The sequence below is a fragment of the Microcaecilia unicolor genome, chromosome 12 (assembly GCF_901765095.1).
Source record: "Microcaecilia unicolor chromosome 12, aMicUni1.1, whole genome shotgun sequence".
NCBI classification, from domain to species: Eukaryota; Metazoa; Chordata; class Amphibia; order Gymnophiona; family Siphonopidae; genus Microcaecilia; species Microcaecilia unicolor.
The window spans coordinates 106,720,175-107,008,532 of NC_044042.1; the positions used below are offsets into that span (position 1 = coordinate 106,720,175).

At 46.1% G+C, this 288,358-nt stretch overlaps 2 protein-coding genes across 3 annotated transcripts in view; one reads left to right on the forward strand and one right to left on the reverse strand.

The window, feature by feature from the left end:
• Window positions 1-13,875: 13,875 nt before the first annotated feature.
• MPP3 (membrane palmitoylated protein 3) lies at window positions 13,876-192,075 on the forward strand. Of its 2 annotated transcripts, XM_030221016.1 has the most exons (19): window positions 13,876-14,117; window positions 54,009-54,078; window positions 57,986-58,104; window positions 67,472-67,549; window positions 79,105-79,185; window positions 81,641-81,778; window positions 92,170-92,251; window positions 94,159-94,244; window positions 95,811-95,885; window positions 105,149-105,345; window positions 109,591-109,655; window positions 109,825-109,845; window positions 112,407-112,448; window positions 117,782-117,943; window positions 120,887-120,967; window positions 167,550-167,643; window positions 174,750-174,858; window positions 186,461-186,583; window positions 191,409-192,075. In XM_030221016.1, the coding sequence occupies exons 2-19, from the start codon at window positions 54,054-54,056 to the stop codon at window positions 191,580-191,582; spliced, it is 1,752 nt and encodes a 583-aa protein (XP_030076876.1). In that variant the 5' UTR covers window positions 13,876-14,117; window positions 54,009-54,053; the 3' UTR covers window positions 191,583-192,075. The 2 variants fall into 2 exon arrangements, with proteins under 2 accessions (XP_030076876.1, XP_030076875.1); XM_030221015.1 differs by lacking the exons at window positions 109,825-109,845; window positions 112,407-112,448.
• A 39,669-nt stretch (window positions 192,076-231,744) lies between these two features.
• LOC115481995 (ras-related protein Rab-18A-like) overlaps window positions 231,745-288,358 on the reverse strand; it is a gene marked incomplete in the record, with an annotated part of 104,465 nt that continues 47,851 nt past the window's right edge. Inside the window, 5 exon segments of the mRNA XM_030221515.1 lie at window positions 231,745-231,878; window positions 240,520-240,582; window positions 248,035-248,141; window positions 250,201-250,291; window positions 274,439-274,557. Coding sequence (XP_030077375.1) covers window positions 231,860-231,878; window positions 240,520-240,582; window positions 248,035-248,141; window positions 250,201-250,291; window positions 274,439-274,557 — 399 coding nt within the window.

Consider the following 288,358-nt stretch of genomic DNA (forward strand, 5'->3'; position numbering starts at 1 on the left):
CAACTTTTCCCTTGTTTTACTGAAGGGAAAGGGTGGACAATTTATCGAATAAAATGAAAACATGGTAAGGGGACGAGGAGCAGAGGTGATCACATGGCAGAACGCAGGGGTGCCTTGGATGTGAAATGATGGACAATGCATGCTCAACTGCAGAAATGTACAAGCCAATAATATTTCTGCACTCAACATCCATTTAGCATTTCAGAGGTACCCCTCTAAGACGAATAACCTGATATTTGCATATTGTGGGGTGCACCCAGTACTCTCTGTGCAAAATATTGCTTCTGCAGCTAATTCACACCTGGTGCATTAAAAACATGCATGATCCATATATTGCATTTGTTACAAATGCATTGGAAAGTATGTGCTGAACTTGAGGGCGCTAACACACTCCAGCTGAAATCCAGCCTGCAGTGGTCAGTGTTTTTTAAAATGCTGACCACTTTGAGATAAGAATTAGTACTGGATATCCAGGGCTGGGCCATGTCTGAGTGCCAACACTGAATTTCAAGAGGCTAACAGAGTCGGCAGTGGCAGCTGGAGCTTATGCAGGTCCCAGCTAAATATTGGCTGGGAAGCACATAACATTCAAAATGATCCTTTGTCCTTCTGATCCCCCTTGGAGAGATCCAAAATCCTCCTCTTACCTCCCTGAAAGCACACGAAGACCCCTTCTCCTTCCCACCCTTCCCGGAAGCATATGAGGCCCCACCTCCCTATCCTCCTGATGTGGCAAGAGACTCCCCTTCCAGCCCCCCCCCCCAACCTCCCTCCCCCCACTCAGAATAGGGAGTGAACCTCATTCTATTTTGCTCCTAGCAGCTGCCTGGAGAAAATGGCACACTTAAGGGTCCTTTTACAAAGCTTTTGGTAAAAAGTGGCCTGCGGTAGTGTAGGTGTGTCTTTTGGGCCGGGAAATGGGTGTGCTCAAAAATTAAAACTAGAGCACATCTATTTACTTATTTGTAGCATTTGTATCCCACATTTTCCAACCAGTTTGCAGGCTCAATGTGGCTTACATTTGCCGTAATGGCAGTTGCCATTTCCGGGTAAACAGAGTTACAAATGATCTTATATTAAGGTGAATACATACATGATAACATACAAAGGAACGTAATATTGTAACCAGGTACCTCTCTTGTGCAGCCAAGGATAGAACAATCTCCTCCAGCCACAGGCTCCCGGCACAATGAAGAAATAAATGTCCACCAGTAACTTCAATCTTAAGGACTTTTTATTCCATGCAGGTTTCTAGTACACAGTTCCAACAGCAGCATTCACCTTCAATCTTAAGCACATATAAGCCACCTGAAAGTGTGTGGCCAACAGTCCCCTGTAAGCAGCAGGCTATCAGCACATACCAGGATTCAATACAGGCTTACAGTCAGCTCCAGTCTGGGCTCTTTATCCAGTGCACAATAAACAGTAGTTCAATTCCCAAGACAAACAGTTCTTTCAGTTCATCATCACAGTTCAGTCACCAAGCAGCAGTCTCTACCTTCTATCCTCGTTACCTTCAGGAGAGTTCAATATTTTAGGGACTCCCTCTACCCAAGGGTTTTCCCCTGCATCAGCTTCACAGTGAATTCAATACTTTTGGGACTTCCTCTCACCCAAGGAATCTCAGCCTGCTTCAGTACTTTAGGGACCTCCCTGCCCAAGGATTTTCAGCCTGCAACTCCTTCTCTCTCCTGAACTGAACTGCTGAGACTCCTTCCCACCTGCCTAATCAATCCCTGGCTTCAGCTACCACCACCAATCATTCTCCTTCCATTAGCTTCCTCACACCCAAACCAGCTGAGTTAAGCATTAGACTAATGAGACCAATGATGAGCTCCTGCACACAGGGTTTCCTAACTCTCTTTCCGCCTAGGGGCAGCCACTCTACACAACCTGCCAGCCTACACCCATGTCTTCCCTGATTGCAGCTAGGAGTCCAGTCCGGGTTCTTCATCCCACCCTCTGGCTCCTTGCCTGCAATGCCTTCTGGGACTTGTATTTCAGACTGAAACTGCCTTAACCCAACTATCCTGGAGGTGACTTTATCACAATATGTAAGGACCAGATCATGGTTTGTGCATATATCATGTGTAAACATACATGGTGAAGAAGAATACGTTTTGGTAGTGCAAGAAATTTTCTGAGTCGTAAGTTGGGTTATAGTATATGTTAGGCGATCGAATATAGAGAGGTTCTATTCGATCATGATGCTTGCTCGTTTAAGCAAGGAGGTAAAGTAGTCATTCGATAAAAAGTTTGATTATGTGGTGATCGTGTATAATGTTGTTATTTAGTGTTTAAGATGAGTGATTATTGTATGCTTTTTTGAAAAGATCTGTACGTACTGCTGTACGTAAGGGGAGTCGGTTGATATTGTGTATCTGGATTTTCAAAAGGCGTTTGACAAGGTACCTCATGAAAGGCTACAGAGGAAATTGGAGGGTCATGGGATAGGAGGAAATGTCCTATTGTGGATTAAAAGCTGGTTGAAGAATAGGAAACAGAGAGTGGGGTTAAATGGGCAGTATTCACAATGGAGAAGGGTAGTTAGTGGGGTTCCTCAAGGGTTCGTGCTAGGACCGCTGCTTTTTAATATATTTATAAATGATTTAGAGATGGGAGTAACTAGCGAGGTAATTAAATTTGCTGATGACACAAAGTTATTCAAAGTCGTTAAATCACGACAGGATTGTGAAAAATTACAAGAGGACCTTACAAGACTGGGAGACTGGGCGGCTAAATGGCAGATGACGTTTAATGTGAGCAAGTGCAAGGTGATGCATGTGGGAAAAAAGAACCCGAATTATAGCTACGTCATGCAAGGTTCCACGTTAGGAGTTACGGACCAAGAAAGGGATCTGGGTGTCGTCGTCGATAACACACTGAAACCTTCTGCTCAGTGTGCTGCTGCGGCTAAGAAAGCGAATAGAATGTTGGGTATTATCAGGAAAGGTATGGAAAACAGGTGTGAGGATGTTATAATGCCGTTGTATCGCTCCATGGTGCGACCGCACCTTGAGTATTGTGTTCAATTCTGGTCGCCGCATCTCAAGAAAGATATAGTAGAATTGGAAAAGGTGCAGCGAAGGGCGATTAAAATGATAGCGGGGATGGGACGACTTCCCTATGAAGAAAGACTAAGGAGGCTAGGGCTATACAGCTTGGAGAAGAGACGGCTGAGGGGAGACATGATAGAGGTATATAAAATAATGAGTGGAGTGGAACAGGTGGATGTGAAGCTTCTGTTCACGCTTTCCAAAAATACTAGGACTAGGGGGCATGCGATGAAACTACAGTGTAGTAAATTTAAAACAAATCGGAGAAAATTTTTCTTCACCCAACGTGTAATTAAACTCTGGAATTCGTTGCCGGAGAAAGTGGTGAAGGCGGTTAGCTTAGCAGAGTTTAAAAAGGGGTTGGACGGTTTCCTAAAGGACAAGTCCATAAACTGCTACTAAACGGACTTGGAAAAATCCACAGTTCCAGGAATAACATGTATAGAATGTTTGTACGTTTGGGAAGCTTGCCAGATGCCCTTGGCCTGGATTGGCCGCTGTCGTGGACAGGATGCTGGGCTCGATGGACCCTTGGTCTTTTCCCAGTATGGCATTACTTATGTACTTATGTACCCATGCGGTAACTATGCAGCGCATGTCAACGTGGAATGCCCCCGAGGTAGAAAATAGAAAAATATTTTCTTCCATGGGATTCGGCGAATGCCAAACTCAGAATTATCGCCAGGCGCACTCACTGTCCCGCGGTAGTGCTGATTTGGCATGCACTACCTGCGTGTCAGCCCTCCTGCGGCTTTGTAAAAGGGCCCCTTAGGCTGGGACTCGGGCGGATGCCAACCGTTATTCAGTGCTAGCAGCTGCATAGCTAAGGGGGAAAAATCTAGGACTGCTTGAAAGCTATCCTAAATTCACTTGCTTAGCTGTACTGCTGGCTCCTCCCTGACTCTGCCCCCATAACACCCCTGGGTAGCTCGGCATGAAAATGGTCGTTTTGACAGAATGTTCAGCAGCATTACCCAGTTAATTGCTGCTGAATATCGGTGATTGGGCTGCAGAGCACAATTTAAGTGGGCAGGAATCCCTTCTGCCTGTTTAAATCACTTTGAATGTTGGGCAGACTGCTTGTTACATTGGCTCCTGAGTGGGGCAGGGAATGCTCTGCTCACCTACAGCTTGTGCTAACAATGCATTGTATTAGCTTTTACACCTTGTATCAGAGATGTGGGAAAGAGGAATCTGAACCATAGCTACGTAATTCAAGGTTCCACATTAAAAGTCACTGACCAGGAAAGGGATCTAGGTATCATCGTTGATGATACACTGAAACCCTCTGCTCAGCGTGCGGCAGCTAAGAAAGCAAATAGAATGTTAGATGTTATTAGGGAATGAATGGAAAACAAAAATGAGGATGTTATAATGCCTTTGTATCGCTCCATGGTGTGACCACACCTCGAATATTGTGTTCGATTCTGGTCACCACATCTCAAAAAAGATATAGTGGAATTAGAAAAGGTGCAGAGAAGGGCCATGAAAATGATAAAGGGGATGGGATGACTTCCCTATGAGGAAAGGTTAAAACGGCTAGGACTCTTCAGCTTGGAGAAAAGGCGGCTGAGGGGAAATATGATAGAGGTCTATAAAATAATGAGTGGAATGGAATGGGTGGACGTGAATCGCTTGTTTACACTTTCCAAAAATACTAGGACTAGGGGGCATGTCATGAAGCTACAAAGTAGTAAATTTAATAAGAATCGGAGAAAATATTTCTTCACTCAACGTGTAATTAAACTCTGGAATTTGTTGCTATAGAATGTAGTAAAAGGGGAAATGGGACTTGCAACTACATTCAAATCGGTTTACATGGTATATACAGGTACTTATTCGTAATTGGGGCAATAGGGTTAAGTGACTTGCCCAGAGTCACAAGCAGTTAAAGTGGGAATTGAACCAAGTTCTCCAGCATCAAAGTCTGCTACACTAACCACTAGGCTACTTCTCCACTCCAAGCAGTTAGCTTAGCAGGGTTTTAAAAAAGGTTTGGATAGCTTCCTAAAAGAAAAGTCCATAATCCACTATTAGGATGGACATGGGGAAAATACTACTACTACTACTACTTAACATTTCTAGAGCGCTACTAGGGTTATGCAGTGCTGTATAGTTTAACAGAGAAGGACAGTCCCTGCTCAAGGAGCTTACAATCTAATGGGCGAAATGTCAAGTTGGGGCAGTCTAGATTTCCTGAATAGAGGCATAAAGGTTAGGTGCGGAAGGCGACATTGAAGAGGTGGGCTTTGAGCAAAGATTTGAAGATGGGCAGGGAGGGGGCTTGGCGAATGGGCTCAGGAAGTTTATTCCAAGCATAGGGTGAGGCGAGGCAGAAAGGGCGGAGCCTGGAGTTGGCGGTGGTGGAGAAGGGTACTGAGAGGAGGGATTTGTCTTGAAAGCGGAGGTTATGGGTAGGAACGTAAGGGGAGATGAGGGTAGAGAGGTAAGGAGGGGCTGCAGATCGAGTGCATTTGTAGGTTAGTAGGAGAAGCTTGAACTGTATGCGTTACCTGATCGGGAGCCAGTGAAGTGACTTGAGGAGAGGGGTGATATGAGCATATTGGCCCAGGTGCAATATAAGACGTGCAGCAGAGTTCTGAACGGATTGAAGGGGGGATAGATGGTTAAGTGGGAGGCCAGTGAGGAGTAGGTTGAAGTAGTCAAGGCGAGAGGTAATGAGAGAGTGGGCGAGAGTTCAGGTGGTGTGCTCAGACAGCTGCTTATTTCTAGGATAAGCAGCATAAAATGTATTGTATTGTACTGTTTTGGGATCTTGCCAGGTACTACTTGTAAGCTGGATTGGCCACTGTTTCCAGGATGCTGGGCTTGATGAACCTTCGGTCTGTCCCAGTATGGCAATAGTTATGATTTCTTCTTTGAGTGGGGAGGAGAAGATTTCTCAGACAGAAATGCAAACTTATATGGTTACGAGGGTTGGCCCAGTGGTTCAATGACAGTGCTATGCGCTAATGGACCTATTGCTGGCTAACATAGAGGGGCATAATTGAACGAAAACGTCTATCTCCCGTGAAGGGGCGGACCGAACCGTATTTTGGGAAAAAATAGACGTCCATGTTTTATTCGACAATTTGTGAGCTGGGCGTTTTTGTTTTTCAGCGATAATGGAAAATGAAAGCGCCCAGCTCAAAAACGAATAAATCCAAGGCATTTGTTCGTGGGAGGGGCCAGGAGTCGTAGTGCACTGTCCCCCCCTCACATGCCAGGACACCAACCGGGCACCCTAGGGGGCACTTTTACAAAAACAAAAAAAAAGGTAAAAGAGCTCCCAGGTGCATAGCACCCTTCCCTTGTGTGTTGAGCCCCCCAAATCCCCCTCAAAACCCACCACCCACAAGTCTACACCATTACTATAGCCCTAAGGGGTGAAGGGGGGCACCTACATGTGGGTACAGTGGGTTTCGGGGGTGGTGTGGAGGGCTCCCATTTACCAGCACAAGTGTAACAGGTGGGGCGGGGATGGGCCTGGGTCTACCTGCCTGACGTCCACTGCACCCCCTAATAACTGCTCCAGTGACCTGCATACTGCTGCCAGGGAGGTGGGTATGACATTTGAGGGTGAACATAAAAAGTTGTGAAATGGCATATTTTTGTGTTGGGAGGGGGTTTGTGACCACTGGGGGAGTCAGGGGAGGTCATCCCCGACTCCCTCCAGTGGTCATCTGGTCATTTAGGGCACTTTTTGGGGCCCTATTCGTGGAAAAACAGGGTCCAGGAAAAGTGCCCTAAATTCTCGCTAAAAACGCATATTTTTTTCCATTATCGGCGAAAGGCGCCTATCTCTGATTGGCCGATAACCACACCCCAGTTCCGCCTTCACCACGCCTTTGACACGCCCCCATCAACTTTGTCCGCATCCGCGACGGAGTGCAGTTGAAAACGTCCAAATTCGGCTTTCGATTATACCGCTTTATTCATTTTTGTGAGATAAACGTCTATCTCCCGATTTGGATCGCAATATAGGCGTTTTTCTTTTTCAATTATAAGCTGGATAGTAACATAGTAGATGACAGCAGAAAAAGACCTATATGGTCCATCTAGTCTGCCCTACAAGACAAACTCATGTGTGCTACTTTTTGTGTATACCCTACCTTGATTTGTACCTGTCCTTTTCAGGGCACAGACCGTATAAGTCTGCCCAGCATTATCCCCGCCTCCCAACCACCAGCCCCGCCTCCCACCACCGGCTCTGGCACAGACGTATAAGTCTGCCCAGCACTATCCCCCGCCTCCAAACCACCAGTCCCGCCTCTCACCACCGGCTCTGGCACAGACCGTATAAGTCTGGCCAGCACTATTCCCGCCTCCAAACCACCAGCCCCGCCTCCCACCACCGGCTCTGGCACAGACCGTATAAATCTGCCCAGCACTATCCCCGCCTCCAAACCACCAGTCCCGCCTCCCACCACCGGCTCTGCCACCCAATCTCGGCAAAGCTCCTGAGGATCCATTCCTTCTGAACAGGATTCCTTTATGTTTATCCCACTAACACTAAAGGATGCTGCAGTCCTGGGGTGTGGGAGTCCTAATGATTGCTGAATGGTGTCATCTACTGGCCAGATTTAAAGTTCATGATTGCAGGATTTCAGAAGGAGCCCCTGTGCCCCCCCCCCCCCCCCCCAGTCCTGGACAAAAATAAGTTGGCAGAGAATAAACTCAGGTAATTGTTGAGTAAAGACACCAACCCCAGTTTTAACTGAGCTGGCAGCTCAAAAGAACAGAGGGAAAGCGCAGGCTTAAATCAGTCAAGAATTTCTATGGATACTAATGGGAAAATTCTGATGTTAAAGTGGGCAAATGCACTGAAGTGAGCTAAGGAAGATGAAAACTATGGTTCTTGTGAGACAGAGGACCACTGAAAGATCTATTAGTTCTGTATCTTGGCCAATATCGGATGGCTTTGCTGATCAGAAGATAAAATGTGCATTGCATTAATTCTCAGAACTGCATGTGGTACTTGAAAGCAGTGAATGAAGCTACCTGCAAAGTGGATTTCAATCTTCGAGTCAGAAATTGGTTTCAAACCAGAGTGTTATATTCTGTGATTACTGTTTACAGTTTCCAAATTGGATCTCAGATGACCTGAGGTTGAGAGGGTGCGTTTAGTGAAATCTGTTCATCATTTGTCCATAAATTCCCACGGCAAAAGGGCGACAGCATCATCGGATCCACTTATGTAGTAAGATGTACACTTTCATCATACCGAGATAATAATTTAGACAGTGTTGGGGAGATGCCGGCCATCTTGATACATGGGGTACCAACAACCAAGGAAAGTGTAGGAAGGAGATTACATTTAGACTATTAAGTAAGACGCTGAAATCCAGAACCTCCAGTGTAGCATTCTCAGAAATGCTCCCCATTCCACACACAGGACCCAAAAGACAAGCAGAGCTCCAGAAGCTCAAAAACATACATATACATAACATAGTAGATGACGGCAAAAAAAGACCTGCACGGTCCATCCAGTCTGCCCAACAAGATAACTCATATTTGCTGCTTTTTGTGTATACCCTACTTTGATTTGTACCTGTGCTCTTCAGGGCACAGACCGTATAAGTCTGCCCAGCACTATCCCCGCCTCCCAACCACCTGCCCCTCCTCCCAACCACCGGCTCTGGCACAGACCGTACAAGTCTGCCCAGCACTATCCCCACCTCCCAACCACCAGTCCCGCTTCCCACCACCGTACAGAAGCTCAATGCATGGATGAGACACTGATGAGACACTGGAGCAAGCATTTCTGATGTTCCTGTTCAGTTAGTTTTGTTTCTTGGAGACAAGTTACATCTGCTCCATGTCTCCTCAACTGTGTTAAGATTTTGCTCCTTTTCATGGGAGAAGTAATACCTGATACATTCCACGAGAGGAGCCTCAATCTAGGGTTCTGCACCTGGGGTCATGCACAGTTGAAATGCATATTGATCCAGATTAATTCGCAAGTCCCCAGGTGCCCAGCTCTCACCCAGGATAGTGGTCCTCCAATCGCAGCAAACAGCCCAAGTATTCAAGCCAAGTAATGACTTGGTAGACCTGCCACCTAGAAACGCCAAAAAATCATCCAGAACTTTCCTCAACCTCCACTTCCCTAAGTGCAAAGGCATAAAGTATAAAGCACTACATGCATCAACCTTCTCCTACAAGAGCACGCAACTCTGGAACGCACTACCACGCGGCCTGAGAGCGGTCTATGAGTTGACAGACTTCCGCAAACGATTGAAGACCTATCTCTTTGACAAAACATACCACAAGGATCAAAACATATAAATCACATATACACCATAACAATGCCTCAAGATATTACCCCATGTACTCCACTTCCCCGTACTCTCTCCCATTCAATAATCTACCCACAGATAAAAACTGTCTACCCCATCGCTCTCTTGCTATTATTCGATCAGCGTAGTAATTCCCCAACGTCATATCCTTTAGTTTCTACTCCCCAAAGGTGATTGATCTGACTCCGTCTTCCTTAACTATTCACAATGTAACCCATAATCGTAATGTAACAAACTGTATTTCCATCATTTACAATGTATTGTAAGCCACACTGAGCCCGCAAATAGGTGGGAAAATGTGGGATACAAATGCAACTAAATAAATAAATAAATAAAAACAAGATATAAGCCCCACAGAAACAAACCAGGGACAGCCAGAGACCCCAAACTTCCCTCCCAACCCACCCCTTCCCCCCTCAAAACAACAACCCACCCTCGTTTGCTATACAGCAGCTCCCCCCCCCAAGGTACCTTAAGGGAAAATGCTGGTCACATGTCTCATGTCCATCAGTGCCCCCCCCGAACCCCCCAGATATAAAGTATAGTAACATTAGAATGATTCTGATGCACTTATAGCGGCATCAATGTTCGCAAGTCATAGCTAAAGGATATGAACGAAAAGATAAGTAGTAAAGCACTTTTTTGTTTACAAAGAAACAATCAGGCTCACGTGTCCAGAACCAAATGCTCCACTCTTTGTCATAAGCTGTATGAAAGTAGTAATGAGGGTGAATGGCTTGTACGGAGCCCGACCTTAATGGGGGGACAAGCCAACCCACCGGGCCTTCCGGTGGCAGGAAGGGAGGTGAGCCTTCCCCACGGCAGTGCCCGAGGGAGATTATGTGCTTAGCCCTTATGGGGGCTGATATGTTAAAAATCTGCTGGCCGGAATCACTTACCAATGGGAGCATCTCCCAGAAGTGAGGGGGTGGGTTTAGCAGCGACATTATAAGGATGGTCCCCTTCCTGCTCCTCAGAGGCGGCTTGCTCTCATGCCCTTCCCACCCGTACTTATGTTACTAGGTGACGTACGGCGGGCCTACTTTTATTGTCGTAGCTTTGGGGGGTGGGGGGTACCTGAGCTTTACCTGGTGCAGAAGGAAGTCCTTCTGTACAGGGCCCAAATGTTTACCCGGCGGTGTAAGTTGGGCCACAGCCCAATACAGACGCGGAGGTTCACGTCTTGAGGGTTTTTAGCCTACAAGGTCTCAATGTTCACCCAACGGTGTACATTGGGCCCCAGATCATGGCTTGGGGGGTTTGGTCTTGCTGGTGTGCGGGTCAAGGCGTGGCTGTTAATTCAGGGCATTAGTATCCACATGGCGGTGCACACTAGGCCCCAGATCAATACAGATGTATTTGGATAAATAAGGTTATTTGCCTTATACCTCGGGTTCCATATTTCACCAATAAACAAAGCTGTGGCCTGTTTTATTCCCAAGCAGATGTCTGGTCTTAATTATTGATGTACTAGTTAAAAAAAACCCGTTTCTGATGCAAATGAAACGGGGGCTAGCAAGGTTTTCTTCAGAGTGTGCATGTGGGAGTGTGTGTGTCCCTGCCCTCTGCCCTCTCTCCCTCCCCCTCCCCTCCCTCCGAGTCCAGTCCTTCAGTGTTGTTTCCTGCTGTTCTGTGTTTTTGTTACAGAGAGAGTGACGGCATCTCTCTCCCCTCCCCCCTCTGAGTCTTTCACAGTTTCCTGGGATTTCCTGCTGTGCTGTTTTCCTTAACTCATGGGGAAACCGGATATCTCTGGCGCTTCACACTTCCGGCTGGAGGCTTCAGTGGTGCCTTTTATATATATAGATTTTATATATATAGATTGTTGTATTTAAATGCATGGTATAATTGTATATGATGGAGATGGGGGGTGTGAGGTCTTATATCCCCTCATTAGAGAAAAATTATAATGACACTACTGACTGTTACTCATAAGGCGAACAGTGCGTACCCTGCCCCAAGAATCAAACTATAAACATTGTTAAAAATGACCATTCAAGTGTTGGGTGTCAGCTGATTAATCCAGTTTGCTGCTTTTTTGGCCTCATTGAAAATGAACCATCTGCCTTCAAAAGAGATTTGGGCGCCTCTAGCATTTAGCACGCGCTTATTTTTAGTGCACGCTAAAAACGCCAGCGCGCCTTAGTAAAAGACCCCCTTAGAGTCCAGCACCTGCACCACGGCTTCACTGATTTCAGCAGTTAGCGCTTCTCCCAATGGCCAAGGGAAGTTAGTAACTGGCTCCACCATTTTTTCCTCTCCTGCCTTCCCTCTGTCGGTACCTTTTCTTTGTGGTTTTCCAGCCACGCGGTTGCTGGATTTCGCCAAACCTTGGTCCACATAATGTCCACACGATAAGGCACAACTTGGTATGTAGAACTTGGGGTCCGAAACGAGGGGGCTAACACAACCTGTCCTGCTCACAGCATCACGTGACCATTAGCAGTCTGATACTTTAAAAAAACTAGTATTATTTACTAGTAGAAAAGGCCCGTTTTGGTATGAAAGGAAACGGGCGCTAGCAAGGTTCCCCCCCTCTCTCCCTCCCTCCCTCTCTCCCTCTGTCCCCCCCAAGTCCCACGGCCCCCTTTCCTCCCCTCCGTTTTCCATGGCTTCCTCCCTCCGTCACTCTCCTTCACTCTGTTCTCCCTCCGAGTTGCAGGCCCCCCTTCCTCCCTCTGTCATTCTCCTTCGCTCTGTCCTCCCTCCGAGTGCCAGTCTCCTCCCCTCTAAAATCGTCAACCCCCCTCTCCCCCTCTCTTACCGGGGTCCCGTCGGCAGCATTGAAGAGCAAACAGACTCAGCGAGTGTACTGCCTGTCCTTCTCTTCGCTCTGAGTTTGGTCCCGCCCTCATTTCCTGTTTGCGCAAGGGCGGGACCAGAGTCAGAGCGAAGAGAAGGGAAAGCAGCATACTCGAAGGGATGTATGACGTCAGTGTTATCTACCGCAGGTAGCAGACCACATCCGAGGGAGCCACGGTCCCAGGCAGCATCAGAACGTTGGAGGTGAGAATTATTATATAGGATTATCATTCGTCAATGCAAAATGACTTCTATTGAACATATGCTTTCTGTTTACTGAGGGTGCTGGAATAAATTCTTTCAGTCAATTTCACTGACCATCTGGCTTCTTAGCCGGATTGCTGCATGCTTCATTTGTTAGTCTTGTTCCCAAGGGGGTTTCCACTTCTATTAGCATTTCAATACCACTTCCTACATTCACCATAGCCTTGTTTAACATTTAGGGGTCCTTTTACTAAGCCATGGCAAAAAGTGGCCTGCGGTGGTGTGGAGCCAGTTTTTACCGCATCGGGGGAAAAAGGCCTGCGGTAAAATTGAAACCAGCGCGTGCCTATTTATAGCCTGAGCCCTTAATGCCACCCGTTGATCTAGAGGTAAGAGCTCATGTGTAAGCTCTTTGAGCAGGGACTGTCTTTCTTCTTTGTTTGTGCAGCACTGCATACGCCTTGTAGCGCTATAAAAATGATAAGTAGTAGTAGTAGTAGTAGTATACGCACGGTGACTGGTCAGCACACCCCAACTGCTGATTAATGTCAGAAACACCGTGCGTGGTAAGAAATAAAAGAGTAATTTGTCCAGGTGGTATGGGTGGGCACCAAATCCAAAATTACTGCCGGGGGGGGGTCACTAGCCTTGTGGTAGCCTACCGCACCTTTGTAAAAAGGGCCCCTTAATTTCCCTCCACCTTCCCTAAGTAAAAGGATGCTGGAGGAGGAGGGGGGGGGGGGGGGCAAAAGGCACCTGTCGTACATACTGGCATTTGACCTAAAGTGGCCAACTCCCCAGGGCCGTGCCTAGGGTCTCTGGTGGCGCGCCCCCCCACCCCGAACCTGACTGGCCTGAGCCTCCTCCGCTCCATCCCCGATTCCCCAGCACTTTAAATTTACCTCGCTCCGCCTCCGACGTCTGCGCAGTGTCAGTGAAAGCGCTGCCTGTCTGACGTCTCTCCACCAGCCTTCCCTTTGCTCGTTTGTTCCCTCTGTGTCCCGCCTTCTTCTGACATCATTTCCTTGAGGGACACAGAGGGAACAAACGAGCAAAGGGAAGGCTGGTGGAGAGACGTCAGACAGGCAGCGCTTTCACTGATGCTGCGCAGACGTCGGAGGCAGAGCGAGGTAAATTTAAAGCGCCGGGGAATCGGGGATGGAGCAGAGGAGGCCCTGACCAACACGGTAAGGTTTTTTTTTGAAATACAACTCGACGGCAAGGTGCCCCCCTGCGGTGCTTACCCCGCTTACCGTGTTGGCCCGGCCCTGCAACTCCCTCCCAAGTCAACTGAACAAATTGCTCAATTGCTTGCAAGGGTCTACAGTTTGGCTTTTAAGGAAATCAGAACTACATTTCCCTGCATGCACTGGTGCAAATGCAAAGCCAGGACCGGCTAGCCCTTTTCACTTGAGACGATCCCCGTAGGAAAGCTGGAAGGGACGCTAGCGCCCCAGTTCCTCTCCGCGCGGGCACGAGAAGGCAAGCAGGCGCGCGCCGCTCCTACAGGCTGGCCTAGGCCCGCGCGCCCCGCTTCCCGGCGCGAGGCAGAGGAGGGGAGCGCGTGCCGGCCGTCGGGCACCACCTCAGCCCTGGGAGCGCGAGCTTTCTCTTTCTCGGCTGGGCTGTGGCATTTGCAGCCCAGAGAGGGGAGCGAAAAACAATGTTATTTCGTGTGTGGGGGGAAAAGGCCTGTGAGGACATTCCAGTCTGCCAATAATAAATCCTGAGTGCATCCTTCTCATTTCTTTTGCAGGTAATTTGCAATGTGATGTGTGTTTTGCATTGATTGCAGGTTTATTTTGATGCACAGAGGTTACATTTTGTTTTGCACGGGGAGATCTTTTGTTTTTTTTTGGCCCACAGCGATGCACGTATCTGTCAGTAAATGAACCGTGAATACAAAGTTACCTGATATTATTCTTTGCTTCATGTGGTTGTCGGGCCTCCATTGATGGCTAAATTGTCCAATGCATCTGCAGCTTACCTGTGGTTGACAGAGGGCGGTTGTTGCCTTTCAGCTGTTTTCATTTTTCAGTGCTGCATGTGCTCTGCTGCTATTCACTTCCCTCTTTAGAAGCCAGAATAAACTCAAGGGCTTCTTTCCAAAACCAGACCTGGTAAGTCCATTTTAGCTGTATCATTTTTTTGTTCCTCAGAAGAGATGGAGTAAAATATACATTAAACAACCTAAAACGTGATCATTATAAGTATTGTTTGAATTCTTGTGTGGGTTATGTGTTATATATGTAAAAAAACAAAACAAAAAGTTGAATTTTAGAGAACTCTATGCATTTCATTCTATGTCGGTCTTATATTTATTTATTGCACTTGTATCCCACATTTTCCCACCTGTTTGCAGGCTCAATGTGGCTTACAAATACCCGTAATAGCATCACCATTTCAGGGTACAGAAATACAATTGGTGTTACAAAGATGTCAAAAATAACAAGGTTAACAGGTTGATCTCTGGAGGAAAGGAGGAACAGGGGTGATATGATACAGACGTTCAAATATTTGAAAGGTATTAATCCGCAAATGAACCTTTTCCGGAGAGGGGAAGGCGGTAGAACTAGAGGACGTGAAATGAGATTGAAGGGGGGCAGACTCAAAAAAGATGTCAGGAAGTATTTTTTCACGGAGAGAGTGGTGGATGCTTGGAATGCCCTCCCGCGGGAGGTGGTGGAGATGAAAACGGTAACGGAATTCAAACATGCGTGGGATAAACATAAAGGAATCCTGTTCGGAAGGAATGGATCCTCAGGAGCTTAGCCGAGATTGGGTGGCAAGAGCCGGTAGTAGGAGGTGGGACTGGTGGTTGGGAGGCGGGGATAGTGCTGGGCAGACTTATACGGTCTGTGCCAGAGCCGGTGGTGGGAGGCGGGACTGGTGGTTGGGAGGCGGGGATAGTGCTGGGCAGACTTATACGGTCTGTGCCAGAGCTGGTGGTGGGAGGCGGGACTGGTGTTTGGGAGGCGGGGATAGTGCTGGGCAGACTTGTATGGTCTGTGCCAGAGCCGGTGGTGGGAGGCGGGACTGGTGGTTGGGAGGCGGGGATAGTGCTGGGCAGACTTATACGGTCTGTGCCAGAGCCGGTGGTGGGAGGCGGGACTGGTGGTTGGGAGGCGGGGATAGTGCTGGGCAGACTTATACGGTCTGTGCCAGAGCCGGTGGTGGGAGGCGGGACTGGTGTTTGGGAGGTGGGGATAGTGCTGGGCAGACTTATACGGTCTGTGCCCTGAAGAGCACAGGTACAAATCAAAGTAGGGTATACACAAAAAGCAGCAAATATGAGTTATCTTGTTGGGCAGACTGGATGGACCGTGCAGGTCTTTTTCTGCCATCATCTACTATGTTACTATCTAATCAAGCAATTATAGGAAGAAGATAGTCATATTAAGAGAGGAGTGGTGGTGTGTTGAAGTTGGTTATGGGTTCTTGTTGTAGGCTTTGGTGAAGAGAGAGGTTTTCAATGCTTTGCGAAAGTTAGTTATTTCATGAATTGTTTGTTTTTAGGTGATTTGGTAGTGCAAAGCTTGAAATTGAATCATATATGTTAGATGCAACGTATTCAAATATTTAACTGTAGTTTAAGCTGCAAAACATTCTTCTGTTGCCTCCTGATCCAAAATATGTCAGTACAGGTGACAAAACTGGCATGCCATACTATGCCATGCTACCTGGTATAAGACGTAATTGGTTTTGGAATTAATATCTCTCTGGACTTTTCTGATTTTAACTTGGCTGCAGGTGAATGAGAAACACACTTTTAATCTCAGATAACAATATCCTTTGAATTTGCCAAAGGTGGACTTGGCGGGTTTTGGAAATAAGCCTTCTGGTGGTAGCTAACATTATAGAAGAAAATGACCACTGTACGGGCTGTACAATTAAGGTAATTCCTTTTCTAGTTTAAAGAAAGGTTTGCTAGAAAGAGAAAATCCTGTGAAATTTTTAATCACCTGTCAAACTCTGGAGGGGGAGAAAGAATTCAAAACCATTTTGACCTCTTTGGACTGACTAGATAATAACTGGTCACTCTGCTGCCCTGGATGGCTGACTGGGTTCGTAACAGCATGCAAATGAGCTGACGTCAGCTCGCCTCCAGCGTTCCCTTTCTTCTCAGTATCCCGCCCTCGCGGAAAGACGAAATGACGTCAGAGAAGGGCGGGACACTGAGAGGGAAGGCAAGGGAAGGCTGGAGGTGACGCGAGCCGAACCTGCCTCCGCTGCGACCTGAGGTAACATGAACGGCTTAAAGGCAGGGCGGCAGGAACGAGAGGAGGGGAGAATCGCTGGACATGGAGGGGAGGGGAGAGTCACTGGCCGTGGAAGGGGAGGGGAGAATCGCTGGACATGGATGGGAGGGCAGGGCAGAGGAGAATCGCTGGACATGGATGGGAGGGGAGAATCGCGAAACATGGGTGGGTGGGCAGGACAGAGGAGAATCACTGGACATGGATTGGATGGGAGGGCAGGGGAGAGAGGAGAAATCGCTTAGACGAGGGCCCGTTTCATTTTTCACAAAATGGCTTTGTTGCTTGTGTTTAATATAAGGAAAGTACCCTTCACATGGGCTGTTTGGTGAAATGTTATTTAGGGGCCCTTTTAAAAAGACATATAAGGTCCTATGTGCGTCCAGCACACACCAAATCAGCATTACTGCTCGGCTACCGTGTGCCCCGGGTGGTAATTCCAAATCTGGCATGCGCTAAAAACACGCAGCATTTTTTAGCCCATTAAAATAATCCCTTTTTTCCAGATGGAGTACAGAAAACACCCACCCACAGTGCCGCAGGCCAGTTTTTGGTGCACCTTTATAAAAGGGTCCCATGGTGACTGCAAAACAAAGATTCATAAAATATGTTTATAAGTTGGTGTTCTGTTGGAAGGTGGATGTGTTCAATTAGTTTACTGATTTAAATTGTATTTTGAACTTGTTACAATGCTGAGGTATGATTACAGGTGCTATTTCAGCAAATTCCAGTTTGTGGGCTTGATATTTATTTATTTATTATACTAGCCGTTAAGCCTGTTAAAACGGGCGCGTATTGGAATGTTTTTTTTCCCAAGGCCCCCCTCCCGTTGCAGCTGCAAGGCCCCCTGCCATCCTCCTTCCCTGCCAGCTCCAAGGCCCCCTCTGTCCCTCCCTCCCAGCTCCAAGGCTCCAGTCCTCCCCCCTTCCCAGCTGCAAGGCCCCCTGCCCTCCCTCCCTCCCTCCCAGTTCCAAGGCCCTCCCCCCAGCTCCCAAGGCCCCCTTCCCTCCCTCCCGCCCAGTTCCAAGGCCCCCTGCTCTCCCTCACAACTGTAAGGGGCCCCATTCCCTCACAACTGTAAGGGCCCCCCTGCCCTCCCTCCCAGCTCCAAGGCTCCAGTCCTCCCCCCTTCCCAGCTGCAGGGCCCCCCGCCCTCCCAGTTCCAAGGCCCCAGGCCCTCCCCCCCAGCTCCCAAGGCCCCCTTCCCTCCCTCCCTCCCTCCCAGTTCCAAGGCCCCAGGCCCTCCCCCCAGCTCCCAAGGCCCCCTTCCCTCCCTCCCGCCCAGTTCCAAGGCCCCCTGCTCTCCCTCACAACTGTAAGGGGCCCCATTCCCTCACAACTGTAAGGGCCCCCCTGCCCTCCCTCCCAGCTCCAAGGCTCCAGTCCTCCCCCCTTCCCAGCTGCAAGGCCCCCCGCCCTCCCAGTTCCAAGGCCCCAGGCCCTCCCCCCCAGCTCCCAAGGCCCCCTTCCCTCCCTCCCAGTTCCAAGGCCCCAGGCCCTCCCCCCAGCTCCCAAGGCCCCCTTCCCTCCCTCCCTCCCAGTTCCAAGGCCCCCGGCCCCCCCCCCCAGCTCCCAAGGCCCCCTTCCCTCCCTCCCTCCCAGTTCCAAGGCCCCCTGCTCTCCCTCACAACTGTAAGGGCCCCCCTGCCCTCCCTCCCAGCTCCAAGGCTCCAGTCCTCCCCCCTTCCCAGCTCCCAAGGCCCCCTTCCCTCCCAGTTCCAAGGCCCCCCGCTCTCCCTCACAACTGTAAGGGCCCCCCTGCCCTCCCTCCCTCCCAGCTCCAAGGCTCCAGTCCTCCCCCCTTCCCAGCTGCAAGGCCCCCTGCCCGCCCTCCCTCCCTCCCAGTTCCAAGGCCCCAGGCCCTCCCCCCAGCTCCCAAGGCCCCCTTCCCTCCCTCCCTCCCTCCCAGTTCCAAGGCCCCAGGCCCTCCCCCCCAGCTCCCAAGGCCCCCGGCCCTCCCTCCCTCCCAGTTCCAAGGCCCCCTGCTCTCCCTCACAACTGTAAGGGCCCCCCTGCCCTCCCTCCCAGCTCCAAGGCTCCAGTCCTCCCCCCTTCCCAGCTGCAAGGCCCCCCACCCTCGCTCCCAAGGCCCCCTTCCCTCCCTCCCAGTTCCAAGGCCCCCCCTGTGCCTTCTTCCCAGCCAGCTGGAAGGCCCCCTTCAGTCCAGCCCTCCCAGCTCCAAGGCCCCCCCCTCCTTCTGAGACCTCCCATGTCCCCTCCCCCCCCAAGGTAGCCGCTACCGCCCCCCCCACCCCGGAGTCGCCACCACCCCCCCCCCCTTCACCCGGCCCGGGCCCTCTCTTCATTATTCAACTCACAGCAGCGCCAAAACAGCAGCAAGCAGCAGCTCCCGTTGGCCTTCCTTCACTGCCTATGCCTCGCCCTCGTGTGACGTCACGTCGGCGAGGGCGGGGCACAGGCAGGGAAGGAAGGCCGACGGGAGCTGAAGCTGAGCTGCTTGCTGCTGTTTCGGCGCTGCTGTAAGTTGAATAACGAAGAGAGGGCCCGGGCCGGGTGAAGGGGGGGGGGGGGGGCGGTAGCGGCTACCTTGGGGGGGGAGCGGTAGCGACATCAGCGGTTCCCTCCCTCCCCTTCCGCGCAGTTTCCCTCTCTGTCCCGCTCCCCTCCCCCCGTCATCACGTCTCGCCGCGGGGGCAGGACAGAGAGGGAAGTCTCTACTGCGCATTTGCAGGTGAGTCGGTCACTTGCCATTTATAGGTTTGATTTGTACCCCGCACTTTCCCACACATGGCAGGCTCAATGCGGCTTACATAGTAACAATATAAAGAATTACAAGTCATAAGAAAAATATACATTAGTAGTAAACGTAGTTAAGAGAATTAGGGAATGTTATTCTGTACTTGGATGACTTTGTTCCTTCCCTCACCCCCATAACACCATGCAGGTGTGACATTGGTACGGTAAGCTCTGTTTTAAAGCAGCAGGTGCCACAGTGCCCTCTACGTAAGAACATAAGAGTAGCCATACTGGGTCAGACCAATGGTCCATCTAGTCCAGCATCCTGTTTTCCAAACAGCGGCTAAGCCAGGTCACAAGTTCCTGGAAGAAACACAATTTTTCAGTAACATTCCATGCTACCAATCTCGGGGCAAGCAGTGCCTCAGTAGCAGACTATGGACTTTTCCTCCAGTAATTTGTCCAAATATTTTTTAAACCCAGATACGTTAACCGCTGTTATTACATCCTCTGGCAAAGAGTTCCAGAGCGTAACTATTCGTTGAGTAAAATAACATATTTTCTCCTGTTTGTTTTAAAAGTATTTCTATGTAACTTCCTCAAGTGTCCCCTAGTCTCTGTACTTTTGGAACGAGAAAAAAATTGATTTACTTCTACTCATTCTACATCACTCAGGATTTTGTAGACCTTAATCATATCTTCCCTCATCCATCTTTTTTTCCACGCTGAAGAGCCCTAACCTCTTTAGCCTTTCCTCATACGAGAGGAGTTCCATCCCCTTTATCATTTTGGTTGCTCTTCTCTGCACCTTTTCTAATTCCGCTATATCTTTTTTGAGATAGACCTACCAGAAATCAACACAATACACAAAGTGAAGTCGCACCATGGAGCGATACAGAGGCGTTATAATATTTTTGGTGTTGTTCATCATCCCTTTCCTAATAATTCCTAGCATCCTGTTTGCTTTTATCGCCGCTCCCGCCACACACTGAGCAGAAGATTTCAGCGCATTATCTCCAACAATACATAGATCGTTTTCTTGACTGCTGACCCTCAGGGTGGACCCTAGCCTCAGGTAGCTATGATTCACATTCTTTCCAATGTGCATCACCTTGCATTTGTCCACTTAAATTTCATCTGCCATTTGGATGCCCAGTCTTCCAATTTCCTAAGGGCTTCCTGCAATATTTCATATCCCGCTCGTGTTTTAACAATGCTTTGTATCATCTGCAAATTTAATCACCTCACTCGTCATTCCGATTTCCATATCATTTACAAATATGTTAAAAAAACACCGGTCCCGATTCAGATCCCTGCGGCACTCCACTGTTCACCCTCCTCCATTGAGCAGCAGATGAAGTTCAGAATCTGGTTGAGAAGCCAGGACTGCTGAGGCCTCCCATGATGTGAGGATTAAGACCATCTAGCTTGGCTCGATGCCTCCCTTTTTAGAACCAAAGACAGAGCAGGTGCCCCCTGTAAAAGATCTGTTTAGGCACTTGGCTTGATGCCTCCCTTTCTAGAACCAAAGACAGAGCAGGTGCCCCCTGTAAAAGATCTGTTTAGGCATCCCCACCATGGGAGCAGTGCTGCTCTTTTTTCTAAATGCTCTAATTAACACTCTGTCACCTTTCATGCATGAATAAGTGGCCTATTCCACTTCAGGCTTGTTGAATTTGCTTCAGTTGCTGTAGAGCAGAGGAAGGAGCAGGGCAGGGCTGCAGCACAGATGCCCAAGTCCTTAAAATCACCAGGTTGTGGGGAGCCACAATTCAAAGGGAGCCACGTATTGATGTGTATCTTGAGCACCAGTTAAGTGGCCATAGGTGCTGTTGCTTTGTTTTCTCTTGTGCCAGGCCATCTCTGCTGTAGCCTTTTGGTATTTGAAGTGTAGCTCTCTGGTTCTTGGGAGAGAAGGAAAGTGAAAAAGGAAATATCATCTTTGGACGTCACTCTGAATTATTCATCTTTTTCAAATTTGAGCTCAAAGTGTGTTTTTATAAACAGATTTGAAAATACGCCCTTTAGATGACTTATCCATTCTGGTTATCCATACTATCCCTTCCTCTCCTGTCCAGATACAGGGACCCACATCGTTGGAATGAACTTCCAGGTAGCATTTGAACCTTAGATTCACATGAATTGTTTAGAAGGCATCTTACGACCTTGACTGTTTCAGCAACATTATGGGTAGTGAGGGCATAACCGGGGTATTGCCATTTCTAGTCATAATTGTATGGAACTTTTCTTGTGTAATTCACTTTGAACCAAATTTTTGGGATTAATTGGAATGGAAAATAAAGTAAATTATATTTCACCGTCTCCCTTCGCTCCCTATGCATTCTAACAAGGCGTCTCCTGTTCCCCGTCTCCCTTCGCTTCCTATGCATTCTAGCAAGGCGTCTCCTCTTCCCCGTCTCCCTTCGCTCCCTATGCATTCTAGCAAGGCGTCTCCTCTTCCCCGTCTCCCTTTGCTCCCTATGCATTCTAGCAAGGCGTCTCCTCTTCCCCGTCTCCCTTCGCTCCCTATGCATTCTAGCAAGGCGTCTCCTCTTCCCCGTCTCCCTTCGCTTCCTATGCATTCTAGCAAGGCGTCTCCTCTTCCCCGTCTCCCTTCGCTTCCTATGCATTCTAGCAAGACGTCTCCTCTTCCCCGTCTCCCTTCGCTCCCTATGCATTCTAGCAAGGCGTCTCCTCTTCCCCGTCTCCCTTCGCTCCCTATGCATTCTAGCAAGGCGTCTCCTCTTCCCCGTCTCCCTTCGCTCCCTATGCATTCTAGCAAGGCGTCTCCTCTTCCCCGTCTCCCTTCGCTCCCTATGCATTCTAGCAAGGCGTCTCCTCTTCCCCGTCTCCCTTCGCTCCCTATGCATTCTAGCAAGGCGTCTCCTCTTCCCCGTCTCCCTTCGCTCCCTATGCATTCTAGCAAGGCGTCTCCTCTTCCCCGTCTCCCTTCGCTCCCTATGCATTCTAGCAAGGCGTCTCCTCTTCCCCGTCTCCCTTCGCTTCCTATGCATTCTAGCTATGAGATAGGTGGAGTGATAGCAAAAATGGAAATGTGGACAAGCCATTTGACTGGCCCCCTTGATAACCTCTACCCTGAAACCACCCTTGATGTAGGTGTATCTGCTGCCCAACCCTTACCAGAGAGGGGGTGGGGGGAGGCACAGCAATACCTGGTTAACTGGGCCTTCTAGATACTTTGGCCCGCAGGCTTTCTCAAGGGGCATGTTTACTAATTGCTAGTGTAAGGTTTCTGCCACTGCAGCTGATATTCCTATGGATGCAGAGGTAGGTAGCGTGCATTATTGTTCAGTAAATACGCCCCTAAATTCCCTTTCTGATGTCTCTTCCAGGATGGTGTATATAATCTTTGCTGGTTTTCAATAGGTTATTTTTAGTCTTCCTTTTAACTGGCTTAGCGGTGTGCTTATTGCTATCTGGCCTGTCAGTTGTCTTCTAATTTTCATGTTTGTTTGTTTTTTATTTCATGTGATTTTTTTTAGTTGTATTGATTGGCTAGGCTTCAATTTTCATTGTATGGTGTGTGTACCTAGTATGATGCCCCGAGTCCTTGGAGTTCTAAAACACTACTTCTGGCTATTGAGTAAGGGGACTTGCGTATGAAATACTGTGGTATGGTGGGTTCCTCTGCTCCATACTCTTGATGACCATTAGATACCTGGATAACCTTTTCCCATTTCGTTTTGGATATTTTACTGATTTTAACCCCTGCGCCTATGCTCTTGGGCTTGCGCAGTGGATTTCCACTACCTTTATCTGATTTTGTGATTTCTTGCTAACGTTGGCATCTTTGCTTTCACGCACCTCTGCCAGTGATAGTGAAAGGTACTTGTAAGATGCAGGGCTCTCTGAAGGGCCAAGCAAGAGGGGTGACTGCCTAGGGTGCCAAGCCAAGGGATGGAGATTGCTGCCATTGTAGTGTGCAAACTCTCAGATGCGGCAAGATCTGGACAACTGCAGCAATCGAGAACTCTCCAGGTCAATGGTGCAGATGCTAGCTTTCAACCATTTGAAGGAGCCCAACCCCCCTGTGGGCATCCCTGGCACTGGCCTTTCCCATGCCTTTGGGCTGCTAGATGTCCTAAGAAGCCTGGTGATCGGCCTCCCAAGATTTATTTATTTTATTTATTGCATTTGTATCCCACATTTTCCCACCTCTTTGCAGGCTCAATGTGGCTTAAAATGTGTTGTATTAGTAGATGATAGATTGGGAGATATCAGTTAGTATTACATGGAAGGTAGTATGATCGAAAATTGAACAGGTAGATACAGGTAGAAAGTGTTACTGATAATAGGTACGGTGGAGATGTGATAGAAAATAGCGTAATCGAATTTCAGATAAGTAGATATAACAAGAACATTGTTGATAATAGGTAAGGTTGCGATGTACTACATTTCTAGTTGCTGCTCTTATTGGTATGCCTTGTTGAATAGGTGGGTCTTCAGGGATTTGCGAAAGTTAATTAGCTCATAAGTAGTTTTTAACCTGCGCGGCAATGCGTTCCACAACTGTGTACTGAGGTAAGAGAAGTTAGATGCATACGTTCGTTTGTATTCTAGGCCTTTACAACTGGGGAAGTGCAGATTAAGGAATGTTCGAGATGACCTTTTAGCGTTCCTGGGCGGCAGGTCTATCAGATTTAACATGTAGGCTGGGGCATTTCCGTGGATGATTTTATGAACTAGAGAACATATCTTGAACGTGATGCGTTCTTTAAGTGGAAGCCAGTGTAGTTTCTCCCTCAGGGGTTTGGCACTTTCATATTTTGTTTTTCCGTATATGAGTCTAGCTGCGGTATTCTGGGCGGTTTGCAGTCTTTTGATGATTTGTTCTTTACAGCCTGCGTAAAGTGCATTGCAGTTGTCTAAGTGACTTAAGCACTAGTGATTGCGAAAGATGGTTCTTGGGAAGAATGGTCTTATCCTTTTTAGTTTCCACATCGAGTGGAACATCTTTTTAGTTGTATTTTTCACATGATTGTCAAGTGTAAGATGTCGGTCGAGGGTAACTCCAAGAATTTTCAATGTATCCGATACGGGAAGGGATAAATTTGGTGTGTTTAAGGTGGTGAATTTGTTCGTGTTATGTTGTGAGGTGAGTATAAGGCATTGCGTTTTTTCTGCGTTGAGTTTCAGCTGAAATGCATCCGCCCATGAATGCATGATTTGGAATCTTTGGTTGATGTCATTGGTAATTTCCATTAAATCTTGTTTAAATGGTATGTAGATCGTTACGTCATCTGCGTAGATGTATGGATTGAGGTTTTGATTGGATAGTAATTTGGCCAAGGGTGTCATCATTAGGTTGAAGAGAGTCGGTGAGAGGGGGGATTTTATTTTTATTTATTGCATTTGTATCCCACATTATCCCACCTCTTTGCAGGCTCAATGTGGCTTACAATACATCATGGATAGTGGAAATGAGAAGATAGTAGACATTAAGTATAGCAGTAGGATTTGGGGTTACATGGTGAGGGAATACATGATAATGAAATAACAACTCCACATTCAGGTGTCCATGTGTCTGAGGTGGTAGAGTTAGATATCACTTGGTAAGATCGTGTGGTTAGGAAGCCTTTGAACCAATTGAGGACGTTGCCTCCAATTCCAAAGTATTCAAGGATGTGTAGTAATATTCCGTGATCAACCATATCGAAAGCGCTGGACATATCGAATTGTAGGAGGAGTATGTTGTAGCCAGTTGCGATCAGTTGTTTAAACTTAGTCATGAGAGTAACTAACACTGTTTCGGTGCTGTGGTTAGACCGGAATCCTGATTGTTAGTTGTGTAGTATGGAGAATTTAATTAGGAAGTTGGTTGGTCACCAATCCTTCCGTTAATTTGGTTATCAGTGGAATGGATGCTACTGGGCGGTATTGTGTTACATGTCTCCTAGCTCAGTCTACTTTGAAAGGTAGTAGATTCTAACAATTGTAACTGTTCACGCTGCCATGCAAAGTACTGGGGTTCAGTTTACTAGCCAGGTCTCTTGCGCCCCAAGCAACCAGAGCTGGGAGGTTTTCTTTTATATACAAACTAACCTTTTTCAGAGACAGGGAAGCAGTGGAACTGGAGAACATGAGTTGAGGTTACAGGGTGGTAGACTTAGGCGTAACATAACATCAGGAAGTACTTTTCTCCGTAGAGAGTGTTGGATGGCTGGAATCCCTCCCAGTGGAGCTGGTGGGGCAAAACACTGATGGAATTCAAAAATGTGTGGGATAACACAGGGAATCCCTGTATATAAAGAGGATGAAATCAAAGCAAAACTAAAATGACCTATAAATTTTAATCAGGGTCTACAGTCAACCAGGTGAACGAAAGAGGATGGAATCGGAGCATACCTAAATGACCTTCATGCTTTCATCAGGACTTAGGGGGGCACCTGGCTAATAAGGCAAATACAACTTTGACCACCTAAATAGATGGACAAAATAACCGTCACACTTCATTCGGGGCTTAGAGGGGTGTAACCTAGCTGGTAACGGGGATGCAACTTTGGCCAACCAGTGGAGATGGAGAAAAGTGGATGGAACCCAAGCAAACCTTTAAGGATCTTCACTCTTCTATCAAGGCTTAGAAGGGTGTAATCTGGCTGTTGTGGTGGGTGCAGTTCTGACCACCTTGTTGGCATCATTTACTATTAGAGATGGCTGGTGGTGATTAAGATTCAACATTTGAACACTGAGGGAGGTTCCTCTTTCTCCACAGGCTATTGCATTTCCTCCATAACCATAGTCATTCCCATCATGTCCTTTGCATGCATCACTTCGCCTCAGCTTTTTGCCAATCATAGGCAGCCACAGGGTCCTGTAGCCTTCCTCCTGCTTCCAGCACTGATGGATAGTTGAGCACCAGTAGTTTTTGAGGTCCTACCATGGAGTCCGCCAAGACCTGACTGGGAACTTTCTGTGGGTAGAAGAAGTCAGGGCTGGAAGTCTGGTGAAGGGTCAGAGCTGCCCCTGTCATAAGCTAGTGCAGAAGTGTGCTCCAGCTGAAGGGGAGAATGACATCCCGAGGATCTTCAGAACAGAAAAATATGAATTTGTTCAGGGAATATAATAGACTGGAAAATTCTGCACCCCAGCAACGGATAAAAGGAAAGGCACATCTGTCTCGGCTGTGGCCAAAAAGTGATTTTAACTGAACAGATTATGAACCAGGAGGAGAGCAGATTTCATACTTCGTAATTTGAGCTTAATGACTGCATAGCTAACAGAATATTTTTAATTGCTATGTACAGAAAGACATCAAAGTCTTACTTGTAAATATGTCAAATACAAGTAAAAAAAAATGGCCGAGTGATTATAGAAATTAGGATATCAGGTAGAACTGTTATTTACTGTTTAACTGCAGTGAGTATACCTGTCTACTACTACTACTACTTAACATTTCTAAAGCACTACTAGAGTTACGCAGCGCTGTACAATTTAACATAGAGGGACGGTCCCTGCTCAAAGAGCTTACAATCTAAGAGACAAATGAACGGTCAGTCCGATAGGGGCAGTCAAAATGGAGCAGTCTGGATTTACTGAACGTTAAGGGTTAGGTGCCGAACGCAGCATTGAAGAGGTGGGCTTTAAGCAAAGACTTGAAGATGGGCAGGGAGGGGGCTTGGCGTAAGGGCTCAGGAAGTTTTTTCCAAGCATAGGGTGAGGCGAGGCAGAATGAGCGGAGCCTGGAGTTGGCGGTGGTGGAGAAGGGTACAGAGAGGAGGGATTTGTCCTGTGAACGTAGATTTCGGGTGGGAACGTAAGGGGAGATGAGGGTAGAAAGGTAGTGAGGGGCAGCAGACTGAGTGCATTTGTAGGTAAGAAGGAGAAGCTTGAATTGAATGCGGTATCTGATCGGAAGCCAGTGAAGTGACCTGAGGAGAGGGGTGATATATCGGTTCTGGCGGAATATGAGACGTGCAGCAGAGTTCTGAACAGATTGAAGGGGGGATAGATGGCTAAGTGGGAGGCCGGTGAGGGGGGTTTAGGAATGGAGGAGGAGCAGGCCAAGAATCAGAGAAGCCCAGTTCACAGTTATATAGTAGATGATGGCAGATAAAGATCTGAATGGTCCATCCAGTCTGCGCAACAGTCACACTCACTTACTTAAAATGCAAGTCTAGTCAGATTAACAGTAAAATTATAGAATAGAAGCAGGAAGGAACTCCATTGCTAGACAGGAAAGCAGCCCATTTTCTCCAGACACAGACAAATAAGTAAGTACACCTTTTCACGCAGTTGTATGCTCTCCATAATCCTTTTTGCATCCACCTACCATTTACAGCAAACAACAGATTGATATGTGCTTTAAGACCTATTCTAAATTGCGTCGATGAAGATTGAGACTGAAGACAAAGGAGCAGGCTATGCCATAGTGTGAGAGCAAGGAAAAAGAAAGACGAGTTCCTGGTCTCTTTCCATCTTGTGTACCTTGGGCCTGAGAGGGGACCATTAATTTAAATAATGCAGAAGACGTGAAGGCATATATGGGACGGCTCCATGGTGTGACCGCACCTTGAGTATTGTGTTCAATTCTGGTCGCCGCATCTCAAGAAAGATATAGTAGAATTGGAAAAGGTGCAGCGAAGGGCGACTAAAATGATAGCGGGGATGGGACGACTTCCCTATGAAGAAAGACTAAGGAGGCTAGGGCTATTCAGCTTGGAGAAGAGACGGCTGAGGGGAGACATGATAGAGGTATATAAAATAATGAGTGGAGTGGAACAGGTGGATGTGAAGCGTCTGTTCACGCTTTCCAAAAATACTAGGACTAGGGGGCATGCGATTAAACTACAGTGTAGTAAATTTAAAACAAATCGGAGAAAATATTTCTTCACCCAACACGTAATTAAACTCTGGAATTCGTTGCCGGAGAACGGGGTGAAGGCGGTTAGCTTGGCAGAGTTTAAAAGGGGGTTGGATGGTTTCCTAAAGGACAAGTCCATAAACCGCTACTAAATGGACTTGGGAAAAATCCACAGTTCCGGGAATAACATGTATAGAATGTTTGTACGTTTGGGAAGCTTGCCAAGTGCCCTTGGCCTGGATTGGCCGCTGTTGTGGACAGGATGCTGGGCTCGATGGACCTCTTGGTCTTTTCCCAGTATGGCATTACTTATGTACTTATGGGATTGTTAATGATGCTAAGTAACTAGGATTGCCGTTATGAAGAACCTAATGGGCTAAAACCAAGACTTCAAACTTTACCCTATGTTCGACTGGCAACCAATGTCACTGACTCAATAAAGGTATTACCTGGTCCCTACGTTTAACCTTGTTTGTCAAACGGGCTGCGGTATTTTGCAGGGTCTGCAAGTGCTTAAGATTGACCGTAGTAGTACTTGCATAGATGACATTACAATAATTGTAGTAACAGTAGACAAAGGTATAACAAAACGGAATAAAGCATTATGATCCAAATAGTTTCTAACCTAGCGTATTTGACGGAAGAGCGTGAAAACCTGATTTCACCACATTTTCAAATTTGTTGCAAATCCAATATTACCCCTAAGTATTTAAAGAAAGGTACCATTTTGACTGAATGACCAAAGAGAACCGGAGAAGGATTGGAAGGAGATGTGCGACCTGCAACTCAACAGGCCACTCTTTTTTTTGTCTGGAGAGCCAACTGATTGTTTCTTAGCCAATCTGCCACCGTCTCAAAGCAGAATTGTAGAGGTTGACGGTCCAATACATAGTAATGTGCCCAAATTCTGTATCGGTAGAGCAAGGGGATTCATGAAAATATTAAAAAGCAATGTGGAACACCGCGAGCGAGAGGATAAGATGCAAAATTTTTGTCTTAAACGAACGATTGAACTCAAAATGATTAAATATTTTGACACCCACCAGACAGAACTTAACAAAGATCTGGGTTTTCTAGCCCATTATAAACCATGAAATTTCTCTGCTTTGTCACCCTCTGATCACCATGCATATCTCCCTGTCCCCATCCACTCAGCCCTCTCTGTTTCTCACCTAGCCCACCCCTCCCTCATCCTTTCAGACTGTCACGGAAATACTTTGATGTTTCACTTATATATGCTGTTACTTATCAAAATTTGCTTATTTCTGATCTGATGAAGAAGGGCTACCTTCGAAAGCTAATCAAAAAATGTATTAAGTTAGGCCAATAAAAAAAGTATCATCTTATTTTCTTTTCTCTGTTTTATTTTATTCTATTTCTATTGACTGTAACATAGTAACATAGTAGATGACGGCAGAAAAAGACCTGCACGGTCCATCCAGTCTGCCCACAAGATAAACTCATATGTGCTAGTTTTTTTGTGTATACCTTACCTTGATTTGTACCTGTCTTTTTCAGGGCACAGACCGTATAAGTCCGCCCAGTACTATCCCCGCCTCCCAACCACCAGCCCCGCCTCCCACCACCGGCTCTGGCACAGACCATATAAGTCTGCCCAGCACTATCCCCACCTTCCAACTACCAGTCCCGCCTCCCGCCACCGGCTCTGGCACAGACCGTATAAGTCTGCCCAGCACTAGCCCCGCCTCCCAATCACTATCCCCGCCTCCCACTACCGGCTCTTGCCACCCAATCTCGGCTAAGCTCCTGAGGATCCATTCCTTCTGAACAGGATTCCTTTATGTTTATCCCACGCATGTTTGAATTCCGTTACCGTTTTCATCTCCACCACCTCCCACGGGAGGGCATTCCAAGCATCCACCACCCTCTCCGTGAAAAAAGAGTTTAATTACATGTTGAGTGAAGAAATATTTTCTCCGCTTTATTTTAAATGTACTACTTAATAGCTTCATTGACTGCCCCAGTCCTAGTATTTTTGGAAGGAGTAAATAAGCGATTCACATCTACTGTAGCCATTGATTTTAAGCAAGTCCTGATGTTCTGTAGAGCAGAAACACCTTTTAAAGAGTCTCCATGATTTATATTTTAACATCATGAATTAGTCTGAGAGGCTGCATGTTACTGTGTCACGTCTGTGGCCGTGACCCCTCTCAGACTCACCTTATTTCCTGTGGTCAGCTTCTGAGCTGGCTTCTGTCTGTTCTTTGTGGGTTAGTTCTGTCTCTGTCTCTGTGTGTTGGCTGTATTAGATTGTTGGTGTGCTGTCACCCGTTCCAGATTTCAGCTCAGTCCAGTCCGGATCTTCCAGGCTGCCTGACCCTTAGTTGCCTGGTGATTGTTGCACCTGAGTCTCAGCTGCCTGCTGGGCTTATTAGCCATTTGGAACCTTTCTGCGTTTGCCTTTGCATTGCGTCTAAGGCCCTGGTATGTTAGTGCTTGTTGCTCTGCTGCCTAGTTTTGAATCCTTGCCTTGATTCTTGTCTGTTCTAGCCAGTCAGTGTGTAGTTAGATTGGGTTGTTGTTAGTTTGCTAGTCTTGTCTGTGGGTTTTAGTTTTATGTTTAGTCCTTGTCTGTTTGTATCCTGCTGGCTGCTCTGCAGCTTTTAGTTCTGTGTCTTGTTAGTCAGTGTTTTGTTCCCTGTTTCAGTGGCTGCTTGCAGCTTCCAGTTTCTGTCCCCTAGCTTGTCCTGTCCCTGCCTTGTGTTGTATTGTCTAGCCCAGTTTCCTGCCTTGCTGCCCATGTTCCTTCCTTTCCCCTCTGACACTCAGTCCCTGTGCTGCCTTGCTGTTATCCAGCTCCTGCCCTGTCCTGCAAAGTCCTGTCGGCCACCTGAAGCTGGGAGCTCAACTCCTGGTGGAAAGTGGCCAGGTACAGCTGAAGCCTAACTGTTGTCAGAGTTCTGCCTTGCACCTGGTGTGGGGTGGTTTTGCCTGCCACTGCCGCTTCTCAGCAGTGGCCCAAGGGCTCACAAACCAGTTTCCAGATTTGAAAATGTGACATACTGGCAGCTGGTTACTACTAGGTCCCACTTTTTAAGAACCACATCATCATATTTTAAGTATATATTTTCAAGTGTACTTTCTCCGGCTTCCAAGGGGGTTTAATGATGTGCAGTTGTGATTAATCGGGTGTATTTATATATTTTTAAAAAATACCTGTCTTTTGTGGATACTGAAGCTATTACAGCTGCAGTACAACTAAACCTTTGCATTAAAAAGCCCCACAACTGTAATTGTTTCAAATCATACTGTGCCCACTTCTAGAAACACAATCAGGGGCATTTTCGAAAGAGAAGGGCGCCCATCTTTCGACATAAATTGGGAGATGGGCGTCCTCTCAGGGTCGCCCAAATCGGCATAATCGAAAGCCGATTTTGGGCGTCCTCAACTGCAGTCCGTCGCGGGGACAACCAATGTTCACGGGGGCGTGTCGGACGCGTAGCGAAGGCGGGACTGGGGCGTGCTTAAGAGATGGGCGTCCTTGACCGATAATGGAAAAAAGAAGGCTGGCCCTGACGAGCATTTGGTCGACTTGGTCCATATTTTTTCATGACCAAGCCTCACAAAGGTCCCCAAACTGTCCAGATGACCACCAGAGGGAATCGGGTATGGCCTACCCTTACTCCCCCAGTGGTCACCAACCCCTTCCCACCCTAAAAAAAAAAAAAATTTAAATTTTTTTTTGCCAGCCTCTATGCCATCCTCAAATGTCATACCCAGCTCCATGACAGTAGTATGCAGGTCCCTGGAGCAGTTTTAGTGGGTGCAGTGCACTTCAGGTAGGCAGACCCAGGCCCATCCCCCCCACCTGTTACACTTGTGCTGGTAAATGTGAGCCCTTCAAAACCCACTGTACCCACATGTAGGTGCCCCCCCTTCACCCCTTAGGGCTATGGTAGTGGTGTACAGTTGTGGGGAGTGGGTTTTGGGGGCTCAGCACACAAGGTAAGGGAGCTATGCACCTGGGAGCAATTTATGTAGTCCACTGCAGTGCCCACTAGGGTGCCCGGTTGGTGTCCTGACATGTGAGGGGGACCAGTGCACTATGAATGCTGACTCCTCCCATGACCAAATGCCTTGGATTTGGTCATTTTTGAGATGGTCGTCCTTGGTTTCCATTATCGCCGAAAACTGGGGACGACCATCTCTAAGGTCGACCATCTCTAAGGTTGACCTAAATGTTGAGAGTTGGGTGTCCCCGACCGTATTATCGAAATGAAAGATGGACGCCCATCTTATTTTGATAATAGCGGTTTCCCTGCCCCTTCGCAGGGATGTCCTTAGAGATGGTCGTCCCCGTTCGATTATGCCCCCGAAATCCTTACTTTAGAAGCCCCGGCCGGCCCCCCTCCATTCCTCTCTACTCTTCTGTCAACCCCACAGCTCCGCCTCCTGACACCCTCCGCCCTGTGCCCTGCCTTCTCCGCGGGTCGTCGCCGCCATTCCCCCCTCCCTCTTACCGGGCCCGTGCAGCGCCTCTCACCTCTATGTGAAGGCGCTGCACGGGCAAGAAGATCAGCTGACGCCTCTGTCTTCGCCCATTCTTCCTTCGCGTCTCTCTCCTTTTGGGTCCGCTCCCGTCTGACGTAAGTAACCAATGTAGGTTACTTACGTCAGACAAGGGCGGGCCCAAGAGGAAAGGACGTCCTCCTTTGCTCCTGGGCCCGCCCCCGTCTGACGTAAGTAACCAACATAGGTTACTTACAGCTGTGAAATTAAATACCAGAACACAAACCAGCCATATTCAACGCAAGTAATGGGCCAGGAACGGCTACCGCCTGGTTAACGAATATCTCGGCAGATAACTAGTTATTTTTAGTGGTATTTAACCGGTTATCGCTGCTGAAAATAAAGCCGGCAATGTTGAGGGTGCTCCGGGGGCGTAACCGGTTAAGTCCCAATATTCGGAGCTTAACTGACCAGGTTTAGCTGTCAAATGAGGCCACATAAAAAACAGGCCTGTCTTTTGTCTGCTAAGCCACGGTTGGTTTTGTGTGCTACAGGGTCAGTAGAATGAGTCTATGCAATTTTTTTTCACAATTTTGATGTATTTTCATGTTCTTCAGTCTAAAATCTGCAGGTGCCTAAAGTGGAGTAACTACTTTCTGGGGTTAATTTTTTACTGATAAACGTTTCTAATTTTTTAAAAAGATGTAATTAGTCCATACCTGAGGCTGAAATTTGGCAGGATTATGCAGTCGATACCCCTCTATCTTCTGATATAAATAAGTCATATACAGACCTGCCAAGTCTCCCGCATTGGCTGGTCATCTCCCGCACTCCCACCAAAGCGGGGAAAGTCTCCTGCTGAAACACGCAGCGCTAGCTCCCTCTTCCATTTCCGGCCGCTGCTGCTTCTCCTGTTGAGCAGCAGCGGCCGCAACAACAACAAAAAAAAGAGCTACCAAACAAAAAAACATTTTTAAAAGCAAGCGTGGCACCGCAGACAGCCTTCAGGCATGGGCTGTCGGCTTTACTGGCAGAGATCAGAAAGAGGGAAGATGCTGGAAGGAAGGGTAGTGAGAGAAACAGAAGAGACATTGAAGGATGGGGAGAAAGAGGGAGGAAATGATGTATGTAAAAGGATAGAGAGACAGTGGGTGGAAAGACGGGGATAGAGAGATAGAGAGACTGTCCTTCTATGTTAAATTGTACAGCGCTGCTTAACCCTAGTAGCGCTTTAGAAATGTCAAGTAGTAGTAGTAGAAGAGAGACACTGGATAGAAGGAGGGGGGAGAGAGAGACATTAGATGGAAGGATCAGGAGAGAGGGTAAATGGGTGGAAGGATGGGGAGAGAAAGACGCTGGATGGAAGGGTAGGGAGAAAGAGGAGACGCTGGATGGAAGGATGCAGAAAGAAAGAGGGGAGACACTGGAAGGACGGGGAGAGAAAGAAGAGAGCTTCTGGATGGAAAAGGGGAGTAGTGAAAGACTGGAGAATAAGAGGAAGGGGCACAGGGAGAACAAGGGTGAGGAAAAGATGAAAAGCCATAAGTAGATGAAGGAAATTAAAGAATGGATAGTAAGAATGAATTAAATCTGGACAGAGAGAGAGAGGCAGAAAAATATTGAAGAAAATAAAGAAAAAGGAGAGAAAAATGACAAATGACCAGGAAACCCTGACAGAAGAGTTAACAGAAGACGAAGCAAATCAGAATCAAGAGACTGGGAGTACACAATTAGAAAAAGTAAATGACCATACAACAAAGGGTAAAGAAAATAATTTTATTTTCAATTTAGGATAAAGTAATATGATAGCTGTGTTAATACAGTTTTATAAATGCAAATCAAACCAAATAAAACATGGAAAAGAAAATAAGATGATACCTTTTTTATTGGACATAACTTAATACATTTATTAAGTTATGTTCAATTATTAATTATTAAGTTATGTCCAATAAAAAAGGTATCATCTTATTTTCTTTTCCATGTTTTATTTTGATTGATTTCTATTGATAACCTTTAAGAGTGGACTAACACGGCTACCACACCTCTCTACTATAAATGCAAATAAAACACAAAATAGAAAATAAGGTGATACCTTCACTGATTTTAAAATATTTTTGATTAGCTTTCAGAGACCAATACTTCCTTCCTCAGGTCAGGAGAAGATACCATAACAGCATTATACTGACCTGAGGCAGGAGGCTTTGGCCTCTGAAAGCTAATTGAAAGGTGTGCCAGGGGGTGGAGCCAGTGCAAAGTGGGGGTGGGGCTGTGGGCGTGTACTAAAATCTCCCTTTCAAAAATTGGGACCCTTTGGCAGCTCTGCATAAACCCTACGTTTGGTACCTTATTGACTCAGCTGGTCGCAAATAAATTAACATTAAAGTACTTGCTGACTGCTTACAATTACCTATGGATGTTAGAACTATGGCAAAAGTGAAATAGTGGGCAGAGGATCAGTTAGTGTCCACTCAGCTTTGACAAGTACCCTGGGAAATTGTCCTGCATACCCATCTTCCCCAAACACTTGGTTCAGCCTGTCTCTGCAGATAGAAAGTCATTGGAAATCCTGTTAGCTTTGGAAATAATTTAAGGCATTGGCAAAAGTGAAATAGTGGGCTGAGATTTTTCTAATCTTGCACCTGTAGCTAAATCGCAGTGCATTAAATTACACGGCTGGGTTTGAAGATCCAGCTTGCTTCATTTATCATGTAATGGGTTTACGAATAACCGGGGAATAGCGGCAGCTCCTCGCTGGGCTATGAAGGAGCTTCATTAATGTTCAACGAAAAGGAGGGGTTGGTGGGAAGTGCTTTGCAGTAATTCACTCTCTGAGCCAGATGGCAGACCTGTGGTTTTCGGAATCAAATTTGCCTCGCATAGCACTTGGGGGAATCCTGGCTTGGCCCTGACGGTCCTGTGCTTAGGCCGTTAGTTCAGCCTCTTGTCTTCTGGAGCTGTGTGCTGGGTTTTGTCAGTTTCACGTTACAGATGTGTTAGTGTTCTGCTGCACTAAAGGATTTTTCCCAGTTTATAAAGCATTTCCACATTTAAAGCATGTTTTACACATGGAAAAGGAATAAGGGAACCTTAGAAAACTTTGTAGATGGTGGGGAGGGGGGTGGGAGCGCTGGCCTAGTTGGACATCAGAGCCTGAGGCCCTGATGCTCAGAACTCTCCTGGTAGGCCAACAGCACAGAAAATGAGCTCTCCAGTGCTGGTATGCAAATTATATTTATTTTAGTTACATTTGTACCCTGCGCTTTCCCACTCATGGCAGGCTCAATGCGGCTTACATGGGGCAATGGAGGGTTAAGTGACTTGCCCAGAGTCACAAGGAGCTGCCTGTGCCTGAAGTGGGAATCGAACTCAGTTCCCCAGGACCAAAGTCCACCACCCTAACCACTAGGCCACTCCTCCACTGTTGCTACTATTTGAGATTCTACATGGAATGTTGCTATTCCACTAGCAACATTCCATTTAGAAGTCGGTCCTTGCAGATCACCAATGTGGCCGCGCAGGCTTCTGCTTCTGTGAGTCTGATGTCCTGCACGTATGTGCAGGACGTCAGACTCACAGAAACAGAAGCCTGCGCAGCCTTCTACATGGAATGTTGCTAGTGGAATAGCAACATTCCATGTAGAATCTCCAATAGTAGCAAGATTCCATGCAGAATCTCCAATAGTAGCAAGATTCCATGTAGAATCTCAAAGAGTAGCAACATTCCATGTAGAATCTCCAATAGTATCTATTTTATTTTTGTTACATTTGTACCCTGCGCTTTCCCACTCATGGCAGGCTCAATGCGGCTTACATGGGGCAATGGAAGGTTAAGTGACTGAAGTGGGAATCAAACTCAGTTCCTCAGTTCCCCAGGACAAAAGTCCACCACCCTAACCACTAGGCCACTCCTCCACTGTTGCTACTATTTGAGATTCTACATGGAATGTTGCTATTCCACTAGCAACATTCTATGTAGAAGTCGGCCCTTGCAGATCACCAATGTGGCCGCGCAGGACGTCAGACTCACAGAAACAGAAGCCTGCGCAGCCTTCTACATGTGGAATAGCAACATTCCATGTAGAATCTCCAATAGTAGCAACGTTCCATGTAGAATCTCCAATAGTAGCAACGTTCCATGTAGAATCTCCAATAGTAGCAACGTTCCATGTAGAATCTCAAAGAGTAGCAATGTTCCATGTAGAATCTCCAATAGTATCTATTTTATTTTTGTTACATTTGTACCCCGCGCTTTCCCACTCATGGTAGGCTCAGTGCGGCTTACATGGGGCAATGGAGGGTTAAGTGACTGAAGTGGGAATCGAACTCAGTTCCTCAGTTCCCCAGGACCAAAGTCCACCACCCTAACCACTAGGCCACTCCTCCACTCCTGTTAAAGCAAAAGCAAGGAGGAGAGATGCTTGGCATGTGCATAAAAGAGTTTTGCAATAAACCCAACTCCTGTGCCAGGTAAACCGAAACATGAAGCACTCACTGGTGTGTATTTTCTGTGCCTTTCCATATAAGCTTTTCAAATTTTTTTTTTTATTTGAAAGGCTTATATTTAAACGCAGGAAGCAGGCACCAATGTGTGCTTTCACTTTTGGGTTTGCTCAGGTTGACGCACTTTTGTTTCTCACTGCTGGTGCTTAGGGGCTTGCACAGGCTTCCTTCTGCCTCAAAATTAAAAACAAACAAACAAACAAAAAAACCCCAAGAAATGGCAGCTTTTAAAGCGAGACATGAGAAATCCTCTCTTCAAACACCATAACCTCTGCCCTGACCTGGTGTTATTTTTTGTTCAGTGGAAAGGCAGCTTTGTTTTGTGTGCACTTCTCCGAGCATTGGGAGAGAATAGGAAAGAACCTCATTAATATCTGTTTGACTATATTAGCATGCTATTTGCAGGGCAGGTGGTTGGGAGGTAGGGATAGTGCTGGGCAGACTTATATGGTCTGTGCCAGAGCCGGTGGTTGGAGGCGGGGATAGTGCTGGGCAGACTTATACGGTCTGTACCAGAGCCGGTGATGGGAGGCGGGACTGGTGGTTGGGAGGTGGGAAATACTTTTGGGCAGACTTATACGGTCTGTGCCCTGAAAAAGACAGGTACAAATCAAGGTAAGGTATACACAAAAAATGACACGTGAGTTTATCTTGTTGGGCAGACTGGGTGGACCGTGCAGGTCTTTTTCTGCCATCATCTACTATGTTACTATGGCTAGCGCATGCACCTGGTGGTAATTTCGAGTATGGCACATGCTGAAAATATGCAGTAGAAAATAATTTTCTACTGTGGGGGCGTTGAGCGCTGAATGGTTACCGTACGGGTAAGCGCTGCGTAACCCTAGTAGCGCTCTAGAAATGTTAAGTAGTAGTAGTAACGCATGAGCCCTTATCGCTAAGTCAATAGTAAATAGACGTACGCTGGTTTTAATTTTTCCGCATGTCCATTTCCCCCCCCCCCCCCCCCCCCCATTTTTTCTAGATGCAGTGGAGAAATGGTTCAGCGTGTGTCCAATACACGTGCCCACACTACCACTGGCCACTTTTTGATGCTCAAAAAAACAGCACTGAAAAAAATCTGCACGGCACTCCAAGTTTAAAGAATAGTTCTTAGAGGCAATTTCTGCGCCAAACTTTGGGCACAAGGATTTGGTGTAAATCCTGGTGCAATGGATAAGCACAGAGCCCCAGTATTCAGTAATATTGCATGCATCTTTAATGAACACCCATGACCCCGCCCATGCTTCTCTCATGGTCACGCCCCTTTAAAATTGTGTGCTGTAACATTTGCATGCAGATCTTTATAGGCTATGAAACCTGGTCCTGGAGGCATCCCAGCCAGTCAGGTTTTCAGTATACCCACAATGAATATTCATGTGATAGATCTGCATGCAGTGGAGGCATGAATATTACTACTACTACTACTATTTAACATTTCTAAAGCGCTACCAGGGTTACACAGTGCTGTACAAGCTGACAAAGAAGGACAGTCCCTGCTCAAAGGAGCTTACAATCTAAAGGACAAAAAGTGTAGTCAATCAAGATTGAGGCAGTCTAGATTTCCTGGATAGAGGTACAATGGTTAGGTGCCGAAAGTGACTTTGAAGAGGTGGGCTTTGAGCAAGGATTTGAAGATGGGTAGGGAGGGAGCTTGGCTTATGGGCTCAGGGAGTTTATTCCAAGCATAGGGTGAGGCGAGGCAGAAAGGGCGGAGCCTGGAGTTGGCGGTGGTGGAGAAGGGTACTGAGAGGAGGGATTTGTTGTTATCCTGAAAACCTGTTTGGCTAGGGTTCCTCTAGGACCAGATTTGGGAATCGCTAGAATATTGTTTAGCAAGATGTGGGTATAAATCCAAAGTGCTGTCAAGTAACACCAATAATTTGTTAGCTCACAACTGTTGGCTCTAATTACATAGAAATATAGAGATATGACAACTGATAAGGGCCAAAAGGCCCATCCAGTCTGCCCTTCCTCCGTAACCCCTAAGTCTTCCTTTTCTTAAGGGATCCCATGTGTCTGTCCCACACTTTCTTAAATTCCCACAGTCCTACCTCCACCAGGAGGCCATTCCATACTTCCACCACTCTTTCCATGAACGAATACTTTCCTAGATTCCTCCTAAGCCTATTCCCTCTTAACTTCTTCCTATGCCTTCTCATTCCAAAGTTTTCCTTCATTTGAAGAAGGCTTACCTCCTGTATATTAACACAACCAAGGTATTTAAATGTCTCTATCATCATATCCCCTCTCTCCCTCCTCTCTTGGCATCATATACGTGTCGAGGTTCATAAGCCTGTCCCTATACGTTTTATGTTCAAGACCACTTGCCAGTTTTGTAGCCGCTCTCTGGCTCATGCATCTTGAGATAGAAGGCAATTTTGCACGTGCAAGTTTGGGCACCATTTAAGGGTTGGCATGTATTCCAATGCCCAACTTTGTTCCCTAGGACTTAGACCAACTGAAACCTGATGGAAAATCCTGGAGCGCAGCTCCCAAATCTATAACACTGTGCATAATTCTTTGGACTACCCATACGAGACTGGGAGACTGGGCGGCTAAATGGCAGATGACGTTTAATGTGAGCAAGTGCAAGGTGATGCATGTGGGAAAAAAGAACCCGAATTATAGCTACGTCGTGCAAGGTTCCACGTTAAGAGTTATGGACCAAGAAAGGGATCTGGGTGTCGTCGTCGATAATACACTGAAACCTTCTGCTCAGTGTGCTGTTGCGGCTCGGAAAGCGAATAGAATGTTGGGTATTATTAGGAAAGGTATGGAAAACAGGTGTGAGGATGTTATAATGCCGTTGTATCGCTCCATGTTGCGACTGCACCTTAAGTATTGTGTTCAATTCTGGTCGCCGCATCTCAAGAAAGATATAGTGGAATTGGAAAAGGTGCAGCGAACGGCAACTAAAATGATAGCGGGGATGGGACAACTTCCCTATGAAGAAAGACTAAGGAGGCTAGGGCTTTTCAGCTTGGAGAAGAGACGGCTGAGGGGAGACATGATAGAGGTATATAAAATAATGAGTGGAGTGGAACAGGTGGATGTGAAGCGTCTGTGCATGCTTTCCAAAAATACTAGGTCTAGGGAGCATGCAATGAAACTACAGTTTAATAAATTTGAAAAAAATCGGAGAAAATTTTTCTTCACCCAACGCATAATTAAACTCTGGAATTCGTTGCCGGAGAATGTGGTGAAGGCGGTTAGCGTGGCAGATTTTAAAAGGGGGTTAGACGGTTTCCTAAAGGACAAGTCCATAAACCGTTACTAAATGGACTTGGGAAAAATCCACAATTCCGGGAATAACATGTATAGAATGTTTGTACGTTTGGGAAGCTTGCCAGGTGCCCTTGGCCTGGATTGGCCTCTGTCGTGGACAGGATGCTGGGCTCGATGGACCCTTGGTCTTTTCCCAGTGTGGCATTACTTATGTACTTATGTCCTCTACTTGGCTCACTTTTATTACATAGAGCAGTGATTTAACCTATTGTGATGTCATAGTGGCTCATTCCACCAATAAGAGCCAACCTCATTAGTGATGTCACAATGGCTTGATTGTATAGAATGTTTGTACGTTTGGGAAGCTTGCCAGGTGCCCTTGGCCTGGATTGGCCGCTGTCGTGGGCAGGATGCTGGGCTCGATGGACCCTTGGTCTTTCCCAGTATGGCATTACTTATGTACTTATGTACCCCTTACCTGCCCATGCCCCTCCCATAGCCACGCCCCTTTGCCTAAATCTAAATTAGAGCCAATTAATGTCAATACTTGATTGTTAAGAGCTCATAAACTAATTAATTTGTGCACGGATCTCAGGATCGCACGTAATTTTGGATGCCATTTATAGAATCCAGGGTTAATGTTTTTGACCTCGGAACATTTCATTCTTGTTCTCAGTGTCATCACACAAAATGCCCCACCCAGCTGGAAAACCAGTGCCCTGGATTAGAACATAAGAATTGCTTTGGGTCAGTCCAAAGGTCCATCTGACTCAGCATCCTGCTTCTAAGAGTGGCCAGTCCAGGTCATAAGTACCTGGCAAGATCCCCTTGGCAAGGTTCTATGCTACCAATCGCCAGGGATAAGCAGTGGATTTCCCCAGGTCTGCCTTAATAACAGTTAATGGTCTTTACCTGTGAGAATTTATCCAAAGCTTAATGGGTTTGTGCAAAATCCATGCTACAAGAACAGGGTTGGCTCAGGGCAGCAGTGATAAAGGGTGCCAAAATCCCAGTTCGGTCTACCTTCAGACTCGTAGGGCCTAATGCTCAAAACTCCGGCACACCCCATAGTGCAATAGCACAGAAAACTACCCCCCCTCCCATGCCCAAAGCAAACGGGATGCAAATTTTGTGTGCAGTAGCAAAGTAAAAGCAAGGGGGAGGAGTGCGACGGTGCATGTGCACAAGAGCAGCGCTTACTGTGAAACTCCTGTGCGCATGTGCCAGGCAAAATAGGAAGTTCAAGAGCACATCGGCACCTTTCCCTACAACATGGAGTGGCCTAGTGGTTAGGGTGGTGGACTTTGGTCCTGAGGAACTGAGTTCGATTCCCACTTCAGGCACAGGCAGCTCCTTGTGACTCTGGGCAAGTCACTTAACCCTCCATTGCCCCATGTAAGCCGCATTGAGCCTGCCATGAGTGGGAAAGCGCAGGGTACAAATGTAACAAAAATAAAATAGATACTATTGGAGATTCTACATGGAATGTTGCTACTATTGGAGATTCTACATGGAATGTTGCTATTCCACTAGCAACATTCCATGTAGAAGGCTGCGCGGCCACATTGGTGATCTGCAAGGGCCGACTTCTACATGGAATGTTGCTAGTGGAATAGCAACATTCCATGTAGAATCTCAAATAGTAGCAACAGTGGAGGAGTGGCCTAGTGGTTAGGGTGGTGGACTTTGGTCCTGGGGAACTGAGGAACTGAGTTCGATTCCCACTTCAGGCACAGGCAGCTCCTTGTGACTCTGGGCAAGTCACTTCACCCTCCATTGCCCCATGTAAGCCGCATTGAGCCTGCCACGAGTGGGATAGCGTGGGGTACAAATGTAACAACAACAACATGAAACATAAGCCCTCCCAAATTTTTCCAGTTTAAATCTCCTAAGAGGCTGACACTAAAGCGCAGGAAAACAGGCGCCAGTGACCACCTTGCCCCCGGCTTTGCTCGCAGACATGTTTTTTACTCACTCTCAGCACTGCAGGTTGCACTGATTTCTTTTTCCTTTCAAAAGAAGCCAGCAATTTAATGTGAAAAATGCAAAAGAAATCCTGTCCTGAAAACCCGAATGCATCCCCCGACCTAGCAGTGTGTTTTCTGTGCTAAGAGCCAGTGTTGATTTCTGCTCTGTCTTCTCAGCATCGGCGTGACTATGTAATTATCTGATCTGAATCCATTTTGATATATTTAAATAAAATTTGTGCTCATCAGCCCACAGATTAGCATGCATGCTGGAGGATTTTGTGCATGATATGCAGTTCCAGCACTAATCACTCCTAGCACCAGCTTTAGTTCAAGTGGTGGAGAGCCCTTGGACCATAGCTGGGTCTATGGCAGGTGAGTCACTTGGACTAAGCACAGCACTAGGCAAGACAAGGCAGAAGACAAGGCAGACAAGACTAGACAGGACAAGGCAAACAAGACTAGAACTGGATCAAGACAAGGCAAGTCAAAGGAGGAGGCAGGAGCTAGAAACAGACAAGAGAAGCAAGACAGTGACTGGAACAAGGAACAAGAGAGACAAAGCTAGAGACCAGGCAAGGCAGGAACTCAGAGACAAGAGAGGACCGGAGCTTGGCAGGAACTTAGAGACAAAGAAAGACTGGAGCTTGACAGGAACTAAAGGCAGGACTGGAGCTTGACAGGAACTCAGAGATGAGGCCGGACTGGAGCTTGGCAGGAACTCGGAGAAGAGGAAGGACTGGATCTTGGCAGGAGATCGGACACACCCGAGGACAAGGCAGGAACTCAGAGAAGAGGAAGGACTGGATCTTGGCAGGAGATCGGAGACACCCGAGGACAAGGCAGGAACAGGAGATCTTGTTGCAAAGGCAAGGAAGCTGAGACCTAGACAACATTATGTAGGACTCAGCTTCTGACATCACTGGAAGGCGCTTCTCAGATTTCCCACCGTTGACCCCTTAAGAGGAGCACTTCCAGCAGGTGCGAGCAAACCTAGGAGGACCAATGCATGGAAGCATCACACCACAGGATGCTGGAGGTGGACCCCAAATACTACAGGACCTGCTTGGAGAGTGAAAAAGCTGCGTCAGGGCGAGAGGCACAGCAGAGCTGTGACATACCCTCTCCTCAAAGGCCTCCTCCCCTCGATCAGAGCAGAGCATCTCAGAAGACTGCACCATCGCAGGAACACAGGAACAAAAAGTAGCAGACTTCCACGAGTTGTCCTTGAAATCGTAGGTCCATCCAAAAGCAGAGGTGTCTTAGACCGTGCACATACCCATTGTCCGGTTCTTCAGGCTCGGTACAGGACAGTGAAACTTGAAAAAAATTCTTAGGACAGTTCCCAGCCAAGGCCAAAATCTTGAATAAAGAAGGAAAACAAATCATATTTTGGGGAAGCCTCCCTCCCAATAGGAAAACCACGGCATCCTTGCTTCTCCCAGGATGGAGAACCTATCGTGCTCATGACTTTCACAATCTGTCACAGTTCAATGGGTGGAGAGCCCTTGGACCATATCCAGATCTAACTAGAGCAGGCAAGTCACTCAGGCAAGGCAGAGCACTAGCAAAGTTCTAGGCAAGGCTCAGCAGAAGACAAGGCAAGTAGGACTTGGACTGGACAAGGCAAACAAGACTAGAACTGGATCCAGACAAGGCTTTTTCAGGAACTCAGAGACACATGAGGTGGACAAGGCAGGAACAGGAGACCTTGTTGCAATGGCAAGGAAACTGAGTCCCAGACACCTTTATGTAGGGCACAGCATTCGACAATACTGGAAGGTGCCACTTGGGTTTCCCACCGCTAGGCCCTTAACATAGTAACATAGTAAGTGACGGCAGAAAAAGACCTGTACTGTCCATTCAGTCTGCCCAACAAGGTAAACTCATATGTGCTACTTTACATGTATACCTGACCTTGATTTGTATCTGCCATTTCAGGGCACAGACTGTAGAAGTCTGCCCAGCACTAGCTCCGCCTCCCAACCACTAGCCCCACCTCCCAGCCACCGGCTCTACCACCCAATCTCTGCTAAGCTTCTGAGGATCCATTCCTTCTGAACAGGATTCCTTTATGTTTATCCCACGCATTTTTGAACTCCGTTACCGTTTTCATCTCCACCACCTCCCGCGGGAGGGCATTCCAAGCATCCACCACTGTCTCCGAGAAAAAATACTTCCCAACATTTTTCTTGAGTCTGCCCCCCCTTCAATCTGATTTCATGTCTTCTAGTTCTACCGCCTTCCCGTCTCCAGAAAAGGTTCGTTTGCGGATTAATACCTTTCAAATATTTGAACGTCTGTATCATATCACCCCATGTTTCTCCTTTCCTTAAGCGGAGCACTTTGGCATGCACGTGTGCCTAGGAGGACATACGCTTGGAAGCACCATGCTGCAGGATGCTGGAGATGGCTGCACCACCAGACATGGATCCTAAACACCGTGGGAGCTGCCCATAGATTGAAAAAGGTGTGTTGGGGCTGGAGGCACGACAGAGCCGTGAGAGTTAGGTTTTGAGCATCTGAGCAATAGAGGGTAGATGCTGGACTGTGGTTTTGGTGCCTTGAGCCAGTGCCTCACCTGGTCCAGCAGGAGAGGAGATGAGAGAGACTGGATCACCGATGAGGGGGAGGAGGCAGAGTGGAGGCACAGAAATGAGATTGGAGGTTGTGGGGGGGAGCGCCAATGAAAAAACTGGCTCAGGGCACCACAGTCCATAGAGCCAGCCATGCACAGAAATGTTCTACGTCCCTCAGTGAAAGGTTTGCAGCATTGTAATCTAAACTACATTTCATTTCAATATTATTTTCGTGATCAAGTGGCAGTAATAAACAGAACATTGTCTGAAGCTGAGCCCTGGTTATTATTATTATTTTTTTCTTGTTAGAATTGAAAAAGTGACTTTTAATGGATAAGCTACTTGTCTTTGAATTTTGGAAACCAATTTATAAACATCAAAAGAACTGCTGAAAGCTGACAGTTATTACTGAGAAGTCTGCAAAGGTACCATTTATTTCTGTAGAAGGGCTGGGTTGGCCAGACTTGGATCTGAACAACATCTGAGCGTTTCTTAATGCCATCAAACAGTTGTGGGTTGAGCCTTTTGCTTTAGCTTAGGGTGAGAGACAGATAGACAAAGCTGGAATTAGATCATTTTTTAGGTTCATTTCAAGTTGTTTTTTAGGAACTGAGGAGAGAAACAGGCAGGGGTGTGCTGGTAAATTTTTAACAACAGGCTCTTTCTCCGGACGTAGCCAGCTCTGCAGTTGGAAGGGCCAGGGGGGGAGGGGGGAGCAACACTTGCCTCTCTCTCCGCCCTCCCTTCGTGCGGGCACGCTAGGCATACCTTTGCTGGCAGCCAATAAATGGACTGCCACCACTCCCAACGTCTTGCTCTGAGCAGCATGCTGGAACTTCTCTCACATGCTCGAGAAGTCCCAGCCTGCTGCTCAGAGCTGGAAACAAGGAGCGGGGAGCAGCAGTAGTCTATTTACTTGGCTTGCAGGGCTCAGCATCTCCACCAGCAAAGTAAAAGAGAATTCAGCAGGGGGCCCAAGCCCACATTTTGGGAGCCAGTTGTTAAAGTAGCCATGGAGGGCCCTACTTTAACAACCGGCTCCCAAAATTCTTAAAAACTTAACAACCGGCTCTTGTGAACCTGTGAGAGCCTGATCCAGCACACCACTGGAAACAGGCATCTTTAGGCAGAGGTTAATGCAAACTGAGATATTTAAGCTACCGATCCCAAGCATGTTCCCCAGTATTAGAGATTCTGACTGGAGATACATCTCTCTATATAAAACGCACCTCCAACGTTCTAATGAAGCCTTCCAACTTCCGTAGTGGTGTAGATCGCTTCCTTTTTCCCCATGAGTGTATGCCCCGCCTTCACATCACAACGTGATGACGCCGAAGGCGGAGCACTCACACTCACCCAATCGCATCGCTGACCCGCCCCGCACTCGCATCAAACCGTCAAAAAAGAAAAAAAAAGAGGAGTTACCTTGCAACGCCACAATGCCGCCGCGCGCCCCCATCCACACATTTGAAGTGCAAGGTTCGGAGCACACGTCACCGTTTTCTTTTCTGTCTGAGGATGTCGCCCGCATGCTCCGTTTTCGCGGGGCACTGTACTGGCAGTGGCACACACCTGGCGATGGCGCTGCACGAACCGGAACTAACACACTGCAGGCTGCTGGGGGTTGGGTGGGTGGCTGGGAAAACCCTGGAACTGGGAAACAAAACACTGGAACTGGGAGGGAGAGGGAGGGAAGGAGGACCCTGGAACTGGGAGGGAGGGGGGTGAGGACCCTGGAACTGGGAGGGAGGGACGGGGGGTGAGGACCCTGGAACTGGGAGGGGGTGGGAAAAACCCTCAAACTGGGAGGGGAGGGGAGGCCCTGGCACACACTCTCATTCTCACACACACACACTCGTACCCAGTCTCATTCTGTCTGTCACACACACTCACACATTCACTCTCTCTCTGTCACACACTCACTCTCACACACACTCTGTAAAACACACACACTCCGAGGAAAACCTTGCTAGCGCCCGTTTCATTGCTTTCTGAAACGGGCCTTTTATCCTAGTGTAATAATGTTTTACATTATGCTTAGAACTGCTTAGCAGAGCGTTTCACAGGTATGGCATTGGAGACTTGTCCAGAAGATGAAAAATAATTGCAGCTTCTACAGAGAATGCCCCTGTAGAGGCTGCAATAATTTTTCATCTTCTGGGTAAGTAAGTATGCAGCTTGTTCCTGTGTTTTGGTGTGTTGGATACTTTTCCCCATCAATTACTCTATTGGCTAGGATCTCGGCTGAGGCTCAATTAACAGATCCAAATGTTTGTTTTTCATCTGGAAAGCTTGTCTGTCACAGGAAAATCCACTAAGATTTTGTATCAGAAAATCAGGTCTGAGCCAGAGATAAGATGCTCAAACCTTGGGCAGACCCCGGATGACTGTGTTTTTTGGAAGGATGTAGCTACAAGGGGGCCATGGATGTGGCAGAGAGGGAATGAGCGAGGCATGGGCATTCCAAGCACTCACATGTGTAATTGACAGCATTTAGCATTTAGCATTTGGCTCAGGCCCCCAAGTCAGGTATACAGGCACCTCCACCTCTTCCCTTCTCTCCACCTCTTTGCAGTCTGGAAAGAATTTGATACTACACAGTGGTCTGTCTTTACCGCACTATTCTCAAAGTATGTTCTGTCTCATTGCGTTCTAGATATTTGCCCTTCCTACTTAATGAATATGGCCCCATCAACAATCCATGCGAATATTCTCTCATGCGTCGAACAGCAACTCTCGTATGGAATCTTTCCTTAAAGCTTTGCCGAAATCATCGTTACACCAATACCGAAAGATCCCAACCAACTAAGACAAATAGTATCTAACTATAGACCGGTGGCTTTTTAGCACAGAAACAGTTTTTGCTCCATGTTGGACCATGTACGACGACTATTAAGTGAAGGTATGAGCGTGTTACTACTCCAATTTGATTTGTCCTCTGCATTCGACCTACTGGATCATAGTGTCCTACTATAGAACCTTGAGGAAATGGGAATCACAGGAAATGGTTCAGAGGCTTCTTGGAAAGTAGGTCATTCAGGGTCAAATTGAACATAGACTTATCTCCAAATTGGAATAAAAGTTGTGGGGTCCCACAGGGCTCCCCTCTGTTTAATGTTTTTCTCCGATCCCTAAGTTCACTGTTAGACAGAAATGGCTTTCTCCATTACATCTACGCTAATGACATCTCAGTGTTGATCTCCATCCAATCAGTTTTCAGAATAGATGTATCTAGGGTCCAACCTGTTGGAAAAATGAATGTATAGCCATGTTAAAACTTAATATGGAAAAATTCAAATGTTTATGTTTCAATTCAAAGCCAGAACAAATTTCTAAGAAGATTACCATTAATCAAGTGGACTTTACTCTTTCTCCAACCATTAAATTCGTAGGCATTCAAATTCATGGTGCTCTTTCCCTGGAGGCACAAGTTAACGCCTTGGCCAAAAAATGTTTCTTTCTAATGAGAAAGCTCCGTACCATTCAGAAGTATTTTGAAATCAGTCATCTCTTGATTATTGAAGCTTAATATACTTGGGCCGCACAAAGACCTGACTTAAAAGTCTTCAAACCATTCAATAGCAATCAGACTAATCTTCGGGCTATCAAAATTTGACCCTCTTTTTGTCTCTCCCCCTTTTTACATGAACCTACTCTGGCTGCCATTGAGGTGAGAGTGTTTATCAAATTGGCATGCTTCCTTTTTAGCCCTTCAAGGACTGATCTCTCTATATAAAAGGCACCACCAACGTTCTAAATGAAGCCTCCAGCCGGAAGTGTGAAGGGGGAGAGCTATCCGGTTTCCCCATGAGTGTCTGCCCCGCCCTCGCTCTCTCTGTAACACAAACAGTGAAGCAAACACAGCAAAAAGCACGAAATCAAATCGCTCTCTCTGTAACAGTGAAGGACTCAGAGGGGGGAGGGGAGAGAGGGCAGAAGCCCTCACTATCTCTGTAACACAAACACAGCACAGCAGGAAACTTAACACTGAAGGACTCGACTCCGAGGGGGGAGGGGACAGAGGGTAGAGGGGACAGACAGCACAGGGGAAGGGAGAGAGGGCAGAGGGCAGGGACACACACACTCCCACATGCACACAGAAGAAAACCTTGCTAGCCCCCGTTTCATTTGCATCAGAAATGGGGCTTTTTTTTCTAGTAAATAAATAATAAATACATAAATATTTGCTAGTCATTTCTGCCTCACAACCTCTACCATAACTAGGAGACAGGAAGCTGCAAATTTTTTCTCTTTCCCCTTATTTAAGGGTAAGAAGAGACTAGCGCTCTTTGACAAATCTCTTGCCGTTCAGACAGCCAGACTTCGGAAAGATATTACTGGAACGTTTTCTCCTTCAAACTTTCTTATTTAAGAAATATGTATTATAATTAGATTTTTGCTGGTCTCCAAAGCAACCAATGTAATTCTCAGAGGGATGTTCTGATCTTTATACCTCTTTAAGATGTTTGTAAACCGCTTAAAACTGAAAAGGTGTTAGTGGGATATAAGCCCAAATGTAATGTAACAGAGAGGGGCATAATCAAACGGGGCACCCAAGTTTTCCTCAGGACGTCCCGGCGAAGGGGCGGGGAAACCCGTATTATTGAAACAAGGTGGGCGGCCATCTTTCGTTTCGATAATACGGTCGGGGATGCCCAAATCTCAACCTTTAGATCGACCTTAGAGATGGTCGTCCCCGATTTTTCGCGATAATGGAAACCGAGGACGCCCATCTTAGAAACGACCAAATCCAAGCCATTTGGCCATGGGAGGAGCCAGCATTCATAGTGCATTGGTTCCCCTCACATGTCAGGACACCAACTGGGCACCCTAGGGGGCACTGCAGTGGACTACATAGATTGCTCCCAGGTGCATAGCTCCCTTACCTTGTGTGCTGAGCCCCCCAAAACCCATTCCCCACAACGGTACACCACTACCATAGCCCTTATGGGTGAAGGGGGCACCTAGATGTGGGTACAGTGGGTTTGTGGTGAGTTTTGGAAGGCTCACATTTACCAGCACAAGTGTAACAGGTAGAGGGGGATGGGCCTGGGTCCGCCTGCCTGAAGTGCACTGCAGTACCCACTAAAACTACTCCAGGGACCTGTATACTGCTGTCATGGAACTGGGTATGATATTTGAGGCTGGAAAAAATATTAAAAATGTTTTTTTAGGGTGGGAGAGGGTTAGTGACCACTGGGGGAGTAAGGGGAGGTCATCCCCGATTCCCTCCGGTGGTCATCTGGTCATTTAGGGCACATTTTTGTGGCTTGGTCATAAAAAAAAAGGACCAAGTAAAGTCGCCCAAGTGTTCGTCAGGGACGCCCTTCTTTTTTCCATTATCGGCCGAGGACGCCCATGTGTTAAGCACGCCCCAGTCCTGCCTTTGCTATGCTTCCGACACGCCCCCTCCGGGAACTTTGGTCGTCCCCACGATGGAAAGCAGTTGAGGACGCCCAAAATCGGCTTTCAATTATGCCGATTTGGGCGACCCTTTGAGAAGGACGCCCATCTTTCGATTTGTGTCAAAAGATGGGCGCCCTTCTCTTTCGAAAATAAGCCTGAGAGTAACATAACATAGTATATGACGACAGAGAAAGACCTGTACGGTCCATCCAGTCTGCCCAACAAGATAAACTCATTGTATGTGCTACTTTATATGTATACCCAGTGTGTTTCTTCTAGCAAAAAAGGTGCTGGTACTCAAATGCCAGGCCACCCTTCAGGGGCGGGGTGATCACTGAGGGGCTCACCCCAATAGCCAGGACCCCTGCAACCAGTCACAGAATCTATGGCAAGGCAGAATTGGTGTGTAGAGCCGGAGCTCTTTCATTAAAACTCAGGGACCATGGGTCAATTTTAGCACACAATGGAAAAGGTGCCGGTACTCAGTACCCCCTCCAAAAAAGCCCTGTGTATACCTGACCTTGATTTGTCCTTGCCATTTTCAGGGCACAGACCATAGAAGTCTGCCTAGCACTAGCCCCGCCACCCAATCTCTGCTAAGCCTCTGAGGATCCATTCCTTCTGAACAGTAATATCAGACCGCCAAGTCTCCCCGCACTCCCACTGAGACACTGCCACTCTGCCGCCACTTTACCACCGCTGCTGCTTCTCCTGTTGAGCATCAGCGGAGGCAAAACAACAAAAGCAAGTGCAGAGCTGCAGCGTTCAGGGATGAGCTGTTGGCTCTGCATGTCCTCTGTCCCCGGTGTCATCAACTTCCTGTTCCAGAGCAGAGGACCGGCAGTAGTGGCCGCATGAAACAGAAGATACCGGCGAAAGGAGTCTTGGAGAGAAAGGCAGGAGATGCTGAATGGATAGAGCACGAAGTCTTGGAATACATTACCGCGCAACCTAAGAACGATCAACGAACAAGCCTCCTTCCGTAAACTACTGAAGACTCACCTGTTTGAACAAACTTACGGAAAGAGCCAAAACACATAGAGACCACACTCACTGTTCACCAATGCAATACACATCCACTTCTGATCCATCATCCCTTTATCCAGTCAATCATACATTTATTCACGGAACTATGTACACTATATGTCTAGGTGTCTAATAATGCCCTTTTTCCCATTGTCTCCTTCTAATGTTTCTATGTTGATGCCCCATTGTTATACTCCCAATGATATTCGAATGTCTTGCACAACTCTGTTCAATGTAATCCATAACCTATTCGTAACAAATGTATTTCTATTATTCAAGTCTTATTGTAAGCCACACTGAGCCCGCAAATAGGTGGGAAAATGTGGGATACAAATGCAATAAATAAATAAAATAGAGGGGAGGAAAAATAGAGAAGAGTAGGGATGCTGGATGGAAGGGTGGGGGGAGAGAGAGAATGGGGGGGAGAAAGAGGGGACACGCTGGATCCAGTAGATGGAAAAGGGCTGGAGAGAGAAGATGGTGAGAAAAGGGGGAGACCCTGGCTGGAAGGATGGAGAGAGAAAGAGGAGAGATACTGGATAGAAGGAGGGAGACAGAGAGAAGACACTGGAAGGATGGGGAGAGAAAGAGGAAAGACAGTGGTTGAAGGGTAGGGAGAGAAAGAGAGGTGGTGCACTGAAGGATGCAGAGAGAATGAGGGGGAGACACTGGAAGGATGGGGAGAACATAAGTCACTTCACTGGCTTCCGATCAGGTACCGCATACAGTTCAAGCTTCTCTTAGTAACCTACAAATGCACTCGATCTGCAGCCCCTCCTTACCTCTCTACCCTCATCTCCCCTTATGTTCCTACCCGTAACCTCTGCTCTCAAGACAAATCCCTCCTTTCAGTACCCTTCTCCACCACCGCCAACTCCAGGCTCCGCCCTTTCTGCCTTGTCTCACCCCATGCTTGGAATAAACTCCCTGAGCCCATACGCCAGGCCCCCTCCCTGCCCATCTTCAAATCCTTGCTCAAAGCCCACCTCTTCAATGTCGCCTTCGGCACCTAACCATTATACCTCTATCCAGGAAATCTAGACTGCCCCAACTTGACATTTCGTCCTTTAGATTGTAAGCTCCTTTGAGCAGGGACGATCCTTCTTTGTTAAACTGTACAGCGCTGCGTAACCCTAGTAGCGCTCTAGACATGTTAAGTAGTAGTAGTAGTAAGTTTTGCTGTGGAAAAAATTCTACCTTAGAAATATATTTTAGTAATAGGTTAGAATTTAGTAAGTATGACCACTTTCTGCATGTGTATTACCTCACTGTTTAAGAACAGAGTGATCAGTGTGTTAAGTGACCAAGAGGCATATTTTCAAAGCACTTAGCCTTCCAAAGTTCCATAGAACCCTTGGTGAAAATCCGCTGCTTATTTCTGGGATAAGCAGCATAAAATGTTTTGTACTTTTTTGGGATCTTGCCAGGTACTTGTGACCTGGATTGGCCACTGTTGGAAACAGGATGCTGGGCTTGATGGACTTCGGTCTGTCCCAGTATGGCATTACTTATGTCCTGAGTGATTTTTGTAGGCATTGTATTACAGGTACTTCACCAAAATCAACTTCTTTTTATAAGGTGAGTTATTATTATTATTAGCATTTGTATAGCGCTACCAGACGCACGCAGCGCTGAACACCTGCTACAAAGAGACAGTCCCTGCTCAAGAGAGCTTACAATCTAAATAATACAGACAGACAAAACAGTTACGGGTGAGGGAAGTAATGGGTTGGAAGGGAGGAAGGGACAAGTGGACGGCAATTGTGGCTAGGAGCTAAAAGCAGCAGTGAAAAGGTGGGTTCCTGGGGAAATGCCCCTTTTCTGCTTTGCATCAGAGGAGGAGCAAAATATATGTTTAAATTAATAGCTTGATAGTCTAGTGTGCAGTGTTAGGGGGTCGGCATTTTTTATATGAGATTTCTTAGGCTACATATTTAAACTGCTATATCGAAGATATTTACCTTATTAATACAGCTTAATAAGATGCTTATATTTGTTATAACCAAAATACTTGCCCAGCGCCATCAATTTTCAAGCGTTCAAATTGTACTATCTTCCCTTGCATCCATTGTATTTCTTATAATTTTCTTCTTTCTCAATGCCTTGACATGCGGCATGTTTCGCAGTAGCTGCGTCAGGGTCAAATCAGTCTTACGTATGCCATCCTCAGGTTTCTAGTGCACGCTGAGGCATTATTTAGGAGTATACCAAACACTACTACTACTATTTAACATTTCTAAAGCGCTACTAGGGTTACGCAGCGCTGTACAATTTAACATAGAAGGACAGTCCCTGCTCAAAGAGCTTACAATCTAAAGGACATATGTACAGTCAGTCAAGTAGTGGCAATCAAATTGGGGCGGTCTAGATTACCTGCCTAATAACATAGTAAATGATGGCAGATAAAGACCTGAATGGTCCATCCAGTCTGCCCAACAAGATATGGTATGTGATACTTTATATGTATACCCCAGTTTGATTTGTCCTCGCCATTCTGCCTCCTCATGTTAAGTCTGGGTCCCCTCAAAATGTCAGGTCTAGCTACGCCACTGCTTTGTTGTTGGAGGGGGAGAGCGGCAAGTGTTTGATCTGTAAGTATCCAAAAACAAAAAAGTCTGAATTTGAAAGACTGAACTGTTTTATCTCTCTCTTACAAATGTCATATGTACTGGGAATTTCAGAATACTCTTTTGATTTCAGGATTGTCTTTGGAGTTAAACAGCATAGAAAAAGGGGGAAGCTGCCATGCCGGTGTTGTCCGAGGAGGCAGGTTGGGAATTTGCATGTGTAATATTTCTCTCTTCCTGGATTTCTTTTTTGTTTGTTTCATAGTCCGTGCAGAGTCTGCTGAAGCTATGACCACGCCATGGTTAGTCCTTATAGAAAATGTCTGTAGCGTTTTATCAAGAACGCAAGGAATCAAGTTGAGAGAAACATGCCAAACGTAGCACCAAGGGTGGCCTGTGAATTTCAGATCAGGTGGCCTTCGCAGGTCAAGGTGTTCATAATTTGGTTCTGGTTGCTTCTCTGCCGTTCATATAACCCCCTCCCCTTCTCAAATTGCTCCACTGGCTTCCTATCTGTCTCTGTAGACAGTTCAGACTTCTGTTAGGGGTTCTTTTACAAAGACGCGCTGAAAAATGGCTTGCGGTAGTGTAGGCGCGGATTTTCGATTCATTTTTTTAGCGCGCCTATACAAAAGGCCTTTTTTTTTTTTTCAAAATTTTTGCTGAAAATGGGACGTCTGGCAAAATGAAAATTACCGTGCGTCCATTTTGGATCTGACACCTTACTGCCAGCTATTGACCTAGCGGTAAAGACTCATGCGGTAACCGGGCAGTAATGACCAAATGCCACTTGGCGCACACAAAAAAAATATTTTTTTCAGACGCGTGTACCTGACGCTCGTCAAAAATGAAATTACCGCATGAGCCACGTGGTAGTCAGATGATAACTCCATTTTGACATTTCTATAGCGCTACTAGGGTTACGCAGCGCTGTACAGTTTAACAAAAAAGGGCAGTCCCTGCTCAAAGGAGCTTACAATCTAAAGGACAAAATGTCAAGTTGGCAGTCTAGAATTCTTGAATAGAGGTGTAGTGGTTAGGTGCCAAAGGCGACATTGAAGAGATGGGCTTTGAGCAAGGATTTGAAGATGGGCAGGGAGGGGGCTGGCGTAAGGGCTCAGGGAGTTTATTCCAGGCATGGGGTGAGGCGAGGCAGAAAGGGCGGAGCCTGAAGTTGGAGGTGGTGGAGAAGGGTACTGAGAGGAGGGATTTGTCCTGTGAGCGGAGGTTACGGGTAGGAGCGTAAGGGGAGATGAGGGTAGAGAGGTAAGGAGGGGCTGCAGATCGAGTGCATTTGTAGGTTAGTAGGAGAAGCTTGAACTGTATGTGGTACTTGATCGGAAGCCAGTGAAGTGATTTGAGGAGAGGGGTGATATGAGTGTATCGGTCCAGGCGGAAGATAAGACGTGCAGCAGAGTTCTGAACGGACTGAAGGGGGGATAGATGGCAAAGTGGGAGGCCAGTGAGGAGTAGGTTGCAGTAGTCAAGGCGAGAGGTAATGAGAGAGTGAATGAGAGTTCGGGTGGTGTGCTCAGAGAGGAAAGGGCGAATTTTGCTAATGTTGTAGAGGAAGAAGCGACAGGTCTTGGCTATCTGCTGGATATGTGCAGAGAAGGAGAGGGAGGAGTCGAAGATGACACCGAGGTTGCGGGCAGATGAGTCGGGGACGATGAGGGTGTTGTCAACTGAGATAGAGAGTGGAGGGATTACCGCATGAGCCACGTGGTAGTCAGGTGATAACTCCATTTTGACGTGCGTTGGATGCACGTCTTAGTAAAAGGACCCCCTTACTGACTTACAAATGCATTCATTCTGCTCCTCAGTATCTGTCCTCTCCTCTCTTTTCTCCCTACACCATTGTTGCCAGGGTTGCTGTCTTCCCGCAACACTGGGCGGAGTTTCTGCGAGCAGCTGCGGAAAATTTTCGGCGGCTGCGGGGTGCGGGTTTGGGCTTTTTTACTGTGGCCGCTGTGCGCTTTTTCCCGGGGCTTCTATTGGTCCGATGTGGTCCAATAGAAGCTTTTCAGGGGCGTGGTTGACGTCAGGGGCGGGGTTAACGACATCAGTGGTGGTGTCAGGGGGCGGGGTTAATGACGTGGAAGGCGGGGCTGGTGGCGTGAGGGGCGGGGGTTGGTGACGTGGGAGGCGGGGTTTGACTTTGGGCGTTTTTTGGCCGGGTTTAGGGCTGATTTTGGGCTGGGAAAATTTTTCCCATCTGGCAACCTTGCCCTACACCCCTCCCTGGAAACTCCATTCATTAGGTAAGTCAATTTCTCCTCTGCCGTCAGCTCCGTGCTCTACTCTGTTCCTTCTGTTTTGCCACACCGTATGCCTGCAATGCTTTTTTTTTTCTGCCCTATTTAAACCCTAGCTGAAAGTCTGTCTTTCTGAGGCTGCTTTTAACTGTTAACTGTTTTTTTTCACCTGTATAATATCCACATTAGGGCTGCCTTTTGCTTAAAAATTTTAATCGCAATTAATCTTGCAGTTAAAACAACCAAAAATCAGAAGCAAGCAGGAATGTGGTAGGGGATAAGAAAATGAGAAAGAGGATGTAGGATGAGTGAAGAAGTCTTGCGTATTTCCAGGTGAAAGTGTTAAGAGGTGGAATAGGGGAGAAAATGAAGGGATTGGAGGGGATGTGGCAGGGTTGAGCGACAGTGTCTGAGGGGGGCTGGAAGTAAGTGAAGGGAAAAGAGGGGGATGCAGGGTGTAAGTGAGATGTAGGGAGGGGTGTGGGAACATGGGGAAAGAGTGAGTGAACAGAGATCAGAAAAGGGGACAGTGAGGCGATCAGGGGGGCTGTGGGTGGTTAGTGAGAGGACTGGAGTGGGGGTGTGGGGAAAAAGCGAGGGGATCAGAGAGGTGTGTAGGATGTGAAAGGATCACCCCTTCTTTCACAATGCTTGATTCCCTTCTTTTCCGTGTCCCCTCCTCCTCTCCTTTTTTTTATTCTGCTTCCCCTAGTCTCCACTTCCATTGTGCCTCCATCTCTCCTGCCCCCTCCCTCATGGTTCAGCATCTCTCCCTCTTTCTTCCTGTTCACCCTCGGCTTCAGCATCTCTCCCTTTCTCTTCCTGCCTACCCCCAGGTCCAACATCTCTCTCTCCATTCCCCCTACCAAGGGATCCAAAATCACTCCCCCTCCATCCTTCTCTCCCTCCCCCATCTTCCCTCCCACCTTCAGCATCTCTCCTTTTCTCTTCCTGCCTATCCCTAGGTCCAGCATCTCTCTCTCCATTCCCTCTACCATGGAATCCAAAATCAATCTCCCTCCAACCTTCTCTCCCTTCCCCATCCTCCCCCCCCCCACCTTGGGTGCAATCTCCCTCCAACCTTCTCTCCCTTCCCCATCCTCCCCCCCCCCCCCCACCTTGGGTGCAATCTAGCTTGTCTCCTGACACTCAGAAAACAGCAAAGCAAATGATCTGCAAAATCCAACGTGGAGAATAAGCCAGCAGATCAGTATAATATCCAAAATATTTTATCTTCAATAAAATATTTTGGATATTATACTTGTCTCCGGACACTTCCCTCTTTCCATCCAGGGTTTGGGCATCTCCCCTTGTCTCTCAATCCCTTTTCCCACCCCGTTTACCTTAAAACTGATCTTCTACAGGTCCCTGGCAGCATCAACAATAGACATACGCTGGCTGCAGCCTATTCTGGAGCTGTCCTGCCTCTCCGATTCAACTTGCTGTTTCCTCATGGGCAGGACAGGTCAGAGGGCAAGGTCTGGAGCAGGCTGCAAGCAGTGTATGAGGAGGGAAGGAGCTGAAACTTAAATTTGGGTTACATGAATATGAGATAGGGATAGGATACTTCTTTTGATAAGAGAGTCTTGAATGCAGTAGCTACGGACATTGCTCTGGGTTCAGTCTGGCCCTTTCTGGGACTCTGACAGAGGATGGAAGGCAGTACACGTGATCTGATTTTTCCACACTTTCTCTTAGCCTCTGCTTCTGTCTCCGAGTGTGATGGACCCTTGCGGTCTGACACAGCACGGGGAACTGCTCTTACTGGTTTAGGCTGTCAGAAAACTCCAGAAATAACTCAGCGGGCGTTTCTAGCCCTTCGGTGGCCCTGCAGCCTCTTATTCTTTTTTTTCAGGTCTGCATGAGACTTTGGCTCTCTTAACGTCACAGCTGAGGCCTGACTCCAATCACAGAGAAGAAATAGGGGTCCTTCAAGATGTCTTTGATGAAAAAAGTCTGAATTATTTAATGAAGGTAAGTCTCTACTTTGTGAGGTATTTAGTTCATTCATTTCTTTTTGATGTCATTAGTTTGATTGATGTTCAGTGATTATATCCTCAAAGATTTAGCAATTGGGGGGGGAGTTCAGTGTGCAGGTCAGCATTCTAAATGTTATCAATATTCAAGGTTTCCTAAGATACTTGGTCATATGACATTTGTTAGATTAGCAACTTTTTCTGGGTGGGACTTGGTATCGGGGGTAGGCATGCTGCAATAATTTCTTCTATATACTGTGGTCGCAAGGCACCACAAAAAGGGCAAAGCAGCACAAGTAAGACCTAAAGCACCAAGAAAGTTGTAAGAAGGCAGAAGATGAAAACTAAACAGAGAACATTTATAGAGGTCAATAAAATAATGAGTGGAGTTGAACGGGTAAATGTGAAGCCTCTGTATACGCTTTCCAAAAATACTAGGACTAGGGGGCATGCGATGAAGCTACAATGTAGTAAATTTAAAACGAATCGGAGAAAATCTTTCTTCACTCAACCTGTAATTAGAGTCTGGAATTCATTGCCAGAGAGTGTGGTAAAGGTGGTTAGCTTAGCAGAGTTTAAAAAAGGTTTGGAAGGCTTCCTAAAGAAAGTCCGTAGACCATTATTAAATGGACTTGGGGAGAATCCACTATTTCTGGGATAAGCAGTATAAAATGTTTTGTACTTTTTTGGGATCTTGCCAGGTATTTGTGACCTGGATTGGCCACTGTTGGAAACAGGATGCTGGGCTTGATGGACCTTTGGTCTCTCCCAGTATGGCAATACTTCTGTACTTGGGACTTGGGATTCTGAATGGAATGTTACTACTCTTTGGGGTTCTACATGGAATCTTGTTACTCTTTAGGATTCCAGAATCTTGCTATTGTTTGCAGTTCTACATGGAATGTTGCTACTCTTTGGGATCTTGCCAGGTATTTGTGACCTGGATTGGCCACTGTTGGAAACAGGATGCTGGGCTTGATGGACCTTTGGTCTCTCCCAGTATGGCAATACTTCTGTACTTGGGACTTGGGATTCTGAATGGAATGTTACTACTCTTTGGGGTTCTACATGGAATCTTGTTACTCTTTAGGATTCCAGAATCTTGCTATTGTTTGCAGTTCTACATGGAATGTTGCTACTCTTTGGGATCTTGCCAGGTATTTGTGACCTCGATTGGCCACTGTTGGAAACAGGATGCTGGGCTTGATGGACCTTTGGTCTTTCCCAGTATGGCAATACTTCTGTACTTATGCTAAAAGTGCGGTAGGCAGCAAATGACCCCATAGACATATGTTTAACTTTCTTGCAGCGGGCAGCAGGTTTTTCTCAGGGGGCTTCCCTCATTCACTGCCACTTCTAACCTGCCGATGAGAAACATCTGTAATACATGCAGTTAATAAATTTCAATAAATAACTAAGGACCCCTTTTACCAAGCTGTGGCAAAAGGGGGCCTTCGCACCGAGGCCCCCTTTTAGTGCAGCGGGTAAAAGGGCAGCCTCTCTTTCCTGCAGGAAATGGCTGTGTGGCCATTGAGGGGGGGGGAGAGCCCTTACCTCCACCCTTTGAGGTAGCCTGGCGGTACTTCCTGGTTAGCGAACGGTAAAGCCATGTTGGGCTTACTGCCACTTAGTAAAAGGGGCCCTAAATGAACAACGATGATGCTGCTGTTACCATGGTTCACAATGGGGATGGGTTTCTCTGCTGTTCTGCATTGAGTTTGTTCCAATCAGTGGCGTACCAAGGGGGAGGGGCGGTGGGGGTGGTCCGCCCCGGGTGCACGCCGCTGGGGGGGTGCCGTGCGCCAATCAGCGTCGTTGGTTTCCATGCTCCCTCTGCCCCGGAACAGGAAGAAACCTGTTCCGGGGCAGAGGGAGCATGGAAACCAACGACGCTGACACCCGGGGGGGGGGGGGGAGTTTCTTTCGCCGGGGGTGGGGGGTGTCCCTTCGCCGGGGGGGGGGGGGGCGCTGCACCCAGGGGGGGCGTGGCGCATCGGCGATCCGCCCCGGGTGTCAGCGCCCCTCGGAACGCCACTGGTTCCAATTGTGACATTTTTCATTAAGGCCAAAACATTATACCACATTTTAGTGTCACCACATGACTACGGTATCTCCTAAATATGTTTTGCCATATGGATCAGTACCTATTGGGGGCAGTATCTTCAAATGGTTAATACCTTTGTACATACTGTGACAGTAACGACCTCACTTCTAAGCCACAGCGCGTGGAGCATCATGTCAGACTCTCAGTGCTCAGCGCTCACCATAGCATTTGCACCGTGCTGAAGACAGCTTGCTTCTGGAGTTCATAGGATATAACATACACAGGCAACTTTGCAAATGGCTTTTAATCGAGCCTGTGGTCAAACAATGCACAGACTAATCGCTTGGCACTGACGCTTCTGTGATCAGCGCCCTTCTCATGGATTTCTTCTTTACCACTGTCTGGTTTTCTAGCATCATATGAAATGGTATAATTTAACACAGGTGGAGCTAAAGGTTTGGCAATTAAAATTCAATGCGAAAAAATGCAAAGTGATGCACTTAGGGAAGAGAAATCCACGGGAGACGCATGTGTTAAGCGGTGAGAGTCTGATAGGTACGGATGGGGAGAGGGATCTTGGGGTGATAGTATCTGAGGATCGGAAGGCGACGAAACAGTGTGACAAGGCGGTGGCCGTAGCTAGAAGGTTGTTAGGCTGTATAGAGAGAGGTGTGACCAGCAGAAGAAAGGTGGTGTTGATGCCCCTGTACAAGTCATTGGTGAGGCCCCACCTAGAGTATTGTGTTCAGTTTTGGAAGCCGTATCTTGCAAAGGATGTAAAAAGAATTGAAGCGGTGCAAAGGAAAGCTACGAGAATGGTATGGGATTTGCTTTACAAGACGTATGAGGAGAGACTTGCGGACCTGAACATGTATACTCTGGAGGAAAGGTGAAACAGGAGTGATATGATACAGACGTTCAAATATTTGAAAGGTATTAATCCGCAAATGAATTTTTTCCGGAGATGCGAAGGCGGTAGAACGAGAGGACATGAAATGAGATTGAAGGGGGGCAGACTCAAGAAAAATGTCAGGAAGTACTTTTTCACGGAGAGAGTAGTGGATGCTTGGAATGCCCTCCCGCGGGAGGTGGTGGAAATGAAAACGGTAACGGAATTCAAACATGCGTGGGATAAACATAAAGGAATCCTGTTCAGAAGGAATGTGTCCTTGGGAGCTTAGCCAAGTTTAGGTAGCAGAGCCGGTGGTGGGAGGCGGAGCTAGTGGTTGGGAGGTGGGGATAGTGCTGGGCAGACTTATACGGTCTGTGCCCTGAAGAGGACAGGTACAAAGAAAAAGTAGCACACATGAATTTATCTTGTTGGGCAGACTGGATGGACCGTACAGGTCTTTTTCTGCCGTCGTCTACTATGTTACTATGTTACTCAGGACCAATCTTAGCAATTGCGGGGCTCTGTGCAGACCAGTTCGGTGGTGCCCCACCCTGCCCCTTCTTGACAAAATGTGTTTAAAATTTTTTTATTTATGAAATTTCATATAAAGACAAATCAAGCAAAACTTGTACAGAAAAACTAATTCAAATAAGCACAATCTAAAGGAATGGGTGGTCTTTATTATTATTGCTAGTAAAGAAGACCCGTTTCTGAGAGCAATGAAACGGGCGCTAGCTTGTTTTGGGGGGGGGGGGGGGCGGGGTGACTCGCATACGGAGAGAGCAGGAGCATGGCCATCCAAATGGATTTCTTCTGTCAGCGCTGTTCGTGTTGTCGGTGCTGCAGTGTAAGTGAGCAGTTATGTCTTCACTGGTGCTGGCGCTCCGTTTCGTCCAGTGTCAGTGCTCTGCCCGTGAGGGCGGGGCATACACTGATGAGGAAAGTGTCTATCTCGACGCCTCAACTTCCGGTGGGGAAAGCTGATCTAGATGCTTCAACTTCCGGTGGTGGCTTCATTTAGAGCGCTGGGTTGTGAATTATATAGATAGATTATTTTGTTACTATGACTATCTAGGAGATGCCAAGAGCTTTTTCAATTCCTCCTCCAGAAAAGGCTACAGTCTGCCTGTAACTTTAGAACCTTTGAGCACCAAATCAGGGGCTTCCCACTTTGTAAGAACCAAAACTGGATCTCCATTGGAGACCCCTGGTGGAACCACCCCTAGAATATGGAGTGCCTCCACCACTTGGTCATTAAAGAATGCAGCTCCTCTCTCCTAAGAACCCTCACTATCATGGACACTCCTCTTCGAAGGACAGTTCCCCATACTCGGGAAATCCCCTCCTCCCAAAGGGCAAGAACCCTAATAAGAACATAAGTGTTGCCATACTGGGGCAGACCGAAGATCTATCAAGCCCAGCATCCGATTTCCAACAGTGGCAAATCCAGGTCACAAGTACCTGGGAAGATCCATAAACAGTACAATGCATTTTATGCTGCTTATCCTAGAAATAAGCAGTGGATTTTCCCCAACTCCATCTTATGGACTTTTCTTTTAGGAAGTTATCCAAACCTTTTTTAAACCCTGCTAAGCTAACTGCTTTTGCCATATTCTCTGGCAACAAATCCAGAGTTTAATTACACATTGAGTGAAGACATGTTTTCTCTGATTTGTTTTTTGACATGCGATGACCAGAATTGCTCACAGTAATTGAGGTGCGGTTGCACCACAGAGGGATACAATTTTCATTTTTGTTTTCTATTGCATTCCTAGCATTCTGTTTGACAGAGCTGAATAAAAATGATTTAAATATATGAATAAGTGTGGGACCTGCCCATGTCTGGGCCCTCCTTGTAGTTGTACACTATTCCTCTGATTCTATATATCATACCAAATTTCTGTACACAGGTTTTTCCGCACAAATAAATTGGATAATAACTCTGAAACATTGATAATTGGGTTCTAATGTTGATGTTAATTGGCATGCACTTCTTGCTGAATGTTATTGTATAAGCACAGCACCTTACTTAAATCGTGTGTGTCTGAAAAGGGGGCGTGGCCAGGGCTATGACAGGGCCGTTCCAGCAAGTTGCCCTATGGCTGCTTTTCAGAAGTAGGCTGTGAAAACTGTAATGCTATTTACAGCTATTCTGCGTGCTGTTGTAGATTTTTTTTGTTTGTAATTTTTCTTTGTATTTTGTATTTCTTATCTTTTCATTACTTTTTATTCTTTAATGGGTTTTTTTTATATTTTTTTACTAAAGATAAGCTTGAGTTATCTTCAGCAGGGCCCATAGGAATAAAATGGGACCTGCTGCAGATAACTTGAGCTAACATTTAGTATAAGACCCCCTGAATAAGGAAGAGACTACATTTTTATTAGTAGAGGAAAAACAGAACCTAGAATTAAGATTAAATTTGCTGATTGATGGGAATGTTTTTGTGCTTGATAAACTCATACAAGTTTGGGGTGTTACATTTGATTTATCTATGGGACACCAAGTAAGTTCCGAGTGCGTTTTACATGATAAGAAATTAAGAGCAATTTGTAAATATCTAACAGAAGATTTGTTTCAATTAGTGGTGCAGGCCCTGATTTGTAGTAAACTTGGCTATTGTAATATAATTTACGTGGGTTTATTTTTTGTCTATTAGATTGTAAGCTCTTTGAGCAGGGACTGTCTTCCTTCTATGTTTGTGCAGCTCTGCGTACGCCTTGTAGCGCTATAGAAATGCTAAATAGTAGTAGTAGTAGTTTACCAAAATATCAAATAAAAATTGAAGCAGGTCAAAATGTAGCTTTATGCCTAATATTCTCCTTACATTAAACAGATAGAATTACTCCTTATTTTATTAAGATTCATTGGTTGCCTGTTGAGGCAAGCATATATTTTGAGCTGGGCTGTTTGCTATGGAAGATCACATTTGGACAAATTCCACTATACGTGATCAGTCTTGTACATTATACATTAACGAACCGTCTAAATAATTTTCGGAATTCGTCATTATTTGATCTTCCAAGTCCCAAAGGCATTATCTGAAAGAAGCTTTTTAATTGTTTGCTTTTCAACCTGCAACATTTTGGAAATTTTTACCAGATAATCTTAGAAATATTACCAATCAAACATATAAATGGCGAGTGTCGTACTCACTCGCAAATGCGCAGTAGAGACCCTCTCTGCCCCGCCCCCACGTCAATACGTGATGATGGGGGCGGAACAGAGAGGGTCTGTACTGCGCATTTGCGAGAGACGAAACCGCCGTCGCTAACGCTCCCCCACCCTCCACCTGGCCGGGCCCTCGCTCCGCTATTGAAACAGCGAGGGAACGCAGCACACAGCTCTGCTGAGCTGCCGTCCTTCCTTCTTCTTCTCTGCCTGTGTCCCGCCCTCGACGACATTACATCACACGAGGGCGGGACACAGGCAGAGAAGATGAAGGAAGGACGGCAGCAGAGCAGAGCTGTGTGCTGCGTTCCCTCGCTGTTTCAATAGCGGAGCGAGGACCCGGGCTGGATGGAGGGCTGGCGGTGACTCGGGGGGGCGAGCTCGGCGGCGGGAAGGGGCTTTCAACCCCCCTTTTCCTATACTAGCCCCTTTTTACGGGCTCAATGGCTAGTTATTCCATATTTTAAGAAAGGTCTGAAGTCATTCCTGTTTCAGATCTGTATGATAAAGAAATAATCTGATTCATGGTTGCTTTCTGTTTCTCTTTCTTATTATTAGTATGTTATATTGTTTTAAGTTTAGGTATCTTTTGTATTTCAGTTACGTAACTTCCTAGACCACTGTGTTCTACAATCTTATTGTAATCCGCTGTGAACTATGTTTATGGGAAACAGCAGGCTATAAATGAACTAATTGTAACTGTAATTTATTTAGGGCTGGGTTTTGATAAAAATTTTAATTGCAATTAATCTCGTGTTGTTTATTTATTTATTTATTTTCGCATCGCAGCTCCTTGGGACTCTGGGCAATGGAGGGTTAAAGGGGGTCTTTTACTAAGTGGCGGTAAACCCAATGCGGACTAACCACTTGCTAAACTGGAAGTACCACCAGGCTACTGCAGCAGCCTGGCGGTAGTTCCCACCCCCAGTACATGTCATTTTCGCCATTACAAAAATATTTTGATTTTTTGTAGCACCGGTGTTTACCCAGAAGTAATTGGGCAGTGCCACATGCTGCCCAGTTATTGCTGGGTTAGCGTGGGAGCCCTTACCGCCACCTTTATGGGCGATGGTAACTGCTCGCCCCGAAATGGCCACACAGCAAGTGGTTCAGTTGCTGCACGGCCATTTCTTGAAAGAAAAAAACCTAGCTTTTTACCCGTTGTGGTCAAAAACCCTTTTGCTGCAGCTTAGTAACAGGACCGCTTAGTGATTTGGCCAGAGTTACAAGGAGCTGCAGTGGGGAGAGAAAAAGCAACAACATACCTTTAATCACGATTACAATTTTAATCAGAATGCAGCCCTAATTGATAGAATTTGATCAAAGCGCGTCTAAGTTCGGTGGTTCGACGCCGACATTTACACCTGCTTTACATGTGCCAGAGCCTGTGGTGGGAGGTGGGGCTGCTGGTTGGGAGGTGGGGATAATGCTGGGCAGACGTATACGGTCTGTGCCAGAGCCAGTGGTGGGAGGCGGGGATAGTGCTGGGCAGACTTATATGGTCTGTGCCAGGGAGGCGGGGCTGGTGGTTGGGAGGCGGGGATAGTGCTGGGCAGACTTATACGGTCTGTGCCAGAGCCGGTGGTGGGTGGCGGGGCTGGTGGTTGGGAGGTGGGGATAGTGCTGGGCAGACTTATACGGTCTGTGCCAGAGCCGGTGGAGGGAGGCGGGGCTAGTGCTGGGCAGACTGATACGGTCTGTGCCAGAGCCGGTGGAGGGAGGCGGGGCTAGTGCTGGACAGACTTATATGGTCTGTGCCAGAGCCGGTGGTTGGGAGGCGGGGATAGTGCTGGGCAGACTTATACAGTCTGTGCCAGAGCCGGTGGTGGGTGGCGGGGCTGGTGGTTGGGAGGCGGGGATAGTGCTGGGCAGACTTATACGGTCTGTGCCAGAGCCGGTGGAGGGAGGCGGGGCTAGTGCTGGGCAGACTGATACGGTCTGTGCCAGAGCCGGTGGTTGGGAGGCGGGGCTAGTGCTGGACAGACTTATATGGTCTGTGCCCTGAAGAGCACAGGTACAAATCAAAGTAGGGTATATACAAAAAGTAGCACACATGAGTTGTCTTGTTGGGCAGACTGGATGGACCGTGCAGGTCTTTTTTCTGCTGTCATCTACTATGTTACTATATGTATGTTTTAGCAGGTGTAAGTATGGCACTCAAAGGTTTGGCATGGGATCCATGCCAAATTCTTAGCGCTTGAGGTTTTTGGCGCAGAATTTTTGCCACTATTTATTGAAATCCCTCCTCTGTGGGCTGCGCGTTAATCTTGTAGAATAACCCTTACCATTGGGGGTGCCAGGATACTTAGCGCCAGTTCTATCATAGAACCTTGGTGCCAAGATTCCATTATAGAATGTTAACATAAGTCGGCACCGAGTTTGTCTATGATTAGGTGCGTCCACTGTGCAAAGTCTGTGGCTGTTGTAAGTTGGTGCCTTCAAGTGCGTCATGCCGTTCGTGCAAAGTACAGCGTGCTGTAACGTACATGCATAAGTAGGGGGCACGCCTGTGTCCCACCTGTGCTCCACCCATTTATTCACCCCCTTGCAGTGCAGTAGCACCCGGAATACCACTTAGGCTGCTACTTTCGCACACAAGGTGCGTCTAACTGCAGACGCCCAATTATACTCGTGCCCTACTTATGTTTTCTTTGGTAGGAGCTATATGCGACCATTTCTGTTACTGAAAACGATTTGTAATGCAACAGTCCAAACCTCATCCTATAATGGGAACAAATTTTAAAAAGTTGCAGAAGTTAATCTTTTTCAGACTCCCTATATACTCTGTGACGTGAAAAATCAGCTCGTGACTTTAGTCACATTTTCCCAGAGAGGGTCACATATTTATGGTGCTTCCTCTACATCATTCTACTTTGGGTATCATTTAATTGAAGCTTTAATTTGGATGCCATGATTTCAACTGGGTAAAGTGAAGGGGGTGGGCGGGAAAAGTTGTGAATCACATTATCTGAATTTCCCAGGCTGAATGTTACATGACAGCGTAGACATGCCCTCATTCCCGGCAACATCTGTGTTTTCTCTGTTGCACCATTAACCAAAGGGTCTTAGAGGGATGCACCAGCAACACAGTAGTGCAGTGACAGTGGTGAATATGGTGACTGCTGGCTATTAATGTATTTTTAAAAAACTGGTCTGGATATAAGGCAGTTTCAAGTCTTTTTCCAATGTATACTTCTTGAATTAAATTGTAACAGCGGGAAACGTTTGTTCAGTCACTTTGATGCTATTCTGTTTTGCAGATTCATGAAAAGCTCTTTCAGTATGAAAGGCACAGCCCAGTCCCTGTACTGCAAAGCGCCACTGCCTTGGCTGAAGATGTAAGCACTTAACTTTTAATCGCTAGTAATGTTCTGGGTCTCTTCCCAGTTTTATGCCTCAGCTACTGCAGCTTGGCCAGAGGTTTATCCAAACTTGTAATTGCCACCATCTTAAAATTCTTTAAGGAAAGTATGGGGCCCTTTTACACAGGCGCGCTGAACAATGTCCTGCGGTAGTGTAGTCGTGTGTTGTGAGCGTGCACAGAATCATTTTTCAGCGCACCTGTAAAAATTGCCTAATTTTTATCTTTCCCGAAAATGGATGTGCGGCAAAATGAAAATTGCCATGCGTCCATTTTGGGTCTGAGACCTTACCGCCAGCCATTGACCTAGCGGTAAGGTCTCGCGCAGTAACTGGGCGGTAATGGTATATGTGCGTAAAATGCCAATTACCGCCCGCACACCAGAAAATAAAAATATTTTCCAGCGCGTGTATCAAAAGCACGTCAAAAATGAAATTACCACAAGGTCCATGTGGTAACTCAAAATTGGCGCATTTTGGGCCCGCGTAGGTGCCTACGTTGCTTACTTAAAGAGCCCCTAAGTCAGCCAGCAGGCGTAAGGGGGCAGTCTAGGGGGCTCCACATGATCCTTATCTGCAGACATCTTTCAGCATGACAAGCCCATGCATGCAGTGGGAGAAACCAAGTTGCCTCATCCTGTCCCGAAAATAGAAGACCAGTTTGATCACCTTATTTCGGGGCCCTTTTACTGAACAGAGGTAAAAAGTAGCCTTAGCACACCCTTACGTGGGCTAATTCCCACTCACTAAGGCCCTCATGATCAAAAGCAAACTCTGGCGCTAGAGGCTGTTAACGCCATACTAGCGCCAGAGTTTGCAGCCGACCCATGATCAGAGCCCTCGAGCGCCTGAACCAGCGCACTCGAGGGCTCTCAGCGCAAGTAGCATGCAAATGCATGCTAAACAGGGCTTCTAGCGCAATTAGCTTGCAAATGCATGCTAATTGGCGCTTAATGCATTCATCCCCAATGATCAGCGACCAGCGCGCCAAAGATTGGGTTGCTGGTCACAGCAAAATCAACGCCAGCTCCGAGCTGGCGTTAGATTTTGCGGATCATTGGGGAGGAATGGTGAGCCCTGTACGGTCCCCCCGACGATCCCCCCCATGTTCATGGAGGGCTGGAGATCCGGTGGGTCTCCAGCCCCCGAAACCCCCAGAAATCGTTGATTGGCCACCTCCGGCCAAAGGATCTCCCACTGTGATCCATCGACGGGGGTGGGGTGGGGGCTGGAGGTCCGGTGGACCTCCAGGCCACCCCAAATCCTCCCCCCAGCGTTGTCCTTAGATTCCCTGGTGGTCCGTGGTGTGCTGTGGTGTCGTGCCGGCCCCCGTACCTTTTGTTGGAGGAGGGACGCAGCCTGCCTGCCTCCCTCCTCTTCCAGTCAGTCAACGGCCAAAATGGCGGCGCCCAGCACCGCCCACTGCATCCTGGGATGCACTGGGCGGGGCTACAGACCATGTAAGGGAGATCCTTTGGCCGGAGGCGGCCAGTCAACGATTTCTGGGGGTTTCGGGGGCTGGAGACCCACCGATCTTCCAGCCCCCCCCCCCCCCCCCCCCCCGTCGGTGGGTGGGAGGGTGGGAGAGGGTTTGGCCGGCGGCGGCCACGACATTTTTTTTGGGGGGGGGGGGGGGCCTCGTTGTTTCGGCCTCGGGGCAGGCTGTTTGACAGGTTTGGCCTTTTTACAGCCCAGACCTGTCAAACAAGTGCGGGAGGATTGTGCTGAGCTCAGCACAATTCTCCCGCACTTTAAACATGATAATCAAAGATAATAGCGCTGCTTAGATTTGCATGCATTATTGATGCAGAAAAGCCCTGCGCTGTCCCGGCGCTATTTTTAGGGCGCTGTTTGGAACAGCGCAGGGCTTTTGATCATCTGGGCTTGTTACCACTGGGGTAAAATGACCAAAATTCCTCTCTTTTGTATTAATGGCCACCTGCTAATTTTGCAGAGAAGGAGAAAACCACAAAGTAAAACTATTAAAAAATGCAGATAAATATTAATAGGCAGATAACAAAACATGTACAGTGATGTTCAATATAAATATATGAACATGTAACTGGATGACATTAAAAATACTCGTGGTTTTCTCTGCTTTGTTTTTGGTTGATTGTCCTGCTTCTGTTTTTGCTCCGCACCTGCTAATTTTGTCATTAAAGGAGATTAGCGCATGAGCTCTTACCGCCACACACGTTAATCAGCATTCGGCACTGTAGCTGCGCTGATTAGCGCAGAACACACCCATTCTCTGCCCCAAGACACACTCCCTGTACCAAAAAAGAAAGTTCATTTTTTAGCACATACATTGCAAAATTACCACAGAGCACCTTAACGCACCCCACAGTACGCCATAGTGGCATAGCTACAGGGGGCCTTGGAGGCCTGGGCCCCCCAAATTGGCTCTGGGGCCCTTAGTTTGGCTAGCGGGGTTCCCTAACCCCTACCTGCTAAAGCGTTTGTCCAACGCTGGTCTGCGTCTCTGCTCTTCCCCTCACGTTATGTGCGTGCTTGTTTTAGTGAAACTGAGCATGCGCTGCATTTCGTGCATGCTCAATTTCATTAAAACGAGCATGTACGGGACGTGCGGGGAAGAGCAGGGCAGGCAATGCAGCGGACACGAGCACTGGACAAATGCTTCAGCTGTCTGGGGTTGGGAACCCCCGCCATCCAAGGTATGTGAGGCAGCAGCGGCTGGGAAGCAGGCCAAAATGTGCCCCCCCCCCACACACACACACTTTGGGCTCATGCCCCCCCACGCTGGGGTCTGGCTACGTCACTAGTGGTAAACATTTGTTAATGCTTACTGCACCTTTGTAAAAGGGCCCCTTAGCAAGTTATTCCTCCAAGCAGGATTCTGGAACATTGGAGAAGCGGGGTGTGAATGTGGAGGAAGTTTGTACATTTTGTGAAATAGGAGTTTGGGCTGCATTTTGAATAGGTAGAAGACTTCAGTCCTAACTTGATGCAACTCCACCCACTTGCTTATCTGGTACTGGTACATTTCCTTGACACATGGTCTTGGGAATGGAGGTGGGGAGGGGGGGGAGGGGAGAGAATAGAATCATGTTTAGCTGTAAAATCAGGGCTTGGAGGGTGGAAAGGAGAGGCATCTTCTTAGGGTTACCATACGTCCGGACGGATTTGGCCAGCCTGCCAGTTTGTCCGGATTTCTGGACAAATGGGCTTGGCTGGCGGGGGCGGGAGCGGGACTCCCTTCCCCTCCCCTTACGCTACTATCCCTAGTGGTCTAGAGGTACCTCTTCGCTCTTCGGGGCAGGAAAGAAAGAGCCCCCTCTTTCCTGCCCGGAGCGGTGCTGCTAGCTGCCCTGCTGCATCCTGTGTGAGTCCGGCTCTCGGCGTTTCAAAATGGCCACCGAGAGTTGAAGCAGCCTCGCGAGACCTTAACTCTCGGTGGCCATTTTGAAACGGCGAGAGCCGGACTCACACAGGATGCAGCAGGGCAGCTAGCAGCAGCGCTCCGGGCAGGAAAGAGGGGGCTCTTTCTTTCCTACCCCGAGCGAAGAGGTACCTCTAGACCACCAGAGATAGTAGCGTGAGGGGAGGTGACAGGGGGGAGGGAAGGTGATGGGGGAAGAGGGGGCGACCGGGGGCGGGGCGATAGCGTGAAAGGGGTGGGACGATGACGTGAAAGGGGCGGGGTGAGGGCGTGAAATGGGACGGGGCAAGTGTCCTCTTTTTATGAGGACAAAAAATGGTAACCCTACATTTTCTGCTCCTTGGCCTGGAAGGGAGAGGAGGAGGGTGTGAGGTCTGTGGGAGTGGAGAAGAAAGAAAGAAGTGTATAGGAGGAGAGAGAGAGAGGCATGATCTGTCCTTGGACCCCTTCTCTTCTCAATCTACACCTCTTCCCTAGGCTCACTGATCTCATCTCATGGTTTTCAGTATCATCTTTATGCTGATGACACCCAGCTATATCTCTCCACACCAGACATCACCGCCGAGACCCAGGCCAAGGTATCGGCCTGCTTATCTGACATTGCTGCCTGGATGTCCAACCGCCACCTGAAACTGAACATATCCAAAACCGAGCTCCTCGTCTTTCCACCTACACCCACTTCTCCTCTTCCTCCACTCTCTATTTCAGTTGATAACACCCTCATCCTCCTCGTCCCATTTGCCCACAACCTCGGAGTCATCTTCGACTCCTCCCTCTCCTTCTCTGCGCATATCCAACAGACTGCCAAGACCTGTCGCTTCTTCCTCTTCAACATCAGCAAAATTCGCCCTTTCCTCTCTGAGCACACCACACGAATTCTCGTCCACGCTCTCATTACCTCTCGCCTTGACTACTGCAACTTACTCCTTACTGGCCTCCCACTTAGCCATCTATCCCCCCCTTCAATCTGTTCAGAATGCTGCCGCACGTCTTATATTCCGCCAGAACCGATATACTCATATCACCCCTCTCCTCAAGTCACTTCACAGGCTTCCGATCAGATACCGCATACAATTCAAGATTCTCCTCCTTACCTACAAATGCACCCGGTCTGCGGCTCCTCACTACCTCTCTAGCCTCATTTCCCCCTATGTTCCCGCCCGTAACCTCCGCTCACAGGACAAATCCCTCCTTTCAGTTCCCTTCTCCACCACTGCCAACTCTAGGCTCCGCTCATTCTGCTTTGCCTCACCCTATGCCTGGAACAATCTTCCTCAACCCCTACGCCAAGCCCCCTCCCTGCCCATCTTCAAAACTCTGCTTAAAACTCACCTCTTCAATGCTGCTTTCGGCACCTAACCTTTCGTGAAATATAGTATGCCCTATCAGACGGACTCTACACTTGTCTTTGGATTGTACACCTGTCTTTTAGATTGTAAGCTCTTTGAGCAGGGACTGTCCTTCTATGTTAATTGTACAGCACTGCGTAACCCTAGTAGCGCTTTAGAAATGTTAAGTAGTAGTAGTATGAAAGGATACTAGAAGAAAGACTGCTGAGTGAGGTGAGGAGGAGAGTGAGGGAACCAGGTTGGGATGTGCATGTCAAATACAAATTCCTTCTCCTCCACATCCTTCCCTCCCCCCAACCCCCAAAAAACAAAATTATTAGGAGGGCATAGAGGTTGAATGTTGGAGTGCCTGGTGAGTGTATTTCATCTCTGGAGGAATTTTCGAATTTCTTCCAATGGGGTACCCTCCACCAGCGCTGTATTAACTCAAACGTCAATTTAAAAAAAAAATCAATCCGCAGGATTGAAATTCCTACGTTTCCTGATTTATACACCAGCTGTGACCCAGTGCTAATGCTCACTGGATCAGATCAGGTGGTCAAATTTCCTGCACTGAGATCAGAATTGCACACACCTGTTCTCCTGGAGGCCAGATTCAATCTGGATCCAAACCAAAGTAGCTTAGTATGCTTGCCACGGCCCTAAGCAGTTTCTAGTTGAAAGGAGAAGACCTTTATCTTTCTGAATGCAAAGAGGGGAAAAAACAGCTTGACAGAGGAGGTATTATAGGTTGCTGGGTACATTGGGACTGAAAAGGCTATTCTCTGGATTGCTGTTGCATTTGTACCAGAAGGATAGCTGGCCAAAAGCAAGCCTCATAACATAAGTGAACATGAAAACACTTCTAAACCTAACAATGCAAGCTTATAATATTTGTACTATTTTTAATAATGCAAAATTTTGATATTTATACTATTTTCAACAAAAACAAAAATAACGGGTGGAAAAGACCTCATCAGAGTGAAACTGCAGCTTTACACTGCTGTGGTTTTTACAGCTCTCGGCTAAAAAAAAGTAATCACTGGGTCTAAAAAACCTCCCAAAAGTTTATATTTATTTTTATATTTGCATCTCTATACATCAGAGTATTCTTGTTCAGCTCTATCAAACATATAAACGGCAAGTGACCGTACTCGCAAATGCGCAGTACAGACTTCCCTCTCTGTCCCGCTTTCGCGTCAAGATGTCATGACATCAGAGGGCGGAACAGAGAGGGAAACGGAGTCGAATTGTTGGACGCCGCCGCTGCCGCCTGGAAAGGAACATCGCACGAAACAACCTCCACCCTCTCCCCCATCCCCGCCGCCGCTCCCGCCCCCCTCCGTATCGGGCCCCCTGCACTGACCTGACAGCGCCTCTCACCTCCGTGTGGAAGCGCTGCAGGCAGCAGCAGAGCGATGTGCTGCTGCCTGCAGCGCTTTCACACGGAGGTGAGAGGCGCTGTCAGGTCAGTGCAGGGGGCCCGGCACGGAGGGGGGAGGGAGCGGCGGCGAGGAGGGTAGCTGGACATGGGGGAGGGCAGGGGGGAGAGGCCATGGTTGTGGACGGGGTAAGAGCAGGGCAGAGAGGAGGGTTGCTGGACATGGGGGGAGGGGGGAGGCCAAGGGAAAGAGTAGGGTTGCTGGATATGGGGGGGAGGATCGGTGAACGGAGTGAGGCCAGGGGAGAGAGAAGGACTGCAATACTCGCCCGTTTTTACGGGCTTAACGGCTAGTCAATTATATTGTCCTGCACTTGTACAAAAAAAAGTTACTTATCTTGAAACAATTTCCTCATGTGCTTAAAAACACCAAAAACTAATCCACTCTTCTTTTACATGGCATCCTATAATCATGAACCCAGGAGCAAATCAGTCCCGATGGGGACCTGTTTCGCCAAGTGCTCTCATAGCTTTCATTAGTCAGACCAGCCTACAGGAGTCATCTTGCCGGCTGGTCTGACTAATGAAAGCTATGAGAGCATCAGTGTGAACATAGGAGTAGCCATACTAGATCAGACCAATGGTCCATCTAGCCCAGTATCCTGTTTTCCAAACAGTGGCCAAGTCAGGTCACAAGTACCTGGCAGAAACCCAAATCGTGGCAACATTCCATACTACAAATCCCAGGGCAAGCAGTTGCTTCCCATGTCTGTCTCAACCTTTTCTTATATGAGCACGCAATTCTGGAATACACTACCACGCAACCTGAAAACGATCTACGAACTAACCGACTTCCGCAAATTATTGAAGACTCATCTCTTTGATAAAATTTATTGTACATAAGTACATAAGTAGTGCCATACTGGGAAAGACCAAAGGTCCATCTAGCCCAGCATCCTGTCACCGACAGTGGCCAATCCAGGTCAAGGGCACCTGGCACGCTCCCTAAACGTAAAAACATTCCAGACAAGTTATACCTAAAAATGCGGAATTTTTCCAAGTCCATTTAATAGCGGTATATGGACTTGTCCTTTAGGAATCTATCTAACCCCTTTTTAAACTCCATCAAGCTAACCGCCCGTACCACGTTCTCCGGCAACGAATTCCAGAGTCTAATTACACGTTGGGTGAAGAAAAATTTTCTCCGATTCGTTTTAAATTTACCACACTGTAGCTTCAACTCATGCCCTCTAGTCCTAGTATTTTTGGATAGCGTGAACAGTCGCTTCACATCCACCCGATCCATTCCACTCATTATTTTATACACTTCTATCATATCTCCCCTCAGCCGTCTCTTCTCCAAGCTGAAAAGCCCTAGCCTTCTCAGCCTCTCTTCATAGGAAAGTCGTCCCATCCCCACTATCATTTTCGTCGCCCTTCGCTGTACCTTTTCCAATTCTACTATATCTTTTTTGAGATACGGAGACCAGTACTGAACACAATACTCCAGGTGCGGTCGCACCATGGAGCGATACATGGATCAAAACACATGAAGTCCACACACACTGTTGGTAATGCATCAATACATTCTTTTCTGAATTCCCATCCCCGTAATTTTACCACATTTATACCTTTACTCACAGAAAAATGTTATACCGAATGTTCTCCTACTATTGTTTGTAGCCCTATCAGTTTCCCGTTGTTTCTTTCCATTGTTCCATTGTTCTTCTCCATTGTTCTATTCCCTTAACGATACTTTGACTTTGTTTCCGCATAACTCCTCACAATGTAATCCATAACCGAATTGTAACAAACTGTATTTCCATCATTCATAATGTATTGTAAGCCACACTGAACCCGCAAATAGGTGGGAAAATGTGGGATGCAAATGCAATAAATAAATAAATAGTAGACTAGAGACTTTTCCTCCATGAATTTGTCCAAACCTTTTTTTAAACCCAGATAAGCTAACTGCTGTTACCACAGAGTTCCAGAGCTTAACTATTCATTGAGTGAAAAAATATTTCCTCCTATTTGTTTAAAAAGTATTTCCATGTAACTTCCTTGAGTGTCCCCTAGTCTTTGTACTTTTGGAACAAGTAAAAAATTGATTTACTTCTACTCGTTCTACACCACTCAGGATTTTGTAGACCTCAATCATATCTCCTCTCATCTGTCTGTTTTCCAAGCTGAACAGCCCTAACCTCTTTAACCTTTCCTTTTACGAGAGGTTCCATCCCCTTTATCATTTTAGTCGATCTTCTTTGAACCTTTTCTAATTCCACTATATCTTTTTTGAGATACAGCGACCAGAACTGAATGCAATACTCAAGGGTTGGACGCACCATGGAGCGATGCAAAGGCATTATAGTATTTTCGTCCTTATTCACCATCCCTTTCCTAAAAATTCCTAGCATCCTGTTTGCTTTTTTGGTCGCCGTCGCACTTTGAGCAGAAGATTTCAGCGTATGATCTACGACGACGTCCAGATCTTTTTCTTGAGGGCTGACCCCCGAGGTGGACCCTAGCATCAGGTAACTGTGATTCGGATTATTTTTTCCAACGTTCATCACCTTGCATTTGTCCACATTAAATTTAATCGGCCGTTTGGACGCCCAGTCTTCCAATTTCTGTGGTGAAGTCTCTTGAGAAAATACGTGGCGAAACGGGTCCCCGTTGGGACTGACACCGATTTGCTCCTGGGTTCGTGATTATAGGATGCCATGTAAAAGAACAGTGGAATTATTTTTTGGTGTTTTTTACCACATGAAGAAATTGTTTCAAGATAAGTAACTTTTTTTTGTACAAGTGCAGGACAATATAATTGACTAGCCGTTAAGCCCATAAAAATGGGCGAGTATTGCAGTCCTTCTCTCTCCCCTGGCCTCACCCCGTCCACCGATCCTCCCCCCCATATCCAGCGACCCTCCTGTTTTCCCTTGACCTCCCCCCTCCCCCCATGTCCAGCAACCCTCCTCTGTGCCCTTCTCTCACCCCAAGTCCAGCAACCGTGGCCTCTCCCCCCTGCCCTCCCCCTACGTCCAGCTACCCTCATCGCCGCCGCTCCCGCCCCCCTCCGTATTGGGCCCCCTGCACTGACCTGACAGCGCCTCTCACCTCCGTGTGAAAGCGCTACAGGCAGCAGCAGATCGCTCTGCTGCTGCCTGCAGCGCTTCCACACGGAGGTGAGAGGCGCTGTCAGGTCAGTGCAGGGGGCCCAATACGGAGGGGGGCGGGAGCGGCGGCAGGGATGGGGGGGAGGGTGGAGGTTGTTTCGCGCGATGTTCATTTCCAGGCGGCAGAGGCAGCGTCCGACAATTCGACTCCGTTTCCCTCTCTGTTCCGCCCTCTGACGTCATGATGTCTTGACGCGAGGGTGGGACAGAGAGGGAAGTCTGTACTGCGCATTTGCAAGTGAGTACGGACACTTGCCGTTTATATGTTTGATAGAACTGAACAAGAATGCTCTGATGTATAGAGATGCAAAGTGCTGTTTATACATAAAAATAAATACAAACTTTTGGGAGGTTTTTTAGATCCAGTGATTACTTTTTTAGCTGAGAACTGTAATAACCACAGCAATGTAAAGCTGCAGTCTCTGTCTGATGAAGTCTTTTCCTTCCGTTATTTTTGTTATCGTTGAAAATAGTATAACTATCAAAAATTTGCATTATTAAAAATAGTACAAATGTTATAAACTTGCATTGTTAGGTCTATATATATCCAAAACCTTTTCAAGCATTTCCATGTTCACTTGTGTTACGAGGTTGTGTACCTATTGAAGTTAAGTGAACCAGATCCATCATTTTGATTTGTTGTTTACAAAAGCAGGCCTCTCTCGGATCAGACAGAATACAGTCAGGGTCATAGCTGTGTCCTAAGCCTCTTTTCCTGGATGACCTTCCCATTAAACTAATACAATTGGACAGTATCATCAATTCAAACCCAACAGGTATCTCTCCTTCACTCCTCAGCACTTTACCAGTCGATGCTTTTAATATTTGCCTGACTTATCGGTAGCAGAATGCAATAAGCTGGTTTACCCTTTTTTAAAATGTGGTGTATTGATTAAAATTGCTGTATGGAGGCAGGATGACATTGGAAAATGTTTCTGTGCTTGCAGTTCTGTTTCCGAGTTAACTCATTGGAAAACGTTTCTGTGCATGCAGTTCTGTTTCCGAGTTAACTCATTGGAAAACGTTTCTGTGCTTGCAGTTCTGTTTCCGAGTTAACTCATTGGAAAACGTTTCTGTGCTTGCAGTTCTGTTTCTGAGTTAACTCATTGGAAAACGTTTCTGTGCATGCAGTTCTGTTTCCGAGTTAACTCATTGGAAAACGTTTCTGTGCATGCAGTTCTGTTTCCGAGTTAACTCATTGGAAAACGTTTCTGTGCATGCAGTTCTGTTTCCGAGTTAACTCATTGGAAAACGTTTCTGTGCTTGCAGTTCTGTTTCTGAGTTAACTCATTGGAAAACGTTTCTGTGCATGCAGTTCTGTTTCCGAGTTAACTCATTGGAAAACGTTTCTGTGCATGCAGTTCTGTTTCCGAGTTAACTCATTGGAAAACGTTTCTGTGCATGCAGTTCTGTTTCCGAGTTAACTCATTGGAAAACGTTTCTGTGCATGTAGTTCTGTTTCCGAGTTAACTCATTGGAAAACGTTTCTGTGCTTGCAGTTCTGTTTCCGAGTTAACTCATTGGAAAACGTTTCTGTGCTTGCAGTTCTGTTTCTGAGTTAACTCATTGGAAAACGTTTCTGTGCATGCAGTTCTGTTTCCGAGTTAACTCATTGGAAAACGTTTCTGTGCATGCAGTTCTGTTTCCGAGTTAACTCATTGGAAAACGTTTCTGTGCATGCAGTTCTGTTTCCGAGTTAACTCGGGCATAAAGCAGATTAAAAAAAAATTGTGTTATGTCTTCCCCTTCATGAACTCTTTACAAATTAGTCGCTACACCCACTGGCTTTTGTAGTTTTAAGTAAGGTTTTAAAGAGGTCTATAGTAGTTCTTGGGGTGGAAGGGAAGGGGGGAAGTTGGGGATGATGGGAGTAGCGAAGGATTTGTGTGTTAATCATTCACTTAATTTTGAGTGCAGGCTTCAGTGGCCGTCCACTGGGAGGCACGGTCCTTTCCATAAAAATGTACCAGATAGGTTTAGTTGGTTTTGATGGAGCACTGGCCTGATGCATACTCTCTTGAAAGGACCTCAAGTCAGTGTGGATGAGGTCAGTTTTAATAGGGTCAGGGTTGAAAAGTGCTTGAAAATTCACCCATCTTGGCTTTCAGGGTCTCTCTTCTTTTGGGTTGATGAGAATAAAAAGCCAGACTCTGTGTAGGGTTCCCCTTCCTTTTGCTTTTGAGATCTCTTCAACAATCTGTAATCAGCCGTACATTGCGTCCCATTGTTTGCTTTGGGCATCTTTCAGGTGATGGAGGAACTGCAGGGCACCCCTCTGTGCAGCGAGGAGAAGGAATTGCTACAGCTTCTGTCCACACCACATCTTAAGGTATTAAACAACAAAAAAGTTCAAACACTAATGCTACTTTGAAACGAGAGCAAACAATGAAGTCTTCTGTACGAACTTTATGCTCCTCTTTCCTCTCATAAAAGTGATGACAACTTTAGCTGTATTTTAAAATTGCAATACAATATATTTAATTATTTTATTTTTGTTACATTTGTACCCCGCGCTTTCCCACTCATGGCAGGCTCAATGCGGCTTACATGGGGCAATGGAGGGTTAAGTGACTTGCCCAGAGTCACAAGGAGCTGCCTGTGCCTGAGGTGGGAATTGAACTCAGTTCCTCAGGACCAAAGTCCACCACCCTAACCACTAGGCCACTCCTCCACTGTTGCTACTATTGGACATTCTACATGCAATGTTGCTACTATTGGAGATTCTACATGGAATGTTGCTATTCCACTAGCAACATTCCATGTAGAAGGCTGCGCAGGCTTCTGTTTCTGTGAGTCTGACGTCCTGCACATACGTGCAGGACATCAGACTCACAGAAGCAGAAGCCTGCACGGCCACATTGGTGATCTGCAAGGGTCGACTTCTACATGGAATGTTGCTAGTGGAATAGCAACATTCCATGTAGAATCCCAATAGTAGCAACATTCCATGTAGAATCTCCAACAGTATCTATTTTATTTTTGTTACATTTGTACCCTGCGCTTTCCCACTCATGGCAGGCTCAATGCGGCTTACATGGGGCAATGGAGGGTTAAGTGACTTGCCCAGAGTCACAAGGAGCTGCCTGTGCCTGAAGTGGGAATTGAACTCAGTTCCTCAGTTCCCCAGGACCGAAGTCCACCACCCTAACCACTAGGCCACTAGAACAATTAAGGTTATTTCAAGCCAACTATCTTGCTTGCCCCTCCTCCAACCATCCACCCTGTGTCTCCCTCATCGGCTTCATTCCATTACCACCGGGCGTAATGTGTCACTTACTCAACAAACAGGGATGCAGATACCTACAAGGAAGACATGGAGACTTCAGAAGTAGGAACTGCGGTGCCAAACACGTTCAGCAGCTAATGAGTTTTTGTGACCTGTGGGGGTTTCTGCTATGCTGCCGGCCCCTAGCAATTCAGCTTATGACAATCATAATGAAGCTGCTTCTATGTCTTCCAGCTTCCAATTTGAAAAAACTCCCTCACCCCCTTATATTTTTGCATCCAACTTTGCATGAAGCAAGAGAACATAAAAGCCCACCTCTTTGACATTGCTTTTGACTCGTAACCACTTGTAACCACTCGCCTCCACCTACCCTCCTCTCCTCCTTCCTGCACACATTAATTGATTTGATTACTTTATTTTTTGTCTACTAGATTGTAAGCTCTTTGAGCAGCGACTGTCTTTCTTCTATGTTTGTGCAGCTCTGCGTACGCCTTGTAGTGCTATAGAAATCCTAAATAGTAGTAGTAGTAGTAAAAGCAGCAGCTGACGTCACCAGACATTTAGCCGATGATATGTGGTGCCCAATGAAATCAATGGCAACTCGTCAGCTTCTCCATGCAGTAACTGTGCGTGCAAAGCTGAATTTTCCAGGATAAGAGAGTGGCTCCATGAGTTATGCTGGTGGGGGTCCTTATACGAAGCTTCGGAGGCCATTTTCCCACGCGCTGGGGCCCTTTTTTTTACCGCAGCTGGTAAAATGCCGCCCCCCCCCCCCCAAATGGCCACATAGTAAGATAACTCTTACTGTGTGTGGAGCACTTACTGCCACCCATTGAGGTAATGGTAAGGGCTCCCACGGTAATGCCGTGCTAGAAAAAAAGTAAACATTTCAGGAGCGCCGGAAATGGCGCGTGCTCGACCCGGAACTACTGCCATTGGCCACGTTGGATTTAGGGTGCACGTTGGGCTTACTGCCACTTTGTAAAAGATCCCCTTAGTTTGGCTACACCCTGGGCATCACATTTGTGTGCATACCTTACAAGTGCATTCACTCTGCAGCTCCTCAGTACCTTTCCACTCTCATCTCTCCCTACACGTCTCCTCGTTCACTGGGTAAATCTCTCTTATCTACACCCTTCTTCTCCAGACTCCGTTCCTTTTATCTTGCTCCACCATATGTCTGGAATAGACTTCCTGAGCCAGTACGTCAAGCTCCATCTCTGGTCGTCTTCAAATCTAGGCTAAAAGCCCACCTTTTTGATGCTGCTTTTAACTCCTAATCCTTACTCACTTGTTCAGTACCCATATTTTATCATTCCCACCTTAGTAATTCCCTTCTCTAATTTGTTCTGTTTGTCCTAATTAGATTGTAAGCTCTGTCAAGCAGGGTCTGTCTCTTCATGTCCAGTGTATGGCGCTGTGTACGTCTAGTAGCGCTATAGAAATGATAAATACTAGTAGTAGTAGTTAACACAAGAGGACTTTTTATTAAGAGCTTACGGCAGAATCTTGGTATTGTCTTCCTGGTTTTTTTTGTTTCTTTCTGTTTTGTTTTTAGGCCATACTTCTTGTTCATGACACAGTCGCCCAGAAGAATTTTGACCCGGTTCTCCCACCTCTGCCAGATAATTACGATGACAGCTTCGATGAGGAGTCGGTGAAAATTGTTCGCCTGGTGAAGAACAAGGAACCCCTTGTACGTAAATGCTTCACTTCATATACGTATTCTGATTTCAAGCGATTTCCTATATGATCTTACTAACAAATGTAGAAAACTATGTTGAAAGCAGTTTGACGGACACATCTGTCTACAAAATATTATCTTCATATTCCTATATAATAATTCTCACCTCCAACGTTCTGACTTGCCTGGGACCGTGGCTCATTCCGAGTTGGTCTGCTAGGCTCTGTGTCAACTTCAGAACCCGGGGGGGGGGGGGGGAACATGCCTCACAGCTGATCCATGTCCAGAGGAGGGTCGCTGGACATGGGTGGCTGGAGGGGGGGCAGGGGAGAGAGGAGGGTCGCTGGACATGGGTGGCTGGACATGGGTGGTTGGAGGGGGGGCAGGGGAGAGAGGAGGGTCGCTGGACATGGATGGCTGGAGGGGGGGCAGGGGAGAGAGGAGGGTTGCTGGACATGGGTGGCTGCAGGGGGGGCATGGGGTCGCTGGACATTTGTGGCTGGAGGGGGGCAGGGGAGAGAGGAGGGTCGCTGGACATGGGTGGCTGGAGGGGGGCAGGGGAGAGAGGAGGGTTGCTGGACATGGGTGGCTGCAGGGGGGGCATGGGGTCGCTGGACATGGGTGGCAGGAGGGGGGGCAGGTGAAAGAGGAGGTTCGCTGGACATGGGTGGCTGCAGCGGGCGCAGGGGGAGAGGAGGGTCGCTGGACATGGGTGGCTGCAGGGGGAGAGGAGGGTTGCTGGACATGGGTGGCTGCAGGGGGAGAGGAGGGTCGCTGGACATGGGTGGCTGGAGGGGGGGCAGGGGAGAGAGGAGGGTCGCTGGACATTTGTGGCTGGAGGGGGGGCAGGGGAGAGAGGAGGGTCGCTGGACATGAGTGGCTGGAGGGGGACAGGGGCGAGAGGAGGGTTGCTGGACATGGGTGGCTGCAGGGGGGGGCATGGGGTCGCTGGACATGGGTGGCTGGAGGGGGGCAGGGGAGAGAGGAGGGTCGGTGGACATGGGTGGCTGGAGGGGGGCAGGGGAGAGAGGAGGGTCGCTGGACATGGGTAGCTGCAGGGGGAGAGGAGGTTTGCTGGACATGGGTGGCTGCAGGGGAGCCGAGGAAAACCTTGCTAGCGCCAGTTTCATTTGTGTCAGAAACGGGCCTTTTTTTTACTAGTTTCTTAATAAAATAATTTAAACTATTAAAAAAGAACAAAAAAGGGCCCTGCCAAGAGGACCACCAAGCACATTCAGAGAGCAGATTGAAGGGTTTAGGAGAACTTGCAGATGGTTTTTTGGCATCAGCTGTCTCTAGAATTTACAGCTGTTCAGTTACATTGCAGAAAATGTCCCTGTGTGTGAGGCTGTATTGCAAGTGAGAAGCATTAGAACTGAAACCTTTTAGGCTTGTGGAAAGCCTTTATTAGTCCAGAGAAAGGAACCTCTTTGAAGGTCAGGTAGTTGTTGAATCAACCTAGAGGTGAAAACTGGCGAGCCACATCCGTCTCTACAGATAAACCTTAATCAGACTAGGGGACACTTTATGAAGATACTCAGTAGTAACATTTAAAACAAATGGGAGAAAATACTTTTTCACCGGGGGCCTGAGTTGTAAACAGGGACCGTTGCACAAAGGGGGTGGCATTCAAATGAGATGCACAGATCCCCCTTTATGAATTGGTCGCTGTTTGCGATTTCAAGCTGTCAAATTCATTTGACAACTTGCACAAAAATCTCCCCTTGCCTCCCAACCCCCTCAAAACAATTCCCTTGTGGTCCAGTGGACCTGGGCTGGCATCTCCTGCCCCACCCAGCAGAGATTTACGCTGGTGGTCTAGTGATCCCCTCCACTGTCTGTACCTTAAGGAAATTGGAGGAAGGAGGGCGGAAACAACACCTTCTCCCTCATGCCTCGGGTTGTTCCTCTTCCAAAATGTCAGGGGCTGAGTGCCGCCATTTTGGAAGAGACTGGACCCAAGGGAGGAGGTGTTGCTCCTGGCCTCCTTTCTCCAACTTCTTTAAGGTACGGGCAGGGAAGGGGGTCACTAGACCACCAGGGTAAATCTCTGCTGGAAGTGGTCCAGGTCCACTGGAATACCAGGAAATTGTTTGGGGAAGGGGATGGGCAGGTGTGGTCCACTGGACCACCAAGGAATTGTTTCAGAGTGGTCAGGAGGAACGGCAGGTGAAGGGTCCACCGGACCACCAGAGAATTGTATCGGGGTGTTGTGTGGGGGGGGGGGGGGGGTGGGTGGGTGGGGGGGTTCACTGAGAGGAGAGAGGAAGGGAGCTGCCTGCTTGTGCTTCTCTCCTTTCCAACAGCTCTGAGGGAGCTGTAAAATTTGCATCACCCAAAATGCTCATTAGAATACTAATGAGCTCATTGTAATACATTTGCATGGGATTCTTGGTGGCTGCTAATGGCCATGGAAAACCCCTTTGTGCATTACTCGCTAAATAGTGTTTGCTCTAAACTGGCTACAATCAGTCTAAAGGAAACGTTCCTAGCACAGTAAGCTTTGTGCATCGGGTCCTCAATGCTTAATTTGGAATTCATTGCCAGAAGATGTGGTAAAAGCGGTTAGCATAGCTGAGTTTAAAAAAGGTTTGGACAAGTTCCTGGAGGAAAGAGTTGGGGAAAGCCTCTGCATATACCTGGGGGTAAATAGCATGGAATCTTGCTACTGTTTTGGATCCTGCCAAGTATTTGTGACTTGGGTTAACCATTGCTGAAAACAGGATACTTTTCTTGATGGACCTTTGGTCTGACCCACCTTTAATGTCCTTACAGTTGTCACTAGCTTTCACTTGCATTTTCTTTAGAGTGATGATCTTCACAATTTGGGGATGGGGATATAGTGACCAGCACCCTGGTAGTGATGGGGGGTGTGGGTCCTTCTCCACTGAGGAGATTGGTCCAGAACAACATGTGTAAATAAAACTTCAATGGTCTTCCCAGTCTACTTGCCCTTTCCAACTGTTAGATCCTCTTAAGACCAGGTTACACTGCGCTTAGTCTTCTGGCTTTAGTGTCGTGACGCCAACATTATGGAACGCACTGCTTCACGACTTCCGAACAGAATTGTCCCTCTAGAAATTTGTCTGTCCTTAAATCCTGTTGGGCTCTCCCTGGCGCTTGATTAGTACACGATTGCCCGTAGAGCTCCTCACTGGGGGCTGGTCGTGGCAAAATCCATCTGGTTATGCTCTCATTCTTTTTGTATCCCTCTAATTTAACTATTTGGGATTGTATTGTTGAATGTGTATTTGCCCTTCTCTCCTTCTAGTATCTCCGTTTTTGTCTATTCTGCTCCCGCTCTTCCAATTTATTAAAATATGTAAACCGCTTAGATTTCCTTTTATGATTTTGTGGTATATAAAATAACATTGACACTTGGAACACTCTTGGGCTCATTTTCGAAAGAGAAGGACGCCCATCTTTCGACACAAATCGGAAGATGGGCATCCTTCTCCCAGGGTTGTCCAAATCGGTATAACCAAAAGCCGATTTTGGACATCCCCAGCTGTTTTCCGTCGCAGGGACGGCCAAAGCTCAAGGGGGCGTATCGGAGGCGGCACTTAGGCGTGCCTAACATATGGACGTCCTCGACCCATGTGACGAGCACTTGGACGACTTTATCTGGACGTGTTTTTCTTACGACCAAGGCACAAAAAGTTGGCCGAAATGACCAGATGATTACCGGAGAGAATCGGGGATGACCTCCCCTTACTCTTCCAGTGGTCACTAAACCCCTCCCACCCTCAAAAAACATCTTTAAAAATATTTTTTGCCAGCCTCAGGTCCATCACAGCAGTATGCAGGTCCCTGGAGCAGTTTTAGTGAGTGCAGTGCACTTCAGGCAGGCCAGGCCCATCCCCCTCCCTACCTGTTACGTTTGTGGAGGAAACAGCGAGCCCTCCAAAACCCACCACAAACCCACTGTACCCACATCTAGGTGCCCCCCTTCACCCATAAGGGTTATGGTAGTGGTGTACAGTTGTGGGTAGTGGATTTTAGAGGGGGGGGGGGGTTGGGGGACTCAGCAGACAAGGTAAGGGAGCTATGTTCCTGGGAGCATTTTATGAAGTCCACTGCTATGCCCCCTAGGGTGCCCAGTTGGTGTTCTGGCATATCAGGGAGACCAGTCACTACAAATGCTGGCTCCTCCCACAATCAAAGGGCTTGCATTTGGTTGTTTCTGAGATGGGTGTCCTTGGTTTCCATTATTGCTGAAAATCAGAAACGACCAAGTTTAGGGATGACCAAAATGTCAAGATTTGGGCGTCCCCAACCGTATTATCGGTGTCCATCTTGTTTCGATAATACAGGTTTCCCCTCCCCTCCATCAGGACGTTTTGCGAGGACGTCCTTAAGAAAACTTTGGCATCCCTTTTGATTATGCCCCTCTCTGTTTCGCTTAGTACTCATTCTCTCTTCTCAGCTCCTTTCACCCACACACGCTCTTCCCCCAAGGGCAAAGAGAAGGGTCCTGAGGGAAGCGGGCTCAAGCATTGAGCGAATGGAGTATATTTGTGTCAGGATGAAAAAGCTTTTACTAACAACCTTGGAGATCTGCTTATGGATAGAAAGCATGTTATCAAATATTGATGATAGAATTTTAACAGATTCTTTGAGAGAGATTCCAATGCAACGAATGCTAGGCTAGAGAGATGGGGGGTGAGAGGAGAAAATTGCATCTGATTTAGAGGGATTAAGCTTGATCCTATCCAGTTTTGCAGAAATCGTGGGCATGGGGTGAGGAGAGTTGGGGGAGGGGTTCCAGAGGTGCAAGAATCTGTGTGTTGTCAGCATAGATGGAAAAAAAAAAGTGATTTCAAGGGGTTGGATTAATAGAGCAAACAGGGAGAAGAATCACTCCAAGGATGGCTCCCTGGTGTACCTCTGAGATGCATGGGTTAGGGTTTGCGGAAACAGAAGAGCAGCGAGCTAAGAAGGAGCTGTTGGTGAGGTGTGACTGAAACTAAGAAAGGTATGTGTAAATGCAGACAGACACTGAAGAGAGTGATTCGCCGGGTCAGAAGCGACTGAAAATTCAGACGAGACAAGAAGAGCATCCAGTACTTCAGAATTTGTATCTATCTCCTTAACCGGTCTTCGGAAAAATAACCTCATGGGATAAATCTTTGCTTTTGGGTGCTTTCTCTCATTTTTACAGCTGTATTCTGTATTAGAATCTTAATAGTGAGAGATGATATTGTAAAGTGGAAATAAGGAACATAATACAATTGAGCAGAGAAGATTAATGTGGTTGTTCACATTGTAGAACGCTTGAGGGTACCTGTGTTTGGAGAAATAGTGAGTTTAGTACTTCTGCATGTCTGGACTGGTTTGGAAGGAAGAAGAGGAGAGTGAAATTAGACCTTACCTGGTAATTTTCTTTCCTTGAGTTCCTCCAGACCAGTCCAGCAAGCCTCCATCCTGTCACTTTATAGATTTGATTAGTGTCCTAGCAGGGAAGGGTCAACCCCTGGTGAGATCTCTATATTAGTGTTGGAGTTCTTTTTCAGTCCCCAGGGATAAGGATGGGCTCATGTAATCATTATGTCCAGAGCCCTTTTGGTGGGGGAGCGACTTTGTCAGAGGACTGTACTGGAGCTTATATAGGGTGATGTCATCAAACCAGTTGGTCTCTGTCTCCATCTGCTGGTAAGTCGGTAAAGAAATATGGGCTCAAACCAGTGCTCAGGACACACCAAGCCAATGAGGATTTTAGACAATGCACAATGAATATGCAAGAGACAGATTTGCATACACTGCCACCATTGTATGGAAACCTTCCTTATGCATACTGATTGTGGGTATCCTGAAAACCTGACTAGCTTGATGTGTTCCAAGGACTGGATTGACAACCCCTGGCCTAGAGGGACTCTAGGAAAGAAAATTAACAGATACTCTAATTCAGGGGTCCTCAAATCCAGTCCTTGAGGTCCACAACCCAGCCTGGTTTTCAGGATTTCCACAATGAATATGTATTTGATCTGTTTGCATGCAGTGAAAGCAATGAATATTCACTGTGGAAATCCTGAAAACCAGACTGGGTTGTAGACTTGAAGGACTGGATATGGGGACTCCTGGTCTAATCTCTCCAGTCCTCCAAATTGGCTCCCTCCTACCCGGTCTGTTTGTTGCCCTCCCCAGGTGTCTGCTTCTGGAGCAGCTGTTCTGTGTTCTTCTGGTACAGTATAACTGGATGAGTCTGAGCCCCATAGTGCCCTAAATCCTCCGCCTTTCTTACAGTCTTGTGAGAATAGTCTAGGGTTTAGTTATCACATGGCTCAGAGTCAGACTGAGCCATACAGTGCCAGAAAAAAAAACCCCAATCAGCTGTCCCTGGAAGCGGAAGCAGCTGAAAAGCTGCAGAGAAGGTTAGGGAAGAGAGCCAGGGAGTTGCAGTTAGGGTCAGATGGGGCCGCCACTAACACCTAGGCCTTAAAATAAAAAAAACACTTTTTGAGAGCCTTGGTGGTCATGTGGCAGCCTATTGCATAGAACCTGTGTCCAGATAAGAATAAGTTAGGGATCCTTTTACAAAGGAGCGCTGAAAAATGGCTTGTAGTGTAGGTGAAGGTTTTGGGTACGCACAGAATCATTTTTCAGTGCACCTGTAAAAAAGCCCCTCCCCCCCCCCCCCCCCCCGAAAATGGACATGTGGGAAAATCAAAATTGCCATGCGTCCATTTTGGGTCTGAGACCTTACTGCCAGCCATAGACCTAGCGGTAATGACCTACGTGCATCAGATACCACTTGGCGTGCGTCTGCTACGCGCTCCAAAAAATAAAAATATATTTTTCAGATATGTGTATCGGCCGCGTGCCAAAAATGAAATTATCACAAGAGCCACACAGTAGTCAGGCGGTAAGTCCATTTTGGCGCACATTGGGCACGCGTAGGCACCTAAGCGGCTTAGTAAAAGGGGCCCTTAGTCATTGATAGTTTTATCAATCTGTAATCCATACATGGAATGTAACTGGGCAGTAGCTACTAACTAAAAACCTGGAGATAAAATTTGCCTTCATTACATACATTACATTACATTACATACATTATCTCCCACTCAACACTTTCCGGAACCTGATACAGTCTACTGTTATAACCCATGCCGACTACTGTAACAGTGTCTTTTTAGGATGCAAAACCCAAATACTGAAGAGACTCCAAACTGCCCAAAACACGGCTGCCAGACTTATTTTTGGCAAATCGAAATTCGAAAGTGCATCACCTCTTCGAGCAAAGCTTCACTGGCTCCCCATCAAAGAAAGAATACATTTTAAGATCAACAAAATGACCCACCAGATCATCCATGGCGAATCCCCTGGCTACATGAATGAATTGATCGACCTCCCTGCTAGAAACAGATCTAATTCTTCACGAACTTATCTTAACCTACACCTTCCCAATTGTAGAGGAATTAAGTACAAGACCTACTACGCATCCAGTTTCTCCTTTTTGGGCAGCCAGCTTTGGAATGCTCTACCCAGACCAATCCGATTAATAAACGATTTCTTGCCCTTTGGAAAAATGCTGAAAGCTCATCTCTTAAGCAAACTTACCCAAATGCCCCAACCTAATCTCGCCAACTTCCACCCCCAGTTCTGTTCTGACTTAAATACCAACCTCCCATCCTTCTCTTTCCATCTCTCCATAATTTTATCCCTCCTTACATGCGTGGGATAAGCATAAAGGAATCCTGTTCAGAAGGAATGTATCCTTGGGAGCTTAGCCAAGATTAGGTGGCAGAGCCGGTGGTGGGAGGAGGGGCTAGTGGTTGGGAGGCGGGGCTAGTGCTGGGCAGACTTATACGGTCTGTGCCAGAGCTGGTGGTGGGAGGCGGGACTGGTAGTTGGGAGGCGGGGATAATGCTGGGCAGACTTATACGGTCTGTGCCAGAGCTGGTGGTGGGAGGCGGGACTAGTGGTTGGGAGGCGGTATGGTGCTGGGCAGACTTATACGGTCTGTGCCAGAGCCGGTGGTGGGAGGCGGAGCTAGTGGTTGGGAGGCGAGGATAGTGCTGGGCAGACTTATACGGTCTGTGCCCTGAAGAGGACAGGTACAAATAAAAAGTAGCACATATGAATTTATCTTGTTGGGCAGACTGGATGGACCGTGCAGGTCTTTTTTCTGCCGTCATCTACTATGTTACTATCCTGTCTACCCTCTTTTATCCTAGTCATCTATTATCTAGCTCAACTTATCATACACTACTAAACTCAACTTTACATTGTTTTACTACTGTTTTATTAAAATTCTATTAACTTTGTATTTCAAATTACTATGTAAGCCGCGTTGAGCCTGCATTGTGTGGGAAAGCGCGGGGTACAAATGTAAGAATAATAATATATCGGTGAGCTATTTTTGCTTGATTACATTGAAAATACAGCTTTAACTGCATGAGGGAAGTGAGAAGAACGTTTGAAACGAGAAAAAACAAAAGGAAAATCTTACACAAAACTGACACATTTTGTCAGCGGACATCTCCCTCTCCTGTGTTCCTACAAAAACATCAAACAGAAAGGTGCACATGTCCACTGGTGATAGGAACTGTGAGGAAATACTTTTCCACCCGTAGGGCTGTAGTTGTCTGAAATCGTTGCTAGAAGAGGTGATGACAACCAAAGCGGTGACAGAATTCATGCGCTCTTGGAACATAGAGTAGGATCCGGTAAGAGCACTGGAACGACAGAAGAGGGTAAAGTCAATTAGTGGAGAAGGTCACAAAAATTACATTTCATGCAATCAACAAAACTGAAACGTGTGTCTTTTCAGTGCCTCCATAGCTCAAACACTTGCAGATGGATGCTTACTTTGCAATGTTTTCACAGAGAGAGTAGTGGATGCTTGGAATGCCCTCCCGCGGGAGGTGGTGGAAATGAAAACGGTAACAGAATTCAAACACGCGTGGGATAAACATAAATGAATCCTATTCAGAAGGAATGGATCCTAAGGAGCTTAGCCGAGATTGGGTGGCAGAGCCGGAGGCGGGATAGTGCTGGGCAGACTTATACGGTCTGTGCCCTGAAGAGGACAGGTACAAAGTAGGGTATACACAAAAAGTAGCACCTATGAGTTTGTCTTGTTGGGCAGACTGGATGGACCATGCAGGTCTTTTTCTGCCATCATTTACTATGTTACTATGTTATAGTAGAGGTGTATTTTCAGTGCGCTTAGACTTAGAGTTATGCGGTGGGGCATTTTCAATAGGACATCTAAGTCGGGCTTTGGATTTTTGTGATAAACATTCCATATCCGAATAGCCAATGTAACCATTTTCAAAAAAAGAAAAATGTATCTTTTTTTCTTTTTTTTTTTTTTCAAAAATACCATTTCGAACAAGGTGCGTTATCTTTTTAGGCTGTTAAAAAAAAAAAATCAAACCCACAGAAGTTAAAAACGCACAAAATAAGCCATTGGAATGTAGATGGGACCATCATTTTTAGCAGATTGGTTTCTCCCTTATCTTGTCTACTGAACCTTCCAAAACTCACTTCCCCCAACTGTACCCCACTACAATAGCGCTTATGATGAAGGGGGGACCTATATGCAGGTACAGTGGGTTTTTAGTGAAGTTTGGAGGGCTCACAGTTTCCACCACAAGTGTAACTGCACTCACCACTAGTCTATTCCAGGGACCTGGCTATAACATCTGAGGCTGTCATTTTTTTTTGGGGGGGGGGGGGGGGGGGGGGTCAGTGACCTCTGGGGGGGGGGAGTAAGATGGGTCATCACTGAATTCCTCCAGTGGTTATCTGGTCATTTAGGGCATCTTTTTGTATCTTATTCATTGGAAAAACAGGTCTAGACCAGTCCGTTGAAGTTCTCGCCCTTGATGTTTGGTTTTGTTCCAGTACGGCTGTAAAATGTCCCAAGTGTTAGGTATGCTCTAATCCAGCCCTCAAAATGCCCCAGACACATCCCCTTGTCAGACGAAATGCATAGATAAACATCTACTAAATAGTTCTTGAAAATACCGATTTGGATGTTTTGAGAAGAAATTCGTTCAAATGCTGCTTTGACGCCTTTGAACGTTCTTCTCTTTTGAAAATGAGCCCCATAGTCAATGGGGAAGAAAAAGACCTTAGAAAGATGCGAACAATAAGAAAGCCAATAGGATTACTTCACTTTTTCTCAATCTTCGGTCAAAACTCTATAACTCAATCCATGTGCACGTAACTTCAAGAACCACAAATCCAAAGGTTGCCAAAATGTGATACTTAGCTTTGAGCTTAGCTATTTGAGGCAGTAGGAAGTATGAAAGGAAGGTCACTATTCGTAAACAGCGTAGGATTTCCAACCTTGAGTCCATAACACGTAACTGGCTTCCACAATTTATAGTCATAACTTCCTTTTCTGGCACCCTCTAGAGAGTCCTAACAGTTACTGTCTGTGTGCATTTTTGTAGGGCGCCACAATAAGACGGGATGAGCACTCAGGCGCTGTGATTGTGGCCAGAATCATGTGTGGCGGTGCTGCAGACCGTAGTGGTAAGTGTCGTCGAATGCTCCCCCCAAGCACAATGCAGCACTTATAACAGTTATGCTTCTAGCGCGTGCAGATGCGGGTGGTGTGGGCTTCTGAGCTCCGTCAGGCTGAAGAAGGGGGGAGGTGTTATGATCTTTAGACATAATGGAGTGGAGAAGTAGCCTAGCACTGGGCTGTCACCAAACAAAATCCCGTTGTTAATCCTTGTGATCCTGGGCAAGTCTCTTAACTCTCTGTTGCCTCAGGGACAGGAAAGTACCTGGTGTACCTAAATGTAACTCGCCTTGAGTAGCTACTGATAAGAGGTATGAGCTACATCTAAAAATACAGTTTGATCCTCCAGCATACTGGCACTGGAGAAACCAATTGCACCAGCTGGCATCTTGGGAGGCTGGAGAATCCCGGCTCTCAAAGAACAAGAGAGTCACGTTTTTGGCTGTCTGGGGTCCTTATCTGCGAAGTCTAAGCCATAGAGGTCGAAGTTTGCTCTTAAATGCATGGTGAATCCATGGATTATTACTGAATAGATCTCCAGGTCTGGGGGGGGGGGGGAGGGAGGGAGCGGGGTAGAGGAGGGGGTTGGGGGAGGGTGGGGATAGGATAAGTACATCCTGATGGGAGTAAATAAATAACAATGCTGTATTAAAAAACTCAAAAATGATACATGTTCATTGACCAATGGTTGTATAATTAGATTGAGGTTTGATGAATGTTATATGCAGAGCCTTGTATGTCAACGTTTATGTTACTGCAATTTCAATAAAAAAACGTTTAAACATAAAAATACAGTTTGGTGGGCGGAAAAGACCTCACTGAGCTGTACAGGTTCACATCTCTTGTACTTACGAGGGCTCAGGGAAGGCAGGGAATCCTGCAGTGACCCTTCATTCGCTTATGAGTCACGTCAAGGTAGGGCCCACCAGTCTTTGAGTTTCCCATAATTGTCACAATGTTTATTCCAAAATCCGTCAACGGGGAGAGTAAAATTTTGGGTAACTTCAATTTCCAGGGGCTAAAAAGAGAAATAGAAAACTTTAAAGCTTTTTTTTCATGTATAAAATGGACCGTCCCTGCCCCCTCTCAGCATTCAGTATGGAAAGAGGAGGCAGTTTGAGGCAAGGGCTGCGAGTATCTGAGAATAGAGGAACAGGAGGTGGGTGTGTGGAGAATGGGGACATGGGGAGGTGGAGTAAGAAGTGGGAGAGCATTGAGGTAAAGGACAAGGGCTTGGGGGAGGGGAAGTTGGGCCATAGAGGATAACCTTTAGATCAGCACAGTAGGGCTCCGATTATCCGGACTATCCTCTGCAGGGGGTGGTCCGGATAATAATAAATCTGGATAATGAGACATTCTTTCTTCAAAAGAGAATATACTGTGAGAGTTACACGTTGAGCATTATTTTTTGTTTTCAATTATAAACAGGAAAAAATATCAAGCTATTTGTGATTTTATAACATTTCTTTTACTGTTTATCAGGCATAATGTGATAACTATGATACAGAGATTATGATAAAAAATGGAAAACATAAGGAGCAGAAACAGTCTAGATAATCGGAGTTTGGATAATTGGCGTTCTACTGTATTTCCCAAACTTTTATCCAGCATGACCCCCATTTTAGCACTTGAAAATTCACCCAGACCTGCACTTTTCCCCTCCGCTTATCCAAAGCAGGAAGGCAGAGGCAGCAGAAGCAACCGTCAGTACAGGGTCCTCGATATCATTTTATGCTTCCAGATTCCAGTACTCTGTAGAGATTTTCAGTCTAAGCCCACACAGGGGGAGGGGGCGAAGCCTGTGACTGCCACTACCGGGCACTGGTAATGATGGAGGTCCTGTTTTTGTGACTCTGAACCACTGGTTATGTCATGTCAGCCTGTAACGTGTTTTCTCTGCCTTGTTTTCCTTCAGGTCTCGTGCATGTTGGAGATGAGTTACGAGAAGTGAATGGTGTGGCAGTGCTTCATAAACGACCGGACGAGATTAGCCAGATTTTGGTCTGCACCTTGATTTTTCAGAGAATGTGGTGTTTTAAACCAAGGCAGCATGTGCTGCATTTTGGCTTTAGAGGGATGCATTTTAGACTAGCACAAAAAGACCGAGTTTCTCGACTAGGAAGAAGCTTGACGTGTTTGAAGCCAAGGCATAAAAGAACCATTAAAAGAGAAGGGTGAAAGTTGAAGGGTCACACCGGAGGTCATATTGGAGAAAATGATGATACTGGGTTTTGAATGTGGTCTGTCAGGTTTTTACATTAGAAAACTTGATCATTAAACTTTACTGTTAGAAACATACAATATATACATAGATAATATAGATCATGGGTTCTCTCAACCCAGTCCTTGGAAGATATAGTGGAATTAGAAAAGGTGCACAGAAGGGTGACGAAAATGATAAAGGGGATGGGACGACTTCCCTATGAGGAAAGGCTAAAGCGACTAGGGCTCTTCAGCTTGGAGAAAAGGCAGCTGAGGGGAGATATGATAGAGGTATATAAAATAATGAGTGGAGTGGAACGGGTAGACGTGAAGCGTCTATTTACGCTTTCCAAAAATACTAGGACTAGGGGGCATGCGATGAAGCTACAAAGTAGTCAATTTAATATGAATCGGAGAAAATGTTTCTTCACTCAACATGTAATTAAACTCTGGAATTCGTTGCCAGAGAATGTGATAAAGGCGGTTAGCTTAGTGGGGTTTAAAAAGGTCTGGATGGCTTCCTAAAAGAAAAGTCCGTAGACCATTATTAAATTGACGGGGAAAATCCTGCTTATTGCTGGGATAAGCAGCATAAAATGATTTGTACTTTTTTGGGATCTTGCCAGGTATTTGTGACCTGGATTGGCCACTGTTGGAAACAGGATGCTGGGCTTGATGGACCTTTGGCCTGTCCCAGTGTGGCAATACTTATGTACCTAGCCAGTCAGGTTTTCAGAATACCCACAATGAATATACACGAGAGAGATTTGCATAAAATGGAGAACTGGGTTGAGAACCTTTGATATAGACATTTGTCTGTGTGATTTTTATCCCTGTGGGACTTGGGGATTACTCCCTACTTCTGTTATGAGGTAAGGTGGTGATTTAAAGCAAACAAATCTGCTTTTTTATTCTCGCCTCACGTCCACAAGTTGCAAACGCACAGCGTGATGTAATACACGATAGTGCTACAGTTTCTGCACAGGAGGCCTGAATAATTTTACCCAGTATCAGGTTTAGAATTCTGTCTGAGATGAAGGCACATTAACATTTTTGAAAGGCTGGAAAAACAAAATGATTTCAAACTTGTAGCAGGTTCCTGGAAAATCGGCCTCTATTTATTAGAACTCAGTGCCATGTTAATTACCAGTAATAAGAAATATGAATTTTGCCTGAATCTGTTCATGCAAAATACTTGCCTGCTTTACATAATTAGCTATGTTGGAGACACGTTGAAGAGAGAAACTAGTTTACGTAATTAAAGAGAATCAATTTACATATATGGATTGTTTGTTCATCAGCTACAGGGGACGTGATGGGCTGGTGTGGTTTTTTTTTTGTCTGTCTTGCTTGCTTGTGTTTCAGGCGCAGTCGCAGGGTTCCATTACGTTAAAAATAATCCCAGCGGTGAAAGAGGAAGATCATTTACAGGAGAGTAAGGTAAGAGGCAAGCCAAAAAAAAGAAACCCCCAATCTTTATGATGGTGATTCTCATCTTGTTTAAGGAGGTTTCATGACCTCCGTGGGTTTCAAATGTATGCTAAATCCTGATGGTAACCCACAGCCAGACTCAGAAAACTGACTTTCCCAAGTAATGCCTTTATATTTGTAAAAAAACATAGTAGATGACAGCAGAAAAAGACCTGCATGGTCCATCCAGTCTGCCCAACAAGACAACTCATGTGTGCTACTTTTTGTGTATACCCTACTTTGATTTGTACCTGTGCTCTTCAGGGCACAGACCGTCTGTCCAGCACTATCCCCGCCTCCCAACCACCAGCCCCGCCTCTGCCATCCAATCTCCGCTAAGCTCCTGAGGGATCCCTTCCTTCCAAACAGGATTCCATTATGTTTATCCCACGCATGTTTGAATTCCGTTACTGTTTTCATCTCCACCACCTCCCATGGGAGGGCGTTTCAAATATCCACCACTCTCTCCGTGAAAAAACACTTCCTGACATTTTTCTTGAGTCTGCCCCCCTTCAATCTCATTTTACGTCCTCTAGTTCTACCGTTTTCCCATCTCCGGAAAAGGTTCGTTTGCGGATTAATACCTTTCAAATATTTGAACATCTGTATCATGTCACCCCTGTTTCTCCTTTCCTCCAAGGTGTACATGTTCAGGTCAGCAAGTCTCTCGTACAGTTTGCAACGCAAATCCCATACCATTTTTGTAGCTTTTCTTTGCACCGCTTCCAGTCTTTTTACATCTTTAGCAAGATACGGCCTCCAAAACTGAACACAATACTCCAAGTGGGGCCTCACCAACAACTTGTAGAGGGGCATCAACACTTCCTTTCTTCTGCTGGTTATGCCCCCTCTCTACGCAGCTTAGCATCCTTCTAGCCACGGCCGTCGCCTTGTCACATTGTTTCTTCACCTTCAGATCCTCTGACACCAACACCCCAAGGTCTCTCTCCTTAGTTGAGCTTACTAATCTCTCCCCTCCTATCTGGTATCTCTCTTTTGAGTTTCTGCACCCCAAGTGCATCACTCAACACTTCTCGGCATTAAATTTTAACTTTCTAATGTTCCAGAAACCAAAATACAAATGTGTTTAAGAAAAACCAGTGATATGCAAAACTAATCACACTTTAATAAAATATATAAATGTAAATTAGATATTAAAATTATATATAGTGAATTGTGCTCAGTTTTTTTGGTGCTTTGCATCGACCCGAAGGCTGCAGATATATAAAAACACCATTCCAGCAACATTTTAACTGCCAGACCCTCGACCATTCTTATAACGTTCGGAGATCCCTTCTCATCGTTTCTACTCCCTCCAGGGTGTCCACTTTATTGGCTATTTTCGTGTCATCCGCAAAAATGCACTTCAGCAATATCTCCCACAAATATATTAAACAGAATAGGCCCCAGCACCTACCCCTCAGAAACTCCACTGCTCACCTTCCTTTCCTCCGAGCGGATTCCATTTACCACCACCCTCTGTCACCTGTCGGTCAACCAGTTTCTTCTCCAGTTCACCACTTTCGGTCCTAAGTTTAACCCTTTCAGCTTATTTACGAGTCTTCTGTGGGGGACCGTATCAAAGGCTTTGCTGAAGTCCAAGTAGATTACATCTAGCGCACGGCCTTCATCCAGTTTTTTGGTCACCCAGTCAAAGAAGTCAATAAGATTCGTTTGGCAGGATTTTCCTTTGGTAAAGCCATGTTGCCTCGGGTCCTGTATTTATTTATTTATTTATTTATTGCATTTGTATCCCACATTTTCCCACCTCTTTGCAGGCTCAATGTGGCTTACAATACATCCTGGATAGTGGAAATAAGAAGAGAATAGACATTTGTTATTACAGAAGGATTTTGGGTTACATGGTAATGGAATACATGATAGTAATATAACAGAAGGCATTATTAAACATTTCTGGGTATATGTGGGGAGTTTCAGATGTGTTGATCTTTGTGGTATATCTTGTCAAAGAGATGGGTCTTCAGTGGTTTGCGGAAGTTGGTCAGTTCATAGCTCGCTTTTAGGTTGCGTGGCAACGCGTAACCCGTCAGCTTCTAGAAAGTTAACTATCCAAATCTTTAAGAGGTCCTGCCAGGACCTCTCTGAGCTCCTTCAGTATCCTGGGATGTATTCCATCCGGCCCCATAGCTTTGTCCACCTTCAGATTCTCCAGCTGTTTATAAACTCTTTCTTCCGTAAACGGCGCAGTATCCACTCCATTCCCAGACGTTCCCTCGGCAGCCAACCGCAGTCCTTCTCCAGGATTTTCCTCTGTGAACACCGAAGAGAAATAATTGTTTAGCACGTTCGCTTTATCTTCATCACTCTCCACATAGCCATTCATTATCTTTCAGTCTCGAAATTCCATTCCTTTCTCCAATATATCTGAAAAAGGTCTTGTCACCTCTCTTTACATCTTTAGCCATTTTTTTCTTCCACTCGTGCTTTCGCTAGCCGCATTTCCCTCTTCACTTCTTTGAGTTTAATCCGATAATCTTTTCCGTGATCCTCTCATTGCGTTCTTTTGTATTTCTTGAACAAAGCCTCTTTTGCTCTTATTTTTTCAGCTACTTGTTTGGAGAACCGTATAGGCTTCCTGTTTATCTTGGTTTTGTTTACTTTCCTCACAAAAAGATCAGTCGCCATATTTATAGCAGCCTTTAGCTTAGACCAGTGTTTTTCCACTTCTCCTATGCCTTCCCAAGCCAATAGCTCCTTCTTCAGGTATTCCCCCATTTTATCAAAATCAGTACATCTGAAATCCAGTACTTTGAGTTTTGTATGTCCGCACTCTGCCTTCTTCCTTATATCAAACTATACAGTGTGATGATCACTATTACATAGGTGGGCACCCACCCGGATATTGGAAACACTACCTCCATTCATGAGCACTAGATCCAGCATTGACCCTTCCCTCGTGGGTTCCGTCACCATTTGTCTGAGCAAGGCATTTTGACAGGCATCCACAATCTCCCTACTTCTTTCCGATTCCGCAGACAGGACATTCCAAACCACATCAGACAAGTTGAAATCTCCTAACAGTAGCACCTCCCCTTTCATACCAATCTTTTGAATATCTTCTATTAGATCCTTGTCTAACTTCTCCGTTTGCGCAGGAGGTCTGTAGATAACCCCCGTGTAGATACAGATTCCATCTTCTCTTTCCAGGACGATCCATAAAACTTCTTCCTTTCCCCAGGTTCCCCGCATTTCAGCTGCTCTGATATTGTGTCTCACATACAGAGCCGCTCCTCCACCTCTTCGGCCCTCTCTTATCTTTCCTAAAAATATTATAGCCCGGTACGGTCGCATCCCATTCATGAGAATCGTTGAACCACATCTCTGTAATAGGAGGAAATATTTTTTCACTCAAAGAATAGGTAAGCTGTGAAACTCACTGCCAGAGGATGTCATAACAGCTGTCAGCGTATCTAGACTTAAAGGTTTGGACAAGTTCCTGGAGGAAGAGTCCATAGTCTGTTATTGAGATGGACATGGGGGAAGCCTGGGATTGGTAGCATGGAATGTTACTACTATTTGGTTTTCTGTCAAGTACTTGTGACATGGATTGGCCACTGTTGGAAGCAGGATACTGGGCTAGATGGATCATAAATATGGCTATTCTTATGTACAGGAGCAAGAGATAAATGGGAGGGTGGAAGGGCATGAAAGTATTAGTATCAAAATGATCAAAGGAGGTGCCGCACTTGGTCCTGGGCAAGGATGGGAAAACACTGCTGCTACCAGGATGGCACCTACCAGCCAGCGGCACCAAGGTACACGGACCAGAATGTGACATGACCATCCATACCTTGCATTTTGACCAGGTTGGCACAGCTGCCTCTGAATTTTATAGTGTAAAAATAATTTGGACAAATTCTTTGCGAAAAAAATCAATAAACAATTATCAGCTAGGTGCTCATCTCTGGCAGTGGGGAATCCAAAATATAAAACCTTCAAAAACCCCACTATAAATATGCTGCAGATGTAATCTAGTACTATCGCAAAGCTCAAATATGTTGTAGTAAATCGTATACACAAATTATCACAAAATGATTTATGGAAAATAAGTCAGTATCAATTAAATTCAGAAATCGAGAGGAGGCTAAGAACTTCAGACTTCTTATTCTGTTAGGGTGACAAAGGTCCTACATACATTTCAGAACATCACTGGTCAGAGCAAGCTTTCTCCTTTTTAAACAAGAAACATCCAGAATTCAAGACGAAATTAGCGCGCAAAGGCAAGGGTCTGTGTGGTAATGAACTGAACCACACCAGAGAACAGGAGGAGTGGCCTAGTGGTTAGGGTGGTGGACTTTGATCCTGAGGAACTGAGTTCAATTCCCACTTCAGGCACAGGCAGCTCCTTGTGACTCTGGGCAAGTCACTTAACCCTCCATTGCCCCATGAAAGCCGCATTGAGCCTGCCATGAGTGGGAAAGCGCGGGGTACAAATGTAACAAAAATAAAATAGATACTATTGGAGATTCTACATGGAATGTTGCTGCTATTGGAGATTCTATATGGAATGTTCCTACTATTGGAGATTCTACATGGAATGTTGCTACTATTGGAGGTTCTACATGGAATGTTGCTATTCCACTAGCAACATTCCATGTAGAAGGCTGCGCAGGCTTCTGTTTCTGTGAGTCTGACGTCCTGCACGTACATGCAGGACGTCAGACTCACAGAAGCAGAAGCCTGCGCGGCCACATTGGTGATCTGCAAGGGCCGACTTCTACATGGAATGTTGCTAGTGGAATAGCAACATTCCATGTAGAATCTCAAATAGTAGCAACAGTGGAGGAGTGGCCTAGTGGTTAGGTGGCGGACTTTGGTCTTGGGGAACTGAGGAACTGAGTTTGATTCCCACTTCAGGCACAGGCAGCTCCTTGTGACTCTGGGCAAGTCACTTTAACCCTCCATTGCCCCATGTAAGCCACATTGAGCCTGCCATGAGTGGGAAAGCACAGGGCACAAATGTAACAAAAATAAAATAGATACTATTGGAGATTCTACATGGAATATTGCTACTATTGGAGATTCTACATGCAGGACGTCAGACTCGCAGAAGCAGAAGCCTGCGCGGCCACATTGGTGATCTGCAAGGGCCGACTTCTACATGGAATGTTGCTAGTGGAATAGCAACATTCCATGTAGAATCTCCAATAGTAGCAACAGTGGAGGAGTGGCCTAGTGGTTAGGGTGGTGGACTTCGGTCCTGGGGAACTGAGGAACTGAGTTGGATTCCCACTTCAGGCACAGGCAGCTCCTTGTGACTCTGGGCAAGTCACTTTAACCCTCCATTGCCCCGTGTAAGCCGCATTGAGCCTGCCATGAGTGGGAAAGCGCAGGGTACAAATGTAACAAAAATAAAATAGATACTATTGGAGATTCTACATGGAATGTTGCTGCTATTGGAGATTCTATATGGAATGTTCCTACTATTGGAGATTCTACATGGAATGTTGCTACTATTGGAGGTTCTACATGGAATGTTGCTATTCCACTAGCAACATTCCATGTAGAAGGCTGCGCAGGCTTCTGTTTCTGTGAGTCTGACGTCCTGCACGTACATGCAGGACGTCAGACTCACAGAAGCAGAAGCCTGCGCGGCCACATTGGTGATCTGCAAGGGCCGACTTCTACATGGAATGTTGCTAGTGGAATAGCAACATTCCATGTAGAATCTCAAATAGTAGCAACAGTGGAGGAGTGGCCTAGTGGTTAGGTGGCGGACTTTGGTCCTGGGGAACTGAGGAACTGAGTTTGATTCCCACTTCAGGCACAGGCAGCTCCTTGTGACTCTGGGCAAGTCACTTAACCCTCCATTGCCCCATGTAAGCTGCATTGGGCCTGCCATGAGTGGGAAAGTGCAGGGTACAAATGTAACAAAAATAAAATAGATACTATTGGAGATTCTACATGGAATGTTGCTACTATTGGAGATTCTGTTGCTACTCTTTGAGATTCTACATGGAATGTTGCTACTATTGGAGATTCTACATGGAATGTTGCTATTCCACTAGCAACATTCCATGTAGAAGGCTGCGCAGGCTTCTGTTTCTGTGAGTCTGACGTCCTGCACGTATGTGCAGGACGTCAGACTCACAGAAGCAGAAGCCTGCGCGGCCACATTGGTGATCTGCAAGGGCCGACTTCTACATGGAATGTTGCTAGTGGAATAGCAACATTCCATGTAGAATCTCAAATAGTAGCAACAGTGGAGGAGTGGCCTAGTGGTTAGGTGGCGGACTTTGGTCTTGGGGAACTGAGGAACTGAGTTTGATTCCCACTTCAGGCACAGGCAGCTCCTTGTGACTCTGGGCAAGTCACTTTAACCCTCCATTGCCCCATGTAAGCCACATTGAGCCTGCCATGAGTGGGAAAGCACAGGGCACAAATGTAACAAAAATAAAATAGATACTATTGGAGATTCTACATGGAATATTGCTACTATTGGAGATTCTACATGCAGGACGTCAGACTCACAGAAGCAGAAGCCTGCGCGGCCATATTGGTGATCTGCAAGGGCCGACTTTTACATGGAATGTTGCTAGTGGAATAGCAACATTCCATGTAGAATCTCCAATAGTAGCAACAGTGGAGGAGTGGCCTAGTGGTTAGGGTGGTGGACTTTGGTCCTGAGGAACTGAGTTTGATTCCCACTTCAGGCACAGGCAGCTCCTTGTGACTCTGGGCAAGTCACTTAACCCTCCATTGCCCCATGTAAGCCGCATTGAGCCTGCCATGAGTGGGAAAGCGCGGGGTACAAATGTAACAAAAATAAAATAGATACTATTGGAGATTCTACATGGAATGTTGCTACTATTGGAGATTCTATGTGGAATGTTGCTATTCCACTAGCAACATTCCATGTAGAAGGCTGCGCAGGCTTCCGTTTCTGTGGAATACTATTGGAGATTCTAGATGGAATGTTGCTACTATTGGAGATTCTACGTGGAATGTTGCTACTATTGGAGATTCTACATGGAATGTTGCTAGTGGAATAGCAACATTCCATGTAGAATCTCAAATAGTAGCAACAGTGGAGGAGTGGCCTATTGGTTAGGGTGGTGGACTTTGGTCCTGGGGAACTGAGTTCGATTCCCGGCACAGGCAGCTCCTTGTGACTCTGGGCAAGTCACTTAACCCTCCATTGCCCCATGTAAGCCGCATTGAGCCTGCCATGAGTGGGAAAGCGCAGGGTACAAATGTAACAAAAATAAATAAAATAACTATATTTAGGTTTTGCAAGAGTGCTAGATTGTTTGCTGCATATGTATAGGAGGTATTTTGAGTTGCTTGAGGAAGCCCTCATAATACGACCCCTGATGCAGGCGTTTATCCGAAACGCGGGCTGTATCGGGTCCAGTAATAAAATCTGTTCCCTCCGATCTGAGGCTCCGTCTCTTGTTCTCATCTGGGATGCTACACTGCATTTCTGCTGACCCAGCATAGCACATCTTAAGCTCCTGTAATTGAAAACTGCAGAAATGTCCTTTAAATAAAATGATTAGTCTTTCAAGGAGTAATTGAAAGCATCAAAGCCAAGCCCCTGCATACCAGCTGCAGAAAGATGCCAGATCTCTCTAGTTGTTTTATTACCATCAGTAGAAGACTTTTTATTTTCCTTTTCCTGATTGCACTCAATTTTGAAATTAAAAAAAAAAAAGATATACACACATATATCAGTGTTGTCATCGGTAGTCCACTTTTCAGAAATTAATTTGGCTTGGGAGACGTAAACACTGGGCTCCACAGTTTCCTGCTTATGGAGCGTCTTTCCCTGCAGGTGTCAAATAAGAAAACCCGCTTTCTCAAAGCCCCCCCTTTTCTGCTCAGCTGAATTTGCAGCACACAATCGTGCCTGCTTTCCCAGCTCACGTATTCCCCAGGAGTCACACGAATCCTTTTCTTTTTTCTTCTCCTGTGGGTTTTGTACAACTGTGAAGAGAGTTGAGGTGCAAAAGGGAGGAATAATATCATTAGGCAAGGTTTCCCGTTACGGTAAACAGCAGTTGTTTCTTAAGAGCAGTCTGAAAAGAAACAGGAGTTCTGCATGAGTGAAATTGTGGTTTTCAATGTGTTTTCCCCCTTTAATTAGAAAGTGTATCTCAGCTGTAAAGTTACATGTGGTGGAAATAAATTGAATTCATTTCCATCCTTTTTGTCACCCTAGTTTTAGGAGCTGACCAGACCGTGGTGCTGAAATGTTAAGCCGTGCTGATTTTAGAGCTGCTTGGGAACGGGGTTAGTGGGAATCCTGCAGTTCCTGTGGGAATTCTATGGGGATCTCCTCCAGGTCCATGGGACTCCTTCAGGGATGCCCTCCATGTCCGTGGGGATGGATGCAGCTCCTGCAGGGTCCCCATGGAAATGTAGTGCCAGGCCAGCCTACCTATCCTTTCCTTGTGTTTCTAAGGGGTCCTTTTACTACGGTGCGCTGAAATGGCCTGCGGTAGCGTAGGCATGTGTTGTGCTCATGTGCAGATCCATTTTTCAGCGCACCTGCAAAAGATGCCTTTTAAAAAATTTTGCCGAAAATGGATGTGTGGCAAAATAAAAATTGGCGCGTGTCCATTTTGGATCTGAGCCCTTACCGCCAACCATTGACTTAGTGGAAAGGTGTCCTGCATTAGCCGGGTGCTAATGAGCTACATGCATCAAATGCCACTTGGCGCGCATAGTGGACGCGTGCCAGAAAGTAAAAATTATTTTTCAGACATGCGTATTGGACGTGCACCAAAAATGAAATTACCGCATGAGCCACACAGTAGCCAGGTGGTAACTCCAAGTTGGCGCGTGTTGGGCCCCTAAGCTAGCTCAGTAATTATCACTAAATAAAAAGATTGGATACGGTCAATAAAATTGAAATCCCCGTAAGCACTGAGAGGGAAAATTATTATCGCCACTTCAAAGGGTGGCATTAGGGGCTCCACCATGGCCACGCGGTAAGAGATATCACTTCATGGCCATTTTTATTCGGCTTATACTGGCTGTGGAAAGAAAACGGCTCTGACGTGCGGGAAAACGCCCCTTGCCACTAGCGCAGGGCCCTTTTTCCCGCAGCTTGGTAAAAGGACCACTTAGTAAGATACAGATTATAATACATACAGTTGATTATAATCATGTTCCATCAAGCTATAACTTGTAATTTCTTGCAGTTTTCAATAACCTGCTCCCCCAGAAAGGGATACAAACCCACCAATGACGATGGTCTTTTCCTTAAGGTACACATGAGGGCGCTGTTTGACTTTGACCCCACGGAGGACAGAGCTATCCCTTGCCAGGAGGCAGGGCTTCCCTTCCGGAGAGGACACGTGCTGGAGGTCGTGAGCCAAGATGACGCCACCTGGTGGCAGGCGAAGCGCATAGGAGACACCAACCTCAGAGCAGGGCTCATTCCGTCAAAAGAGTTTCAAGAGAGGTATGTGAGAACCATTATTTTAGTAGTAGATGAGTCTTGGACTGAAATAGGAGTCCTCCAGAGAACTTCTCTTGCAAATCCTCAGGATACACCGAGCTCAATATTCTGACTCTGTATTTATGAACATTCCTTATCCCATATCCCTCAAGCATGCAGTTCGTTCCAAGAGCTGTAGAAACTGAGGCTTTTTAAACAAATGTTTCTGAAGGAGAAAAAATTTGAGGAGTGGGTGGGAAGAATTATCGTCTTCAACTGAGACGTGTTACATTACAGGATGGGTCTCATCCAGAGATAGGGTGATCCAGGGATTTGGGGGAGGGATGTTATACCGTTTAAGTCAAGGAGGTTACCCTGGTTTTGGAACTCAAACATTAGAGTGATTCGTACGGATTAATGGATATCATTCTGTAATTACCAGCCTTCAGATAACTTCCTCTACCCTCCCACAAGAAAAGTCACAGGGGAAACATGCAGGTAAAATGTTTTGGCCAAACCACCATCTTGTTGTTTGGTTTGGCACATTTAGACAGCAAATATTAAAAGGGGTCTTTTACAAGGCGACGTTAAACCCAATGTGGGCTTACCACGCACTATTCCGGAGCTACCACTGGCCCAATGTGGCCGTCGGCGGTAGTTCAGGCTGGAGCGAGCTCCGTTTCTGGAAATTGTTTTCCCCTAGCGTGGCACTAACCTGGTGGTAGTCGGGCATTGCCTGGTTACCGCGGGAGCCCTTACTGGCACTGCCACCTCAATGGGTGGGCGTAAGTGCTCCCCGCCACATGGCAATGTGGTAACAGTTATCTTACAGTGTGTGGACATTTTTTTGGGGGGGGAGGGGGGGGCATTTTACTGGCTGTGGTAAAAAGGGCCCTGGCATACGGGAAAAATGTCCCCCATTGCTACCACAGGGCCCTTTTCCTGCAGGACCCCAAAATGAGGACAGTGGTTCGAACTATAAACTAATCTTATAATACCATCGTAATACTATCTACTATAATAAAAACGCACCCTCAACGTTCTGAGGACACATGTCACTGCAGGCACTCGCACACCGGTTCGTAAGTTCATGGTGGTGAAGCCAGAACACTCACCTTGTCTGCATGCCCCGCCCTCGCGTCACAAGTGATGACGTCGAGGGCGGAACACGAAAACAAGGCAAATCAACGCACGGGGAGCCTACTCCTCCCCTTCCAACAAATCCCAGCTGCAAACGACGACGTGCCCATCACCCCGGCCCCTTTCACCACATCGCCCCGCCCCTTTCAAGGTACCGGCCCACCCCCGGTACCACACTCTTCCCCTCATCACCTTCCCTCCACCCTGTCACTTCCCATCCCCTTACGCCACTATCCCTGGTGGTCTAGCGGTACCTGTTCGCTCGGGCAGGAACGAAGGAACCCCCGCTTTCCTGCCCGGAGCGCTGCTGCTACCTGCCCGGCTGCATCGTGTCTGAGTCCGGCTCTCGGCGAATCAAAATGGCCGCCGAGAGTTGAAGCTGCCTCGCGAGACTTCAACTCTTGGCGGCCATTTTGAAACGCCGAGAGCCGTACTCCCGCACGATGCAGCACCGCTACAGGCAGGAAAGAGGGGGCTCTTTCTTTCCTGCCCCGACCGAACAGGTACCTCTAGACCACCAGGGAGACAAGCGTAAGGGGAGGGGAAGGGAGTCCGGTGCCGGCTAGGGCCCGTTTCATCAGCGGCAGAAACGGGCCTTTTTTACTAGTAATACATATTTACATTTCCTTGGCAGTTCATAAACCTAACACCACTCAAAATATTTTTCTTCCTTAAGAGCCTCAGAAAATTCAGGTAGCTTTACAAAAACTGTCTTGTTTTCTCCCTACTTTTCAATCATTGGCTTAAAAAAACCTCTCTTTTAGACAGCAGTCACACAAAGGTCTCTGCTTGAATCAGCTTTTTCTGTGGCATCTCGTTTCTCCTGTTAAGAAATTGAATCTTTTGGGTAAAAAGGTATACCCTGTGCATGCCAGCTGTCTTTCTGTATAGTGGTTGTGATGGTGATGAGGGATATTTTAGCTAAATGTTTTATGTACAGAAACCAAACCTTAAGGTCAAAACGCGCGGGGCGGGCTGCATCGCAAACGGAAGTCCACGATTGGGCTGGGGAGTCTTAGCCTCCCCAAGCCTCTTATACGGGGCGCCTATGTGGAATGCCCTCCCACGGGAGGTGGTGGAGATGAAAACAGTAACGGAATTCAAACATGCGTGGGATAAACATAAAGGAATCCTGTTCAGAAGGAATGGATCCTCAGAAGCTTAGCGGAGATTGGGTGGCAGAGCCGATGGTGGGAGGCGGGTCTGGTGGTTGGGAGGGGCTGGTGCTGGGTAGACTTCTATGGTCTGTGCCCTGGAAATGGCAGATAGAAATCAAGGTAAGGTATACACAAAAAGTAGCACATATGAGTTTATCTTGTTGGGCAGACTGGATGGACCGTGCAGGTCTTTTTCTGCCGTCATCTACTATGTTACTATGCTTGTTTCATCTTATGAATAAAAAATGGATGCTATGGACTTGATTTGATAACAGAACACCTATGTGAAATATCCAAAAAAGGCTCATATATGAAGCATATTTTGTCAAGGCAATATCGGCACATATATCCCGCCTCCCCGTCATCGGCCCCGCCTCTCACGTCATCGGCCCCGCCTCCCCGTCATCGGCCCCGCCCCCCCGTCATCGGCCCCGCCTCCCACGTCATCGGCCCCGCCTCCCACGTCACTAACCCCGCCCAAAACGTCATTAACCCCACCCAAAAACGTCACTAACCCCGCCCCCCCGCGGCCGAAAAAACCGCCCGAAGCACAAAAACCAGCCCAAAAAACCGCAACCCGCCGCGGGCAAAAATTTCCCGCGGCGGGTCGCGGAAAACCGCCCAATTGGGCGGTAAAACCGCCCACCTGGCAACACTGCTTAGCCTGGCCTCAGAATGACATCCTATAGTATATCTCCTATCAAACTGAGCTCTCTTTTTCATCAAGCACTGCCATTTCCTCCCCTCACCCTCCCCACTGACAGTTTGAACTTCGTGGGTGTGGCTTGGATCTCTTTCAGGGAGAGAAAACTAACAACTTATAGCAGCAGCTTCAGAGAGCATTTTCCATCTCACAGATAGGCTGCAGAGAATACCTTCTCCTGCTTCCACCCACCCTACCCCTCTACCCACCCACCCCTAGAGTGACATGTCTTATATAACCTCCCTATCAACCCACTCATTACTTTACCTCACCCATTTCTATTCTTCTATCACCTTCTCCCACTACTCCAACCAGAGTTACACCTAATCACACTGACCACCCTTCAACATCTTCTGTCCTTCTGTGACTGTTCTCTTGTGCTTGACTGCTTAAATATTTTAAATTTAAATGCTTTACTTTTTGTCTATTAGATTGTAAGCTCTTTGAGCAGGGACTGTCTTTCTTCTGTGTTTGTACAGCGCTGCGTACACTTTGTAGCGCTCTAGAAATGTTAAATAGTAGTATATAAAAAGTTACCCAGATCCAGTCCTAGTAGCACACAAATTCTGACCCGCATTCCCTGCTCCAAAGCAGGGATTAAATATATGCATGTACTCTCTTCATATACACATTCATTGTAACTCTGCCCTTTCTTCACCCAGTCTGTGCCCCATTTTCTGGGTCCAGGATAGGGTATCTGGGTTTAAAAAAGGGTTGGACAAGTTCCTGGAGGAAAAGTCCATAGTCTGCTATTGAGATAGACATGGGGGGGGGGGGGGGGGAGCCGCTGCTTGCCCTGGGATTGGTGGCATGGAATGTTGCTACAATTTGGGTTTCTGGAATCTTGTTATTTTTTGGGATTCTGGAATGTCACTGTTATTTGAGATTCTACATGGAATGTTGCTATTATTTGGGATTCTGGAATCTTGTTATTGTTTGGGATTCTGGAATGTCGCTGTTATTTGAGATTCTACATGGAATATTGCTATTATTTGGGATTCTGGAATCTTGTTTGGGATTCTGGAATGTTGTTGTTGAGATTCTAGATGGAATGTTGCTACTATTTGGGTTTCTGCCAGGTACTTGTGACCTGGATTGGAAATAGGATACTGGGCTAGATGGAGCATTGGTCTGACCCAGTATGGCTACTCTTCTGTTGTTACATGTAAAACAGGCTTCATGCAGAGAAACATATAAAATTACCCCCAAGTTTCTCACAGATTTCTTGGATTTTAACCATGCATTATATTTGTTTCTACTTTTTTTTAGGAGACTAGCATACAGAAGGACATTGGGAACACTACAGAATCCAAGACCTACACAGACTACTTTGTGTAAGTCACTTATGATATCTCAGACGAGCCTATAGACTTTTGTAGGTAAGGGCACAGCAAAGGCTTTAATCTTCTTGGCCATTGATCGTTTTGAAATTCACGCAGTTGCCTTTGTAAAAATGTTCATTATGTTAAACCCTGTGTCCTGTTTGTTTCATGCTGACCCCAGGTGACCAGTCTTGTGAGGCAGGTAAGTGGCTGTATTACAGCAGTTCCGGTCAATGTTGCAGTGGCCCTTTTGCACGGCCATGTTTATTCCAGGTATCTCATGTCTGAAGCGACCCTCGAGTGAAAAACAGCAGAGTTTTGGGGAATGGTTCTTTCAGAGGCTGTGACTCCACATGGTTGGATGGCGTTGATTAATGATAATTCGTGCTTGGGAGAGTCAGTCTAAGTATTAATAATAGTATTTTATTGGTATGTAAAAATACATTTTTTAACCAATCAGTGAGCAGCCATCACTTATGTTATCAGCCCCAAGTGACATTTGGCTCTTGAAGCCCACTTAAAACAGATTAAGAAAATGTTTTTCTATACATTTCACTTAAAAGGTTACTGTTGTAGCTGGTTATCTTTGGTGCTCGTTTGAGCCAATGCTCCTTCCTCCATACTCAGACAGCAAATTCGAAACCACGCTTGTGATACTGCCGCTCCCACAGACATAACCCCAGAACTATGACACATTACTGGATGAAGGGGAAAGGGAAGTGGGTTTATTTTATTTAGATTTTGCTCACACCTTTTTCAGTAGTAGCTCAAGGTGAGTTTCATTCAGGTACACTGGATATTTCTCTGTCCCAGGAGGGCTCACGATCTAAGTTTGCTCCTGAGGCAATGGAGGGTTAAGTGACTTGCTCAAGATCACAAGGAGAAGCAGCGGGATTTGAACTGGCCACCTCTGGATTGCAAGACTGATGCTCTAACCACTAGGCCACTCCTCCACTAAATGATAGAATGTGATTGTTGTAACCCACAAATCACTGTGGGGCAATTATATAACTGGGCACCTCCTTTTAGGCACCCTGAGGTACCTGTTCCATAAAGGAACCTAGGACCACCCGACGGGTATTTGAAACCCTAGCTGAACCTTAAGATGTCACATCTAGTATCTCCCCTGCCCTTCCTCTCTCCCCCATGGTGTCCAGCATCTACCTCTCCTTCCTTACCTCCCTCTTCCCTGTGGTGTCCAGCGTCTCTCTCCTTCCTTACCTCCCCCTTCCCTGTGCAGTCAAGCATCTCTCCTTCCTTACTTTCCCCCTCCCCGTGGTGTCCTGCATCTCTCTCCTTCCTTACCTCCCCTTCCCTGTGGTGTCCAGCATCTCTCTCCTTCCTTATCCCCCCTCCTTGTGGTGTCCAGCATCTCTCTCCTTCCTTATCCCCCCTTCCTGTGGTGTCCAGTATCTCTCTCCTTCCTTACCTCCCTCTTCCCTGTGGTGTCTAGCGTCTCTCTTCTTCCTTACCTCCCCCTTCCCTGTGGTGTCCAGCGTCTCTCTCCTTCCTTACCTCCCCCTTCCCTGTGGTGTCCAGCATCTCTCTTACCTCCTCCTTCCTGTGGTGTCCTGCATCTCTCTCCTTCCTTACCTCCCCTTCCCTGTGGTGTCCAGCATCTCTCTCCTTCCTTATCCCCCCTCCTTGTGGTGTCCAGCATCTCTCTCCTTCCTTAACCCCCCTCCTTGTGGTGTCCAGCATCTCTCTCCTTCCTTATCCCCCCCTTCCTGTGGTGTCCAGTATCTCTCTCCTTCCTTACTTCCCTGTGGTGTCTAGCGTCTCTCTTCTTCCTTACCTCCCCCTTCCCTGTGGTGTCCAGCGTCTCTCTCCTTCCTTACCTCCCCCTTCCCTGTGGTGTCCAGCATCTCTCTTACCTCCTCCTTCCTGTGGTTTCCAGCATCTTTCTCCTTCCTTACCTCCCCCTTTCCTGTGCAGTCAAGCATCTCTCTCCTTCCTTACTTTCCCCCTCCCCGTGGTGTCCTGCATCTCTCTCCTTCCTTATCCCCCCTCCTTGTGGTGTCCAGCATCTCTCTCCTTCCTTATCCCCCCCTTCCTGTGGTGTCCAGTATCTCTCTCCTTCCTTATCCCCCTCCCATTACTTTATAACCGTTGTCCATCAAAGTGCTGGTTATAGACACCTTAAGCAAATAATTAAAGCTCCGCCCCCAATGCTGATATTTGTATGTGGTGCCAAGATCCTGCTCCCGTTTCAAAATATAATGTGTGATAAGTATATCGTAGAATTATGTAGCCTGGGGGTTAAAAACAGCTGCTTTATCATTCAGGGGTGGTGGGTTCAAGTCCCACCATTGCAGCTGTTCACGTCATCCTCCATTGCTAAATTTAGAGGTATGTTTACTAAGGCGCATTAGCGTTTTTAATGCGCCCTTAAAGTTAAGGCACGTTAAATGCTAACGCGCCAATACGTTCCTGCGGGCACATTAGTATTTAACGTGCATCAAAAACGCTAGAGTGGTGGCATACAAAAGATTGCCGCCTTGTACAGGGGTTAACACCTGGCTGATGCTTTTATGAGAGGAGCCCAGTATGTACAGAAGATGCCTCTCCTCCCCCACCCCCCAGCTCTAGCATGGTATCCTCTGCTTTTTCTATAAGAGAAGACTTTTTCTTTCAGTTTTGCAGAAGTAATCTGAAGGGGGAGCAGGATTATTTTGTAAGTGACACAGGTGACGTAAATTGCTTGTCTCAATTTTTCATCGCGTTTTGACACACTCTTTTCTCTTTTCTCTTGTGTGTCGGCAGAGGACTTGGACTGTGAAGGGAACGTTGGCAACGTGTACATAGGTGAGAGGAATGTGCGTCTTTCCAAAAAGTCCTTTTATTATTATTGTGAAAGGAGCAATGGCGTTCCTGCCACCCGGGGTAGATCGCCGCTGCGCACCCCCCCCCCCCCCCCAGGGTTGCAGTATCATCCGTCCCCCCTGGCACATCACCTCCAACCCTCCCCTCTCCGGTGCATTCTTCTTGCCTTCTGTCGGCTCCGCTGGTTCCCTGCTCTCTCTGCCCCGAAACAGGGAACCAGCGGAGCCGACAGCCACGCAGCTGCTCCCTCCACCCCTCCTGCAGCGTGCACCGGGGGCGAACCGCCCACCCTCGGTACACCTCTGAAAAAGAGTGCAGTGTTGTCTTCAGGATTGATGAAGTGCTGATGCCCATGGCAGTGGTCATTATGAAATAACTGGCCCCAAAAACGTCTGCAGACCAGGCGTGGGCATCCAGTCATATGGCAAAGCAATTATCTCCCAATGCCTCAAGAACGCCGATGCTCTTATTAAATAAATAAAGAAATATGTATAAAGCTTGAGTTTGTTTAAAAATGATGCCTTTTTGTGCTACTGTAATCACTGGCATGAAACAGGCTGGCTAAGACTAGTCAGAAGCCATTGTAATCACTACCATTCCTTAATCCATTTGAGTGTTTAACACTAAAGAGTAATGAAGGGGAATTTCATAGAGGCTTTCTTCCCATCCTCATGTAAAGATAGCTCCTTCCAGCCACTCTGACTGGTTATTCAGTCTCTTTGCATGCTACCGCATCCTCACATAGGTCTTTCTCTGTACATCTCCTCTCTGCACCATTTTAAAAAGTGCTTTTCTGCTCATATTACATAGTAACATAGTAGATGACGGCAGAAAAAGACTTGCACGGTCCATCCAGTCTGCCCAACAAGATAAACTCATATGTGCTACGTTTTGTGTATACCTTACCTTGATTTGTACTTGTCTTTTTCTGGGCACAGACCGTATAAGTCTGCCCAGCACTATCCCCACCTCCCAACCACCAGTCCCGCCTCCCACCACCGGCTCTGTTAGTGGGAGGCGGGGCTGGTGGTTGGGAGGCGAGGATAGTGCCGGGCAGATTTGTACGGTCTTTAGGGGCCACTTTTCTTTGTTTGGAGGTACGATAGCGTGCGTTTGTGTGTTTGGGGAGAGGGGTGTGAAAAAGGAGCGATGGCCTTATTACTCGCCCTGTTGAAAATTACCTGAGGGACCCTTTTACAAAGTGTTGGTAAGTCCAACACGGGCTTTTGCACGCTAACTTCAAAGGTGGTTGCCAGAACTAGTTCTGCCTCAAGTGTGTGCCATCATATGTAAAAACAGAATACAACCCCCACACGCTGCCCGGTTACTGCTAAGTTGCAGTGGGAGCTCTTACGTCCACCCCTCCCCCCACATGGTCACACAGTAAGTGTAATCTTACCGCATGGCCTTTTTTAAAGGGACTTTTTACCTGCTGCGGTGAAAAGGGCAACGGTGTGTGAGGAAAAACGGCCTTCCGCTACAGCATAGCCCTTTTTTCCCGCAGCTTAGTAAAAGGACCCCTCAATTTGATAAGCATTTTCTTTTAACAGCACACAGTTCGAAGCTTTTTTACTACTACTACTACTACTACTACTACTACTATTTAGCATTTCTATAGTGCTACAAGGCATACGCAGCGCTGCACAAACATAGAAGAAAGACAGTCCCTGCTCAAAGAGCTTACAATCTAATAGACAAAAAATAAAGTAATCAAATCAATTAATGTGAACGGGAGGGAAGAGAGGAGGGTAGGTGGAGGCGAGTGGTTACGAGTCAAAAGCAATGTTAAAGAGGTGGGCTTTCAGTCTAGATTTAAAGGTGGCCAAGGATGGGGCAAGACGTAGGGGCTCAGGAAGTTTATTCCAGGCGTAGGGTGCAGCGAGACAGAAGGCGCGAAGTCTGGAGTTGGCAGTAGTGGAGAAGGGAACAGATAAGAAGGATTTATCCATGGAGCGGAGTGCACGGGAAGGGGTGAAGGGAAGGACGAGTGTGGAGAGATACTGGGGAGCAGCAGAGTGAGTACATTTATAGGTTAGTAGAAGAAGTTTGAACAGGATGCGAAAATGGATAGGGAGCCAGTGAAGGGTCTTGAGGAGAGGGGTAGTATGAGTAAAGCGACCCTGGCGGAAGACGAGACGGGCAGCAGAGTTTTGAACCGACTGGAGAGGGGAGAGGTGACTAAGTGGGAAGCCAAAAATCATGAGTGTAGAACACATTCTAACACAATACAACCAAACTGTCACAACACAAAACATGCCCAGATCATATACTCTAAATATACAGCTATGGGCGAACAGAATTTTTTCTCCTCATTCTGTCTGCAAAAATAGTTAATTTTTATCACCCAGATCAAGGATCACCTTGAGAAGACATTCAGGGGGTAAGGTGCACCGAAATGTGGCCTGCACTGGTGTAGACACATGTATTGGACATGCGCAGGTTCATTTTTCAGCGCACCTGCAAAAAATGTCTCTTTTTTTTTTTTTTGGCCGAAAGTGGACGTGCGGCAAAATAAAAATTGGCGTGCGTCCATTTTGAGCCTCAGATCTCACCCCCACCCATTGACTTAGCGGAAAGGTATCAAGCATTAACCGGGTGGTAATTGTCAGCGTGCGTGCAATGCTAATTACTGCCCGGGCCACGCAGTAGCCGGGGTAGTTCCAAATTGGCGCATGTTGGCCAATTAGACTCTATAGTACACAAGGCTGTGTTAATCAAAACATCACTTAATCGTTACTCCTAATGTAAGGACAGCAAAAGATGGACTAGGCGAGATAGGTCGGAACTCGCATATATGTTGCCAAATGTCAGATCATTAGCGCTTTCATTATTTCATTGGACCCCTTCAAGCTGTTGTTTTTTTTTTTTAACTAGCAATTGTGCATCTTTCAGGGTCTCTTTTTTTTTTGTTCTAATGTTTATATTAATTTATGTAAATAGTATATATGGTTCTATTTCTTCAACAATATGGATGTCAATTTTCTTATTTTTGTATACTTTATTCACCTTTCAAACGTTTACAATTTTTTAATATGGTTATATGTCACTGATATTCAAGGTTCATTTATCTGACTTCTCTTTATTTATATATTTACTAGCCGTTAAGCCCGTTAAAACGGGCGAGATTTGTAATTCTCACCTCCATGTCCAGCAAACCTCCTCTCTCCCCTGCCCTCCCCCCCATGTCCAGCAGCCCTCCTGTATCCCCTGGCCTCCCCCCGTCCACCAACCATCCTCTCTCTCCTGCCCTCCCCCCATGTCCAGCTACCCTCCTCGCCGCCGCTCCCTCCCCCCTGTACTGACATGAGAGCAGCGGCGACGACGATGGGGATGGGGGGAGGGTGGAGGTTGGTGCGCCGGCGATGTTCCTTTCATTCGTCTCCAGGCTCAGCAGCGGCCGTTTCCCTCTCTGTTCCGCCCTCTGACATCATCACGTCTTGACGCGAGGGCGGGACAGAGAGGGAAGTCTCTACTGCGCATTTGCAGGTGAGTCGGTCACTTGTCTTTTATATGTTTGATTGTATGTGTTCAGTTATGAATTTTCATTTTTACATTTATTTTTACTTGTTCTTGAGTGCATAGACCCCTGACGCAGACGATGTGCTGAAACACGGCCGTGTCGGGTCCCTTTGGTTTCTCAAATGGCTCTTAAACTCCTCTATTGCTTTATTCCTACAGACCAGGAGTTTTCAACCCAGTCTTTGGGGCACACTCAGCCAGTCCAGGTTTTCAGGATATCCCCATTGAATTCAGTGAGGATATCTTGAAATCCCCGACTGGCAGCAGGTTTTCAACCCAGTCCCCTGAGGTTTGGAAGAGCAGGCAGCCGTTTGCTTGTTCTTGATTTGCATATTTTCTTTTAAAAATGCGACTTTTTTACTTTTCTTTTTAAAATTAAGGTCATGCCCTCTGCCATTCAGACGCGCCTTCCTGAAAGGCAATGGGGCTAGGGCAGAGTGAGTCAGTCTCTGGGGTCCTTTTCCTAAGCTGTGATAAACAGTAACGCATACTTAGTGCAGCTTAAAATGCCTCACTGCAGATTACGCTCAGGCATCCTGTGGTAATTTTGGCGTCAGTGCGAAAAAATAGATTTCATTTTTTAGTGCTGGGGGTGAATCTAGGGGCAGAACATAGGTGTGTTCTGCACTAATCAGTTAGGGCAGATACATCGCCACACGCGATCCAGTTAGCGTGTGGTTAGCGCGTGAGCCTCACTGCTTACAAAACAGATGTCAGTAGGGGTCATGCGCTAACAGGAAAATTAGCATATGACCACTAATTTTAAAAAAATCGGAAATTTTGGCCATTTAACCCATGCAGTAAAAAGGGTCTTGCGCACGAGAATGACCTGAGTAAGTCACTTTGTAGCTCAGACTGGTAAAAGGGCCCCTCTGTCAGGAAAATGGGGATAATATCCTAATCCATACCCCCCAGAAAGAAATAGCAAGTGATAAGAAGCCTGTGGATTGAGGAGTAGCCTAGTGGTTAGTGCAGCGGACTTTGATCCTGGGGAACTGGGTTCAGTTCCCACTGCAGCTCCTTGTGACTCTGGGCAAATCACTTATGAGCCCTTTTACAGAGTAGTAGTGAACCCAAAGCGAGCTTACTGCATGCTAACTTGGAACGTGGCCGCCGGCAGTAGTCTTACTCTGAGTGCATGCCATTTTGAGCACGGCGGTAACTCAGTAAGTGGCGGTAAGGGCTCCCCGCTGCATGGCCACATGGTAAGAGTTCTCTTACCCTGCATGGCCGTATATATCTGGAGGCTTTTTACCTGCTGCAGTAAAAAGCGCCCTGGTGCGCGGGAAAGACGCACTCGCCGCTAGCATGGGCCCTTTTTCCCACAGCTTGGTAAAAGGGATCCCTTAGCCCTCCATTGCCCCAGGTGCAAAATAAGTACCTGTATATAATATGTAAACCACTTTGATTGTAACCACAGAAAGGCAATGTATCAAGTTCCATCCCCCTCCCCCTCCCCTAGATATTAAAGTGAGAATTTTGTAATTATGCCTGTGTGTGCTTTTACAAAACTTATCCCGGAAAGCACATTTACATTTGCTGATTTGTACAGATATCTTTTCTGATTAAAAATGCTTGCATGCTAAATAAATATCCAGATGTGTGTGTCCGACCTCCACCTCCAGCAATATCTCCCCTTACAGTGGGAAAAATTATTACACACATTTTTACGCACTTGTAAATTGGGAAATGCTATAAAAACACATTTCTATAACTAAACCGCTGTATTGCTGTGGAAACGGCTTTGAAAATTGCCCTTTAAACCTTTACAGTGGATATGTCTTCTTTTCTTGAAGCTGGTTTACGCAGGAGCTTCAGGCTGAGCCGGAAGGAGAGACAGAGCAATCAGAACGAGCCTAAGACGGAGCACACGGACGCCCCGGAGTTTCTCACCTATGAGGAAGTGATGCGGTACCAACATCAACCGGGTGCCCAGCATAGGGTGGTCGTCCTAACTGGTGAGAGTCAAAGTCTGGTCCACCCCAGCATAGGATAGCGATTGATTCTGATTTTGTCATTAAGAATTGCCCATTGCCCCAGGCCCTCTGGGCTACATCTTTTGTAAGCATGTTCCCATTGTTAGAAACAGGTGGTGATAACCTAATGTGAATTCTGGCAGCTCATTATAATTCTTGATTAATGGCATCGTAGACGGCAGCATGCAGATTAATGAAATTGCCGTGCACTGAATTCCTATGTGGTAGGAACATTTTAGGGGCTCTTTTCACTTTCCGCTTTCTGCATCTGCCTTTTACGATTATGGGGAAAAGTCTCCCTTTGTACCCCTCCCCTGTTGGTAAAGCTTCCAGTGTCAAGTTTGAGTCACTGTGCTGGGTCCTGGATGCAGGACAGTGGGGGGAGGGGTGGGACATGTGTGCTCTCGAGACAATAAAGCTCACTTTCATCCAGGTCTGTGGATAACTCTTATTTCCAGTTCAATAAAAGCTAAGGCAACCTGTATGGAAAAATAGATTAAAGAGCTTGGGAACCTTTTGCTACAACTGCTGTATTCAAACAGCAGAGTAAGAGATGTGCTTAGCGTTATCCAGTTGTATGATATTGACCATGGTAAACGCAGCTTGGGCTTTGGGGTCCTGTTTCACTCTTCAGGAATTGCATGTGTGCAAAAGATACAGATTTTGACTAGTGAGCTGTAAGTTGGGAGTCAAAAGGGCAGGTGAGTGCAGAAAACAAGAAAGATTCACGTGCGTATGGTAACGCTATCAAAGGGATCCCTGTGAATTCTTCAGTTTTCCACCTAGAGAACCAAATTCTATAAATAGCACTGAAAAATTACATGCTAAGCACTATTCTATAAATGTCATTGAAAGGTGCTATGTATAGAATATGCTTAGCACCTAACTTTAGATGCCAGGATTTACACCATATAAACTCTGGTATAAATCCTGGCATCTTATTGAGGCGCAGAACCCCTTCTTCTGTAACAGCGCGCATAAATTCTAGGAACACCCATCACCCTCCCTTGGCTGTGTGACTAAAAGTACGTAAGTTTTAAAGCTAATTAATGTTGATGATTATTAGTACCCAATTGTCGATGCTAATTGGCTCATTATTTAAACTGTGAATGCAGATTGGGTGCGCACTTAAATTTGCACGTGCAGTTTTAAGCAACATTTATAGAATTTCAGAAATCAAGTCCCATTATCTTCCACCTTCATATTTTAAAGTGAATTAAGGGGCAGTTTGCTGCAAAATCTGTGGGTATTTTTTAAAATTATTATTGGTATTTGTGGTCCTTGCTCCACTTCTGAAAATGAAAGTATGTAACTGACTTTCAGTTTGAAAATTGCTTAATGAAAAGTTACCTGAACCTCCTTTGTCCTGTGGATACTTCTGCAGATCAGAACTATAAGAGTAGACGGTACGTTTTGAAAAGCGTTTCTGCAGGTGGAGCGGTGTTTTGTGTTTATAATGTGCCTGCTCGATATGCACTTAAGACAGGTCTAGAAATAGTGCATTTGGGGGTGAGGGGGCTCCTATGTTGGCAGTTATGTGCTGCCTTAAGGAATAACGCAGAGTGCATTAGCTTTGGTAAGTGCCTTAGCGTCAACCAACAAAGGGGGGGGAGGGTATGTGTGGACAAGGCATGCACAGGCCATGGACTTGTCCACCGTCTCTGCACACATGGAATAGGATATTATCAGATGCGCATGTTCAGTGGCGCATTTAATCATGCCCTCTGATGCCTGCCATTGATTTGGTAAAGAGTAGTTCCAGAACACTAGAGTACGTAGTAATTATAGCACACTAGGGTATGTTATGTAGTAGTTCTAGAACACTTGGGTATGTGGTAGATCTAGAACACTAGAGTAAGTAGTCTAGAGCTATTTAACCTAGTGTTCTAGAACTACTAATTACCCTAATGTTCTAGAATTACTATGAGGCTCATTTTCAAAGCACTTAGCCTCCCAAAGTTCCATAGAAACCTATGGAACTTAGCCTCCCAAAGTGCTTTGAAAATATGCCTCTATGTACCCCAGTGTTGTAGAAATACTACGTACCTTAGTGTTCTAGAACTATGCACCAGGATAACACAGGCTAATTGCAGATTCTATATTGGCAATTGCATGCACAATTTCTGTTCTATAACACAAGGGTAAGTAGTAGTTCTAGCACACTAAGTAGTAATTCTAAAACACTAGGGTGAGTAGTAGTTTTAGAACAGTATTCCTCTTCAGGATTTGGCGAACATTGAAAATTACCCCACGGAATTTATGCTCCTTCTCTTCCCACACACAAATATTCCAGGTTATTTTATTCACATAGGACCGTGTTTTAAAAAGAACTTCAGTGTTCTAGAACTACTACCTATCCTAGTGTTCTGGAGCTATGTCCCTAACGTTCTACCTAGTGTTCTAGAACAGCAATTGTGCATAAAATAACCTGGAATATTTGTGCATGGGAAAAGAAGGAGCATAAATTCCGTGAGGTAGTTTTCAAAGTTCACCAAATCCTGCAGAGGAAAATGTGTATGCTCAATCATAAAATTCACTACTTACTTTTAACCAAATGTATGAGCACAGTTTCTCCCCAACTTAACCCCCATCCCAAGAACATTTCCACTACAGTGTGGATAAAATTGTATATTTTTACTTGCATATTGGGGGGGGGGGGGGGGGAGTTCAAAAATGTCCTTAAAAATTGCCCCCTATTATATAGTGCATACATTTTCCATCATGAAGTCTCATTCTGCACCTTGACAACTTACTTGCTTTGCTTGCCGAATTGATAGATGCGTTGATAGGTTCTGATCTGCTGATGTTGGCCCATCTCCAAGGACTTGGATTACTGTTGGGCCTGCCTTAGGGAGATGGAGTAGAGTGGGTGAATGCCACCTTTTCCTAAGAGGTCCAGCCTGTTTTTCTTCTCTTCTATTCCAGGTTCTCTGGGGGCAAGAATTAGTGAGCTGAAACGGAAAGTGGTGATGGAGAATCCTCAGCAGTATGGCGTTGCCATACCCCGTGAGTCTGCAATTTTTAAATATCATGATGCGTTAATGCCACTCTTGTCCCTCGGTGTTTGGTCCTTAATCACCCCATGCTTCTTGGTCTCTGGATCCCATAGAATGAACCTTAATGAAAGCACAGAAGATTCTAAACACAATGGAACCGCTAGCCCTCCACACCCGCACTGGCACCCCTTCTTCCGATGGCTGATCTCATAGTTGGAGGAGGAAGGAACTAACACTCCCTCCCTCCTCTGCGGGCGCCTCCTCAAAATGGCGACAGCCTGTCAGGTGCATTCTGGGATGTGCTGGAGGTATAGAATGAACGAGGGAACGAGAAAGAGTGAAAAAGGAGGTATAGAAAGAACGAGGGAACGAAAAAGAAAAAAGGAGGTATAGAATGAACGAGGGAACGAAAAAGAAAAAAAAGGAGGTATAGAATGAACGAGAGAACGAGAAAGAGAAAAAAGGAGGTATAGAAAGAACGAGGGAATGAGAGAGAAAAAAGGAGGTATAGAATGAACGAGAAAGAGTGAAAAAGCGTTTTGCTGGCTGCTCTGCGCATGCCAAAGATGTCCAAAAAGGATGTCAGAGCCGCGGGCCGAAGCGGAAGCTGCAGCCGCCAGTACAGCCGATGATCCCTGCCGCCCCACTCTCGGAGGAAGGGGGTGGATTGCGAGGGAACGAGAGAGTGAAAAAGGAGGTATAGAATGAACAAGAGAACGAGAGAGTGAAAAAGGAGGTATAGAATGAATGAGAGAACGAGAGAGTGAAAAAGGAGGTATAGAATGAACGAGGGAACGAGAGAGAAAAAAGGAGGTATAGAATGAACGAGAGAATGAGAAAGAGTGAAAAAGGAGGTATAGAAAGAACGAGGGAACGAAAAAGAAAAAAGGAGGTATAGAATGAACGAGGGAACGAGAAAGAGAAAAAGGGGAGGTATAGAATGAACGAGGGAACGAAAAAGAAAAAAGGAGGTATAGAATGAACGAGAGAACGAGAGAGTGAAAAAGGAGGTATAGAATGAACGAGGGAACGAGAAAGAGAAAAAAGGGAGGTATAGAATGAACGAGGGAACGAAAAGAAAAAAAAGGAGGTATAGAATGAACGAGAGAACGAGAAAGAGTGAAAAAGGAGGTATAGAATGAACGAGAGAACGAGAGAGTGAAAAAGGAGGTATAGAAAGAACGAGGGAACGAAAAAGAAAAAAGGAGGTATAGAATGAATGAGGGAACGAAAAAAGGAGGTATAGAATGAACGAGGGAACGAGAAAGAGAAAAAAGGGAGGTATAGAATGAAACGAGGGAACGAAAAAGAAAAAAAAGGAGGTATAGAATGAACGAGAGAACGAGGAAAGATGTGAAAAAGGAGGTATAGAATGAACGATGAGGGAGAACGACGGCGAGTGAAAAAGGAGTATAGAAAGAACGAGGGAACGAAAAGAAAAAGGAGGTATAGAATGAACGAGGGAACGAAAAAGAAAAAAGGAGGTATAGAATGAACGAGGGAACGAGAAAGAGAAAAAAGGGAGGTATAGAATGAACAGGAGAACGAGAGTGAAAAAGGAGGTATAGAATGAACGAGGGAATGAAAAAGAAAAAAAGGAGGTATAGAATGAACGAGGGAACGAGAAAGAGAAAAAAGGGAGGTATAGAATGAACGAGAAAACGAGAGAGTGAAAAAGGAGGTATAGAAAGAACGAGGGAACGAGAAAGAAAAAAGGAGGTATAGAATGAACGAGGGAATGAGAGAGAAAAAAGGGAGGTATAGAATGAACGAGAAAACGAGAGAGTGAAAAAGGAGGTATAGAAAGAACGAGGGAACGAGAAAGAAAAAAGGAGGTATAGAATGAACGAGGGAATGAGAGAGAAAAAAGGGAGGTATAGAATGAACGAGAAAGAAAAAAAAGAAGGTATAGAATGAACGAGAGAACGAGAGAGAAAAAAGGGAGGTATAGAATGAACGCGAAAACGAGAAAGAGTGAAAAAGGAGGTATAGAAAGAACGAGGGGAACGAGAGAAAAAGGAGGTATACAATGAACGAGGGAATGAGAGAGAAAAAAGGGAGGTATAGAATGAACGAGAAAACGAGAAAGAGTGAAAAAGGAGGTATAGAAAGAACGATGGAACGAGAAAGAAAAAAGGAGGTATAGAATGAACGAGGGAACGAGAAAGAGAAAAAAGGGAGGTATAGAATGAATGAGGGAACGAAAAAGAAAAAAAAGGAGGTATAGAATGAACGAGGGAACGAGAAAGAGAAAAAAGGGAGGTATAGAATGAACGAGAGAACGAGAAAGAGTGAAACAGGAGGTATAGAAAGAACAAGGGAACGAAAAAGAAAAAAGGAGGAATAGAATGAACGAGTGAACGTGAGAGTGAAAAGGAGGTATAGAAAGAACGAGGGAACGAGAAAAAAAAAGGAGGTATAGAATGAACGAGGGAACGAAAAAGAATAAAAAAGGAGGTATAGAATGAACGAGAGAACGAGAAAGAGTGAAAAAGGAGGTATAGAAAGAACGAGGGAACGAGAAAGAAAAAAAAGGAGGTATAGAATGAACGAGGGAACGAGAGAGTGAAAAAGGAGGTATAGAATGAACGAGGGAACGAGAGAGAAAAAAGGGAGGTATAGAATGAACGAGGGAACGAGAAAGAGTGAAAAAGGGAGGTATAGAATGAACGAGGGAACGAAAAAGAAAAAAGGAGGTATAGAATGAACGAGGGAACGAAAAAAAAAAAAAAAAAGGAGGTATAGAATGAACGAGGGAACGAGAGAGTGAAAAAGGAGGTATAGAATGAACGAGGGAACGAGAGAGAAAAAAGGGAGGTATAGAATGAACGAGGGAACGAGAAAGAGTGAAAAAGGGAGGTATAGAATGAACGAGGGAACGAAAAAGAAAAAAAGGAGGTATAGAATGAACGAGGGAACGAAAAAGAAAAAAAAAGGAGGTATAGAATGAACGAGGGAACGAGAGAGTGAAAAGGAGGTATAGAATGAACGAGGGAACGAGAGAGAAAAAAGGGAGGTATAGAATGAACGAGGGAACGAGAAAGAGTGAAAAAGGGAGGTATAGAATGAACGAGGGAACGAAAAAGAAAAAAGGAGGTATAGAATGAACGAGGGAACGAAAAAGAAAAAAAAGGAGGTATAGAATGAACGAGAGAACAAGAAAGAGTGAAAAAGGGAGGTATAGAATGAACGAGGGAACGAGAAAGAGAAAAAAGGGAGGTATAGAATGAACGAGAAAACGAGAGAGTGAAAAAGGAGGTATAGAAAGAATGAGGGAACGAGAAAGAAAAAAGGAGGTACAGAATGAACGAGGGAACGAGAGAGAAAAAAGGGAGGTATAGAATGAACGAGAAAGAAAAAAAAGAAGGTATAGAATGAACGAGAGAACAAGAAAGAGTGAAAAAGGAAGGTATAGAATGAACGAGGGAACGAGAAAGAGAAAAAAGGGAGGTATAGAATGAACGAGAGAACGAGAAAGAGTGAAAAAGGAGGTATAGAAAGAACGAGGGAACAAAAAAGAAAAAAGGAGGTATAGAATGAACGAGGGAACGAAAAAGAAAAAAAAGGAGGTATAGAATGAACGAGAGATCGAGAAAGAGTGAAAAAGGAGGTATAGAAAGAACGAGGGAACGAGAAAGAAAAAAGGAGGTATAGAATGAACGTGAGAACGAGAAAGAGAAAAAAGGAGGTATAGAAAGAACGAGGGAACGAGAAAGAGTGAAAAAGCGTTTTGCTGGCTGCTCTGCGCATGCCAAAGACGTCCAAAAAGGATGTCCTTGACAAGCACTTGTCAGAGCCGCGGGCCGAAGCGGAAGCTGCAGTCGCCAGTACAGCCGATGATCCCTGCCGCCCCACTCTCGGAAGAAGGGGGTGGATTGCGAGGGAACGAGAAAGAGAAAAAAGGAGGTATAGAATGAACGAGAGAACGCTTTCAGCTGGAACCGAAACTCTCCAGCCCCTCCCCAAATCACTCTCTGCCACAGTCACCCTCCCTCCCCTCCTGGAAGAGGGTGGGTCCCCCCTGGCCATCTAACCCCAACCCCTCCGCTCTCCCACCACTCAAAGGCTCTCCATGGGCCTACCTTTAAATGGCCTGGTGGTCTAGTGGCTTCTTCTGGGCAAGAGTGATCCCCAGTTGCTGTGGCCTTCACAGATTCCTCAGCAGTCTCACAGGGCTGGACCCAGCGGCCATCGTGGCATTGGAAATAGCATAACCAGGAGTAATTTCATTTTGGCTGAGGATCCTGTAGAAACCACTAGAAACCAGGCTGCTTAAAGCAAAGGTAGGCCCATGGGAGGGCCTTTGGGTGGTGGGAGGGCAGAGGGGTTGGAGTTGGAGATGGGAAGGCATTAGAACGAGAGGACATGAAATGAGATTGAAGGGGGGCAGACTAAAAAAAGATGTCAGGAAGTATTTTTTTCACGGAGAGGGTGGTGGATGCTTGAAATGCCCTCCCGCGGGAGGTGGTGGAGATGAAAACGATAACGGAATTCAAAAATGCTTGGGATATGCATAAAGGAATCCTGTGCAGCAGGAATGGATCCTCAGAAGCTTAGCTGAAATTGGGTGGCGGAGCAGGTGGGGGGAAGAGGGGTTGGTAGTTGGGAGGCTAGGATAGGGGAGGGCAGACTTATACGGTCTGTACCAGAGCCGCTGATGGGAGAGGGGGGTGGTGGTTGGGAGGCGAGGATAGGGGAGGGCAGACTTATACGGTCTGTACCAGAGTCGCTGATGGGAGGCGGGACTGGTGGTTGGGAGGCGAGAAATACTGCTGGGCAGACTTATATGGTCTGTGCCCTGAAGGAAACAGGTACAAATTCAAGATATGAGTTTATCTTGGGCAGACTGGATGGACCGTGCAGGTCTTTTTCTGCCGTCATCTACTATGTTACTATGTTGAGTGGTTGCCTGGCTGACCCTTTTTTGGGGGGGGGGCAGTGGCAGTTTTTCCAGGAAGTCCCACGAGGTGCCATTTTTGGTTTTGGCTCTACTTCCGGCTGAAACTGAGTGGCAAATTTCGGCCAAGGATTCAGTTGCAGCCAGAACCAAAACCACTGGTTTCAGTCAGCCTCTATCCAACTGTATCTTAGCATCCCTCTGACTCTGGCCACTGCGTCCTTACATGGTTTCACTAACTTAAGTCCATCAGCTATTTTCAATCCAAGGGTCCACTCTCCTGATGTACCCAGTTGCCTTGCTGGTCCTCTGTAAATCACTTTTACAAAGAAAAAATATCTGATGTTGAAAAGACATATTTTTTGTATCCGGGAGGTTCCCTACGCGCAGATTTCATTGTACTATCAGGAAGAGACTGGCTCTTTTCCAGCTTAATTAGGTATTCTAATTTTTTTTCTTTTTTTTTCTCTGATCGGTTCAGAACATTGCGCTGTATCTGGCAGAGACTAAACCTGGCAGCTTGACAGATCAATCACGATTTCTTTTTTAACACTGCTGCTCCCAAACTAAAAGGGGAAAAAATTATAGAAGGCTGCAGCATAAACAGATTGCGTTCCCTCGCTCTCCTCGCCAACAAGAGATGCTCAGTGCGTGTCAGGAATGTAGAGACTGTAAAATTTAAAATAGCACATCACCCAAGCAGAAAATAAATAAATATGACATTTCAGCTTGGGTTGATGTACCTAAACTGCATTTCTTTCGCTCTTACATGTGTTCAGTTTATATTTTTTAAAATGCAATTGGGAAAAGGTTTAGATGTAGAGGGGAGAGTCAAAGACGAGAAAGAATATCTCTATTTTATTTTTATCTTCAATAAGTTATGGAGTTGAGTCTTCAGTCTTCATTGAGCATTGGCTAGCTGCCAACAAGCTTCAGGTCATCAAGGACAGACTTCAGCCAGTCCTGGAATCTCTACGAGGGATATCCGTGAAGGTGGAGGTCTTGCCATTTATTATACAAAGATCAAAATGGACATGGAAACATCAAATATCCAAATCTATAAAAATAAAGTCCCACTTCCAAAATAAAATCTCTCTCTAGGATAATCTAGAGAGAGATTTTCTTTTAGAAGTGGGACATTTTTTTTAATGATTTTTAAATTATATTAGGCTCCAGCAGGGGCTTATCTGGACTTCGCTGGTAGGGGGGGTCCAGAGCCAAGGTGAGGGGGCACATTTTAGCCCCCCCCCCCCCGGCGACCCCCACTGCCATTGCCGCCCCCCCCCCCCCCCCCCGCCAGAACCACCTCCAACTGTCGCCCGCCCGACGACCCTCTCGATCCCCCTGCCCGCTGTCGCTTACCTGTGCTACCTGCGTTCGGCACCTAACTCTTACCTCTCAGGAATTCCAGACTGCCCCAATTTGACTGCCCGTATCGATCTGACTGTTCACGTGTCCTTTAGATTGTAAGCTCTTTGATCAGGGATTGTCCTTCTATGTTAAATTGTACAGCGCTGCGTAACCCTAGTAGCGCTTTAGAAATGTTAAGTATTAGTAGTAGTAGGTCACCTAAAGTTGGGCACCAGTTGTATGCGGAAGTTATTAGATTAATAGCATTGAAACATGTGCAGGACTAGATTTAGTGGAGTGGAACGGGTAGACGTGAATCACTTGGTTACTCTTTCCAAAAATACTAGGACTAGGGGGCCCGCAATGAAGCTACAAACGAATTGGAGAAAATATTTCTTCACTCAACAAGTAATTAAACTCTGGAATTCGTTGACAGAGAATGTAGTAAACACAGTTAGCTTAGCATGGGTTTAAAAAAAAGGTTTGGATAACTTCCTAAAAGAAGGTTCAAAGTTTGCTAAAACCATTTACGGTACTATGTAAGCCACATTGAGCCTGCAAATAGGTGGGAAATGTGGGATACAAATGTACCAAATAATAATAATTAAAAATAGGAGAATCCCCAATAGTGCTTCTTCCAAAACCATCCCATATAGGATTAAAAAAAAAATTAGTGGCTGATCTGTAATTAACTGGGAGGTAGTACTACTACTACTACTTAACATTTCTAGAGTGCTACTAGGGTTACGTAGCGCTGTACAGTTTAACAAAGAAGGACAGTCCCTGCTCAAGGAGCTTACAATCTAAAGGACGAAATGTCAAGTTGGGGCAGTCAAATTTCCTGAATAGAGGTATGGTGGTTAGGTGCCGAAGGCGACATTGAAGAGGTGGGCCTTGAGCAAGGATTTGAAGATGGGCAGGGAGGGGGCCTGGCGTATGGGCTCAAGGAGTTTATTCCAAGCATGGGGTGAGGCGAGGCAGAAACGGCGGAGCCTGGAGTTGGTGGTGCTGGAGAAGGATACCGAAAGGAGGGATTTGTCCTGTGAGCGGAGGTTTCGGGTAGGAGCGGCCTTCGACCTAATCAATCACAACTTACTCATTGATAGATTGAGTGAGATTGGTATTTCAGGGACAACTATGAAATGGTTTATATCCTTCCTAACGAATCGTTCATTTAAAGTAGTTCAGCAGCAATCCTGTTCTAGATCCTACAACCTATCGTGTGGAGTTCCTCAGGGCTCGGTCTTATCTCCACTACTGTTCAACCTATTCATCAGTCCCCTGGCGCTCCTCATTCAAACAATGGGTATCAGTTTTTACTCATATGCAGATGATTTTCTGCTTATCCATTATGTTAGACCATCGAACATAGATCTTACACCCATTCAAATATGCTTGGATAAAGTAGCAGACTGGTTGACAACACATCAGCTGGTACTGAACACGGATAAGACTATAACATCTTGGATAGTAGGGCAAGGCACATATCCCCATGTGGTACCTATGCTATTTGGTTAGAATATCCCAACAGTTAAGTCCTTTAGATATCTCGGTGTCATTATTGATTCCGCATTGACCTTTGAGGAACAAGTATCTGATGTAGTGAAAAAATCTTTTTTTCATCTGAGGCGGCTTCGGTCAGTTAGAAATTCAGTAAGTAAGGACTCTCTCAAAACACTGACATCTGCATATATTACTTCACGTTTAGACTACTGTAACATTGTATATGCTGGGATCACTCAAGCCAACTTAAAGCGATTACAAAGAATTCAAAATACAGCAGCACGTATGATCTGTAGGGCCCGGAGGGATGATCGAGCAACACCTTTATTGCATCATCTGCACTGGCTCCCGGTCGAAGCAAGAATAAAGTTTAAGGCTCTTGTCCTGACACACAAAGCCTTTCACACATTAAACCCTAGCTACTTGTTGAATTTAACAATTCCCTACACCGCTATGCGAACTCTTAGATCCCTAACAGATAACAGGTTAGTTATTCCCCCTCTTGCTAAGGCTAGATGGGAATCTACACGGAGATCGGCTTTTTTCTATTTGTCACCCTCCCTTTGGAATAGCCTTCCAAAGGAGATCAGATTAGAGAAATCTTATCTCCATTACCGAAAACTTTTGAAAACCTTTCTCTTTATAAGCTACTTAGAACAGAACTTAGCATAATGAGATAAGGTCAAAAAGAAAAGGAAAAAGGGGTAGCTTAACTGTATATTAGATTTTTAATTTGTACTGATTTTATTATGTAGTTTATTCTGGTTGCTGTGCTTTCCTGTCATGAATGGAATTCCTATGTTTGTTTATTTGTATATACCAATTTTTTTATATATATGTAAACCGTTCTGTTTTGCAGATGCAATAAGATACGGTATATAAATTAACATAAATAAATAAATAAAATAAAATAAAATAAATAAGGGGAGGTAAGGGTAGAGAGGTAGTGAGGGGCTGCAGATCGAGTGCATTTGTAGGTTAGTAGGAGAAGCTTGAACTGTATGCGGTACCTGATCGGATGCCAGTGAAGAGACTTGAGGAGAGGGGTGATATGAGTATAACGGTCCAGACGGAAGATAAGATGTGCAGCAGAGTTCTGAATGGACTGAAGGGGGGATAGATGGCAAAGTGGGAGACCAGTGAGAGGAGTAGGTTGCAGTAGTCAAGGCGAGAGGTAATGAGAGAGTGGATGAGAGTTCGGATGGTGTGCTCAGAGAGGAAAGGGCGAATTTTGCTAATGTTATAGCAACAGGTCTTGGTTATCTGCTGGATATGTGCAGAGAAGGAGAGGGAGGAGTCGAAGATGACTCCGAGGTTGCGGGCAGATGAGACAGGGACGATGGGGGTGTTATCAAGGTAGGCGAATGTTTGGCAATTTCAGAGGCTTCCAATCCAGGGCACACCCATCCAATAAGTGTTTTCAGAAAATCCCCATTGAATTGAATGGAGATATCCTGAAACCCCCGACTGGCTGGGTGTGCCCCAGGACTGGGTTGAAAACCCCTGGACAAGATCCTTGGCTGCTAATGTTACTTCCCTGGTGGTGCAGGACCATGGTGAGCAAAGGAGGAGGGAGGCTGACTTCCTACCAGCTATCTTATTGGTTCCTAGTTTATTATCTTTTCGGCTGTGCCTGTGAACCTGAATTTCAACTCTTGTAATGAGGTTCCCGCCTGCAGCATGGTGACATTTCTCTGCTGCCAGTGGGAGGCGCTCCTGTGTATCATCATCAATGGACTGGAACCAGTATATGCAATGAGATTGTGAGCTGATTTCCTGGTGAGAAATAAGATCATTCCTGACATTTCTTATAACACAAAGGCACACGTAAATTGTTTTTTCATGGTTCCAGTACATGCTCCTTCCAGATGGAAGGAGCATGTATAAGTCTCCTATCATTGTCTAGAGACAGACATGAGCTGATTGGCACCCAAAAGGACACATCTGAGTTTGTTAACAAGCTTCCTTTTTGAGTAATTCAGCATGTAAAAAAATTTTTGAAGTAGGAAAAAGAGCAGATATGGGGTGGAAATCGCAGAGAAGGTATCGCACTTCTCCCAAACTGACCTTTATCACCGGACGGACAAGCGGATGCTTTCAACACAACTTTCGCGAGGCTCTAATCCAGGAACTCAGACGTGCATATGCTCCTGTTCCTTGCACAGCACACAACACACTTAGTATTACAGAAGGCACGGGTGGGGGGAGGGGAGAAGAGACTTATTAGCAAATGCCGTCTGCAGAAACGAGGACAGATGGAGGAAGAGGAGAAATGTGACTGTGTGAAAGGAAAAAAAAAACCTTGTCTCTTAGAGAAATTGATCATTGACTTAAGAAGAAAGAGTCGTATTACTGTAAAGGCAAAGCACGTTGCAGGGCCGACTCCACCAGGGAGTCTGTAAGGGATGTCTTTAGAGCAGGGGTTCTTAACCTTTTTTTGATTCCTGCACTCCTTTAACTGATCAATGAAATCTTTGCACCCCCTTCCTAAGCCATAAGTACATACGTATTGCCATACTGGGACAGACCAAAGGTCCATCAAGCCCAGTATCCTGTTTCCAACAGTGGCCAATCCAGGTCACAAGTACCTGGCAAGATTCCAAAAAAGTACATTACATTTTATGCTGCTTATACTAGAAATAAGCAGTGAATTTTCCCCGTCCATTTTAATAATGGTCTATGGATTTTTCCTTTAGGAAGCCATCCAAACTTTTTTTTAAACCCTGCTAAGCTAACTGCTTTTACTGCATTATCTGGCAATAAATTCCAGAGTTTAATTACACATTGAGGGAAGAAAAATGTCCTCCGATTCATTTTAAATTTATACTACTTTGTAGCTTCATCACGTGCCCCCTAGTGCTATTATTTTTGGAGTCAGTGAGTGACTACTGACACTAAGGGCTGGGTTAAGGCCAATTGATGCTTTAAACACAGCCAAACAATGGCCTTTCTATTGCTTAACTAGAAAGACATTTAGAGGCCAATAGTGAGACTCGGGAGTTAGCCGGGCTGCCTCCCATTCTCAGCGGCACACCTGGAAATTCAATGCCGGGCTGTATCCGGCGACTGGCATTGACTTTCCGGGGGTTTTTTTGGCCACTTAGGGGGAGATTCTGTATATGGCGCCTAAAACTTTGGCGCTGAAATCAGTGTCGACTAAGCGTATTCTAGAATCGTCACTTATATTTAGGCGCCAATTAGAGAATTCGCTCAGTTGATATTTCAACGCCTATATCCTCTTGGAAATGGTGCATTCTCGGGGCAGGACTACTTCATATACTATAAGTCCACTCTTGTAAGAGAGAAGAATGATAAATAATCATGAAAAATGACTAGGAATGCCCACATAAAATCAGTGCAATAAAAACATATGGCTACATATATCTCTGTTAGTCACCAACGTGTCGCTAAAATTACATTAGTACACACAGGGCCAGCCCAAGGCAAGATGCCGCCCGAGGTGGAGCTTGCATGCCGCCCTCCCCCCCCCCAGGTGTTTTATCTCGTCACAGTGACGTTACAAACCTGGTAACGGCAGCCATTCCCATACACTGCCCTGCCGCCACCGACACCCACCTCTTCCCTTTACTGCAGTTGCCTGAGCGAAACAGGAAGTTACTTCAGGTGGCCCCAGCATCGATCCTTGAGGCACACCACTACTCACCTTTCCCTCCGAGTGAATTCCATTAGCTACCACACTCTGGTGTCTGTCCGTCAACCAGTTCTTAATCCACTTCACCACGTTGGGTCCTATCTTCAGTTTATCAAGTTTATTCAAGAGCCTCCTATGAGGAACTGTTTCAAAGGCTTTGCTGAAATCTAAGTAGACAAGCCGTTAAGCCCATTAAAACGGGCAAGAGGGGTAACCTGTCCGGCTCCAGGCGCCCCTCCCCCACCCCCATAAACCTCCCTCCCCCTTCCCCCTTTCCCCTCTCCCTCACCCCCTTCCCCGCATCCCCTCCCCCTGTCCGAGTTCCAGCACCCCCTTCCCCCCTTCTGCCTTCCCTCTCCCCCTCTCCGAGTTGCAGGACCCCCTCCCCTTCTTCCCATCCCCCCTCCCCGAGTTTCAGGACCCCCGTCCCCCCTTCTTCCCACCCCCCTCCTTCCCACCCCCTCCCCCCGATCCCATCCCCCCGCTGTTTGAGTTCCAGGACCCCCCTCCCACCCCTCCTATTTGAGTTCCAGGACCCGCCCCTCCCCTTCCAGTGGAGTTCCAGGACCCCCCTCCCCCCTCTCTGAATGTCACCTTCGTAAGAGCCAGCTGTTGTTTTACAGTTTGTACCTCCTGCAAGCACGGACGCCGCTTCAGACAGCCTTTGCTTTCGCTTGGGTGATCGGTTGAAAGGGGCGGGCGGAGGATGTGAGTGCGGGAGATCCGTCAGTCTTCTACCTGGAGGCCAGCCCCACTGCCACCACTCTCTATCCTCCTAAACGTCTCTTCCTGCTGCTGCCCAGTGCCCGCTGCAAGTTCCACCTACGCCACCCCATCTTCTTTCCAATTGTAGAAAGCTTGCGCGAATCTAACCTGTAAGATCGGGAGGGAATAGCAATTGGCCCTGACTGGCGCGAAGCTGGTCACGTGGACGGAGAATTTTGCACCAGACTCTTCCTTACTGCCTCTAACAACGTCGGGAGAGATCTGTGACGTTCTGCGCATGCACGGCACGTCGGTCACTCTTCATTTATATAGTAAGACTAGACTTTGAGCCCGTAAAAATGGGCTATTATAGGAAGGGGGGGGTTGAAAGGCCCGCCCCCACCGCCGAGTTCGCCGCTGCCCCTCCCCCTCCGAGTTCGCGCCCCCCCCCCCCCACGAGCCATCACCACCCACCTTCCACCCGGCCAGGCCCTCGCTCCGCTATTGAAACAGCGAGGGTCCGGGAACGCAGCACTGAGCTCTGCTGAGCTGCCGACGTCAGCCTTCGTTCTTCTTCTCTGCCTGCAGCTGCCTGTCCCGCCCTCGTGTGACGTAACGTCGTCGAGGGCGGGACAGAGGCAGAGAAGAAGAAGGAAGGGCGATGTTTCAATAGTGGAGCGAGGGCCCGACCGGGTAGAAGGTGGGTGGTGGCGGCGGCGACTCGGGTGGGGGGAGCGTTAGACGGCGGTGTCCCTCCCTCAGCAATGCGCAGTACAGACCCTCTGTGTTCCGCCCCCCGTCATCACGTATTGACGTGGGGGCGGGGCAGAGAAGGTCTCTACTGCGCATTTGCGAGTGAGTACGGTCACTCGCCGTTTATATGTTTGATTACAACTAGCGCACGTCTTCGATCCAGTTCTCTGGTCACCTAGTCAAAGAATTCAATCAGATTTGTTTGGCATGATTTACCTTTGTATTTCTAAAAGTGAGTAGATCTCATCTCTTAATCTGAACGCCAAATTTTCTTTCAATAACATACAAATTCACATCTGTAGGTTGTCGCTGTACCTCTTTTAATACGCTCATCCCTGTTCATTGTTACAACTGCTCCCTCTTTGTCGGCTGGTTTTATTACATAGTAACATAGTAGATGACGGCAGAAAAAGACCTGCACGGTCCATCCAGTCTGCCCAACAAGATAACTCATATGTGCTACTTTTTGTGTATACCCTACTTTGATTTGTATCTGTGCTCTTCAGGGCACAGACCGTATAAGTCTGCCCAGCACTATCCCCGCCTCCCAACCACCAGCCCCTCCTCCCAACCACCGGCTCTGGCACAGACCGTATAAGTCTGCCCAGCACTATCCCCGCCTCCCACCACCGGCTCTGGCACAGACCGTATAAGTCTGCCCAGCACTATCCCCGCCTCCCAACCACCAGCCCTGCCTCCCAACCACTATCCCCGCCTCCCACCACCGGCTCTGGCACAGACCGTATAAGTCTGCCCAGCACTATCCCCGCCTCCCAACCACCAGCCCTGCTTCCCACCACCGGCTCTGGCACAGACCCTATAAGTCTGCCCAGCACTATCCCCGCCTCCCAACCACCAGCCCTGCTTCCCACCACCGGCTCTGGCACAGACCGTATAAGTCTGCCCAGCACTATCCCCGCCTCCCAACCACCAGCCCTGCCTCCCAACCACTATCCCCGCCTCCCACCACCGGCTCTGGCACAGACCGTATAAGTCTGCCCAGCACTATCCCCGCCTCCCAACCACCAGCCCTGCCTCCCAACCACTATCCCCGCCTCCCACCACCGGCTCTGGCACAGACCGTATAAGTCTGCCCAGCACTATCCCCGCCTCCCAACCACCAGCCCTGCCTCCCAACCACTATCCCCGCCTCCCACCACCGGCTCTGGCACAGACCGTATAAGTCTGCCCAGCACTATCCCCGCCTCCCAACCACCAGCCCTGCCTCCCAACCACTATCCCCGCCTCCCACCACCGGCTCTGGCACAGACCGTATAAGTCTGCCCAGCACTATCCCCGCCTCCCAACCACCAGCCCTGCCTCCCAACCACTATCCCCGCCTCCCACCACCGGCTCTGGCACAGACCGTATAAGTCTGCCCAGCACTATCCCCGCCTCCCAACCACCAGCCCTGCCTCCCAACCACTATCCCCGCCTCCCACCACCGGCTCTGGCACAGACCGTATAAGTCTGCCCAGCACTATCCCCGCCTCCCAACCACCAGCCCTGCCTCCCAACCACTATCCCCGCCTCCCACCACCGGCTCTGGCACAGACCGTATAAGTCTGCCCAGCACTATCCCCGCCTCCCAACTATGCTTTTTTGTCATTCCTATGGTTCTGTAATGCCTCATTTTCTCTTTTACTTAACAACAAATTCTATCCATTATCTTCTCCTACGTCTCAAATATCTTGTAACAGAACTTGTTTATAAATATGTGTTATTGGATTTACTGGTCCCAGAGGGATCTATTTAGAATATGTTTTAACAAAAGAAAAATCTCCAGACCTCACTGCTTCAAAAAGAAATATATCATTCTCAATCTTTATATAAACAAATCTCTTTTAGTATTAAATGCGTTGTACTTCTGAGCGGCTACAAAATACGGTCTTTTTTCCAAAAGCGTCGTTTCATCATTGTTCAGACATTTATTTGATAAGTTAATCACTGAGGGGATCAATTGAATAGATGTCTCTCTTGGCCCCTTCTTTCCTCCTCCCTTCTCCCTCTTTTTGAAAGGGGGGGGAAACCTTTTTCTTCCCTATAGAGATTAAACAATTTTATTGAAATTTTCCAACACATGCAAACATGGGTATATAGAGCTAAAAGACGGAATAATTGAATTGTAGATTCAAGACGACCTCCAACTCCCCCATCCCCTCAACTTCTAAAACCTCTCCCCCACCCCTTCCCTCATAAATTAACCAAAGCAAAGTATGCATAATCCCCCCACCCCCGGTAAGGCCTTGGTTGTTATAGCCCCCCGAGTCAATAACCCCTCTCCCCTCACTCCTACCCTTCCCTATTACACAGGACAGCTGTATGTAACAACAAAACTCAGATGGGTATTACTCACATAGTATTCAAAATGTGTCAGTGACTGTATATAGGGATTCCAGATCTGCATAATTTTTTTTTTTTTTAACGTTTGGGGAAACCACAAGCTTCTCTCGCTTCCCAACTAAACAATAAATGTATTTGATTTCTCCAGTGCCAGTACCTTGGGAGGAGACTTGAGTCTGTGATTGCAAAACAAACTTTCACTGCAGCAGGCATATTTTGTGATATGCTGCTCTTTCCTTTCCCCAGAAAGACCCTGGTTTATCTAGTAACAGTTGTTTAGCTGATCCTGAATCCTGCTAAGTCGATGGCTGGCGGTAAGGTCTCAGACCCAAAATGGACGCGAGCCAATTTTTATTTTGCCGCACATCCTTTTTCGTCAAAAATTTGAAAAAGGTATTTTTTTTGCAGGCACACCGAAAAATGGATCTGTTCGCGCCCAAAACACGCGCCTACACTACCGCAGGCGGCCATTTTTCAGCGCACCTTCGTAAAAGGACCCCCTAAACCTTGATGTTGATCTTTTTGGACGTGGACATGCAGTCCCCTTCTGAAATGTAGATACATTTTTGGCCCATGCTAAATCCCACCAAAAACACACCAAGGAAGTACTATTTCACAGAAAGGGTGGTGGAGGCGTGGAATGGCCTCCCGGTGGAGGTGGTGGAGTCGAGGACTGTTTCAGAATTTAAAAAGGCATGGGATAAGCATGTGGGATCGCTTAGGAACAGGAAGAATTAGGGGTTACAGAGGATGGGCAGACTGGATGGGTCATATGGCCTTTATCTGCCGTCATGTTTCTATCATGTGTCCTTGGCATATGTACATTTTTGAGTTTTAGACATGTATATCCCAGCTTTAAAGGCATACTTACTAACATATGCAACTGTTAAGATGTGTTATTTTGCCACTAACTCAAGCTATTTTAGCACATACCCCATTTTGTGCAATGGGACCTGGGGGTCCTTTTACAAAGACACGCTGAAAAATGGCTTTCGGTAGTGTAGGCGCAGGTTTTGGGTGTGTGCTGATCCATTTTTTAGTGCGCCTGTAAAAAAGGCCTTTTTAAAAATGGACGTGCAGCAAAATGAAAATTGCCGTGCGTCCATTTTGGGTCTGAGACCTTACCAGCAGCCATTGACCTGGCGGTAATGACCTACACGTTCCAAATTCCACTTGGTGCGCGTCCGTTACGGGTGCCTAAAAATAAAAAATATTTTTCAGACGCCTATATCGGATGCGTGCCAAAAATGAAATTACTGCAGGAGCCTCGCGGTAGTTGGGCGGTAACTCCATTTTGGCACGCGTTGGGTGCACATAGACGCTTACATGGCTTAGTAAAAGGGCCCCCTAGTTACTAAGATGTGGGGTTAACAGTAAAGTGATGGCGGACAGTGGGAAGTTGACCCAGGAGACAAGGACAACAATCTGAAGCTTCTTGATTGGGTTTTATTGATAAGAGACTCGACACAGTACTGTGTTTCGGTCACAGGCCTGCTTCAGGAGTCTAAAATTACAAATATAATTAAGGCATATATAAAATATATGATAAAAAAAGCTTCTAATACACAGTTTATAAAAACAAATGTAATTTAAAGCGAATGTAATTAAAAATGAATATAAACTACTACTACTACTACTACTTAGCATTTCTATAGCGCTGCCAGGGTTACGCAGTGCTGTACAAGTTTAACATGGGGAAGGACGGTCCCTGCTCAAGAGAGCTTACAATCTAAAGGTTACAAACTATGTAGTCAGTGTAGGTATCATGAATGGGGAAGGTGGTTAGGCGCCAAAAGCAAGGGAGAAGAGATGGGCTTTGAGTAAGGACTTGAAAATGGGCAGGGAGGGCGCATGGCGTATGGGCTCGGGAAGTCTGTTCCAGGCATATGGTGATGCGAGGCAGAAGGGGTGGAGTCTGGAGTTAGCGGTGGTGGAGAAAGGTACAGATAGGAGTGATTTGTTCTGAGAGCGGAGGTTACGGGTGGGAACATACGGGGAGAGGAGGGTGGAGAGGTAATGGGGGGGCTGCAGATTGAGTGCACTTGAAGGTCAATAGGAGAAGCTTGAACTGTATACAGTAGCGGATCGGGAGCCAGTGAAGCGACTTGAGGAGAGGGGTGATATGAGAGTATCGGTTCACGCGGTAGATAAGACGTGCGGCGGAGTTTTGGACAGATTGAAGGGGGGATAGGTGGCTAAGCGGGAGGCCAGCGAGGAGAAGGTTGCAATAGTCAAGACGAGAGGTAACGAGCGAGTGGACAAGGGTTCGGGTGGTCTGTTCAGAAAGGAATGGGCGAATTGTTTCAAATGTGATTTGAAACAAATGTAGTTTAAAACCTATACTTCCAAAGATATACACATGTTTAAAAAAATAAAAATATGTCATACGCAATGTAATTGTGTGGCTGGATATCTGATTACCAGAACATTGGAAGTGCAACATCCTATTTGAATTGCACGAGAGTAGTGAATGCACGATTGATTGAAAATCTTGTTAATGAAACCAATGTTTCAAGGTTCTGTTCCAGTGTTTATATTCCTTAACAACACTTTGATTGTCTCGCATAACTCTTCACAATGTAATCCATAACCAAGTTGTAACAAATTGTATTTCCATCACTCATATCGTATTGTAAGCCACACTGAGCCCGCAAAAAGGTGGGAAAATGTGCGATACAAATGCAATAAATAAATAAAATAAAATAAACAGTGCAATGTCATGCTTTTTAAGGTCAAACATAGTTTATTTAATTCAGAAGACATTTTTTATTTTTTTTTAAACTTAGTTATATATCTTTGAAAGTATATGTTTTAAATTCAATTTTTACATTTCTTTTAAATTATATTCATTTTTATAAATTGCGTAGTAGAAGCTTTTATATCATATATTTTATGTATGTCTTAATTATATTTGTAGTTTTAGACTCCCAAAGCAGGCCTGTGGCTGAAATGCAGTACTGTGTCGAGTCTCCGATCAATAAAACCCACCTCAAGAAGCTTCAGACCATTGTCCTTGCCTCCTGGGTTCATAGTCAACTTCCCACTGTCCACCATCGCTTGTGTGTTTTTCGTGGGAATTTAGCATTCTTCCACCTTTGTGGATTTTCTTTTGATTAATAACACATCTTAACAATAGCCAGGCTAGTAACTGTGTCCCGTAGACAGTTATGCAATATAGATATCTAAATGCTAGTTTAAGCATGTTTACTGTCACACCGCTCACCTGTTTTCTGTGGTCTCCAGCAACATTCCATGCCAGAATAGTCTGATTTACTTCCTGGAAATATTGCACTTCCTTTATAGCCATGTAAGAGGGCACTGACTGATGTCATCACTTCCTGTCTAGTGGTATATAAGGAAGTTCCTGACTGTCAGCCAGTGCCTTTGCAACAGGTCGCCTAACCTGGGCTAGTGTGTGTTCCAGCCTTGTTCCAGCCTGTGTCTTTTGTCCTATTCCAGTCTGTGCTCTCAGCTTTTTTTCTAGTCCTGTTCCAGTCCGTGCCTTGTTCCAACTACTCCCTGGCCTCAACCCCAGGCCAGCCCCCAAGGGCTCTTATAAGAGCCAGTCTCCACCCTGCCTTTTTGGGGTACCCCCAATGGTTCTTTTAGGAGCCACTCTTTGGTCTGGTCTTTGCCGGGGTGTGACTCACCTGCTGCCAGCTGGGGCCCACCTAGCCTTCAGGTTGGGTAGGCAGCGTAGACCTGACTGCGACCCAAAGGCTTACCGACCCGAGCATTGACTGATTGCAAAGGCCGTAAGCTTGGGCGAGTCAACTGCTCTGCAGCTGCTCCAGCAGCTTGCCCTCCAACTCCAGGAACTTTCTGTTCAGGGCCTGACCACCCACATGAACCACCTCCAGCTTCTCCAGGACCTTGCCCAGAAGGTCCAGCAACAATGGACTCAACTTCAACAGAATATGGAAAGCTTTCAGGGGGTCTGTGTTCAACTTGTGGCAATGCAAACTGGTCCTCTGGTTCTGAATCTGCTTCCGGGACCCATTCCAGCGGTACCGCCTCCAACATACCCAGTGTCTCAGCCTCGAGTCCCGTCCCCACAATGCTTTGATGGGAACCCCAAGGCATGCTGAGCATTTATTAACCAGTGTTTGATGAACTTTGAACTACAGCTCTCCAGCTTGCCATCAGGTCAAGATCACCTTTATCATCTCTCTCCTTTCCGGGCAAGCGTTGGCTTGGGCATCTCCCCTGTGGGAGCAGAATGACTCGCTTATGTCCAATCTGGAGGCCTTCCTCATGCGCTTCTGGCTGGTATGTGACGAACCGGGGCATCTCTCCTCAGTAGTTTCCAAGCTCCTGCGCCTTCGACAAGGGACATTGACTGTTCCAGACCCTGGTTTCAGAACTGCAATGGAATCAGGAATCTCAGGTGGCCATCTTTTAGCAGGGCCTGGCGGGACAGAATCTCCTCACCAGTATACATGACCTGATTTCCCTATGCATCAAGGTAGACATCCGCTTTCAAGAGATGGCTGAAGAACATGGGGGCAGATGCCACTCTGCATGGTTGATACCCCAGTTTCAGGACCCCACAGACCCACAGATACCAGTTCCTCCTGCCACCCTGGAGGAGGAGGTTCCCATACAGAAAGGACATTCTCAATTTTCAGAGGAGGAGAATGCAAGGCCTCTGTCTATACTATGTGGGCTTAGGACATTATGCTAAGCAATGTCCCAGGAAACCAGGAAAACTTTGAGGCCTAGGATTGGTGGGGGAAACTTCTCTAGGTCCTTTTTGAGTTGTTCCAGCTTCCCTCATTAGTCTACCTGTCACCCTTCAATGGGAGATAAACAAATTGTTGTCCAAACCCTCCTTGATTTTGAAGCTGCCAGGAACTTTGTGGATGAATGTCTAGGTGTCATTGTGGATAATACACTGAAATCTTCTGCTTTGTTTGTTTTTTTGGTTGCCATCACACACTAACAGGATGCTAGAAATTATTAGGAAAGGGATGGTAAAAAAGACCAAAAATACTATAATGCCTCTGTATTGCTCCATGGTATGAACTCACCTTGAGTATTGCGTTCAGTTGCTCTTCTCTCCGTCATTCTTTTTTGACCCTATTGTAATAACGTAGCACATTTTGTGGTCTACAAATCACATTTCAGTGTCTCTAAAACATAGATGATTAGTGATATGATACAGACGTTCAAATATTTGAAAAGTATTAATCCGCAAACGAACCTTTTCCGGAGATGCAAAGGAGGTAGAACGAGAGGACATGAAATGAGATTGAAGGGGGGCAGACTCAAGAAAAATGTCAGGAAGTATTTTTTCACGGAGAGGGTGCTTGGAATGCCGTCCCGCGAGAGGTGATGGAGAGGAAAACGGTAACAGAATTCAAACATGCGTGGGATAAACATAAAGGAATCCTGTTCAGAAGAAATGGATCCTCAGGAGCTTAGCCGAGATTAAGTGGCAGAGCTGGTGGTGGGAGGCGGAGCTGGTGGGTGGGAGGCGGGGATAGTGCTGGGCAGACTTATAAGTCTGTGCCCTGAAAAAGACAGGTACAAATCAAGGTAAGGTATACACAAAAAGTAGCTCATATGAGTTTATCTTGTTGGGCAGACTGGATGGACCGTGCAAGTCTTTTTCTGCCGTCATCTACTATGTTACTTTGTTACTAGTGGTGTAGAAGAGGGAATTAGTTCTGGAGTGGGAGCAGCGGAATTAGGTGTCCATTTCCTTCAGGAAACCTTCTTTTTTGGGGGGAAGAGATTCCACTGGTCTTGCTTAATTCAGCCTGTCTCTCAATCTCCCCTCCCCCTGCTTTTCATGGATAGGTGGGCTCATGAATAAAGATTTTTTTTTTGGGGGGGGGGGGGCAATGTACCAATTAGGTAGATAAATTTCTTATAGCTTATCTCAACAAAGGCTGCCTCTTCCTCCGTCCCATTTGTTTTAGTTCTGTCCTATGGGTTTTACATTTGGAGCAGTAACAAAATCCCTTCTGTAACCCAGATGTGGCCTAGGTGTCGGTTTCATGTTATACTACTACTACTACTTATCATTTCTATAGCGCTACTAGACGTACACAGCGCCGTACACTTGAACATGAAGAGACAGTCCCTGCTCGACAGAGCTTACAATCTACTTAGGACAGACAAACAGGACAAATAAGGGATAAGGACAAAGAGAAGCAAGATTCCAGAATCCCAAAGAGTAGCAAGATTCTATGTGGAATCCCAAAGAGTACCAAGATTCCAGAATCCCAAAGACTGCTACTACTTATCATTTCTATAGCGCTACTAGACGTACGCAGCGCCGTACACTTGAACATGAAGAGACAGTCCCTGCTCGACAGAGCTTAAAATCTACTTAGGACAAACAGGACAAATAAGAAATAAGGGAATTGCTAAGGTGGGGATGATAAAATAAGGGTACTGAACAAGTGAGTAAGGGTTAGGAGTTAAAAGCACAAATGTTTATAAACTACCTGTTTTGATAAACTGACCGAGGTACGTGTTCTGTGCCTAACAACATCTGTAGCCAGGACTTGTCTTAAATAATTATAGTCCCAACAAGGCATCCGTTGATAATCAGAATCCGCCAATGCATCACACTATCTGTTAATTGCTTTTCCATTGCTTAGCCCATCTCTTTCTGTCTTCACTAGATTGGAGGCTCCAAGGGATAGGAGCTTTCCATTATGTGTTGCTACGGAGCACTGCACACGCATGGCATGTGCTATACAAATGAATAATCGATAATGAGAGGCTGAGAGAAGCACAGAGGATACCTACTTACAAAGAAATGAGGGGAAGAGCAGAGATCAACAGGGTCTTTGGCCTGTTAGCAGAAAATAAAGTGGCCAGACTAGATTGGTCTTGCAGCCCCTTAATTCTCCAAAAATATTGACCCTGGGGTAATTCTGCACAAAAAATTTAAGAAGCGTTTGGTGCACATTATTTTAAAATTCTACATACTTCCCCCCCCCCCCCCCCCCCCGCCCCCAAAGTAACACAGTAATCACGTGTGGAGGAATAGCTTCGAGAAATAGCTTTAAAAAATTTTTTTCTGTATTGTGTTTAAAATAATTTGTTACTCAAAAATGCAGAATTTGCTCAAATACTGTAAAAGGACATGTTAAAGTCAGTGGCGTTCCTGGGGTGGCTGGCCCGCCCCCCGGGTGCAGCGCTCCCCCCGCCCCCCCCCCCCCCCCCCCCCCCGATGCAGCGCGGACCCCCCCCCCCCCCCCCGGCAAAAGGATACCCCCGCGAAGGAACCCCCTCCCGTCGGGTGCACGCCGCTGGGGGGGGGGGGCCCGCGCGCCTGCCTGCCCTCTGTTGGTCCATGCTTCTTCTCTGCCCCGGAACAGGAAGTAACCTGTTCCGGGGCAGAGAAGAAGCATGGAATAACGGAGGACAGGCGCCTGCGGCACCCCCCCAGAGGCGTGCACCCGGGGCGGACCGCCCCCCCCTAGGAACGCCACTGGTTAAAGTCTGGCTCCTCCCCACCAGGCTTGAAAACCTCACCACCTCTTCAATCCCCCCCCCCCCCCTTTAAGGCTTGACCCCCCCCCCTCCATTTTCTACAGCTTGCTTTTGTTCTCCTCCAAACCCTCCCCCACGCCTTAAAAATCAGCGCTGTAAAACCACGCAGTTAGCATCATTCTATAAACTATGCCTAAAGTTAGGCGTAGTTTACAGAATATGCTCACACACCATTCTTACTACTAAAATTTAGTTGCACCCATTTAGGCCATCTAAAACCAGGCCTAAATACCTGCGCCTACGTTAGGCACTGATTGGGTGTATTCTATAACAGTGCGCATAGTTTTACGAAATGCCCACAACCCGCCCATTCCACGCCCATGGCCAATGCCCCCTTTTCAACTGTGTGCCACATGGACATTTACGATCTGTGTCCCGCAAATTACAAAAGATAGGTGAAGATCAAGTGTGCATAATGTAGGTTACTTTATTATCGTAGAGGGTGCTGTGCATCTCAAGGGAAAGGGGAAACAACTTATGGGGAAATTAGCAAGTTAAATAACGTTAGCAATTCTTTTTGGTTATAAAATATTGTCCCAAGAGTGCATCATGTTTCACTGTCTATGTTGGCATGATGGCAAATTGCCAACCAGCGTTTAGGCATGAATGACCACAGAGTGGTGGGTGCAGCTTCACCTTTGTTGGTCACACTGGATGGACCATGCAGGTCTTTAACTGCCATCATTTACTGTGTTACTGTGTGTAATAAGAAGAAGAAGCAAAAGAGAAAAATGAAGAAAAAATATAAGAGAGTAGATTAAAATATCATTGGTGTAAAACAAGGAGATGGGGGTTGTACAAGGGTAATAGGAGAGGGAAGTCAAGTAAGGAAGTTCTGAGAGAAGAGGACATTCCTCAGGTAAGTGAACAATGTTTTGCTTTGTGCTTTGGGAACTTAAAGATTGGGGTTTAAAGGAGGAATAGGCAAACTAAAAATATAAAAAAGCAAATTTTATCAACTAATCTCCATAGAGGGGCATAATCGAAAGGGGCGCCCAAGTTTTCCTGAGGACGTCCTCGTAGGACGTCCCGGAGAAGGGGCGGGGAAACCCATATTATCGAAACAAGATGGGTGTCCATCTTTTGTTTCAATAATATGGTCGGGGCGCTCAAATCTTAACATTTAGGTCGTCCCTACTACTACTACTACTACTTAACATTTCTAAAGCGCTACTAGGGTTACGCAGCGCTGTACAGTTTAACAGAGAAGGACAGTCCCTGCTCAAGGAGCTTACAATCTAAAGGACAAAAAGTGCAGTCAATCAAATTGGGGGCAGTCTAGATTTCCTGAGTAGAGGCATAAGGGTTAGGTGCCGAAGGTGACATTGAAGAGGTGGGCTTTGAGCAAAGATTTGAAGATGGGCAGGGAGGGGGCTTGGTGAATGGGCTCAGGAAGTTTATTCCAAGCATAGGGTGAGCGAAGGCAGAAAGGGCGGAGCCTGGAGTTGGCGGTACTGGAGAAGGGTACTGAAAGGAGGGATTTGTCCTGAGAGCGGAGGTTACGGGTAGGAACGTAGGGGGAGATGAGGGTAGAGAGGTAAGTTGGGGCTGCAGATCTAGTGCATTTGTAGGTTAGAAGGAGAAGCTTGAACTGTATGCGGTACCTGATTGGAAGCCAGTGAAGTGACTTGAGGAGAGGGGTGATATGATAATACTGGTCCAGGTGGAATATAAGACGTGCAGCAGAGTTCTGCACGGATTGAAGGGGGGATAGATGGCTAAGTGGGAGGCCAGTGAGGAGTAGGTTGCAGTAGTCAAGGCGAGAGGTAATGAGTGAGTGGACGAGAGTTCGGGTGGTGTGCTCAGAGAGGAAGGGGCGAATCTTGGTGATGTTAAAGAGAAAGAAGCGACAGGTCTTGGCTATCTGCTGGATATGCGCAGAGAAGGAGAGGGAGGAGTCGAAGATGACTCCGAGGTTGCGAGCAGACGAGACTGGGAGGATGAGGGTGTTATCAACTGAGATAGAGAGTGCAGGAAGAGGAGAAGTGACGTTTAATGTGAGCAAGTGCAAAGTGATGCATGCGGGAAAGAGGACCGCGAATTATAGCTACATCATGCAAGGTTCCACGTTAGGAGTCACAGACCAAGAAAGGGATCTAGTTGTCGTCGTTGATGATTCGTTGAAACTTTCTGCTCAGTGTGCTGCTGCGCCTAAAAAAGCAAATAGAATGTTAGGTATTATTAGGAAAGTAATGGAAGATAAAAATGAGGATGTTATAATGCCTTTGTATCGCTCCATGGTGTGACCGCACCTCGAATATTGTGTTCAATTCTGGTCTCCGCATCTCAAAAAAGATATAGTGGAATTAGAAAAGGTGCAGAGAAGGGCGATGAAAATGATCAAGGGGATGGGATGAGTTCCCTATGAGGAAAGGCTAAAGCGGCTAGGGCTCCTCAGCTTGGAGAAAAGGCGGCTGAGGGGATAGAGGTCTATAAAATAATGAGTGGAGTTGAACAGATAGATGTGAAGCGTGTGTTTACGCTTTCCAAAAATACTAGTACTAGGGGGCATGCGATGAAGCTATAATGTAGTAAATTTAAAACGAATCGGAGAAAATCTTTCTTCACTCAACGTGTAATTAAACTCTGGAATTCGTTGCCAGCTTAGCGAAGTTTAAAAAAGGTTTGCACGGCTTCCTAAAGGAAAAGTCCATAGACCATTCTTAAATGGACTTGGGGAGAATCCACTATTTCTGGGATAAGCAGTATAAAATGTTTTGTACTTTTTTGGGATGTTGCCAGGTATTTGTGACCTGGATTGGCCACTGTTAGAAACAGGATGCTGGGCTTGATGGACCTTTGGTCTTTCCCAGTATGGAAATACTTATGTACTTATGTAAGGAAACTGGAAAAAGTATAGAATCTGTCCATGCCACCTGCTTCCCCCTTCTGTTCAAAAAAGTAGGTCTTGAGTCCAGATTAATCGTGGCTTAGGTAGACTCAGCCCTTGGATAGCTGAGCAGAGAGTTCATAAGAGAGGTCCCAGAAAATAGAGAGAAGATCGTGAAGTAGATGCTAGACTTGAATGATAAATCAAAGGAAGAAGTATGCTGGGATCTAGCTGGGCATGGACGATGATATGGGAATTAAGTGAGGTGCCGCCATGTAAGGAGGGATCCCACTTTAAAAAGCCCTGTGGACTAGAAGTAAGATCTTAAATTGGGCAGCCAGTGGTGAGAAGAGGTGTGACATTGTCAGTTTTCCAACTGGAAAAGAGTCAGTAGTGGAGTGCCCAAAGGCTCTTTCACGTATTCGTGAATGATGAGGAGTGATGAGTGGCGTGATCAAACTTGCGAATGACACAAAATTATTCAGAGTCCTTTAAAGAGTAGAGTATTGTGAGAAATTGCAGAAGGATCTCCTGAGTTTCTCAGGCTGGGCATTTAGTTGGTGTGGTTGGGAGGCAGGGATAGTGCTGGACAGACTTGTACGGTCTGTGCCACAGCCGGTGGTTGGGAGGCAGGGCTGATGGTTGGGAGGTGAGGATAGAGTTGGGCAGACTTGTACGGTCTGTGCCCTGAAGAGCACAGGTACAAATCAAAGTAGGGTATACACAAAAAGTAGCACATATGACTTTATCTTGTAGTGCAGACTGGATGGACCATGCAGGTCTTTTTCTGCCGTCATCTACTATGTTACTATATGTTACTATATGTTCAGACTGGATAGGCCCATATGGTCTTTACCTGGCGTCATCGTCTGTGTTTCTAAATAGAGATGAAATCTTTCATAGACAAGAGTAAAATGATGCACATACAGAAAAATAAATCTTGACTACAGGTGCAAAATGTTAGGTACGTAGTTAAGAAAAACAGCAGAACTGAGCCTTCAAGACTGAGACAACAGGAGTCCTTTATTTCTACAAGGCTGTCTGTTAAAAAGCTGCCAAACCAACAGCGTTCAGGTACAAATTTGGCAATCACTTTAATTTCGGGAGTCTTATATGCATTTAAGAACCTGCTTTACATTGTTCTTCCCTTATGTCCATGACATACGATTTGGACCCCTGAGGCAGGCGTTTTTCACGCTGAAACACGGCCCATGTCGGGTCTTGTAGAAATAAAGGACTTCCGTTGTCTCAGTCTTGAAGGCCCAGTTGTTCTATTTTTCTTGACTATCTGTACCGTTCTACCCTCTCTTTTGCCACCTTAGGTACGTAGTTAAGTCACTCCCAAGAAAAAGATCACGATGCTATTAATGATGATCACAGCCCGAGTGATTTTCAAAGTTACGAAATTTGAGAGGGCTGCGCTTTTGTTGTTGCAACTACATTGGTTGCCGGTACAATCTCAAATTGTATTTAAGCTGTGCTCATTAGTTTTCCCGATTCTCTCCATGATCAAGCCCCTAGTTGTATGTTTTCATTATCCATTTATCGGCTAGAAATTCTAACCCAGGATCTAGGGAATTTTTAACATTACATTATTCCAGTCCCAGGAAGTTTGTTTATAAGATGTTCTTTTCAGCTACATTTGCATACCAGGCTGCTAGGTATTGGAATGAGCTTCCACGTGAAATTAAAACTCAACCTAATTATGGTATATTTTGTAAATTATTGAAGACATTTATTGAAGACATTTGTTGAAAACTCTGCTGCCCGTCTCGTCTTCCGCCAGGGTCGCTTTACTCATACTACCCCTCTCCTCAAGACCCTTCACTGGCTCCCTATCCGTTTTCGCATCCTGTTCAAACTTCTTCTACTAACCTATAAATGTACTCACTCTGCTGCTCCCCAGTATCTCTCCACACTCGTCCTTCCCTACACCCCTTCCCGTGCACTCCGCTCCATGGATAAATCCTTCTTATCTGTTCCCTTCTCCACTACTGCCAACTCCAGACTTCGCGCCTTCTGTCTCGCTGCACCCTACGCCTGGAATAAACTTCCTGAGCCCCTACGTCTTCCCCATCCTTGGCCACCTTTAAATCTAGACTGAAAGCCCACCTCTTTAACATTGCTTTTGACTTGTAACCACTCGCCTCCACCTACCCTCCTCTCTTCCTTCCCGTTCACATTAATTGATTTGATTTGCTTACTTTATTTATTTTTTGTCTATTAGATTGTAAGCTCTTTGAGCAGGGACTGTCTTTCTTCTATGTTTGTGCAGCGCTGCGTATGCCTTGTAGCACTATAGAAATGCTAAATAGTAGTAGTAGTAGTTTAGGAGGTGTGTGGATGAGTCCTGATGATAACGTTTCTTGGTTCAGCGTGATTATTGTTATTTTCTTGGATATGCCCAGCCATCTTGTAAGCCACACTGAACTCTTGAGGTATGTGTGGGGTAGAAATGTCAATGTAATGTAATATTATGATGATATTTTAAGCTCGGTTTGCCTCTGCTGCCAAAAAAAGCAAATAGGGATGGAGGGAAAAAACTGAGAATATCATTACGCCTCTGTATATGTCCCTGGTGTGATGGAATTTTGAATATTGTGTGCCGTTCCCGTGTCCCAAGTGAAAAAAGATATAGTGGAATTAGAAAACGTTCCGAGAAGGGTGACAGCGATGATGAAAAGTTTGGAACACCTGCCATATGAAGAAAGACTAAAGGATTAGGGCTCTTCAGCTTTGAAGACTGAGAAGGGATATGAGAAGTTTATAAAATTGAGGGGGGGGGGGGGGAATAGCTGTTTAGCCTTTCAGACACTGAAGCAAGAGGACACTCCAAGAAACGAGTGATGAGCAGACAGAAAACAAACTATAGAAAATATTTTTCATGCAGTACATAATTGGCTGTATATAATCTGTTGCCGGAGGATGTGGTCTGGGTTCAAAAGAAAAAGAAATCACCCCTATCTATTAAAATGTGCTGTGAGAAATTGGGTCTACTTTTTGGGACCTGCCAGGTACTTGTAACCCAGACTGGCCGCAGTTGAAGACAGAATGTTGGGTTTGATGGGCCCTATAGTATTTATTTTTTGTTACATTTGTCCCCTGCGCTTTCCCACTCATGGCAGGCTCAATGCGGCTTACATGGGGCAATGGAGGGTTAAGTGACTTGCCCAGAGTCACAAGGAGCTGCCTGTGCCTGAAGTGGGAATTGAACTCAGTTCCTCAGTTCCCCAGGACCAAAGTCCACCACCCTAACCACTAGGCCACTCCTGGCCACTCCTCCACTGTTGCTACTATTTGAGATTCTACATGGAATGTTGCTGTTCCACTAGCAACATTCCATGTAGAAGTCGGCCCTTGCAGATCACCAATGTGGCCGCGCAGGCTTCTGCTTCTGTGAGTCTGATGTGCAGGACATCAGACTCACAGAAACAGAAGCCTGCGCAGCCTTCTACATGGAATGTTGCTAGTGGAATAGCAACATTCCATGTAGAATCTCCAATAGTAGCAACATTCCATGTAGAATCTCCAACAGTAGCAACATTCCATGTAGACTCTCCAACAGTAGCAACATTCCATGTAGAAACTCCAATAGTAGCAACATTCCATGTAGAATCTCCAATAGTATCTATTTTATTTTTGTTACATTTGTACCCTGCGCTTTCCCACTCATGGCAGGCTCAATGTGGCTTACATGGGGCAATGGAGGGTTAAGTGACTTGCCCAGAGTCACAAGGAGCTGCCTGTGCCTGAAGTGGGAATCAAACTCAGTTCCCCAGGACCAAAGCCCACCACCCTAACCACTTGGCCACTCCTCCGCTCATTACTTTACTTTTCTTTGAGTCATATGTAATATTCCGTGTTTCTGTGCAGTTATCCTGCACAGTAAGGTATAAATGTAAAAACCTGAGTGAATGTGCATGCTTTTTGCAAAATAATGGGATTTCTATTTTAAATGTTGTTGTTATTTAAAGCAGTGTGTTCACTTGTCTTCTGGAAACTGGACAGAGACAATTCATTTCACATAGGCCATGAAATCATGGCTTTTGGGCATGAAGACTAATCTGTACTGGATTTGAACTAGAGAGGTGAAAGGCTGTGTCACCTCCCCCCCCCCCCCCCCCAATCCATTCATTTCCCCTGCAGTTACTGGTTTTAACAGTCCCACCCTGTTTCCTGATTACTGTCCAATTCATAAATGCGAAGGGTTTGGACCCTTCCTTTGTTGTCATGCGAAAGCTCCTTTTCCGAGATATCAAGCGATATGCATTTCTCTTGTAAACATTGCAAGCTCTGTTATCCTGGTCTTCGTGCTTATAATTGCAGCCCCCAATGTATAATTATGGTGTCTCCAATCTCAACAGTTTCTGTCTATAATAGATTTTCCATGCTTTTATGTATTTTTCTGCAAGGCCTGCAACAGAGCCCTGTAATTAAGGATTTCTCACCGTAATGGTTCTATTTTCATTTCAGCTCTGATTGTTACCCCTACTTAGTTTCTGATTACCCGTCACAAATCAAGTTCCTTCTATAATTTTGCTTCCCATCCCATGATCCAACCTTGCACTAAGAGTCGAAAAGAACCCGAAGTCTTAGGAGGAAAGGATTTGATCTTGCACAGATATTTTTTTTTTTAATGGTTTTTGGGAACCGAAGTTTGGTAGCTGACAGATACAGGATGTAAAATGCAAAGCTGAAGTTTTAATTTTGTGATTGTATACAAGAATGATTGAGCGAGGCCTGGAGGAATTAAGACATTAAGAAGCAGCTGAAAGATTCTCTGTTCTCATTGATGTACTGTTGTTTTTTCGTTGGTTTTTTTTCTGGTTTGACTTGCTTACTCTTTGCATGAGCCTCAGTCTCGCTTGCCGCCACTTATGACCAGGGGGGAGTCCTGACATGGAGGCGTTGTGGGCCCATTGTGCTTTTCACCGTGTCCCCTCCCTCCCACCATCACAACACAGCTCTTTGTAGCCCAGCCTAGTCCTCAGCCGGGTGGTCAGCATGCATGCATCCCGAATCCTATCTGTAATGGTGCTTTCTCATCCATCCAGGTCATCTCGAAGATGCTAATCCAGTCATGGTTTGCTCCATTACATGCATAGAATTGTACTTCTCATTTCTATAAGAAAAGTATGAGCTATTCTGCATGCAATGTGGCAGACCAGAGCCACATCAGGATCTATTCTTGTTGACCTGAAAGTGGTGGTTGGTATTCCCTTCTGGCCCAATGAGCAGGCTTCCCTTGAACCCTGCCATAGTAAATGACGGCAGAAAAAGACCTGCATGGTCCATCCAGTCTGCCCAACAAGACAAACTCATATGTGCTACTTTTTGTGTATACCCTACTTTGATTTGTACCTGTCCTCTTCAGGGCACAGACCGTATAAGTCTGTCCAGCACTATCCCCGCCTCCCAACCACCAGCCCCGCCTCCCACCGCTGGCTCTGGCACAGACCGTATAAGTCTGCCCAGCACTATCCTCGCCTCCCACCACCGGCTGGCTCTGCCACCCAATCTCGGCTAAGCTCCTTAGGATCCATTCCTTCTGAACAGGATTCCTTGATGTTTATCCCACGCGTGTTTGAATTCTGTTACCGTTTTCATTTCCACCACCTCCCGCGGGAGGGCATTCAAGCATCCACTACTCTCTCCGTGAAAAAATACTTCCTGACATTTTTTTGAGTCTGCCCCCCCTTCAATCTCATTTCATGTCCTCTCGTTTTTACTGCCTTCGCACCTCCAGAAAAGGTTCGTTTGCGGATTAATACTTTTCAAATATTTGAACCTCTGTATCATATCACCCCTGTTTCTCCTTTCTTCCAGAGTATACATGTTCAGGTCATCAAGTCTCTCCTCATACGTGTTGTAACGCAAATCCCTTACCATTCTCGTAGCTTTTCTTTGCACCGCTTCAATTCTTTTTACATCCTTCGCAAGGTACGGCCTCCAAAACTGAACACAATACTCTAGGTGGGGCCTCACCAACGACTTATACAGGGGCATCAACACCTCCTTTCTTCTGCTGGTCACACCTCTCTCTATACAGCCTAACAACCTTCTAGCTACGGCCACCGCCTTGTCACACTGTTTCGTCGCCTTCAGATCCTCAGATACTATCACCCCAAGATCCCTCTCCCCGTCCGTACCTAACAGATTCCCCACACACACAACTGCTCCACAATACAGCAACAACTCGGGCAGAGGCTGCGTTGTCATCCCCACACACTACCCTGGAAAGTGCCTTCACTTCACTCTGGAGGAAGCATCTTGAGAGCTGGGACAGCAATTCAGGGGTAGATGCATCAAGCAAACGTAAAAAAATCAAAATCGTTAAAGGCCCTAACGATTTTTAAAAAACGAAGAATGCACCAAAAAAAAAAGTCACACATGCTCAGATCGGTATAGAAACGTACAATGTATCAAAGAATCACAATACACATCGTTAATCGGCCCCCAAATCATGCGCAGAGCAGCCAAGCGTTATGTTAGCTGCTCTGCGCATGCCACAAACAGTCAAAACACAGTCAAATCACAAGCACATGGCTCCCAAATCAAAACAAAAATAAAAAAAAAGGGTCGGGAGGGGGCAAGGGCGCTCATCAGGAGCGTCCTGTACGGACGGCCTTGCCCCCCCCCCCCCCCCCCCCGCTGCTCCCCACTTTCCGCCGCTCCCCCCACCCCGAAAAAGCAAAATTCGAGCAGCCCCTGCCCCCTCCCTTCCTCACTACTCTCTCACCTCAGCTCCGCCTCCCGACATCCTCCGTCCTGTGCCCCGCCCCCTTTTGGGGTCGTCGCCGCCATTCCCCTCCTCCATCGGGCCCCCCTCCCTCTTACCGGGCCCGTGCAGCGCCTCTCTCCTCTGTCCGAAGGCGCTGCACGGGCAAGAAGAAAGCCTGATGCCTGCCTTTGCCCAGCTTCGATGGCGCGTCTTTCTCCTGCTGGGCCCGCCCCTGTCTGACGTCAGTAACCTACAGCAGCGGGGGGGGGGGGGCAAGGCTGTCCGTACAGGACGCTCCTGATGAGCGCCCTTGCCCCCTCCCGACCCTTTTTTTATTTTTATTTATTTATGTTTTTCTGACGTCCTTTGGACCAATCACAGCGCTTTTAGCTCTGCTAATGCGCTGGGATTGGCTCAAAGTTTGTTTATTTATTCACTTAATGATTTTTCCTGGCACAGAGCTGTCCTAACGAGAGGTCCAGACCTCTCGTTAGATTTCCTGCCTTTTTCCTGCGTAAAGGCAATCGGAAAAGGTTAGTGCATGTCGTTTCAATGGGGTTTTCACACTAATTGCTCATCTCCATTCTGTTTTCGTTAGCTGCTGGCTTCCTCGGTAAAAGCCCTTTGATGCATGCAACGGATCAAATTTTCCTCGTTGGAGGGTCATTAAAGGCTCATTTAGCTTTAGTGCATCTGCCCCTCAGTCCTTCCTGGCCTGTACAGTTTTTGGCGTCTCTGCTCAGGTTGCCATCAGTGGTGCCGGTTATTGTGAAAATTGCAATGGTGATTTTGGCAACGTGAGCACTCCTTACCAGTTTTCTTGGAGCTCCTTATTCCTGTGTGTTGCCCCTCCCTCCCTTCCCCCCCCCCCCCCCCCCCCCCCCCCCCACTAATGCAAGCATGAGATGGACTGGTGGGGAGAAGACTTGAATCTGCAGTCATTGTGCTGTCTGTTCTCTGTAACCCCTGTTAAATGAGTGAAGTGTAACTTGGCTAAGTGAATGATCAGCCTCTTATAACATCATCTTCCTTGTGCTTATTTCTGACCAAGTCTCATTATCTCTTCGTTAGTTCAGACATTTCTGGGCAAGAGGTAGGAAAATGCTTTCTTTGCAGTCGTGCAGCAAGCTGCCATCTTGCAATGATCCTATTATCCCTCGCCCCCACCCATATGAAGCACACAGTTTGTCACTTCCTGGGTTCATAGCTGTCTATGAAAAACTCAAAATAAGTGAACCACACAAGCATAAAACATGCGCTTTAAAAAAAATCTTCAGTTGTCCTTAAGATTATTGCTTAGACAGAAGGAAAAGCCTTAGAGCCAGCCCAGAACATACCTGTTCTCACAGACTGTAAAGGGCCACCTCACAGGCATGAAAACTTCCCACAGTAACAGATAGTAGCTCTAGTGAAATTTCAGTTTTATTACATTAAAAAAAAATAAAGTGCTGAAATTCTTCTTTAACATTTGTGAGTCCCAAACTAACAGGCTGCTCGCTATCTGAATATTCCATCGTTGTTTCATTATTGCTACCAAGTATTTTGTGAAAATTGCTGGGGGGTGAGGATGGAATTGTGAAAATTGCTCTTGGGGGGGGGGGAGTAAGGAAGGCATTTGTGCAGCTTGTATCCCCACATTGGCATGAAGCTAGGGGGCGGGGCAGGGGGGTATGACTGGTGGGAGGTGGGGGCATGGTGGAGAGGGGGGGGGGAGGTGCAAAAACAAAGGACTGAACTGCTGTCCCAGCTCTCAAGATGCTTCCTCCAGAGTGAAGTGAAGTAGTGTGTGGGGATGACAACGCAGCCTCTGCCCGAGTTGTTGCTGTATTGTGGAGGAGTTGTGTGTGTGAATGAAATGGACTGCTGCACCTGCTCTAAGGCAGGGCTCAAGGGAAGCCTGCTCATTGGGCAGCAGGGAATACCAACCCCTCCCACCCCCCAAAAATGTGAATAAATAAATAGATAAACATGACCAAGACACATTGCTTTCAAAATCTGCACTCTGGTTCACAAAATTATCTACGGTGAAGCTCCGGGATACATGACAGACTTGATTGACCTACCAACTAGAAACACATCCGAATCAACACGAACTTACCTAAATCTGCACTGCCCAAGCTGCAAAGGACTCAGATACAAATCAACTTATAGTAACATAGTAGATGACGGCAGAAAAAGACCTGCACGGTCCATCCAGTCTGCCCAACAAGACAAACTCATATGTGTATATCTTACCTTGATTTGTACCTGCCTTTTTCAGGGCACAGACCGTACAAGTCTGCCCTCCACTATCCTTGCCTCCCAACCACCAACCCCTCTTCCCCCCACCTGCTCCGCCACCCAATTTCAGCTAAGCTTCTGAGGATCCATTCCTTCTGCACAGGATTCCTTTATGCATATCCCACGCATGTTTGAATTCCGTTACCGTTTTCATCTCCACCACCTCCCGCGGGAGGGCGTTCCAAGCATCCACCACCCTCTCTGTGAAAAAATTCTTCCTGACATCTTTCCTGAGTCTGCCCCCCTTCAATCTCATTTCATGTCCTCTCGTTCTACCGCCTTCCCATCTCCGGAAAAGGTTCGTTTGCAGATTCATACCTTTCAAATATTTGAACGTCTGTATCATATCACCCCTTTTCCTCCTTTCCTCCAGGGTATACATGTTCAGGTCAGCAAGTCTCTTCATACGTCTTGGAACGCAAATCCCGTACCATTCTCGTAGCTTTTCTTTGCACCGCTTCCATTTTTTTAACATCCTTTGCAAGGTACGGCCTCCAAAACTGAACACAATACTCCAGGTGGGGCCTCACCAATGACTTGTACAGGGGCATCAACACTTCCTTTCTTCTACTGATCACACCTCTCTCTATACAGCCTAGCAACCTTCTCGCTACGGCCACCGCCTTGTCACACTGTTTCGTCGCCTTCAGATCCTCGGATACTATCACACCAAGATCTCTCTCCCCCTCAGTACCTATCAGACTCTCACCGCCTAACACATAAGTCTCTCTTGGGTTTCTACTCCCTAAGTGCATCACTTCGCATTTCTTCGCATTGAATTTTAATTGCCAAACCTTAGACCATTCTTCTAGCTTCCTCAGATCCTTTTTCATGCTTTCCTCTCCCTCCCGGGTGTCCACTCTGTTGCAAATCTTAGTATCATCCGCAAATAGGCAAACTTTACCTTCTAGGCAAACTAATGTGTCCAGTTTTTCCTACATAAGCACACAACTGTGGAACGCATTACCAAAAGCCTTGAAAACTACGAACGACCACCTAAACTTCCGGAAAACACTAAAAACTAACCTGTTTAAAAAGGCATACCCTACCAATCCAACATAAATGCCTGATCTCTGCAACACAACAAAACTAAAGTACGTAATGGACATAACACAACTCTTCCGTTGTACGATTCCCTAATGTGGCTGTGCCACGTGAACTTTATCTTACCACAATATCACTTTGTATTTGTTTACACCGGAGTCTTCAGACGCCTCTCCGGTACTATGTAAGCCACATTGAGCCTACAAATAGATGGGGAACTGTAGGATATAAATGTAACAAATAAAACAAATTATGTGCACAGATTTGGGCATTGATTCACATCTCATTTAAATTCCTTGGTAATGAAGGTATCAGCTATTAAACGCAGATACAGAGAGGTGCATTTAATGCAAGGTCTGAAGGAGGAGTACATTGATATTTTATTTATTTATTCATTGGGATTTATTAACCACTTTTAGGAAGAGATTCACACAAGGCAGTGTTCAGCAGGTACAGTTTAACATAAAACTTACAATTTTGTTAACAGCATAACAATAGTAAAATAATCAAGAATAAACATAAATACAATATATGAGGTAAACTTGAAAACAGTAAACTGAAACCTAATAATAGAAGTACCGTGAAACAGTATCAAAAATATACACATTTAACAGCACTGGAATTCAAATACCAGACATATAATACAATGTTGGATTAACACTAATGATGTACTTAATAAGCATTAGACCATTCAACAAACATAGATATGATACTAAATATTTTCTACAATACGGCTTAAATACATAAGTAATGCCACACTGGGAAAAGACCAAGGGTCCATCGAGCCCAGCATCCTGTCCACGACCGGCCAATCCAGGCCAAGGGCACCTGGCAAGCTTCCCAAACGTACAAACATTCTATACATGTTATTCCTGGAATTGTGGATTTTTCCCAAGTCCATTTAGTAGCGGTTTATGGACTTGTCCTTTAGGAAACCGTCTAACCCCTTTTTAAACTCTGCCAAGCTAACCGCCTTCACCACGTTCTCCGGCAACGAATTCCAGAGTTTAATTACGAATTGGGTGAAGAAAAATTTCCTCCGATTTGTTTTAAATTGACTACACTGTAGTTTAATCGCATGCCCCCTAGTCCTAGTATTTTTGTAAAGCGTGAACAGACACTTCACATCCACCTGTTCCACTCCACTCATTATTTTATTTACCTCTATCATGTCTCCCCTCAGCCGTCTCTTCTCCAAGCTGAAAAGCCCTAGCCTCCTTAATCTTTCTTCATAGGGAAGTCGTGCCATCCCCGCTATCATTTTAGTCACCCTTCGCTGCACATTTTCCAATTCCGCTATATCTTTCCTGAGATGCGGCGACCAGAATTGAACACGATACAACGGCATTATAACATCCTCACACCTGTTTTCCATACCTTTCCTAATAATACTCAACATTCTATTCGCTTTCCTAGCCGCAGCAGCACACTGAGCAGAAGGTTTCAGTGTATTATTGACAACGACACCCAGATCCCTTTCTTGGTCTGTAACTCCTAACGTGGAACCTTGCATGACGTAGCTATAATTCGGGTTCTTTTTTCCCACATGCATCACCTTGCACTTGCTCACATTAAACGTCATCTGCCATCTAGCCGCCCAGTCTCCCAGCCTCGTAAGGTCCTTCTGTAATTTTTCACAATCCTGTCGCGAGTTCCCATATAGCTGAGGGTCCAAGAGCAGATGTATGATGGGAACAAGATGCGTGGGACAGAGTCAGTTGGGGTGGTTTGATGGTTAGCTAAAATCAAAGGAAGTTCATTGTACAGTTAAGCAAGAGATAGGGAACAGATCTAAGTTACAGTGTGTATAACAAGCTAGTCCAGGTACACAATGAGTGTAGCTTGTTCTACAGCGCTAATGAAGATTTCTTGCCTGCCTGTTGTGTTTACCGAGAGCATACAGGACCTGTAACTTTTCTGGCTTTGTTGAAGGGGATAGATAAAAAGAAAAAAGAAAACAGGTATGAGAAGCTGGCATATGTACAGGAACACAAAATATAAGTGTCGGATTATTGACATGTAACGCAATAAACCGTTGCTATTGCAGAACCTGTATCGGTGCTCGGAGATGCATGCACAAGTTCTGAAATGCTCTGCTGCATGTAAATACTGGTATTGCAAGAAGTGCATGCACAGAATGTCATATGGATGTCTGCGTATGCTGTCTGGGACCAGTGCAGTTTGTCTGTGCACAAGATATAGTTGCTAGTTCAGAGCTGTGTGCACACGCATCTGATGTGAAGACCCACGTTAGCAGACGTTTTCTGTGCACAGCTTATTTGCATGCTCTTTACTGCATTAGGTGCAAAATATTTTTAAGCTTACATTAGGAAATGTTGCTTTGAGCTGTAGCACAGAGTGACTTGTGGCATCGGAAATATGAAAGTGCGACACACCTATGAGAGAAACTACACTGGCTCCCACTCAAAGAACGAATCATGTTGAAAGTATGCACCCTAGTTCATAAAATTATCCATGGAGATGCCCCAGCCTACATGTCAGACCTAATAGACCTGCCACCCAGGAATGCAAAAAAAATCTTCTCGAACATTCCTTAATCTTCATTTTCCCAACTGCAAAGGTCTGAAATACAAACTAATGCACGCCTCTACCTTCTCTTATTTGAGCACGCAACTCTGGAACGCGTTACCACGCAATTTGAAAGCGACCAACGAACTGGGCAACTTCTGTAAATGACTAAAGACTCATCTCTTTGAAAAGATATACCACAAGATCCAAACATGCAAAAATTTCTAAACATACCCAGAAACTCCTTAACGCGTCTAATGTCTTATAATGTTTTCTGCTATACCACTATCTATATTTCTAATGTTTGTTAATGTGTTCTGCAATACCACTATCTAACATTTCATGACCATGTAACCCAAAATCCTTCTGTAAAACCAAATGTGCATCCTCTTCTCATTTCCAGTATCCATGATATATTGTAAGCCACATTGAGCCTGCAAAGAGGTGGGAAAACGTGGGATACAAATGCAATAAATAAATAAAACATAACCCTCTTCACCTACCAACACAGCATGACATTGATCGAACAGGACATCACGCAATCTTCATCCATTCCGACCCTCCACTTATACTTCATACGATCACTATACAACTTTGTATTTGTTATCCACCAACTGGGCAAACACCTTTGACGGTACTATTTAAGCCACATTGAGCCTGCAAATAGGAGGGAAAACGTGGGATACAAATGCAAAAAATAAATAAATAAAAACGGCCAGTTCCATGTTCTCCCCTCTCAGCCCCTGAGGTATGCTTGGACTAGGCCTACTCTCTTCACCACGTACTGGTAATTCGGCGCCGGTGGCTTCACGTCTCTTGGCTAACCGTGTCAAACAATAAGCACAAAGCCAGCTCCAGAAAGATTGAGTTATAAATCCAGTGTGCTAGCCCTAGGCAGAACTATCGCACAGCATCCATTAAGCCACTTTCAGTAGCAAGAAGCCTTTTATCAGTCTGAAGAGTCCCATTTGCTGTAAATTACAGACGGCTGATATATGAGGCGGGGGTTCCATTTATTGTGGGTGTGGGCTCCCCTCAGCAGACAGCCCAGCACTCCTTTCTATTGTGTCAGCTGAGATACAGCCTGCCTAGCTTTGCTAGGGATTCCTTTTCTCCTCCGCGTACCCAGCCACAACACGAGGGAAGGGCTGCATCTCAGATTATTTTATGCTTATGAGAACATGGATTAACAAATCACAGGCTAATGTGTGCTTTACTGCAGGTTCATTTTGTGCAGTGGGGCCTATTGATTAACACTGGAATGTATTTCAGTAACTCAAGCCTCAGGTTTGGTATGTTTGCTGCATCTCTGGAAAGTACTTTTGAAAGAAGTATTATTATTAGCATTTGTATAGCGCTACCAGACGCACGCAACGCAGAACACCTGACACAGAGAGACAGTCCCTGCTCAATAGAGCTTACAATCTAAAAATACAGACAGACATAGTAACATAGTAGATGACGGCAGAAAAAGACCTGCATGGTCCATCCAGTCTGCCCAACAAGATAACTCATATTTGCTACTTTTTGTGTATACCCTACTTTGATTTGTACCTGTGCTCCTCAGGGCACAGACCATATAAGTCTACCCCGCCTCCCAACCACCAGCCCCACCTCCCAACCACCGGCTCTGGCACAGACCGTATAAGTCTGCCCAGCACTATCCTCGCCTCCCAACCACCAGCCACGCCTCCCAACCACCGGCTCTGGCACAGACCGTATAAGTCTGCCCAGCACTATCCTCGCCTCCCAACCACCAGCCCCACCTCCCAACCACCAGCTCTCGCACAGACCGTATAAGTCTGCCCAGCACTATCCTCGCCTCCCAACCACCAGCCACGCCTCCCAACCACCGGCTCTGGCACAGACCGTATAAGTCTGCCCAGCACTATCCTCACCTCCCAACCACCAGCCCCACCTCCCAACCACCAGCTCTCGCACAGACCGTATAAGTCTGCCCAGCACTATCCTCGCCTCCCAACCACCAGCCCCGCCTCCCAACCACCGGCTCTGGCACAGACCATACAAGTCTGCCCAGCACTATCCTCGCCTCCCAACCACCAGCCACGCCTCCCAACCACCGGCTCTGGCACAGACCGTATAAGTCTGCCCAGCACTATCCTCGCCTCCCAACCACCAGCCCCGCCTCCCAACCACCGGCTCTGGCACAGACCATACAAGTCTGCCCAGCACTATCCTCACCTCCCAACCACCAGCCCCGCCTCCCAACCACCGGCTCTGGCACAGACCGTATAAGTCTGCCCAGCTCTATCCCCGCCTCCCGATCTTGACTAAGCTCCTGAGGATCCATTCCTTCGGCACAGGATTCCTTTATGCTTATCCCACGCCTGTTTGAATTCCGTTACCGTTTTCATTTCCACCACCTCCCGCGAGGGAAGTACTGGGTGAGAAGGAACAAGGGGAGGGCAATTGAGTAGTGGCTAGGAGCCAAAAGCAGTGGTGAAAAGGTGGGTTTTCAGCATAGATTTGAAAACAGGTAGAGATGGAGCTAGACGTACAGGCTCAGGAAGTCAATTCCAGCAGTAACACATTAAGGGCCCTGTTTACTAAGACACGGTAGCGTTTTTAGTTGCATCTAAAATTAGCTCATGCTAAATGATAGAGACACCCCTATATATTCCTATGGTTGTCTTTAACGTTTAGCGCACACCCTCACCGTTGCTTAGTAAACAGCGCCCTTAATTCTTTCAGATCAGAAGATGGTAATAACACAAATTCTTACACTCCTCCTTTTCACTCACAGTGGAGTGAAGTGGAGGAGTAGCTCAATGGTTAGTGCAGCAGCCTGAGAACCTGGGAAATTGGGTTCAATTCCCACTGCAGCTCCTTGTGACTTTGAACAAGTCGCTTAACCCTCCATTGCCCCAGGTATAAATAAGTACCTGTATGTAAACCGCTTTGAATGTAGTCGCAAAAACCACAGAAAGGCGGTATATCAAGTCCCAGTTGGGTCATTCCATGCCAAGTGGTCTAAACCTTCCCACCATCATGTCTCCAATTTTGTTCAAATTTTATCTGTTGCACGAGTCAGGTGTTAAACGACGTTTCCCAAAATTTGAGGTCTCTAACTGCAATAGTTGCAGATCTAGACCCCCTTTTCTGAAAGGTTGTCAGTCCATGAGCGTGCGACATTTACCAAAATGCCATTTTTGGGGTCTAGTAAAATCCAAACACATTTATAAGAATGGCTAAAGAATTCAAATCCTGTACAGTTTTTGATGCTAATTCCGATGAAATACATTTTAACATTATGGATGCAAAATCCAGTCAAACAAGTTGACTCAAAATGTGCATCAAAATTGGTCGCGACTCATCGGAACATATTTGGACCAATATTCAGACCGCAACAACTTCCATGCAAACAAAGATACGGACTTGAAATTTTGAACAAGCATTATGCTTGTGCTGAACATAATACTGCCAGATTTGCAACTAACCAGCATCTATAACCACCCTGCAGGATCTCTTCAAAGTTGGCACTGTCAGCGCAAATGGTAAAGTGTACCAAAGTTCAAAGCCAATTATTAAAAAAGAGTCTGCCTGAATCAGCTTGTGAACAGTATCACCTGAGAGAGAAAATTGTGCTCTACAACACTGATATGTTTTTGTTTTGCAATGCCACCATTGAAATATTTTGAAACCTGATACAAACAATGGTACTAACATAGTAACATAGTAGATGACGGCAGAAAAAGACCTACACGGTCCATCCAGTCTGCCCAAGATAAACTCATATGTGTATACCTTACCTTGATTTGTACCTGTCTTTTTCAGGGCACAGACCGTATAAGTCTGCCCTCCACTATCCACACCTCCCAACCACCAACCCCTCTTCCCCCCCCCTGCTCTGCCACCCAATTTTAGCTAAGGTTCTGAGGATCCATTCCTTCTGCACAGGATTCCTTTATGCATATCCCACGCGTGTTTGAATTCCGTTACCGTTTTCATCTCCACCACCTCCCGCGGGAGGGCATTCCAAGCATCCACCACCCTCTCCATGAAAAAGTACTTCCTGACATCTTTCCTGAGTCTGCCCCCCTTCAATCTTATTTCATATCCTCTCGTTTTACCGCCTTCCCATCTCCGGAAAAGATTCGTTTGCGGATTAATACCTTTCAAATATTTGAACGTCTGTATCATATCACCCCTGTTCCTCCTTTCCTCCAGGGTATACATGTTCAGGTCAGCAAGTCTCTCTTCATACGTCTTGGAACGCAAATCCCATACCATCCTCGTAGCTTTTCTTTGCACCGCTTCCATTTTTTTAACATCCTTCGCAAGGTACGGCCTCCAAAACTGAACACAATACTCCAGGTGGGGCCTCACCAACGTCTTATACAGGGGCATTAAAACCTCCTTTCTTCTGCTGGTCACACCTCTCTCTATACAGCCTAGCAACCTTCTCGCTACGGCCACCGCCTTGTCGCACTGTTTCGTCGCCTTCAGGTCCTCAGATACTATCACCCCAAGATCCCTCTCCCCGTCCGTGCCTATCAGACTCTCCCCGCCTAACACATACGTCTCCCTTGGATTTCTACTCCCTAAGTGCATCACTTTGCATTTCTTCGCATTGAATTTTAATTGCCAAACGTTAGACCATTCTTCCAGCTTCTTCAGATCTTTTTTCATGTTTTCCACTCCCTCCGGGGTGTCCACTCTGTTGCAAATCTTGGTGTCATCCGCAAAAAGGCAAACTTTACCTTGTAACCCTTCGGTAATGTCACTCACAAATATATTGAACAGAATCGGCCCCAGCACCGATCCCTGAGGCACTCCACTACTCACCTTCCCCTCCTCCGAGCGAACTCCATTCACCACCACCCTCTGGCGTCTGCCCGTCAACCAGTTCCTAATCCAGTTTACCACTTCGGGTCCTATCTTCAGCCCATCCAGTTTATTCAAGAGCCTCCTGTGGGGAACCGTGTCAAAAGCCTTGCGAGTTGCCAAGCGACAGCCCAGAACTCTTAATGATTTAAAGATGATCTGCAAAGAGGAGTGGACCAAAATTCCTCCTGACATGTGTGCAAACCTCATCATCAACTACAGAAGACGTCTGACCGCTGTGCTTGTAATCTAAGTAGATTACGTCCATAGCTCGTCCCTGATTCAATTCTCCTGTCACCCAATCAAAGAACTCAATGAGATTCGTTTGGCACGATTTCCCTTTGGTAAAACCATGTTGTCTCAGATCTTGCAACTTATTGGCTTCCAGGAAATTCACTATCCTTTCCTTCAGCATCGTTTCCATTACTTTTCCAATAACCGAAGTGAGGCTTACCGGCCTGTAGTTTCCAGCTTCTTCCCTATCACCACTTTTGTGAAGAGGGACCACCTCCGCCGTTCTCCAATCCCTCGAAACCTCTCCCGTCTCCAAGGATTTATTAAACAAATCTTTAAGAGGACCCGCCAGAATCTCTCTGAGCTCCCTCAGTATTCTGGGGTGGATCCCGTCCGGTCCCATGGCTTTGTCCACCTTTAGCTTTCCAAGTTGTTGATACACACTCTCTTCCATGAACGGTGCTCTATCCATTCCATTCTCAGGTGTACTTTTGCCTCGCGGTCCTTCTCCAGGATTTTCTTCAGTGAAAACAGAACAAAAGTATCTACAGTGGGGGAAATAAGTATTTGATCCCTTGCTGATTTTGTAAGTTTGCCCACTGACAAAGACATGAGCAGCCCATAATTGAAGGGTAGGTTATTGGTAACAGTGAGAGATAGCACATCACAAATTAAATCCGGAAAATCACATTGTGGAAAGTATATGAATTTATTTGCATTCTGCAGAGGGAAATAAGTATTTAATCCCTCTGGCAAACAAGACCTAATACTTGGTGGCAAAACCCTTGTTGGCAAGCACAGCGGTCAGACGTCTTCTGTAGTTGATGATGAGGTTTGCACACATGTCAGGAGGAATTTTGGTCCACTCCTCTTTGCAGATCATCTTTAAATCATTAAGAGTTCTGGGCTGTCGCTTGGCAACTCGCAGCTTCAGCTCCCTCCATAAGTTTTCAATGGGATTAAGGTCTGGTGACTGGCTAGGCCACTCCATGACCCTAATGTGCTTCTTCCTGAGCCACTCCTTTGTTGCCTTGGCTATATGTTTTGGGTCATTGTCGTGCTGGAAGACCCAGCCACGACCCATTTTTAAGGCCCTGGCGGAGGGAAGGAGGTTGTCACTCAGAATTGTACGGTACATGGCCCCATCCATTCTCCCATTGATGCGGTGAAGTAGTCCTGTGCCCTTAGCAGAGAAACACCCCCAAAACATAACATTTCCACCTCCATGCTTGACAGTGGGGACGGTGTTCTTGGGTCATAGGCAGCATTTCTCTTCCTCCAAACACGGCGAGTTGAGTTCATGCCAAAGAGCTCAATTTTTGTCTCATCTGACCACAGCACCTTCTCCCAATCACTCTCGGCATCATCCAGGTGTTCACTGGCAAACTTCAGACGGGCCGTCACATGTGCCTTCCGGAGCAGGGGGACCTTGCGGGCACTGCAGGATTGCAATCCGTTATGTCGTAATGTGTTACCAATGGTTTTCGTGGTGACAGTGGTCCCAGCTGCCTTGAGATCATTGACAAGTTCCCCCCTTGTAGTTGTAGGCTGATTTCTAACCTTCCTCATGATCAAGGATACCCCACGAGGTGAGATTTTGCGTGGAGCCCCAGATCTTTGTCGATTGACAGTCATTTTGTACTTCTTCCATTTTCTTACTATGGCACCAACAGTTGTCTCCTTCTCGCCCAGCGTCTTACTGATGGTTTTGTAGCCCATTCCAGCCTTGTGCAGGTGTATGATCTTGTCCCTGACATCCTTAGACAGCTCCTTGCTCTTGGCCATTTTGTAGAGGTTAGAGTCTGACTGATTCACTGAGTCTGTGGACAGGTGTCTTTCATACAGGTGACCATTGCCGACAGCTGTCTGTCATGCAGGTAACGAGTTGATTTGGAGCATCTACCTGGTCTGTAGGGGCCAGATCTCTTACTGGTTGGTGGGGGATCAAATACTTATTTCCCTCTGCAGAATGCAAATAAATTCATATACTTTCCACAATGTGATTTTCCGGATTTAATTTGTGATGTGCTATCTCTCACTGTTACCAATAACCTACCCTTCAATTATGGGCTGCTCATGTCTTTGTCAGTGGGCAAACTTACAAAATCAGCAAGGGATCAAATACTTATTTCCCCCACTGTATTTAGCAAATTGGCTTTTTCTTCATCATTATCTACATAGCGTTTCGCTGTATCTTTTAGTCTTACAATTCCCTTTTTTGTCTTTCTCCTTTCACTAATATACCTGATGAAGTTTTTGTCTCCCCTTCTTACATTTCTAGCCATTTGTTCTTCCATGCAGACTACTGTAGTGGAATCTATGCGGGATGCAAAGATTAAATCATAAAAAAAAACTTCAAACCGCCCAAAACACAGCAGCCAGGCTTATATTTGGAAAAACGCGTTTTGACAGCACCAAACCACTCCGAGAAAAACTGCTTTGGCTACCAATCAAAGAACGAATCACGTTCAAAATCTACACGACTGTTCATAAAATCATTTACGGCGAGGCACCTGGATAAATGACAGACCTTATTGACCTGCCAGCCAGAAATACCACTAAATCTACACGATCATACCTAAACCTCCACTACCCAAGCGACAAAGGACTCGAATATAAATCCACCTATGCATCCAGCTTTTCCTACTTAAGCGCACAACTATGGAACGCACTGCCAAAAATAGTAAAAACTATTATGCCAGACCACCTTAATTTCCGGAAATCACTAAAAACGGTCCTGTTCAAAAGAGCATACCCCACCGACCCAACATGAAAACGCATGGACACCTGCAACACAATGCAACCAAAGAACGCAATACGTACCTTGATTGGGAGCCAGTGCAATTTTTCTTGGAGGGGTTTGGCGCTTTCAAATTGCGTTTTGCCAAATATGAGTCTGGCTGCTGTGTTTTGAGTGGTCTGAAGTTTCATTATGAGTTGCTCTTTGCATCCCGCATAGATTCCATTGCAGTAGTCAGCGTGGCTTAGTACCATTGATTGTACCAGATTGCGGAATATTTTCCTCGGGAAGAATGGTTTCACGCGTTTGAGTTTCCACATTGAGTAGAACATTTTCTTGGTTGTAGAGTTCACTTGGCTCTCGAGTGTAAGGTTACTGTCGATTGTAACCCCGAGGATTTTCAGGCTATCTGATATAGAGAGGGTGTGATCTGGTGTATTTAAATTTGTGGGTTTGTTCGTGTTATGTAGGGATGAGAGAATGGAACGGGAGTCGGAGGACTCAAGCCAGCAAGGGAGGAGCTGAGTGAATTGCTATTTTGACTAGCCTTGATATCATTGCTGTTTAATTGTATTGGGAGATCTTGTCCCATAACACAGAGACAAGCGAGTCTGACTAAATTTTCCTGAGCTTTCCCATTTGTCTCACCTTCAGATACCACACGGCCGAGGAAGAGTCATGAGAGGGACGGGGTGGAATATCATTTTGTCTCCAAGCAATCTTTTGAGGCAGACGGGCGCAGCAACAAGTAAGTGGGCCTTTGTATGGCCGACGAGATTGTGTACAACGTGCTTCCTTCCAGATGTGTATCAAAACCCCTGTATAACTTGTCCCTTGACCTTTAGGGAAGGGGATTGTGGCTAGTTTTCATTTCCATAAACTTATGCAAATACAATGCAATTCAATAATAAACAATATATTACCCCCTTCCTCAACTTAGACCACTCCTAACCCTTCAGGAAGACACAATGGGGCCGATATTCAGACTGTGGGAGTTAGTCCGGCTAGCTCCCGCGGTCGGCGCAATGCTCAGCGTGAGACAGCCAGCTATCTCCCACTGAAATCCATGGATAGCCAGCTAAGTACCATTTAACCGGCTAGGTACCATTCCTGGCTAGTGAAATGTTTTTGAATATCACCTTCAGCCCGGTTTCTTATGGCTTCTGATGATTACTAGCCGTTGAGCCCGTTAAAACGGGCTGGTATTGGGGTTTTCGGAGGTCGCCGCTGCCCCCCCGTGAGGTCGCCGCTGCCGTCTCCCCCCCCCCCCCCCCGGAGTCGCCGCCGCCAGCCCTCCACCCAGCCCAGGCCCTCTCTCCGCTCCTGAACTTACATCCATTCGCTGGAACGTAGCACGCACATCAGCTGAGCTGCCGCCTTCCTTCTCTGCCTGTGTCCCGCCCTCGTGTGACATAACGTCAGCGAGGGCAGGACACAGGCAGGGAAGGAAGGCGGACGGCAGCTCAGCTGATGTGCGTGCTGTGTTCCGGCGAATGGATGTAAGTTCAGTAGCGGAGAGAGGGCCTGGGCCGGGTGGGGGGAGCGGTAGTGGCGACCTCGGCCGGGGGGGGGGGTGGGGAGCGGTAGCGCCCTTGGCAGCTTTGCGCAGTTTCCCTCTCTGTCCCGCCCCCGCGTCAATACGTCATGACGGGGTCGGGACAGGTTACTTCCTGTTCCGGGACAGAGAGAGCAGTGAACCAGCGCGGAGCCGACACACCCCAGCAACGTGCAGTCGGGGCGGATCGGCCCTCCCGCCCGTCCCTCGCCGCAGGTATGCGCTCCGGGGGGGGGGGGTGCACTCCAGCGGGAGGAGGGTGCACCGTGCTGCACCCGGGGGGAGGGTGTGCAGCGGTGACCCGCCCCGGGTGTCAGCTCCCCTCGCTACGGCTCTGCACCTACCAACACCCATTCTGTTAGAATATCAATGAAATGCTTTGATGTCCCCATGCATACCCCCACCCTCCCACTCTGTCAGACTGTCAAAGTAATGCTTTGATGTTTCTCTTATATATACTATCTGCTACCACATTTGCTTATTTCCGATCTGACGAAGAAGGGCAACCTTCGAAAGCTAATCAAGAAATGTATTAAGTTATGTCCAATAAAAAAGGTATCATCTTATTTTCTTTTCCATGTTTTATTTTGTTTGATTTCTATTGATATTCAAGGCCAAATCCCAGACTAAAAAGTGAATACAACAATATACAGTGGGGGAAATAAGTATTTGATCCCTTGCTGATTTTGTAAGTTTGCCCACTGACAAAGACATGAGCAGCCCATAATTGAAGGGTAGGTTATTGGTAACAGTGAGAGATAGCACATCACAAATTAAATCCGGAAAATCACATTGTGGAAAGTATATGAATTTATTTGCATTCTGCAGAGGGAAATAAGTATTTGATCCCCCACCAACCAGTAAGAGATCTGGCCCCTACAGACCAGGTAGATGCTCCAAATCAACTCGTTACCTGCATGACAGACAGCTGTCGGCAATGGTCATCTGTATGAAAGACACCTGTCCACAGACTCAGTGAATCAGTCAGACTCTAACCTCTACAAAATGGCCAAGAGCAAGGAGCTGTCTAAGGATGTCAGGGACAAGATCATACACCTGCACAAGGCTGGAATGGGCTACAAAACCATCAGTAAGACGCTGGGCGAGAAGGAGACAACTGTTGGTGCCATAGTAAGAAAATGGAAGAAGTACAAAATGACTGTCAATCGACAAAGATCTGGGGCTCCACGCAAAATCTCACCTCGTGGGGTATCCTTGATCATGAGGAAGGTTAGAAATCAGCCTACAACTACAAGGGGGGAACTTGTCAATGATCTCAAGGCAGCTGGGACCACTGTCACCACGAAAACCATTGGTAACACATTACGACATAACGGATTGCAATCCTGCAGTGCCCGCAAGGTCCCCCTGCTCCGGAAGGCACATGTGACGGCCCGTCTGAAGTTTGCCAGTGAACACCTGGATGATGCCGAGAGTGATTGGGAGAAGGTGCTGTGGTCAGATGAGACAAAAATTGAGCTCTTTGGCATGAACTCAACTCGCCGTGTTTGGAGGAAGAGAAATGCTGCCTATGACCCAAAGAACACCGTCCCCACTGTCAAGCATGGAGGTGGAAATGTTATGTTTTGGGGGTGTTTCTCTGCTAAGGGCACAGGACTACTTCACCGCATCAATGGGAGAATGGATGGGGCCATGTACCGTACAATTCTGAGTGACAACCTCCTTCCCTCCGCCAGGGCCTTAAAAATGGGTCGTGGCTGGGTCTTCCAGCACGACAATGACCCAAAACATACAGCCAAGGCAACAAAGGAGTGGCTCAGGAAGAAGCACATTAGGGTCATGGAGTGGCCTAGCCAGTCACCAGACCTTAATCCCATTGAAAACTTATGGAGGGAGCTGAAGCTGCGAGTTGCCTAGCGACAGCCCAGAACTCTTAATGATTTAGAGATGATCTGCAAAGAGGAGTGGACCAAAATTCCTCCTGACATGTGTGCAAACCTCATCATCAACTACAGAAGACGTCTGACCGCTGTGCTTGCCAACAAGGGTTTTGCCACCAAGTATTAGGTCTTGTTTGCCAGAGGGATTAAATACTTATTTCCCTCTGCAGAATGCAAATAAATTCATATACTTTCCACAATGTGATTTTCCGGATTTAATTTGTGATGTGCTATCTCTCACTGTTACCAATAACCTACCCTTCAATTATGGGCTGCTCATGTCTTTGTCAGTGGGCAAACTTACAAAATCAGCAAGGGATCAAATACTTATTTCCCCCACTGTATAGTGACAACGTGATCTGAAATTGATTTTCATTGCTACTACTGCTACTTATCATTTCTGTAGTGCTGTTAGACGTGCACAGCGCTGTACACTGGACATAAAGAGACAGTCCCTGTTCGACAGAGCTTACCTCTAATTACCATCTAAACAGGACAAATAAGGGATAAGGGAATTACTAAGGTGGGAATGATAAAACAGACATGAGTACTGAACAAGTGAGTAAGGGTTAGGAGTTAAAAGCAGCATCAAAAAGGTGGGCTTTTAGCCTAGATTTGAAGACGGAAAAGAAATCAACTTTCATTGGAGTGCTCACTTATTAAACACATTGAAATGCATTCCTCATGAATAAAACTCCCAGCTTTATTTATTAATTTGTTACATTTGTATCCCACATTTTCCCACCTATTTGCAGGCTCAATGTGGCTTACATAGTACTGTAAAGGCATTTGCCAAGTCCGGCAGGGGACAAGTACAAAAGATGTTATGGTAGAGATAATTTAAGACAATTTGAATGTAGAGGAGTGTGGTAGCCGTTTCATGCGGCTGTATGCGGTATCTTCCATCTTAAGTAGAGGAGTGTGGTAGCCGTTTCATGCGGCTGTATGCGGTATCTTCCATCTTAAGTAGAGGAGTGTGGTATTAATCCGCAAACGAACCTTTTCCGGAGATGGGAAGGTGGTAGAACGAGAGGACATGAAATGAGATTGAAGGGGGGCAGACTCAATTTGAAGAAAGAATTTGAATCCCGTGCATCGAATGAGGTGTAGCTTCTGTGTCTAAATCGAATTCTGATTTTCAGTTAAGAATTATATCTATCTGTTGGCGAAAGAATTTCAATCCTGCCTTTGTAACTGTGGGCATGGGGATACAGGGAGGAGAGGGGGCAGGGTAGTGGGGTGGATGATAAAGGGATTTTGGAGTTGACCGTAATGCTTAGATGTCCTCTGCTGTCGTGGGGGTGACATGCTTCTGATAACAGGCTGCACATAATGCAGCAGGACGTGTTTATCCACTCCTACCCTAGCTGAGATAACGTTTAGCCATCTCTCTGACCTCATGTGCAACTTTCTTTTAAATTAGTCACCTCATTTTCTAACTCCTCTTACTCTCTTAACTATCTGTATGTTCCATCTTTGCTTATACCCTATGCTGTCTATTAAAATATTCTATTACATATTGGGATTTGCGTTACAAGACGTATGAGGAGAGACTTGTTGACCAGAACATGTATACCCTGGAGGAAAGGAGAAACGGGTGATATGATACAGACGTTCAAATATTTGAAAGGTATTAATCCGCAAACGAACCTTTTCTGGAGATGGGAAGGTGGTAGAACGAGAGGACATGAAATGAGATTGAAGGGGGGCAGACTCAAGAAAAATGTCAGGAAGTATTTCTTCACGGAGAGAGTGGTGGATGCTTGGAATGCCCTCCCGAGGGAGGTGTTGGAGATGAAAACGGTAACAGAATTCAAGCATGCGTGGGATAAACATAAAGGAATCCTGTGCAGAAGGAATGGATCCTCGGAAGCTTAGCCGAGATTGGGAGGCGGGGCTGATGTTTGGGTGGTGGGGCTAGTTCTGGGCAAGACTTCTACGGTCTGTGTCCTAAAAATGGGGCTAGTTCTGGGCAAGACTTCTACGGTCTGTGTCCTGAAAATGGCAGATACAAATCAAGGTAAGGTATACACAAGAAGTAGCACTTATGAGTTTATCTTGTTGGGCAGACTAGATGGACCGTGCAGGTCTTTTTCTGCCGTCATCTACTATGTTACTATGTTGTGTTGACATTGTAAGTACTATACTATGCTATACCTTGTATTATTTGAATATTTTTACTACTGTAATTGTCTATTGCTTATGTCTGATTTATTCTTACTGTACACCGCCTTGAGTGAATTCCTTCAAAAAGGCGGTGTACATCTCCTTGAGGGGTCCTTTTGCAAAGGCGCGCTGAAGAATGCGGTAGTGTAAGCGCTGGTTTTTGGCGCACACAGAATCATTTTTCAGCGCACCTGTAAAAAAGGCCCCTTTTTTTGCCGAAAATGGACGTGCGGCAAAATCAAAATTGCTGCGCGTCCATTTTGGGTCTGAGACCTTACCACCAGCCATAGACCTAGTGGTAAAGAATTTGGGCCATAATGACCTACGCGCGTCAGTTGCCACTTGGCGTGCATCCGCTACGCGCACCAGAAAGTAAAAGGTATTTTTCAGATGTGCACCAAAATTGAAATTACTACAAGGGCCACTCGGTAACTGGGCGGTAACTCTAGTTGGGCACATGTAAGCGCCTAATTCGACTTAATAAAAGGGGCTCTGAGTGAATTCTTTCAAAAAGGTGGTAAATAAATCCTAATAAATAAATAAATAAACATATCTGAGAAGGTTGAAAGAAAGTTTGTCGTTAAAAAAAAGATGTAATTTCTCAACAATAAGAATTACCCTTTCCGATTGGGAGGGGATCCAAGATGGCGACGGTTTGACTCGCGCCAACGGATGCGCTCCGAGGTTGTGAACTAGCAGACCTGGAAAGAGCTACATTATCCGTCGCTGAGATGGGGAAGTGACGAGGGAAAGTCAGGGATACTCCCTCTGACCCTGGCGGTAAACCTCTGCTCTCACAGTGGACGCTCGAACACTTTGGAATAGCGTCCGGAGCCGCGTTGACTTCTACTCCTGCAGCTGGTGTCAGCGTCTCGGCGCTGACCGACAGTGGCGACGGGGCTTCCCTTAGCCCTGTTTTTCTTGCAGCGCCCCCTCAACCAGGAAGAGAGAGCCTCCAGGCAAGTCATGCAGCTTCAACCCAAGGTGGTGAGGGGAGCGAGCAGGGAGGGAACTTGCTGGCAGCAGAAGGAACAACCGCTGAACAAAGGATTGTCCCAGAGAAGAAAACTGCTTCTGTTGTGGATTCTACAATCGTGAGTAGCCTGGAACAAGTAGTTCAAGCGTCTCCTCTGGTTTTTGATGAAGGGAAGTTTAAAAAACCTGCTGTAGTGACCTTAGAGTCACTTTGGGACCTGAATTCCACAACTCTCTTAACCTTGCAATCTACTATTTCAAAGAATACTGAAACTATCAAAGTTTTGGCTGAGTCTGCACTTAAGCAATTGCAAATTAACGAGGTTCATGCAGATGAAGTAAAAAACCTCTCTGAAAAAGTTGAAAAAATGAATCTTTTGGAACAAACATTGGTTAAAGAAAGGAACTTTGCTTCTAGACGCATGGAGTATCTGGAAAATCAATCTAAGAGACTTAACCTGCGTATTATAAACTTTCCAAAATCACCTGTGCAAATGGTTAAGAAATATCTAGTTGATATTTTGGGAATGCCTGAGAATTCATTGCCACCAATTACGAGGGCATATTAGATTCAGATAGCTGGGCAAGCTCCAGAAAAATTAAATTCTCAAAGTGCAATGAATTTGACGGCTTTCCTGGAATCTTCTTTGAAGGTGGTCACGCAAAGGACTACTTTGCTGGTGACTTTCGCTTTAGAACTAGATAGAGATGCAGTACTCAGACTTTCCTTAAGACACTTAAATTCTTTATTTCTGGGTTCAAAAGTAAGGGTTTTCCCAGACGTCTAGGGAAACCCAAAAGCGACGCAAGTCATTTCTTGTTATGCGGCCCTGGGAGCAAACTTTCTTTTGAAATTTCCTTGTGTGTGCAGGATTTTACTCCACACTAAGCAATATCAATTTTTTGAACCCAAACAGTTGGATATTTTCTTAAAAGGCAAAGAGAGGAGTATTGTGAAAATTTAGACCCAAATGTAACACTGTATTGCAGCTTGGAATAAGTCAACAAGGCACAGCACGGTCTTTGATTTGATTTAATAGAATGTTTATAAGCTTGATACTTATAGTTTGATTATTTTTCCTAATTCTTGGATCATTTTCCTTTAATTTGTGGACGATAGAAGTTTGTTATTTCCTTACTTTTTCACACATTGTGTATTATTATTCTTCATTGAATACTATGTTTATTAAAATGTCTATAAATAAAAAAAAAAGAATTACCCTTTCCACCTGTTCTTTTGTCTTTTTATTTTTATAGCTTTCTCGAGCAAGGAGAGTATAAGGAAAATCTCTACGGGACAAGCTTGCAGTCGATCCGATCCGTTATGGCTAAAAATAAGACATGCTTGGTGGAATTGCAGCCTGATGTAAGTTCTTGCTTAGTTTTTTCAGACCCAGCTGTGGGGGATTCCATTTGGGTTTAGGGAGGATGAGGAGAGAGTCTGGAGGAGTTGAAGGGATTGTGTTTGTTTAACCCTACAGATGAGAGAAATGAGGGGGTAAATCCTACATGCTTGGGGGTACATGTCACTCTCCCTCTCCCTTGTAGACAGGCCCCTTGGGCTTAAATTTAAGCAGGAGAGATTCTCCTTAAGTCTAAGTTTACCAATTTTTGACATACCACCTTCTATTGAAGCGTAAATCAAGGCGATTTACATATATAACTATTCAGGGACTTGCACTGTCCCTGGTGGGTTCACAATCTTAAATATATTGTACCTGGGGCAATGGAGGGCTAAGTGACTCGCCCAGGGTCACACGGAGCTGCAGAAACAATTGAACCTGGTTCCCCAGGATCTTAACCCACTGCCGACCGTTAGGCAGCAGTGCAAATTGAACCTGGCTGCACTAACCATTAGGCCACTCCTCCACTTGGGAGGAACATTCGGTCATGCAGTGGAACAGGTCAGTTAACCAGATTTTTAACAGCAGATTGGACACACATTTTTCTTTGATGGTGTATGGTACAGGGCATTAGCTGTTAGCGGTGGGTTGGACTCAGTCTCTCCCAGCATCATCTTTACATGGTGCTACTTTATATGTATATCTACAGAGCTTTCCTGAGTTAGTTATAAAGAAGACAGTGGTACCAGAAGTCCATTGTGCAGGGTTACCAACCGTCAGGGAAAAACGTGGAGTGGAGGAGTGGTCTAGTGGTTAGGGTGGTGGACTTTGGTCCTGGGGAACTGAGGAACTGAGTTCGATTCCCACTTCAGGCACAGGCAGCTCCTTGTGACTCTGGGCAAGTCACTTAACCCTCCATTGCCCCATGTAAGCCGCATTGAGCCTGCCATGAGTGGGAAAGCGCAGAGTACAAATGTAACAAAAATAAAATAGATACTACTGGAGATTCTACATGGAATGTTGCTACTATTGGAGATTCAAAATATAGAACAGGAAAAGTTCTCTACGATGACGAATCACAGAAGGCAAAAGTAGAGACTAATAGACGATTCACCACTGGAGACGTGAGTCCAACAGTCTTTATTATATCAGAGATAACGACCCTACTATTGGAGATTCTACATGGAATGTTCCTACTATTGGAGATTCTACATGGAATGTTGCTATTCCACTAGCAACATTCCATGTAGAATCTCAAATAGTAGCAACAGTGGAGGAGTGGCCTAGTGGTTAGGGTGGCGGACCTTGGTCCTGGGGAACTGAGTTTGATTCCCACTTCAGGCACAGGCAGCTCCTTGTGACTCTGGGCAAGTCACTTAACCCTCTATTGCCTGCCGCGTTGAGCCTGCCATGAGTGGGAAAGCGCAGGGTACAAATGTAACAAAAAAATAAAAGGAGCAAAATAATTTCACGTCGGTGAAAAATTCTTGAGCAACAGGGCCTGTGTCTCCAGTGAGTTGGCCTCAGGTTCTGCCAGGCTGTAGGACCTGAGAGTCAGGAACTACGTTTCAGTGCTTGCAAGGGTGAATTTAGCCAGAGTAAGTCAAGCTGTGCATAAAGAGGGCAAGTAGATGCCTACTCTTCTTATAGAATGCTGGCATAACAGGCATCTACATGCGTTCATACATTCCTCCCCTAGCTGAGATAATATTTAACCATCTCTCTGACCTCTTGTGCACCTTTCTTTAAATTAGCCACCTTAAGACATAAGTATCGCTACACTGGGACAGACCAAAGGTCCATCTAGCCCAGCACCCTGTCTCCGACAGTGGCCCATCCAGGTCACAATCACCCGACAAGATCCACGGAGCAAAGCTTTTTGTACTGCTTGTCCCAGAAATAGTGGATTTTTCCCTACGTCCATTTATAACATTCTATGGCCTTTTCCTTCAGGAAGCCGTCCAAACCTTTCTTAAACTCTGCTAAGCTAACCGCTTTAACCACATTCTCCGGCAATGAATTCCAGAGTCGAATTGCGCGCTGTGTAAAGAAAATTTTCCTCTTATTTGTTTTAAACTTTCTTCAGTCCAGCTTCATCGCATGCCTCCTTGTCCTAGTATTTTTGGAAAGCGTAAACAGACGCTCCATATCTATCTTTTCCACTCCACTCATTTTACATACCTCTATCATATCACACCTCACCACCTTTTCTCCAAGCTGACGAGCCCCAGTCGTTTTAGCCTTTCCTCATAGGAATGTCGTCCCATCCCCTTAATCATCTTCGTCGCCCTTCTCTGTGCCTTTTCTAATTCCACTGTATCTTTTTTGAGGTGCTGCGACCAGAATTGAACACAATACTCTAGGTGTGGTCGCACCATGGACCGATAAAGTGGCATTATAATATCCTCATTTTTGTTTTCCATCCCTTTCCTAATAATACCTAACATTCTATTTGGTTTCTTAGCTGCAGCAGCACACTGAGCAGAAGATAGTAACATAGTAGATAATGGCAGAAAAAGACCTGCACGGTCCATCCAGTCTGCCCAACAAGATAAACTCATATGTGCTACTTTTTGTGTATACCTTACCTTGATTTGTACCTGTCCTTTTCAAGGCACAGGCCGTATAAGTCTGCCCAGCACTATCCCCGCCTCCCAACTACCAGCCCCGCCTCCCACCACCGATTCTGGCACAGACCATATAAATCTGCCCAGCACTATCCCCGCCTCCCAACCACCAGTCCCGCCTCCCGCCACCAGCTCTGCCACCCAATCTCGGCTAAGTTCCTTAGGATCCATTCCTTCTGAACAGGATTCCTTTATGTTTATCCCACGCATGTTTGAATTCCGTTACCGTTTTCATTTCCACCACCTCATTCAACGTATCATCAATGATGACTCTCAGGTCCCTTTCTCGTTCCGTAACTCCTAATGCTGAACCTTGCATGACGCAGCTATAGTTTGGGTTCCTCTTTCCCACATGCATCACTTTGCACTTGCTCACATTAAACGTCATCTGCCATTTAAACGCCCAGTCTCCTAGTCTCGCAATATCTTCTTGCAACTTTTCACAATCTTCCCGCGATTTGACGACCTTAAACAACTTTGTGCCATCTGCAAATTTGATAACCTCGCTAGTTACCTCCACCTCTAGGTCATTTATGAAAATGTTAAAAAGCAACGGTCCCAGCACAGATCCCTGAGGGACCCCACTAATTACCCTTCTCCATTGCGAATAGTGACCATTTAACCCTACTCTCTGTTTCCTATCTTATTTTCTAACTCCTCTTACTCTCTTACCTATCTATACGTTCCATCTTTGCTTATACCCTTATGAGGTCAATTAAAATGTTCTATTACATATTGTGTTGACGTAAGTAGTATACTAGTCCGTACTTTGTATAGTTATTTGAATATTTTTACTGCTTTAATTGTCTATTGCTCACGTTTGATCTATTCTTACTGTACACTGCCTTGAGTGAATTCCTTCAAAAAGGCGGTAAATAAATTAAATAATAAATACGTGCCTATGCTGGCATAACCACACCTAAAATTACGCACAATCCTGAGATCCACGCGCAAATACGTTAGTTAACGAACTGTTAACAATCAATAATTGTTTGTTAATCAGTTATGTTGATTGGCACAGATCTGGCTGCACACGATTCTATAAAGATTTGTGCCCAAATCCTCTCATGTGTAATTGAAAAGGGGACTTGGGCTATGGGAGGACATGGGTGGGTCAGGGGTTTGCCAAAGAATTACGTACAGTGTTACAAAAATTGGGGGCTTGCTCGCCAGGATTTAAGTCCTCACATCCAAACAAGCAGATGATCGAAAGCCCCAAACAGCGCTCTAAAAATAGCGCTGGAACAGCGCAGGGCTTTACTGCACCAATGACCAGAGATAATTGCATGCAAATTGAAGCACGCAATTCTCTCTGATTGTGGGGTAGAAGTGCGGGAGGAATCCTCCCGCACTTGTTTGACAGGTCAAAAGCCCAGAGCTGTCAAACTGGGGCTGGAAGTCCATGAGACCACCAGACCCCAACTACCCCGCCCCGAGCAAGGCAAAATGGGGGCTGGAAGTCCGGCAGACCTCCGGTCCCCCCGACCCCCCCTCCCCCAGGGAGGGCTGATCCTTATATGGTGTGAAGACCCGCCCAACGCATCCCAGGATACACTGGGCAGAGCTGGGCGCCGCCATTTTCCAGGCGGCATCGAAGGAAGAGGAGGGAGGCCACCTCCCTCCTCTAACTCAAGGTAAGGGGAGTAGGGGGATTGACAGCGGCCCACTGGCTCATCAGGGACTTCTTGCTAATGCTGGGGGGGGGGGGGGGGGGGGGGGGTTGGAGGGGGCTTGAGACCCACTGGATTTCCAGCCCTCCCTGAACCTGTGTCGGTCGCCACTGAGCCACCAGGGACTTCTTAGAATTGCTGGGGATGGGAGTTAGGGGGGGCTGGAGATCCGGTGTCGGGAGTGGGGTCAGGGGGACCTTCCCTTCAGTTCTGCCCCTTCACTTTTCCTCCTCTGTAGCCCCCTACCCTTCACTGTGCAGCTGTGCCTCGTCTGCCATCACAACTTCCACTGGCACTTTCACCCTTCTGCTCTTCTCCCTCTGCCGGCAGGACGGGGACTCCCACTGGCTTTTCAGGGGGAGTGACATCATGCACATGTGTAAACAGATGTATACAGACAGACAGATGAATAGACCCTTCTCAGTAGCTGTTACCGTTTAAGTGAAATGTGCCCAATAAAACACCATTCTCACAAGTTAGACAACCCTGCTGTTGAAAATAATCTTAACTTACTTGAGAAGGAGTTGTGGACTTGGGGTCCTGTTGCTGCCCTGCTCTGGCAGTGGCTTGCAGTGCCGTGGATATCTCTGCTGGAGCAGCTGCTTGCTGTGTGTGTGCAACTTTCCCTTTATCCCCCATGCCCTTAACTTAATTTGTGACAGTGTTCATTTTGCATTAGCTGATTAAAAATAGAAGAGTCGGCTGTTTGTTTTACATGGAGATTAGCGTCACACCGAGATGGAAAAGAACAGCAAGTACCGTTTGCTGGTGTCTGAACAGAATCTGAAGGGATTTACAGCAGCTTTCCAACCCTGTCCTGGAATCGCACCTAATTCTGGAGTGGAAGAGTAGCCTAGTGGTTAGTGCAGTGGACTTTGATCCTGGGGAGCTGAGTTCGATTCCCAATGTAGCTCCTTGTGACTCTGGGCAAGTCACTTAACCCTCCATTGCCCCTGGTACAAAATAAGTACCTGAATATATGTAAACCGCTTTGAATGTAGCTGCAAAAACCTCAGAAAGGCGGTATATCAAGTCCCATTTCCCTTTCCCCCTTTCCCTTATGACATCACAATATCAGAAGTGAGCCAAGCCATTGTGACATCACTGATGAGGTTGGCTCTTATTGGTGGAATGAGGCATCATGACATCACAAGTGAGCCAAGTATCGGGCAATCAAGCCATTGTGACATCACTGATGAGGTTGGCTCTTATTGGTGGAATGAGTGGAGGAGTAGCCTAGTGGTTAGTGCAGCGGACTCTGATCCTGGGGAGCTGGGTTCAATTCCCGCTGCAGCTCCTTGTGACTCTGGGCAAGTCACTTAACCCTCCATTGCCCCTGGTACAAAATAAGTACCTGAATATATGTAAACCACTTTGAATGTAGTTGCAAAAACCTCAGAAAGGCGGTATATCAAGTCCCATTTCCCTTCCCCTTTCTGGGTAGGCGATTTTCATACCCCGGGTCTCCAGTGTATGCATGTCTCTCATGCATATTCATTACAGATATCCTAAGAGGACAGGGTTGTGAATTTAACTCCTCTGCACTCTCTTGTGATCTTATTCCTATGACTGCTTGGTTTGCTCAGGGGTGGGCAATCTTGGTCCTGAAGGGCTGCAACCCAGTCGAGTTTCCAGAATTTCCCAAATATGCATGCAAATAGATCTCATGCATGTTCATTGGGGAAATCCTGAAAACCCGACTGAGTTGCAGCCCTCGAGGACTGAGGTTGCCCACCCCTGGGTTAGCAGATGCTGCTAACCAGATAAATGCCATCCAGAGGAATATTCAGTGACACTAACCAGATAATGATATGATATGGTTACTTTTATACTGCAGTTACCAAAAACATTCATAAGAACACAAGAGTAGCCATACTGGGTCAGACCAGTGGTCCATCTAGCCCAGTATCTTGTTTTCCAAATAGTGGCCAAGCCAGGTCAAAATTATTTTATTTATTTATTTATAACATTTATATCCCACCGTATTCCCACCCAAGGGCAGGCTCAATGTGGCGTACAATAGTTAATATGCAAACAATAGTACAAAATACAAGGTCACAAGAGGGAGAAAGAAATAGCTGAGGAGGAAAGGAAGAGGGGAGGTGAGAAATTATCACAGAGAGAGCCGTGGGTTAAAAGGGCATGGCACCAGAAGGGTCCACGGCATATGCTCTGCCAAATACGAAGGTCTTGAGTTGCTTCTTAAAGGTCGGGTGATCAGGAGTGAATTTAACCTCTCGAGGCAACCCATTCCACAATTGAGTGCTGAGATAAGGGAAAGAGGAACCATAGATGGTCTTACCTGGCAGAAACCCAAATCGTGGCAACATTCCATGTAGAACCCCAAAGAATTGCAAGATTCTGGAACCCTAAAGAGTGACAAGATTCCATGCAGAATCTCAGAGTAGCAACATTCCATGTAGAACCCCAAAGAATAGCAAGATTCTGGAATCCTACAGAGTGAGAAGATTCCATGTGGAACCCCAAATAGCAGCAAGATTCTGGAATCCTAAAGAGTGACAAGATTCTGGAATCCTAAAGAGTGACAAGATTCCATGCAGAATCTCAAAGAGTAGCAACATTCCATGTAGAACCCCAAAGAATTGCAAGATTCTGGAACCCTAAAGAGTGACAAGATTCCATGCAGAATCTCAAAGAGTAGCAACATTCCATGTAGAACCCTAATGAATAGCAAGATTCTGGAACCCTAAAGAGTAGCAACATTCCATGCTACAAATTCCAGGGCAAGCAGTTACTTCCCATTTCTGTCTCAACAGCAGACTATGTACTTTTCCTCCAGGAATTTGTCCAAACCTTTTTTTTAAACCCAGATATGCTAACCGATGTATATTTCTGGGATGTCAAAAATTAAATAGATCAACATGAAGTAGAATTAAACATTATAGAATTTGCTGAATAAAAGTCTCCATCTGCTTGCAAAAAGACTTCTAAATTGTTTCCAGTTCTTATATTTAAAGGTAAAACGTTCCAAAATTTAGCTGCTTGAAAGCCAGAAGATGATGTAAGAGCTGATTTATATTTAATGCTTAGAATTGACGGAAAGGTCAGAGATACACAATCGTTCGAACGAGTTTCTGTGTTTGTCGAGATTATTCAGATTAATTTAAGCATGTATTGAGTTGTCCCAAATACAATCTCCCAATTTGAAAAGTATATGACAGGGGCAGATTGACCATTCGGGCAACCGGGCAGTGCCCGAGGGCCCAGAGTCTCTGCCCAGATGCCCGGCGCACCACTGGTGATCTAGTGGCCTCTGCGGGGGGAACATGTTCTTTCCTGCCCGGCCCGCTGGGCTGCCACTACTCCCCTTCCCACCCAGCACCACTGTAATTTAAAAATGACAGCCAAGACGCGTGAGATCCACAAGACTACAGCAGGAAATCTCAGCCACCATTTTGAAAACACGGCGGCGCTGGCAGGTGGGGGAATAGCAGCGCAGTGGGCAGGAAAGAACATGCCCCCCCTGCAGAGGCCACCAGACTACCAGGACACATCAGGTAGGACCAGGGTAACAGGAGCGTCGGCTGCAGTGGCAGGGCGGGAGGCCCAGACCACCCTCAATCTGCCCCTGGTATATGAGCTTTAACCAGTAGCCAATGTGATTTGATTGACAGATGTGTTACATGTTCAAATCTCCTTGCATTCAAAATCAATCTTGCAGTATTTTAAATGTTTGTTTAAGCACCCTGAATATATTATTTATTTATTGGAATTTTTATATCCCACATTATTCAAAATAAGATTATTTTATTTATTTATTTATTTATTGCATTTGTACTCCACATTTTCCCACCTATTTGCAGGCTCAATGTGGCTTATATAGTACCGTCAAAGGCGTTTGCCCAGTCGGTGGATAACAGATACAAGGTTGTATAGTGATCGTATGAGGTATAAGTGGAGGGTCGAAATGGATGAAGATTGCGTGATGTCCTGTTCGATCATAGTCATGCTGTGTTGGTAGGTGAAGAGGGTTACGTGGGGTCGTTGGTGTAAGCCTGTTTGAAGAGGTTGGTTTTTAGTGATTTCCTGAAGTTCAAGTGGTCATGGATTGTTTTCACATCTTTTGGGAGCCCATTCCATCGTTGTGCGCTTATGTAGGAGAAGCCGGCTGCGTAAGTTGTTTTGTATTTCAGTCCTTTGCAATTTGGGTAGTGTAGGTTTAGGTAGGATCTTGACAATCTGGCTTTGTTTCTCATTGGTAAGTCTATGAGGTCTGTCATGTATTCTGGGACTACGCCATACATGATTTTGTGGACTAAGGTGCAGATTTTGAAGATGATCCGTTCTTTGATTGGGAGCCAATGCAACTTTTCTCGGAAGGGTTTGGCACTTTCGAAGCGTGTTTTGCTGAATATCAGCCTGGCTGCTGTATTTTGGGCGGTCTGGAGTTTTTTTATGAGTTGTTCTTTGCGGCCCGCGTAGATTCCGTTGCAATAATCTGCATGGCTTAGGACCATTGATTGTATTAGGTATCGAAAAGTTGCTCTTGGGAAGAAAGGTTTTAATCGTTTGAGCTTCCACATTGAATAGAACATTTATTTGTTATCAGTTCAATGTGGCTAATGTACAATTTAAAGTATTACAATGAAAAGAATATTAATGAACACATGGATTACAAGAGTAATTAGGCATGACAGGCAAACGAAGAAGTTTAGACATCTTGTAATAGAAACATTTTAAAAAGGAAACTTTTTAGGAATTTGCAGAAAGTAAGATAATTGTTGATTGTCTCAGGTACAAACAAGGGGCACTTTTATTAAGCTGCGTAAGCGTCTACACGCGCCCAACGTGCGCCAAAATGGAGTTACTGCATGGCTCTTGCGGTAATTTCATTTTTGCCGCATGTCCGATACACGCAGCTGAAAAATAATTTTTATTTTGTGCCGCGCGCATCGGACGTGCGCCAAGTGGCATTTGACGTGTGTAGGTCATTACCGCCGGTTACCGCGTGAGACTTTACCGCTAGGTCAATGGCTGGCGGTAAGGTCTGAGACCCAAAATGGACGCGCGGGGCAATTTTCATTTTGCCGCACGTCCATTTTAGGCAAAAATTTTAAGAAGGCCTTTTTTACAGGTGCGCTGAAAAATGACTCTGCGTGCGCCGCAAACCTGCGCCTACACTACCACAGGCCATTTTCAGCGCACCTTAGTAAAAGGACCCCTTAGATTGTGAGCCTTCACATAAGCACCGCCATACTGGGAAAAGGCCAAGGATCCATCAAGTCCAGCATCCTGTCTCCGACAGCGGCCAATCCAGGCTTTAAGAACCCGGCAACCCCCTCCCCCCCAAAAAAAATTAATAATGTTCAATGGACTTTTCCCTCAGGAATCTGTCCAAACCCCCCTTAAACTCCGTAAGGCCAGCTGGCTACTACTTAAAAGGTGTGAGCAAAGTCCAAATAAATGAGGCTTATTTCCTTTGGGATGGAGTTCCACCATTTAGAACCAAGATGAGAAAAGCTTTTGTCCAGTAGATGTGTATTTTATGTTTTTGTATGTTGGGAAGTGGAGGATGAGAGAGTCCCTGGCACCTGGTATATCATTGCCAGTTGGGAGGTCTATCAAACATATAAACGGCAAGTGACCGAACTCACTCGCAAATGCGCAGTAGAGACTTCCCTAGGCAGAGCTTAGCCTAGAATGGGTGGCAGAGCTGGTGGTTGGGAGGCGGGGCTAGTGTGGGCAGACATATACGGTCTGTGCTGGGGCTGGTGGTTGGGAGGCGGGACTAGTGCTGGGCAGACTTATACGGTCTGTGCCGGGGCTGGTGGTTGGGCGGCGGGGATAGTGCTGGGCAGACTTATACGGTCTGTGCCAGAGCCGGTGGTGGGTGGCAGGGATAGTGCTGGGCAGACTTATACGGTCTGTGCCAGAGCTGGTGGTTGGGAGGCGGAGTTGGTGGTTGGGAGGCGGGAGGCGGGAATAGTGCTGAGCAGACTTATACGGTCTGTGCCAGAGCCGGTGGTGGGTGGCAGGGATAGTGCTGGGCAGACTTATACGGTCTGTGCCAGAGCTGGTGGTTGGGAGGCGAGGTTGGTGGCTGGGAGGCGGGGATAGTGCTGGGCAGACTTATACGGTCTGTGCCAGAGCTGGTGGTTGGGAGGCGGGGTTGGTGGTTGGGAGGCGGGGATAGGGCTGGCCAGACTTCGTATAAGTCTGGCCAGCCCTATCCCCGCCTCCCAACCACCAGCTCTGGCATAGACCGTATAAGTCTGCCCACCAGCCCCAGCACAGACCGTATATGTCTGCCCACACTAGCCCCGCCTCCCAACCACCAGCTCTGCCACCCATTCTAGGCTAAGCTCTGCCTAGGGAAGTCTCTACTGCGCATTTGCGAGTGAGTTCGGTCTGTGCCCTGAAAAGGACAGGTACAAATCAAGGTAAGGTATACACAAAAAGTAGCACATATGAGTTTATCTTGTTGGGTAGACCGGGCCCTCTGATCGCAATTAATTCAACTTACATCGCCGCAGCACGCAGATCAGCTGAGCTCCGGTCGGCCTTCCTTCCCTGCCTGTGTCCCGCCCTCACCGACGGTACGTCACATGAGGGAGGGACACAGGCAGAGAAGGAAGGCCAGGCCGACGGGAGCTCAGCTGATCTGCGTGCTGCGGCAATGTAAGTTGAATTAATTGCGATCAGAGGGCCCGGGCCAGGTGGAGGGGTGGCGGCGGCGACTCCGGGGGGGGGGGGGGGGGGGGAGGGGGCAGCGGCGACCTCAGGGGGGGGGGGGGCCTTGGAAAACCCCCATTCCAATAGTAGCCCGTTTTAACGGGCTCAACGGCTAGTTGTATCATATATAGCATAGAACCTACATTACAATTCTAATGATGTAATTTAAAAAAAAACTTTCTTTTTTTAATCAAGTGAGTTATGTGGGGTTCAAAAGTGAAATATGGATCTCTGACCACCTCAGCTGGGTGGAGCTGGAGTTAACTGCTCAAGCAGCCATATTCAGACTGCTAACCAGATAACCAAATGGATTAAATTAAGACAGAAGGAAAGCCGTCCTCACTGTCCTGCTGGCTGGTTATCGCTCTGAATAGTACTTCCAGGTCGGCACCAAAACTGAATATTTACAGGTGCTTAATATCCGGTTTAATTTTAATCATTGTAGCTGGCTTTTTACTGTACTGCTGGCTGCCATGCTTAAATATCAGGCCGTCTATTTATTGTGGTAATGAATGCTAGATTTCATGTCTCGGATCTTCACTCGCTTTTAGAATGTCAGCACATTGCTTTGAATCTGTTGTAGAAATCTGGTGTGTGTGTGCTGTTTTCTCAAGGCAGAAGGTTTGTATTCCTAGGCAGTAAAGCAGCTGAGAACTCCAGAGTTCAAACCATATGTCATCTTTGTGAAGCCCCAGCTCCATGAAAAGAGGAGAAAGCCGGCTGTATCCCCAGCGTCAGTGGAAATCACAGCAGCTCTGGTGAGTGTTGACATTTTGACTGTCTAGGTGTGTTGGTCCCTTGAATGGTTTCTGGTCTTTAGAACAGTGGTGTAGTAAGGTGGGGGAGAGGGCTCTCCTTCCCCCAAAATTGAAGCACTTGGCTGGTCAGGGGTCCCCACCCGCGGAAGCTCTCCTTCCTGCATGCTGTGCTGTCCGCTCCCTCCCCCGCACATTGCTGGGTTTTTGTACAACCAAGCATGCGTGACGGAGGCCCACTCATATGCATATGCAATTTTGGTGCAGGGGAGGGGAGGGGAAGGCCTCCCTCATGCATGCTTGGTGTAGAAAAGCCCAGCAATGTGCGGGGGAGGGGGGAGCGGACAGCAATGGGGGGAGTGAACAGAGCAGTGCATGGGTAGGAAAGCTTCTGCTTGTGGGGCTTGGGGACCTGTCAGTTCAGGTATACAGTGCACGATGAGTGTGTTTGTTAGGGGGGGGGGGTGGAGAACGGAGCCCTAGTATTTTTGGAAAGCGTAAACAGACCTTCACATCTACCCATTCCACTCTACTCATTATTTTATAGACCTCTATCATATCTCCCCTCAGCCGCCTTTTCTCCAAGGGAAGAGCCCCGACCACTTTAGCCTTTCCTCATAGGGAAGTCGTCCCATCCCCTTTATCATTTTCATCACCCTTCTCTGCACCTTTTCTAATTCCACTATATCTTTTTTGAGATGCAGCAACCAGAATTGAACACAATATTCGAGGTGCGGTCGCACCATGGTGCGATACAAAGGCATTATAACATCCTCATTTTTGTTTTCCATTCCTTTCCTAATAATACCTAATATTCTATTTGCTTTCTTAGCCGCAGCAGCACACTGAGCAGAAGGTTTCAACGTATCATCAATGACAACACCTAGATCCCTTTCTTGGTCTGTGACTCCTAACGTGGAACCTTGCATGACGTAGCTATAATTCGGGTTCCTCTTTCCCACATTCATCACTTTGCACTTGCTCACATTAAACGTCATCTGCCATTTAGACGCCCAGTCTCGTAAGATCCTCTTGTAATTTTTCACAATCCTCCCGCAATTTAACCACTTTGAATAACTTTGTGTCATCAGCAAGTTTAATGACCTCACTAGTTACTCCCATCTCTAGGTCATTTATAAATATGTTAAAAAGCAGCGGTCCCAGAACAGACCTCTGGGGAACCCCACTAACTACCCTTCTCCATTGAGAATACTGATCATTTAACCCTACTCTCTGTTTTCTATCTTTTAACCAGTTTTTAATCCACAATAGAACACTACCTCCTATCCCATGACTCTCCAATTTCCTTTGGAGTCTTTCATGAGGTACTTTGTCAAACGCCTTCTGAAAATCCAGATACACAATATCAACCGGCTCCCCTTTATCCACATGTTTGTTCACCCCTTCAAAGAAATGTAGTAGATTGGTGAGGCAAGATTTCCCTTCACTAAATCCATGTTGACTTTGTCTCATTAATCCATGCTTTTGAATATGCTCTGTAATTTTGTTCTTAATAATAGTCTCTAGCATTTTGCCCGGCACCAACGTCAGACTCACCGGTCTATAATTTCCCGGATCTCCTCTGGAACCTTTTTTAAATATCGGCGTTACATTGGTCACCCTCCAATCTTCCGGTACCACGTTCGATTTTAAGGATAAATTACATATTTCTAACAATAGCTCCACAAGCTCATTTTTCAGTTCTATCAGTACTCTGGGATGAATACCATCCGGTCCAGGAGATTTGCTACTCTTCAGTTTGTAGAACTGCCCCATTACATCCTCTAGGTTTACAGAGAATTCATTAAGTTTCCTTGACTCGTCAGCTTCGAACACCATTTCTGGCACCGGTATCCCACCCAAATCTTCCTCGGTGAAGACCGAAGCAAAGAATTCATTTAATCTCTCCGCTACAGCTTTGTCTTCCCTGATCGCCCCTTTTACCCCTCGGTCATCTAGCGGTCCGACCGATTCTTTTGCTGGCTTCCTGCTTTTAATATGCCTCCAACGCAGAGCTCTTGCATTTGACTTGGCATTCCTTATGCTGTTTCTTATTATTTTCAGTCAGTTCCTTCTTCCATTTTCTGAAGGATTTTCTTTTAGCTCTAATAGCTTCCTTTACCTCACTTTTTAACCACGCCGGCTGTCATTTGGTCTTCCATTCTCCTTTTTTTAATACGTGGAATATATTTGGCCTGAGCTTCCAGGATGGTGTTTTTGAACAGCATCCACACCTGATGTAAATTTTTGACCCTTGCAGCCGCTCCTCTAAGTTTTTTTTTTCACCGTTCTTCTCATTTTATCATAGTCTCCTTTTTTTAAAGTTAAACGCTAACGTATTGGATTTCCTATGTATACTTACTTAAAAGCTAATATCAAATCCAATCATATTATGATCACTGTTATCAAGCGGCCCCAGCACCTAACCTCCTGCACCAGATCATGCGCTCCACTAAGGACTAGGTCTAGAATTTTTCCTTGTCTCGTCGGCTCCTGTACCAGCTGCTCCATAAAGCTGTCCTTGATTTCATCCTCCCTAGCGTGCCCCGATGTTACACTTACCCAGTCAATATTGGGGTAATTGAAATCACCCATTATTATTGTTTTGCCAAGTTTGTTTGCGTCCCTAATTTCCTTTAACATTTCTGCATCCGTCTGTTCATCCTGGCCAGGCGGACAGTAGTACACTCCTATCACTATCCTTTTCCCCTTCACACATGGAATTTCAATCCACAGTGATTCCAAGAAGTGTTTTGTTTCCTGCAGAATTTTCAATATATTTGATTCAAGGCTCTCCTTAATATACAATGCTACCCCTCCACCAATTTGATCCACCCTATCACTACGATATAATTTGTACCCTGGTATGAGTGTCCCACTGGTTATCCTCCTTCTACCAGGTCTCTGAGATGCCTATTATATCTAATTTTTCATTTAGTGCAATATATTCTAACTCTCCCATCTTATTTCTTAGGCTTCTGGCATTCACATATGTCTATTTCAAACTGTTTGTTGTTGCTATTTACATCATGCTCAGTACTTGACAGTATTAATTTGCAATCTTTTCTCTGATTTTTATTTTTACTTAGGGACACCTGATCTACTACGGTCTCTTTTGCAACCTCACTATCAGGGTACCCTATTGTCCCTGTTTTGGTGATATCTTTGAAAGATACCTTATCCCGAACCATGCGCTTTTGAATAGCAAGAGAGATTTCATATTTAGGGTCCTTTCCCCAAAATAAGTTTTTAATAGGAGAAATATGTTTTCCAGCTGTTACTGCATCTTCGATAATCAGTATATCAGAGCACATTATGAGCTTGATTTTGTAACATGAAGCCTATGTTAGAAGTCCAAAAAGATACCAGTTTTAAAAAGGCAAAATGGACACCTGTGTGTCTGTAAAATAAACTCCCAGATCCACTGCTCCGAGGCACTTGTAAGTATGTGTGTTTGTACTGTTCGTAGCTAATTGCACATTTTATGAAATATAAGCTGTGCCCCCGTGGGGTTTGCATTTACACATGTACTTTTCCTGTATTTGTTGTTTATGATAAGACATTATTGATGTTTTAGCTTTATGGTCTGTCGACCTTTTTTTAATGTTCAGCGCCTTGACGGCTTTCGAATAGCAGAATACCAAATTGCTCAAATAAATACATGAATTAATTAAATTAAATATTTTCCACGTGGAAACCGACTCTTATAAAATTGTGTGGCTGAATACATATGTATAAACAGGTGTACGGACAAGATTGTGCATATTTATAGGCATTCCTGGAGCAGAGTTACAATGTCCGCACACATTCTGTATGTTTCGCCATTGGAACAGGAAACAGCTATGCTTCAGGAAGACGCTAAAAACCTCTCTCTTCCCAAAGGCTGCTTCTTAACGATCCATTGACTTCTACCTCCTTGTATCATCCAATATCTTTTCCTAATGTTTTTGGTCTCATGCATTACACCAGTGGTCTCTAATGGTTCTGATATCGGCTTTTGCCTCACCTAGAATGTAAACTGCACTGAACCCTGGAAAGGGGATATTAGCGGTATACAAGAATTGATTTGAATTTATAGAATATGGAAAATAAAACACACTCGCCATGGAGCAGAGGAAAATTTGTGCAGTACTGGGAAGAGTTGTGAGTGCCTGGGTTGTCTTTTTGGAATAAATATATTATTATTATTATTAGCATTTGTATAGCGCTACCAGACGCACGCAGCGCTGAACACCTGATACAAAGAGACAGTCCCTGCTCAAAAGAGCTTACAATCTAAGTAATACAGACAGACAAGACAGTTACGGGTGAGGGAAGTAAAGGGTGAGAAGGGAGGAAGGGACAAGGGGAGGGCAATTGTGGCTAGCAGTGAAAAGGTGGGTTTTCAGCATAGATTTGAAAACAGACGTATAGGTGCAGGAAGTCTATTCCAGGCATAAGGTGCCGCGAGAGAAAAGGAGCGAAGCCTGGAGTTAGCAGTGGAGGAGAAGGGGGATGACAAGAGAGACTTGTCCAGTGAGCGGAGTTCGCTAATGTCTGCTTTCTCTTATTATGTTTCTTGATTTGTGATCTGCCTAGTTGTAGGCAGACTAGAAAATGTTAAAGAAAGAAAGAAAGAAATCTCCTTTTAATAAAATTATCCCCTGTGTGGTGTGTGCTGTCTGGTAGGAGAAGCAGTAATGAGGTTTGGCCCTCTGAGATTTGTCTTTTAAGCCTGTACAATGAGCGATGAGGACCGCGGCAATTGTCAGGCCTTGTTACACTTTCTCTCGTCTGCTTAATATCCAAACACCCACCTTTCCTGTTTTCTGCTTTTTGTTTTTTAAAGGATGAAGATCAGGAAATGTTTAATGCGGCTGTCTTTGAGCAGCAGTACGGCCATCTGATTGATACGGTGCTGGTCAGAGAGGATCTCCAGAGCTCCTGCAGTCAGCTGAAAGTCATTTTGGAGATGCTGCGAAAAGACACTTTCTGGGTGCCGGTCCATTGGATTAAGTCCTAGGCCCTGTATCGGTGCTTTCCTGACCCATGAAGAAAGGTTAAAGCATTCTGACTTATCAGCTGTAACGTACTGGGAACATTTTTCAGAAGAAGACTTGAAAACCAATGGCGACGTGGAGGGGCATTTTCGAAAGTGTGTCCAAGTCGGAATAGAGACGTCTCACTCATAGCATCCAAAAAAACAAAAATCATAACATCTCACAATCAGGAAATCCCAACCTTTTTCCTGTTCGAAAATACAAAATAGAACATCCACATTATGATCGTTAAAACAAGGCCATCTGTCTGGCAGTATTTATAGCAAAATGGCCACACAGACGCCCACAGACATCCCTGCAGAGCAATGGAGTAGCCTAGTGGTCAGTGCAGCGGACTTTAATCCAGGGCACCCAGGTTCATATTCCACTGCAATTCGGGTATTTTAAATGATGAGCTGTCTAGAGACAGGGAAATACCTGCTGTAGCACTTCAATACCCCTCAGGCTTGCACAGTGGCGTACCAAGGTGGGGGGCAGTCCGCCCCGGGTGCACGCCGCTGGGGGGTGCCGCGGCGCACGCCTGCTCCGAGTTCGCTAAACTTCTTTGCTTGTTCGCTGCAGCTCCCTCTGCCCCGGAACAGGTTACTTCCTGTTCCGGGGCAGAGGGAGCTGCAGCGAACGAGCAAAGAAGTTTAGCGAACTCGGAGCAGGCGCGCGCCGCGGCACCCCCCCCCCAGGCGGCGTAATTTAGTGGGGGGGGGGGTCGTGCTGCACCCGGGGGGGGGGGGCGCATCGGAACTCCGCCCCGGGTGCCATCCAGGCAAGGAACGCCACTGGGCTTGCAGGTGTCTTTAATATTAAGTACAGTAGGTTTCTCTTTCTGGAGGGCTCACAATATAAAGGTTGAAAAAAAAAAAGAACCAGTTAAAATGGGATTTGAACCTGGTTTACAGTCCACTGCACTGATCACTGAGCTACCCTTCAGCCTTCTTTCCTGCTCTGTTAGGAATGCCCATAATACCTGATGTCAGAAAGCCTACTTTCCCTTTCTGGGTCACATTCGGGGGGGTGAGGAAAGGGGACAGCGACCACTGGGAGATTAAGGACAGGTCGTGCCTTAATTCCTCCAGTGGTCAGTTGCTCAATCAGCGCATCGTTTCGTTCCCTGGACATACTTGAAACAGGTCTAAACAAAAAGGTCCTTCTATGTAGACTTCGAAGTGTCTCCCCATTCGATCATCGCTGTTGGATGTCCTAATTTTGTGCCCTCCCTGGTCCCTCCCACAACACCCCCTTGTTATTTGGATGCACTGCAGTGTAGACGTCTAAATTCTGCCATTTCAAAATTGCAGTTTGGACATTTTGTGGGTGTATTGAGACATCCATTTGCTTTGAAAATGACCACCATAAACATTTCATGGGTCAATAAGGCAGGCCTCAACTGTGTTTCATTAAATTTAGAAGCCAGGCTCAAATCTTAGGAGCCAGCAACTAAGACCTCTCTCATTTTCCTTCCCCACCCCTCAAAGATTGACCCCAGTGAAGTTTTTTTCTTGGGGGGGGGGGGGGAGGGGAAGAAGAATCCCCTCCTAGAACAAGCAGTATTTAACAGTATAGGAACTGATTTAAGTCAGGCTCTTTCCCTGTACTATCCCTGTGGACAAAAATACTTTAGTAAATCAGCCCCTTAAGATGGCTCTGCAAATCCCTGTTCCCTAAAATATACTGTCTGCTGTGTGACAGCTCCTTCTGAATAGGTGAAGGCAAACAGTAAATTGCTTCTGTTTGTGGAAGACAAACAAAAGAACAATCCTGCCCAAATCTCTGACAGGAAAACCAAAAAACAGCAGAGGTGACGGGGAACAAAAATCCACCACCTCATTAGATTCGACACGGGCCGTGGTTCGGCCTGTGGACCTGTATCAGGAGTCTAAAAATCAAATCCAAAATACTTACATCAGAGATACACATACGAAAAGTTGAAAACATACACATAAATAATTATATGATTTGTATAAATAAATAGAAAAATAAAACAAATCAGCATAAAAGATGTCTAAAACAGAAAGAGTGTACTGACAGTGAATGTACAGTGCAAAATTTATTTTTTACAGTTGGTGGTATGCTGTAATGTTATAAACTATCTCTCTATATAAAACGATCCATGAGGCAAACTTACCCAGCATTCCAAGTTCAGTTGTCATGGTCCAGATCAGTTTTCAACCATGAGTGCTTGCCCCGCCCTCGCGTCACAACGTGATGACGTTCGGGGCGGGGCTATGACACTCAACGAATCCCCAGTTGCACCGCCCTCCGACGCTCCACCTCCCCGACACACACAGAAAAACAGCGACCTACGCAAATCCTCCACCTCCCCCCCGCCCCCCCACGGAGTGCCGTCCGAACAAGGAAAGCGCCTTGCTAGCGCCCGTTTCATTGGCCTCAGAAACGGGCCTTTCATACTAGTATTATATATTATGTGCGATCTCTAATCTGAATTTTGGACTGTACATCCACTGTCGGTATGTGTATATATGAGTATCTCTGATATGAGTATTTTGGATTTGTTTCTTAGGCTCCTGATGTAGGGGTGGGTTAGTTTTTGTTTTTCCTCTCGCATACCGTCATGGCATGGGGGCCTCTTCAGTCTCTCTTTGTCTTTCTGATATATCTCCCCCCCCCCTTCCCCAATACCCCTCATCTCTACATCATGCAGTCTCTCGCTCATGTAACCCCCTCTCCACCTTCACGCAGTCTCTCTATCATTCTAAGTCACTCCCAGACAACTACTGTACTTGGGAGTCTGGCATCTGTTCTCCTTAGTATGGGGATAGTGCTGGGCAGACTTATACGGTCTGTGCCAGAGGCGGTGGTGGGAGGCGGGACTGGTGGTTGGGAGGCGGGGATAGTGCTGGACAGACTTGTACGGTCTGTGCCAGAGCCGGTGGTTGGGAGGCGGGGCTGGTGGTTGGGAGGCGGGGATAGTGCTGGGCAGACTTATACGATCTGTGCCAGAGCCGGTGGTGGGAGGCGGGGCTGGTGGTTGGGAGGCGAGGATAGTGCTGGGCAGACTTATACGGTCTGCGCCAGAGGCGGTGGTGGGAGGCGGGGATAGTGCTGGGCAGAGTTATACGGTCTGTGCCCTGAAGAGGACAGGTACAAATCAAGGTAGGGTATACACAAAAAGTAGCATATATGAGTTTATCTTGTTGGGCAGACTGGATGGACCATGCAGGTCTTTTTCTGCCGTCATCTACTATGTTACTATATATGCAGAGCTGCCTCACGAAAAAAACAACTTGAAATTGCAAGATCAACCTCAACTTCCTGAAATGCATGTCTGAAGCTTAAAGAGAGCCAAATTCTAGTGCAGGCTTGGGAGACCCTCTGTGAGGTGGCTCTGCAAAAGAAACATTCAGCATGAAAAATCCCAGGCATCAGGATGCAATTTCCAGGTGCTGCGGAGACCTGGTTTGTCCAGACCTGCAGAAAGTGAAGTCAGTACCTTGCAAGAGAATGCACACCTGTTGTTTTGAACATTAAAAGCAAGTTCAAACTTTATTTTTAATCTTTCTAGACACTTTTACTGATATTAAGCGCAACCCTCAAATAATCGGTGGACAAGACAAAGATTACACGTGTCACTTTTTTTGAGGGGGGGGTCAAGCCTTAGCACTTCGATATGATTTGTGTCTGTTTTCCTTCCTCTGCGTTCACACAATGTTGAAAACTCTTTTATGATGTAACACAAGGAGGTCTGATTCCACATGCCATTGCCGACAGAGCCCATTCAGAGTGAACGGGCCGTGTCAGCACTAGCGCACAGCACACTGCGCTACTTAGTAAACCCCAGTGAAGGAGTTTAATGGTATTCTACTTTTTAAAGAGTTGAACCTCTTGACTCTAGTTGGGGGGGGGGGGGGTTATTTTGGCTTTCTTTTTGCAATATGGGGACCTGAGGAACTGAGTTTGATTCCCACTTCAGGCACAGGCAGCTCCTTGCGACTCTGGGCAAGTCACTTAACCTTCCATTACCCCATGTAAGCCGCATTGAGCCTGCCATGAGTGGGAAAGCACGGGGTACAAATGTAACAAAACAAACAAACAAAAAAATATATATATATACACTGCATGTAACATCTATTCCAGCAGAGGCCTTGTTGTCGGGAGATGCAGTCAAGGTTATTAGTAACTGCTGGATTTAAAGGTTATGGTGAGTTCTCCGAGTACAAGCAGGCTGCTTGTTCTCACTGATGGGTGACGTCCACGGCAGCCCCTCCAATCGGAACACTTTACTAGCAAAGGCCTTTGCTAGTCCTCGCGCGCTCATGCGCACCGCGCATGCGCGGCCGTCTTCCCGCCCGAACCGGCTCGTATTAGTCAGTCTTCTTTTGTCCGCGCTCGGTACGGTCGTGTTTTTGCCGTGTCGTGCCCCGCAAAGTCGACCTCGCGCGTTCGTGTTGTTTAAAAAAAAAAAACCCCATTCTGTGTGTGGAAAGAGACTCTTCAGTCTTTTTTTCCCCCCGCTATTTCCAGCTTTTTCGCCCCGGTAAGTTTTCTTTCGTCGTCGGGGTAGGCCGCTTTTAGGCCTCGGGTCGAAGTTTTCTTCCCCTTGTTTTTCGGGTGCCTTTTCCGCCATTTCGACTTTTGATCTCGCCGGCGTGATTTTTCCGCCCATGACATTGAAGTCTCCCAGCGGCTTCAAGAAGTGCACCCAGTGCGCCCGGGTCATCTCGCTCACTGACAGGCACGCGTCGTGTCTTCAGTGCTTGGGGGCTGGGCACCGCCCGCAGGCCTGTAGTCTGTGTTCCCTTTTGCAAAAGCGGACTCAGGTAGTGAGATTGGCCCAGTGGAACGTTTTGTTCTCGGGCTCTTCGTCGACATCGGCACCGGGGGTATCGAGTGCATCGACGTCTTCAGCGTCCAGAACTTCATCCTCGGCCGCCAGTGCATCGAGGCATCGGCCCTCTGCATCGGCGCTGAGACATCAGACAGCTGCATCGACGTCGGTGGTACCGGGACCTCGTCGGCTGATGTTGTCGGACGGTGGTGCTTCGTCTGGAGTGCAGGTGAGGGCTGTCCATTCCCCTGCTGGTGGCGGTGAGCCTTCGGGTGGGTCTCCCCCTACCCTGAGGGCTCCTGCGGTACAGCCCCCCCGAGACCGACCTCCTTCGGCCTCAGCCCCGAGGAAGCGACGGTTGGATTCTACGTCCTCCTCGTCGGTGCCGGGAAGCTCCGGTGACATGCTTCGTTCCAAAAAGTCGAAGAAGCATCGTCATCGGTCTCCTTCCCGTGTCGGCACCGAGAGCTCTGGGTCGCCGAGGGAGTCGGCACCCAGTAGGCATCGGCACCGAGAGGACCGCTCACCCTCTGTCCAGGAGGTGTCGATGCGCTCCGCTCTGGACAGTCCGGAACAGCCTCCACGCCCGGAACAGGTTCTGACGTTGACGCCTGCATCGACATCCATGCCTTTCTCTGCAGCCGCTCTGAACGAGAGCCTCCGGGCCGTTCTCCCAGAGATTCTGGGAGAGCTGTTGCGCCCTACCCCTCCGGTACCGGCGGTGCTTGCGCCACCGGTATCGTCGAGCGTGGTGCCGGCTGGTCCATCGCCCGAGGTGAGGTCTCCGGTGTCGGTGCCGCGTGCGGTACCGGCTGCCGTCGCCTCCCAGGAAGGCTCCCCGACTACGTCGGCGGAGGGAGCTTCGCCGATGCGGGCGAGGGAGTCTACCTCTCGACGCCCCCATCGTGGACGTGGCTCCACAGAGTCGAGTCGGGCGAGGTTGCAGACACAGGTCCGTGAACTTGTGTCTGACACCGAGGGTGAGGCCTCGTGGGAAGAGGAAGAAGACCCCAGATATTTCTCTGACGAGGAGTCTGAAGGTCTTCCTTCCGATCCCACTCCCTCTCCTGAGAGACAGCTTTCTCCTCCCGAGAGTCTGTCTTTTGCTTCCTTTGTCCGAGAGATGTCTACGGCCATCCCCTTCCCGGTGGTTGTGGAGGACGAGCCCAGGGCTGAAATGTTTGAGCTCCTGGACTATCCTTCTCCACCTAAGGAAGCGTCCACTGTACCCATGCACCATGTCCTAAAAAAGACATTGCTGGCGAACTGGACCAAGCCTCTAACTAATCCCCACATTCCCAAGAAGATCGAGTCCCAGTACTGGATCCATGGGGACCCAGAGCTGATGCGCACTCAGTTGCCTCATGACTCTGGAGTTGTGGATCTGGCCCTAAAGAAGGCTAAGAGTTCTAGAGAGCATGCTTCGGCGCCCCCGGGCAAGGACTCTAGAACCTTAGACTCCTTTGGGAGGAAGGCCTACCATTCCTCTATGCTCGTGGCCAAAATTCAGTCCTACCAGCTCTACACGAGCATACATATGCGGAACAATGTGCGGCAGTTGGCGGGCTTGGTTGATGCGCTCCCCCCTGAGCAAGCCAAGCCTTGGTCAGGCAGCTGAAGGCGTGCAGAAAATTCCTGGCCAGAGGGGTGTATGACACCTTTGATGTTGCGTCCAGGGCCGCTGCTCAAGGTGTGGTGATGCGCAGGCTCTCATGGCTGCGTGCCTCCAACCTGGAGAATAGAATCCAGCAGCGGATTGCGGACTCGCCGTGCGGATAATATTTTTGGAGAGAAAGTCGAACAGGTGGTAGAGCAGCTCCACCAGCGGGACACCGCATTCGACAAGTTCTCCCGCCGGCAGCCTTCAGCCTCTACCTCTACAGGTAGAAGATTTTTGGGGAGAAGGAAGACTGTTCCCTACTCTTCTGGTAAGCGTAGGTACAATCCTCCTTCTCGACAGCCTGCGGCCCAGGCTAAGCCCCAGCGCGCGCGCTCTCGTCAGCAGCGTGCGCCTCAGCAAGGTCCCTCGGCTCCCCAGCAAAAGCAAGGGACGAGCTTTTGACTGGCTCCAGCAGAGCATAGCCGACATCCAAGTGTCAGTACTGGGCGACCTGCCAGTCGGAGGGAGGTTGAAAGCTTTTCACCAAAGGTGGCCTCTCATAACCTCCGATCAGTGGGTTCTTCAAATAGTCCGGCAAGGATACACCCTCAATTTGCCCTCAAAACCTCCAAATTGTCCACCGGGAGCTCAGTCTTACAGCTTCCAGCACAAGCAGGTACTTGCAGAGGAACTCTCCGCCCTTCTCAGCACCAATGCGGACGAGCCCGTGCCATCCGGGCAGGAAGGGCTGGGATTCTATTCCAGGTACTTCCTTGTGGAAAAGAAAACAGGGGGGATGCATCCCATCCTAGACCTAAGGGCCCTGAACAAATATCTGGTCAAAGAAAAGTTCAGGATGCTTTCCCTGGGCACCCTTCTTCCCATGATTCAGGAAAACGATTGGCTATGCTCTCTGGACTTGAAGGATGCCTACACACACATCCCGATACTGCCAGCTCACAGGCAGTATCTGCGATTTCAGCTGGGCACACGTCACTTCCAGTACTGTGTGCTACCCTTTGGGCTCGCCTCTGCGCCCAGGGTGTTCACAAAGTGCTTGGCTGTAGTAGCAGCAGCACTTCGCAGGCTGGGGGTGCACGTGTTCCCATATCTCGACGATTGGCTGGTGAAGAACACATCCGAGGCAGGAGCCCTGCAGTCCATGCAGATGACTATTCGCCTCCTGGAGCTACTGGGGTTTGTGATAAATTATCCAAAGTCCCATCTTCTCCCAGTGCAGAAACTCGAATTCATAGGAGCTCTGCTGGATTCTCGGACGGCTCGCGCCTATCTCCCGGAGGCGAGAGCCAACAACTTGTTGTCCCTCGTCTCGCGGGTGCGAGCGTCACAGCAGATCACAGCTCGGCAGATGTTGAGATTGCTGGGCCACATGGCCTCCACAGTTCATGTGACTCCCATGGCCCGCCTTCACATGAGATCTGCCCAATGGACCCTAGCTTCCCAGTGGTTTCAGGCTGCTGGGGATCTAGAAGACGTGATCCACCTGTCCACGACTTTTCTCAAATCCCTGTATTGGTGGACGATTTGGTCCAATTTGACTCTGGGACGTCCGTTCCAAATTCCTCAGCCACAAAAAGTGCTGACCACGGATGCGTCTCTCCTGGGATGGGGAGCTCATGTCGATGGGCTTCACACCCAAGGAAGCTGGTCCCTCCAGGAACGCAATCTGCAGATCAATCTTCTGGAGTTGCGAGCGATCTGGAACGCTCTGAAGGCTTTCAGAGATCGGCTGTCCCACCAAATTATCCAAATTCAGACAGACAACCAGGTTGCCATGTACTACGTCAACAAGCAGGGGGGCACCGGATCTCGCCCCCTGTGTCAGGAAGCCGTCAGCATGTGGTTCTGGGCTCGCCGTCACGGCATGGTACTCCAAGCCACATATCTGGCAGGCGTAAACAACAGTCTGGCCGACAGGTTGAGCAGGATTATGCAACCTCACGAGTGGTCGCTCAATTCCCGTGTAGTGCGACAGATCTTCCAGGTGTGGGGCACCCCCTTGGTAGATCTCTTCGCATCTCGAGCCAACCACAAAGTCCCTCAGTTCTGTTCCAGGCTTCAGGCCCACGGCAGACTGGCATCGGATGCCTTCCTCCTGGATTGGGGGGAGGGTCTGCTGTATGCTTATCCTCCCATACCTCTGGTGGGGAAGACTTTGTTGAAACTCAAGCAAGACCGAGGCACCATGATTCTGATTGCTCCTTTTTGGCCGCGTCAGATCTGGTTCCCTCTTCTTCTGGAATTGTCCTCCGAAGAACCGTGGAGATTGGAGTGTTTTCCGACCCTCATCACACAGGACGAAGGGGCGCTTCTGCATCCCAACCTCCGGTCCCTGGCTCTCACGGCCTGGATGTTGAGAGCGTAGACTTTGCCTCTTTGGGTCTGTCAGAGGGTGTCTCCCGTATCTTGCTTGCTTCCAGGAAAGATTCCACTAAGAGGAGTTACTTCTTTCTTTGGAGGAGGTTTGCCGTCTGGTGTAACAGCAAGGCCCTAGATCCTCGCTCTTGTCCTACACAGACCCTGCTTGAATACCTTCTGCACTTGTCTGAGTCTGGTCTCAAGACCAACTCTGTAAGGGTTCACCTTAGTGCAATCAGTGCATACCATTACCGTGTGGAAGGTAAGCCGATCTCAGGACAGCCTTTAGTTGTTCGCTTCATGAGAGGTTTGCTTTTGTCAAAGCCCCCTGTCAAGCCTCCTACAGTGTCATGGGATCTCAATGTCGTTCTCACCCAGCTGATGAAACCTCCATTTGAGCCACTGAATTCCTGCCATCTGAAGTACTTGACCTGGAAGGTCATTTTCTTGGTGGCAGTTACTTCAGCTCGTAGAGTCAGTGAGCTTCAGGCCCTGGTAGCCCAGGCCCCTTACACCAAATTTCATCATAACAGAGTAGTCCTCCGCACTCACCCTAAGTTCTTGCCAAAGGTTGTGTTGGAGTTCCATCTGAACCAGTCAATTGTCTTGCCAACATTCTTTCCCCGTCCTCATTCCTGCCCTGCTGAACGTCAGCTGCACACATTGGACTGCAAGAGAGCATTGGCCTTCTACCTGGAGCGGACACAGCCCAACAGACAGTCCGCCCAATTGTTTGTTTCTTTTGATCCCAATAGGAGGGGAGTGGCTGTGGGGAAACGCACCATATCCAATTGGCTAGCAGATTGCATTTCCTTCACTTACGCCCAGGCTGGGCTGGCTCTTGAGGGTCATGTCACGGCTCATAATGTTAGAGCCATGGCAGCGTCGGTAGCCCACTTGAAGTCAGCCTCTATTGAAGAAATTTGCAAAGCTGCGACGTGGTCATCTGTCCACACATTCACATCTCATTACTGCCTGCAGCAGGATACCCGACGCGACAGTCGGTTCGGGCAGTCAGTTCTTCAGAACCTGTTTGGGCTTTAGGATCCAACTCCACCCCCCGAGGGCCCTGTTTGTTCTGTTCCAGGCTGCACTCTCAGTTAGTTGGTAAATTTTTTTAGGTCAATCTCAGTTATGTCCTCGCCGTTGCGAGGCCCAATTGACCATGGTGGTTGTTTTGAGTGAGCCTGGGGGCTAGGGATACCCCATCAGTGAGAACAAGCAGCCTGCTTGTCCTCGGAGAAAGCGAATGCTACATACCTGTAGAAGGTATTCTCCGAGGACAGCAGGCTGATTGTTCTCACAAACTTGCCCGCCTCCCCTTTGGAGTTGTGTCTTCCCTTGCTTTGTTTTGCTACTTATGGGACTGACGAACACGAGCCGGTTCGGGCGGGAAGACGGCCGCGCATGCGCGGTGCGCATGAGCGCGCGAGGACTAGCAAAGGCCTTTGCTAGTAAAGTGTTCCGATTGGAGAGGCTGCCGTGGACGTCACCCATCAGTGAGAACAATCAGCCTGCTGTCCTCGGAGAATACCTTCTACAGGTATGTAGCATTCGCTTTTCTGAAGGGTAGGTCCATTAACGTTTATTGAGCAGGTAGACGTAGAGATCTTTCCATAAGAGAGCCGGATTGGTCACTGTTGGAGACAGGATGCTGGCCTTGGTGGACTATTGATCTGACCCAGGCTCACAGCTTTTTTCATTTTGGATGAATGAGAATGTGCTGATCATTCCAGGAGAATGGAAATACTTTTTACTTGGGGATAGTTTGACATGGTATAACACCTTAAAATTCTTGAAATATTCTGGGAAGCAGGAATATACTTGACCAGAAGATGAACACCCTGGAGGAAAGGAAAGACAGGGGTGATATGATCTAGATATTCAAATATTTGAAAGGTATTAAAGGTATTAATCTATCAATAAATTTTTCCAGAGATGGGAAGGTGGTAGAACTAGAAGACATTTATTTATTTATTACATTTGTATCCCACATTTTCCCACCAGATTAAGAACTGGTTGAAAGATAGGAAGCAGAGAGTAGGATTGCGTGGCCAGTATTCTCAGTGGAGGAGGGTAGTTAGTGGGGTCCCGCAGGGGTCTGTGCTGGGTCCGTTGCTTTTTAATGTATTTATAAATGACCTAGAGATGGGAATAACTAGTGAGGTAATTAAATTCGCCGATGACACAAAATTATTCAGGGTCGTCAAGTCGCAGGAGGAATGTGAACGATTACAGGAGGACCTTGCGAGACTGGGAGATTGGGCGTGCAAGTGGCAGATGAAGTTCAATGTTGACAAGTGCAAAGTGATGCATGTGGGTAAGAGGAACCCGAATTATAGCTACGTCTTGCAAGGTTCCGCGTTAGGAGTTACGGATCAAGAAAGGGATCTGGGTGTCGTCGTCGATGATACGCTGAAACCTTCTGCTCAGTGTGCTGCTGCGGCTAGGAAAGCGAATAGAATGTTGGGTGTTATTAGGAAGGGTATGGAGTCCAGGTGTGCGGATGTTATAATGCCGTTGTATCGCTCCATGGTGCGACCACACCTGGAGTATTGTGTTCAGTACTGGTCTCCGTATCTCAAAAAAGATATAGTAGAATTGGAAAAGGTACAGCGAAGGGTGACGAAAATGATAGTGGGGATGGGACGACTTTCCTATGAAGAGAGGCTGAGAAGGCTAGGGCTTTTCAGCTTGGAGAAGAGACGGCTGAGGGGAGATATGATAGAAGTGTATAAAATAATGAGTGGAATGGATCGGGTGGATGTGAAGCGACTGTTCACGCTATCCAAAAATACTAGGACTAGAGGGCATGAGTTGAAGCTACAGTGTGGTAAATTTAAAACGAATCGGAGAAAATGTTTCTTCACCCAACGTGTAATTAGACTCTGGAATTCGTTGCCGGAGAACGTGGTACGGGCGGTTAGCTTGACGGAGTTTAAAAAGGGGTTAGATAGATTCCTAAAGGACAAGTCCATAGACCGCTATTAAATGGACTTGGAAAAATTCCGCATTTTTAGGTATAACTTGTCTGGAATGTTTTTACGTTTGGGGAGCGTGCCAGGTGCCCTTGACCTGGATTGGCCACTGTCGGTGACAGGATGCTGGGCTAGATGGACCTTTGGTCTTTCCCAGTATGGCACTACTTATGTACTTATGTACTTATTTACAGGCTCAATGTGGCTTACATATTACCGTATCAGCGTTCGCCAATTCTGGTACGAACAAATACAAGGTGATATTGTGGTGGAATAAGGTTCATGTGCGATAGACACATTGGGGGGATCTTAGAGATGAAGAGTTAAGTATATCCTTTACGAGCTTTGACATGAGCTTAGGATACGGAGGGGGGGGGGGGCTGATTAAGGAACAAAATCACAAAGTGTTTTTTTCCACGGAGAGGGTGGTAGATAACCTGGAACGCGCTCTCGTGGGAGGTGATAGAGAAAATGGTAACAGAATTCAAAAAAATGCATAGGATAAACACAAAGGAATCCTGTATGGAAAGAGAATGAAACCAAACAAACGTAGGGCTCCTTCTATTAAGCCGCAGTAGTGATTCCCAGCATGGCAAATGTGATGAAGCCCATTCAAGTTCTGTGGGCTTCGTCGCATGTGCCGTGTGGGAATCACTACAGTGGCTTAGTAAAAGGAGCCTTTAATGGTGCCTAGATGGCAAATCTAGTAATTAGGAAGAGGAGTGTGGTAGCCGTGTTAGTCCACTCTTAAGGATATCAATAGAAATCAAACAAAATAAAACATGGAAAAGAAAATAAGATGATATCTTTTTTATTGGACATAACTTAATACATTTCTTGATTAGCTTTCGAAGGTTGCCCTTCTTCCTCAGATCGGAAATAAGCAAATGTGATAGCAGATAGTATATATAAGAGAAACATCAAAGCATTACTTTGACAGTCTGACAGAGTGGGAGGGTGGGGGTATGCATGGGGACATCAAAGCATTTCATTGATATTGACGAAGGGCAACCTTCAAAAGCTAATCAAGAAATGTATTACGTTATGTCCAATAAAAAAGGTATCATCTTATTTTCTTTTCCATGTTTTATTTAGTAATTAGGAAGAAACCCAGTACCAGAACCACCTCTATGGTCTATGCCCTGAAAATGACAAGGACAAATCAAGATGAAGTATGCATATGAAATACCGTAATCATACCTTATACTATGAGTTTATCTTGTTGGGCAGACTGGGTGGACCATATAGGCCTTATGTGCCGTCCTCTACTATGTTTCATGCACAGAAGGTAGAACAGGCTGAGCCAACGTTTGGGCCACCCCAGTGTAGCCTTGTAATTGTGGACATGGAGTTTATGCTTTTTGTCTAAGAATTGGAACAACACGTCTGCAGATGGAACAAGACAACAGCAGGTTTGGCTGCTACAGGCAGTTCTGCAGGTAAATAGATCGGACATGTGCCCAGTGAAGACTACAAAAAATGACAGTACAAGTTCTGCATTCTTTAGCTTAATCGTAATATTATTATTGCATTTGTACCCCACATTATCCCAACTTTTTGCAGCTCAATGTGGCTTACAGAGTGTTGTTATGATGCAGTCATTACATTATCTTAAATACATTCAATTATCGATTGAAGGTGTATCGTCTAGGTGTAAGGTGCTAGGTAAGGTATTGTGAAAGGTGTTTTGATGCACCTGAGTAATTTGAGAATGGTTTATTAGGATGTATTTAGTAGGCTTTGTTGAAGAGATGTGTCTTCAAAGCTTTGCGAAAGCAGGTTAGATTGTCCATAGTTTTCAGGGCCATGGGTAGTGCGTTCCAGATCTGTGTGCTTTTATACGCAAAAGTAGTAGCGTATGCCTGTTTGTATTTAATTCCTTTGCAGCTGGGGAAGTTCAGATTGAGGAATTTGCGGGCCGATTTTTTGGCGTTTCTAGGCGGTAGGTCCACTAGGTTTAACATATATAGTGGGGCATCTGCGTGGATGATTTTGTGGACGGTTGTACAGATCTTGAACTCAATTCGTTCCTTGAGTGGTAGCCAGTGTAGTTTCTCTCTTAGAGGTTTCGCCCTTTCATATTTAGTTTTTCCAAAGATGAGTCTGGCAGCGGTGTTCTGGGCTGTTTGGAGTTTTTTAATGGTCTGTTCTTTACAGCCTGCGTATAAAGAGTTACAGTAGTCCAGGTAACTTCTCACTAATGACTGTACTAGGGTGCGGAAGATGTTTCTTGGGAAAAAAGGTTTTATTCTCTTAAGTTTCCACATCGAGTAGAACATTTTTTTCGTTATATTCTTCACTTGGGTCTCGAGTGTGAGGTTTCGGTCAATAGTGACTCCAAGAATTTTCAGACTTTCTGAGATAGGAAGTGTGCCGTATGGTGTGGTTATGGTAGTGTAGTTGTTTGTGTTGTATTGGGAAGTGAGAAGTAGACATTGAGTTTTTTCAGGGTTCAGTTTTAGCTGGAATGAATCCGCCCAAGAATGCATGATTTGGAGGCTCTGGGTGATCTCGTTGGTTATTTCGTTTAGGTTACTTTTGAACGGGATGTAGATTGTGACATCATCCGCTTATATGTAGGGGTTGAGGTTGTGATTGGCTAGAAGTTTGGCTAGTGGTATCATCATAAGGGTGAAGATAGTTGGCGAAAGGGGGGGATCCCTGGGGAACTCCACATTCCGGTGTCCAAGGTGGTGATCTGTCATTGTTCGTTGTTATTTGGTAGGATCTGGTGGTGAGGAATCCTTTGAACCATTTGAGAACTGGGCCTCCGATTCCGAAGTATTCTAACAGATGTAGTAATATTCCATGATCTACCATGTCGAAGGCACTAGACATGTTGAATTGTAGTACGAGTATGTTCTTGCCGGTTGCAATAGTTTTTTTGAATGAATTCATTGCAGACACTAGTACAGTTTCAGTACTATGATTTGCGTGAAATCCTGATTGAGACTCATGTAGAATTGAGTGTTTGGTTAGGTATTCTGTGAGTTGTTTCGTCACTATGCCTTCCATCAATTTTGTTATGTGCGGGCAGTGCTTTTTTTGTAGAAAAAAAGGTGCCGGTACTCATTATGGGCGGGGTCACCACATATGGCTCCACCCCTATGATAGCCACACCCACATTAACCACACACCCCTATACCAGCCATGGCGCATATAAACAGACATCATTGAAAATATTACAGTACTATAGGAGAAAAAAATAACGTGATTTGCTAAGTAGTAGTAGTAGTATACCCAGTGCAAAATAAGACAGCCAATGTAAGTTCTCAAATTGGACATATTACAAACACTAAAATGAAAATAAAATTATTTTTTTCTACCTTTGTTGTCTGGTGACTGTTTTTCTTTCCATATTGGTCCCAGTCTGTGATTCTCCTTTCCTTTGTTTTCGCTTAACTCTTCTGTGCCATTTGTCATTTTTGTCTCCTTTTTCTTTGCTTTCTTCAATATTTTTCAGGCTCTCTCTCTCTGTCCAGATTTAATTCATTCTTACTATCCATTCTTTAATTTCCTTCATCTACCTGTGGCTTTTCATCTTTTCCTCACCCTTGTTCTCCCCATGCCCCTTCCTCTTATTCTCCAGTCTTTCTCTATTCCCCTTTTCCATCCAGCAGCTCTGCTTTCTCTCCCCATCCTTCCAGTGTCTCCCCTATTTCTTTCTGCATTCTTCCATCCAGCGTCTTCCCTCTTTCTCTCCCTATCCTTCCGTTTTCCCTCTCTCTCTCTCCATCCTTCCATCTGTTTTTCCCTCTCTCTCTCTCTCCCCATCCTTCCATCTGTTTTCCCCCTCTCTCTCCCCATCCTTCCATCTGTTTTCCCTCTCTCTTTCCTCATCCTTCCATCTGTTTTTCCCTCTCTCCCCAATCCATCCATCTGTGTTTTTCCCTCTCTCTCCCCATCCTTCCATCTGTTTTTCCCCTCTCCCCCAATCCTTCCCTCTGTTGTTTTGCCTCTTTCCCTCTCTCCCCAATCCTTCCCTCTGTTGGTTCCCTCTTTCCCTCTCTCCCCAATCCTTCCCTCTGTTGGTTTCCCTCTTTCTCTCTCTCCCCAATCCTTCCCTCTGTTGGTTTCCTTCTCTCCCCAATCCTTCCCTCTGTTGGTTTCCCTCTTTCTCCAATCCTTCCCTCTGTTGGTTTCCCTCTTTCTCTCTCTCCCCAATCCTTCCCTCTGTTGGTTTCCCTCTTTCTCCAATCCTTCCCTCTGTTGGTTTCCCTCTTTCCCTCTCTCCCCAATCCTTCCCTCTGTTGGTTTCCCTCTTTCTCTCTCTCCCCAATCCTTCCCTCTGTTGGTTTCCTTCTCTCCCCAATCCTTCCCTCTGTTGGTTTCCCTCTTTCTCCAATCCTTCCCTCTGTTGGTTTCCCTCTTTCTCTCTCTCCCCAATCCTTCCCTCTGTTGGTTTCCCTCTTTCTCCAATCCTTCCCTCTGTTGGTTTCCCTCTTTCTCCAATCCTTCCCTCTGTTGGTTTCCCTCTTTCCCTCTCTCCCCAATCCTTCCCTCTGTTGGTTTCCCTCTTTCTCTCTCTCCCCAATCCTTCCCTCTGTTGTTTTGCCTCTTTCCCTCTCTCCCCAATCCTTCCCTCTGTTGGTTTCCCTCTTTCCCTCTCTCCCCAATCCTTCCCTCTGTTGGTTTCCCTCTTTCTCTCTCTCCCCAATCCTTCCCTCTGTTGGTTTCCTTCTCTCCCCAATCCTTCCCTCTGTTGGTTTCCCTCTTTCTCCAATCCTTCCCTCTGTTGGTTTCCCTCTTTCTCTCTCTCCCCAATCCTTCCCTCTGTTGGTTTCCCTCTTTCTCCAATCCTTCCCTCTGTTGGTTTCCCTCTTTCCCTCTCTCCCCAATCCTTCCCTCTGTTGGTTTCCCTCTTTCTCTCTCTCCCCAATCCTTCCCTCTGTTGGTTTCCTTCTCTCCCCAATCCTTCCCTCTGTTGGTTTCCCTCTTTCTCCAATCCTTCCCTCTGTTGGTTTCCCTCTTTCTCTCTCTCCCCAATCCTTCCCTCTGTTGGTTTCCCTCTTTCTCCAATCCTTCCCTCTGTTGGTTTCCCTCTTTCTCCAATCCTTCCCTCTGTTGGTTTCCCTCTTTCCCTCTCTCCCCAATCCTTCCCTCTGTTGGTTTCCCTCTTTCTCTCTCTCCCCAATCCTTCCCTCTGTTGGTTTCCCTCTCTCCCCAATCCTTCCCTCTGTTGGTTTCCCTCTTTCTCCAATCCTTCCCTCTGTTGGTTTCCCTCTTTCTCTCTCTCCCCAATCCTTCCCTCTGTTGGTTTCCCTCTTTCTCCAATCCTTCCCTCTGTTGGTTTCCCTCTTTCTCTCTCTCCCCAATCCTTCCCTCTGTTGGTTTCCCTCTCCCTGCCAAGTTTCCCGCGAACGGCGCGAAGTCGCGACGCACGCGGCACCAGCCCCTATTTCCGGCCGCTGCTGCTTCTCCTGTTGAGCAGCAGCGGCCGCTACACAAAGAAAAAGAAGATTTAAAAAAAAAACTTCAAACCTGGCTGAAACGCGGCACCCTGGCACTGTAGACAGCCATTAGGCATTGGCTGTTGCCCCGCAGCCGCTCCTCCTCTTGCCTCTACGTCACTGCCCCTGGAGGAAGACCCCGGAGGAGCGCAGTGACGTAGAGGCAAGAGGAGGAGCAGCTGCGGGGCAACAGCCAATGCCTAATGGCTGTCTACAGTGCCGGGGTGCCGCATTTCAGCCAGGTTTGAAGTTTTTAAAAAAATCTTTTTCTTTGTGTAGCGGCCGCTGCTGCTCAACAGGAGAAGCAGCAGCGGCCGGAAATGGGGGCTGGCACTGCGTCTGTCACGGGGCGGGGGGAGCAAAAAAAAAAAAAGGTGCCGGTACGCCGTACCGTTGCGTACCGGCACAAAAAAAGCACTGTGTGCGGGATAGAAGCAACTAGTCAGTAATTGGTTAGGTCCATTGTGCTTTTCTTAGCATCTTTTGGCAGTGGAGTGAGGAGGATATTTCCTTTGTCCGTGGGGAAGAGACCATTTAGGAGTCTGTAATTTACTTGGTTCGTGAGGTCTTTTTTGAATTGTTTGGGGGCGGCTTTTACTAGGCTAGTAGGGCAGGTGTCAAGTTTGCAATGAGTTTTGGCATATTTTCTGAGCCAGTGTGTGAATTCGTCAACTGAGATCAGATCAAAGTTGGTCCATGATCGATCGGCTGGGTATTCCCCGGGTTTTGGGTCTAAGCATTCAAGGATGCTTGTGTAGTCAGTGGTATTACTTGGTATCATGCGTCGGAGTTTTATGATTTTTTCCTTGAAATAGTTCGCTAGGTTGGTCGCCGATGGGGTTTCTATGCTATTCGAGGTGACCTGTGTGGTGTCTAGGAGATTGTTTACAAGTGAAAAGAGTTTATGCGTATCCTTGTCATTTGGTCTCTGGTAGTGCCCTTCTGGTTTCTGTAACTCCATTTTACGTTTTCACGCCTCTTACGGCGTTCCAAAACCAGTCCTTGTTGCTCACCAAACAGGTTGGGTTTTCAGGCCATCTGTGATAAATATGCATAAGAGAGACTGAGACCGTGATGGTTGCAAATATATATATCCTGCGTACTGATTGTGGACCTCTTGAATACCAGAACTTTATGCAAGAGGCAGGTGGGGAAGCGCGATGAAGGACTTCGAGCTGTTGGGTTGCGATCAACTGATCTGAAAGCAGAGATCCCTGAGAGAAAATAATAAACTGTATTAATGCGGCAGTTCCCAAACTGCAGCCTGTTTAGGCTTCTTTCTGTGGGGGTTTTCCACAACGAGACATAGTTGCAGCTCAGTGAGATGGTGCCCATTAATTTATCTCAGCCATATTCACGGCTGACAACTTGGGGGCGGGGGGGAATGCATTGAATAAATGGGCATTGCTAATGGGGTCACATTCATGAAGGTATCTCAAGTGAAAAGAGCATTTAAATGAACAGCTGGTTTGGCTTTATTCTCTCATTAGGAGTGAAAGCATCTTTGCAACAATGCCAAAAGCTTTAATACAAAATGGGAGAAAGAGTGTAATATAACCCTATCATTTCCAGTCATTAAAGGCATCCAATGGCAAGAAATCAGAATATGGAATTTAATAAAAAATTAAACAGAGGCTAAGGGCAGTATGTGCAATATTCCGCACCCTAAAAAAATTGGCGCACAATGGTATTCTGTAACGGGCATTCCAGGATCGTGTGTAGTGCTGGAATCTGTTCTGAAAACTTGGGGTATGAGGAGTTACGCCAACTGAAACCGGGTGCAAATCCCAGTGTGCATTTTAAGGGAACGCACAGACCTTCCCATGGCTTCACAACCTTTGCAGGTCCACATGGAAACACCATGGGTTGGCAACCCGGTCGGATGTTCAGGATTTCCCCCAATGAAGATGCATGAGATCGATTTGCATAGAATGGAGTGCCTGCAAATAGTTCTCCTGCATTGTCATTGGGGAAATCCTGCAAACTCAACAAGGAACCAGGTTGCCCACCCCTGACTTAGCAGCCATTTTATAAATGGGCATGTAAGTGTGTTTTCATGTGGATCTGCCCCTTTTCAGTGCCATGCATCTGTTAGAACACTTTCGGCACAGAAGAAGCCTAACATTCAATGCCATATACCAGAAAATGGCTAGATTTGGCATAAAGAAAGCATAAGGAACTGATGAAAGATTGACAAGAAAAGCTACAGCAAAAAGCTTTATCACCATTTATTTTTACAGGAAATGGGAATGTTGCAAGCCCGAAAGATGCCTTGTAGGACATGCCCCCAAGTGCTCCCAGTGTGCTCCTGCCCCACCCACTTGAGTTATACTGGCAAGGAAAGCCAAGGGACTTTTACTGCTCCTTGTTCTGTTACACATAGCTATGGCTCTGGTATGAAATGAAGAGGAAGGGGCCAGATTTCAGACCAGGCTGCCTCCCATGGTCAGCGTTGAACTTGGATATTCAATGTCGAGCTGTTTCCAGTGACCAGCATTGAATATCCGGTTTATTTTTGGCTGGTTCCAACTTAACCGGCCAAGCCAATATTCAGTGCTGGCCGGTTAAGTTGAAACCGGGCAAAGATAGGTCTGGTATTCACGCAGCCAAATTTGACCACCAAATTTAGCCAGTGATGTGCCAAAAATCAGCAGATAACCAGTTATATCAGCTGATATAGCCATAAGTACATAAGTTTTGCCACACTGGGACAGACCAAAGGTCCATCAAGCCCAGCATCCTGTTTCCAACAGTGGCCGATCCAGGTCACAAATACCTGGCAAGATCCCAAAAATGTTCAATACATTTTATGCTGCTTGTCCCAGAAATAAGCAGTGGATTTTCCCCAAGTCATTAGAAAACCGTCCAAACCTTTTTTTAAACCCCCACTAAGCTAACTGCCTTTACCACATTCTCTAGCAATGAATTCCAGAGCTTAATCGCACGTTGAGTGAAGAAAAGTTTTTTCCGATTCGTATTAAATTTAGTGTGCACCCGGGGTGGGGGGGTGTCCTTTCACCAAGGGGGGGGGGGTTGCGCTGCACCGGGGGGGGGGCAGGGCGCATCGGCGATCCGCCCCGGGTGTCAGCCCCCCTAGGAACGCCACTGGTCCCAGTACAGATCCCTGCGGCATGCCACTATTCACCCTCCTCCATTGAGAAAAATAGCCATTTAACCCTACCCTCTGTTTTCTGTCCAATAAGCAATTCCTAAGTCACAGAAATACATTTGCCTCCTATCCCATGACGCTTTAATTTTCTCAAGAGTCTTTCTTATGTCAAAAGCTTTCTGAAAATCTACATACACTAAATCAACCTGCTCACCTTTATCGAATGTTTATTCATGCCTTCAAAGAAATGAAGCAAATTGGTGAGGCAACACTTGGCTGAACCCATGCTAACTCTGTCCCATTGAACTATGTTTGCCTACGTGTTCCATAATTTTAATCTTTATAATAGTTTCCACTATTTTGCCGGGCACTGAAGTCAGGCTTACCAGTCTGTAATTTCCTGGATCACCCCTGGAACCCTATTATTTGTTTATCATTTTACTTAATTACATTCACATTTATCACGTAAATGTAAGGAAAAACAGAAATTAATATAAGGAAAAAGAAAAAACATTTTCTCTCAACAATATATACAATTGTCCACAATTGGGGGAATCCAAGATCAGGAAAACAATCTCAAAGAAAATAAGAAAAACACCAAGTGGTTAATCTTACAAATTCATATTTTCTGAGGGAGGAAGGTTAATCGGTAATTGCAGCCGGTACAGTGGTAACTAAAGGAAGTTGCTCTTCATCTGTTCTTTTAACTCCACAAACTCTTGTAATTTCTTGGGTTCAACAAATAAGTAATAAGGAACTAAAACACTTACAAGGGAAAACGGTAACAGAATTCAAAAATGCGTGGGGTAAGCATAAAGGAATCCTGTGCAGAAGGAATGGATCCTCAGGAGCTTAGTCAAGATCGGGAGGCGGGGCTGGTGGTTGGGAGGCGGGGATAGTGCTGGGCAGACTTGTACGTTCTGAGTCAGAGCCGGTGGTGGGAGGCGGGGCTGGTGGTTGGGAGGCGGGGATAGTGCTGGGCAGACTTACACGGTCTGTGCCCTGAAAAGGACAGGTACAAATCAAAGTAGGGTATACACAAAAAGTAGCACATATGATTTTATCTTGTTGGGCAGACTGAATGGACCATGCAGGTCTTTTTCTGTCGTCATTTACTATGTTACTAGGAAGGTCCCACCTAGGGCGATGATTCTTGGCTTAAAAGGCAAGAGTTCACACCTCCTAGTCTGCGATTCCCTTGAGATATCAGGAAATATATTTATCTTTGAACCCAAAAAACTATCAGCCATGTATCGGAAATACAATTTCAAAACATTGTTCCTATCTAAATCAAAGGCAAAAGTCACTAGTAATATAACTCTATATAGAGGGTATTTTAGCCTGCAACCCTATTTAAAAATTGGCATCACATTGGCCACTCTCCAGTCTGCAAGTACTACGGACAATTTTAACGACAGGTCACTAGCAGATCAAAATACCCTGGGGTATCTGGATACCAGGACTTGGGGTTTTCCAACTCTATTAATCACCCTAATGTGATCAATAAACAAAGGTCAATTTAGGTTCTTGAAGCCTGGATTGGCCGCTGTCGGAGACAGGATGCTGGGCTTGATGGACCCTTGGTCTTTTCCCAGTATGGCGGTACTTAAGTCTGGTTGGGATGGTTGCACCGTCCCAAGAGCCCATGTGAATGGTGTGACTATACAAGACACAGGATGGCAGACTGAAAAAATTGCTTCCATTCCATTGTCTCTAGTCATTAGCTGTGGTGATGCTGGCAAGGGGGATGGGTACCAGTTGGTGAGTCACACAGGGTGCGGCAGTGTTATCCTACTTTGCAGAATGTTCTGTCGGGGGAGAGGGAGCTATTCTGGCTGCTGGATATCAAACTAACAGCCCAAAGAATGGATGAAGGAACAGAAACAGGTATGCACAGGACTTAATTTCTTAGGCAAACAGCCTGGACCTCAGTTCTGCCCCTACATGTTCTCCAGTCCCTCCCTTTAGGTGAGGGAGGGAGAGCCTGGCATAGGGAAGAAAAACTGCTGTACTATAGGGGGGGAAGTGAGAAAGCAGTTTTCAAGCTCCCCTCCCTCAAGCGCAGAGGGAATAACAATGGTTAAAGATACACAGAATATTTATTTACAGAAATTTTATGCACAGCAGTTGTCGATAAATCATTCAGTGTGGGTTACAATAAAACATTGAGTTAAATATACACAACATGATTTCATATTAAAAGTTCCGTCATGCCCTATACCCACAAGGAGGAATACTGAAGACAGAATAAATCATTAGCTGTAAAACTAATCTGGTTCAATAGAAGCTTTAATTTTCTGCTGACAAGCAAGATCAAGTCAGGCATGTCAGCTATCGTTGTCTAGGGTGGTCCCAGGGTCCACTTCACAGAGGTTCCCAAAGAATACGCAATCCACACGGATTTGGATATATAAAGTATATTATATTTGCATATATGCATTGGCTCACAGCACTTAGTACAGGTAACTGTGTGTGTTTAAGGAAGAGAGAGAAAGAAGTAGTGCATGCAGAGCCCGGTGTGCTCTGCTTGCAGGGAGAGAGGGCAGAGATGCCCCCGGACAGAGAGCAGTGCCATGGCCAGAGAAAGGGGGGAGCAGTACACTCCAGGCTGAGCTCTGTGCTCTGCTGCACAGAGAAAGACAGAGAGAGCCCTAGTGCCCTGGACACAGAGAAGTGCCCGGGACAGAGAGCGAGCCGTGCCCTGAGCATGTGCTCTGCATTTATACCTCAAAAACAGAAAGAGATCAAAACTTATCTTTCTTCCCAGTTATTTCCTTTACAGAACTCCAGATTACTTTTTGAAGTCAGGAAAGCTTCTCTGAAGTCAGGAAGAAAGGTGACAAATTTCATATGTTGTACCTCTGAAATCCCTAGTGATGGAGCCTCTATGTCTGGCTTTGGTTGCTCTGAAGCCCTGCTCCCAGATGGAACAAAAGGTATGTTAATCAAGAGTAATTGAGAAACCAAAGGGCTATCAGGCCTCTGACCACCATTTGGTGCCATCCTCAGTGGTTCCTGAAGGGGAGGGGGGAGAGTTTATCAGAGGTCAGAAGCTGGTTTAATATGTCAAACTGATTTCATATTAATATAAGTATGTCCAGCAATAATTTTGACCTCCCACAATCCTGACAAGGCACACAAGTGGTTGACGTCATCTAACAGCTGATGCTCAGAACTTCAGAGTTTGCAGCAAACACAGACCTTCTATACACATCAGTCTCCTCACTTCCTCAGTTTTATTTCTTCCCCTCTAGTAAACTGATGCAAGTCGAAGCTCTCTTTCAAAAAATATTTGCCATATTCCAGTGGTTTTCTCCTTTTTTCTGCTGCAGAAGATGTCTTTTATTTTTTTTTAAATGTTGCTGAAGTCAAGGTTTTAACCTTGGCTGAAGTACGGCAAAGAAATGCGGAACCTTGACATTCATTCTAAGTGTCTTTGTGTGGGACGTGATCAATACTCAATAAGACTTCAAGCATTACACTCGAGTGTCTCCTAGAGTGAGGTCACTTCAATCAACTCTGTAACCATCTGGAGGCAAGAGAAAAAGTTGAGGGGCCCTTTTACTAAGACACTGAAAATGGTCTGCGGTAACGTAGATGAGTGTTTTCGGCACACGCAGAATCATTTTTCAGCGCACCTGCAAAAAATGTCTTTTTAACATTTTTTGCCGAAAATGGACATGCAGAATCATTTTTCAGCGCACCTGTAAAAAAAATGTCCTTTTAAAATTTTTTGCCGAAAATGGACATTACTACTACTACTATTACTTAGCATTTCTATAGCGCTGCCAGGGTTACGCAGCACTGTACAAGTTTAACATGGGGAAGGACAGTCCCTGCTCAAAAGAGCTTACAATCTAAAGGTTACAAACTATGTAGTCAGTGTAGGTAACATGAAAGGGGAGGGTGGTTTTTCAGCGCACCTGTAAAAAAATGTCTGTTTAAAATTTTTTGCCGAAAATGGACACGCAGAATCATTTTTCAGCACACCTGTAAAAAATGGCTTTTTAAAATGTTTTGCCGAAAATGGACACGCAGAATCATTTTTCAGCGCACCTGCACAAAATGTTTTTTTAAAATGTTTTGCCGAAAATGGACACGCGGCAAAATGAAAATTGCCACACGTCCATTTTGGGTCTGAGACCTTACCACCAGACATTGACCTAGCGGTAAGGTCTCAGCGATAATGGTTGGCAGTCAATAAAGAATGGTACCGAGGAAATAAAACCCAGCACAATCTCTAGTTCCAGATGGAGAGGCTGTCGAAAAGAAATGGCAGCATATGCCCACGCACTGCCAATCATTACCACACACCATACAGTTTACTTGGTGTTGAAGAATAACATATAGCCCCTAATGCAGCCCTTTTTGGGTGAAACACGGCCTGTGTTGGGCATTTTATTTGATTTTGAGTCTACAATAAAGAATGCTTTGGGGCACTCACTGATCTGCTATGTTCATTTCCACATTGGATCATTGGCCTTCTTCACAGCTACCACAGAGGCATGGGCAAGTTGGAATTTGTACTTCACATCCAGTTTCTTAGAAACTGATCAAACAATGAGTGGATTCTGCCACAAGGCAAAGACCTACTACTATTCGACCTACTACTACTACTACTACTTGACATTTCTATAGCGCTACTAGGGTTACGCAGCGCTGTACAATTTAACAAAAAAGGGGCAGTCCCTGCTCAAAGGAGCTTACAATCTAAAGGATGAAATGACAAGTTGGGGTAGTCTAGATTTCTTGAATAGTGGTTAGGTGCCAAAGGCGACATTGAAGAGATGGGCTTTTAGCAGGGATTTGAAGATGGGCAGGGAAGGGGCTCAGGGAGATTATTCCACGCATGGGGTGAGGTGAGGCGAGGCAGAAAGGGCGGAGCCTGGAGTTGGCGGTGGTGGAGAAGGGTACTGAAAGGAGGGATTTGTCGAGAGCGGAGGTTATGGGTAGGAACGTAAGGGGAGATGAGGGTAGAGAGGTAGGGAGGGGCTGCAGATCGAGTGCATTTGTAGGTTAGTAGGAGAAGCTTGAACTGTATGCGGTACCTGATCGGAAGCCAGTGAAGTGATTTGAGGAGAGGGGAGATGTGAGTATATCGGTCCAGGCGGAAGATAAGACGTGCAGCAGAGTTCTGAACAGACTGAAGGGGGGATAGGTGGCAAAGTGGGAGGCCAGTGAGGAGTAGGTTGCAGTAGTCGAGGTGAGAGGTAATGAGAGAGTGGATGAGAGTTCGGGTGGTGTGCTCAGAGAGGAAAGGGCGAATTTTGCTAATGTTGTAAAGGAAGAAGCGACAGGTCTTGGCTATCTGCTGGATATGCACAGAGAAGGACAGGGAGGAGTCAAAGATGACTCCAAGGTTGCGGGCAGATGAGACGGGGACGATGAGGGTGTTGTCAACTGAGATAGAGAGTGGAGGGAGAGGAGAAGAGGGTTTGGGTGGGAAGACAATAAGCTCGGTCTTGGCCATGTTCAATTTCAGGTGGCGGTTGGACATCCAGGCAGCAATGTCGGACAAGCTGCCTGGGTTTCCGCAGTGATGTCAGGTGTGGAGAGGTAAAGCTGGGTGTCATCAGCATATAGATGGTACTGGAAACCATGAGATGATATCAGCAAGCCCAGGGAAGAAGTGTAGATTGAAAAAAGAAGGGGTCCAAGTACAGATCCCTGAGGAACTCCAACAGAGAGCGGGATGGAGGTGGAGGAAGAGCCATGAGAATGTACTCTGAAGGTGCGGTGGGAGAGATAAGAGGAGAACCAGGAGAGGACAGAGCCCTGGAACCCAAAGAGGACAGTGTGGCAAGAAGTAAATTGTGATTGACAGTGTCAAAAGCGGCAGACCTGAGGGAGGATCTGGATCACCAGCAGGATAGTTTTTCATGGGGTGATGTCAGCATGCATAGCAACACATCATCTCTAAATGGTCCCAATACATGCACACAATCTTCCAGAAAGACCAAGTTTTTTTTTCACAATCTCAACTAGAAGCCATATTAGCAGAAGCAGAGAGATCTTCAGGCCGGGACTAAACCTAAATGACTCTGAAATCAAATGATATACGCAAATAGTCTGGGCATCTACACAAGAGTCCAATCCTACCAACCTCCTGCAGATTCTGGGCCCACTCAGTAAACCTGGAAAAGATCAAGTTTATGAATTTCTAGAAAAGAGCAGAGAGGTGTGGTAGCCGTGTTAGTCCACTTTTAAAGGTAATCAATAGAAACAGAATAAAATAAAACATAGAAAAGAAAATTATTGAAGGTAGCCCTTTATCACATCAGAAGTAAGCAAATGTTGATAGATGACAGTATATATAAGTGAAACATCAAAGCAGTTCAGTGACAGCCTAACAGGGTGAGGGTGGGTTAGGTGAGAGACAGGGAGGGCTGAGTGGATGAGGGGCAGGGAGATATGCATGGTGATTAAATATTTTGACACCCACGAAACAGGACTTAACAAAGATCTGGGTTTTCTAGCCCATTATAAACCATAAAATTGTACTGCTTTGTCACCCTCTTATCACCATGCATATCTCCCTGTCCACCCTGCCCTCCCTGTCTCTCACCTAACCCACCCCACCCTCATCCTGTTAGTCCATCTAGCTCAGTATCCTGTTTTCCAAACAGTGGCCAATCCAGGTCACGAGTACCTGGCAGAAACCCAGATTGTGGCAACATTTCATGCTACCAGTCCAGGGGCAAGCAAAGGCTTCCCCATGTTTTATCTCAATAACAGACTATGGACTTTTCCTCCAGGAACTTGTCCAAACCTTTTTTAAACCCAGATATGCTAACTGCTGTTGCTACATCCTCCTGCAAAGAGTTCCAGAGCGCAACTATCCGTTGAGTAAAAAAATATTTCCTCCTATTTGTTTTTAAAGTATTTCCATGTAACTTGTACATTGTACTTTTTGAAAGAGTGGAAAATTGACTCATATTTACCCTTTCTACACCACTCAGGATTTCTTGGGATCGGCTTTGGGGATGGAGGGTGGAAATAAGGAATACTTGGGAGCCCACGAATAAAGGCTTTTGGTTGCCCTATCCTAGCGCTGCTCCTGATTGAGCAGGAGGGAAATTGTCTGCTGTTTTGCTCCTATGAAAGTTTAACAAGACCTAAAGACATGAGATCCAGTCTGTCACAGGAAGCTTCCACCATACTAAATTGCTCCACGCTTCTGTCTTAAGTAAACTATAATTGCTACAGTCTGCAAATGAAAAAAAAAAAAGTCTTCATTTTGTCAGAATATTTTTTAAGTGTTAAGGACAATTAAGGGTAATAAAACACAATGAAATAAAGTAGATCAATTATCGTTCCTATTATAATCTTTATCAAAAACGCAACTCATCTGAAGAAGCCAGAAACCTGTACCGACTGCCTACGTTATATTAAAGGAATCGGTAGCATCCACTTTCTCTTTCATTATAATCTTCCTTCTTCCTGGCATTTAAAAACAAAGCTGCCTGTACCTTTAGCCTTGTGCAAAGGCTGAATTGGTGTAGCAGATGCAAAAATATGTGGCTACCCTGCCTTGTTCTAATCTCTGACAAGCAGCGTGACATTTCACGTTTCCCAAGGAAGTGTCGTGACCTACAGGATATTTGTGTACTAAAGGATTTGTTCTGCTAATGCAGAGCTCATTATCTGACATCCAAACCCAGGCTCCTTCTGAGAGGGTGAGGTAATGCGCAGAGCCGATTAGTAAATATTAAAGTGTTTGAAATCATAATTGAAAACAGAACGATAGAGCTCATTTACAAGGCTTCCTGTAAACATTAATAGTGCGTGTAAGTTATGGAATAGCAGCGCTTAGGCGTGCGATTGGAACCAATATTTTGCTGTCCAGCTAAAAGCGCAAAGGGCGCTCAAGACTGGAACAAGTGTGCTTTATTAATGACCTGACATGGGCTGTGTTTCGGCGTGACCGACGCTCTCTTAGAGTTTTGATCCGTTCCAGTCATTTACTTGTTTTTCTCCAGAGCACCTAGGCCCAGATGCATGAACATTATCGATCTAGCTTCATGCATTTTATACTGGTTGTAGCCGGTTAAGCGAGCATGGAGTTCAGCGAGGCATGCGCAAAGTGGTTCTGTGGGTTCTTTTTCTGTCGTGGTAGCAACTAACCCTAACTGCATTTAAATGTGCATTCTGATCAATTCACAGCCGTTTTCCTAGCAATGCACAGAAAGAACTGCCTCCCCTAACGATGAATTTTTAACGGGTGGTCAGCAGCTGTCGGTACTGGCTGGCTGAGGAGAGCTGAGGTGCGGGCCAGCCAGTCCTGCCTAATAAGCATGACAACTAAACAATGTGGAGGGAAGAATTCATACGGGAGACCAGCCAAATGGGAAAACAATTGCCAGAGAAAACGAAACAAAGCTAGAGAGAGAAAAGTTCCCGTTCCGCACCTTGTCAGACTCGCATGCAAGAACACGGTAGCTAAGGGCCCCCCAGAGAAGGCAGTCCGCTTGATAGAGAACAAATCCTCTAGGAAGGCATATGAAGACAAATGAGTCTCTGGGAAACATCCTGATGGGTCTGAAATTGGGGAAAACAAAAAAAGGCTACCAACTGTTTTCATACATGCAGCTTCTATGTGTGTATTTTTTTTTTTAATTTATTTATGATTTTAATAGTTATACAAAGAATAAACTTCTTTGAAAAGATACACCAAATACGAACAGTTCGCTCTTAGGAATACAGTAAATAATCAAATATACTCTTAATTTGGTTACTACAGTCCTGAAAAATGAGATTCAAGATTAAATGAAACCATCGGAAGCTTGTATTACTGATTAGAAACAAAGGAATATCGAGCAGTGGGCTCTCCTAAATTACAAAACCCAAAACCAATATGGAATTAACATTGTTCCCTCCTCTTATCAAGGAATGACCTCAATTGTTCAGGATCAAAGAATACATATTTTGTATCCTTGAATATCAAAAAACATTTACAAGGAAAACGTAACTGAAAAACTGCCCCAACATTTAAGGATTCTTGTTTCATGAGCAGGAATTTTTTCCGCCTTTGTTGAGTCCATCGAGCTATGTCTGGGAACATAGAGACCTTGCCTCCTTTAAAATCAGGATGGATCTTTTTAAAGTAAAGTCTCAATAAAGATTCCTTGTCTTGCAAAAAGACAAATGATATAATTAGAGTTGCTCTAGTCTCTGTATTGTCGACAGACCGCTCTAAAAGGTTCGTCAAATCCAACTTTTCAGGAGAAGTGTTTTGTTTGGAAGTAGAAAGAGAGGGTTTCATTTCCACATAATAAATTTTTTGAAGCGGGGGGATTGATTGATCTGAATAGTTATATATCTCTTTAAGAAATTTAGCAAACATATCCTTCGGAGCAACAAACTGAGACTTAGGAAAAGTTAGCAGTCATAAATTCAAATTTTTTGACAAGTTTTCCATATTTTTTATTTTCCTTTGAAGAGAAACACAATCTCCCAACCAGTGGCGTAGCCAGACTGCCAATTTTGGGTGGGCCTGAACCCAAAGTGGGTGGGCACAAAATTTTCTCTCTACCCCCCTCCCCCAGCAAAATTTAGTCACACTTTTCAGTGAGCTTTCAGAGGCCAAAACCTCCTGCCTCAGGTCAGTATAATGCTGTTACGGTATCCTCTCCTGACCTAAGGAAGGAAGTATTGGTCTCTGAAACTTTATTAACACAGGTACCGTATTACTTTATCCTAAATTAAAAATAAAATTATTTTCTTTACCTTTGTTGTATGGCCATTTACTTTTTCTCATTGTGTTGCTCCCAGTCTCTAGATTCCGCTTTCCTTCGTCTTTCTCTTGCCAGGGTTTCCTGTCCATTCACCACCTATGGCTTTTCATCTTTTCCTCACCCTTGTTCGCCACATGCCCCTTCCTCTTATTCTCCAGTCTTTCCCTATTCTGTCCTCTCCCTCTTTCCATCCAGCAGCTCCCCTCTTTCTCTTGCATCCAGCGTCTCCTTTTTCTCCCTACCCTTCCATCCAGTGTCTTCCCTCTTTCTCTCCTTATCCTTCTACTCATCTACCCTCTCTCCTGATCCTTCCATCTAGTGTCTCTATCTCCCCTCTCCTTCTATCCAGTGTCTATCTCTCTACCCTTTTCTGTTCAGGCTCCTCCCTCTCTCCACATCCTTCTAGTTTCTCCCCTTTCTCTCTGTATCCTTTCATCCATCTCCCCTCTTTCTCTCCCTATCCTCCCATGTCCAGCAGCTCTCTTCCCTCTAGTCCCTTCTTCCTCTTCCTTCCTTGTCCAGCAGCTCTCCAGCCCCTTCCTCCTCTCCCTCCCATGTCCAGCAGCCCTCTCCCTTCCATCCAATCCCCTCCTCCTCTCCATCCCATGTCCAGCAGCTCTCTCCCTTCCCTCTAGTCCCTTCTTCCTCCCTTGTCCAGCAGCTCTCCAGTCCCTTCCTCCTCTCCCTCCCATGTCCAGTAGCTCTCTCCCTTCCCGCCAGTCCCTCCCATGTCCCAGCAGCTCTCCCTTCCCGTCAGTCCCTTCTTCCTCTTCCTCCCATGTCCCAGACGCTCTCTCCCTTCCCTCCAGTCCATTCATCCTCTCCCTCCCATGTCCCAGCAGCTTCTCCCTTCCTTCCAGTCCCTTCTTCCTCCCTCCCATGTCCCAGCAGCTTCTCCCTTCCCTCCAGTCCCTTCTTCCTCTCCCTCCCATGTCCCAGCAGCTTCTCCCTTCCCTCCAGTCCCTTCTTCCTCTCCCTCCCATGTCCCAGCAGCTCTCTCTTCCTTCCCTTAAGTCCGTTCCTCCTCTCCCTCCTATGTCCCAGCAGCTCAGGCACTTCCCCCCCCAGGCCAGCGAATCCACATCCTTCCCGCGCTGTCGCTGCCCTTTTGTCCCGCGGAGGCAGCGTTCAGCGTTTCCTTCCTGCCCTGTCTTCTCCCCAGGCTCCGCTGCATCGTCCCTGCAAGTGGAATCCTTTTCCTTTTTGGCCGTCGCGCTGCGCTGCCATACACATAGGCAGCTTCGCTCCTCCCCCGCCGCATCCATTCTGGCCCTCTCTGATGCACTTCCTGTTAGGGCCAGATGATCGTGGTGGGGGAGGAGCGAAGCTGCCTGTGTGTATGGCAGCGCAGCGCGACGGCCAAAAAGGATTCCACTGGGACGATGCAGCGGAGCCTGGGGAGAACACAGTACAGGAAGTAAATGCTGAACGCTGCCACCGCCGGACAAAAGGGCAGCGACAGCGTACGAAGGATGGGCGGGCCTGGAGGGAAAATGGGTGGGCCTGGGCCCGTCCAGGCCCACCCGTGGCTACGCCCCTGCTCCCAACATGTGGGTCTATTGTTGCGATATTTCCCCAATTCGCGTCTCTAAGTTAGTTTGCTTTGATATTATCCCCTCCATTTGTCCTTTGATAGAGTTTATCTGTGAAGCATTATTCAAGGATAATGTTATAAAAGAGGTACAGACCTTGTGGAGGGACTCCAATGCTGTCCAGATTGATTCCAACGACACTATTGCGGGCTTTACAAGGGGTTGAATCGCCAATACGCAAGCAGAAATTTCTTCTGGCGTCGATGTTACAGGCAATGCCTCCATAGTTTCCCCCGTAGTTGTTTCTAGCGTCCGCTGGACTCCTTCGGCTAATCCCAGGTTTTCTCCAGGCTTCGCAGTCAATTCCTGAGGGAGCCGCTCCTTCGAATCTTCACTTCCAGTTTGATTCGGTACAGCCCTTCCGAAAGTATGCGAAAGCGTCGGGGTTGAAGGTCCTAACGGACTGAGCGAGAGTTCGCTCTCCTGAGCGGGGCTCTTCCCTGCCTCGCTAGCGGAAACGTCCGCGATCGGAGTAGACGCCAGAAATGCAGTCAAAGTTTGCTGCCCAGCCAAGATAGGATTTTGCTTTGGGAGAGGCGGTCCCCTTAGCTTTCCTTTCCTTTTCGGCATGTTTAAGAGGAAATATTTATCCAAAAACAAGAGAAGTTCTGGGAGCGTCTTTGCTACACGTCCTGCTCGAACGCCATCTTGAATCCCAGCTTCTATGTGTGTATGAAAGACGTCTGTAGCATGCACAGAGCAGCTATGCTTAGTGAACGGCTGTTCTGTGCATGCTCGGCATACTGATTGGCACCCCCCCCCCCCCCCCCCAGCTGCTTGCTGTTTTTGAGAACAGCTCATTTGCATCCTATTTCTTCTGAGCATCACTCACTATTTTCAAGTCGGTAATTTTTACCGAGTTGGAAATAGCGATCGGTGCTTTAACGGAACTTTAGTACATCGAGGTCCTAGAGTTGCTTGAACAAACCCCTGAAGCAGGCATCAGTCACGCCGCAACACGGCCCACGTCAGGTCACTAATAAAGCACACCAGCTCCATTCTTGAGAACCTTTTGTGGGTTTTTTTCTGGACTCCTTGTGCTGTGTACTTTGACCCTTTCCATTGTATGTCACCGATAATTTACTGTTGTGCATTGTAAATGCAAGACACTATTCTGTAACCAGCACATGTGAAGTCACAAAAGGAGAACATTCTGTAAATGGCGCTGGAACAAATTCTCGCACAGCACTATTCTATAAATGGTGGTCCGAGGTCAGGGCCATTTATAGAATAGCGCATACAGTCCATTTCCGCAACGCAGGTTGGGTGCCTGTATTTCTAGCGTAAATACCGATGTCCAGCGCCAGGCATTTTTGTGCCGAAATGGGGCTATTCTATAAGCACGCAAGTAACTCACCCCTGCCGCTGTGCTAACCACGCCCCCTTTTGAGTTATGCAACAGAGGGTTTAGGCGTGCAAGGTTAAAGAATAGGGCAAGGGGAGATGCACACAATTCATTACAATTAATTGGCTCGTAAGCTAATTAATTTGCATGTGGATCTTTGAGCCAGGTACAAATTTTGGTGCTGAAATCTCTGTACCATATATCAGGGGCGTAGCTGCTATGGGGCCACGGGGGCCTGGGCCCCCATAGATTTGGCCCTGGACCCTCCGACTGGCGACCCTCTCAACCCCCCTTCCACCGTCAACCCGCCGTCGCCTACCTTTGCTGGCGGGGCACCCCAACCCCCCGCCAGCTGAAGTCTTCTTCCTTCGTTCTGTTTCTGTGAGTCTGACGTCTTGCACGTTGTACGTGTGTGCAGGATGTCAGACCTTCAAAAACCAAACGAAGGAAGAAGACTTCGGCTGGTGGGGGTTGGGGTCCCCCGCCAGCAAAGGTAGGCAATGGTGGGCAGGGGGGAGGTCGAGAGGGTCATGGGGGGGGTCAAAGTTGTTGGAGGTGGTGCTGGGGGAGTGTCGAGGCTGGCGGCGGCAGTGTAGGCGCTGGCAGCGGCGGGGAGGGGGTCGGCGGCACTGGGGGGGGGGCTAAAATGTGCCCCCTCACCTTGGCTCTGGACCCCCTACCGCTGAAGTTCAGATACACCCCTGCCATGCATGCAGCTGTAAGGAGGGTGTACATGTGCGCAAAGCAATGGTTTGTCATGAGCAGTGACGGCTCTATCATTAGGCCACCTGAGGTGGCATCTCCCCCCTTCCATTCCTTCTCCAACCCCCTTCCTTGAACTTACCTTTTTGTTTTTTTAAAGGTGGCAACGACAACGGCAGCAGAGATTCCCATAGGCTGCCCTGCATCAGAGAGGTGAGCCACAGTAGAGAGAAAGGGGCCTGGACCGGCGGCAGGGCAGCCTATGGGAATCGCTGCCGTCGCTGTCCCCACTGCCTTTTAAAAAACATAAAAAAGAAAAAGTAAGTTCAAGGAAGGGGGGAGATGTCAGATCATGGCAGGGGCGGAGGCAGAGGAGGAGCCAGGGCAGCCGCTCATTCCTCGCCTCAAGTGGAAGATTGTCTTAGGCCGTCCCTGGTCATGAGCATGTTGCTATGTGAGCACACAACTTGCAGAATACAATCAGTTACACACCTTGCATTAATTGCACACTTAGACACACCAACTAACACCAGTCATTGACATGACGTAAGTCGGGAACCTAACATTCAGCTCGTCAAAGCAGCTTTGCCCTTATACCCCTGGATTCTATATATTTGGGCATGCTCTCGAGATGCACACACAAATTAATTGGCTAACAAGCCAACTAACATCAATAACTGAATGGTAACAACTAATTATTGACATTAATTGGCGCCCATTAAAATTTGCATGCGCATTTGGCTGCGCACTATTCTATTAGACATGCACGTAACTCAAAAGGGGCATGGCCACAGGAGGGGCCTGGGTGTGTTGAGGCATTCCAAAAGTTACGTGTGTTCTTAGAGAATACTTCCTCAGCGAGCCTAACTTGGTCACTAGTATTTACACCAGGTTTCATCAGGCATAAGTCTGGCGCCAAAGGGAATCAGTGCTATATGCAATTCTATAAAGGGCGTGGACTAATTTTGAGCTTCATTTATAGAATCCCCCCCACCCCCACCAAGATCTCCGCTCCCTAAACGATCAGAGAGGTGCGATTGCCCAGCTTCCTCTTAAAACGTTCTATTGATAGTCTGCTTTTTTTCAAGGTGGATTACAAAACACTCATAATAAAAATTATACAAATATACAGTCATATTCAATTCAAAATTCCATTCATACAATCATATTACCTTTCCTACTCTTCAGTCTTACTAACAGACTCTCACTGACTATCCCATCATGTACCAAACGCCATCACAAAAAGATGCCCTTTCAAGAATGCCTTAAATGTATTCACTTCACCTTGCATTCTACGTCTCGAAGGAAGAGCATTCCATTCTTTAGGTTCTTCTAACGAGAAAGAACACTTTCTCGTTGCTTCATACCGAATTTTCATCAAAATGGGCGATGTCAAATATCTTCCTCCATCAGACCGCAATGATCTAGATGGTTGACAGAAATGGCAGATAATATGCAACACCCAACTTCAAGGCATTAAGGATTATCAGTCATATCAAACCTGACCCCATATTCCATGGGCAGCCAGTGCAAATTCCTCATGATGTTATATGATCAACACTTGAGGCGCCAGTTAACAATCTTGCTGCTGCTCCTAGTGGAGATCTCACCAGGTTGTTCCAGTTTTTGGTTATACGCACTGATTCACTAAAAACAAGTATTCCATGTTAGAATCATGTTTTCAATTCAAGGACAAGTGGTTCTCAGGTAAAGATGAAGGAGGAAAGCTCCGAAATAATGTGGAGAAATACTTTCTCACTGAGAGGGTGGTGGACAGCTGGGAACAGACTTTGTAGTGGAGGTGGTAAAAGCTAAAACACAGCGGCAGAATTCAGATACAAAGGGACGTAGTGGAAGGGAATGGCGCATTTTCCAAGACCAAACCTAGCAAAATAAGCAGGTGACATGAGTGAAAGAAGAGGTCCATATCTACTAACATTACTCATATTTCACTAAGATAGTTTTTTACCTCTTCTCATTGCTCACTGCAAGCCTATAAAAAAAGAGATTTGCATAGGCCAGCTGTCCTGTGAAACCGAGGTCAGATCTGGCTGGTTTACTATACAAGATGTTGTATGGTCCTACTCCCAACCTTGACTTATCTTAGCTCCGGCTTTCCCTGCTCCTGCCAGATTAAAAGAGCACTCTGGCCAGAGAAGGAATATTGACGGGGCTGGACCATGCTTTTTCACAAATCAGCAATTATCACAGTATCAAATGTGGGGGATTGGGGGGGAGGAACAATGAAACTGTGCCCATTGGTGTAAGTTCCCTGGGTATATTTACCTCTGAGATTTACCCCAAGAATGAAAACAAGTCTGATGCCAGTTTTGCAAGCATCATGCATAGTATGGTAAATGCTAAGGGCTTTTTTTGAGGGGGTACTTGGGGGTACTGAGTACCGGCACCTTTTCCATTGTCTGCTAAAATTGATCCATGGAACCCAAGTTTTAATGATAGACCTCAGGCTCTACACACCAATTCTGTCTTGTCATTGGTTCTGTGACTGATTGCAGGGGGGCCTGGCTATTATGGAGTGGGTCCTTCAGTGATCACCACACTCCTAAAGCACAGCCTATCATTTGAGTACCAGCACCTATTTTGCTAGAAAAAAAACGCACTGGCTAAACTAAGTACATAAGCATTGCCATGCTGGGACAGACTAAGGGTCCATCGAGCCCAGCACCCTGTCACTGACAGCAGCCAAAAGAACAAGCAATTTGTCCCACCCATCCTAAAAATACTGTATTATTCCTCGTCCATTCAATAACATTCTATGGCTTTTTCCTCCAGGAAGCCGTCCAACCCTTTTTTGAAGTCCGCTAAGTTAACCGTCTTAACCACCTTTTCCGGCAGCAAATTCCAGAGTTTAACTACACGTTGAGTGAAGAAACATTTCCTCCGATTTGTTTTAAATTTACCACACTGCAGCTTCATCGCATGCCCCCTTGTCCTAGTATTTTTGGAAAGCGTAAACAGACGCTCCACGTCGACCCGTTCCATTCCACTCATTATCTTACAGACCTCTATCATATCTCCCCTCAGCTGCCTTTTCTCCAAGCTGAAGAGCCCCAGCCTCTTTAGCCTATGCTGATAGGGAAGTCGTCCCATTCCCTGTATCATCTTTTTCGCCCTTCTCTGCACCTTTTCCAATTCCACTATGTCTTTTTTGAGGTGCGGTGACCAGAATTGAACACAATACTCGAGGTGCAGTCGCACCATGGAGCGATACAAAGGCAGAATAATATCCTTATTTTTGTTTTCAATCCCTTTCCTATTTGCTTTCCTAGCCACAGCAGCACATTGAGCAGAAATTTTCAACGTATCATCAACGATGACACCCTTTCAAGGTCCGTGACTCCCAACGCTGAACCTTGAATGACGTAATTATAGTTTTGGTTCCTCTTTCCCACATGCATCACTTTGCACTTGTTCACATTAAACGTCATCTGCCATTTAGACGCCAAGTCTCCCAGTCTCGTAAGGGCCTCTTGTAGTTTTTCACAATCTTCCCACGATTTGACTACTTTGAATAACTGTGTGTCATCAGCAAATTTGATTACCCCCATCTCTAGGTCGTTTATGGATATGTTAAAAAGAAGAGGTCCCAGCACCGATCCCTGAGGGACCCCGCTAACCACCCTTCTCCATTGCGAATATTGACCTTTTAATCCTACTGTTTCCTATCTTTCAACCAGTTTTTAATCCACAGTAAGACACTACCTCTGATCCCATGTCCCTCTAATTTCCTCTGTAGTCTTTCATGAGGGACCTTATCAAACGCCTTCTGAAAATCTAGATACACAATATCAACCGGCTCACCTTTGTCCAAATGTTTGTTTACCCCCTCAAAGAAATGCAGCAGATTGGTGAGGCAAGACTTCCCTTCACTAAATCCATGTTGCCTTTGTCCCATTAGTCCATGCTTTTGAATATGCTCTGTAATTTTGTTCTTGATTATAGTCTCTACCATTTTGCCCGGCACCGACGTCAGACTCACCGGTCTATAATTTCTCGGGTCTCCTCTGGAACCTTTTTTAAATATTGGTGTTACATTGGCCACCCTCCAAACTTCCGGTACCACGCTCGATTTTAAGGATGAATTACAAATCAATAACAGTAGCTCTGCCAGCTCATTCTTTAGTTTTAGCAGTACCCTAGGGTGAATACCATCTGGTCCAGGAGATTTGCTACTCTTCAGTTTGCAGAACTGCTCCATTACGTCTTCCAGATTTACAGATATTTCAATAAGTTTTTCCAACTCTTCAGCTTTGAATACCCTGTCCAGCACCGGTATCCTACCCAAATCTTCCTCGGTGAAGACCGAAGCAAAGAACTCATTTAGTTTATCTGCTATTTTTTTGTCTTCCTTGATCACCCCTTTTACACCCCGGTCATCCAGCGGGCCAACCGATTCTTTTGCTGGTTTCCTGCTTTTAATGTATCTAAAAAAAATTTTTACTATCAGTTTTCGCCTCTAACGCTATCTTTCTTTCAAAATCCCTCTTTGCCTTTCTTATCAGCGCTTTGTATCTGACTTGACATTCCTTACTCCGTTTCTTATTTTCCTCATTCGGTTCCTTCTTCCAGCAGTTACCTCTGCTGATCTAACCCTGTAGTCTAAACTATGCAGATAAACAGTGCCTCTACCTTTAATCGTGACTGTGCGCAATTTTCAAAAAGTTAAGATGTCAGAAAGTCTTAGATGTCTTAGTGTAAGGCAGCCATGTGGAACCTTAAGTCTGGTATCACTGAACCTTTCCCATCCAGCCCATGATTCTAAGCTCATGTAACTCTTAGGCATGCCCCGACCCACCCATGCCCCTCCTATGGCCAGACCCCCTAGAATTTCTGTGCAACAGAAAATGAGTTTGCAGCTTCTAGAAAAGCAATTAAGGTCAGTTGAATGTGCAACTGTCAACTAGTGCCAATTAATACTAATTAAAGCCAATAATTGCCTGTTAATGACAGTTAGATCAATTATTAAATTAAGCTCTGTGCACAACTGAGCTTTTTCTAAATGGTGTCTGGAAATAAACGGGACCCCCAACATTTTCCCAAATAACCCCAAAATGTCCTAAAGCCGCAGAAATGTTTGCCTGACATTCGAGACATTTCTCAGTACTTCATTTTTCAACAGGATGGAGCTCCAGCATGTCGAGGTGGCAAAACAGTTGAGCTCTTAATTAATGAATTCATTAAGCCAACAGCTCAGTGGCATCGAAGGCTTCGTGAACGTGTCAAGGATGAAGGAGGACACTCTGAACACAAATTATGAATCAACTAAGAAAATACCCATTATACTAATTTATTTTCAAAGGTCATGCTAAATGTTTAAACAGTTGCAAAGTATTTTGAAACCATGCAAGAGGTCCTTTTCGCCACACGTCTGAGGGAATATATATATATATATATATTGCGTCTAGTGTTCCGTGCTGAAATCCAATCATATTCTATAACAACGTACGTAGCTTAATTGGCTTAACAAGCCAATCAGCGTTTTAACAGCACTTAACAAGCAATTATGAGCACTAATTGGCAATAATTAGAATTTACAGACATAACTCGCTAAGCATATTCTGTAACGCACAGCTCCTACATTCTAATGCACAGAGTCAAAAAAGGGTGTGGTTATAGGCGGGGAAATAAGCATTTCATGGGCGTCCCAAAATTTTTGCACACTGTTGTAGAATATGCCCTTCTGTGCCTAAATCTACATGCTGGTAATTATGCCACATTTCCCTCGGAGTAAATGGATGCACATAGTTCTAGGCGATGGGTTATCAACTAAGAATATTCTATATACTGAGCCTAAATTTAGGCACCACTTATAAAATAAGCTTACGTGGAAATTTATCCCATGCATATTTTTCAAGTGCTGTATGTAAAAATTGGGTGCCCAACTTTAGGCTAAACGTTAAGAGGCCCTTTTACTAAGGCACGTAGGTGCCTACCTGCATCAAATTCGAACTGCCCGGCTACCAAATGCCCCATGTGGTAATTCTAATTTGGATGCATGTCCAAAACACGTGGCACAAAATAATTTCTATTTTCTACCACTTGGCACTAACCGGGCGGTAATCGGCAGTGTATGCACGCTGACGATTACTGCTTGGTTAACGCGTGAGACCTTACCACTAAGTCAATGGGTGGTGGTAAGGTCTCAGGCCCAAAATAAATGTGTGCTGATTTTTATTTTGCCGCACGTCCATTTTCGTCCAAAAAAAAGGCCTTATTTGCAGGCGCAGTGAAAAATGGACCTGCGTACCCAATACACACATCTACACCAGGGCAGGCCATTTTTCAGCATGCCTTAGTAAAAGGGCCCCCAAGTTAGGTACTCAAGGTTATAAAACTAAGGGGCTGTGGAATTATCACAGTCAATGAGCCTGGATGACGGGCAATGAGTTGCCCCTTTATTTTTCCAAAAATCTAAACCAAGTGCAGTAGTGCGTAAAGATATAATTTATTATTTCAGACTTTTCTATTACAGGCTTCTTAGCATTGTTGCTGGAAGCTAGTCGTAGGTGGCAAGTGCCAACGTTGTATCTGGATCATACCTGCTGGATCCTCATCCGCTGTTCAGGCTGCTACGGTGAAAGGAACAGAAACAGAAAGGAACAAAATAGTTATTTTAAGAAACTCAAACTCTATGCAGTGACATTTCAGTGCAGCAGCACTGTCATTGTTCTGTATTTTGCTGCCTGGAATGTACAATGGCAGTGGGTTTGGAACATAAGCGTTGCCCTACTGGGACAGACCGAAGGTCCATCAAGCCCAGTTATCCTGCTTCCAATAGTGGCCAATCCAGGTCATCGCATGCCCCCTAGTCCTAGTATTTTTGGAAAGAGTAAACAAACAATTCACGACTACCATTTCCACTCCACTCATTATTTTATAGACCTCTATCATATCTCCCCTCAGCTGTCTTTTCTCCAAGCTGAAGAGCCCTAGATGCTTTAGCCTTTCCTCATAGGGAAGACGTCCCATCCCCTTTATCATTTTCGTTGCCCTTCTCTGCACCTTTTCTAATTCCAAGGTCCGCTGTACTAGTCAGAGAAAGTGAACCAAGGGGCAGAGAAAGTTTATATGAAACAATTATTTCTAAGCTTTCCTTGGCATCCTTTAAAAAAAATTTTTTAATTGCTCCTAATTACATCATTGAAATAGCAAGAAAAGAAATCTCTTTAAAGTGTAATAAATGTAATCAGTTTCAAAAAAACATGTCTGTAATAATTTAAGCTCCCCATATCGGGGGGGGGGGGGGGGGGGGGGGGAGGATTGAGATTTTTTTTTCTAATACTTGAATTTAATTGGTTAGAGCTACCTACATATGATGCCAGAAAAATGTGTTTCTGTCACCATCATCCTACCTGTAAGACTATAAGGGTTGAACTCAGCTCATCAGAAAAATTAGCCCTTCGGACCTACAGGCTTTATCTTGGAGAAATATTTTCAGACCATCTGGTTCCATAAAAATATCAATTTTCACCTTGCAGTTTCATAATACACTTTCAGGGAAACATTTGGATAAAAGGAAAAACCTAGTGGCCCGTTGACATTACAAAATAAATTATTTCTTACAATTACATGGTTGGAGACCAATCTAGGAAAACCTTGATTTTATGACCCTGGAATAGGAGTTCATCAGTTTCTAGAAAAATGTCAATCTCAGATCCCTGTCTGAGGACAGTCTAGAAGGCAATCGGGCAGAACAGATCGAACTCCTTCCTTCCACTAAGCTAGGTCATCACAAGGTCCCTGGCACTGTTCCCTCTGCGTTGGGTGGGAGTCCTCCACCTGCCAGTGGGTGGTGCTGTTTCACTATCACATTTTCAATCAGGGGCGGACTGACCAGGCAACCGGGGGCCCAGAGATTCTGCCCGACTGCCCGCCACACACTACAGTCCTCCCCGGTCCTACCTTTAAAGGCACACCAATGGTAATCTAGTAGCTTCTGCAGGGAGGGAACACGTTCTTTCCTGCCCGTTGTGCTGCTCCTATTCCCCCCCTGCCCGGCACTGCCATATTTTAAAAATGGTGGCCGAGACTGTCGAGACCCGCAAGACTACTGCAGGAAGTCTCGGCCACCATTTTGAAATAGCGGCAGAGCAGCAGGCAGGAAAGAACATGCTCCCCCCCCCCCCCCTCAGAGACCACTAGACCACCAGGGCACTTCAGGTAGGACCGGGGCAGTGGGGGTGGTAGCTGCAGCAGTAGGGAGGCAGCTGCACAGTGGTGTGAATATTGGGTGGCAGCCGGATGGGGTCCCAGACCACTCTCAATCTGCCCCTGTTTTCAATAGTGAGGGACAGGCAAGCTCTGAAGGACTGGAGGGAACCTACTTATCCTTAGCAATTGAAAACAAAATATTGAAGCACCAACTCCCACTCAGCTTAGAGGGAACAGTGGTCCCAGGTATATCATAAGGCCTGGGAATAGACAGTAAAGTCTCAAGTGGAAGTTTCAGTATCTCCCTAAAAAGAAAAGTCACAAAATATTTTATGGACAAGGTATCATTCAAGGTATAAAGTGTTACCCTTGATTACAGCAAGATTGACTCCTTCCAAGTTGTCACTTGCTGCCTGCATTCACATGAAAATGGCATTGCTCAGCCATTTAAAAACAGAAGAGCCTGTACCTTTAGCTTTGTGCAAATGCAGAAATATGTGGTTACCCTGACTACTACTACTACTTAACATTTCTAGAGCGCTACTAGGGTTACGCAGCGCTGTACAGTTTAACAAAGAAGGACAGTCCCTGCTCGAAGGAGCTTACAATCTAAAGGACGAAATGTCAAGTTGGGGCAGTCAAGATTTCCTGAATAGAGGTGTAGTGGTTAGGTGCCGAAGGCGACATTGAAGAGGTGGGCTTTGAGCAAGGATTTGAAGATGGGCAGGGAGGGGGCCTGGCGTATGGGCTCAGGGAGTTTGTTCCAAGCATGGGGTGAGGCGAGGCAGAAAGGGCGGAGCCTGGAGTTGGCAGTGGTGGAGAAGGGTACTGAGAGGAGGGATTTGTCTTGAGAGCGGAGGTTACGGGTAGGAATGTAAGGGGAGATGAGGGTAGAGAGGTAAGAAGGGGCTGCAGATCGAGTGCATTTGTAGGTTAGTAGGAGAAGCTTGAACTGTATGCGGTACCTGATCGGAAGCCAGTGAAGTGACTTGAGGAGAGGGGTGATATGAGTATATCGGTCCAGGCGCAAGATAAGATGTGCAGCCGAGTTCTGAACGGACTGAAGGAGGGATAGATGGCTAAGTGGGAGGCCAGCGAGGAGTAGGTTGCAGTAGTCAAGGCGAGAGGTAATGAGAGAGTGGACGAGAGTTCGGGTGGTGTGCTCAGAGAGGAAAGGACGAATTTTGCTAATGTTATAGAAGAAGAAGCGACAGGTCTTGGCTGTCTGCTGGATATGTGCAGAGAAGGAGAGGGAGGAGTCGAAGATGACTCCGAGGTTGCGGGCAGATGAGACGGGGACAATGAGGGTGTTATCAACTGAGATAGAGAGTGGAGGGAGAGGGGAAGTGGGTTTGGGTGGGAAGACAATAAGCTCGATCTTGGCCATGTTCAGTTTCAGGTTTCGGTTGGACATCCAGGCAGCAATGTCAGATAAGCAGGCCGATACTTTGGCCTGGGTTTCGGCAGTGATGTCCGGTGTGGAGAGATAAAGCTGGGTGTTGTCAGCATAAAGATGATATTGGAAACCATGAGATGAGATCAGGGAGCCCAGGAAAGAGGTGTAGATTGACAAAAGAAGGGGTCCAAGGACAGATCCCTGAGGAACTCCAACAGAGAGCGGGATGGGGGTGGAGGAAGAACCATGAGAGTGTACTCTGAAGGTACGGTGGGAGAACCAGGAGAGGACAGAGCCCTGGAACCCAAATGAGGACAGTGTAGCAAGAAGTAAATCGTGATTGACAGTGTCAAAAGCGGCGAATAGGTCGAGGAGGATGAGGATGGAGTAGTGACCTTTGGATTTGGCAAGGAACAGGTCATTGCAGACTTTAGATAGATACCCTGACTTGTTCTAATTTCGACAAACAGCATGACATTTCACGTTTCTCAAGGAAGTATCTTGACCTAAAAGATATTTGTTGTACTAAATGCAATGTTGAACTGAAAAAGTTATGACAATTTCCCCAGAAATTGTATAGAGTTGTAATAAAGAACTTCATATTTCTTCCATGGGAGAGTTTATCCTTTCTCTCTTCTTTTCTGTCTAAAATTGTAGTTCTCCCCCTTCCCTTCTATGTCAGTATTGACATGTCTTAGTTTGCTATATGTATACTCTTCCCCCCCCCCCCCCCCCACTTTAGCCTGACACATTGTAGATTGGTGGGAGAGAAAATCGTTTAATAAACTTGAAACTTCTTTTAGGAGAAGGGAATGGGGGTGAGGGAACCCCTTTGCTCCAGCTCTCATCTCAAACAATTCACTGAAGCAACCCCTAACAATTCTGGGATACATTGATAATTCCCCCTACACCCTAGATTCAATCCTCCCATCTACTGATATTGCATGCTGTGCCAAGTTTTGGCCTTCTGTACTGCAAAACTAATTTGGAGGAACTGGAAGGGTGGTAGCTTGGCATACCGCATTGAGATCACATGAGGTGAAGTCAAAATGTATTTATTAAAAAAAGCCCAATGTGGCCACGTTTCGTATATGGAAGGCTGCTTCAGGGGCAGCAACTAGATGGGAAATTGGAAAGCTCACTTCCCCTTAGTAAAAGCGGTTAGTAAAATGTGGCCACACTGGGCTATTTTTAATAAAAACATTTTGACTTCACCTCACTTGATCTGCTCTCATCGTTCACTACTACTGATACTGGATTCCACTTGCCTCTTCTGTATTGATACAGCATAATGAGTTTACTGGGCTCAATGAGATCTCAATCACTAACCCAGAGAACTCTTTACTGCATGTCCATCTTGCTCCACGCATCCCCTTCCCCACTGCGAAAAACAACTACTACTACTACTATTTAGCATTTCTATAGCGCTAAAAGGCGTACGCAGCGCTGCACAAACATAGAAGAAAGACAGTCCCTGCTCAAAGAGCTTACAATCTAATAGACAAAAAATAAAGTAAGCAAATCAATTAATGTGTACAGGAAGGAGGAGAGGAGGGTAGGTGGAGGCGAGTGGTTACAAGTGGTTACGAGTCAAAAGCAATGTTAAAGAGGTGGGCTTTCAGTCTAGATTTAAAGGTGGCCAAGGATGGGGCAAGACGTAGGGGCTCAGGAAGTTTATTCCAGGTGTAGGGTGCAGCGAGACAGAAGGGCGAAGTCTGGAGTTGGCAGTAGTGGAGAAAGGAACAGATAAGAAGGATTTATCCATGGAGCAGAGTGCACGGGAAGGGGTGTAGGGAAGGACAAGTGTAGAGAGATACTGGGGAGCAGCAGAGTGAGTACATTTATAGGTTAGTAGAAGGAGTTTGAACAGGATACGAAAACGGATAGGGAGCCATTGAAGCGACTTGAGGAGAGGGGTAGTATGAGTAAAGTGACCCTGGCGGAAGACGAGACGGGCAGCAGAGTTTTGAACCGATTGGAGAGGAGAGAGGTGACTAAGTGGGAGGCCAGCAAAAGGAAAAAGACAGCAAGGCTGCTTCAGGGCTAGACTTACATTTTTAGCTGTACATCTCATTGCTCAGGAAGGGTTTCTCAAAGGGGATTGTTACTTTGGTCATATGTTGACAGGATGCTCTGTCTTCATGTGGCCTCTTAACAGTAGCATCAGTCACTAATTAAGATATTCCCAGAGGGTGCAAGTTCTCCCAGTCACAGTGTGAAGAAGCTCCCCTAGGCAAGCCTGCCTAATCAAGTTAGGGAGTAGGAAATCAAACTCCTACCCACAGCCTGCATTTGGTATTAACTACTCCACCTTGCTCTCCCCCAGATTTTTTAAAAATGACTATTAAGGCAGGGCTTCCCAAACCTATCTCGGTGAGCACACAAGCAGTTTGGTTTTCAAGTTATTCCAATGAATATGCATAAGTTAAATCTGCATACCCTGGCTCTTATTTCATGCACATTTTGATAACTTGAAAATCCAAAGGGATGTTGGGTCCCTAGGACAGGAGTGATTAAACTCATTGGTCAAAGCAAGTAAGAAAGAGGTCCTCACAGTTCCCACAAAAAAGTGAAACAGCAAGAGCGAGGTGAGTTCCAAATGACCAAGCAAAATATGCCGACACGAAGACCCAACACAGGCCAAGTTTTTTCACAGAGACGACTGGTCGTTAAGCCTTGCAGTCATGTGCATTTCTATTCCGGTGGTGTCATCACTTTAAGAGCTCAGTTGTTCTACATGTTTTACGAGTCTGTGAAGCTGATTTTACGACCCCCGATGAAGGCCTTTTAGCCGAAACATGGCCCACGTTGGGTCTTTGTGTGAGCATATTTTGGCAAATAAACTCTTTGACGCTCTTACTTCTTGTAGGCCTTGGTCATTTGGAAATCTCCTCACTCTCACCCTCGCTGGTGCTGATTAAACTCATTGGAACAGCCAGGTCACTCAGATATATTTCATCCTACAGAAACACACATTTTGTGGCTAGGAGTCCAAAGTTCAAATTTCCCTTTAACAGTAGACATAAATAAAAAGCAACACACTTACGGGTGACTCTGCTTCAAAAGTTTTATGAGTCATATTTGACTCCTTGTTAACTTTTGAATCACAAATAAACAATGTGGTCAGTTAAGATCTGCTTATTCTAGCGTAACTTGATTATTGTAACTCCCTATATGGGGAGAATTACGGATCTTTTGTTGAAAATTTTTTTACAATTTATACAGAATGTGGCTGCAAGATTAAATTTTATGAAGAACAAATTTGATCATGTATCGCCCCTTTTCAACGCTCTTTCAAAAAATGACATCATATTCACTATTTTGCAGACATTCGAAAACTTATTCTATTTCAAAACTTTGTAACTAAGGGGTCTTTTACTAAAAACAATAGTGCATGTTATCTGCTACAGAGTCCATTTTATTCCTGTGGGCCCTGTTGCTAATCATTAGTAAAAGATGCCCCCCTAAATCTTGATCTGGCATTTTATACTTGATTCATGGTTTATTGATTATTATTGTAAACCACCTTGGGTCCAACGTTCATTGGGAAAAGGCAGTACAGAAATGGCAAGATTAGATTAGATTCAGGGTTTTTTTTCTGCCGGTACACACCGGTATGGTGTACTGGCACCTTTTTTACCCCCATACGGCATACCCAACATCCCTCTCTTCCCTCCATACTCCCTGTGTATGGATACAGGTCCAGGATGCCCCCCTTTCTCTCCCGCTAACACTGTCTAGTGCAATTCTGTAAGGAGAAGAAAACGAATCTGCTCAGCGCACTTACTCACCTGAGACCACCTGATCCGTTGCACTGATGCCAGAACTTCTCTATGCCCCCTTCGGATGTAACTTCCTTCTTCCTCATGGCCCGGATTCAGCCAAGGGACGTTCCAGTGTCAGCACAGAGGATCAGGCCTCAGGAAAGTAAAGGATTCATGTTTCTTCAGGTCTTATATACCACTAACATGCCCTGTTTAGGGTTCCGTGGGTTTACACCATTAGTGGGTCGGAGGTTGGTACAATATTATGAGTAGGACATTGGGTAAATGCAGTCTTGTTGGTTAGATACAGTTAGTACCATATTTTGTTTTGTTACATTTGTACCCCGTGCTTTCCCACTCATGGCAGGCTCAATGTGGCTTACATGGGGCAATGGAGGGTTAAATGACTTGCCCAGAGTCACAAGGAGCTGCCTGTGCCTGAAGTGGGAGTTGAACTCAGTTCCTCAGTTCCCAGGACCAAAGTCCACCACTCTAACCACTAGGCCACTCCTCCACTCTTGTAAGTGAGATATTAGGTGAATACAATTTTGTTGGTTAGAATGTTACCAGGAGAGAGAGGAGGAGTCCCAGTCCTGATCCTGGACCTGGGGAGAGAGGGACTAGGCTTCTCTCAAGGAGAATCGCTGGACATGGACAGGAGGGGAAGGGAGTGCAGGGGAGGGGAGAAATGCTGCACATGGATGGATGAAGGGGAGAGAGGAGAATCAATAGAAATGGATGGATGGAGGGGAGGACAGGAAAGAGAGGAGAATTGCTGGACATGGCTGGATGGAGGGGAGGGCAGGAGAGAGGGGAGAATTGCTGGACATGGATGGAGAGGAAAGAGTTCTGGACACGGAGGGAAGGGGAGAGAGGAGAAAAGCTGGATATGACTGAAGGGGAGAGAAGACAGAGGAAGATGCATATGGATGGAGGAGAGGGGGAAAATGCTGGACATGGGTGCAAGAGATGGGAGAGAGGAGAAATGCTGGATATGGATAGAGAGGAGGTAAGAGAAAAGAAGAAGATGCACATGGATGGAGATGAAGGAAAAGGAATAGAGGAGAAAAACTGCACATGGATGGAGAAAATAGGCAAAAGCTGGATCCACTCTATACCTCATCCAGTCAAGTCTGTGGAAGACCCAGCTTTTACTTATGGACGTAGGGCAAGAAGTGAAGGAGGAAAGTAAAGAAATAAATGGACAGGAAGCCCTGGAAACAGAGTTAAGAGAACAGATAGAGAACAACAGGATCAGAGACTGGGACCAACATGATCAGAAAAACAAAGTCACCAGACAACAAAGGTAGAAAAATCATTTTAATTTCATTTTAGTGTTTGGAATATGTCCAATTTGAGAATTTACATTTGCTGTCTTATTTTGCACTGTACAGGAGGAAACATGTTTCTCCTTTTCTGGTATTGTGCTGCATGTAGAGTCTAACTTCTTAGGATTTCAGGTTAATTTTTGAAGAATTTGAAGAGGGGCTGTCTCTGTTCTGCATGTGTGACTGTAAGGCCAAATGTCTGAATAGGGATCTGTTTGTTAGGTTCTGAGATTTTGATAACATATTGTGTTTCAGATTTGGCAAGACTGTTCTCCTAATTCCTGGTCTGTGTGCTAATTTGGTTTGTGTCATTTTGGGTATACTGGAGCTGTTAACAGCTTCCAGAAATTATTTATAATGAAGAAAAAAAAAATCACAAGTTATTTTTGTTCTCCTGTACTGGTGTAATATTTTCAATGATGCCTGGCTGTTAAAAGGGGTTTGAGGTGTGACTACCGTAGGGGCGGAGCAATAGTGACCCCGCCCCTACGATTACCCCTGAGTACCGGTACCTTTTTTTCCTACAAAAAAAGCACCAATTAGATTAGAGAGTGAAATAAAGCCCACCTACCTAGTTAAGCTGTTTGTTGACAGTAGGAGACTTGGAAAGAGCTTTAAGAGGTGATCTTGGGACCTTAGGGAGTAGGGTGAAAAAGTCAAACAAACAAAAAACAATCTCTGTGGTGAACATGGTTATACAATACATTAAGTGTCATATATATATATATATATGCATTAGCACACAGACATTTTCTTAAGTTACTACAAGAACACTTACCAACACCTATTTTGTAGGCAGTAAGGGCTCCCGTGTTATCTGTGCACTAAGCAGATAGCGTGCAGTAATGTAAATGCACTCACTGGTTAGCGCAGGAATACTCACTCTCCACCCGCCCGCCCACCACTGTTCCCTCTAACCTACGTGGGAGTCCTCCAACTGCATTGTTGCCAGTAGGGGGCAGTGCTTCAATATTTTGTTTTCAATCACTAGACAATTCTGCAGAGGTTGCCTGCACTGTTGCCAAGGTTGCGGTTTTCCCGCCCAATTGGACGGCTTTCCGCGACCCACTGCGGGAAATTTTTGACCGTTGCGGGTTGTGGTGGGCGTGGTTAGTGACGTTGGGGGTGGGGCGAGTGACGTTGTGGGTGGGGTTAGTGACGTTGTGGGTGGGGTTAGTGACATCGGGGTGGGGCTGATGACGGCAGGGGCGGGGTTTTGTGTGGGAAATTTTTTTTCAATTTGGCAAGCCTGGTTGCCTGTCCCTCACTATTGGAACAGCAGGATTGGCAGAACTATAGGTGAAAGACTCCTGCTCAGCTTAGAGGGAACAAGTGGACATGCCCCCTCAAAAACCAATTCCGAAAAATTCTTTAGCGTGTAATATTCTTGAATTACCATGTAGCATATCCTGCAATGTTCCATTTTTCACTGCGTCAGGCGCCTGTAGCACATAACAGGTTAGTAAAAGGGCCCCTAAGTGAGTCTAAATTTATATTCATGGAGATTTTATTTTACATGGAAACTTCATGATTCTTTACACATCATGTTTTGCTGTTACTTACACACATGAACAATTAGTTATTAATAGGGAGAAGACAGACCCTCTCAATTCCAAAATGTATTGATGAACAACATGTAGATTAAACTTTCCTTTTGTGACTATGTGTGAAATCCACAGTGTATTTGGGATGAATTTTATAACCGCACATAACTTTTCTTTGTACAAAGCAGAAGTACATTTGCATTTCTGCTTTGAAATGTCTGCTTTTTCTTGAACATTTATTCTTTGGAGGAAAGGGATTGTCGAGGAAACATTCCCTCATCAGCAGTCTGCACGCATACAGGTGCATGTGTGCAAAAGTCCATTTTAGCGAATGGCTTTAAAAATTCATCTCTTCTCGACTAGTGTTTGAGAAACATCATTCCTGACAGGATGTCAAGACAAGTATAAAGGGGTCCTTGTTCTAAGCTGCAGAAAAAGGACCCTGCAGTAGCAGTGGGGGGCCCTTTTTACCGCAGCGGGTAAAAAGCCACTAAACATAAATGGCCATGCGGCAGGGAGAACTTACTGCCACTCATTGAGTACATAACATAAGTACATAAGTGCTGACATACTGAGACAGACCAAAGGTCCGTCAAGCCCAACATCCTGTTTCTAACTGTGGCCAATCCAGGACATAAGGACCGGGTAAGCTCCCAAGACAGTACAATGCATTTTATTCTGCTTATCCTAGAAATAAGCAGTGGATTTTCCCAAGTCCATCTTAATAATGGCTTACGGATTTTTCTTTTAGGAAGCTATTTAAACCTTTTTTAAACCTCGCTAAGCTAACTGCTTTTACTACGTTCTTTTGCAAAGAATCACGTACAAACATTCTATACATGTTATTCCTGGAATTGTGGATTTTTCCCTAGTCCATTTAGTAGCGGTTTATAGACTTGTCCTTTAGGAAACCGTCTAACCCCTTTTTAAACTCTGCCAAGCTAACTGCCTTCACCACGTTCTCCGGCAACGAATTCCAGAGTTTAATTACATGTTGAGTGAAGAAATATTTTCTCTGATTCATTTTAAATGTACTACTTTGTAACTTCATTGCGTGCCCCCTAGTCCTAGTATTTTTGGAAAGAGTAAACAAATGATTCACGTCTAGCCGTTCCACTCCACTCATTATTTTATAGACCTCTATCATATAGACCTCAGCCATCTTTTCTCCAAGCTGAAGAGCCCTAGCCGCTTCAGCCTTTCCCCGTAGGGAAGTCGTCCCATCCCCTTATCATTTTCGTCGGCCTTTTCTTATTCCACTATATCTTTTTTGAGATGCGGCGACCAGAATTGCACACAGTATTCGAGGTGGGGTCACACCATAGAGCGATACAAAGGTATTATAACGTCCTGATTTTTGTTTTCCATTCCTTTCCTAATAATACCTTGCTCTCTTAGCTGCCGCCGCACATTGAGCGCAGGGTTTCAATGCACCATCAATGATGACACTTAGATGCCAGGTTAGCACCTCGCTATAAAAAAATATCCAGCGCACTGGATATGGCGCGTGCTCGAGCTGTAACTACCACAGGTGGCTGCGTTGGGCCGGCTGTAGTTCCAGGATAGTGTGCGGTAAGCCAGCGTTGGGCTTATCGACGCTTTTAAAAGGGCCCCGAAGTTATTCCATTAAACCCAGAGGGGTCAATATATTCTAATGATTTCACTGAGCAGAAATGGCTCCTGGCCGGTTACATTGCTTGTTTAGGGCTAAGCTCTCATTTTCAGCAGCAGTTAAAGGGTTAAGTGCCGCTGAACATGACTAGTTAGCAACCAACTAGTTCTGGGACATTTTGGGGGCGGAATCAGCACTTGGCCAGTTAGGTGCTGATATTCAGCACTTAACGGGCCAAAGTACGCATTTCAATAGTTCCAGAAAAAAGTCAGTCCTTATCGTTATGCAGCAGTTCATTGTAGGCCTCTTTTTACCAAGCTGCGGCAAAAAGGAGACTGCACTGCGTTGTTGCATGTTTTTCACCTGCGCCGAGGCCCCCTTTTAACACAGCAGGTAAAAGGGAAGTCTTCAGGAAATGGCTGTGTGGCAAGTGAAGCACTTGCCATGAGTCCACTTCAAGAGGGAGCCCTTACCGCCATCCATTGAGGTGGCAGTAAGGGCTCCTGCGTTAACCCAACGGCAAGTGGGCAGCACGTGACACTGCCCAATTACTGCTGGATACACCCTGGCACTACAGAAATGACAGCATGCTAGGGTTGGGAAGTACCAATGCTGTAGCCTGGCGGTACTTCCTGTTTAGTGAGCGGTAAGCCCGTGTTGGGTAAAAGGGGCCCTTAACTGGCTATGGTTTTGCCAGCTCTGTAAACCCAGAAATTCAATGCCAGACCCCGGGCAGAACCTGGCATTAAATTTTAGCCATAACTCTGGTGGAAGTGAAGAAATGCAGAGCACCTCTGGCTGAATATCGACCCCCAATTTTTTTGTTTTTGTTCCCAGGCCTAACTGCTGCCATACTTGTATAGGACTAAAAGATTTCAAAGGAAAGCACTAATGAACTTTGATGTTAATAACTAACATATTATTTAAGCAACAAATCCTACCCTCATAACTGATCCAGTTTCCTACAGAGGAAATTGGAGGGTCATGGGATAGGAGGAAATGTCCTATTGTGGATTAAAAACTGGTTGAAGGAGGGGGCTCCAAGGCATAACTCTGTGTGTGTGTAGAGGCGCAGAGATAAACTGGGACAAAGCAATCAACACGATGCCTAGTCTTTCCCCAGAGTGGAAAGCAACATGCTAAAATAGAGCTTCATCTTGGCCTTTCCTCAGGCAGGCGCGTCCCGCCTCCTCTAATACAACTTCTTGTCTTGCGCAGAGGTCCCGAGAGGATCCAAGATGGCCGCAAGCTGTTAGGACGCTGCGACTCACGCTCCTAAACCATGCCGAAACGAAGAGGAAGAATAGCGGGTAGGGCTTCCCCGCTAACTCCCTCATTACCTGGTCCGTTGGATCGATACCTGAGATCGCAGGGAGTCCATCGAGAAGGCGGTTTGCTACCAGATGTACGCGCCGGCGAAACGGAGAATTCGGCGCTCTCTGGACTTGAAGTGACTCTAAGCCCCGCTGAACGCACTCCTCCTCCCCAGCCGATAGGCGCCAGTTCCTTTCTCCTGGATTCGACAGGGTCTACTCCCACAGAGGTTAGGGGCCCAGAAGAACGCCGAATCGAAGCCTCCCTTACTACAGAGAGAGAACTGGAGATCAGTTTGCCCGTGGAAACGCTGCAAACTGAGGTGAGAGAAGCTGAGGGACAAAGTGAAGACACAGACCAGCCTGTAAGGTTTGAATTACCTAAAGAATTTACGATTAAACCTAAAGACGTTACATTGGAAGCTTTGTGGGATTTGGTTTCCAATCTGGGACAAGTTTTCCTTAAACAGATGAATGATTTTCAGCCCAAAGTTAAATCCTTGGAAATTAACCTAGGGGTACAAGAGCAACAAATTAAAGACTTGAATGGGAAACTTGTCAATCTGGATCAGAGAATTATGAAGCTTGAAACTTTACAACCTATTATGGTGAAAGATTTGACAAGTCTTAGAGATAAAATGGAAATATTTGACAATTACACTAAAAATCATAATCTTAGATTTATTAATTTTCCTCGACTTCAAAATGTTACCCCTATGGACATGCTAAAACGCTACATGCGTGAAAATTTACTAATTCCTGAACAGAATTTGCCACCAATGACTATGGTTTATTATATTCCTGGGAAAGGAACCTCTCAACCCGAAGCTCCGATTGATGTCTCTCTTTTACTTGAGACCTCTGATACTGAATTGGCAACCGCGGCTACACTAGTGGCCACGGTAGCATTGTTACCAGATAAGAATTGGATTTTTCGTTTGTTTTTCCGTAATAAAGATAAACCCTTTTTGGGTTTAAAAGTTTTACTTTTTCCTGACGTCTCTAAGGAGACTCGACGACGAAGGAAACAATTCCTTCTCCTTAGGCCTGAGGTTTTGCACTTGGGGGGTACCTTTTTTTTAAGATACCCCTGCAAGTGCATAGTAAGGCTTAGGGAGAAAAAATATGTATTTACAGAGCCGTCCCATGTGTCCGCACTTATAACCTCAGTGAAAATGGAAAAGCGTTAATTATAATTGTGCTCTACTTAACAGCTTTTGTATAATTTCTTTTTTATAATTTCTTGATAATTTGTCTCCGCTATTTTCCTGAAATCTTGGATCACAATTATGGACTTGAGTATAATTTTTCCATTGTGAAGCTTACCCTTCACTTTTTTATTTCCTGTTTTTATTTTACAATTCTGTAATTACTATAAACTTTACCTGAACAAGAGGTTTGTCTTGTAATATAATGGAAAATGTTAATAAATAAAATAAAAAAAAATAAAATAAAAAATAAAAAAAAAAACTGGTTGAAGGATAGGAAACAGAGAGTGGGGTTAAATGGGCAGTATTCACAATGGAGAAGGGTAGTTAGTGGGGTTCCTCAGGGGTCTGTGCTAGGATCACTGCTTTTTAATATATTTATAAATGATTTAGAGATGGGAGTAACTAGCGAGGTAATTAAATTTGCTGATGACACAAAGTTATTCAAAGTCATTAACTCGCGACAGGATTGTGAAGAATTGCAGAAGGACCTTATGAGACTGGGCGGCTAGATGGCAGATGACGTTTAATGTGAGCAAGTGCAAGGTGATGCATTTGGGAAAAAAGAACCCGAATTATAGCTACGTCATGCAAGGTTCCACGTTAGGAGTTACGGACCAAGAAAGGGATCTGGGTGTCGTCGTCGTCGATAATACGCTGAAACCGTCTGCTTAGTGTGCTGCTGCGGCTCGGAAAGCGAATAGAATGTTGGGTATTATTAGGAAAGGTATGGAAAACAGATGTGAGGATGTTATAATGCTGTTATATCGCTCCATGGTGCGACTGCACCTTGAGTATTGTGTTCAGTTCTGGTCGCCACATCTCAAGAAAGATATAGTGGAATTGGAAAAGGTGCAATGAAGGGCGACTAAAATGATAGCGGGAATGGGACGACTTCCCTATGAAGAAAGATTAAGGAGGCTAGGGCTTTTCAGCTTGGAGAAGAGACGGCTGAGGGGAGACATGATAGAGGTATATAAAATAATGAGTGGATGTGAAGTGTCTGTTCCTGCTTTCCAAAAATACTAGGACTAGGGGGCATGCGATGAAACTACAGTGTAGTAAATTTAAAACAAATTGGAGAAACGTTTTCTTCACCCAATGCATAATTAAACCCTGGAATTCGTTGCCGGAGAACATGGTGAAGGCGGTTAGCTTGGCAGAGTTTTTAAAAAGTGTTGGACAGTTTCCTAGAGGACAAGTCCATAAACCGCTACTAAATGGACTTGGGAAAAATCCACAATTCCGGGAATAACATGTACAGAATGTTTGTACGTTTGGGAAGCTTGCCAGGTGCCCTGGGCCTGAATTGGCCGCTGTTGTGGACAGGATGCTGGGCTCAATGGACTCTTGATCTTTTCCCAGTGTGGCATTACTTATGTACTTATGAATCACCACCTTTGGACAAAACCAAACACCTTTTCTTCCTTTGGCCAGCCCAGTGGCTCAGTGTGTCAGGACTCTATGCTACCCTGTGGCAGATCTGGGTTTAATTCCCATCCCTGGCTTTACTGTCTGAGCTGACTGGGGGGAGAATAGGTCACCACATGCTTGATGGTGACAACCTGAGGCCAGAGTTAAGAACAAAAATGTGTTGCCATACTGGGAGAGACCAAAGGTCATTCAAGCCCCAACAGTGGCCAATCCAGGTCACAAGTATCTGGCAGAACCCAGAACAGTAAAATAAATTTTATGCTGCTTATCCTAGAAATAAGCAGTGGATTTTTCTCAAGTGCATCTTAATAATGGCTTTCTTTTTTTTTAGTAAATGAACCAAACCCTTTTTAAACCCTGCTAAGCTAACTGATTTTTTACCACATAAATTAACATTTCTGCCTGAGGACTGTGGGGCTGTCACTGTAATGACTGGGTAGAGGAGACGCGAGATCGGGGGTGGTGGGGAGGTAAAAATGAAACAGTAGGTAGTGAATGGCGCCATTATCCAAGGAGAGGCTGAGTCTAACTGAGCTAGGAAACCCAAAGGAACAGGCACAAACTGAACCCAAAAAATAATGAAAAAGGACCCCAGCTGCCCTGGTGGACTCGCACATCTTAGCTATGCGTATGTGCGAGTTTGGTCCACACTACTCGCAGACTCTGCCTGCTCCACAACACGCAATAATGGTAGCATTTGAGCATTTCTGCCATGACATTTTCCTGGGACTGGGTTACATAAACCAACAAACTCTTTTATGGGTCTTAGTTATGTGAAGGGTTTGATTTATTGTACGGTTCTCTCATAGACACAAAAAGGGGGGGGAGAGACAGGTGCTACAGGTTCCTACACACACACACATTCTTCTGCTCTATGGGAAGAAGGGGATAGCATGAAAAACTACTTTAGTTCAAAGGGAAAGACATGCATCCAGAAAATTACTTGACCATACTACCCAGTTAAAACTTCCATACCTCACTAGAAGAGGCTGTGGGTCTGTAAAGACTTCAGACTTCTTTGTGTCTGCTTTCAGATCACATCTGCCCAGTCCAGCATCACCAATGGGTCCCACCATCAGGCCCTACTTGTGCCCAAATACAAAGGCATTATATTTGGGTTTTTAGGATCCCACAGTAAATATACACGAGGTGTATTTGCATACAATAGAGACATGCCATGCATATTCAATGGGGTTGTAGCCCTGAAGGCCCAGATTTGGAAACACCTGCCTTAGTTAAGGTGACTTTGCTTTATCAAGTTATGGTACAGGGGAAGTTAAATCTGAAAATGTGGCCTGTTCCTTGTCTAGTGATGTTTATAGGTATCATAATACTGACACACATACACTCAAAAATCACAACTGGGGCATCGGCTGCCAATGGATCAGTAAAAATAAGGACATGGAGCAAAAGTGACTGACTTACAGGCCTGGAGGTCTTGGATTTTGGGCTTTAACTACATTTTATTTTTACCACAGAAGCAGGGGTGTCGCCAGACACCCAATTTTGGGTGGGCCTGGGCCCAAGATAGGTGGGCAGAAGAACTGTGCCTTGTCCCACAAGTGATTTGGTCTCTCCCTCTCTCGCTTGCATTAGGGTTACCATTTTGTGTCCTCTGAAAAAGAGGATACATGTCACGCCCCCTACCCCGCCCCGCCACGCCTCATGCCCCGCCCCTGCCCCGCCCCCTTCAGGTCCTCTTTCCGCCCCTATTCCCCGCCCCCCCATCACATACCCCCCCTCACTTACTTTCTAGCCCTGGTGGTCTAGTAGCGTCTTCTCTTTGGGGCAGGAAAGAGCCCCCTCTTTCCTGCCCGGAGCCCTGCCTGCCCTTGCCTGCTGCATCTTCCTCGGTCTGGCTGGGGATTCAAAATGGCCACCGAGAGTTGAAGCGGCCTCGCAAGAGTTCAACTCTCAGCGGCCATTTTGAATCCCCAGCCAGACCGAGAAGGATGATAGACAGGGGAAGCAGCGCTCCGGGCAGGAAAGAGGGGGCTCTTTCCTGCCCCAAAGACGTCACTAGACCACCAGGGAACATGGTAAGGAAGGGGAGGGGGACGGGAGACCAGACCCACGGCGCCGATCGCCCGCCCACACGCCCACCGCACGCACGCGCCTGCCCGCACCCGCGCCCACTTTTGTCCAGAAATCCGGACAAACGTGGGCGCGGGCAAAATCCGCCGGACGCCCCGGACATGCCCCCAGCCAGACCGAGGAAGATGCAGCAGGCAAGGGCAGGCAGGGCTCCGGGGAAATCCGGACGTATGGTAACCCTAGCCTGCATGCCACATGGTCTCTCAAACATCCCCTCCCCCGCATACCTTTGAAATCGCAGATTTTCACTGGCAGCGAGCAGCGACTAATACACACTGTTCATGTTGACCCCACAGCCTTCCCTCTGATGCAACTTCCTGTTTCCACCTAGGCAGGACTACATCAGAGGGAAGGCTGTGGGGCCGGTGGGAGCAGTATGTATCGGTCACTGCTCACTGCAGGCAAAAATCTGCTATTTACAAGGTATGCAAGAGGGACAGTTGTTGGGAGTTTTCGGCTGGTGGGGCTTGGGGGTCCCTGCCAGCCACATCATAGGTGTGCTGCTACTAGGTGGGCCTGGGCTTTGCTACTGCACAGAAGCATTTTAAGTGCTTATATGCAAACAAAAACTAATGCAAGACAAGAAAATAAAAAAGCACAAATTTGCAAAGTCCTCAGCATCTCAAGGGGAAAACCAGTTGGCGGCAGGTGAAAGCCTACAGCAGCCTGGGCTGGGGAGAACTGACTCACAGCCAAGACTTCAAAGTTTGGTCTTCAGTTGATTTGGTCATGCAGAATCAGCAGGCTCTGATTTTGGATTTTATTTTAGGTGGGGGGGGGGGCGATCTTGGTGGGATTTGGACTAGGTTGGATGCCTGTGAATCTTTGCCCCTTCAGTGTTCACAAAATGGAAGTTGCTCAAATGTAAATCACCTTCCCAATAAGATCAGAACTGGGGAAATAAAGGAGATTCTGGTCTGGGTTCATCCAAATCAATTTGTGGGCTGACCCTAATCCCACCTCCAGGGCTGAACAAGGGGGGGGGGGAGGGGAAATCAGCTCATAATCCTAAACTAATAAGCGCTGTGACCTCATAATACCTCTTACCATATATGGGCTGGGGATTGATGATACTCCCCCCTTCTTGGGTTGAGGCACGGTCTTCATTTTCTCAGGTCCACATATGCATGCCCTTAAACTACAAATATTTCTGAATCACTGCTACAGGCAGGAAATGAGAAACAAGCCCCTGAATTTATAATTTTTAAAGTACGGGGAACCAGGGGCGTAGCCAGACAACAGATTTTAGGTGGGCCTAAACAAGAAGTGGGTGGGCACCAAGTGTTCTCCCTCCCCCCAACCACCACCAAAAAAATCTCAGCTGGCGGGAAAATGCTTATTTCTACCTTGGCAGTCTGTAGCAGGCATGCGCTGAAAACTGAGAATGCGCAGATGCTGGTAGTGTTTTCATTACCATCGGGGAAGTCTGCAGCTGGCCGAGCTTGGGATTCCCACTAGCTACCGCTAAACGTGTGCTACTGTTGGATGGGCCTGAGCCCTAAATGGGTGGGCCCTGGCCCACCCAGGCCCACCTGTGGCTACGCCACTGCGGGGAACCACTTTGGTTTTATGCGCATCTGGGGCATGCTCAATGGAGTCGCTCTGCCTCCTTTATTCCAGATGTGCAGGGTATTGTCCTAGGAGGTGTACATTAGGGTTAGCAGCTGGCTCCATGGCATCTGGATCGGCTGAGCCAGTCCTATTTTACCTGCTCCTTCCCCCTTCCCCTCTTTGACTTGTAAGGTCAAGCAGTTTTTAAGAAAGGCGGCAACCCTAAGCTCATAGATGCAATAGGAGTTAAAACCTGGTGATAAGAAACTAGAAACCTTAATACAAATGTGTGAAGTGATAATAACGGGGGAGGAGGAGGGTTTACAATTCATCAGGTATGTGTTTCTGTGGCTGAGCTTACAGCCTCCTATGTTCCCATTTACAGTGACCAGGTAGCTCTGTTTTGCAGGCAGATCCTGGTTTTACCCCCCCAGATCTTCATTTATTTATTTTAGGGGCATCAGGACTGCACCTCTATGTATGTTGGGTAAAACCAGGATTAGATCCTTTGGTCCTGACTAAAAATGACCTCATTACACATGACCAGGGCTTTTTTTGAGGGGGTACTGAGTACCAGCACCTTTTCCGTTGTCTGCTAAAATTGACCCATGGACCCCAAGTTTTAATGAAAGAACAGTCTCTACACACCAATTCTGCCTTGTCATACATTCTGTGACCGGTTGCAGGGGGCCTGGCTATTGAGGGATGGGTCCCTCAGTGATTACCCCACCCCTGAAGAGTGGCCTGGCATTTGAATACGGGCACCTTTTCCAGTGTCTCCTAAAATTGACCCATGGACCACAAGTTTAATGAAAGAACTCAGGCTCAAGACACCAGTTCTGCCTTTGTCATAGATTCTGTGACTGGTTGCAGCAGGGAGGGGGGCTGGCTATTGTGGAGCGAGTCCCTCAGTGATCACCCCACCCCTGAAGGGTGGCCTGGCATTTGAGTACGGGCACCTTTTCCAGTGTCTCCTAAAATTGACCCATTGACCACAAGTTTAATGAAAGAACTCAGGCTCAAGACACCAATTCTGCCTTTGTCATAGATTCTGTGACTGGTTGCAGCAGGGGGGGGGCTGGCTATTGTGGAGCGAGTCCCTCAGTGATCACTCCACCCCTGAAGGGTGGCCTAGCATTTGAGTACCGGCACCTTTTTTAACTAGGAAATACGCACTGCACATGACCGATGCTAAAATCTCTCATTGATCCCTATGTAATATCATCCCAGGTATCCTCTACTGGGATCAGTCGGTAACCTGGCAGAATCAAATCCTACAATCCTATTTATCTTTTTCAGGGTGAGAGGAACAAGACATCAGATGGGCTGCAAGAGGGGAAATGGCCTGGTTTCCGCTATGAAACATCAGGCTTTAAAGAAAACAATTCGACAGCATAACGACACATCAACAGGGGCAAATATTACACTGTGGTTCTCAACCAAGTCCTTCAGCACACAAGCAGCTAGTCAGGTTTTCAGGGAACCTATGCTGAAAGAATTTGCTTGCACTGTCATATGTAAATCGCTTTGACTGTAATCACGGAAAGGCGGTATATCAAATCCCACCACCCTTCAGTGTTTGCAGATCCTTTTCATGTCTATTCATTGCAACGACCCTAAAAGCCTGACTGGCTGGTTGTTTCCCAGGGAGTAGCTTGAGACCAGTGGAAAAATTGAGGTGGGGCCCCCTATAACGCTATTGCTTTCAAGGTAGTGTGGGGGGGGGGGGGGGTAGGATGCACATTTCCTAAAGCGGACATATTTCAATAAATAAATTCTGAAAAAAATACTTTCTTTTTCAACCTTTGTTGGCTGAGCATTGCTTTTGTCCTAGTGTCTCTTTTCTGCTTTTTTTTTTTTGTCCAGGGTCTCCTGTTCTTTTGACATTTCTTCTCTATGTCCGAAATCCATCTTTCTTATATATGAGATCTGTCCTGTTCAATTTCTCCCCTCTCTGTCTGTGTCCCTGTGCTGTGCGTCCTCTAGAACCAGCACCTCTTTTGTATCCTTGTCCTTCCTCATGTCTACCTTCTGGAGTGGAGGAGTAGCCGAGTGGTTAGTGCAGTGGACTTTGATCCTGGGGAACTGGGTTCAATTCCCACTGCAGCTCCTTGTGACTCTGGACAAGTCACTTAACCCTCCATTGCCCCTGGTACAAAATAAGTACCTGAATATATGTAAACCGTTTTGAATGTAGTTGCAAAAACCTCAGAAAGGCGGTATATCAAGTCCCAATTCCCTTTCTCTCCTCTTTCTTCCATTCCTCCTGTGCCCCCTTGAGCCCCCACCCACCTATTTTATGTAGTCTGGCATCTCTCTCTCTCTCTCTCTCTCTTACTCCCTCCAATTGGACCAGTGTCTCTCCTTCAGTCCAGTCTCTGCCTCTCTGTTTCCCCCCCACCCCAGTTCACATTCTGCCCCTCTCTTCCCCTTCCCTGTGCTCCAGGTCTCTCTCGTCCCTAAGCCCCCACCCCACCCCAGGTCCAGCATCTCTCTCCCTTTCTTTCCCTTCGCCTTTGATCAGGCTTTCTCCCCTCCCCCCAGCCACCCGTATGGGTCCACAGCATCTGCCTATTTTCATTCCCTCCCCTGGGTCACAGCAAAGGCAGCACTGAAGGTGGCTTTCTGTCCTCTGCTGTGTCTCACTTCTCTGATGCAACGTCCTCTGGGCAGGATGCGGCAGAGGACAGGCCCTCCTAGACAGAGAGCAGTCTTCAACGCTGCCTCTGCCATGACTCACCAGCGTTTGGAGGATGGGGGGAATGGAGGTAGGCAGATGGCGGACCTGTGTGGGTGCACATTGGGGGTGGGGTGGGGAAGGAGCTCCAACTTCAGGCGGCCCCTACCATTTGGCAGCCCTGGGCATTTTGCTGGACTATGCCCCTGGTTGAGACCTACTGAATTAGAGTCTCAGCTGGCTAGCTGGCACTCACCAGATTTTGTGTTTACAAGAGGGACATACTCTTGAAAAAAACATTTTGTCAAGGCGGTTCCTGAGAGGGTCCGCTGCACAAACAGGGTTCTGAAAGCAGGCCCCCCCCCTTATGTGTATGGGCCACACACTGCTTTAAAGGAGCTCTGAACCTAACTCTTCAGACACAACCAACTAGTCTGGATTTCAGGATATCTACAATGAATATAGATCTAATCTAATCTAGTCCTTTTCTGCGCACATCCAGCAAATAGCCAAGACCTGTCGCTTCTTCCTCTATAACATTAGCAAAATTCGCCCCTTCCTCTCCGAGCACACCACCCAAACTCTCATCCACTCTTTCATTACCTCTCGCCTTGACTACTGCAACCTACTCCTGACCGGCCTCCCATGTAGCCATCTATCCCCCCTTCAGTCCATCCAGAACTCTGCCGCACGTCTTATCTTCCGCCTTAACCGATATACTCATATCACCCCTCTCCTCAAGTCACTTCACTGGCTCCCAATCAGATACCGCATACAGTTCAAGCTTCTCTTACTCACCTACAAATGCACTCGATCTGCGGCCCCTCCGTACCTCTCTACCCTCATCTCCCCTTACGTCCCTACCCGTAACCTCCGCTCTCAAAACAAATCCCTCCTTTCAGTACCCTTCTCCACCACCTCCAACTCCAGGCTCCGCCCCTTCTGTCTCGCCTCACCCCATGCCTGGAACAAACTCCCTGAGCCCATACGCCGTGCCCCCTCCCTACCCATCTTCAAATCAATGCTCAAAGCCCACCTCTTCAATGTCGCCTTCGGCACCTAACCACTACACCTCTTCTCAGGAAAACTTATCTACCCCAACTTGACATTTCGTCCTTTAGATTGTAAGCTCTTCCGAGCAGGGACTGTCCTTAATTGTTAATTTGTACAGCGCTGCGTAACCCTAGTAGCGCTCTAGAAATGTTAAGTAGTAGTAGTAGTAGTAGTCTATCACAGAACTTGATTAGTCGCATATATCTCTAAAATAGATACAACTTACAAAATAAGAAAAACAAAACCACACAATAATGGGGACAACAGTATACAGTTACAGTAACAAGATTAAATAAGTCACAATACTAATTTAAATCAAATAAAAATGTTTTCACTTGCTTTCAAAAGAGCAAATAATTTGGAACCATCCTGATAGTACTGGGTACGGTACTCCAGTCATAAATAGCCTGGAATGAAAACATAGATTTGAGTAGACACTTTTAATGAATATCTTTGACAGAGGGACATTTCAGTAACAATTGACAACAGGTTCAGGGGCTGCCTCCATAAAACAAGAAACATATTACAAGCAATGTTTTAAAAAATCACGGCCCTTCAAAGGAAGTCAATGCAATTCCTGCAAATCACTGGTAACACTGTCAAACGTACTAATTGGAAAGATAACACACATTTACATGCACACTGGAAACCTGACTGGCTGGGTGCAGGGCTGCCAAGGGGGGGGGGGGGGAGAGCAGGGGAGCAAAATTCTACGGCCCGGGCCTCCAAAGGGGGCCTGGTACTGGGGTCTCTCTCTCTCCTGCTCCTAACGGAACCCAAGTGATTGTGTCCCGACAGAAGCAGAAAATTCCAGCGCTGGGCCCCCCTTGGAGGCTGGGGAGGACCTGGAGATCTTCTGCCCATTGCTGAGCTGCTACTTTTCCTCTCAGGCACACAAGCCCTGAGAGGAAAAGCAGGGGCGGGCAGGCAGCGCTGGAGGAAGACGTCGTCTGCTGGCGGCCCGCCAACCAAGGTATTTCAATTCTGTTGTGACAACGGCAGCGATCGGGGGGGGGGGGGGCAGCAGACGATGATTGGGGGGCAGCAGCTGCCCTGCCCCGGGGTCCAGTGGCGGCGATCCTGCCCCGGGCCCGGTTCAGTCTTTCAGTTGCTCTGGATGGATGTGTCCTGGGGATGGGGCTGAGGACACTGCTATAAAGGCCGACAATCCAGAAGCAGAGGACAACACCAAAGAAAGGGATTTAGATGATCTCTTCCCAAGCCGGCATGTCTGCCTCAGTCTTGACAGCCTGAGGGACAGGAAGATACTTGACAGCGTGCCCGGAAACCTCCAAATCTTTGGGGACAGGCTGAGTTATGATTTATCCAAACTTGATATACAACCAGATCTACAAAGGTTGAGGCAGTTTACATCATGCCAAATACAGAATGTCCTGGGTCTGCCCTTAATTCAATTGCCAATTAGTGACACTAAAGAGCTAGGCGGTATTCTATAACGTACACACCAACATTGCTTAGCGTGAAAGTGCGCAGGGATGCAAACATGAGTATGGGCAGGTCACGGAAGTGTCTCTGGAATTTACATGGTACGTATAGAAAGCTATAGGTTACACGCACACCAAGCTACAATTAGACGCCAACTGTTGCAACTGTAATTATGGAATTGGAACTAAGCACATGGCATTGGGGCAGCTAAATCTTGGCATCAATTTATAGAATTGCCATCAGTGTTTTGTTCAAAACTCTTCAGTTCAAAGTAACGCATCTGGCTAGGACTTTGTAATGGTTATTTTGGACCTGGCTCTTTCCTCCTGGGTTCTCCCAGGCTAAGGCACTATGAATCTTCATTTAGAAGTATCTGGCCATTTTTCCTTGTCTTATATCTCTCTCCCAATCATTTTAGTCTACTTATTGCAACGGCAGTCCGGTCTCCTTCCTGAAGCCTGCAGTCACGGGTTCTAAATCCAGTCACCAGGTGCCATCATTGTCTTACTGCCGAGTTCCCTCATTCGAGGGGTTGTGTCTCTGCACCTTCCCAGCTATGGACACCCTGGAGATCAGAAGACCTGAAATGGGAATCAACTAAAGATGTCAAGTTACCCAGTTTCAGGCTGGAGACTATTTGGCTAGTTCCCCCCAAAGCAGTGTGGGATTCGTAGTCCCTGATTCTGCCCATTGAAATACTACTACTACTACTACTACTTAACATTTCTAAAGCGCTACTAGGGTTATGCAGCGCTGTACAATTTAACATGGAAGGACAGTCCCTGCTCAAGGAGCTTACAATCTAAAAGACAAATGTACAGTCAATCTGATAGGTCAGACAGATTGGGGCAGCCTATATGTTCGAAAGGTTAGGTTCCGAAAGCAGCATTGAAGAGGTGAGCTTTAAGCAAGGATTTGAAGATGGGTAGGGAGGGGGCTTGGCGTAGGGGTTCAGGAAGATTGTTCCAGGCATAGGGTGAGGCAAGGCAAAATGAGCGGAGCCTGGAGTTGGCAGTGGTGGAGAAGGGAACTGAGAGGAGGGATTTGTCATGTGAGCGGAGGTTACGGGCAGGAACGTAGGGGGAGATGAGGGTAGAGAGGTAGGGTGGAGCAGCAGAGTGAGTGCATTTGTAAGTAAGGAGGAGAAGCTTGAATTGGATGCGGTATCTGATCGGAAGCCAGAAATCAATGCTACAAGTCCCATAATGCACCTGGATAGGGGTGTTCAGAAATCCAGGATTGTCCCAAACTCTCCAGCCTGGAACTGTTTAACGTAGCACTTCTGAATCAACCCAGGGGCAGTATGATCACAGAGCCACTGTGGCAGCCCTAATTCAGAAAAATGAAGCCTGCCAAAAACCCCCCTTCTAAAGCAGGAAACATGACCCTCATTTTTTACTACTAAAGCAAAACAGATAATGGAGGGGGAGGACTCGGAGGAGGGAGGGTCAGTATTATTCTGAAGAATGTTAACATTCTTGTCCTGAACTATCTGTTTCTCCCCATTAAATCGAGATAAATGAATTTTAAGGCTCTGGAAATGAGTTTCCAGCATCTAGAATTCTATCACAGTGGCAACTAAAAGAATCAGTACGTTTCCGCAGAGGTCACAGAATCAATCATTTCCCCCAGACCAATTTTACATTCTAGGTTATTGTCTGATGCCTACTGCTTTAGGAGAAAGGTTTCACAAGCCAAGCAAAGCAGAAAAAATATAAATCCTTAACTTCCATCTTAGGTGTCTCAGACAACGTAATAATATTTGCCAACCACAAAGAAGGAAATTTGAAGAGGGCTGAAATAGGAACAGCAAGGCAGCTATCTTAATGCCAAATCCCTATAATGCAATGCAAATCTATATAAATAATTCTCACCTCCAATTCTGAAGCTCACTGTGTGGCAGGGAAACACTGAAGCCCTGTACTGTTGCAGCCTCTCACACCACTCATTCTCACTCTCACTCATACACCCGCCCTCAGCCACGCCCCATCCGGACATAATTCGCAACTCCAACGTTCGAATGAAGCCACTCAAGCTCCACCCACTTTTGTGAAGGGTTCGTGGAGTCATGGTGGTGAAGCCTGTCCACTGCCCATACCTGTCTGTCACGCCCTCGCGTCGAACGTCATGATGTTGACGCTACATCACTCCTATCTGTACCCTTTTCCACCACCGCTAACTCCAGACTCCGCCCCTTCTGCCTCGCATCACCTTATGCCTGGAACAGACTTCCCGAGCCCATACGCCATGCGCCCTCCCTGCCCATTTTCAAGTCCTTACTCAAGGCCCATCTCTTCTCCCTTGCTTTTGGCGCCTAACCACCTTCCCCATTCATGATACCTACACTGACTACAAAGTTGTTACCTTTAGATTGTAAGCTCTCTCAAGCAGGGACTGTCCTGCCCCATGTTTAAACTTGTACAGCGCTGCGTAACCCTAGCAGCGCTATAGAAATGCTAAGTAGTAGTAGTAGTAGTACATCACGACACCCCGCGCCACAGAACACAAGTGCCAATTAAACCAGGAACGCCCCGCAGCCGACAACACACATGCGCCTCCGCAGGAAAGGGATCGTGGATTCATGCTGCTAAAGCCCATGCAACTCCCCATGTCTGTATGCCCCGCCCACACGTCAGAACGCAATGACGTGAAGGGCGGGGCGGTAGACAGAGCGGCGCTGATACAGGACTTGGAGGGAGATCCCGGAGCCTCCCTCCGAATTTCGGGTGACATGGCAGAGTAGCGACGAGCCCAAAACAAAAATAAAACACCGAGAGGGAACTGTAGCTCCGCCCTTACGTCAAAACGCTATGACATCGAGGGCCAGTAGAGACAGCGGCGCCAAAACAGCACTTCTGGGAGATCCCGGTGCCCTCCTCGGTAAGCACCTGGCTAGCGCCCGTTTCATTAGTTTCCGAAACGGGCCCTTTTTTTACTAGTGATACATATTCTGCTCAAGGAGAGAAGAGACTTGTCTAGGTTTATGTGAAACAGAAGAGGCTGGGTTAGTCCCACTAAACACATGAAGATGTAGTTCTGATTTTATATTAGGGCCAATTTAACCATTACGTGAACCAATCGCCTAGGATGCCAATTACCATGGCTACATTCTTTCTGCCCCCTCACCTCCCTCTGTACTTTCTCATAGGGCCTCTGCAGGGCTGAAGAAAGGAAGCCTCTTCTCAGGGCTTTTTTTGAGAGGGTGCTTGGGGGTACTAAGTACCGGCACCTTTTCCATTGTCTGCTAAAATTGACCCATGGTCCCCAACTTTTAATGAAAGAGCTCAGGCTCTACACAATAATTCTGCCTTATCATAGATTTTTTTTTTTATTTATGTTTTTATTTTTGTTACATTTGTACCCTGCGCTTTCCCACTCATGGCAGGCTCAATGCGGCTTACATGGGGCAATGGAGGGTTAAGTGACTTGCCCAGAGTCACAAGGAGCTGCCTGTGCCTGAAGTGAGAATTGAACTCAGTTCCTCAGTTCCCCAGGACCAAAGTCCACCACCCTAACCACTAGGCCACTCCTCCACTGTTGCTACTATTTGAGATTCTACATGGAATGTTGCTATTCCATTAGCAACATTCCATGTAGAAGTCGGCCCTTGCAGATCACCAATGTGGCTGCGCAGGCTTCTGCTTCTGTGAGTCTGACACTATTCCACTAGCAACATTCCATGTAGAAGTCGGCCCTTGCAGATCACCAATGTGGCCGCGCAGGCTTCTGCTTCTGTGAGTCTGACACTATTCCACTAGCAACATTCCATGTAGAAGTCGACCCTTGCAGATCACCAATGTGGCCGCACAGGCTTCTGCTTCTGTGAGTCTGACGTCCTGCACGTACGTGCAGGACGTCAGACTCACAGAAACAGAAGCCTGCGCAGCCTTCTACATGGAATGTTGCTAGTGGAATAGCAACATTCCACGTAGAATCTCCCATAGTAGCAACATTCCATGTAGAATCTGCAATAGTAGCAACATTCCAAGTAGAATCTCCAATAGTAGCAACAGTCCATGTAGAATCTCCAGTAGTAGGATCATTCCATGTAGAATCTCCAATAGTAGCAACATTCCATGTAGAATCTCCAATAGTATCTATTTTATTTTTGTTACATTTGTACCCCGCGCTTTCCCACTCAGGCAGGCTCAATGCGGCTTACATGGGGCAATGGAGGGTTAAGTGACTTTCCTTTGCCTGAAGTGGGAATCAAACTCAGTTCCTCAGTTCCCCATGACCAAAGTCCACCACCTTAACCACTAGGCCACTCCTCCACTGTTGCTACTATTTGAGATTCTACATGGAATGTTGCTATTCCACTAGAAACATTCCATGTAGAAGTCGGCCCTTGCAGATCACCAATGTGGCCGCGCAGCCTTCTACATGGAATGTTGCTAGTGGAATAGCAACATTCCATGTAGAATCTCCAATAGTAGCAACATTCCATGTAGAATCTCCAATAGTATCTATTTTATTTTTGTTACATTTGTACCCTGCGCTTTCCCACTCATGGCAGGCTCAATGCGGCTTACATGGGGCAATGGAGGGTTAAGTGACTTGCCCAGAGTCACAAGGAGCTGCCTGTGCCTGAAGTGGGAATTGAACTCAGTTCCTCAGTTCCCCAGGACCAAAGTCCACCACCCAAACCACTAGGCCACTCCTCCACTACTAGGTATGAGTAGTGCTTGATATACTCCTAAATAATGCCTAAGAGTGTACGTGATGATGGATTTCTAAGTAAATAGTCTGTCCTGCATCAACATAAAGCACATTCACAGTTATGGAAACTTAGAAGTTCACAAACATTTTTCACATTATCCTATAACTTAAACTTTGCCATTACAGTAGATTTGCATCTGGTCAACATCTCAACACACAGCACGGTATCTTGCAAAATAATTACCACAATGACCCGTATTCTTCAACTTTGCTATAAAAACAAACAGAAGTGTTTTATTCCCCAGGAACTCACCACACAAAAACATTTCTGATTGTGGTGTAATCTCTGCAAAAATATAAACCCCCTCTAGTCCCAAGTATATTGTGAAGTATCTGTAATACAAAACCTACAAAAATCACTCTGGTCTATACAGTTAATCTAGGTCACTATAATACCACTAACTTACAGAAGTAACACAAGAAGAACCCGACCTAGGAAAAAGCAACACAGTAAATATTACAGTGGGGCCTAGAACATCAATAACAAGCATGGCATGGAACCTGGTACAATCAATGGTGCTCAGTCATCTAGACTATTGCAACGCACTATATGCCAGCTGCAAAGAACAAATAATCAAGAAACTCCAGACAGCCCAGAACACTGCAGCTAGACTCATATTTGGCAAACCAAAATTTGAAAGTGCCAAGCCCTTACGAGAAAAATTACACTGGCTCCCACTTAAGGAACGCATCACGTTCAAAATATGCTCACTAGTTCACAAAATTATCCACGGAGACGCACCAGCTTACAAGTCAGACTTGATAAACCTACCACCTAGGAACGCCAAAAGATCATCCCGCACATACCTTGATCTGCACTTCCCCAGTTGCAAAGGAATGAAATACAAACTAATGCATGCGTCAAACCTCACCTACCTGAGCACGCAGTTATGGAATGCACTACCGCGCAGCTTGAAATCGGTCTACGAAAGAACGAACTTCCGCTCTTTACTGAAGACCCACCTCTTTAATAAAGCCTATCACAAAGATCAACCAATGTGAATATGTACAAATCGCCGATCTATATTTAGAATTGTCTCTTAATATCTGCTTGTACACTATTATTCTGTCTTATTATCATCATGCTGACCAAAACCCTGCAATACTAAATGTTTATTAACTAACATTCTTCCACTATTCATGATGTATTGTAAGCCACTTTGAGCCTGCCAAGAGGTGGGATAAGGTGGGATACAAATAAATAAATTAATTAATTAAATCATGAGCGTTTGTTACATTTTTGTCAGAGCGATTCTACTAATAGATTAATATGTGTACTGCCACATACATCTGGTATTTCCTATGTTGTTAAATCCATACACACCTTAAAAACCTAGAGGACAATGTTTCCCTACAAAATGGAACACAACACATGCATGTATTCTGATGTTTACGAAACCTACTACAATCAACCTCTGGATATTCTGTCATCGGTTGGCCTATGTCCCTTCTCTACTACTTGAAGTTTTCCATTAAATCCATACACAAATTTTGGCATGTTTTATTATCTCTCTATACAAAAAGCAACACCAACGTTCTATGAAGCCTCCAGCCGGAAGTGTGAAGGGGGCGAGATATCCGGTTTCCCTATGAGTGTCTGCCCCGCCCTCTCTGTAACACAGTCAGTGAAGGAAAACAGCAGAGCACGAAATCAAATCGCTGGCTCTGTAACAGTGAAGGACTCAGAGGGGGGAGGGGAGAGAGGCCAGAGGGCAGGGACACACACACTCCCACATGCACACAGAAGAAAACATTGCTAGCCCCCGTTTCATTTGCATCAGAAACGGGGCTTTTTTACTAATCCTATATAATAAAACTCACCCTCAACGTTCTGAGGACACTGACGTCACTGTCAGTACCTGCAGGCACTTCCTTCCGGTTCGCCATTGCTCCGCCCTCGACGTCATCACGTTTGACGCGAGGGCGGGGCCCAGACACAGCGATTTCGGTGGCTTCACCACCACGAACCCTTCGAACCGGAAGGGAGTGCCAGCAGGTACTGACAGTGACGTCAGTGTCCTCAGAACATTGGGGGTGAGTTTTATTATATAGGATTTGTTTCTAGAACCTCCTCTGATAGAATTCCAACAAAGATTTAATCTTGGGAGTGATGCTAACTTTTACAACTTGACCCCCCCCCTGGCTTTTCATTATTTGAACATAAAACATCTGCAAAGTGTTCCTGGTGCAAATTATTTCATAACTAGTAAAAAAAAAGGCCCGTTTCTGCCTGAAATGAAACGGGCGCTAGCGGGCACGGGACTCCCTTCCCCTCCCCTTACACTACTATCCCTGGTGGTGTAGATGTACCTGTTTGCTGGGGCAGAAAAGAAAGAGCCCCCACTTTCCTGCCCGGAGCGCTGCTGCTAGCTGCCCTGCTGCATCCTGTGCAAGTCTGGCTCTCGGCGTTTCAAAATGGCCGCCGAGAGTTGAAGTCTCACAACTCTCGGCGGCCATTTTGAAACGCCGAGAGCTGGATTCACACAGGATGCAGCAGGGCAGCTAGCAGCAGCGCTCCGGGCAGGAAAGTGGGGGCTCTTTCTTTTCTGCCCCAGCAAACAGGTACATCTACACCACCAGGGATAGTAGCGTAAGGGGAGGGGAGGTGACGGGGGGGGGGGGGGCGATGGCGCGAAAGGTGCGGGGTGATGGGCACGTCCTCGGTGCAGCAATTCGTTTGGAATTTGCGTTGTATACTTGTTCCGCCCTCAATGTCATCACGTGTGACGCGAGGGCGGGGCATGGAGACATGGTGAGTGTTCTGGCTTCACCACCATGAACTTACGAACCGGTGTCTGAGTGGCTGCAGTGACGTCAGTGTCTTCAGAACGTTGAGGGTGCGTTTTATTACAGTAGATAATTATGAAATTAACACTTGGGCTATTTGTCTTTCTACATATGTGGTGTATGTAATAACCTGCTGTTGCTCCATTGTGTATGTAGGATGGACCAAATCTTCCATGAGATTACATCAAAATGAACATAGAAGCAGAATTAAGATGTGGCAACTGACAGATCCTTTTGTGTCTCATTGAAGGGATAAATGCCATTTTCTTGATGATTTGAAGTGGATAATCGTAGACTGGGTGTCATTAGATCCACAGGGTAGACATCAGAACTTTCAAATTAACTACAGAGGGTTATATTTTACAGTCCGTGTCTCCCATGGGTTTGAATGAAGAACGTGAATGGATGACGTTGATTCGATCTGACATAATTTTAAGTGGGATAAAAGCACATTGACGCAATTTTGTTTGCTTTAACAGCGAAAGGATTTTCAGTGACGCTTCATGAGCCAAGTGATCGCTCAATGAAAATGCATGAGATAAATTATAGATATCTTGAAAACCAGACTGGCTTAAGAACCCCTGCTCTAAGTGAATTCACATAAAATAAAGGATGAACATGGACTGTTGATTAAACTTGAGAGGTCAAGAGACATTTCCCTAAGTGCAAAGGCATAAAATACAAAGTACTGCATGCATCAACCTTCTCCTATATGAGCACGCAATTCTGGAATACACTACCACGCAACCTGAAAATGATCTACTTATCTCTTTGAGAAAATTTATTGCAAGGATCAAAACACATGAAGTCCATACATACTAATAGAAATGCATCAATACACTCTCTTCTGAATTCTCTTACCCCATATTTTCACCACACTTAAAACTCCACCCACAGATAAAAATGTTATACCCTATGCTCTATTTCTATTGTTCTATCTCCCTATCTTTTCCCCATTGTAACATTCCATTGTTTCTACGCCTAAACGATGTTTTGACTTGACTTTGTCTTCCCATAACTCCTCACAATGTAGCCCATAATCGTACTGTAACACATTGTACTTCCATCATTCACAATGTATTGTAAGCCACACTGAGCCCGCAAATAGGTGGGAAAATGTGGGATACAAATGCAATAAAATAAATAAATAAATAAATTTGACGAATGACATAGGTGCTCTCACACGAAAGTCCATAATAATTACAGAAACTGTATGGTTTCTTTTGGTGATGCGAGAGCAGTTTGATGAATCTGACAAATTTTGGATACTGCTGATTATCTCTTGTTTTATGTGGTTCTCATGAACATGTAGAGAGCAATTTTATAACAGGCTGTCTATGTGTGAAGACCATGAAGATGCCTATTTCCAGCCCATGTTATAAAGACAAATAGATTCCTATGTGTCTTTATAAGACACTAGGGGCAAAGCAGCAGAGAGATCGTAGCTAAAATGAAGATGTGGATGTTTAGATTTGCTCAGGAGCCGAAGCAAATGTTTGTATGTAATGTATGTGCATATTTTATAAACAGTGTGCACGAATCGTGACTCCGCCCCTGAACATGCCAACCCTTGGGTCGCATAAATGTACTTTCTTACCACCACACATAACCTTGGGGTGTGTAAAAAGATCTTCACATGTAAAATGTCCTTTGATAAAATAACACCCATCAAGTCTGTCTGTCATCTCGCATCCATGCTTCGATGTGAAACTCTTTGGTCTGGCGGATGAAAGAAGAGACTCCATCTTGGCCCATGATTCCATGGAGATAACATTCTGTGCATGTCAGGGTTGTCACAGCTTCCCTGGATTGCCACGGTTTGGGTTTCACCAAGTACTTGTGACCTGGCTTGGCCACTGTTTGGAAAACAGGATACTGGGCTAGAGGGTCTGACCCAGTATGGCTACTCTTATTTTCTTATGTTATGTTCTTATTTGAGATTCCGAATGGAATCTTGGTACTCTTTGGGGTTCTACATGGAATGTTGCAACTATTTGGGATTCTGAATGGAATCTTGCTGCTGTTTGGGGGTTCTACATGAAATGTTTGGGTTTCTGCCAGGTACTTGTGACCTGGCTTGGCCACTATTTGGAAAACAGGATACTGGGCTAGATGGACCACTGGTTTGACCTAATATGGCTACTCTTACGTTCTTATGTGTGCAGAGAATTTGTTTTCCAATAGTCTCTCACCCGTTCTGCAGTAAAATGAGATTTTAGTAGTGTAAGAGCACTTATCCCGGGATGGCCTGTGGCAGTTCTTGTAGAGTTCTACCTGCCTGGATGATTTCTGGAGCATCCAACATCCAAAGCTCAGCCACATACAGTTCAAGCTTCTCCTACTAACCTTCAAATGCACTCGATCTGCAGCCCCTCCCTACCTCTCTACCCTTATCTCCCCTTACGTTCCTACCCGTAACCTCCGCTCTCAAGACAAATCCCTCCTTTCAGTACCCTTCTCCTCCACCGCCAACTCCAGGCTCCGCCCTTTCTGCCTCGCCTCACCCCATGCTTGGAATAAACTCCCTGAGCCCATACGCCAGGCCCCCTCCCTGCCCATCTTCAAATCCTTGCTCAAAGCCCACCTCTTCAATGTCACCTTCGGCACCTAACCACTACACCTCTATTCAGGAAATCTTGACTGCCCCAACTTGACATTTCATCCTTTAGATTGTAAGCTCCTTGAGCAGGGACTGTCCTTCTTTGTTAAACTGTACAGCGCTGCGTAACCCTAGTAGCACTTTAGAAATGTTAAGTAGTAGTAGTAGCCCAATCCTCGGAGCACATCTTGCAGAATATCCACAAGGAATACAAATGGGATAAAGTTGCATAACAAACAGGCAAATGCATTCAAATCTACTTCATGCATATTTCTTGTGGAGATCCTGAAAACCCAACTGGCTGCATTGAGAATCCCTGATCTAAGGAAGGGTTTGAGTTTAGGAATTGATTTACTGGAACTTATTAACTGCCTTTATGAAGAGATGTACCCAAAGCGATGTACAGTAGGTACATTTTAACATCAAACTTACAATTTTTTTAACAGCTTAATGGTAATAAAATGAACACGTAATGGACAGAAAGAAAGAAAGAAAGAGGGAAACTTGAAAGCAGCAAATTGAGACCTAATAATAGGACTACCATGAAACAAGATTAAAAAAAAATATATGCATTTAACAGCACTGAAATTCAGAGATAAAATACGATGTAAGCACAATAGCAATGGAATATCTAATAAGCAAGTATTCGAACATTCAAGTAACATTGCTATGATACTAATGCTTTGTCTTAGTCCCTTTTCTAATATTACACTGTTCGTGTATTTTTAATGGTAACAGATTCCTGAGATATCATTGTCTTTTCTGTTAGCAATCTGTCATGTAGCAGAAACTGTATGCCTCATATAATTCTTTGCAGACGATATTATTTAAGCTAAAAAGCTGCGAAGGACACACAGCAGAAGATGAGATCTTCTCTTGAAGAAATTCAAGGCATAAGGCGAAGGAAGGGTACGTGGATTTGGGGCTCAGAGAAGGAAGCTCTAGTGTTTGGATCTGGTTGTGCTACTGAATGTGTGACCATAGGAGTCAACTCTTTGGGTGCTACTACTACTACTACTTAACATTTCTAAAGCGCTACTAGGGTTACGCAGCGCTGTACAGTTTAACAAAGAAGGACAGTCCCTGCTCAAAGGAGCTTACAATCTAAAGGACGAAATGTCAAGTTGGGGCAGTCTAGATTTCCTGGATAGAAGTACAATGGTTAGGTGCCGAAGGTGACATTGAAGAGATGGGCTTTGAGCAAGGATTTGAAGATGGGCAGGGAGGGGGTTTGGCGTATGGGCTCAGGAAGGTTGTTCCAAGCATAGGGAGAGGCAAGGCAGAAAGGGCGGAGCCTGGAGTTGGCGATGGTGGAGAAGGGAACAGAGAGGAGGGATTTGTCCTGTGAGCGGAGGTTTCGGGTAGGAGCGTACGGGGAGATAAGGGTAGAGAGGTAGTGAGGGGCTGCAGATTGAGTGCATTTGTAGGTTAGTAGGAGAAGCTTGAACTGGATGCGGTACCTGATCAGAAGCCAGTGAAGTGACTTGAGGAGAGGGGTGATATGAGCATATCGGTCTAGGCGGAAGATAAGACGTGCAGCAGAGTTCTGAATGGATTGAAGGGGGGATAGGTGGCTAAGTGGGAGGCCAGTGAGGAGTAGGTTGCAATAGTCAAGGCGAGAGGTAATGAGAGAGTGGACGAGAGTTCGGGTGGTGTGCTCAGAGAGGAAAGGGTGAATTTTGCTGATGTTATAGATAAAGAAGTGACAGGTCTTGGCTATCTGCGGAGAAGGAGAGGGAGGAGTCGAAGATGACTCCAAGGTTGCGGGCAGATGAGACAGGGAGGATGAGGGTGTCATTGACTGAGATAGAGAGTGGAGGGAGAGGAGAGGTGGGTTTGGGTGGAAAGACAATAAGCTCGGTCTTGGTCATGTTCAGTTTCAGGTGGCGGTTGGACATCCAGGCAGCAATGTCAGATAAGCAGGCCGATACTTTGGCCTGGGTTTCCGCAGTGATGTCTGGTGTGGAGAGATAAAGCTGGGTGTCGTCGGCATAGAGATGATATTGGAAGCCATGAGATGAAATCAGCGAGCCCAGGGAAGAGGTGTAGATTGAAAAAAGAAGGGGTCCAAGGACAGATCCCTGAGGAACTCCAACAGAGAGCGGGATGGGGGTGGAGGAAGATCCATGAGACTGTACTCTGAAGGTACGGTGGGAGAGATAGGAGTAGAACCAGGAGAGGACAGAGCCCTGGAACCCAAATGAAGACAGTGTGGCAAGAAGTAAATTATGATTGGCAGTGTCAAAAGCGGCGGATAGGGTGCAGTGAGTGCTTGAGCATCTCCCAATCGTGAACAAACTCTTTGACAGTGTCCAGGGAGGGGTAATTTCCTTTGGGTTTAGCACTCCCAATCATTTTGAAAAGTTGGCTCCTACGTGTGTGAACTCAGCATGACCTTGGTAGAAATGGAATGGGATGGGAGATAAAGAAGGTATTCACATTTTCTCATTATTGGGTCATCGTAATCGGTGTCATCTGCCAAACTATTTACTACCTTCATTGGAAGATAAAGGACATCTGGATGAGTCAGACAGCTACATGTTCTCATCAACCTCATCTTTAGCACCACCCCCCCCAAAAAAATAATGCAGACATATTACACATATTCCAATTACAAGTTTTTCATCCCATAGAACAAAATTTGCTTCTGGAATCTAAGATCGCCTGATTTGTGCCAGAGATGGAACCCTATGATCAAAGTGACCATTTGACTCCATTTCAGCTGCACAAATAATAACATAAAAGAGTAGCCATACTGGGTCAGACCAATGATCCATCTAGGTCCCGTTTCCAGTGGCCAAGCCCAGGTCACAAGTACCTGGCAGAAATCCAAATCGTGGCAACATTCCATGTAGAACCCCAAAGAATAGCATGATTCTGGAATCCTAAAGAGTAACAAGATTCCATTCAGAATCTCAAAGAGTAGCAACATTCCATTAGAACCCCAAAGAATAGTAAGGTTCTGGAATCCTAAAGAGTGACAAGATTCCATGCAGAATCTCAGAGTAACAACATTCCAAACTACAAATCCCAGGGCAAGCACTTGCTTCCCATGTCTCTCTCAATAGCAGATTATGCACTTTTCCTCCAGGAATTTGTCCAAACCTTTTTTTTAAACCCAGATACGCTAACCGCTGTTACCACATCCTCAGACAAAGAGTTCTAGGGCTTAACTATCTGTTGAGTGAAAAAATATTTCCTCCTATTTGTTTAGGTACTTCCATGTAACTTCCTTGAGTGTCCCTTTCTAGTCTTTGTACTTTTGGAACGAGTAAAAAAATCAATTTACTTCTACTCATTTTACGCTACTCAGGATTTTGTAGACCTCAATCATATCTCCCCTCATCCATCTCTTTTCCGAGCTGAAGAGTCCTAACCTCTTTAGCCTTTCCTCATACGAGAGGCGTTCCATCCCCTTTATCAATTTGTGGTCGCTCTCCTTTGAGCTTTTTCTAATTCTGCTATATCTTTTTTGAGATACGGAGACCAGAACGGAACACAATACTCAAGGTGTGAATGGATTCAGTCTCGGTTTTCCCTTCATGGACTTGTGATCCTGTTCTAAACAGGGAAACAATATGAAATATACTTGCATACCAACCCGGAATGGATATTGGAGGGGTGGGGAAACCAGAGTTTTTATGTGCCAGACTGGCACTTCTACCTACAGCATGTTCTGCCCAATCTCGGGGTAAGCAAAATGTATTTATTTATTTCCTGCACTTGGATCCCACATTTTCCCACCTACTTGCAGGCTCAATGTGACTTGCTGCTAATCCACAGATCCAGTGGAAGAATCTCATTCTCATCATCAATGAGGCATTAATTATGTGGAAATATTCCAACCCCTGGAACATCCCAGTGCTCCACTTGTAACCACTCGCCTCCACCTACCCTACTCTCTTCCTTCCTGTTCACATTAATTGATTTGATTTGCTTACTTTATTTATTTTTTGTCTATTAGATTGTAAGCTCTTTGAGCAGGGACTGTCTTTCTTCTATGTTTGTGCAGCACTGCGTACGCCTTGTAGCGCTATAGAAATGCTAAATAGTAGTAGTAGTAGTGTTCCCAGAGGTGCCAGCTAGTAAACTCTATCCAGAAGACCCTCTGCTGATGTGTCATCGTGTTATGTTGTGCATTCTTGTGTTCTGTGTTATGATATATATACGTTTACTCTGTGATCTACTTAGGAAATTTTGATAGGCGGAATAAAAATGTTTAAACAAATGAAAGACTATCTTGGGGGCGTTTTGTAATTTTATGTTTTCCTAGAGCCTTTTTTTAACCTGCAAAACCTAATACTAAAACTGGCACTGGGTTTCTAGTACAGAATATCCTCACATGGTCATTTTCCGGGGAATCTTCCTTTGTTTAAGCTACAGGTTGAGAAATGGTGAGCAGAAAGCCATGTCCTAATGTGCATATGGGCAGCTATAAGTACATAAGTAATGCCATACTGGGAAAAGACCAAGGGTCCATCGAGCCCAGCATCCTGTCCACGACAGCGGCCAATCCAGGCCAAGGGCGCCTGGCAAGCTTCCCAAACGTACAAACATTCTATACATGTTATTCCTGGAATTTTGGATTTTTCCAAGTCCGTTTAGTAGCGGTTTATGGACTTGTCCTTTAGGAAACCGTCCAACCCCTTTTTAAACTCTGCTAAGCTAACCGCCTTCACCACTTTCTCCGGCAACGAATTCTAGAGTTTAATTACACGTTGGGTGAAGAAAAATTTTCTCCGATTTGTTTTAAATTTACTACACTGTAGTTTCATCGCATGCCCCCTAGTCCTAGTATTTTTGGAAAGCGTGAACAGAAGCTTCACATCCACCTGTTCCACTCCACTCATTATTTTATATACCTCTATCATGTCTCCCCTCAGCCGTCTCTTCTCCAAGCTGTATAGCCCTAGCCTCCTTAGTCTTTCTTCATAGGGAAGTCGTCCCATCCCCGCTATCATTTTAGTCGCCCTTCGCTGCACCTTTTCCAATTCTACTATATCTTTCTTGAGATGCGGCGACCAGAATTGAACACAATACTCAAGGTGCGGTCGCACCATGGAGCGATACAACGGCATTATAACATCCTCACACCTGTTTTCCATACCTTTCCTAATAATACCCAACATTCTATTCAGGGATCATTCTCTGTCATGGTGTTTTACTTATTTACAAAACTTTGATATATACCCCTAGCGCACAATGGTGCTACTTAGTGGGTTAAGTATTAATAAAAACATGGGGGGGGGGGGGGGGAGAAAGACAAAAATGGGAGAGGACGTGAGAGGAAATGTCTCAGTGGATATCTCAGGAAGGATCATTAAGTTGAAATGGGAAGTGATTGAGGGAATTGATTGGAAACCGTAAGTGATCGGAAATAACTAGGATCTGATCAATTTCTTACATTTTTGAAATGATGGTTCCACTTTGACGTTTAATGAAAGGGAGTTCCATTCTCACCTCTCTTTCTGGCATAGCTCATCTCCCTGTCTTTCTTTCTCTCTTGTTTGCTCATCTTCTTTCTCTGTCTTGGCGTGTCTTTCTCCTTCTCATTGCAATAGGCCGTGTAACATTGCTTAAACTTACCCAAAAAGGTCTAGTTGCTATGGGAGCAGTGTAAGAGCTGGAGAGATAGAGCAAAGGGCGAGCCAGGCAGCAGTCCCACTGCTAGGACAGGGCAGTTGCTCCAAAGGGCAGCCTAGTAAACGCTTGTGCGGAAGGAGATGCTTGATGACTTCATTTCCTTTAAGAGAGAAACCATTTTCACCCTGTCTTGCAAAAATACGGCAGCCTGTGAGGTACATTAGGGGTTAGTATGCAACCAAAGTCTAAACCGAAGAGCCTGCTGTAACTTGCCATCGTGTCCTCTTTTGGGTCCCAAATTATTTCCGTTCTTTCTTCATAGAAAGAGTGGTGGGTGCATGGAGCAGCCTCCTCCATGAAGGGGGTGGGAGGAAGATACAGAGTATGAATAGGAAGAAAGATGGAAATCAGCAAGACATCCACTATGGTAGTAGGCAGGACTGAATTTCTGGTGCAAGGGCCTGGAACACAGTTCCACCGCAGAGCTCTGATCCAGCACCTCCTTTGCAGACAGCCTTCAGAGAAGAGATGGGGAGGTGGGTGAGCTTCAAGTATAGCCGAGAACAGTCATTCTACTCCCAGATCCTCTACTGTTGTTACTTTTGCCCCTCCCCCTTTCATAGTTGCACTTTCTATTTTGCCTGTAAAGCCCCAGTGGTACGGAGGGCTCCAACCAAACACCTTCCACCCCTATAAAAATGACAGCCAAATCTTTTCTCAATCTTTTTCCCCCCAGAAAATTGTACCCAACAGCTTCTTCTATTTCACTCTCTTGCACTTCCCCTCACTCTTGCCTTCCATCCTTTCACCCCATACACCCCCGTCCTTAACCTGCTGTCCCCTTACCTCTTCTCTCTTCCCTCCATACTCTTTTCCGCTCCTGTTCCCATACGCCCCCCTTTCCTATGCAGACCTCTCTCTGCACTCACCTCTACTACTACTACTTAGCATTTCTATAGTGCTGCCAGGGTTACGCAGCACTGTACAAGTTTAAACATGGGGAAGGACAGTCCCTGCTCAAGAGAACTTACAATCTAAAGGTAACAAGCTATGTAGTCAGTGTAGGTATCATGAATGGGGAAGGTGGTTAGGCGCCAAAAGCAAGGGAGAAGAGATGGGCTTTGAGTAAGGACTTGAAAATGGGCAGGGAGGGCGTATGGGCTCGGGAAGTCTGTTCTAGGCATAAGGTGATGCGAGGCAGAAGGGGCGGAGTCTGGAGTTAGCGGTGGTGGAGAAGGGTACAGATAGGAGTGATTTGTCCTGAGAGCGGAGGTTACGGGTGGGAACATACGGGGAGAGGAGGGTGGAGAGGTAATGGGGGGCTGCAGATTGAGTGCACTTGAAGGTCAATAGGAGAAGCTTGAACTGTATACGGTAGCGGATCGGGAGCAGTTGCCCCTCTCTGCCCCATCCCTTCACTCTTCTCACTATTTCTTCTTCCCCTCCACTTCCCTCTTTGTTTCTACCCTGGTTCACCACATTCCCTTCTCTCTTTCCCTCTTGGTACCTTCAACTCTTCCCTCTGTACCCCCTAACCCATTTCTGCCCCTACCGTTCTGTCTTGCAACCCTTTTTACCTCCATTCCTTCTATCTTATCATACAAGACCTTATCCCACCAGGTACCAGTGCCCTCACCCCTTCACTCTTTCTCCCTGAACTCACCTCTGCCTCCCATCTGACCAGGTCAAAAAAAAGCACTGGACTTAACAGCGTCTCTTCCTACGTCAATGACCGATGATGATCCAATGTCTCTCTTTCTTCCTTCAGCTGGGAATTTCAGCAGGCAATAGCACAAGTACTGACACTCACAGGGACCCCGATAGACAGAGTCAGCAGTGGCAGATAAAGCAAAACCCAGGACAGGAGCGGCGATAGGCTCGGGGTTTCGGGCTGGATCCAGGTCACATGTTGATGTTGTCTGGGGCTGTTGCAGCTCAGCTGGAGAGCACACATCAAAACAGGCGCAAAACTACCCTGTCGAGGTGGCGGCTATAATCTACAATGTGGGCATCCTGGTGTCTTATGGAGCCATGATTCTCGGGGATTCCCAGCCAGTTGGGATTTCAGAATATCCACAACGAATATGCATGCGAAAAAGCTACATATGCTGGAGGTAGTAGGCACAGTGGTTCCCAAACGTGGTTCTGGAGACACCCTAGCCAGTTGGGTTTGCAAGATATCTGCAATGAATATTCATGAGAGAGATTTGCATGCACAGCCTTCACTGCGTGCAAATTGCTCTCATGAATAATTATTGTGGATATCCTGAAAACCTGACTGGCTGGGGTGCCTCCAGGACCAGGTTTGCGAACCACTGTTATAGATATTCATTAAGCATATCCTGAAAATCCTATTGGCTGAGGGTCCACAGGACAGGCTTCAGAACCACTGACTAGAGCAGGGGTTCTCAACCCGGTCCTCAGGGCACACTCAGCCAATCAGGTTTTCAGGATATTCACAATGAATATGCATGAGATAAATGTGCATACCATGGAAGTACATGTCATGAATATTCATTGTGGATATGCTGAAATCCCGACTGGCTAGGTATGGCCCAAGGACTGGGTAGAATATGCAGAGGCCAAGGTGCTAGATCACTTCATATCATGAGAGACAAGCTGAGCCAGTGCCCCACTGATGCTGTGGACCCCAGTTTCTAAAGATACCCCCGAGCACATCCCTAACCAAGGGTCCCCCTACACCTCCACCCCCACTTCTTATCAGCTCTCGGGTGAGGCAGGACAAGCCTTTGGTCTGCCCCCTCCCCAATTTGAGCCGGTTAACGCTGCTCTCCTGGCTGCAGCCTCCCGGGAGCGATACCAGGACAGGAGGAGATGAGGCGAGAGGGATTACAGACCCAGCTGTTTACCTTTTGATATACTTTGTGTTCCAGTTATCCACGGCTCCTTTTGTTTGCATTATGTGTGTGATTCTGTCCAAAATCAGCTGGTTTTCTTTCTCGATTATATTCAGTCTCTGCTGCTCCATCTGTGGAAAGAGAAAAAAAGAAAAAAAAACTTTACTCTGTGGCAGGATTGAAGAGCTTTATTTATTCAGTGTAATTTATCATCATATTTTTCAAAACGAAAAGCTAATAGCAACTCACAGTGCATAAAAATTAAAAAAAAAAACCCATTGACAACAATATACTGCAGTTTTCAACTCCCCCTTGCTAGTTGGATTGCCATATGTTGTATCCATTGTACGCACTTTTATCTCAGGCGTTTTGCATTTGGGGGTTACCAGGACAGATATGGGAAGCTCTGAAAAACAGGTAAGTCACATACTACTGCAGAGGTTCACACAGCTGCACTCAAAATCCCTCTTGAAGCTGCCCAGCTTCCCTGAGTGGATATCCTGAAAAGGGAAAAGGGATGGGACTTTATATATACAGCCTTTCTGTGGTTACAGTCAAGGTGATTTACATATTATATTCAGGTACTTATTTTGGCCCAGGGGCAATGGAGGGTTAAGTGACTTGCCCAAGGTCACAAGGAGCTGCAGTGGGAATTGAACCCAGTTCCCTAGAATCAGAGTCCGCTGCACTAACCACTAGGCTACTCCTCCACTAGCAACATTCCATGTAGAAGCCTGCCCTTGCAAATCATCAATGTGACCGCGCAGGCTTCTGCTTGTGTGAGTCTGACGTCCTGCACGTATGTGCAGGACGTCAGACTCACAGAAACAGAAGCCTGCGCAGCCTTCTACATGGAATGTTGCTAGTGGAACATTAACATTCCATGTAGAATCTCAAATAGTAGCAACAGAATCTCAAATAGCAGCTACATTACCTGTAGAATCTGAAATAGAGAAAGGGAAAGGGAAAATGGACTTGATATACCACCTTTCTGAGGTTTTTTTTTTTTTTTGCAACTACATTCAAAGCGGTTTGCATATATTCAGGTACTTATTTTGTACCAGGGGCAATGGAGGGTTAAGTGACTTGCCCAGAGTCACAAGGAGCTGCAGTGGGAATCGAACTCAGTTCCCCAGGATCAAAGTCCGCTGCACTAACCACTAGGCTACTCCTTAACTCATTCCACCAATAAGAGCCAACCTCATCAGTGATGTCACAATGGCTTGGCTCACGTCTGATATTGTGATGTCATAAGGGAAAGGGAACTGGGACTTGATATACCGCCTTTCTGTGGTATTTTGCAACTACATTCAAAGTGGTTTACATATATACAGGTACTTATTTTGTACCTGGGGTAATGGAGGGTTAAGTGACTTGCCCAGAGTCACAAGGAGCTGCAGTGGGAATCGAACTCAGTTCCCCAGGATCAAAGTCTGCTGCACTAACCACTAGGCTACTCCTCCACTTCGCCGCTACCCTGGCTGATCCCGGTTTTGGAATTTACACCAAAATGCAGTGCGGGATTTGTAGTCTCTGATTCTACCCATTGAAATGAGTCCTGCAGGACCCATAATGCATCAGGATGGGGTTATTAGAAGCCCAGGGCTGGCCTACAGTGTCCTGGAACTGGATAGCTTGGCAGTTCTGAACACCACAGACACAAAACACATGCATATCCTTTCGGATACTTAATTGGGTCAGGCAGGCCCTTCTCTTTCTGGGTTTATTGATACTAATTATGACTCTTATGTTGTAAACCAGTCTTTATTATACAATTAATACACACATACACAATTTGTAAATAATTGTAATATCCCACACTGGGTCAGACCAGTGGTCCATCTAGCCCTACTACCAATCCCAGGGCAAGCAGTGGCTTCCCCATGTCTATCTCAATAGCAAACTATGGACTTTTCCTCCAGGAACTTGTCTAAACCCTTTTAAAACCCATTCTGATGTATATTTCAGTTTTTTTGTTGTTAGGTCTGCTGTGAAAACTACTGACTGACTCATATTCTTACCGATTGCTATATGTACTATCTGGTACCATGGACAGTGGCAGATGAAAGCATTGCACACTATGTGGATATAAAGGGGAAAGGGAAATGGGACTTGATATACCGCCTTTCTGAGGTTTTTGCAACTACATTCAAAGCGGTTTACATATACTCAGATACTTATTTTGTACCAGGGGCAATGGAGGGTTAAGTGACTTGCCCAGAGTCACAAGGAGCTGCAGTGGGAATTTAACCCAGTTCCCCAGGATCAAAGCCTTCAGCACTAACCAGACATCAGGATGGGCTGAGGAAGCCCTGGCTTCTATCGAAGGTCCAGCAGCAGCTTCATAACTTGCTGTCTTGTTACAGAGCTGTAGGTCTGTCCGCTATCAGGGTGCGCCTTGTCTGCTACATCTGCCTATTATTAAAAAAATTCCAGGATTGGGAACATGGCTTCAGAATGAAAGCCGACATTTAGGAAATTGTTGCCTCCGAGGGGCGACATCTGTGCAGCTGTGGCTGCTTGCCAGAGCAATTGGCTTCCATTCCCTCACGCAGGTAGGCATACAGGAAAAAGTCTCGCCATCTGCTATCTTTCCTGGCTCTCTTGGTTTATTTGTTGTCATTTTTTTAAGGGGGAGGGGGGAAATTACATTTCAGTCCTCTGCTTCAGCTGGAATCTCTTCCTTAATTTGTTCAAAGAGTTGCCACTGTTATGGCTTATTTTAGGCATCTCAGGGTTTCAGCCAGCTGCTGCCATGATTTGGCAGCAGAAAGCTTCCTCCCCCCCCCCCCCCCTCCTCCTCCTCCTGGGGTAAGTTTGATTTAGGAACAAGCAGTTGCTTAGGGCGCTGAATTTTGAACACTGCAGAGAAAAGAACTTCAACTTGCTTTCTGTATTCTGTTGTTTTCATTTGGAAGCTTTTTGTGTTTCCAACAACTGTTACAGGGCCATGCTTAGGGTCTCCGGTGCCCCCCAGCAGTTGGCCCCAGCGCCCCCCCCCCCCGAAAACGATCGCTACACTACCCACCCTCTTCTCCCCAGATCCTTTTCCTTTTTTTTGTTTAAATTTACCTCTGTCCGGCGGCAGCGTAGCGTTAGTGAGAAGGAGGCGGCGCTCCCCCGCCCTGACGTGTCAGTCTTCCCTTCGCTCAGTGTCCCACCTTCTTCTGACATCATTTCTGATGTCAGAAGAAGGCGGACCTGAGCGAAGGGAAGACTGACACGTCGGGGTGGATGAGCGCTGCCTCCTTCTCACTAACGCTACGCTGCCACCGGACAGAGGTAAATTTAAACAAAAAAGGAAAAGGATCTGGGGAGAAGAGGGCAAGGTAAGCATGGTGCGGCGGGGCGCCCCCCAGAGGATGGCGCCCTCCTGCCATGCTTACCTCGCTTACCGTGTTGGCACGGCCCTGAACTGTTAATTGCACTGCCTGCTCTTAAAACAGGGGTTCGTAACCCAGTCAGTCAGGTTTTCAGGATATCCACATTGAATATGCATGAGATATATTTGCATACACTACCCTCCTATTCCCCCATTCTCTGTCTCTGTTACTGGCTCTCATATCCTCCCTGTCTCCTCGGCTCGTAACCTTAGAGTCATCTTCAACTCCTCTCTCTCCTTCTCTGCTCATATTCAACAAATCGCCAAAACCTGTCGCTTCTTTATCTTCAACATTAGCAAAATTCGCCCTTTCCTTTCTGAAAACGCCACCAAAACCCTTATTCACACCCTTGTTACTTCTCGCCTGGACTATTGCAATTTACTTCTCACTGGTCTTCCACTCAATCATCTTTCTCCTCTCCAATCTGTCCAGAATTCTGCAGCTCGACTTATTTTCCACCAGAATCGTTATGCCCACACTAGCCCATTCCTCAAGTCACTTCACTGGCTCCCTGTCCGCTTCTGTATACAAACTCCTCTTACTGACCTTTAAATGCCTCCACTCTATGACCCCTCATTACCTCTCCTCTCTCATTTCTCCCTACACTCCTCCCCGTCAACTCCGCTCTCTAAACAAATCTCTCTTGTCGTCCCCTTTCTCCTCCACCGCTAACTCCAGACTTCGTTCCTTTTATCTTGCGGCACCTTATGCCTGGAACCGTCTTCCCGAACCCATACGTCTAGCTCCATCTCTACCTGTCTTCAAATCTACGCTGAAGGCTCACCTTTTCACTACTGCCTTTGGCTCCTAACTGCTACTCATTTGCTCTCCTCCCCTGTTCCTCTCTACCCTGTAATTTCCTTGCCCGTAATGTCTTGTCTGTCTGTTTTACCTAGATTGTAAGCTCTTTGAGCAGGGACTGTCTATGTCAAATGTACAGCGCTGCGTGCATCTGGTAGCGCTATATAAATGCTATTAGTAGTAGTATGCAAATCTCTCTCATACATATTCAGTGCAGGTATCCTAAAAACCAGGCTGGCTTGTATGTCCCGAGGACTATCTTAAAGACTATGCACCACTCAAAGAAGTTGAAGACCAGGCTTAAAAGTTATTATATCAGGCAGGCTTTTCCTTTTATTGGATAAGAGGAATTAGGATTTATTAGAAATCTATTAATGGGAAGACAATACTTCTATGTTGATACCCTGGTTGTGAGCGTCTTGAGAGTATGTGGTTAGGTCTTTCCCGTCAATAACATTGCCATTCCTTTCTTTTAAAATTGTAAAAGGAGGAGTGGCCTAGTGGTTAGAGCACCGGTCTTGCAATCCAGAGGTGGCCAGTTCAAATCCCACTGCTGCTCCTTGTGATCTTGGGCAAGTCACTTAACCCTCCATTGCCTCAGGTACAAACTTAGATTGTGAGCCCTCCTGGGACAGAGAAATGTCAAGTGTGCCTAAGTGTAACTCACCTTGAGCTACTACTGAAAAAGGTGTGAGGAAAATCTAAATAAATAAATTACGTTAACTGCAGCCAGGCAGTGTATTAAATTTGGATAATAAACACATATATATGGGGCTCATTTTCAAAGCACTTAGCCTCCCAAAGTTCCATAGAAACCTATGGAACTTAGCCTCCCAAAGTGCTTTGAAAATATGCCTCTTTGTGTGCCCTCTTTCCAAGAGCGTGCACTTGTGATGGTTCACACATGTGTGATAGTTTGCCCATGCATCCTAGAGGAAGAGTGTGGACTATGTGTAAAGAGGGTACATTGGGGTAATTCAACAAGCAATGTCAAAATGTAGGTACTGGGCTTGGTAAGAGTGAATTCCATAACATTTGCTCCACGTGGAAGTGCCATTATAAAATATTAGCCTAAGTTCGCACTTATTCCATGTCAAAGGTCGGTGCAAGAGCTCACGCCTAGAGGTGTGCAATCCCTAGTATTCTATGACCTGTGCGCATTAACTCATAGGCAAGCCCCTGACCCGCCCATGCTTCTCCCACAGCCACGTTTCTAGAAGTTGCGCATGACAGAATACGTGCACGCAGCTTCTAGAATAGCTACATAGTTGCATGTACAACTGCCAATTGGTTAACTCCAATTAACAGCCAATTATTAAATTATTTAGCACGCACAACTGACTTTCTATAAATTGGGCGCCCCTCTGTGCACGCTAAGCAGAACGTTGGGTGCTGGATTTTATAGGATTATTAATAATAATACATTTTCTTGTCACCAGCTATATCTGAAATATTCTAAGAAGGGAACAAAGATACATACAAAGTAAATTATAAAAATACAAATCAAACAACATAAAAATAAAACAATTCACTCAACATTAATACAGATTCATTCATTACCAAAAAGCAGAGCAGCATCATTAATCTAATAACCTATAAGCTTGAACTGAGAAATATTCTGCAGAGCGAAGCTCAACAGGCAGATCTCTACTCTTCCAGACGAACCTGCCGAAATTCTGGAACTTTAAGCAGCTGTTTTTGGGAAGATCTAAGAGAGCTTAAAGGTTGATAGTACCTTAGTGGAACTGAGTGTTGGGGAAACACAACCATCCAATACTTTAAAAACCAAAATTTTAAACTCAATACAGAACTTCATATGAAGCCAATGCAAGGACTTCATAATAGGAGTGATATATGGTCATAGTATGGCCTCCCTGTGATAACTCATGCTATAGAGTTCTGAGTAACTAATAAACCCTCAACGAACCACTCGCAATGCCTATGAAGAGGGCATTGTAGTAGTCCATCAGAGGACAGACTACTGATTCAACAACCTTGCAAAAACTGTCATCTGTGACAAAAAGTCTAATAAGCATTGCCATACTGGGACAGACCAAAGGTCCATCAAGCCCAGCATGCACAATGGTATAAGGAAAATATTGAAAAGCACCGCAAACAGACAGGAGTCCTGGGGAACTCCAGTTGAACATGCAACAAGCTCAAATTTCTCAAGAACATAAGAGTAGCCATATTGGGTCAGACCAATGGTTCATCTAGCCCAGTATCCTGTTTCCAACAGTGGCCAAGCCAGGTCACAAGTACCTAGAAGAACCCAAATTGTGGCAACATTCCATGCTACAAATCCCAGGGCAAGCAGTTGCTTCCCCATCTCTGTCTCAATAGCAGAATATGACCTATTCCTCCAGGAATTTGTCCAAACCTTTTTTAAACCCAGAAATGCTAACCGCTGTTACCACCTCCTCCAGCAAAGAGTTCCAGAGCTTAACTATTTGTTGAGTGAAAAAATATTTCTTCCTATTTGTTTTAAAAGTATTTCTGTGTAACTTCCTTGAGGGTCCCCTAGTCTTTGTACTTTTGGAACAGATAGAAAATCGACTTAATTCTACTCGTTCTACACCACTCAGGAGTTTGTAGACCTCAATCATATCTCCACTCATTCAACTCTTTTCCATGCTGATGAGCCCTAACCTCTTTAGCCTTTCCTCATATGAGAGGAGTTTCATCCCCTTTATCATTTTGGTTGCTCTTTGATTCTTTTCTAATTCCACTATATCAATTTTGAGATATGGCAACCAGAATTGAATATTCAAAGTGAAGTCACACCATGGAGCGATACAGAAGCGTTGTAGTATTTTTGGTCTTATCCACCATCCCTTTCCTAATAATTCCTAGAGTCCTATTTGCTTTTTTGGGCACCATCGCACACTGGGCAGAAGATTTCAGTGTATGATAATACAATGACGCCTAGATCTTTTTCTTGAGTGCTACCCCCCAAGGTGGACCCTAGCATCAGGTAACTATGATTCGGATTATTGTTTCCAATGTGCATTGCCTTGCATTTGTCCACATTATCAAAATTCATTAAATACATGTTCCTAAGAAGGAATGGAACCAGCAGAATATAGTATCAGTCAATCCTACTGACTGTAACTGATTCAATAAGATTTTATGATTAATGGTGTCAAAAGCAGGAGAAAAAAATGGAAGCGGTGCAAAGAAAACCTTCGAGAATGGTATGGGATTTGCGTTACAAGACGTATGAGGAGAGACTTGCTGACCTGAACATGTATACCCTGGAGGAAAAGAGAAACAGGGGTGATATGATACAGACGTTCAAATATTTGAAAGGTATTAATCCGCAAACGAACCCTTTCCATAGATGGGAAGGCGGTAGAACGAGAGGACATGAAATGAGATTGAAGGGGGGCAGACTCAAGCAAAATGTCAGGAAGTACTTTTTCACGGAGAGAGTGGTGGATGCTTGGAATGCCCTCCCGCGGGAGGTGGTGGAGATGAAAACGGTAACTGAATTCAAACATGCGTGGGATAAACAAAGGAATCTTGTTCAGAAGAAATGGATCCTCAGGAGCTTAGCCGAGATTGGATAACAGAGCTGGTAGTGGGAGGCGGGGCTGGTGGTTGGGAGGCGGGGATAGTTGCTGGGCAGACTTGTACGGTCTGTGCCCTGACAATGGCAGATACAAATCAAGGTAAGGTATACACAAAAAGTAGCACAGGTGAAATTATCTTGTTGGGCAGACTGGATGGACCGTGCAGGTCTTTTTCTGCCGTCATCTACTAAAGCAATCAGTAGGAACTTTGTCCCTCTATCAAAACTGGTTTTGACACCATCCAACAGAAAGATCAACAATGTTTCCTTGTCATGATCTTTTCTAAAACCAAATTGAAGTTGGTCCAAAATGCCCAGTCCTTGAAGATAATCATCTAACTGCCCAAACACAACTCTCAATTACTTTTGCAAAAAAAAAAAAAGGCAATGAGGAGATGGGACGATAATTGTCAATGATTGTATGATTTAGTTTGGAATTTTTAATCGGAGGTCCAACTAAAACTTAAAACGCAATGTCTTGTACTCATCTCACAACATAACACAAAAAACGTCTCCACCATAATCACACCATACTGCTCTCTTCCTATCTCACAAAACCTGAAAATTCTTGGAGTTACCATTGATTGAAACCTCACTCTCGATGCCCACGTGAAGAACACGACGAAAAAGATGTTCCACTCCATGTGGAAACTCAAACGAGTAAAATCTTTCTTCCCGAGATACATCTTCCGTACCTTGGTACAGTCAATGGTAATAAGCCATCTGGACTACTGCAACGCACTGTACGCTGGCTGCAAAGAACAGACTATCAAAAAACTCCAAACAGCCCAGAATACTGCCGCCAGACTCATATTTGGAAAAACTAAATATGAAAGTGCAAAACCCCTAAGAGAGAAACTTCATTGGCTCGTTCAAGATCTGCACGATTGTACACAAAACCATTCACGCAGACGCCCCAACCTACATGCTAAACCTTGTGGACCTACCTCCCAGAAACGCCACAAGATCATCCCGCAAATTTCTCAATCTGCACTTCCCCGGCTGTAAAGGACTAAAATACAAGCTCATGCATGCCACTGCCTTCTCTTACTTGAGCACGCAGTTATGGAATGCATTATCTACAGACCTGAAAACAATCGGCGAAATAACTAACTTTCGCAAATCTCTGAAGACATATTTCTTCAACAAGGCCTACAAAAAGAACCTATAGCCTCACTAATCCACTTCACCAACCCACCCAGTTTGAAAGTCCACCTTCTACACTTATCCCCTAATTACTTCCTTCTTTCTTCTATTACTAAATCTCTACACCTTACTAATAGCTATATCTGAGAGCCTGGAATGACAATGTAATAACAAAATTATGTAAGCCACATTGAGCCTGCAAATAGGTGGGAAAATGTGGGATACAAATGCAACAAGCAGGTGGCATAAGTCCCTCATTTAAGGATGCATTAACCATACGAGTGCAAAAAGACAAAAAAAGGAACTTTCAAAGCTTTCACAGTGGATGGATGAACATTCTCCAGTTTACAAAAGGAATTATTAACTATCGTCAGAATTTTTATTTCTAAATGAGACTCAAACAACTGAAAACTCAGACCAGAAATGTGATTCATTCTCAGGTTGATATATTTCTACTGGAAATTGAGAAACTATCTACTGAACTTTTAAACAAAAACCACTAAAAAGATCTTGTGAAAGGATCGTCTGTTTTTGCATTTTTACTGATGTAAATTTCCTTACAATTTGCAAAAAGCACTTTTGCTGAAGATGGAGCTTGGTCTATTCTTCTATTGAAATATGATCACTGAGCTTCCATGCAGCATGCTGACAGTATAACAAGACTGTAATTGAAAATTATAATCTTTCAAAGTTAGCCGGCAAGGACACTTCTTCCAAGTTCTCTCTGCCTGTCTAGGCTTATATTTTCTTCCAGGGCTCCCAAGGTCTTGTACTTCCCTCGTCCCCCCTTAAGCTCCTTTAAAAAGTGTGTAGCTCTTGCACGTGGTAACCGCTGCTGGAGACAAACTGACTCAATAGGGAGAGTTGTGGGGGAGGGAAGGAAAGATGCTGCGGGGGGGGGGGAGAGAAGAAATATTGTTGGGCATGGGGTGGAAAGGGGGAGGAAGGGAGAGATGCAGCAAAGGGGTGGAGAGGAGCGAGAGTGAAAAGTCTTGCATATGGGGGTGGTGAAGGGAAGGAGAGATGCAAGGGAAGGACAGGGGCAAGAGAGAGAGAATTGCTAGACATGAGGTGCAGCAGGAGGAAGGGAGAGATACAGCAATGGGGTGGAGCAGAAAGGGAGAAAGCTGGCATATGGAGGTGGAGGGAGAGATGTTGCATGGCGAGGGGTGAGAGAGGGAGAAATGTTGGACATAGGGGGTGGAGGGGAGGAGAGATGATGCATGGAGAGGAGAGAGAGAGAGAGAGAGAGAGAGAGGGCACAAGGGGGGAAGAGAGAAAAATGGACATTGGGAGAGAGGCAAAAATGTTAGACATGGCAATGGAAGGGAGAGAATGCTGCATGGAGGGAGGGAGGGGAAGAGAATTGTTGGACCCTGGGAACAAGGGAGAGCGAGAGAGAAAGATGGTGGACAATGGGAGAGAGGGAGAGATATTGGACACGGGGGTAGATGAGAGGGATGGAGAGATAGGAGATGGAGAGGAAAGAAAGAGCGACAGAGATGTTGGATCCATGAGCAGAAGGAAGTGATGGAGGGGTACCGGACAATGGGAATGAGGGATGAGAGCGGGAGAAATGTTGGACCATGGGGGTGAGAGCTAGAAGGAAGAGAGAAGGAACAGGGAGATGTCAGGCTACGAGAGTGGGGAGGGCAGAAAGAGGGAGCAGATGCTGGGCTAGCAAGGTGGAGGGAATGGTAGAAGAGGCCAGGAGGAGATGCCAAAGAAATGAATGACAAGATAGTGATTACAGAGGGTAGAAATATGGTAACGTGGAGCAGGTTAAAGATGAAAGGGAATGGAGGGCTGGAGAAGAAGCAAGATGGGAAATGGGAGAGCTAGTTGGTGAGAGACGAAGATGGAAATCTGATAGGTAGCTGAAACATTAAAAGAAGGAGAAAAGGGTGAGGGAGAGTGAAATTTGAGTTGACAGAAAGGCAGAAAAGAGAGAAAAAAAGTTAACAAGAAATGATCAATATGTCAGAGGCAGCTGTCGTGAGGGAATAGACAGGAGAGAGGAGAAAAGACAAATGGACAGCAGCCGCTTGAAGGAAGATTAGCTGACGACACAGGAAAGCAGTGAAAAGAAACTGGAACTAACATGACAGGAAAATAAAATGTCCAGACCACAAAGGTAGAAAGAAACATTTTATTTTGAAATTTTTAAAAGGAATATGTTAGATTTGGGAAATGTGCATAGTAAATGCCTTTGCATTGTGTTCGGTAGAAAAGGAAATGCATTTCTGTTTTTATTTCTCCAGTATTGCAGTAGACGCCAAGTTTAACTTCTTGGGAGTTCCCAGTTCAATTTTTGTCTAAATATTTTTATTTCTAATTTGTAATCCCTTGTTCTGTATTTGGTGAGGGTCTCTCAGTGTGATAGTAATGGCAGGTAGGGAAAACAGAGTGGACGCAGGGAGGAGAGGGGAGCCTTCCTTTATTTTCCGATCTGGGCTGTAGCATGTCTAACACCAGTCCTCATGCTTGCTGGATAGCTGGTGGGGAACCCCAAGCATCCCCAACCGAGGACCTCCTCCAAAAGACAGCCAGATCTCCCTTCTACCAAGCTGTGCAGCTGGAGACAGCATCCTTGAGCCACTGACAATTAAGCATACATGGGGTGCTGGCATCAGTGGCTTAAGGACATTGCTGTTGCTTGCCAAGCTTGGTAAAAGGGAGTTCTGGCCACCTTCAGAGAAAGTCTCCAGTCGACAAAGCTTGGGGATCCTCATTATACTTTGAGATGGGGGACAGGGTGGGCAGAGAAAATGTGCACTCCGCTCCATGGATAAATCCTTCTTATCTGTTCCCTTTTCCACTACTGCCAACTCCAGACTTCGCGCCTTCTGTCTCGCTGCACCCTACGCCTGGAATAAACTTCCTGAGCCCCTACGTCTTGCCCCATCCTTGGCCACCTTTAAATCTAGACTGAAAGCCCACCTCTAACATTGCTTTTGACTCGTAACCACTTGTAACCACTCGCCTCCACCTACCCTCCTCTCCTCCTTCCTGTACACATTAATTGATTTGATTACTTTATTTTTGTCTATTAGATTGTAAGCTCTTTAAGCAGGGACTGTCTTTCTTCTATGTTTGTGCAGCGCTGCGTACGCCTTGTAGCGCTATAGAAATGCTAAATATTAGTAGTAGTAGTCATGCCCACCCAAAATTGGCTGTCTGGCAATGCCACTGTTCTTAACTGATCTGTATACCACGGTACATAGTTTGAACGAGGAATTTCACGGTTTGGATTGGAGCTATTTCATCCAAAGAAACAGTTAGACTCCAACTTCTAACGGGTAATTTAACATTCCAGTCTTTAAGCAAAAAGGATCGCTCTAAATAAATATGAGCATGATCAGGCCAAGGAACAAACTTGTGTTCTTTAAAAACAAATGAGCTAAAAGGAAGGTTACGATTTAAAAAACGAGATCGAGCCAGTGACCCCCAGACTGGGTTTTCCCCTTAACGTACTGAGACTGACCTAAAGAATCTAAAAAATTAATGAAAGATAATGCTACATTATCCAGTGATCACCCAAAATAATAGACTTGTCAGTAGGTAAATTCAGACCTACTACTAGCACCATAAATGGTGAATAGTCAAACTGCAAAAGGTCCAGGAGTACAATAAGACAATAAAATGTTAATCAAAGAGAGAATATGTGCATAAGTACATAAGTATTACCATACCGGGACAGACCGAAGGTCACAAATACCTGGCAAGGTCCCAAAACAGTACAATACATTTTATGCTGCTTATCCTAGAAATAAGCCGTGGATTTTTCCCAAGTCCATGTCAATAACGGTCTGTGGACTCTTCCTTTTGGAAGCCGTCCAAACCTTTTTTTAAACCCTGCTAAGCTAACCGCCTTTACCACATTCTCTGGCAACGAAGTCCAGAGTTTAATTACACGTTGAGTGATTTCTCTGATTTGTTTTAAATTTACTACTTTGTAGCTTCATTGCGTGGTCCTAATAATTTTGGAAAGAGTAAATAGTTTGGTAAATAGGGCATCCTCCAAGAAGAGGACACACTATTACAGGTGGACAACATTTGTTTCAAATGACAGCCCATGCCTACTAGGCATTGTTTCTACTTACTACTACTATTTAGCATTTCTATAGAGCTACAAGGCGTACGCAGCGCTGCACAAACATAGAAGAAAGACAGTCCCTGCTCAAAGAGCTTACAAAGCTAATAGACAAAAAATAAAGCAAATCAAATCAATTAATGTGTACAGGAAGGAGGAGAGGAGGGTAGATGGAGGCGAGTGGTTACGAGTGGTTACGAGTCAAACGCAATGTTAAAGAGGTGGGCTTTCAGTCTAGATTTAAAGGTGGCCAAGGATGGGGCAAGACGTAGGGGCTCAGGAAGTTTATTCCAGACGTAGGGTGTGGCATTCTGTCCCCCCACCCTCCCTCCCCTCTCTAATGCCAGGGGTATCCGCCACTTCTGATCCTGCCTGTGAGTCCCAAAAGGTTTCAGTTTATTTTTGATATATTGCAACTCATCCAAAATATACTTCTAAGCGGTTAACAAGAAAATAAAAAGGACTAAAATACAAAATAACAGGACAAACAGGGAAGACAAGAAAAAAAAACATACACACAAAGGTCTTAAGAATTCAACTAAAATTACAAAGCCATAATAAACAGAAAGAGAAAGTGGGTGGGGGCAAAGCTGGCCCTGGCGGGAGAATGCCACCGATGCTGCTGCTTTCTCTTTCCTCAAGTTTTTATTTTTTTATTTTTGTTACATTTGTACCCTGCGCTTTCCCACTCATGGCAGGCTCAATGCGGCTTACATGGGGCAATGGAGGGTTAAGTGACTTGCCCAGAGTCACAAGGAGCTGCCTGTGCCTGAAGTGGGAATCGAACTCAGTTCCCCAGGACCAAAGTCCACCACCCTGACCACTAGGCCACTCCTCCACTGTTGCTACTATTTGAGATTCTACATGGAATGTTGCTATTCCACTAGCAACATTCCATGTAGAAGTCGGCCCTTGCAGATCACCAATGTGGCCGCGCA

Coding starts and splice junctions, on each gene's coding strand:
- MPP3 (XM_030221016.1), top strand. CDS start 54,054: ATGCCGGTGTTGTCCGAGGAGGCAG. Junction 67,550..79,104: donor CCACTGCCTTGGCTGAAGAT/GTAAGCACTTAA, acceptor GGCATCTTTCAG/GTGATGGAGGAACTGCAGGG. Junction 112,449..117,781: donor CGTTGGCAACGTGTACATAG/GTGAGAGGAATG, acceptor CTTTTCTTGAAG/CTGGTTTACGCAGGAGCTTC.